Source organism: Oreochromis aureus, linkage group 6, assembly GCF_013358895.1.
Source record: "Oreochromis aureus strain Israel breed Guangdong linkage group 6, ZZ_aureus, whole genome shotgun sequence".
NCBI lineage: Eukaryota > Metazoa > Chordata > Actinopteri > Cichliformes > Cichlidae > Oreochromis > Oreochromis aureus.
Window position 1 is genome coordinate 34394663 of NC_052947.1, and position 256687 is coordinate 34651349.

The following is a 256687-nucleotide window of genomic DNA, read 5'->3' on the forward strand; positions in this document are numbered from 1 at the left end:
AAAATTAAAACCAGAGGAAAGTGATTTCTCTTCTATTATTGAATTGTTTACACTTGAAAAACTATCTTGTGCACCATGCAGACCTAAATCACACTCTAAACCGCCTGTTTTCATGGACACTAGAGAGTGTATTTAGCGTCGTCTGGTACAAGTTAAATGGCCCTTGTCTGTCTGGCAGTATTCCTTCTGTGATTTTTTTTTATACACTGAAGGGATAAGAGAAAATATTTAAATGTGTTTTTCACCGTTGGAAAATCGAAAATATATGCATGTTCAGGCAGTCCTCATCAAACCAGGGATTTCTGAATGAATCAGTCACATAATAACCACTGTTTATGATAAGAAGCCAATGGAGACACATTCATTTGCTACCCGACACAAGACTATTTCAAGAAGGCACATAAACAAACCCAGGAGTCAAAAGTACACCCTTTAACAAATTAGATTTTAGATTTACCTCAAGGGCAAGCTCAGACACAGAGGCTAGTTTGTATAAAAGAGGTGTGTTCACTTTGAGAATTACCCAGGAAAGGTGATGCATTTGAGAAAGAAGATCCACCAGAGACTTCAGATAGAGCCATAACAGTTTTCCAGTTTTCACACACTGTGGACGATAGGCTAAAGAATTCAGGGAAACAATCCAGTTAATAAAGGGTGTGGTGAGAAGCCTGCGTTTATGAAACCTGTCATTTTACTAGAATTTCCAGTTAGCCACAGGATGTGGCTCACATTGCTTTGCCATCCCAAGAGTTGCTGTCCTATATGGCTTTCCGGAAGACTGTTATGTTTGTACTTACTGATTTACAGAGTGCAAACTGCAGGTTACCAGTGCATGAGTTCATAATAGAACAAATAGTACTGCAACAGGAAGCTGTATAATGAGCACCGCTGTTGAGATTTGGATATATCATGTGGGGAGATATATGATTGACTGCTCTTTTTCCCATGACTGAAGACAAACGTGAGAAAGTGCTAATGGAAAGTATTAATACGTGGAAATAATACTATTGCTCATAAATACTTTGGCATGTTTTGATGTGGCTTGTTGTTACAGCAGAAAAACATAAAGATAAACTTTCAGTGTTTTGGGGTAATTTTTACCACTTATGTGCTCACGCTGGGATGATGAGCAGCAAGCACATGTTAACAATCTTTTTTTACTGTTATTATGAAGCACCTATGACTCAAACGAGTGTTAAACAGTTAGCAGGAATCCAAAAGACATAAAGGTAGAAGTAAATCAGATCAGAGAAGTGGCTGCGGCTGACCTCTGTGGTATTTTCTGTGTTCTGTTAACAGATATGACATTGCAGTATTACAATAAGTGGTAAAAAAAATTCTGCCGGTCATCACTTCATCATTTCACCACATTGCATTCATCCCATTTGTTTTCCACCCTGAAAAAGAAGTGTGTTTTTACAGCCCGCAGGGAGTGTATGGTTCCCTAATAAATGTCACAACCGCGATCCAGGCCACCCCCTCACTTTTTCTTGGTGATATTTTTAGACAGGCTCTGTCCACAATCCTGAAGTGAAAAGCGGGGGAATTGTTTTTGTTGATGCTCGTCTTACCACTTCAGTGTGATGACTCGTGATGAGCTGGTGCCTCCATACGTCACAAGAGGCCAGAGTGAGTGGGAGTCGGGCTTTGGGTTCCATTAAGTGGGGAGCCAGTCACTCAGATAATTAAAGAACTAGTGACGCGGGACTGTCCGTGGATCTCCACTCGCTACTATTTTTGGATAGCTGCAGGTCTGTTTTGAGTTTAGAGAGAAGCCACAATATCCTATTAAGCATTGTTAAAGCAATGTTTACTCAGTGGCTCTGCTCAGTTAAACTGCGGCCTCTTTGTCTCTACAGATGCTGAATGAAACACACAAATGGATAGATGGTGGATGGATGGACGAGTAGTGTGAGGTCAAAAAGTCACCAGATTTGACGCTGTATCAAAGTTAACCTCTTATTCTTTGCCTGTGGCTGCAGGAATTCAACCATGTTGTGACCTCTTAGCTCACAGCCAGGGTCTCCGGTTTGTTTAGACTATCTAAACCATACTGGACTGTGGTCCAAACTGTGAGGCAGAGTCAGCTCGCATAGCTGGGTAGCTGACGCATAAAGCGCAGCTACCCAACAACATGTGTGTGGCTTATATTTAGTAGTAAAAAAAATAGGCTTTGCAAATTACCCTAAAGAAGTGTGCGCAGTTGGTGCGTCATCAAATTTAATTTCAAATAAATGTTGATGACTGAGATTACAAAACAATGCATATGAATTGTTGCTATTTTAGATCCTCTCGGAACAAAACAGGAACATCAAGATTACATTCCCACAGAAAGGAACATGTTGATTCCGTGAGAGATGTGTCTGACGTTTTAATAAACTGCAATTTGGTTCTCCGCTGGAAACTATGTAAGCACAAACTAACACACATATTCAAAGACTGACTTTTTGGTATAAGAGAGGAAATAAAATACACCTTTAGAAAAGCAACTACCAAATAACTACTCTTCCAAATTCAAATTCAGAGAAAATCTTCATCATTGTATTCTAAGTGGCTCATGCACTGCCAAACACCATTGCCAATTTAAAAATCAAGTCATGAACAAATGAAAAAAACACACTTTTATTTTTGAATAAACATTAATAATTTGAGTGCTGACTACTTTGTCACATTTCTTCTTTCCAGATTTCTTTATAATGAAGCCAAATTTATATATATATACGTGCGTGTGTGTGTGTGTGTCAAGTTAAGTCAAGCTAAGTCAATGCAAAAACTAAAAAAATAAACAATACGCGTCCAAACCATCTCTGCCATTACTCTGGTTGGCCGTCATCCAGCGAGGTTTTCCTCTGAAGAGTAATCACAGCACAGTCTCATTCAGACACCTTTAGGTTCCAGGGCAGTTGAGAAAATGATGGCAAGCCATCTGTTGTCTGAGCAGGAAAAGAGCATCTTTACTGTGTCTGAGGTTTGGAGATGTCAGGTTGTGATTGGAGTCACTAAAAGAAAAAAAATGCAGCCCAGCAATTACCTTGCTAATTGTAGATTGGTTATGCAATCACAGTGTCTCCTAATGTTGTGCAGCACAACTAAAATGCAGAGTAAATAACATCTGGCCATGAGCAGGAAAGTTTGGGATCTTTTCTTGTAAGTTTGAGTGTATAGTAAACAAGAGATGTTGTACAGTTACATTAGAGGACTGCTGTCAAATTTCCAATCCTACAGTCGCACAGCTTCGGTCTCTATATTTTAGCCTAAGACATAAGAATCCAGACATATTTCACCTTCAAACAAAATATGGACCACGTTCTTTTTAAATTACCTCACTATAGTGTCAAAGATCTGAAATATTACATGTATTTTACATTTGGCATTTATTGATAATGACTTCATGAAATACCATGAAATGAAATACCAGTTTTACTTTGCTGGTTATTAAGAACAAAAATCACATAAAATCTCACACAAAATATGAATAACTGGGATTGGGGACTAAAAACCTCAATTTAAAAAAAAAAAAAAATGAATAAAATGTAGAATTGCAAACATGATCTGAAATTGGTTACACGGTGTGCTGTCGGCCACCTTCAGAGACCTTATTGCATTATTAACCATTTCAAAAGCTCATTTCAATTGATCAAGTTAACATTGGTGCATTTCAATTAACAGCTAATACAATTCATGTGTAAAAAATTTGTTTGGAACTTCATGAAATACCATGAAATTATTTTACTAATGAATTAAAAAAATAAAGTCACTGAAATAATTTTAACAGGGGACAGAACTTTATTGTTTTTGTTTGTGGTCAACAACTGTTTTGTCCATCACTGTAGGTGTAATATAATTAAAGTCATAATGCATTACAACTGTGAAACCAGAAAACAAACATACAAAAATAGCTAAAGCTGACTGACTGGCTCCATTTTGGAAATGATGTTCTGTCACAAATTTGCAGTGTCACATGGCTGTTGTTCCCGACATGTCAACGAGTAACTTTAAAAGTGAAATATAAAACTGTATAAGAAACTTTCCTGATCATTTCAGTATTTTGGAAACGTGTGTCTAACCTGTGATTTCCTACCATGAGAGCTTAGGAACTGAAAAGCAAACTGAAAGAGCTAGCCAGCTTTGGTGCAGTTAAAATTAACTTGATGACTGATGTTTTTATGAGGAAGTCAATGAGAAGACTTTACCAAAAACATGACAATTCTTCCCTCGTAACATTCTGTACATGTGTTGGGACGTGTGAAATATATGTAATTAAACTTGGAGTTTGACTACATGTTAGCATGCAAGTGGTTCACCAACATTCAGACATGTAGTTCTTCTGCCAATACTGTATATGTTTGGGTTTGGTTTGGTTTTTTCATTTTTGGGGTAGTTAACTGTTACAGCAACAAATTTAGGCCATAAAGAGCTGTTTTATTTTTATTTTGCTATCGTGTCTGTACTATAAGTGTCCTTTGAAAAGTCCTGTCTCCTTTTCTTCCATGATCCCGACCACTGTGAAGCAAAAGTGTTCACGAGGCGGCAACCACCACTGTATAAGCATGTGCAACAGGACCTGAGTGTTCACACAGACATCACATGTTCACACAACCTCATCATGGAAAAACTGTATTTTCTGGCAATTGCTATTTATTAACAAATGTTCTGCTGCCGCGCACCCTTAAGTTAACTGGTTTACTTAATAATCCTGCCTGCTGCAGTACTTCCACCTGGGCTCCAACTGGCATTCCTTCTGATTTCACTCTAATAAAATAATTGATCATTTTGTATCAACTGTTTTTTCAAAGTAGCTTCTTTCAATGTGAAATCCTTTGTAGTTTTTCTGATCAACACTTTCTGTGCTATTGAGCAGATCTGTTACCTCCACCAATATGAGATGTCAGTCTGATACTGCTGGACCAACTTCTATGGCATCATTTCTCTATGTTACCATACTTGTTGAACTGCTTATTTCGCAGTGTGTGAATAATCAGTCCTTTTTGTGAATGAGCAACTCTTCGGCAGGTGCCCGCGCAGCAGGGTGATAAATACTTGTCGGCTTGTATCACTCGCAGGGTCATGTGAGAAAGGTCTAGACTCTGCAGACTGAGAAAATGGATCTGACACACTAAGATCATATATGCAGTGTCTTCTTCATCCCGCCAGTTTAAACAATACAGACTGACAGACAGGAAGCAGAAGTCGAAGCTCAAGCAAAGAGCAAAGCTTTAAGATTAAGATGGCACTGTCGGTTAAAGCGGGAGGGAGAAAAGCGGAAGGCAGAGCCCAGTTCTAATTGCTTGCGTAGGCTGACACATCTGAATTTACAGGCTGCAGTGGAGCAGTGCCACTCATTTAAGACTCTTTATTTAAGAGCTGAGAAAAAAACACACACACAACAGATATTTTGTTCACTTGTTTCCTAATCTGTGTAAGTCTCCTCTTTTCACTTTGCTGTTGCTAAATTTGTCTTGCCTTGCTCAAACGTAAAAAGCCAAAATGACACCATTATTTTGACTAGACTGTTTTCCTCCCAGGGAGAGAGGCCAGAGGAAGTGTAGGTGACCTAGACTGGTTAACCACCGCACAACCACGGGTTGGCTGGGGTACTGCCACCCCCGCAGCCACCCTCTGCATCCAGCGCCTGCCAGGTCCACATTACTACTACTACATGCCATGACCACAAGTGGCCCCGCTCCAGTTCTAGCGTCCCATTGGGTCCACGCTGGGTGCTTTCTCTCTCCTCATCGGTATAAACAGTCTGCAGTCTGGCCATCAATTGGCACGAAGCTCATTTGGGTCGCATTTACAGGCCAGACGTGCATATGTTTGCATTTGGGTCTGCAACAACAGTTTGCACAGCGCTTGCTCTTCACTGCATGTGCACAGTTCTGCATGTGCGTGTTGTTTTTGTGCTCCTTTTTCTCCACGAATTGCAAAACCCAACCTCAAGCTCCTGTCTGGGAATGATCAGCTGAGAACTCGGTTGAGAGGCTGCAGTGAAGGTTATTCTTGACCCAAGACGGGATATTAAAGTTATCTCTGGCCAATCTGCAAACCCATAGAATGTATAAGCACGTTTACTAACAAGCTTTTTTTAGGACCCATTTAGAGGAGCATAACACAGAAACTTCAGGCTAGATCAAGTAAACATAAACAGCACAATGCAGAGCCACCTTTTGGGAAGATTTCTCACACGCTTCTGAAGCCATTTACTCGATGTTGTCATCTTTCTACTGCTGATTAGAAAACACAAACACACTCGGCCACAGAGAATCAAGCCTCAGTTATGTGAGCTAAAACAAAAAGGGAGCACATGCCAAATCTCTTTTTCTCTCAATGTTTGGACCTGAGGTATTATTTGGGACAAAAGGTGCACTTTCAGCAGCTATAGTCACATACACACACCACCCACTTCATTGGCTGTGATACACTGCCTGAGGTGTTTCGGACCATTTCTTGGTAGCAGCAACTCTCCACTCATGCTTTAGGACTGAGACATAACACAACAGTTGGTTAGACCATGAAAGTTTAGATCTGACAGTCAGCTACATTAAGTATTGTTACACTAATTCATTTTCTCTTAATGCTTATTGGTTACTGTTGAAGTCAGCAGAGTAAGCTTTAGGGAAAGTCTGAACTTTCTAACCCTCTGACCACACCTGAAAAAATACCTAACACAAAATATTTATTGCTAACCAGTATTTTTAACCACAATTACAGTTCCAGATTCCCTCTTAGTGTCTTCTCTATTTGCACCATGAATTTGCGTGTCATGTTGCATAACATTTTGCAGAAGAAGCTAACAAAAGTGCTGAATAAAAAGCTCTTGATTGCATGGAGGAGAAGCATAAAGTGATGAGTCACTTTTAAAAGAATAATAATCTCATGTTTGCACATGGCGAGACACAGGGCCTGGTGGTGGTCTGCCTCTCTGCCGAACTTTCCATGTTTCTTCTTTGTGGTGATGATGCCGGTGGTGTTAGTCCCAGTCAAGACAGTGTCATACTTTCCTGCGCAGCTGCTGTGCTGAAGTTTTCCCTTGTGTATTAACCGGACTTACCAGCATCACGCCATTTCGTGATGCTTTTCAGCAGACTACAAAAAGCTTTGAGACCACTCACTCTTGTTTTTGCACTTTTCAATTATATAAAAGCTTTTTTAAAGTCAGATTTTGCCCCAGTTTCACATTACAGATATGCTGCATTTAAGTATTTGCACATATTCCTTAACAAACTAGTGACAGTAACACAAGCAGCCAAGTCCCCCTCTCGTCTTTCAGTTTTTTAACAGACGAAAAGGACACAGATTTACTAAAATGTAACCCCCATCTTATTCAGCGTGATGATGTCACATTTTCCACTTACAGCGCATGTTTTAGCTCAGGAAGATGACTAATTAACCAAATATATTATATTCTTACCATATCAGCAATTTGTGCAATACTTGGAAATGCATGTGATGCTTTGTGCTACCAAGAAAGTCCCACAAAAAAAAGTGTTTAGACTAAAAATAGAAAATTTAAAATAGACAGCAGCTCAAATATTATTACATATGCTATAAGTTAGTGCTACCTAGGCTTGGTGAACTGATGTAAGAAAACCTTCACTGCTAATATCTTGGATTTGTGCTAAGTGGAGATCTTATAAGCATGGTATTTATCTGAGTGTGGCTAGTCTCAGTTTACAAGGTATGTCTATGCACAAACAGACACTTTGTGGTCAGACAACTGGCTGTTTGGGATGTGGGGAAAGAGGGGGAAAGAGGGGAAAAGAGGGAGCAAGGCAGGAGGTGAGGGGCACTGAGTGAAGATGGGAGGAGTGTGTCTGGGTGTGGAGCTGTCATCCCACTGAGGGGAGTAGCTGTGGTGTTTTGATCAAAATCCAGCAGATGTGGGAGAGAAAAGAGGGGTGTGAGTAAATGAGAGAGAGAAAGAGGGAGAGAGAGAGAGAGAGAGAGAGAGAGAGAGAGAGAGAGAGAGAGAGAGAAATATTTCCACCCACCCAAAAGGAGACACACTCATAAACAGCAGGCAGACTGAGTGAGACTCAGAAAGACACAGAATCTCAAGGTAGCACCAGTTCAAACAGCGAGGCAGCCAGAAACAGGGTTTCATTGAGAGAAGCTGTTTTATTAAAGGGCAGGAAAAGTCACACACTCAAACAGACACACACACTAACAAACACAGCACACCACACAGACAGACAAGCGAGGACCGGCTAAACCCAAGAAACACAACCATTAGTCTTTTAGGACACAGTGTCTCTCCCCCCGTCACACATACATACACCCACCGGTGCTGTTGCAGAGAGTCTGTGCTACCCATTGTGAGGAGCAGTGCTGATCGAGCCCAACAAGTGGAGCAACAGGGAGGAAGGAGCCAACGAGTGGATGGATGCCTTTTGCAGACTCAGTGGCCTGGACCCTCTGTGGGTGAGTTTATGATGTGTTCACTGACCCTGGAATCACATTGCATTACTGAGTGTGTGGCTTTTTCTGCCACAGTCACTTTTAAACAATATGCATTTCAAAAATGAGGTATGTCTTTTTAATTCCTGCTTATTCCTGCAAAGATCTCTGTTAATTTCAGCTTGTAGTTGTCTATGAATTGCGTAATATGAAATCAAAGATATTTTTGTTATTTTGGCAGATTATATTATTAGCATTTGTTTACAGAAGTGCTGGTGTATAAACACACTGGTATAATTCTTGGTGACTGTCCTAAACTTGTTTTAATCTAATTATTTAAATGATCAGTGCCATTAGTATTAGCCAGATTAGCATTTTGTCCTTGGATACCTGCTGTTCATTGGGATTAGAAGGATTACTGGCACTAATAAATAAATCAAATGAGTAATACTAACCTTGTGTGTTTAGGGAGAAAACCCCCGTACACTGACCTTCTCAGTATTTGCAGCCAGTATTACTAAATCTAATCTAAAGCATCTCTGAATGCCAGCCTTTACCTTTGATGAATACCACAGTTGTGTGTTTATTGTCATCCTGCGGCATAACTCATAACAACGAGATGCTGATTGGGTGAAATGCATCACAGTGAGTGTGCTGCTCTAATTGGAAAAGGTTTTTAGTCTTGCATGTTTGCAAGACTCAACACTCTAAATCCCGGCTCTAAAATAAAAGGAACGGCTGTGATCCAACTGGAATGCCAGAATTATTAAATGCACTCATTCCCAACTTGACTTTTTCAACCCTCGTCCTTCCTCTTTCACTCAGTTTCTGGTTCTCGTTACTTCTTGTTCTCTGTTTCTGCTCCTGCAAAACCTCAAAACAACTGCCATCAAACACTGTTGGGAAAGTGGAAGTGTGTTACTGTATTTTGTGCAGCACTCGCTGCCATGAAACTTCAAAACACAGATGTGCTGTTCTTACGGGATGTTTTAACAGATGTTTCTGTCTTCTGCTGGCCACAAATATCTATTGCTATTAACTACACTGACCTTTTACATGTTTTGGAAATGACATCATTGCTGACTCACTGGTCACAGCCTTGGGGCAGCAATGCGGATTTATATGGATCTAAAACTGAAATTGCACAGTCCAGCTCAGCAATCTGTTCCAGAAACACCTGACCTGAAAGGTTTTAGGGCAGACAAATTTGAAAGGGGCCAATTTAGGAGCTAGGATTGTGTTTAGCGTCTTTCTTTTTAGATCAACCTAATCTATAATTTGAACAACAGGCCAAAGTGAGACAGACAGGGGAGTGATCAACGCTCCCTTAAATTACAGTCTCCATAGTTTATACACGTCACATGCTCACATTAGGTAATCTTCTAACAGTTCCTCAAAACTCAAGGGGATTGCAACACGCTGAATTGGTTTCTGAAATAAAGGGGATGTAAAAAGCAACAACAATTCAGAGGACAGTAAGTGTCTCAGTTCTCCGCTCTCACATCACTTTGTCAGGTAAAAATAGACACTATTGGCAACTACTAGAGCACTGACACCATTTCAGCCAAGGGTCAGAAACAAGCAAAAAGCACAAGAAAGAGCTCAGAGAGGCTTTGACGGGTTGGATGTCATCATAAAAGTGCGCTGCTCATCTGCCTGCCACTGACCACAGAACTCAGACAGGTCTGTGAAAGTAGCCACCCACTCGCTCCTTCTCAAGCAGTTTTTCACTTAAATGGATTTTGATATGCCAAACCTCACAGAAGCCACTGTTATACAGTAGGTGCAAAATGATGCACTCGTTGCATAACCTTAACCAGATATGTAGTGAAGCTGTATGTGAGAATCTGACTTTTAAGGCGAGGCAGCCAAAGAAGTGTATCATTATTATTGCTAGCAACTGAAACAAGAGCCTGCCAGTCAGATCATGATTCAGACCCATGTGGCAGTAAACAGTACTGACTGATGGTAAACTTGAATTAATCACAGTTGCTCAGACATGTTACCAGAAACGACAGCATCAGTGTGTCCAACGTCTCACCTGCCGGGCTTCACTCAAAAGCCTGTGTGTGGACAGACGGTTGTTACATAATAATCTCGCAGCTGCCACCAATTTTGGCCACTTTACCTTATCCCAGTTGGAAGTCTACCAGCCGAGCCAGACGCATGTGCCATGCTAGAAGCTTTAAAACCACTTCCTGTGGTGACTCCCCGGGGCAGCGTTGTCAGCACAGCCAGACACCCTGCCCCTCATTAGGGCAGCGAGGTGATAAACAAGGGAAGCTTGACAACAACAAGCCATTTAGCCCCAAGTATCTTTTTTTAACGATAGACAGACTATCTTGGTTGTGCTACTGTTACGTAATCTCAACATTTTGGCAGCATTTGCTCAACACACCTCGTCTGCACAAACTTTTATAGTTTATGGGCTTAATTATTACTGTAGTTCTTGACCTCATCGTTTAATTTGTTGACAGTTACATTGTCCTACTCAAATTGGGAAACAAGCCAGAGACGTGGTGAGGAAAAAAAATAAAAAATTCAAATACTGACTCAGCTTTTTAGCAAAGGAGGCCTTTTCCAGCTCTCACTCTCTCGGGACTGGGCACAGATACGTTTTCTGTTGACCTGCTGTGGTTTCGCTCTCCACTGGATTGATGGATGAAACGTAGGACCTGCACCAAGTCGGGATTCTCGCCACTTGGTCCCCGCCTACTTAGTCTGTCAGATGATGAATATAATCTCACAGTTTGACCTCGGTTTCTGGCTTTTAAGTATATTCTTTCGATCTGAACTTTTGAACTTCTTATTTTCTCTCTGCTGCAGGACTGGAACCGTACATGGTACACAGCCAACCCAGACCTAACCCAGTGTTTCCAGAACACAGTGCTGGTGTGGGTCCCCTGTATCTATCTGTGGTTGCTGGCCCCTTTCTACTGTCTTCATCTCTACTGCCATGACCGCGGACACATTCAAATGTCCTGCCTCTGCTCTGCCAAGATGGTGAGACATCATTTTAAATGCTGGCCAGCCTTCAGTTTATTGTTTAAGTTTTTCCCATGACAGAAAAAGGAAAAAAAAGTCAAAACATTTGCTAGGTTTGTGTTGGCGTTGTTTTTGTTTTGTTTTGTTTATTTTTGTTTTTAGCTTCTCGACTGATTCTCCTCTTACTCTCTGCTCTGTTCAGGTGTTGGGTTTCCTGCTGGCTTCATTTGGCTTTGTGGAGTTCTTCTACATCCTGTTGGAGAGGAGCCAGGATATCCAACACCACATGGTCTTTCTGCTCAGCCCTATTATACGCAGCCTGACTGTGGTAAATACTCTGGCTCTTTTTCTTACACATGTATACATCTATCCAAATCAAACTCCAGTCGTTTTCTTTTAATGTTTTATTGACCTGGAAAAGGTTACGTACACTTTAGAACTTGCATGACATTTGGAACATCAAGGATAGGAGAAAGGTGCGTTTATCAATTCCTTATTTAGCCAAAGCACTGCACTGTGTTCTTAGTGTTTGTACTAAGGGGGGAAACTACATGTCGTCAGAATGGGAGCGATAACATTGAGGCACAGTGTTGAAAACAAATACTTCAAGAATAAGAAAGCAAGAACTACAATGCAAGTTTTTGAAGGGTTATTAAAAACAGACAACAACTGTAATATTACTGGAAAGCAATCGTCTAATTGTGCATTAACTGTCCATAATTTCTATATATAGATGCACCATTGATTTGTAGATCTGACATTTGATCTTCATTCAGAGTAGCTTTTGCTAAGAGAGCTGTTTGGGAAATATTTCAGCTTGTGTCCTGTTGGCTCACATGTCACTGTGCAAATATACAGTATGCTAGTCAAACACTGAGGTGCAAAGATGCAGAACTATAGCTAGATTTATGGTGTAGCAGGCAATGCAAATATCACAGTAACCTGCTTGTATTTGACAATCACTCACCGGAGTGCAAAGCACTTATATAATGACATCACTTACTGTTTCATGTGGAGTCAATCTAAGTGCATATGTATGTGCAAAGTTCCAATGCAATGAAAGTGTGACTGTTGCAATGAAAGTCATAAAAAAGTATAATGTATCGGATATTTTATCCTGCAAAATGCAGCATAGATCCCTCTTTTACAAAATATATACAACTGTGATCCACTGTGGATATAAAATTTGCAAGAATATGACTGAATATAATGTGGCAGAGTATATACCTTGGAAACGGTATACACTACATAATGAAAAAACACTGCATAAACCATAATATTTCTTATAGGTGATGATCTAGTGTATACTGTTTCCAAGGTATGTACTGTTTGTATCTGACACATCATCATGCATCATGATGATTGGTCAATTATGTATTCGAATTCAAATGAGCTGCTTAGTGGCGAAGAACATTTACAATGGTATGGCTTCAATCCCAATTAAGTCCATATGACTGTCTTCCAACTTGTGGTCTGTCTTTAAAACAAAAACACAAATCCAGCAAATACAAAGGTGATGACACAGAATTGTAGTCTGTCTTAACCCTAATTACACAGGAAGATTCGGTCTTTATATAGCCTACAGGTGTACTGTTGGATTGGAAGTTTTGATGCCAGATGCTTCTCTGAGCACAATTCTTCTGACCACAACTGTATTTAAGTTCAGTGGGTTCAACAGCAACGCCTTAGCAAAGAAGAAGAAAAGATAAAAGACAAAACAGCCCTCCGGATACCCTAGCAACAAGAATCCTCGGTTGGGTATAAACCAAACCCCAAATTCAAAAAACCCAAAACAAAAAGCTCAGACTCAAATGTTTAGATCTGAATCAGTGCAAGACATATGCAGATTTACGCAGTCTGGAAGAGATCTTTAATCTTTACAAATGTTGTTTGTGTCTTCCCTCGAAACTTCTCGAAGCAAGCCATACTGGCCTCTAAGACCCAGATCACGGTGGTGTCTAGGGTGAGCGCTAGAACGTTATTTATAGAAAATAAGGCCCAGCGTGCAATCAGAGAAATGTTTTAGCCTTTGTTGATAGAAAAGTCCCTGAATGTTTCTGAGAACATCGATCCCACTCATTTTCAGTACATCTTAAATGACACTTAACTTGGATGAGAAGGCAAAGGAGAAGAGGAGTACAGCTCAACATGGGTGGCATGGCAAGTTTAAAATGCTGTTTATCCTGAGCAAGAGTGATAGAAAGTACAATGCTATGCAAGGGTGCAGAGCCCAGATGGGAAGGGTCCTGTGAGCTTATAAAGTTGTCGTATACGACCCACACAGTCGTATAAGTTTACGTACTGCACAAAGCTCTCTCTCTCTGTAGCCTCATACAGGTTCTGCTCAGTCTCACTCTCCAAGTCAGACAGCTTTACCCACCTGTGGTCTTTTCAGACTCTTGAGTAAATACCAGCACGTGTTTGTGTTAAAAATACACTGAGACGTGTCTTGTATCAAAAGGATACATCTCAAAAAAGGTCCCTTATTTGGAATATCTAATTTCTCACACCGGGGAGGGGGGTGGGGGGGGAGACAACAAACTCTTAAATCACATTAAGAACATGTCTCCAATCTTTTAATCTACGTGCCAGACTTATCTTTATTAAAGGATATAATTTTCTAGATGTTGATTCTAGCCACATACCACCAACCAGTCCCTGGGTGCGGGAAGGGAACACTGTGCTCTTGTTGCTCTGACCAGTTTGTTTTGTTGCCCTTCAACTCAAGTTAGTGTATGGGAACGCTTTCGCCCAAGTCAGTCAGCCCACGAATGAATCGTGGTCAGTACGGATGTAAAGTACACACATGACACCGGCTATAATCAGTAATGCCATGACGTAAAGCTCCTATTCCATCCTCAGCACTGCACACTTCCCATGTAATTATAAGGTCGGGGTTTGATTCAGGCCTAGTGATGAAGTTAGTTCCACCCACTGACTCCTACAAACAGATGGGCTTATGGTTTGCAGCAATATGGTGGCAAGACACAGCGGAAAGCTAGGAATAAGAGCGACCTTCCTCTCGTACACTGACCTAAGGCCAGTTTGATGTTAAGGTTTGGACTGGGGTTGATGTGATCATATGTGTTTAGGAGCAAAACAACCAAAAATAACCCCCAAAAAAGAAGGTTTTTCCCATGGGCTTGGTACAGCACACTAACATAGAGTGTGCCTAATAGATATGATGTAAAGTAGTCCCATAGTCTTACTTAACTCCTGCAACAGTCAATAAGTTGAACTGAGTAAAGGGTCAAATTAACCTATGAAACAAATTCATTTATACTGTATCATCCCCAGTGTTAATCAACTAATTCTCCCTAAACAGTAGCATTTTAGCATCTTTTAGCTAACTATTTTATCTTTATGATCACTAGCAATATCTAGTTTAACATAGTTAAGAATATTGTTCCCATATGCAGCAGAGGAAAACACTTCTAAAAGTGTATTAAATAAAAGTTGAAGTTATTGACTTTTGCATTTGTTCAATATTTATATCATGCTGGGCTGTCCCACAAATCCATTTTTACCATTCACTGGCCCTTTAATCTACTGTTATGTAACTGGAAGATTAACCGTGGCATAAAAATGTCCTCTTTTTCTCAAATTTCACTTAACGACAATCTTAAATCTCCAGTAGTTGCTACACAGGGAGTATTAAAGCATTTCGTGTTTAGTTGGCTAAGACCACAAAATTGAGTTAAGAGAGAGCTGGACTGGCATTGCTCAGGCGCGTGCAACCACAAGCATTAAGAGGCTCAAAATCTTTTGCTAACAGCACTGCTATGCTATGTATATAAAGCAGTGAATGAATAAATCAGGCCAGTGTTGCTGATTTTATGTAAAAAAAAAAAAACAAATATGCATTGAACGCAGAATAAAATTGCATTGAAAACTATTAAAGAAGCTACTCAGTTAACTAAAGTATTGTTAATCAGAATAGCTTGGGTCCTAAAGCACACAAGATTCTTTGACATTTGTGTGTTTTGAGTTGGCATGTTGTTCACATCCCCTCTTTACTGTATCTATGGCTTTCCCTCCAACTTCCCAAACACATTCAAGTCAGGTAGACCAGAGACTCTAAATTCCCCATATGTGTGACTGTAAGTGCGTGTCTATTTATATTCTCTCTCACTGATGGGCTGGTGAGCATCAAATGTGTTGGGGAAAATGAATGAACAAATGAAAAAATGTTTCATCATCACTGCAACAAGAATGTTGTTTATATTAGCATAAAGACATTCACTCGATTTACACAAAATGCTTCAGGTTGTTGATGCAAAAAAACGTTATATAACTGACGGACTAGCAGTTTATAAGAGGACAGCACTGCGGCTCGTCCCGGGGTAACCAATGTGGGTGCTCATTATGAAACCTAAATCCGCTTTCTCCCCACTTGGTGATGAGCTGGCACGGTGAAGTGACGTCTCACTTGGCCAACCACTCGGTGAGGGACCAATTACAGAGGTTCACAAGCAGATGCGTGCCTCCTCTGAGCACAGACAGATAGCCAGCATGTCTAAACCAAATTAGTCTCTCTTTTTTTTTGCTTGTTTGTTTGTTTTTTGGAGAAAACAGGAAAGTATATAGGACAGTGTGGCATGCGGCGTACATGTGTCATTTTTATAAAGAGAAAAGAGCCAAGTCATATTCGTGTCTGCAGCCAGGGAATTCCCAGAATCATAGCTGGTTTTTTGGAGGTTTTTATAAAACCAGTGACCGCATTACATTAGATCACATGAAATCTGTGCTCTGTGGAAAACACTCGCACTGACAGTTGCAGCTAATAGAAGAGAATGAGGTTCTGTGGTTCCACGAGTGGCATCCGGTGACACACGCAGCCATTAAAAGATCATCAGTCAGCATCCTCGGGTCATACATTTGTTTTAGTAAGCAAGACAGCATTTGTTAATATTAACCAGAAAAAACAGCTTGGTGGCAGTTTTATTCCCCTGCATCAAGTGAAGGTTTTTCCATGAATTAAATGTCGTGTAAAATGTTAACCGTAGTTTACTCCAACGTTTGTTAGCGTTTTTTGCAATTTACTTTGTTGCTATATGAAGTTTGCACTGCATTTACTAGTGGATTGTGAAATTATTGTACTGATTTCTAAGCTGTTAGCTGTTAGCTAGTTTGGCTCATTGTTGGTTCGGTGAGAAACGATGAGCATAAATATCACTTTCTTTGGATTTTTGCAGAATATCAGAATATCCAAATAACCTGAAGTCTTCATATAGACATAAATCCAGGGGCATTTAGAGTCAAAAGAAAGCCTTTTGAGAGATCTCTGTTTTTAAATTTATAATGCAATCTATAGACACAATGGCAGTTAGAAAGCAGCTGACATGACTGTACACAGACTATGAAAGTACTAAATCTGAGTTTCCCAGAAACTGGAAAACATTGTTGTGCTCTACAAAAGTTGATTCCTCCTGGTCCTTTTGTCCGTGAAGTCACTTCAGGCAGTATCAACGTGGCATCACAGATTGGAGTTTGGCTCTCTTCTCTCTGGTGCTCTCTGGGATAGAGTTGTTTCCTGTCCTGTGTTGCAAGAACCACACATGTTAACTGTTAAATTAAAGTCTTTCTGTCTCTCTTTCTAGATCCTGGCCATGTGCATCATCCAGTTGGAAAGAATAAGAGGCTGTCGTTCCTCTATATTCCTCTTCCTGTTCTGGGTCTTGGCTGTTGTTTGTGCTCTGGTGCCTCTAAGAGCAAAGATCCAGCTAGCCATGGATGAGGTATGTTGTTAGCCTATTAATTAATATAAAAATAAATTTACCCTTTAATATAAACGATATCATCTTGCATCCAAAAAGACTGAAATCAAAAATAGGCTCATGCCAAAGTGAATTTGTAAGCGTGCCCAGTTTGAACTTTGTGAACCTGCCATGTCTAAACACCGTGAAGAGGTATCTAATCAGCTGTGCTCCGACCCATAGTCTAGACACGAGACTCCAGCAGCACAGCTTGAGCTGTACCCTGTGTCAGAAAAGAATTTCTATTTTATCCCCCAATTTTAACCAAGGTAGCCCAAAGTTAACACAATGTGTTGGAGGATGACACTGCCAATTCTGGTCAAGCCTGTGTGTGTTTAGGGTTTCCTTTTCTTCCTGTGTCTCCTGTCAAACACAGCAATCATTGTTGTATGGGGTAGGTTTGTATTTTTATTCACGCAGCCGTGGGGCAGTCGCATTTGCATTTCCATAAAAACACACACACATCCATATTTCTGTTTTATCGTTTCTCAGTGTGACATTCCCATACTGCTTGGGGGAGAGTAATGATGGGCCTGGGATAAATGCTGGTGAGACATGGCAGCCCAGGGTCAGACCAGAGGAACGTCAGCGCTGTGTTTATGGGCCTACACTGCTGTAAACACAGCCAGATGGAAATCTATGCATTCACACATAATGTAAAGCCATATGATTTACACGCAGATGTTTTCATTTTACACATGCGGACACATGAACGGTGCACACATGTAACCGCTCATAAAGTCATACTATATCCTCCATACCATATTTCTAGTTTATGATGAACCGTATCTACGTATTAAATTTTAGGCTTTTTACCACATCCTCTCCTCCAAAAACTGTTGATGCTGCCAGCTAGAAGGTATTATACGTCAAGACTGGCATTTAAAGTTTCAGATTTGCAGGCAACTCCCCTAAAACTCATAAAACAAAGGAAGTTATAATTCCTGGTAGACTAATTGGCTTAGTCTACCACAAAGACAGTAAACTGATTACAAAAATTAAATGTAATGTGTCAGCTACTGAGAAAATGATTTTATTTTTATGCTAAATAGTGGGGCTAGGTATCAAGCATACAGCCACAAGAGATATCACTTCTCTCAACTAACTTGGGAAGGAAACTGAATGTGCTTTTTCCCAGAATGTACAAATATGAATTTAATACTCATACAGTTGCAACAGAAGTTGTGAGGAATTTCCAGGATCCCATCGGTAAATAAAAATCGTATTGGATCTCAGAAGTAAAACCAAAGAAAGGAAAGATTTAGGCAATGAATAGTGACATTATTGATCTGTTTCAAAATTGCAAACAAAATTTCTTTAGTGTATTTTTGACTGGTATATTTCAATGTCTGTAATTTTAAGTCGGTTCATTAATTAAAAATGCCATTTTGTTCCCAGTTATCCTGGCCAGTATTTGTTTTCTGAGGGTTTTATTATAGCGGTCATCACTAACATCAGTACTTTTGCATGACAAAATCCAAACAGTACAGTGCTGTGATGAGCTATAAAAGAAGCGGAGGCTGCACAGCTCAGCACTTTTATTCAGTGTGGACTGTATATAGCGCCGAGATGTATTCTAAATGTTTACAAAGAATGTGTCCATTTGAAATTGCAGCGGTGACAGCTCAAGTTGACGGAGTTCATGTTTGCGGACCCTTGGTCATTCTTAGCTGCTTGACCTACATTTTTCCCACCCACTCTCCGACCATCCTGACCCTGTTTTTCACAGTGTGGCCGGATCCGTTTGGCTTCTTCGTATCGCCTTTCTGGGCACGGCACCACACTTTTCAGAGAAAATCATGTTACTGTTTACCATGGCTCCAACTCTTATGCATAGCCATACTGCTGCACATACATAGCACACAGCCTGTGGCAGTGGCTCTGACCCAGTAGTAAACAAAGCCTGCGCCAGAGCCCTGTATGTCTGTATGTCAAGAATAACATGCGAGTCCTACAATTCACAGAAGTCTCTGAGTGGTTAATATTGCAGCTGCACCCTTGATTGAAAGTAAGGGTGCTGGTTTGTGAAACCACAATTTCCCTGTTTACAGATACGGGCTCTTAGCGTGACTGCGAGACAAATTTAACTGTTGTTTCATTTATAAAAAGCACACCATTAAAGACTCTGGGTTTTCACCCTGATTTGGCTTAAAGGTCCAAAATACTCTTTATTGTGTCTGTGATCCCGGTGCAGAAACCATCCTCCGCTATACGCCGTGCGCTAAAAGGAAAAGCTATATAATGAATTTTGTGCTGTTGTGAAACTGCACACAAAGCCACAGTGGTGACAAATGATCCATTGTACCACAGTCAGGATGTTGTGTGATTTGTTAAGTAATGTTGAAAGAGATGAAACAACCAAAATACATTTTGATCCAAATGAAAACCCTCGTCATGTCAGAGCAGTGTTATTTTTCTGTGGCACGAGCTCGGCCGCAAAGCCAATTAATTGTGTCTCTAGTTTAAAATAAATGTCTAAATTGCAAAACTTGCTTGAAACCAATAAACTCAAAGAACTTTAACTGCAACATTCTGACATTATCAGCTGCCTTTTCATTGCTTTTCCTGTTTATTTATTCCACAGGGCATCGCCTCTGATATTGTACGATACCTCGCCTTCTTCTCCTACTTCACAATCCAGTTGGCCCAGCTATTCCTGTGCTGTTTTGCTGACCAGCCTCCAGAGGGAAAAATCATCTCAGAAAAGGTAGGCAGAGGAGAATGTGAGCCGCTTCCGTCAAGAGCACCCTCTCTGATTCAATACCCAGGAACGAAAAATGCCAGAGTGGCTGTCCTGTGGTTTTCCGCTTTTGTTGTGAAGACACTTTTCACTTTTGGAGGAAATGATGTGATTCACATCCTCCCTCCTTTCACTCTCACATGTCCACTTTGGCTTCCTGTGAGAGGAGTGTGAATGACTGTGTGTGTGTGCGTGTGTGTGTGCGTGTGTGTGTGTGTCTGCATACCTTCAGTACTACTCACTCACTTTGTGAGATAACATCGAGACCACTGCTAAGAGTCTGTGACCACACAGCAGAAAAGCAATTACTTAATACAGATCTCACTGCCCCATCAAACATGAGCTTGGTAAAACATTGTTGAGCTCAGAATAATGCACTTAATGGGGGCAACTCACAGGTGAATGAAAATGAGCTTCTAATTAATCAAACAGACATATGATGTAATATTTCCCCAGTGGTAAACAATTGAAATAGCTGGAAAAGTCCCCTAAGAAATTGCTGGCAAGTAGCAAGGAGGTTGAGGGTGTAGAAGCCACAGTCTGGCGTGGTGGACACACCCATTTTCCTCCACCTCCTCCGCTGCTCTGCCCCACGCTCTGGTTAGAGTTACTCACAGGAAGAGAGGAAGAGGGGAGACAGAGAGTAAGAGCACTGCTAATGATGAGAGCAAACACCCCAGTGAGGGGGTGGCAGGGTGGAGGAGATGCCATAAAGTTTGCGTGACGGGACAAACTCTCTGTTTTTCTGCGTGTGTATCCACTTGTTATAGTTTGTGATGACACATTTCCACTCTGTCTGCAGCAGACCTCAAAACGTCATATTCACCCTGCGCTAACACTGAGCACTATTTGTTCTGTTCTGTGGGAGTTCATGGCCTTTGCTCCCCAGACTGGACCACCTGAGTGTGCAGTGTTGTTTGCGCACATTAGCATTCTTAAACACAGCCCGCACAAGTGCACCATTCAACCATCAACCGACGGACTCTGCTAGGATGTGTATTTCTCAAAAACCCTCAAGTGGTGAGAGATTTACTGCGAAAACAACAGTGAGTCTGGTCTTTAATCTGTTGCAGAATCCCTGTCCTGTGAAAGATGCCTCTTTCCTGTCAAAGATCCTCTTCTGGTGGTTCACTGGGTAAGATGGTTCTTTAAAACCCTTTCATTTTTAGGCATCGGCTGACTCACTGCAGCAACAGTTTGTGCTTGTTTACAATAATATGTTTGTTCTGTTTGAATCATTTCCCGTGTTTCCTCCTCAGACTTGTCGTAAAAGGATATCGCACCCCACTGGAAGCAGGGGATCTGTGGACCCTAAGGGAGGAAGACACATCACAAAAGATCATCTCAGATCTGGAACAGGACTGGACAGCTGAATGTGCTAAACTTCAAAAGTGAGAATTATTTAAATTTGATCAATTTAATTTGGTACTTTGGGTATTTACAGTAGTACTGCAATGCACTTTGCATATGCATCTGTATACCTCTCTAGTATGGCTGGGATTACGCTCCTTTAAGACACGTACACAAACATCTGCAGACACCACAAACACATAATTGTTCTCATTATACTACTTTCTAGTCCACTCAGAGTCTGCTCGGGGGAAGCATGTGCAGTTGGTGGACAAGTCTGTGGGGTCACCGCAAATTGGAGGGTACAATAACAGCCGTGCTGAGCCTCACATGCAGCTGCTGCTGATGAAATTGACATCATTCATACCCTAGTGGACTCTCGTGTACTAGTGAATGCAGAATCTATAATAAAATCTGTTACAATAATGGAACCAATAGCATAATTTTTGTGTCAACCTGATAAACAGTCATCTTTCAAGTCCTCAAACTGCAATGCAGACTTTCTGTTGAAAATTCTTATTTAAATCCGAACCTTAGGTAACCACGTCTTTATTGGGATCATCAGCTTTATTTGTTAGATTTTAGAAAGCATCTGCTTTAACACAGTTCTCCACATCAGAAGAGAAGCATGTAAAATGTCGCCATACTCCTTTAAAGAACCACATCTTCAGCTGTTTAATGTTTGATATGTATCAGGCAGCAGTTGGTGCATGAATCTGCAGCACAAAAGACAAGGACACGACATGTGCAGGACATGCACGTGTTGTCTTGCATGTTTCTTCTGTCTTGCTATTTTGACATAGCCCTGTGATCCCCTGTACTCCTCTCCTTATTGTCATAGCCAAAAATCAGTTCCATTTTATTGCAATGTGGTCAAACATCAACACGGGGCTGGTCGAATTAATGACCCGAGCAGAGCAGAGCTGTAACTGTGGTAAATTAAAATTTGGGATGTCTCATCACCACAGGCATTTAGGGCTAAAAATAGGCTCAAAGAGAGTCACTTGAGGACATACAATACCATAATGTCAAGACTAGAGAGTCTGTGCCATTTTCAAGGCTTGTTAACACAATCCAGGGCTTTGAAAGCAGTTGTTAAGTCTAATAATTATTTCAGCAAATAATGCTTTTCTAAGCTGCAAACAAATTCAGTGATGGCACGAAAAACAAGTGTTTTTGACATTGGAGACTTGAAAGACAGCAGCATGTTGGTGCATCTCTAACATAGGTGGGGGTAACTGTGACCATGTCTTCGCTCTTTTAGGCAGGAGAAAGCCTTGGCATCAGGTGTGGCGCTGGGAAGCCGACTGCCAGAGCAGGCTCAGCTCCTCAGGAAGTTGCAAAAGGAGCAAAGCTCTGGCTTCTTCCTCCTCAGAACACTGGCACGCAAATTCGGCCCGTACTTCCTGACTGGCACTCTGTGTATCATATTCCACGATGCCTTCATGTTCGCCATCCCTCAGGTGCTAAGGTAAGAGTGCACCACAACCTCAAATTCTGCTTTTATGAAAGACATGTGGCTTTAAGTAGATGCAGTGTGAGTTGCCAATATTTGCAAATATTAAGTGTATCTCGGTCAGTACCATGAGGCCCATGAGTATTTTTTTCCATTGCTGAAAATCCCTTAGATAGCAGTTCTCTTATGAATATAATCCACAAATGTTGTTGTGACGATTTAGCATAAAGATAGAAATGAAGTAGTCTAATCTGATAGAAAGAGGTTTACTCAGTGCAAGAAACTGTGCCATTATATTTGGAAGGGGATACTGTTGTTGAGTTCTCAAATATAGCTTTTTCACTGCTCAGTGTCCCACAAACCAAATGGCATTGAGTGTACTGTATTAAGGAAAGCTCCAGCCAGACCTTTCCAAACCTCAGCTCTGACTGAAATTACCTGGATGCACTGCAGACCAGGCTAGAGTAAAATAAAGTTTTATTGTTTTACTGCTGGGAAAATTCAAGAAACAGCAGACAAAAATACGACCGTCTAAAATATCTCTTTAAATATAGAGATAGACAGATAAATAGCGTTAAGGGATTTGGTGATTTACGACAACTGCCAAACAACAACAGAAGCTGGCAGCAGTGAAAACAGGTCATGGCCGACCCGCCACCCGCCTCACCATCCCACCAGTCAGACTGGAATGTTGTTGTTGATGCAAAGCACAGAATCAGTGGAAGTGTTAATTACGGTCATAGAGCTGTGAGCAAGAAAAGTAGACGAGACCACAGCCCTCTTTGCTCCAGTAAGGAGGACATGAAGAGAGAGAGGAGGCTCTAAATGGCAGAAATGCAGTTGGACCACAATAAGGGAGCCGCTGGCCAAGTGTGAGGGCAGCCTGGCCACAAGCTGAGCTCTGTTGTGCAACCCAGGCTACTTTGTGATGGCCAGTCAGCCAGCAGCCACAGCAGCGCTCAAGGACATTGGCAAAAGCACACAAAAAGAGTCAGATAATACCAGATTGAATCTGTAAAAAGAGTAAAAACCTGTCTGTGTCTGTTTTGCTTTGCATCATTCGCAACTTTCCAGGAAAGATATAGAAACAGAGCCTCAATACAGAGGTTGAAGACAAAATTGAACATGTGCAAACATCTGAAACATTGTGATTACGTATCTGTTTGTCCTCCTCCATAGTCTTCTGCTGGATTTCATGAGAGATGAAGATGCACCACTGTGGAAGGGCTATTTCTACGCCACGCTAATGTTCCTCCTCTCTTGCCTTCAGTCCCTCTTCAACCATCAGTACATGTATACTTGCTTCACAGTGGGAATGAGGGTGAAGACAGCTGTCATGGGCTTGGTTTACAGGAAGGTGAGTCACTCTATATCTACGGACATGAAGCCACTAACCGACACAGACACACAACATAAATTATGTCTCAAGTGGCACAAACAAAAACCTTATCTTCTTCCAGATTGGAATCTGTGATTAGCAGTTTTACCTAAGATGAATGATTGTGTGAAATCTTTACGAGGATATTAAATTACACTGTAAACAATGCTAAAATTTCTCTGTCTCTTTTGTTGTCAATCCAGTCTTTGGTGATAAACAGCTCTGCCAGAAGGACTTGCACTGTGGGCGAGATTGTGAATCTGGTTTCAGCAGACACTCAGAAGCTCATGGACTTTGTGGTGTACTTTAATGCTGTCTGGCTGGCTCCAATTGAGATTGCGCTTTGTCTCTTCTTCCTCTGGCAGGTATGTCGAAATGCAGTGTTTTTACAAAGCATCCAATTCATGCACAAATGAGGCCTAACAGAGAAAGAGAAAAAACAAACCTTGAAACAATCATATCCTTTCTTTTTTTTCAGCATCTTGGCCCATCAGCTCTGGCAGGAATTGCCACTGTCATTCTCATTTTTCCACTCAACGGATTCATTGCAAAGAAAAGAAGCAAGCTGCAGGTAAAAGCTGTTACAGGAATCCTTCACACTTTCGTTCCAGTAGCCCAGACATCTGGCACGTCAGGTCAGGGATGCCACAGCTGGTTTAGATAGTGACTGAAGAGCTGTGTGGGTGTTTGGCCTGGATGGTACATTCTCCCTTGTCCTTTTGATGTCTGGTCCATATAACATGCTTGAAAAACAATGACAGGAAAGGGTGGGCAGTAGAAAGGCATAATTTTTCATTTCTTTGGAAAAACAACAGAGGCTTCTGTAAATTTGGATGCCAGTTTAATCGAACTTAGTCTTGAATGCAGTGACCGCATTCCTGGCTCTTTGTTGTTTCCTTGTTATAAAATTCACTAAAATGTAACAAGCAATAAATTCTTACTGAATTAAACAAGTTCTGTGATGTTCAAGAAAACTACTACAGCTGTAATAAGGGGAGTCAAACCCATGTTCACAAATGCATGAATCCTGTGGTCTGCTAATTGTCTATCCACTGTGCCTCAGTTCCAGCTTTGCATGCGGTCTTTTTCAAACAACAGTGAGTAAAAACCCCTCTGTCTGGTCAACAGGAGATTCAAATGAAGTTCATGGATGGCCGTATCAGACTGATGAATGAGATCTTGAATGGGATAAAAATCTTGAAGTTTTATGCCTGGGAGAAGGCCTTCCTGGAGCAGGTTTTGGGCTACAGAGAAAAGGAGCTCAAGGCTCTGAAGAAGTCTCAAATTCTCTACTCCATCTCCATCGCATCTTTTAACTCCTCTTCTTTCTTGGTGAGAACAATCATTTGATAGACATTCCAATACAGAGGCTAACTCCCCGATACTAACGAGTAGTCCTGTATGTCTAAAGTCTGAATAAGCCCACTGTGCTGGAGACCTATATAGTCTGCAGTCTTGATAGTGAGGCGGTTTTGAATAAATAGGCATGTAGACAAAAAAAATATTGTAGTTTCTCAAGTACAGTAGCAATATATTAGATTTGATTGATTTGTTAGGAATTCACTTCATAACCGTCCCTTGATAGCACCAAATGCTAACTGTAGGCTAGGAGTCTAGCTTAAACAGTTGAGAAATGTATACGCGTGTACCAGAAGCAGTCAGCTGTGACTGAAAGTGATTGCTCTCAGGGGGCTAATGCTACAATGTCTCTGCTGCAGCTCATTTAATGCTTAAAATCTAAATAACAGATGCCGTGAAGAACTTAGTGGTGCTGTGACATTTCTAATCTTTACAGAAAGATATCTATTGTCTCAGCCTCTTCTATTGAAAAAATACAAGAAGAATAAAGTTTCCCTAATGAAATTACATTTAGGCCACAGCTCCACAGGTCCCCATTCATTCAGGACTCTTGCAGGCACCATACCTTAAAATAGTAGCATTCTACTAGTAACTAGTATTTTCTCAGTCATGCTAACGTGTTGGCAACCACCAGGTATAACCATTATACCATCTTACCATGCCAGAAACACAAAGTAAAGCTGACACAATACAATAATTACAAGTGTTAAGTATCACATCTCAATAAGGTTGTGTTAGATCATCAAATCATTAAGATTTATCCTCTGGAGATGTCTGAAGAGAATTTCATCTTATTCTATCAAACAACCTTGCTGGAGACGCAAAAATAAAATTATACATAAGTGGCCTTATTTTAAAGATTCAAGTCTACAAAACAATAAGACTTGGCTAGACTTAGGGTTAAGTGCCACAGACAGGGCGGGGAAGTCAGAAAGTAGTATCAGACATTTAAAGCATTGCTGCTGGTTTTCGTCTCGACGTGGGTTAAAGTATATTGACAATTTAGACCAGTGCAATCCTTGCTCTTAAAACTGTCTGTGCCTAAAGAGCATGCAGGGTTCTGCCCATAAAAGTAACATTTAGTGACTTTTTTTCGCCCCAAGATTGCTTTCGCCATGTTTGGAGTCTATGTGATGCTTGATGACAAGAACGTCCTGGATGCACAGAAGGTCTTTGTCTCCATGGCGCTAATCAATATCCTGAAGACTCCACTCAGTCAGCTTCCATTTGCAATAAGCACAACCCTGCAGGTAGGTTGCATTTCTTCCCCATCTCCGATTGAGGAGATTATTTTCACAGTCCACAGTTTAACAGCACATATCGACCATTTCATTTCTGACTGTTTCAGGCTGTAGTCTCACTGAAACGTCTGGGGAAGTACCTGTGCTCAGAAGAACTGAAAATGGAGAATGTCTCAAAGGCACCACTGAGCTCTGGTAAGAACCCCACCCATATATAAACTATTACACTGAATGAATACACTTCTATACTTTTCAGTTTCACAAATATCCACAATTCGGTTCCCCATACTGCCTGAAATCACAGGCTGTCATAATCAATATAAGCATCCCACAAGATGTAGTTGTTTATAACTGTGGACTACCACAACCTTGTATGGATCATGTGCACTGTCACTTCCTGGGTCCCCAGGCTGACTGGTAGACAGGGTAATTATAGGATGTTCCCTTCAGCGGTTGAACGTAAATCACAGCATGAATTCAGACATATGATTCAGAAAGAAATAAAAAAATATACTGCACTCTTCTGTCTGTAATCTGTCAACACTTCCTAAGACAGCTTGTGAAAAAGCAGCGGCTCTGTAATTTGTATGATTAAGCAAATTCACTTGTAATTATGCCCCGGCTGCACCCTGCTGAGTAACTTCAAGGAGAAGCTTTGTTTTGAAAGTTTGTTTATCACTAAGGATGAAAGAATACATCTGTTTTCCAGTGCTCGCTGCAGGTTTTGTTCATTTAAGTCAATCTTTTCTTTATTGTTTAGACAGAGAAGATGTGGTCATAGAAAATGGCACTTTCAGTTGGTCTGCAGAGGGTCCTCCATGTCTTAAACGGTATGTCTTAAGTATGTGTGTATATGTTTAGGAAAAAGAAATCAACAACAGAATAAAAGATTTGAGGCTTACAGGAAAATTCACTTCTTTGTTGACAGGATCAGTGTCAGTGTACCTCGAGGCTCCCTTGTTGCTGTGGTAGGACATGTAGGCAGTGGAAAGTCCTCGTTGTTGTCCGCTATGCTTGGGGAAACGGAGAAAAGAAGTGGCCAAGTCACTGTCAAGGTACTAAGCTTGTGTTCCATAACAAGGTCTATTCATAGTTTGTGGGCAACTTGTAATAAATATTGATATTCTCGCTTTTGACTGTCTCTTCACAGGGTTCTGTGGCGTATGTTCCCCAGCAAGCCTGGATTCAGAATGCCACAGTTCAAGACAACATCATATTTGGCCGGGAAAAGCTGAAAACATGGTACCACCGTGTGCTCGAGGCCTGTGCCCTGCTCCCTGACCTGGACATCCTACCTGCTGGAGATGCTACAGAGATTGGAGAGAAGGTATTGAATACTTTGTAAAAAAAAATGCTGCTTCATGCATATGTTGAGTCTCAGATGTTTTAAACGTTTTTTCTCCATGCAGGGACTTAACCTCTCAGGCGGGCAGAAGCAGAGGGTCAGTTTGGCCAGAGCTGTCTACAGAAAGGCTGATGTATACTTGCTGGATGATCCGCTGTCTGCCGTTGATGCACATGTGGGTCAACACATCTTTGACAAAGTCATTGGACCAAAAGGAGTCCTTAGAGACAAGGTAATGCCATATAATGTCTGCAAAGTGCAGTTCATCCAGTTCAACGCAACCACAAAGACAATTGCGCCAGTTACAAGTTCTGTGCTATTGTTATCATAATATGGAAACAACCACTTTGCTGACACCTTTGTTTTCAAGAAAGCCTCAATTTAGCGTTGGATTGTGCTTACATGTCATTTTTCTGACTTGTGTGGCTTGCTATACAGACCCGCATCCTGGTGACCCATGGGATGAGCTTCCTGCCACAGGCCGACCTCATCCTCGTCCTGGTGGATGGAGAAATCACAGAGAGTGGCTCTTACCAGGAGCTCCTCAGCCGCCATGGTGCATTTGCAGACTTCATCCACACCTTTGCAAGCACAGAGAGAAAAGAGAGTGCCATACAGCGAGGTAAAGAGACATTTCAGACATTAGTTTTGCTGTTTTACATTAAGACAATCTCTTAAATTCCCAGTAATAACTCAACACTATGCACCCTTTTCATGTAGCCGGTTCCAGGAGGTCTAATGCTCGCCTCAGCATGGTCGACTTCATGCCATTCTCCAGAGATCTCTCACAGGAGCAGCTCATTGGGTACATTGATAAATGCATCACTGCTCATTCTCATATTTGAAATATCAACCATACTTTTTTATGAAACTGACCTCTGACCTCTCCTTAGGGGTGACACCACTAATACTAACCTGCAGAATATGGAGCCTGTGTCTGAAACAGACCAGGAACAAGTACCAGAGGACTTGGGAAAGCTCACTGAAGCTGACAAGGCACGCACTGGAAGAGTAAGTCTGAAAAAGGCCTAAAATTAGGTGTCAGTGCCACTCCCTACCATGCTCTGCAGTTTCCCTCAACTCTGCTTAGCTTGCCAGTATCTTTCAAATCATTGTTGTTAATTTAGATTGTGCAAGTCTAATGTTTTGGTAGACAGTCACTCCCCTTATGTTATTTTTGGCTAAAACAAGAAGCCATCTTCAATGAAAAGCAATTTTACATGACCTGCCCAGCACCAAACGGCAAACAGATACACAGCAGTAAAGTTAAACACATGGTCGTGTCAGACACATTGTTCTGGTTGTGTGGGCAAAAATAGTTAGTGCTGGTTTAATAATTATAAATAAAATTGTTATTGTCTGTGATGTGGACTTGGATTAATGGCAGGAAATGGATATGAAGATAGTTCTCTTATTCCTGCTGCTTTTTATCTGTTTGTAACAGGTGAGATTGGATATGTACAAGAAGTACTTCAAGACAATCGGTTTGGCCATCATCATTCCCATCGTCTTCCTGTACGCCTTCCAGCAGGGCGCTTCACTGGCTTACAACTACTGGCTCAGCAAGTGGGCTGATGATCCTGTTGTTAACGGCACCCAAACTGATACAGACCTGAAACTGACTGTCTTTGGGGCCCTTGGGTTTGTGCAGGGTGAGTTAGTGGGTTTAATTCAAATGATGCTTCAAATGATTCAAACAATTTAACTTAGTTTGGTCATAACAAACACTCATTCTCCCTTCCCTTCAGGTGTTGCTATCTTTGGTACGACTGTTGCCATCTCTATCTGCGGGATCATCGCCTCTCGCCACTTGCACATGGACCTCCTGAACAACGTGCTGCACTCTCCAATGTCTTTTTTTGAGTCCACGCCAAGTGGCAACCTCCTGAACCGCTTTGCTAAGGAGATTGACGCTATTGACTGTATGGTCCCTGAAGGCTTGAAGATGATGCTAAGCTACGTCTTTAAGCTCATGGAGGTCTGCATCATCGTGTTGATGGCGACACCCTTTGCAGCCGTGATCATCCTGCCTCTGTCTTTCCTCTATGCCTTTGTCCAGGTATATTTTCTCCCCAAAATATAAACTCTCCACTCTGATCTTTAGTTTCTTATTTGAGATGATTCTGTTGAATGTTGCTTAGCAAGAGCTGGGTTCCATTACTGTATGTTATTGGAAAGTTCTCTGCTCCAAAACCAAACCTGCTGATTTTGCCATCCACTTGAATTTTGTTCCCCACCTGCTGACATGGATTTTGAATGCATTCACTCTGAGTTATGGGAAAGCCCTGAGCGTTCCCACTTGTTTCATTCATTAAAGATGGTGTTTTACTTTTCCATTGTGGCCAACAGAGCTTCTACGTTGCCACATCCTGTCAGCTGCGCAGGCTGGAAGCTGTGAGCCGCTCGCCCATCTATACCCATTTCAATGAGACTGTGCAAGGCGCCAGCGTCATCCGAGCCTTCGGAGAGCAGTCCAGGTTCATTCTGCAGGCTAATGACAGGGTTGACTTCAATCAGACCTCCTACTTCCCTCGATTTGTGGCCACCCGGTGAGAGGATATGCCATGATTATAAAGTGCTTTAGCTTTATTCATATTCCATTTGCTCACTTAGCAGTTTATAAGGGTTGGATAAGGTTTATAACATTAAGAAGTGTGGTTGATTTATGAGATAACAATGTTATTAATGATATTAATGATAACACTGATATCCACAGGTGGCTGGCAGTCAATCTGGAGTTTGTTGGTAATGGTGTGGTCTTAGCTGCTGCCATTCTCTCTGTGATGGGGAAAAGCACCTTGAGCCCAGGCATTGTTGGTCTGGCTGTGTCACATTCCCTCCAGGTAATACAGTCTACCCACAGTCAGGCTGTTATACTGTTATCCAAGTAGCTACCTTATTACCACCAGAAACACAGTCATATTCTTTGATTACACAGCTACAGAATGAGGCAGTTAGGAGTTAAACTAGAAAAAGTGAAGATTGCATTGTTTTTATCATTATTATTATTCAGGAAATGCCTCAAATTTCAGGATAAGTAAAAGTCTTTTCACTAAATATTGCAGGTGACTGGAATCCTGAGCTGGATTGTGCGATCTTGGACTGATGTCGAAAACAACATTGTTTCCGTTGAGAGGGTGAACGAGTACGCTGACACTCCTAAAGAGGTCATTATTCCCACCGCACACACACCTACACCAATCACTGCTTAGGACAATAAACTGTACTAGAGGAGGGCTTTTGTTTCTCTACTTATCCTTCCTTATTGGCTCATACAGGCCAGTTGGAGTATAGAGAGCAGCTCACTACCCCAGGCCTGGCCCCAGAACGGTACTATAGAGTTCCAGGACTACGGACTGCAGTACCGTAAAGGCCTTGAGTTGGCTCTGAAAGGAATTACTTTGCATATTCATGAGCGAGAGAAGGTAATACATTTTGTGTGATATTAAAATTGTTCATCGCCTTGATTTAAACTGCATAATTATCTAAAACATAATTTCTAAAACCGAATTTTTTTTTTCAGGTTGGAATTGTGGGTAGAACTGGAGCAGGAAAATCCTCACTTGCCCTGGGAATCTTTAGGATCTTAGAGGCAGCAAAGGGAAAGATCTTTATCGATGGAGTCGACATTGCTGACATTGGACTCCATGACCTCAGATCGCGCATTACTATCATTCCTCAGGTACAATAACTCATATTGAGATCTGGCTTTCATCACATTAACTGCTTGCAATAGTAATGATCTAGATCCAGTGTAAACTCAGCCATTTAAAAAATGATTAGTGATTATATTACTAATTTAGACATTTTGGAGATAAATTAAATCTTTGTCCTCTCTCGCAGGATCCTGTGCTGTTCTCAGGTTCCCTCCGGATGAACCTTGACCCTTTTGATATCTACACAGACGAGGAGGTGTGGAGTTCACTGGAACTTGCTCACCTCAAAAACTTTGTATCTAATCTGCCTGACAAACTTAACCATGAATGCACAGAGGGAGGAGAAAACCTCAGGTACACACAAGCTCACCAATATGACACGCTACAGTTCAGTAGCGTCTACTCCAGCACCACGTTTAGTATGATATTCTAATCTTCCCTTCTCTTCCTTTGTATACGTAGTCTGGGTCAGCGTCAGCTCGTATGCTTAGCCAGAGCCTTGTTGCGGAAAACCAAGATCCTGGTTTTGGATGAGGCAACAGCTGCTGTGGATCTGGAGACCGACACACTCATCCAGTCAACAATCCGCACACAGTTTGAGGACTGCACTGTGCTGACCATTGCTCACCGCCTTAACACAATCATGGACTACACCAGGTATATTAATGTTCATTGTCTATTTAGTGAATCGACAAAAAAGTAATGGTGACAATTTTGAGAATTCATTAAGTGACTTAGGCTAGGTAAAGATCCCACATTAGATGATCCCAGCTTCTGGAATTGTGCTGCTTTTATCTATTTCTTGTCACAGTCCAAAAGTCTGTGAAAAGAGGGGACTTGCTTTGGACTCTGGACACTAACCTGTAAAGGGCATTTGTCATTAGAAGAAAAAAAACTGTTTTTATGTACCATTACAAAGACAGTAAATTGTGAGAATGGTTCTAAAGAAATGTATTTTTTCATGTAGCCCTACAAACAAACTTGTTAATATTAACTTTTGCCTAAACCAGTAGTATCTAAGCAGTTTGTAGAGTCAAAGAGTCAAATCCAGGTGTAGCATGGTCACTAGTGACGTGCATTGTTTTTGCATTATTTAACTGCACTAACTTAATCAATGTATTGTTAACTTATATTCTGTAATTTGTAGATACTAATTACCATACAGAGGAAAAATATGCATGTAAAAGCTGCTTTAAAAATGGATCTGACTCTTGCTGCCTATGGATCTGAATGAGAAACAGCTAGATTATTTGTTGGACTATGCAAAAGTGTTTGAGGTCAGAGTCTCTATGTGATGCAGGCAACTTATATGCTAGTAGAGTGTTATGCTATATCCAGATACAGCAAAGGAAATGATGACATGTGAGATGACATGGAGACTGTTTTGTACCAATACGAATACAGATGTGCTTTGTAATATTTGCTTGTACTGCACAGCTTTATTACACACCTATATGTTGCATATAAACAATATACTGTCTTTCTTGCTGCTTCGCAGAGTTATCGTCATGGACAGAGGCCACGTTTCTGAGATGGACTCTCCAGCCAACCTCATCTCACAGAGGGGGCAGTTCTATCGAATGTGTCGGGAAGCTGGACTGGTCTAGGTCTCCGTTGGGCTTTGGCCATAGAACTGATGACCTGGTGTACAGATGTGGCACCTTATGCTTATGGCTCTCCAACACACATTAATCTGGGCCATTCCAAGCTTTGTGGCAGCTCCAAACACCTCTCTGTGAGGGCATTGTCGATGAATCTCAAAAGCATTTGTTGGTTTTTAACAGACAGACACACTGTCCCAAGTCAGGAAAAGACATTGTTAACCTCAGAGGATGAAAATTAAACAGGAATCCTATACTGGATATTTGAGTCTCCAAGCTACAAATGTTGTATATCGATTATTGGAGTCAGTTTATTCCATAAAAAGGATTAAGCCAAAGGCTGGAATGAAAGGGTACCACAAATCTTAAGGATTTTCATTCTCTTTAAGAATGGAAGCTATATTATTTTTGTAGTTTTTTAAGTGTGTATTTTTTTATGTTTTCTCAGGCTTAAATATGGATGTTTACTCACTCTTTTTTTAGCCTTGTATACCAAAGAAGAGGCAATTTTATAATTTTAAAATGATAGAAGTCTTATTTTGTCTTCTTGTCTCAGAAACTGGGTCAGGAAATTCTCTGACACACTAACCTTCAAAAGGTTCACTTTGGCAAAGGATGGGGAAATGAGGTTTGTACTGCATTCAAAATCTGAGCTTGGGGCAGCCAATTTAGAGTTTTTATATGTCAGGGAAAATGAGGAAAACATTGAAGTGAGCCAACACATTAGCAATCGTCCAACTATGTTGTGGCCATTGTTTATTTCTGTCAAAGTAAACACATAAAAAAGTCAATAGAGTCCTTTCTGGTCAGATTTAACCTGACACCGGTAGTGAAAACCACCATGAATGAAGAGAATGCCTCATGAAAACAATGGTGATAAATCTCTGTGTGATTGTCTCTCAGAGTCTACCACACAGACCCAGGCCATACACACACAGAGAAGATAAAAATCAGTGTTTGTTTGTTTTATTTTTTATGGTGCTGACATGTTGATTTTACTCTCTATTCAAAGAATGAACCCTATGAACTTTTCAAGGAGAAGAAGCATTTACTGTTTTGTCTTACTGGTTTAGACAATATATTGTAAGAGAAACCCAAGTGTTTATTTATACCATTTGACAAAATGTATTAAGTGTCCTTAAAATTATGAGGATTATATTATATTTATACTTTTTATAACAAGCTTGATCATTTTCACTGACCTTTTACTGTTAATGGCTTTTGTTCCATACATCATGCTGGAAAATAAAATTTATTTGACTCAATGGTTATGTCTGGCTTTGCATTTGTAAGTATATAATCGTAGGTGCTTTCACAACCAAGTGAACACGGATTGAAGAAGTGCTACAGAGCAATTAAGGCAACTTAAAATAATCACAGGATGGTGTCGAACGAGATTATATGTATATAATATATAATATATATGTATTTATCATAGTTATCAAAGAATATTAAGCCCAACTGACTTCATAATTTAAAAAAAAAGACACATTTCAAGTAAAAACCAAGTATTTCCTGATAATTAAATTTTGAAAGAGTGAGGCAAAAATGCCTGACTCTATCTCGTTTAGGATTGTTTCTTTAAACGAGACAAAACCTTTGCCTCCTCATGTGTCAAGTTATGTATGTATCCATCCATCTTCATCCGCTTTATCCGGGGCCGGGTCACGGGGGCAGCAGCCTAAGCAGAGAAGCCCAGACCTCCCTCTCCCCAGCCACCTCCTGCAGCTTATCCGGGGGAACACCAAGGCGTTCCCAGGCCAGTCGAGAGATATAATCTCTCCAGCGTGTCCTGGGTCTGCCCCGGGGCCTCCTCCTGGTGGGACATGCTCGGAACACCTCACCCAGGAGGCGCCCAGGAGGCATCCTTGTCAGATGCACGAACCACCTCAGCTGGCTCCTTTCGATGTGGAGGAGCAGCGGCTCTACTCTGAGCCCCTCCCGGAGGGCCGAAGTTCTCACCCTATCTCTAAGGGAGAGGCCAGCCACCCTTCGGAGGAAGCTCATTTCTGCCGCTTGTATCCGCGATCTCGTTCTTTCACTCACTACTCACAGCTCGTGGCCATAGGTGAGGGTAGGGACGTAGATCGACCGGTAAATTGAGAGCTTCGCTTTTACACTCAGCTCCCTCTTCACCACGACGGACCGGTGCAGCGTCCGCATCACTGCAGCACCAATCCGTCTGTTGATCTCCGGCTCCCTTCTCCCATCACTCGCGAACAAGACCCCGAGATACTTGAACTCCTCCACTTGGGGCTGGAACTCATCCCCGACCCGGAGTGGGCACTCCACCCTTTTCTGGCTGAGAACCATGGCCTCAGATTTGGAGGTGCTGATCCTCATTCCCGCTGCTTCACACTTGGCTGTGAACCGTTCCAGTGCGAGCTGGAGGCCTTCACCTGATGAAGCCAACAGAACCACATCATCCGCGAAAAGCAGAGATGAGATTCTGAGGCCACCGAAGTGAAGGCCCTCCGCCACTTGGCTGCGCCTAGAAATCCTGTCCATAAAAATTATGAACAGAACTGGTGACAAAGGGCAGCCCTGGCGGAGCCCATCACCCACCGGGAACGAGTGCGACTTATTGCCGGCAATGCGAACCAAGCTCTTGCAACGGTTGTATAGGGATCGAATGGCCCGTAGCAATGGGCCAGACACCCCATACTCCCGCAGCACCTCCCACAGGACACCGCGAGGGACATGGTCGAATGCCTTCTCCAAGTCCACAAAACACATGTAGACTGGTTGGGCAAACTCCCATGCACCCTCAAGTATTCTTGAGAGGATAAAGAGCTGGTCCAGTGTTCCGCGACCAGGACGAAAACCGCATTGTTCCTCCTGTATCCGAGGTTCGACTAGCGGATGAACTCTCCTTTCCAGCACCCTGGCATAGACTTTCCCAGGGAGGCTGAGGAGTGTGATCCCCCTGTAGTTGGAACACACCCTCTGGTCCCCCTTCTTAAAGATGGGGACCACCACCCCAGTCTGCCAGTCCAGGGGTACTGCCCCTGATCTCCACGCAACATTGTAGAGGCGTGTCAACCAGGACAGCCCTACAACGTCCAGAGCCTTCAGGAACTCGGGGCGGACCTCATCAATACCAGGGGCTCTGCCACCAAGGAGTTGTTTAACTGCCTCAGTGACCTCGCTCCCGGAAATTGGCGGGTCTTTCCCCTCATCCCCAGACTCTGCTTCCTCCTCGGAAGATGTGTCAGTGGGATTAAGGAGGTCCTCAAAGTATTCCTTCCACTGCCTGACAATTTTCTCAGTCGAAGTCAGCAGCGCTCCGCCAGCACTATACACAATGCAGGTAGAGCACCGCTTTCCCCTCCTGAGACGCCTGACGGTTTGCCAGAATCTCTTCGAAGCAGTCCGAAAGTCTTTTTCCATGGCCTCTCCGAACTCCTCCCACACCCGAGTTTTTGCTTCAGCCACTGCCCGAGCCGCTTGGCCTGTGGATACCTGTCGGCTGCCTCCGGAGTCCCACAGGCTAACCAAGCCTGATAGGACGCCTTCTTCAGCCTGGTGGCTCCCTTCACCTCTGGTGTCCACCATTTGGTTCGGGGATTACCACCACGGCAGGCACCAACCACCTTGTGGCCGCAGCTCAATGCAGCGGCTTCGGCAATGGAGATGCTGAACATGGTCCATTCGGACTCAATGTCCCCAGTCTCCCTCGGAATGCTGTTGAAGCTCTGCCGGAGGTGTGCATTGAAGATCTTGCGGACTGGGGCCTCTGCTAGATGTTCCAAGCACACCCTCACTATGCGTTTAGGTGCACCAGGTCTGTCCAGCGTCCTCCCCCGCCACCTGATCTAACTCACCACCAGGTGGTGATCAGTTGACAGCTCAGCCCCTCTCTTTACCCAAGTGTCCAGAACATATGGTCGCAGGTCTGGTGATACGATTACAAAATCGATCATTGACCTGCGGCCTAGAGCGTCCTGGTGCCACGTGCACTTATGGACACTCTTATGTTCGAACAAGGTGTTTGTTATGGCCAAACTGTGATTTGCACAGAAGTCCAATAACAAAACACCGCTTGGGTTCAGATCAGGGAGGCCGTTCCTCCCAGTCACGCCCCTCCAGGTCTCGCTGTCGTTACCCACGTGAGCATTGAAGTCTCCCAGCAGGACAACAGAGTCTCCAGGTGGAGCACCTTCCAGCACCCCCCCCCCACCCCCAGGGACTCTAAGAAGGCTGGGTACTCTGAACTGCCACTCGGCGCATAAGCGCAGATGACAGTCAGGACCCGTTCCCCGACCCTAAGGTGCAGGGAACAAACCCTCTCATCCACCGGGAAAAACCCCAACGTACCGGCAGCAAGCCGAGGGGATATTAGAATACCCCCCCCAGCCCGCCGCCTCTCACCAGGGACAACTCCAGACTGAGACAGAGTCCAGCCCCTCTCCAGGAGACTGGTTCCAGAGCCCAAGCCATGCGTAGAGGTGAGCCCGACTATATCTAGCCGGCACCTCTCAACCTCACGCAGTAACTCAGGCTCCTTCCCCACCAGAGAGGTGACTTTCCATGTCCCTATTGCCAGTCTTGGCAGCCGGGGATCAGTCCGCCAGGGCCTCTGCTCCTGGCCGCCGCCCAGCACACAATGCACCCGACCCCTATGGCGCCTCCTGCGGGTGGTGGGCCTGCGGGAGGATGGGCCCATGTCTCCTCTTCGGGCTGTGCCCGGCCGGGCCCCATGGACTAAAGCCCGGCCACCAGAAGCTCGCCCTCGGGCACCCTCCCTGGGCCTGGCTCCAGGGCGGGGCCCCGGTAACCCTATCCCGGGCAGGGTAAACTGTTCCCTCAATGTTTTCTTCATAAGGGTCTTCTGAATCGCTCTTTGTCTGGTCCCTCACCCCGGACCAATTTGCCATGGGAGACCCTACCAGGGGGCAAAAGCCCCCAGACAACATAGCCCCCTGGGATCCCTGGGACACACAAACCCCTCCACCACGATAAGGTAGCGATTCACGGAATGTTATATATTTAAAAATATATTATCCTCTCTGGTTACTCTGGTATGAATAACTCTGAATTACTTTATGGTAAATGACACACTACCTGCAACAAACTGTTAAAGAATTCCAGATCACTAGTTTGTAGTTCAACATACAAGTGACGACCTTTGACCTTCATCAGGTTTTATTTAATTGTGTTAGAGAAAATCAAATGTGCTCTTCATGCAGCTGAGTACTTCAAGTGTTTAAAACAGAAGCTGTGCAGGTCTGAGATCAGCAGCTCTCTGAAACATCAAACTGAGGTTCTGTTAATGCTGATATATAGTGACAGAGTTACATGGGTGATTAATCCTTTTGACTTTTTGTCTTTAACTTTATCAATAAAACAGCTACAGCTTTACACTGACAGCACATGTGGTACTTTAACCTTTGTACTGTTTTCATCAGTTAATTCTGCAGTTAACATGTGAACATGTTGGATGATCTGTCTGCTGTCACTGGATGGTGCTGTGGTCTGAATCTGAGGGCAGCTCCTATAATCACAAAGATCATCACAAACTCAAATATAAAGTTTATCTCTCAAATCTGAAATAAAGCTGATCCTTCTGTCCTCACACACCCAGGATTTGAAGCTCTTCTCTTTCATTTTTTAAGTTCTACAGTTTAATCCATAATTACTGATTAATCAGGAGTTACTTAAGGACAAGCTTCTTTTTCAAAAAAAAAAATGTTACTGTCTTTATGTCTGTGAAGGTTCTCAGTCATCCAGGTCATCGTAGTCAAAGGAGTTTGCAAAGAAAAGCGTCTGGACTTCTTTAAGTTGCTTGAAGACGTTTCACCTCTCATCCGAGAAGCTTCTTCAGTTCTAAGGTCAAATGGCCGAGAGTCCCAGATTTAAACCCAGTGGGAGTATCCCCCCAAGGAGGGACAAAGGACCCCCTGGTGATCACATGCGCCCAGGTGTGAAAGCGGGTGTGGGACCTAATCAGCCAGGGTTTCGGGTGAGCCCATTGTGAAACCTGGCCCCCCCATTGTCATGTGAATTCCTGAGGTCAGATGGCCCAGGATGTGAGTGGGCGTTAAGGCGTCTGGGGAGGGAACTCAAAACTGGATTATAGATGGCAGACAGATGGTGTCGTAAACCACCGCCTCTGTTCAAAGATGGTCGCTCACAGTGGACATAGATGGCCTCTTTCACTCCTCTTTCAAACCATCTGTCCTCTCTGTCCAAAATGTGAACATTGGCATCCTCGAAAGAGTGTCCTTTATCCTTAAGATGCAGATGGACTGCTGAGTCTTGTCCTGTGGAGGTGGCTCTTCTATGTTGTGCCATGCGCTTGTGAAGTGGCTGTTTGGTCTCTCCAATGTAGAGGTCTGGGCATTACTGTCTTTACAGATGTGGCAAGAGACTGAAAACATGCTGTTGTTTGCAGATATTTTATAATCAGCTCTGCACAGGAGCTGAAGCAGAGTCCAGCCTGTTGCTTTTACAGTATAATACTTGTAATAAAAGTACAGTAACGGTAATTAGTGACTGAGCAGCCCGGGGCGTTTCTCTTGATTTCATCAGTCGGTAAATTCATTCACCTGCACGGATTAGCTAAACGAACTTTACAAAACAAGTTTCCCCGACAGCCGAGTGCTCATCTTAGCTAGCTAGGTCTCAGGACCTAGCTAAGGACAGTAGTTACAGATTAGTTTACAAACACGTTTAACTTACCAAAAAAGTAAAACAAAAAAAAACTTGCCGAAAAAGTGCAGCGGGGCCTCGGGTCCTTCTGTCGGGTAGTCCACTTTACTGAAGAACACCTCAGGCTGTCAGGTTAAAACAGTCAGTTGTGTTTTCGTTACTTAAACGCTGGCCCTCCTCTCAGAGCCTACGCTCTATCTGCTATTCCCAAACAGAGATACGCAAGTTTCTCCGTGGCTGCAGCTGCCAGTCAAAGCTGTTATGATGACGTTACACCCCAATTTAACATCACCGCGGTAGGAATTAGAGTCAAAGTTATGGGAGAGGAGACCCCTTGGACATAAATCAGCGTGATGAGAACTATTAATAACAAAAGAAAGAATCTTTGGAAAATTTACCTGAGGAGAATTAATTTATTTTAGCCTGACCCCAGTCCCACCGCCAACATGGAGGAGGCGGGGTTTATGACCTATACTGCAGCCGGACACCAGGGGGCGATAGAAACGTTTTGGCTTCATTTCTGGGCAGCTGTCGTGTCGTCCATGTTTTCTACAGTCATTGCCTGAGACCTTTTTTTTTTTCCCAATGAACTTTGTCATTGTTATTGGTCTAAATAATCTCAAACAGACAAGCGACATATTGAATCACTCAGAACAGCATCACACCTCCTTTTTCTCTTCTCCCAATCAGAGGAATACACATCATTACAACAGTGCAGTTGGTACACCACAATGAAATCGACAATAACTGAAACTAAACATACGTGTGTGTGTGCGTGTGTGTATATACACACATACATACACATACATACATACACACACACACACACACACATAAATAATAATAATAATAATAATAATAATATAAAAAGATGAATAACCAATACAAAAATTAAAAAAATAAATAAATAAAATAAAAATAAAAATAAAAATGAATGAAAAGCAAGGGACAGAAATAAAGGAGACAAGGGGGATCATAAAATCTCCAAAAGTGAGGTTCCATAAACAAGACACACAACTCAAATAAGAAAAATCAAACTCTTCCAAAAATCCATGCAATTCGATTGCTTGGGGCTTATTCATTAGCCTCAGAGATTCACGGAACAGGGAGAGCTCGTCCCTAAGCGCAGGCCAAGAAGGGGGGGATTCAGCATATCGGCATCTATGAATGCAATATTTTGTTATAATAATGAGATTGTTAACTAAAAACTCACTATTTTTGTCCTTAAGGATTACTCCAATTTGTCATTGCCTGAGACCTAATGATCATGTGGCATGCCCACGTGACTTTCCGTTTCCGTGACTTTAATAATGAATGTTTCCTACCTGGAACTTATCTTGAACTTATTTTGAATATCATGTTTTTCCTCTTTTTATTAACATTGTGCTTTTTTTCATTATCTCATTTCAGATCAGTAAAGTACAATCCATCCATAAACAAGTAAGATACCCATGTCTTCAAATTATTGTTAGTTTTTAACCATTTTTGTGTGATGTTGTAAATGTTACTGTAACTTAAGGGAAAATAAGCAAAAAAAACAATGCAGTTCAATACTAATGTTTTGTTTGTTTTTTTTCTTTTAGACCAAATCCTTTATACAGTTACAGACTCTGATGATGAGCAACCTCCAAAAAAAAAGGTTTCCTCAGGCCCCATGTGTGAAAGGACCAGGTAATAATGTAATATTTAGTGTGTGTGTGTGTGTGTGTGTGTGTGTGTGTGTGTGTGTGTGTGTGTGTGTGTGTGTATATGTGTGTAAGACAAGGAACCTTTGTAGAAAAGTTGTATGTAATCTTCAATTTTGTAAACATTTTTCTAAACAGCCTCCACCACTCTGCAGTCTGCCCCCAACGGACTACTAGCAACCATCATGATGCACCAGCCAGCTACCGGCTCCTTTCGCCAACCTACACAGCTATGCAACCTACCCAGCAAATAGTCTGTGTTCAGTGCCTTCTCTAAAGACGGTATGCTTTGAAACAATGAACTGCATCACAATTTCATTGTAATCTTAACTTCAAAACACTAATTTATACTGTTGACTATCATCTTATTTTGCTTTTTTAGATTCCAGAGAGTCTGAGGCAAGTTCTAAAATGTTGTACTTTGACATTTTACATAGGATTTCATTTATATGTAAAAGGGCTAAACTTGTAAACAGTTTTAACAGATTGAACTACTTGAACCTGAACGCAAAATGTGAAGCCATCACTTATGGATATCGTTGTTTTTCACATCACAATGCTTATCCAGTTTATCACAAGCCAGTATGCTTTGTGTTATTGTTCTTTTTAACAGATGCAGCCTTCCAAAAACTTATAACCATGGTGACAGAGCTGATCAGAGAAGTCGGGGACCTCCGTGAGAAGTTCAGAGCCTTCCATTAATTCTGCAGCACTGAACCTGTTGATGCTGGGGTATTGCCTCTGGATTAGCCCTTGCACAACATAGATGAGATGAACAATGCAGAGGCAACTCTGCAATGACCGGAGGCAAATGAAGCAATGGTAAGTTCTTAAAGGTTATCTGACTTTTGTAACCCAGAACATTAAAAATTGTCAAATTCGGTTAAACTGCTTAAAAATGACCTTCTGCTGAATGTTCTGCTTGAATATACAACAGCAGGCTAAGATCCAACAAATAGGAATAGAAATAAATTTTCATTGCAAATAGTTTGGTTCATTTATTTTATTTCTAGAAAATTAGGCTTTGAGCTTTTCAGCTAATGGCTCTTTGAGAATCAAAGTGAGGCAGCAGTTTGCTGATTTCTGCCTTGTGACTTTCATATTAATCAGCCTGGTAGTTTAGATGCTTTCTCCCTGCTGAAGACAATTGACAAAAGGTTATTCATATTTAAGCTTTAAAATACTACTAAAAACTTAACAATTATATTGTTTTGTTTTATTTTAAGAGGAACATACTTTCTATTGTCAGGAGATTCATTATAGGGAACAGATATTTTGGACCTCAGCACTAGTTTTGAGTTGGATGGTGTTTCTGATGTGGTTAAACATTTTGGAAAATGGTTAGGAAAAAAAAAAAATCACTAACCACAGAAAATCTGTACCCAGCACTTCATGAACAGTTTGATAGCGACCTTTGCTTTCTGTAATGTTACAAGTCCTCACATCATTCTCATATATATAGTCCTGTAGAAAGATATATATTTCAAATATATATATTATGCTCTCAGGTTACTCTGGTATGAATGACTCTGAATTACCTGGTATGCTAAATAACGCACTATGAGCAAAACACTGTGTAAAACAAGTTTTAGTTCAACATACACCTTTTTTTAATCACATTTTATGTTAATACAGGTTTTATTTAACACTGGATGTGAAGTTTTTTTCAGTTCTGTTGACATCTGATGTGTGAACTGTTTGTTGCAAAGGACAAAACTCTATATACATACAGATTATCCTGTATAATATTTATCAACAGTGTGTGATGCTGTCATGTGAACAGCAAAAGGTGGGGCCAATCCAGTACCTAATAAAGTGGTCAGTGAGTGTAAATTGTAAAATCTCACAGTACAAGCTCTTACAGATTACCAGTGCCATACATAAAATGAGCTAGAGCCCACATCGCCTTGGATCTACTGATTTTGTTCCACACAGCTGTGCGATGTTATATTTAAAGATATATTTCCATCCCATAGATTTAAATCCAGGATGTATGAGGTGGCAGCTCTAACTGTTTGTTATTTTTGTCCAGCAGAGGCCGCCTTTGTTAAGGAATTAAAACCTTCATCCTCGTTGGCTCAGTTTCTGCAGCCTAATTAGTTAAATAAATAAAGGTCCAAATGCACAGTGATTTGTTATATATTGTCAGTAATTGTACAGACAGCTCTGTACATCATATATTCAAATTCAGTGAGGCAGCAACACATCAGCAGAACTTCATGATAAATGTCTAGTATTCATACCAAACTGTAAGAAAGTTAATTTGTATTGTATTGCCTAAATTTATTGTCAACGTCTTCTGCTGGTGATGTGATACCTTAGCTCACACACATGAACAAGATCTAATCTCATGTGGAGTAAATATGTGTAAAAGAAAAAAGTGACTTCATCTTCATCATTTCAGGTAAACAGATAAATAGACATGAATTTGAAGGAGGCGGTGCATCCCCCCTTTAATGAGCATACTAACAGTGAACACTGAATGCAAATAACCCAAATGCTGATTAAAGAAGCAAGTTGGCTCATAAAGTGCTCTGTAGTTATCTAATGAAACTGCCATTTGTTTCAGGACATAACGACAATCTGTAATCAACACAGGATTTATTGAACTGTCAGGTCTGCAGACAACATGGCACACTTATGGGAACACTTATAGTTGATGTCTTAATTATGGAAATAGCTACTATGTAACTGATGCTTCCTATTCTGCCAGATTAGGTGCACCCTTTGCAGAAGTGGGTTCCACTGGACCTGTATCTGTGAACGATCCATTGAGGGGGATGTTTTTGGCGTTGCCTGTGTGTGTCTCACTGCTTTACACTCGCTGTCCTGGAGAAGCTCCCAGGAATCTTAAATACTTTCAGTTAGGAGAGTAGTGTAATAGGTGATCCTAGCACCAATGATACTGTTCGTCAGCAGTCCAATTTTATCAAACCCAATTCCAATACTGGGTCGCATTGTGAGACGTTTTAGTAGGATTTGTAATCTTAGTTTCATTCACATCTTTGACCCACTCTGGGAGTGCTTTTCTCTATTTAGAAGATACACTATTTTCCTAAATGTGTCAGGTATAGCAGTACATTTGCTGCACATGTACACTCACTGGAGTTTTGTGGAAATACAAAATGCCCTCATTCCAAACGTGTTCCTGTCAAACAAAAGCTTTATTCTAAATGACTTAATCTCAACAAGTAAGATAAACTTTGTCTTCTCAACATAGACATTGGTCAGAAATGGTCATTTGAGTGTTTTTCCGAGGAACGTCCCTTCGACTATACATTTGTTTAAGCTCTTAGGAGAGCTAAAAAGGCTCTCCTAGTGGTAGGGCGGTGGACCACTCAAGCTTGATGTTTGCCGTTTTGCATTGCTCTCCTAAACCCAAAATAGTTTTCTGTTCCACTTTTGTGATTTTATTTCTTCTATTCTTCTTATAACTATTTTAAGGCTGATTTTAATATTTATATTGACCAGGCTGAACATCTGAATTTTGACCTGTATGAGAATCCCTTAACCTAACCATGTCTCAGCACCTTTACATGAGTGTGGTCAGAATCATTCTCTTTGACAGACTATTTATGATTATTGCATTTAGGTTAATGTATAGGTTATTGCATTTGATGTAAACTGTGCCTTGCCTACTCCTAGTTTTAAGTAAACTCTGTCCATGCGAATGCTTTTGAATGCTCTGCTCACTTCAATAATATTTATGATATGGTCAATCATTTCATTACCATGTGTTTGAGAACTCTGAACCAAATGCACCTCTAAAGCTCAGCCATATTGTCCTTCCCCCCCCCAAAAAAAAAATCACAGTAAAAATACACTCGTACATAATGTGGTCCTCCATAAAAATAATGATTTTTTATGTCTATTGATATTATCTTCCTGAGTTGTCTCTCGCCACCTGTTGGGGCGCTATTTTTGGAAACGCTCATGTGGGTTATAGGAACACTCGTTGCGATGGCGACCATCACTGAACTGAAGTGCGGTAAGAGCTCACTGCCATTAGCATAATTCATTATTTTGTTTCCTAACTAGTATCCTAATACAAACTCAGATCAACCCACATAATTTTAGATGTTATTTTATAAGCTAGCGAAAAGCTGCGAACACTGGCAAACTATAAAACACAGAAACATCATTACCAGCCTCCATTCAAAAGTTTAATAAATCAGCTACCTAAATGACAGTGGTTTTAGGGATATTTTAAGCATAAATCAACCCATTGCCGCCTTTATTGTTAACACCTATAATTCGATTCGGCATAGCTAAACACGTAATATACTTTATTCGATCTAGATTTTTTCATGAAATTTTCGCTGCTCGCTAACGCTAACAGCTGCTAGCCAGCTAGTTCAGGGTTAGGCTAGTTAGCATAGGGGGAGGACATGTAATAAACATTTTCATAAAAACAGGAACAGATTAATGGTTGAGAATTACTACGATTTAAAGAGTGTGTGGTGAAGATATTGACATGAATATGAGTTGTTATCGAAGTGGTCTATAGCTTTAAAAATACCAACAATATGTTAAGTTGGTAATTTTTTGTACGGTGTACGTCGTACAAAAACATCCCCCTTTCATTCGTTAGCTAAATTTACTGACCAAACAGATTCGTTTTACCCCCAGGGGTTGTTTAGTTTTCCAATGTATTATCCTTTATTTTATTTTTTTATTTTTTTTTTGCTGTGTTAAAAATGTGAATATTTAGCTTTGAGGGAAACGCTGGAGTCCCGCGGTGTGCTGGGCCAGCTGAAGGCTCGCATCCGGGCGGAGGTGTTCAGCGCCCTGGATGACCAGCGTGAACCGCGACCTCCCCTGTCCCATGAAAACCTGATCATCAACGAGCTCATCAGGGAGTACCTGGAGTTCAACAAGTACAGGTACACAGCGTCTGTGCTGACTGCAGGTGGGTGAGGTCAAAAAAAAGTGCAAGCGCAACATATTTTTTTTTTTACAAACTTTAACAACTGTAACTACTATTATTATGATTATGATTTATTAGGTACAACCATTCAACTGCTTGTCAACACAAATGTATAATCAGCCAATCACATGGCAGCAATTCACTGGACTCAACTATGTAGACTTGGTCAAGACCTACAAATTGTTTAGGTTCATACTGAGCATCAGAAGAAATGTGATTTAAGTGATTTTGAATGTGGCATAGTTGTTTATGCCAGACAGGCTTGTCTAAGTATTTCAAAAACTGCTGATCTACTAGGATTTTCCCACAAAAACATCTGTAGGGTTTACAGACAAGGAAAAAAGAAGAAAAGGGTCCAGAAGTCCAAAAAGAGAAAATATTCAGTGAGTGGCAGTTTTCTAAGTGAAAATGTCTTGTTGATGCCAGAGGTCAGAGAAGAAAGGCCAGACTGCTTTGAGCTGCGTAGAACAGTAACTCAAATGACTATATGTTACATCCAAGCAGCTGTGTGATGCTGTCATCTAAAAATGGACCAAAATCTCTGAGGACTATTTCTAGCACCTTCTTAAATCTGTGTTACTAAAGCAAGTCTGAAGGCAAAAGACATCCAAACCAGGACCCAATAAAGTTTTTAATGAGGGTTCTATTACATGGTATTGTACACTGATGAGCTTGTGGTGAATGGGTGAAATCAGCATACATTTTAATGTAAAAGTAGAGGTACTACACTTGACTCTGGATGCGTATTTGTATTTTGAGATACCAGTGGCTCTCATTATAACCAGCAACTATTGTTGAGAAAAGTGAATATTTCTCAGCACTGTTTGTTTTCTCAGAGTCGGGCCAACCCGAAGTTCCTTTGGACAGACAGTTCCTGGCGAATGAGCTGAAAGTCACTGAGGATCCAAGCTCCAAGTCAGTGTAAGTGTAGAAAGCAGGATTTAAGAAATACCAGTACAGTCTGCTCCTGAACATAATGTTCAAAAATTAGCTGAACTCTTTGGGGAATGTTCAGAGTGGGCGTAACAATTTGACAGTGTTCCCATGAATCCTCATCATAGTTTTATCTCGAAATACCTGGAAGTGGTTGTCTCAGTTCACAGTTTTAAGGAAACGTCATTATTTGTATTGTAAAAGTCAGATTGTCCCTGAGGAATCACATGACTCAGCATGTGCAATAAACGATTGTGCACTGGCTTGATGACTTGGGAATTTATTCTAATTTTTTTTTTAAAATTAGCACTTATCTCCATGTACCGCCAGGAAAAACTGAAAGGCATAGAATTTAAAATAATTACTATCAGTCACCCATTTTCCTTCTCTAATGAAAACTTAATTACAATTCTTTTGGTTTTTTATTTTGCAGACCTCTTCTATATGGCTTAGTGTCCCACTGTGTGAACAGCAGTGATAAGGGAGGAAAGGTGTTTCTGCGAGGCGTTGCTGCCATTAACACTCCTGGAACTGATGCCTAAAGTTTAATGATCCAGCAGTGACTTACTATGCTGTACCTCACCTCTGTCCTTGCAGTTATTCAGCCTTTACAGCGTGAAGTCTGTAAGGTGTTGTTAGCTCAGTAATCTTTGTGTCATTATTATAAATTGCCAAATGTTCTTTGTGGCCTTTTTTACATTTTGAATTTATTATCAGACTTCAACACTTTATTTATATTAGTCACAGTGTAATCCTAATAATTAATAATCCTAATTGTTTTTGTCATAGTTGAGTTAAAGGATTGAGATTACGTTTGTGATGTATTTGGTGTTTAATTTTGTAAATATGTTATATTTTTTGACTGATTTTTAACAGTGTAAAAATTAAAAAAATCTTTATTTTTATTCACCAACTTCAATTGCTGATCTCATTCTCCACCATGTGGTGGCAGTGTCACCACAGACAAAACTGAAGTCTGCTGTTTTCATAGGATTAAACATCTTTCCTATTTTTTCAGTCTTATGCAGCCAATCATTTCTAACATGCATCCCAACAGTACTGGGTTTGAGTCTTGTTGGTTGGTCTGGTTCGCTGGGGCCTCCCTGTGCTTGCATGTGTCCTGCCCAGCATACACACCACATCTCACACTCTGATAGCTACGATAGGATCCGGCCTCACTGCAACCCCGAATTAGATAAACAGCTAAGGAGATGAATGGATGGACATGTTACACTGTAACATGTCCTAAAAGACCTTATAACATTGAAGATATTGAGAGCATAAAAGTTGCAAATATAGCAGAGACCACAGCAAGTGCACTTTAATTAAGCTGCATGCATTAAAACTGGCCTCTGCGGCGATCATACAGCTTGTACATTGATATGAAATGTTGCAGGCTTTTCCATATTTACAAGACTTATTCATTGTGAATGCAAGCACTTTCTCTTTTACAGTTTTCATCACAGGGTGATTAAAGTAGCTGCTCCTCAACGTTGACCAAAATAACACTTTCCTGTGATTGTATCAGCGTTTTAGCGGTCATTGTATTGCTGTCTGAAACTAAACCCACCCATTATCCAAAGTCGTGCCCTTTAGTTGGTCTAACTGTATTTACTATTGCGAATTGGTCCACATGTGCTTATATAAATGAACCTAAACTAAGATATAATGCATCTTCCAGACTTTACTCTGTAGCTTCTCTCTTTCTTGTTTACTTCTTTTTCTCATTTTCTCTCTGCAGCTTAAGAGAAAAGGCAACGAGGTCCTTCTTACCTTGATAATTTTACTTTATCTGACCCCAAAGACAACAAAACAACAACAGTAAATCAACAAAATGTTATTATAAATATGTGTATACTGTGTGTAGCCCAGATCCCACGCTAATTATGCACTGCATCAAGCCCATACTTTTTGAATTCACATCATTTCTCACCGTTTTAAGGAACTTGACATTTTTATCTCATACTTAAACTTAAAGCCCTAAGTTTCTGGAAGTGATTATCTACTGAGGCAGCCTTTTATTTTTTATCCTGATTACTGATGTTGGGCACTTAGTTGCACTGTTTAAACCATTTGTAACCTGCTCTACGTCTAAATTATTTTTAGGTTATACGCATTTGTTTCTGCTGATCATAGGTCTCAGATTCATCCACTGAAACAGTGAAGTGATAATACTGAGGAGATGGTGCATTATCTTGAATACACCATCTCCTCAGTACCTTTAGTGCAGCTTGTTGAAGGGCTTAATCTTCTATGGTGTCCTAATTTATTGTTTCCCAGTATCAAATGAAAATAGCGGTATGTCTTTATTCATCTGAAAATGTCTGAATTTACATGGTTTTACAAAAGCAAACCTGATTTGTCCTTAAAGCTGAGGTTCACTGACATCTGATATATCCATTCTCTTTAAAATGGCTTTATAAGCTCCTGAAGTTGAACAATGACATGATTGTTCAATTGGCAGTTTGCCCCATAATTGGTAGCATTTCTCCTCCACTGTATAAATCAGTTGTATGCAAAACAGGCAGCTGTATAAATAGTGTTAAATGCAGTGATCCTTTGACTGCTGCAGACTGAACTGATGTTTGCCTCTGTGCTTAAATTAGAATGCAATTGCATTCCTTGGGGGTCAAACATATCTATAAACATGTTTTCTCTCCAATAGATGACCATCTATGGACATGAGGGTGAAGAAAAAAAACACGAAACATGCTGTATGTACGAGATCGTATTATGACAGCTCGTTTTGTTTTTATTGCTTCGAGGGAATCCTCCACATGTACATGCTCATTTGCTTTAGCCATTCTGTCTGGTTTACTATAAACAGTGAACTGTTTGAATTCACTTGCTGCATGTAATTCGTTTGCTTTCTGTAAATAAAATACAGATGATTAACATTTGATTTCTAAGTGAAAGCTTAGGTTGAATTCATTTGGAGTGGCATTTTTCCGTCATTCACTCAGAGGTTCTAATCCATGTTCACTCCCACTGTCTCCTCCTTAAAGGTGTGTCAGGACAAAGTTTAGAACAGATGAACTTTCAATACAAATAAAAAAAACCTTTTTAATTTCTCCTTCTCTTTCCTTCTACCTTCATCCATTATTATGGCTCTTATTCTGGAAAATGATCCTGTTATACACTGTTTAGTTCAGAGGGAATCCCAAGTCTCCGTGTACTTATTTCAAAGGCATTAGCCTTGTGTGCATATTTTATCTCACTGAAAATAACAAGAAGTGCATCGTGCTAAGTCTTTCTCTTATGTGCACTAAACAGAAACTATAAACCAGTTGTCTGTCACAGCTAACCGCAGGTAAATAGAGTTAGAGTTTGAAGCCATAGGAGTAACTTTGTTTGAACAACCCTGTTGCCATTGGACCATATTTAGTCACTGGGGCTTGGGGTGGTTGCCTGTGCTAGACTTTGAAAGTAACACAGAAAGCTGCAGAGATTCCATACAGACGCCATTCTCCTTATATGGCACACACTGCAACCTCTCTGTTCAGTGTATCTGTTCCTCTTTCCCTCCTCTTCACTCTTCATCCCTCCCACTGCCTGTCTGTGCTGAGTTTTTCAACCCGTGGTCCTTCTCCACGAATGCCACCCCATCTCCTTGATGTTGGCCAGAGGGAACCTGAAGGCCCTTAATGTTGGTCTTAGGTCTGTCATCAGTTTTACACAAACAGACACACACGAACACAGTGCTATGTCTCTGGCGCGGTTATCAACCAGCAGCTTGATTTACCGGGACAAACAGAAAAGTGTCCTTATAAAGAAAGTTCCATTGGAAAGAAGCTGCACACAGGAGGGATGCAGCAGTTTGCTGTGTGTGTAGCAACAGAAAGATGGGATGTGCGCACACACACAAAGAAGCTCACATTCATTATGCGAATTATGAGTTATGTACTGGAGGGAAACTCTCCAGGGAGGTTACAGTAAAAGGGGATTCCTATGCAGGGGACAGCTGGTTGTCCTTATGAGGAGTGGGAACGCATTGCGTAATCTTTAAACCCTACAACGTGTAGGACTGAAGCACACAGTTTTATAATCATGATTCCTGTTCATTTTTCCCCACTGTTTAGCATTATTAGATTCAACTCAGAGGTGTGTGGAAATAAATAATACAAAATAAGGGGGGAAAAGCCCAGATTGCAATTTGAAATAATATTTTATTAGACTGCAGTTACATTGTCAAGACTTTCTTGATTGCATTTGAATGCATTCTTTGAAATGTAAATTATGTTAGAAAGGTTTTTGTACATGCATAAAGAATGAACACATAAATTCAAGTTGAGCCATGCTGTTTACCTACAAACACACATCTGGCTTGTCCATTTGCAAGAATATAGAGTAATTGAACTAATTCTTTGGACAGGAGGGAGAGGAGAGGATGTTTCCTTTGGTAAGGTAATACTATAACACATTTTCTTTTATATTTTTTTAATATAAACTGCAGTTACATTTAAAAAAAATGAAGGTTTAGTTATCTAATTTTATACAAATGATCTCATTTTAATTAATAAAAAACAAGTTATTATTTAATTTAACACAGTGTCACGTCTATTAATCTGAATAATGTGCTTATGGTAGACTCATAACCAAGACGTAGAATGAACCTTGCTGTGTTACATAGGCTTGATTATTTTTAGGGGTATTTTAATGTAGTGTGGCTCATGATGTAGCTCATTTTAACGAGAAGTTTTATATCAATTTGGATAATTTTATTTATAAAAATATGTAACATGTATAAACTTGTTGCACTTTTTTTTTTTTTTAAAGTTTTGTAACATAAATGCTATGGATTTAGATGTACTGGATTTGTTAGCTGCAGTAAAGTTCAATATATTAAAAAACTGATGAAAGCATTTCAAAACTGTATTACACGCCACTTTATTATACAACCATAACCTGACCTCACAGCTCGTGTGTGCGCTAGTCTTACACACAAACATGATGTCTTTGTGCTGGAACAGTAAGCACGGAGATTAGGGAGTTATGGTGTTTTCCATTTTACTGTTGACTGTTATATATGACCTTTTAATCCTCTGCTTCTCTGTCAGCAGCACCCTCCACTCCATTCAGCGCCTCTTCATTCATCTTACACATCCCACATCCCTGTGACTCCTCGAACCTGCTGGTGTCCGCAGTGCGCATGTCCGCTGCCTCCGCAGCCCCGCTGACAGATGCAGCCTGCAACTGGGCGATGCTGCAGCTGGAGGAGGAGGGGGAGGAGGGTCCCCTCGTACAGCTCCACCCTCGCGCAACAGTCCGCAGTTTAAATGGTAAGGCTTTGAAATTGACGAGGGTCATTTGGACTGTTCGCTTTTGGAGTACCTCGTCAACGCCGGCTTCTCCAAACTCCAACTTTCCAAAGCCAAAGCCCCCCCGAAACACCCGTTTCTTCACATTATGTAAGTATATCCTTTAGTGAAAGCGTGCAGCGGCGGTCATGAAGTGCACCTGTCAAACGGCATCCCCTCATAACTTTAACTGCGTTTAAGGAAGAGTGAGTCTGCGTGTTTTCCTGTAGATAATGGCGGTTGCAGAGCTTTAATGTGAACTTTGTAGCTACTATGAAACATTATTTTAAAAATATGCTTTAAATAATGTTTTATGGTAGCCTAGCATATGAGTTTTATTCATAACTTCTTCTGACAATTAAAAGCAATGACATAGTTTACATATCTGGGCGTCAGATCATTATGTAATTATACATCTCCTGTATGCAAACACTTATTTGCGCATTAGATAAAGTGCAACAGACGACGTAGCATTATTGTTAACTTAATAAACTACAGTTAAAACTAAAAAAAAAATACATATATTTTTAAAAAACTGTAAAAAAGTATTCGCAATAATAAGGAAGAAGGGAAAGGTCTCTCTATCTAAGAACCACATCCCACTGACCACTGAGTTTCCTGTTTTCCAAATATGGTTGTATTAGGCTGCATGTATATCCAGTATGTTTTCCCTGAAGATGCAGATACAGACTCGTGACAATTTTCACATACAGCTAACTAAGCTTGTCATGATGGTTTTGGAGGAGTGATGGACTGATTTTTTATATAACACTCTTCTCTCCTGAGGCACTCAAAGCGCTTTATACATGCCTCATTCACCCATTCATACAAGCCTTTTTCTATGCTTAAGTGCTTTCTGTCTAACATTAACACACATTCATAGCAACTTGGGGTTAGTATCCTGCCCAAGGATATTTGGCATGTAGACGTAGTCTCCCTTCTGTTTTATTTCAAGGGCTTTCGCTGTCATAACCCCACAAGTTAATGGACAGTCTAATAACTGATTATTTAAACTCAATTATATATATGTAAAACTTGGATGCAACTTTAAACGGAGTAATTTTGCCACAGCATCACAGGTTTCTGCATGAACAGTTAAATGAACAGTTTTGCAAGCACTGGGATATTCCTGGTCAAAAAATAAGAGGAAACACTTCCTGGAACAAGTTAAGTGTATATTTTAATAAATGCATCTTAATTATTTTCAAATTTTAATAGCAAACTATGAGCAAAGGCCCGGAAAACCTGATGCATCTGCGTTTATTGATAAAAGGATAACAGGAAGAAGAGAGAAAAGTTGTAAAATGGTCAGCCACAAATAGAAAGGTCACTTAGTCTCCTGAGTGATATTTCCACTTGTTTATTATTTTTGATAGAAACTCTGGAATAATTATCCAGTTTATTGGTCTCATCGTAAGTTTTACTTTTAGCCTTGGTGTGATACTTTTGACAAACTAGAACCGAGACAATACTGATTTGGTTTGATGATTACACAGGAGAGAGTTTCTCTTCAGCTTTGAATTAATATTATATTTAGTGGTTAAAGTTATGACAGATCAATAATACTGGATTATGTGTAGTTTAGTTTATGACGAATAAAGATGCCAGCGATGACAAACCATCGTCATGACTGTGAGACATTTTCCCTCTGAACCCTATTTTACCTTCAAGATACACTTACTGAGCACCAAACTGTATCAACATCACAGAAAGTGAGAGTGGACTCCACAAGTATAAAGTATTAAACAAGTTGGTGAGTAAGGTTAAAGAGAGTGAGGAGGAGCGACTTGATTGGCTGCACATACTTAAGCATATGGGGAGTGTCAGGAAAAGTGTGTTTACATTTATCTGCAGAAAATCACCAGATCATCAGAGGGTTCCTTCCTTGTTTGCTCAGACGTGTGCTTGACTTACTGCTTTCATCCCCTGACATATAGACAGTGTTTGCTTCTGCTTCGAGCTAATACTTTTGCAGTATATTTTATAGTTTGTTTGTGACTTGGTTTGTCTAAGACCAGGATTTCATTTATAAGCTATCTCAGGTTAGAAAGTGAAAATTGTTCCCACTCAAAAATGTGCAAACTTATTTAATTTTATCCATCAAATTATGGTTTTATAGTTATGTAACAGTCCCTAAATTAGACCTTATGGGTTCAGTTTTTTTAATAACACTTGAAAAGAATTAAGTGCATGTACATTTACATATTTCTGTTAGCATTTCACATAAGCTCAGGAATGCTCCTTTTCAGACATGACTGAGTCCCAGGCACTTGTTCATGATTTAACCAGTGCATTTAAAAATGAATGCTACTAGGGCCCCGTGTGAAGCACAATTGTTAAAGCTCCGGGCCCCCCTCAGGCTCTCTGCCTTACTGTTATCATTTTGGAGTAAACGACGAGGCCGGCAAGAGACATACTATTCCCTATATGGGCTTTGTTTGGGAGTTCACTTGCCTTGCTGTTTAGGTCCGCAGAAAAGAGCCCTGCTCCAGAGAAGGGGTCCATATATGGTCATCACAGCACGAGACTGAAGCCTCATAGCAGGAGACAGAGAGAGAGTAAGAGAGAGCAAGCGAGAGAGAGAGATGCAGAGTGAAAGACCGGAAAAAATGGATGTTGACAATTAAGCACTGACTTGAATGAGTATAAGTAAATGCCAGCAAGTATTAATGGTTTGGGGTTATTTGAGATAGAGCTGTTGACAAAACGTAGCGGTCTTTGTTGCTGAGTTAATTAAAATCAATTTCCCAGCCTCAGTCATTGGATCTACAGTAGGGAGGGGAATTGTTTGTGCTCTTCCCTTGTGGTGTGTGTGAGAGACAGGGAGAGAGTGCAGGGGCGAGAGGGGGTGGAGGTCTGTGAGAATGGCTGCACTCTGGAACTCCCCGACAGATGAAGCATATTAACTCTTTGGGTTATGACCACAAGCAAGGAGGCAAATTTATAGCATGTCTCCCACTATGACTTACTCATTACTTGACACAGGGTTTTGCTATCTATGGGCACAATCTGTGGATTTTTTTCCCCCGTCACTAAGAAAACATACCTCCAGCACCTGCAAGTGATTCTTGTCTCTTACTGACTGCTGCTACTGACTTGCCGTTGCCTCTTTTCTCCCTTACTTGCATTCTTCCTGTCATCCATCTTTTTTTTATTTACTGCTCACTCTTTCCTAACATTCAGTTCATTTTTTGTCATCGACAGCTGGCCCTTCACCTTAAGCCAAGATGTCCGCGAACGCCCCTACCGAGGACGAGAAGTTCCTCTTTGTTGACAAGGACTTCCTCAACAGCCCGATGGCTCAGGCTGACTGGTCTGCCAAGAAGTTGGTATGGGTTCCATCAGAAAAGCATGGCTTTGAGGCAGCTAGTATCAAGGAGGAGCATGGCGACGAGGTGCTGGTGGAGCTGGCTGATAATGCCAAGAAGATAACAGTCAATAAAGATGACATCCAGAAGATGAACCCTCCCAAGTTCAGCAAGGTGGAGGACATGGCCGAGCTCACCTGTCTAAATGAGGCCTCTGTGTTGCACAATCTTCGCGAGAGGTACTTCTCTGGGCTCATTTATGTAAGTATTTACCAAAAACAAGCGCATGCTCACAAAATAGTTTATGCCTTATTCTTATGGACTTTGTTATCCCTTTGTTATTTGGATTGGGAGGTACAAACTCTGACCCTAAATAAAGTACTAGAAAAATGATGACAAACTATGATTTTCCTCAGATTATTGTACTTTTTACTACTACTACTACTTCTGTGTCGTTCTCTGGCAGAAACAAGCATGCAAACTGTGCAAGCTGTCCTTGTCTCACTTTTCCTGCATTCTCTGCTCTCAGACATACTCTGGCCTGTTCTGCGTGGTGGTGAATCCTTACAAAATGCTGCCCATCTACTCAGAGAAGATCATCGAAATGTACAAAGGAAAGAAACGACATGAACTACCCCCTCATATCTATTCCATCACTGACAATGCCTATAGAAACATGATGCAAGGTAAGATGCTTACTACAAAACTCCACTTGTGATGTAGATACTTTCATACTACAAAGACATGTTCCTACCCATGTTAGCTCTGTAATGGGGCTTTTTTATGTTATCTGTCCAAAGTATACACTAGAAAAAAGTCTTAGGCAGCCCTTTCTTTGTATTTTCCTTCCAAGGAGCCAGACTCTAGTATTCTTTAAAGTGGTTCTCCAGGTTTTCGAAAGATCTTTCATAGTTTTTCTCTGGACATTGGCTACTTTTTCACTCATTTTCAGTCTAGTCCTTGTACCTGACCAGGTACAGGTACATTCAGAGGAATTTTTCATTGCTGTTGTTTTGGTTATTAAGCCTAGTATTGGTTCCCTGGCATCCAGCGTAAAAGCATACCTGAATAGAAAGCCACACAATTGAATGCTCTCAGTCACTGACTGGCCTCCCCAGGGCCCAAACTTCAACATTTTAAAGCAGTGTGGGATAATCTTGGCAGACAACAGAACAAAAGTCAGGCAACAACCAAAGAAGAGCTTTGAATGTCCTTCAAGAAACCTGGAGAACTATTCTTGAAGCCTGCTTAAAGACATTACAAGAAAGCTTGACCGTGATAGCTCAGGGTGTGTTGAATTTATGAAGGAGGTCATACCAAATAGATGCAAACTCTGTTTTTGCCTTATATACTGAATAAAAATAAATAAATCAAAAAATGTTTCAATAAATTGCTGTAGCTATTTTCCAGTATACTAGCAACATATAAACAAATGAGGTGTGGCTCAAGACTTTTGCACAGCACATGCTGAGATGGGCTACAACATTTATAAACTAAAATGATCAGATCAAAATGATAAATAATAACAAACTGAGACAAGAAAGCAACAAACGTAAGTAAATCTTCAGCAGGCCTCACACATAACTGAATAAAATCTGCAGGCGTTAGCTGCTGAAGCTCTTAAGTAAGCTGTGTCAAATTGAGCTGTTTGTTGGCAGCTTTAAGAGCTTGTTGTGGGCGAGTTGTGGTATCAGCTGTCAAAAGCATCACTTTTCTCTTGGTGACGACTGCTGACAGGCTTATCACACTGTCATGTTGACAAAGTGGTTGACAAACTGCAAACTAATCCATGAAACTGATGGCTTAAAATGCAGAGCCATGTTTATAATGTAGTGAGAACAAAAAAAAATACACTCATTATAATGTAAAACGGTACTGAAAAACAACACCAAAATAGTATTTTGGTCTCATAGAGGTGATGGTAGCAGTCTTGGTCATGCTTACAGTAAATGTCCCTGCAGTGATTCAGAGTGGCTGATTTCCCATAGAATCCGTGTCTGTGTTTCCAGGGGGTCTTGCCCACTGGATTTTATGTTGATGTGACGATGTGTTCTCTCAGAGGACTTGACATCTGGATTGTGAGATGGTTGAGAGATGGGTGGAGGGCAGTAAAACATTTCCTGTTTCAGAAAACCCTCTTTCTTATTCAAAAAAAATTTTCTTAGGTCAGTGTAAATGCCAAAGATTTAACAAGTTTATTGGTCCTATTAAATGAGCCTGAGACTTTTGTCCTTTGGTTTGAGGAGTTTCCTTCTTAAACAGGATGTTTGGACAGGAGTTACTGTAATTTATTGTTTGGAAAGCATCAAAGAAAGTTGTGTTATAATTGTACTACTGTACAGGCCTCACACATACATGCACAGCTGTCAATTCTTATAGGGTCATTATTACAGTATTGAAGTACACAGCTGAATGAACCATGAATTTCAATGCTAAAAAGCTTGAAGAGATTCAAACAAGTAATCAGGTACTCTAAAGCTCTGTATTTTGTTGTCATTATAATTCCTTTAGAGAGTATGTGATTCACACTGTGATATACAAAGCAAAATAATTGTTCTAGGATGTAAGTCAACAACTTGAAACTATATTTCTTTACCCGGGGTACTTTTGTTTGAGAAAATGTCAGTAGCATCGAGACCACCAACCTCTGACACCCTCTCAGACTGTTCCCGGCAGCTTTAGGTTTTCCCACATTCATCACTTAATCTATTTGTGTTGACAATGCTGCATGAAATGATGAAATGTATGGACAGCCCATGCATTCATTTCCTTGATAAATACGGAGCCCCACAAGGGACATTGGAGAAAAAAAATATTAAGATGAGCTTTTGCATGATCTTGCAACAGTTTTGCGAGATCTCATAAAATAGGCCGCATCCTTCAGAGGCCACCAGCTCGAAGCTGACGAGGAGGTCAAGGCACGATGTGCCTTGAGTGCGGTGTTCCCCCTGGCTCTAGTGGGCCTCGACCTCCCGGCCAGCTTCGAGCTGGTGGGTAACAGACGTCTCCAAAAACGTCAGAGCACTTTTGCAAATATGTGATGTCTTCATAAACCGAGCAGATATTTGAAGTTTGCACACCTACATTCACGCCTGAAAATATCTTAAAAGTTTATATTGTGACCCATAAAGACTAATATTAAAACTAAGTAGCTGCCTCCATTGTTGGATACTGGAATTTGCTGGGCCGCGCTATGAATTCTGGGATAGGTTGGGCCACGAAGGATACACCGACTCGGCCTTCAAATGCGACCTGCGAAGGATTTGCGGAGGAGGACTTTTTAAATATCTCCCCAGTTATATCGAGACTGATGCAAACATATCGAGATAAGTTTGCATCACTGGGGTCAAAGCTGAGTGTATCCAGGAGCTGTCTGTACTTGTGTCTGTGTGATGCACTCATGTAGTTTATGGATGAACCTTGTGCATCCAGTTTGCTGGCCCTACCTGATATAGTCACATCAGGCTTTAAAAAAAACTAACAGACAGCTATAAACCATAGTGGAAGTTCAAAATGCAAGTCCACAAACCAATAGGTGGCATCAGGCCAACAATGGATATCTTTAATACATAGTGTAAGATTTTGATACAACGTAAATATCGCATTACGCATTACGTAAATAAAGAAGCCTAACAAATGTGACTGCACCGATATGCAGAACAAATTTGGAAATACTGAACATCAGTTTGTCTTCAGTTTGCTGAATTTGTTTGGCAATGACAATATAAATAACTTAATTGGTCTTTGATAAAGCAACTTAGTGCTTTCTAATGCTTTTCTGTTACTAATAAGGTGTATGCACTAAATGATTTAAAGTTACAACAAACCAGGATACAGGAAATTACCTCATAAGCTATAGTTTGTAAACACAGCATCAAGAGTAAACAAGAAGAAGGGAGGATTGGTGTTGATGTGGCGTTTGGATTATATATCTTCTGTTCATCTCTGTGAACGAACGCTGGAACATAGCAGATGCTGTTCAGTCTGTGCGTCTGTATGTGCAGAAGAAAAAAATGTGTTTTGATTTGCTGCATTTATTTCAGACTAAACATTTTTTTTTCGGACTTATCATATATATGACAGTAGATATTTAAGCTTGGACCACCCATTTAGCTGTCACGTTTTAACAACCGGGATTCAAAGTGCTTGAGTAAAGAAATCAAGATAAGTCAGCGGCAAAAAATAATAACAAAAAAACACAAGGAGAAATATAAAGAAAAGACAAGAAACACTTAATCAGAAATATATTCATTCTTTAAAAATAAAGTGTCTCAAGTATTGTGCAAAAGTGAAAGAGACTGTCTCATATGGGTTTAAGTGAACTCATGTTTTCCTCATCCTTATTTTCTATCACTTTTACTGTTACAATGGTGATGATCATGTTAAATTAACTTTCAAGTAATCCATGTGAGCCCACAGTTCAGGCTTCGAACTATTCTCTACACTGTTTCAGGCAGTTTGTCCTGCTCTTAGACCTGCATGATGTCAGCGAGACTGGATATCTTTAATATGATGATCTAAGACACACAGCGCTGGCTGTTACCACATAAAGTCCCACCTACCTGATGTTTAAAATTTCTGTTTATAAGGCAGGGGCAGTCAGAGGACAGTTGGCTTAAATGGAAGGGATGGCAGCTAAGCAGCTTGATTTGAGACAACAAGATCCAGTATTATTTTGAAATGTTAATCATGTGGTTCAGGAATAAGAATAGCTCATGGAGTGTGAAATCAGTATGATAGGTCCTGTTTAATTTTTAAAGCTGGAAAAAAAATAGTCAGTTTGCGAGGGGCAGCAAGTCAGAAGAAGGCTGTCTTAAAGGCAACTTTAATGAGGGTCATGGTTTAGATAAGTAAGCGTGATTTTGAGCTGTAATGTAAAGCTACTGTAGTGGACTTTAAGAATAAAAAAAGGAACTGGAAATGAGCATAACTGGACCACATTAAAGTTTTATATCTCCTTTTGATTCACAGGGTCTGATTGCTTGAAGCGTATTCTTTTTCATTATTTAAACCTTTACAATATCAGTGTCTCAATGGGTCTCTATACACCAAAATAATATAAGAAAAACTATGGCTGCCAGGGAGTTGTTATTGTTGATACTTTGGTGGGATTTCCCATGAAGTTGTGACTAATGAAGCAGGATATTCTACACTGAGTGCTGTAGTATGAACAATTCACATGTAAACTGGAAGTGGTGCATAACTGAAGCAAATCCAGATAAGTCTCCTAAGCTCTGAAACATTCCTTCTTCAGTCTTGGCCAAGATCCCTTTCCTCCAAAATTGTACTTTGGTCTTTGATGTCCGGGAGATAAAAATGTAAGATTCCCGTGGGGAGTTTTCTGTCCCCAGCAGCAGATGATTGACATGCTGTCCTTCTGTGCTCACAGTATATTTACTGGTGCAGAGACTCATATAATGAGATTTAATTCTCATGACTTAATTAGGTTCACAGATTCTTTAAGTCTCATTCACTAATGTGAGTGCATGTTGTTTTTGGATTTGTTACAAGAATTCACAAATCTGGCCACCTTACTCTCTCTCTCTCTCTCTCTGTGTGTTGCTGTCTTGCACTCTGCCTTAATTAGGAAGTGCAGAGAGGGAACAGGGTACATTTCGTCTGTATGTAAGGAATGAATCCAGTGGAACAGCAGCCAAACTGGAGTCCACATGGAGAAAAGGCATCCATCCCAGTTTACAGTTCAATGGAGGCTGGACACTGTAACTGTGTGTGCAGAATAGAATAGCCCTAATTTGTCATTGTACATGTACAACGAAATTATGAGTGCTCCACCCTAATTGTGCAGGAGTGTGCTGCTGGTTTATCGTGCGTGTGTGTGTGTGTGTGTGTGTGTGTGTGTGTGTGTGTGTGTGTGTGCGCTGTGTGTTAACTTGTATGTGTGTGTCTTGGGGACCACTTTAAATTTTCCACCTCTAAAGAGAGGACAATTTGACAAAGTGAAAACTATATTTATGAAACACCTTCAAAGAGTTTTGTTGGGACTAAGGTTGATGTAGTGATGCAACAGGGTTAGAGAGGAGCGGTTAGACTAATTTCTGTTGAACGAGACCACATTAAGCCCAGTTTAATCTCAAGTGCCAGACAAGTTAAGTTGTTGTAGTAACATACAAAGATACCACCAACATTTTTCCTTTCTTTAGTAGAAAGAAGTTCATTAAACATTAGACAATTAAATATAGAGTATCTGTTAAAACCAATAGACAGTAAACATCATCATATCGTGTGAGTCAGCTTTTCCACCTTCAGTCAGCCTACTGTCACTAAAAAGAAATGTTTCGGATACGTCTCCATGGCGTAACTATCTTACTTCAGGCTACAGGCAATGTGGGCTATAAAATTGAAAACAATTAGTGCTTTGGTTTGTGACGTTATCCATTCTGTCAATGCAATGTTTTCTGGTGCAATAAATGAAATAAATGATGCCCTCCTCTCTTGCAATTTTAATTTTCTATGCAGTGGGTCAGATTGGACCATACACTGGATATAAAAGAGAGGAAGCGCCTTAAACATTTCTTTCTAAAAGGCAGCAAGGTAGTGTCTCTTCTAGTTGAAAAAAGATGATGTCCAGTTGTCTATAAGAAGACTACTTACACTCTGACCTCAGTAAAGACTGTACTGATGAGTGCATGAACTCAGTTCAAGTCTTATGGAATACAGCAGTATCAGGAAGAACATTAAAGCAGGGTATGTTTAGGGGGGACCTACACTGGCTGACAAGGTGCTACCATATAAGTGCGTACAGGCCCTCATGTCTGGTTTAAAAGAAACTGGAAATTGTGTGGCTCAAGGTTTCAGAGAAGAAATTTCACAAATCAGTGGGTGACATCCTGGTCGCTATGTCCATGTTTTATATGGTCTATGGAACCGACTCTTTGGGAGACGTTTGACACCACAGAGATGGAGTGAAGTGTCAGTAAATAACCTCACAAAGTTAGACATATAATCAGATTTGTGTCCTGGACACGTGGATGATAATCAAAATGAAAATTACACTCTTCAGTGTCAGACTGAGGAATTGTCTCACGTCCTTCACCCTACCCTGGGTCATTTTTGTTGCACAGTTGCACAGAGGTTTATGAGGCTGCCTAGCATGCCATTTGTTCTGTTCTGATCACAAATGCCCAGAAAAGTTATCTCTCTTTCAGCAGTGTGCACCATACTCCCCCAGGGGTGGTTTGTGCTGAAGTATACAGTTACAGTTTAGCCTTACATGGTCTTCGTGTAATCTCCCTGGAGTATTTTTGGAGACAGTCTAATGACTCATTGTTTTGCGCATTCAGAGTTCATTTTCATGTGTAAAAATCAAAGTATTTTTTAAGAGTTACATGTTTTCTTTGGCACAAGGGAGTAAATCACAAAGCCTAGCTGGTGTTTTAAGTTTGACAGTAGATTGATCTTTATTGCTGGAGAATTACATGTGGTTTCACAGTAGTGCATTTGACTACTTTGCATGGTGAACATAAGTGGTAGAAAGAAAAGAAAGAAATTAAAAGTCCCTCATGTCTGTCATACACAATAAAAATTACAAATTTATTCTGCAATTACTTCAAGTATCTTTGGTTGTATCATGAATTTTATGTCTAAAAGTATCCAACATAAGTTGTAATAAAAATTATCTAACACTGACTCTCTCTTGATTCTACAGATCGTGAAGACCAGTCCATTCTCTGCACGTAAGTGAAAATCTCTCTCCTCCATGCTCACCTGTTCCATCTTTGCATGGTGTTTTTACATCTTAAACATCACATAAAAGCAGGAGTGAATGCTACATTTGTATGTGTGCAAGAACAGTTACATAATGCTTGTGTAAACATAGATCTAAACAGACGAAATACCTTTTTGGTCTCTCAGCACCCCGTTTCAACCATTAGTGCCAAAAAGAAATGATTGTGTTTGTCGGATTGTGTTACCGTGGAGTTGTCTTGCATTCAAAGACAGCCAAACTGGATGTGCTTTAATGCTTTTACGGTGCTCCCAGAGGCCTGTGGCCTCTCTCTCCTCTCAGACCCTTACTCAGGAAGTATGCCCTGGACCCTGATGGGAGAACCAGATTAGCTCTCCAAATGTTTTGGCTCTATTTTGTTTGTTTATTTGTTCTAAACTAATTATTGAGAACTTTGACTGGGCAATTGGACATCCAGGGACAAACGGCCTCATTTTGTCTCTTAATGATAGCTTGATCTTTGGACTGGCCTGAACTGTACTTTTAATTTATAGAAACAAAGTGAGTTAATTAGTTTTTCTTTGTGTGCTGGAGTGACTTCATATTTTGTCATGTACAATTTTAAATTAGTTGCACAACATAAATTGCTTCTTTGCTTATACATGTATATCCCAGTCATAAATGTAATTTTAACACAATCAGAAGAATAACCTTCTACACAAGAAGGTTAATTTACATGAGGCCATATTTAAAACTGTTTAAAGTTTTATACCCAGAGCCGAAACACCATCAGCTTGGAACATCAAGTCCTTGCACTTTTTAAGATTTCTGAGCCCCATCAGGCCTTTGGAGCCATAAAAGGCAAAAATGTTTCAGCAATGATACATGGAATTTCATTTATGACATTCTCCCTTGTGGGTAGATGCACTTGTGTTTAATTGCTTTATATGCTTTGTGGTATTGTTTTTACAACAATCTACTATGGGCCGCTTGCATCTTAATGATTTTTAGTGAAAGCACTTTTTAATGTTGTGACTGGAGACTTGTGTGTGTGATTTTAAGCTGTTAATTATAGTTGGGAAATTACACAGAATGACATTTCTGTCACAAATTTCATATACTTCCTCAGTGGATGCACATGTACCATTTTACCATGTCTGAAATCTGGTGAAGGCAAAAGAGGATTCAAAAGCATGACTTTTGAAAGTGAAGGTTAGAGTAATCAAACAAAAATAGACTAAGGGTAGACTAAATAAGTGGATCCGGATGACCAAATAAAGGGAACTAAACTTGAGGAATAGGCTTGAACATTAGAGAAACGTAGGATGGCAGACAAGAAGATCCAAACTAAATAATCCAAAGAGGAATAGGTGAAGCAAATCAAGATACAAACCATAATTACAGTGTTATTAATACAATACCAAAACAGTTTCAAACCTATTATAACAAAATTAAAACGGCTCCAGTCTGGGTTTGATTATATCTTAAAAAGATTCCTACTATATTTTCTGGTGGATGAGCCTGCAGAATGTATTATTTATTGTATTTCCCTGATATAATAGTAAAAATGTGCCATGGGAAATAGTTGGGATGCTAAGAAATTTTTGGCAGTTTTCCTTTGTCTGCTGTTCAGTATATTTTCATAAAAAACAGACTGATGGGACAATAATATTCACTATACTTCTGACTAGCTTAGGGCTCAAAGTCATTACTTTTTTAATGACGAATGCCAAATATTTAGCCTTCCTGTCTGTTCTTGTAATTTTGATTTGTAAACCTATTAAAAAAGGGTGTGCAATTCATTTTCTCAAGGGGCCTTAAGTTCTCAAGAAACTGGAACTGCTGTGGAAGATCACATTAATAAGCTGAACTCTGCTCAGTATTAATTTTATCACTTTTGTCCACAGTCCCAGTTTCTCATGGGGCCCCCTGGGAAAAATGATTGCCCACCTCTTCTTTAAAAGACGATGCTACTTCCCTGATATTCAGTGACAAGTGCACACTTGTTAAATGTAGAAAAAAAACCATTTTCATTTGACTTCATGTTTTTATGAAATAAAATTCCCAAAAATCAGCAATGGATCTAACCATTCTGTAATCGTTCATACCCTTTCAAATAATCTTATAACCACAAGTGAAACCTGTGCTGCTTACTGTGGATAAGCCGGATGAGACAGCTTGATAAACTATCTGGAAAAAAATCCCAACAGAATTTGCTCTGCACTAACAGCTGCCTGCAATAGGAGCCTGGATGTCATATATCCTTAGCAGACCTGAGCAGGACTGAGTAACTACGCTCCCCTTTATGCTGCCAGGCCCTAACACAGAGAGCATCCGATGCCTTTTATGGGCCCATGACCGAGCATCTCTGTGTGTTCTGGCTAGTGGCTGATGGCTCTGGGATCATTCAACTTTGTTTGAAGTAGCCAAGTTCATTTTGTGGGAATAAATTGCATTGTCTTGCTTATGTTTAAGTAATTAGATGCCTTTCAAGCATACAGTAGCACATGTTTTAGATTTTTGTCTAGTCTGAGAGTCGCTGTCATATAACTTTCATCAAGTTATCAGGTATATAAACTAATATAAGAAGTATATTAATATGAAGTATCGGGTCACATTCTAAGAGCTAGCTCAGCTCTAGTGGAATGGTTGCATGAAATACTCCCTCCTGTCTCTTCGGGTGCATCTTAAAACCGATTCTTATATAGTGCCTTTCTAGTCTCCCAGAGTGCTCAAAGCGCTTTGTACAACATGCCGCATTCACCCATTCACACAAGCACTGTCTTCTATGTTTTTAAGTGCTTTCTAACTAACATTCACACACATTCATACTCCAATGGATTCATCGGAGAGCAACTTAGGGCTAATATCTTGCCCAAGGATATTTGACATGCAGACTAGGGGGAGCCAGAGAGAGAACCCCCAACCTTTCGATCAGTAGATGACCTTGTTAGACTTCACTAGAGTAACTTTGAATGAGTTACATTTGGAAATCTTATAATCGGTCTCAGACAACTTTCTTCCCTTATGAACAACAGGTGAGTAGCATCAGTATGCACAAATAAGAAAAAGGACAATAAATCCCTTTTAAAATAACTTTTGCCCTGAAACTGTGTAGATTATCACAGGACCAGTGTGTAGTATACAGTCTGAACAATAACATTATGCTTTGTGTCAGGCACAGTTATCTCTGCAGCACATGATTTCCATTCAATTAAAGTGGGTTACTGAAGTGTGAACAGAAACCTGTCAGTACTGCTTATCTTCATTGTCCTCTCTCCTTCTCTCTTTCTATATTTCTTTTTCAATCCCACTGTAACTTTGTGCTCCCTAGTGGAGAGTCTGGTGCTGGGAAGACAGAAAACACCAAGAAAGTCATCCAGTATTTGGCTGTTGTGGCCTCCTCGCACAAAGGCAAGAAAGACAGCAGTGCTGTAAGTATCTGTGTAAAGAAACCATGATAGTTAGGATCTGTCAGCCAGTTCCCTCACTCTTAATAACATAGGAAACTACCCAGTTTAATCCTGTATATTACCATTTCCTCCAAATAGCAACATGCAGGATCACAGTTGGCTTACGTGAGTAAAGGGGAATGCCCGGAGTGTGTTTTTCTGTGTGGTTTTCATGTGTGTGTTCCATCCTTAGGTTAGAAAAGTGCATGAAGATAGATAGTGTCACTGAGTTGCCCCCGAAATACCTGTTTTTCTACTGGTTTTTCTTACACCAAAAGTACAGATGCCAAATGTTACTTTCCTTCTGTTAGATGGTGTTTACCCTAATATTCATCATCAAACAAAACTTATTAAGGCTGCATGATCATCTGATTACTGAATCCCAGTCACATTTCAAACCTTGTGTTATTCAGTGGCAGATATCCAGTTTTGCCTTCTCCTGAAGCGGTTCATTACGTTCAGTTTTTTGACCTCCATCTTCTTTGGACACCCTTTCACTGCCAGTGGAGATTATATGCAAGCCTCCCCGACAGTGAAAGGGTCTCTCACAGATCACAGTGTGAGCATGCCCTGTTTTTACCTATCAAACACCAGCCGCCCCCTTCCTCCCCTCCTTCCCTCCCTTCCTTCCTCATCCGACTGCCAGTGGGCCTGACATGGGCCGTGAGGCTGTCCTGTATTTTTTACTTTGTGGAGTTTTTAAAACTCAGTTTGGGAAACGCTGTTGAAAAAAAATAAATAAATAATTTTAATGGTACTTCAGCTCAAACCTCACAAGTTGATGTTGCTGTTCTGGTGCTGGGGTAATAATTGGAAAAAGTCAGTCAAAGCAACGCTTCCCTCTGCCTCTGACCCTGCTCACTCAGAAGGTCTTTGCTCCCAGAGGAATAATTGTCTCTGTACACTGTCCTCTATAGGACCTTGAGGCTCCCATGGACTGCCTGTACAGAAATAGCATTGGATTAAACTCTTTTTTTTTCTGCTTTCTCTTACTTCCTCTCACTCTCAAGCTCTTTTTTAGCTGTTTCTCCTTATCTGTACTTGTAGATATTTGTATTTAAACAATGTCTCAAGGATCAGTCTTTCCCACCAGCTGTAAGTTTCTCTTTCATGCTGTCTTGCTTTGCGCCTTTTTTCCTTTTCTATTTTCTCATTTTTCCTTCAGAGACTTAAATAAACAGGACCTTCTTCTCTGCTTTGCCACCTCTGAACTGCATCTCATCAGCGGGTCTGTATCCTCCTGTTTTTTCTTACATATAAAATAAATACTTGGCTTTTAATTAAGGACACAACTTTTCCCAAATTAAAGCATTTTTCTAAGAGGCAAATTCCAAAATTATTTTAGTTCTATTTTTTTAATTTTCCCATGTTCCTTTGAAATGTCTATATGTCTGTTTGGTTAGCTAAAGCAAGCTTAAAATATCTGTCAAAATATCACTAGTTTTGCCACATTTCACACAAAAATACAGTATAAAATGAAATAATGTGAAAATCGGGAATATTACTTTAATTCACATTCAGTGGAGTCAGTATTGTAAATGGTAAATGGCCTGTATTTGTATAGCGCTTTTCTAGTCCCTAAGGACCCCAAAGCGCTTTACACGTTCAGTCATCCACCCATTCACACACACATTCACACACTATTGGCTACATCTTTTACTTATTATCATTATTTCTATTTTTAATTACGGCTGTGTTTGACCTCCATATTTGTCAGTGAGTTCCAAAAACACTCCTCTAATATATGGAACAAATATAAATCAGCATTAGTAAGAACATCTGTAAACCACATATTTTGAAACTGAGCTTAACGAATTTACACAAGTTGGCAAACAGCTTCACATGGCTATCGTTTGTCTTCATTACCGTTTTTATCTTTGCGTTACAAGTCGTGCTCCTTTCTCTTCTTCCTAGCTTTAGCTCACTTACAGTGTTGCTAAAGGAGGTGTTTTTAAGCAAGAGAGGTTAGGTAGAGGTCTACAGCGCCTGACCTGGATACAGACTGGGACAGACCACTTTGATCAGGTGGATTAACTCAATGCAGAGTGACGGGGTGTCTGCCTCATTTACTGACTATCACCCAGCTCCACCCGCATCTACAGTCTCTGCAGTCACGCTGGAAGCAAATCGCATCTCCAGTAGGATGTTTGTGAATCAGAATCATTTTTATTTGCCAACACACTGAATAAAAAGACTTTGTTGGAATATTTCACAGCTTTCCAGCTGGTATTTGGAAGCCTGTGACCCAACATAACCCACCTCATCCATCTCAGCCTCTCTTCTTCGTCATCCACAACAGCTTCTCTGAATTTTAACAGTTTCTCAGAACTGATGGATGTTTTGGTCATGTGTCTGTGTTATGTAATCCATCCAGTATTAATCAGAAAATCAAAGAGGACTACAGTTAAATTATTATATTAACCTGTTGTAACTTGATATAAATGTACTTGTCCAAATATTCATTGTTTAGTGAGGACCCATTCCCTTCGTCTTGTTTTCTGCCTTTTTTCCCTTGTCACTGATGATATTCTGGTAAACCTACGCTACCCTACCAATACTGACCCTATACCACTTCATCCCCACCAAGCATCACAAGCAGCGAATCAGTCCTTCTTAGTCACATTTTTCTGTGTCGCTGTCGTCACTAGGGGGAGCTGGAGAAGCAACTCCTGCAGGCCAATCCTATCCTGGAGGCCTTTGGAAATGCTAAGACCATCAAAAATGACAACTCCTCAAGATTTGTGAGTTTTGTGAAGTTATAGAACGTATTGTTTAGTTGTTTTCTAAGTTATATTTTTTTGCATGTATCGTGATCTCACTGCTCGTTTATCGCTCTCACAGGGAAAATTCATCCGCATCAACTTTGACGTGACCGGCTACATTGTTGGAGCCAACATTGAGACTTGTATCCTTTTTACTTTTTAATCTTAGACATATTATTTTTACAGTAGGAAGACTTATTGTGTTGCCTTTCATCTGCACCAAATGTTAAATGCTGTGTGCTGCTTTTTGATGCAAATAAGTTTTTGCAAAGTTTATCTGCTAACAGCTTTTGAATAACTGTTTATTTCGGGCCATTATAAATCAAACAGAGGTTTGTAAACTAAATTTCCCCTACCCGCAAATGAGATTTTTATTCTTTAACAGCTGCTCTCAGATCTGCTGGAGAAGTCTCGCTGTATCAGACAGGCAAAGACAGAAAGAGCTTTTCACATCTTCTACTACATGATTGCTGGTGCCAAGGACAAACTGCGTGGTAAGATGATTATAAACCCAAAATATGTGTGTGATTTCTTTGATGCTGCTGCTCAGCAGTTAGCAGGGCTTCTTTGACAGGGTGTTGTACATATCACCGTCATGTGGAAGTCTCATCTGGAACTGGAGGAAGGGAAAAAGGAAGTCACTTCTGGTCTTCATTTGACTGTCATGCATGTCACAATTTATCCAGCTGGATTATGAAAATGTTTTTTTAAGGTCATGGAGGAAAAGAATTTTCTCAAACTCTCAAAGAAGATTTTAATCTTCCAACTGATGTTTAACCACAACAATCAAAATAAAGCTGAGTAAAGCGTTTCTGTATATTATTTATGACCACTCGTGTTATTTTCTCACGAGAGCAAATTCTTCATAAAAAGTTAAGCCTCACTGATTCACAGATTACTGAGCAGAACGATGATGATGATGATAAGTCGCTGTTTTTATTTAATTTTCAGAGGAGCTACTTCTGGAGCCCTTCAGCAATTACCGCTTCCTCAGCGCAGGCCACGTTCAGATCGCTGGCCAGCAAGATGATGAGATGTATGAGGAAACCATGGAGGCCATGAATATCATGGGCATCACAGAAGAGGAAAGAATTGGTATCAGTGTAGTAATAAGCATAGCATTAGCATTGCTCTAATACTGTTGGGTCTTTACCTTCTGAATCTGGACTGTTGTTGTGAATTTGCATTGAAGAGGCAACATTCATTTACATTTAAATCAGAAAACAAACTGATTTTTGGGAAATGTTCCAGCAAACAAGAAGAACATTATTATTAGTGTTTCCCTGTGAAGTCAGCCACTTGATTTCCTTGTTCCAGATATCATGAAGGTGTGCTCCACAGTGATGCAGCTGGGAAACATTGAATTCAAGAAAGAGAGGAACCAGGAGCAGGCAACCATGCCAGACAACACTGGTTAGACACAACTTCTTCCTGCCATTAGAAATCCCAGTTGGGGTTACTGAATTTTACAAAGCCAGCTGTAACTTTAAGAATGTATTATCTATAGCATCAAGAACACCTGGGTGAAATAATATTGTGTTCAGTATAACAAAATTTTTCTTTTTGTAGCTGCGCAGAAGGTGTGTCACCTGCAGGGCATCAATGTGACAGACTTTACACGAGCCATCCTCACCCCTCGCATCAAAGTGGGCAGGGAGGTGGTGCAGAAGGCACAGACCAAAGAGCAGGTACTGCAAGGAGGAAACTGTTTAAAAACATAGGAATAACTGTGTGTTAATCACACCTCCAACTCAGTTTAAGTCTGGTCTGTGTTGTTCTGTGTATGTGTGTCTGTTAGGCTGACTTTGCTACAGAAGCGTTGGCCAAAGCTATCTTTGAGCGACTGTTCCGCTGGATCCTGGGCCGGGTTAACAAAGCCCTGGATAAGACTAAACGCCAAGGAGCCTCCTTCCTGGGAATCCTTGACATTGCCGGCTTTGAGATCTTTGAGGTATAGATCATCACAGAGGACTTGGAAAGATAGTGGATGTGATATGCATGTCTTCAGCTCTGTGTTCTGGCTATTACAGGATAACTCCTTTGAGCAGCTGTGCATCAACTACACCAATGAGAAGCTACAGCAGCTTTTCAACCACACCATGTTCATCCTGGAGCAGGAGGAGTACCAGAGAGAAGGCATCGAGTGGAACTTCATTGACTTCGGCCTTGACCTCCAGCCCTGCATCGAGCTCATTGAGAGGCCAGTAAGTATTAATGATAAATAACAACATCAGTTAAATCCTGCGCAGCCTCTTAATCACATAAATATTCTCTGCAGAACAACCCTCCAGGCATCCTGGCCCTTTTGGATGAAGAGTGCTGGTTCCCCAAAGCCACAGATATCTCCTTTGTGGAGAAACTTTTTAACACACAGGGCAACCACATGAAATTTGCCAAACCTAAACAGCTTAAAGACAAAACAGAATTCTCCATTCTTCATTATGCTGGGAAGGTGAGTATGATGGCAGTTGGGAGAAGAGAGAAAAATGTTCTCTTTTCTTACTGTTTATCTTCATTTGAAGACATTAATCATCTTGCATTGTCATGAAAGCTCACATAACTTTGTTGTCTTGCTGTTTTAGGTAGATTATAATGCCACAGCCTGGCTGACAAAGAACATGGACCCTCTAAATGACAACATTACAGCACTGCTCTCCAATTCTTCTAGCCAGTTTGTCCAAGACCTCTGGAAAGATGGTGAGATGCATATAATTTTAGCATTACATGTCTCAAGTTTATTGTAAGCCACTCTGAGACAAGGACCAAACCCTCCTCAGTGATAAGGCAAAGATCAGCTGGGGAACGCATCATAAAAGCAGCACAAGCTTCTGCTGCCACAACGAAACCAGATATTGTTCTTTACTGAAAACCTCGAAATTTTTTTCCGCACATTTTACCTGTCTTTGAAGAAACTTTTAGGTTAGGGCTTCCTATCTTGGCCTGAGAGACACTCACAAAAGAGACTGTTTGTTTTAGAAGTTCACTTCCTGGTTAAATAAAGGTGAAAAAAAGAAACCTTTGTAATTGTTGAGCTATTTTGGAGCCACAGCTAAAGATATCACTGTGATTGTTTCGTGTTGATCATTTTTTAGATGGGACACCTTTTTATTTTATGCCCACCTTTACCTGAAAAACATTAAAGCAGCAGCGGTCACCCTCCTGCAAATCTGACGTGTACACAATGAAACAAATTAACTGAAAGCAACACACACATTTTACCTGCTTTCATCCATATGTTTGTCCCACAAAAGATATGCAATTAGATTCTTAAAACTGAAATAGGCATTAAGGCAAAGACAAGCTGATTTTACACACTGTTTTGTGTTTTTCAGCGGACAGAGTCGTTGGCCTTGACACATTAGCGAAGATGTCGGACACCTCCAGCCCGAGCGCCTCAAAGACCAAGAAGGGAATGTTCCGCACAGTGGGGCAGCTCTACAAGGAGTCTTTGGCAAAACTCATGACCACGCTGCACAACACCCAGCCAAACTTCGTCAGATGTATCATCCCGAACCACGAGAAGAGGGTAAAGACGATTAGCAGCAAAACTACTAGACTAGCAAAATTATAGACATGGTTGCTTGCTAATGATCAATTAATCGTGTGTGTAATTATCAGTACTTGGCTGTTATCTACCCTCTTAATTTCCTATACCATAAAAGTGTACTTAGTATTTCACAGGATGGCGTAAAAACCTATAAAAACTTTTTTTTTCACATGACTAGAGATGTGTATTGAGAGGAAAGCTTTTTTGTCATCATATAAATTAGCAATTGATGTAGCTCCATATGTAGCTGTATTTCTAAAGTCATGAAAAAAATAACACACATAACATAGACAAAATGAATTTACCACTAACCGGTCAGCATAAGCGAGTTATACTGTATGTATGGAAACTTTATGTCATAAAACTGCAATCCTGCTCTACTCAGGCAGGGAAGCTGGATGCTCACCTGGTCCTGGAGCAGCTCAGGTGTAACGGTGTGCTGGAAGGAATCAGGATCTGTCGACAAGGCTTCCCCAACCGAATCGTTTTCCAGGAGTTCCGCCAACGGTCAGTCTAGCTACTGCTATATGCATCCTCTTTCAGTCAAAATTTATAATATGGTTGTCATCATTTCTCACCATATTAAGTGTAACATCTCTCTGGCTTCTTCCAGTTATGAGATCTTGGCTGCTAACGCTATTCCCAAAGGTTTCATGGACGGAAAACAAGCCTGCTGCCTCATGGTTAGTTCACAAGTTCAAAATTGTCATCCATGTTCATTAACATTGACACTCACCAAGGTAGAATTATCCTGTGTGACCACTTAATATGATGTCCTGTCTATGTAGATCAAGCATCTGGACTTGGACCCCAACCTGTACAGAATCGGACAGAGTAAAATCTTCTTCCGCACAGGAGTGCTTGCTCAACTAGAGGAGGAGAGAGATTTGAAGATCACTGTGATCATCATCGCTTTCCAGGCCCAAGCTAGAGGCTTCCTGGCCAGAAAGTATGAAAATTGAAGCCCCCCTTTAAAGCAGTTTATTTGTTGCTGTTACCACCGTAAATAAAACTTTGCATGTTGCACTATATATCTTTTCTGAAGGGCATTCGCCAAGAGACAGCAGCAGCTGACAGCTATGAAAGTGATCCAGAGGAACTGTGCTGCCTACCTCAAACTAAGGAACTGGCAGTGGTGGAGACTGTTTACAAAGGTCAGCTAGAAGCATATAAATGCAACAATACCATAGTACATCTGTGTGTTTTTTGAGAAAGAAACTTTCCAGATACTACAAAAGTATTTTGAAATGACAAATTTTGCCTTTTCCGCGTGCTTAAAATCCTTCTGAACAACAGGTTAAGCCTCTGTTGCAAGTGACCCGACAGGAAGAGGAGATGACTCTCAAGGAAGAAGAGCTACAGAAAGCCAAAGAAGTTGCCACAAAGTTTGAGTCAGAGCTAAAAGAAATCACCTTGAAACATACACAGGTAAGGGATTAAATACGCATCAATGACACAAACCTTGTTTTGCTTTCTTTTAATGAATCCATTCAGCGTTGATTTGATAAAGTTTCCAGTTTTGGAGAGTCTGCTGATTCTGCCTGTTTTTCAGATTGTGGAGGAGAGAAACGCACTGCAGGAGCAGCTTCAGGCAGAGACAGAGTTGTATGCTGAGGCTGAGGAGATGAGGGTCCGTCTGGCGACGAAGAAGCAGGAGTTGGAGGAAATCCTCCATGAGATGGAGGCGAGGCTCGATGAAGAGGAGGAGCGTTCTCAGGGACTGTTAGTGGAAAAGAAGAAGATGCAGCAGCAGATGCAGGTCAACATGTCTTTTTCACACTGTTGTTCAGTTGGAGTTGTTATTGCTCAGGTAGCTGTGCTTTCACAGTGTGATAAAGCTGCTGGAGAAACTGAGGGTTCAGTCTTTTCATGCAGGAATTGGAGGAACATTTGGAAGAGGAGGAAGACGCTCGTCAAAAACTGCAGCTCGAGAAGGTTACCTGCGAGGGAAAGATCAAAAAGCTGGAGGATGATATTCTCGTAATGGAGGACCAGAACAACAAGCTGCTGAAGGTAAGTACTGGAAATCAGCATTTTTCGAAGACATTTTAATATAAGTAAGTCACTTGGGAAACTAAATACATCTCCGGCTTTGTGATGTTTTGTAGGAGCGAAAGTTGCTAGAGGAGAGAGTTGCAGACTTCAGTGCTAACCTGGCAGAGGAAGAAGAAAAATCTAAGAATCTCACTAAGCTCAAAAATAAACACGAATCTATGATCTCTGAATTAGAAGGTAATCATCTTGTATGCATTTTGAACTGTACTCATAGCACATTTCTCAGATACATCATTGAGTGGTATCTCTCTCGCACTAGTCCGCTTGAAGAAAGAGGAGAAGACCCGTCAGGAGCTGGATAAAGCTAAGCGCAAACTGGAGGCGGAGTCAAATGACCTACAGGAACAGATCGCTGACCTGCAGGCCCAGATCGCTGACCTCAAAGCTCAGCTTGCAAGGAAGGAGGAGGAGTTACAGAACGCCTTGGCCAGGTAGTGTCAGACTGGTAATTTTTCACATATTCAGATTCATAAGAGTAACTGTGTACAGTGTGTATTTATTTCTGCAAAATAACACTAAGTTCTATCAGTTTTAATAGTTTAATGTACTCTTGATTCTCACAGGTTGGAAGATGAGACTGCCCAGAAAAACAACGCTCTGAAGAAGATCAGAGAGCTGGAAGGACACATCTCCGACCTGCAGGAGGACCTTGACTCTGAGCGGGCTGCCAGGAACAAGGCAGAGAAGATCAAACGGGACCTTGGGGAGGAGCTGGAGGCCCTCAAGTCTGAGCTAGAGGACACTCTGGACACCACTGCCACACAGCAGGAACTAAGGTTAGTCATGCAAATACAAAAATATGTATTCAGAGGAATTTATAAAGTGTATATACTAGTGACTAACAAAACATAACCAAAATACACAATGCATACTTAAAAAAATACCTACATTATCCATGTATCGGTCTACAGAGCCAAACGTGAGCAGGAAGTGACCCAGCTGAAGAGAGCCATTGAGGAGGAGAACCGGACCCACGAGGCTCAAATACATGAGATGAGACAGAAACACACACAGGCTGTTGAGGAGCTCAGTGAGCAGCTGGAGCAGGCAAAACGAGTAAGGCCACTATTTTATGAATCATTCTTAATACCCAGCTGTCCTTTAGCTTTTTATTTCTTTAACTGCATATTGAGGATTCTCTTTATTTTCCTCTGCTCAGGTAAAGTCAAACCTGGAGAAAGCAAAACAAGCTCTGGAGAAGGAAACGTCAGAGCTAACTATGGAGGTGCGCTCACTGACCCAGGCCAAGCAAGATGGGGAGCACAAGAGGAAGAAGCTAGAAGGTCAGGTGACGGATCTTCAGTCCCGCTTCAACGACAGCGAGAAGCAGAAGGCTGAGATGACCGAGCGCTGCTCCAAGATCACTGTAAATCACTAATTATTTCACTACTCCACATGGAAAAAAATGTGAATTGTTAAAAAAGAATGCCAAAAAATTACGCTTGAAAAAAGTAACAAACACATCATTTTTATTCCTGTACAGATTGAACTGGAGAGTGTGACAAACCTACTGAATGAAGCAGAGGGAAAGAACATCAAACTGAGCAAAGACGTGTCCAGCCTTACCTCCCAACTCCAAGACTCTCAGGTAACCGGACTTTTACTCTAAACATGTTGTTAATAACAGCACACAAACATTTAGCCTTTGCTGTGACGATGAAATATATTAAACTTTAGAACAAAAGCACTGACTACTGAACTCTTGTGTCTAACAGGAGCTGCTGGCTGAGGAGACACGCCAGAAACTGCAGTTCTCCACAAAGCTGCGACAGGCGGAAGACGACAAGAACAGCCTACAGGAGCAGCTTGAAGAGGAGGTGGAGGCAAAGAGGAACGTGGAGAGACACGTGTCCACTCTCAACATCCAGGTCAGAGGCCGAACTCTGTTGATTAAGACTTTAAGAGAAGTTGGCGGGAGCAAAATAAAGATAATATGATGGGAAAAAACTGGAGCGATGTTGGAGTGAAGGTTTACTGTAAGCAGGAACCTAACTGAAGCTCAAAACAAGCACACTCTTGTACCATGTAGAAGATTCCTCTCTGTTACATAACAGTTTTGCTTTGTGTACAGCTATCAGATGCAAAGAAGAAGATGGATGAAATGTCAGGCAACATTGAGCTGCTGGAGGAAGGAAAGAAGCGTCTGCAGAGAGATTTGGAGGCAGCGAACACTCAGTATGAGGAGAAGGCCTCAGCATACGACAAGCTGGAGAAGACCAAAAATCGTCTGCAGCAGGAGCTGGAGGACACGCTGATGGATCTGGACAACCAGAGGCAGAACGTTTCAAACCTGGAGAAGAAACAGAAGAAGTTTGACCAGGTCTGCTAAACCAGAAAACAAGCTTTTAAATATCATTCATGGGATTGAGCCTGTTTTTAGAATTTCACAGTTAATTGAAGTCAAGATTGTGACTTTATTATATAAGATTATATGCACAGTAAAACAGATTTGTTAAATTCATAGTTATTTGTTTCTTTGATCTCCAGATGCTGGCCGAAGAGAAGAGTGTCTCCAGTAAATATGCAGATGAGCGAGACCGTGCTGAAGCTGAGGCCAGAGAGAAGGAGACGAAAGCTCTGTCCCTGGCAAGGGCTCTAGAAGAGGCTCAGGATGCCAGAGAGGAGCTGGAGAGAGCCAACAAGGCCCTAAAAGCAGAGATGGAGGACCTGATCAGCTCCAAGGATGATGTGGGAAAAAATGTAAGTGTTGGAACATCTTTCACTGGTCAATAGATCTTTAGGATGAAAATCTGTAGTTACAGGTATATGTTTACAGTGTCAAGAGCTTTCCAGTTAATTTCAAATGTATTGATGCAAGGTCCACGAGCTGGAGAAGTCCAAACGAGGCCTGGAAGCCCAGGTGGAGGAGATGAAGACGCAGCTGGAGGAGCTAGAGGACGAACTGCAGGCGGCTGAGGATGCCAAGTTGCGTCTGGAGGTCAACATGCAGGCTCTGAAGGCCCAGTTTGAGAGAGACCTCCAGGGAAGAGATGAGATGGGAGAGGAGAAGAAGAGGCAGCTGGTCAAGCAGGTAAATAAAAGCCTTCATTCTTATACCAGAAGAATGTGAATGATTTATTATCAAAGAATGCCATTTCAGCATCAGTAATCATTGCAATGATGCACACTGGCTGCAGGTCCGTGAGTTGGAGACGGAGTTGGAGGATGAACGTAAGCAGAGGGCCACAGCAGCAGCAGCCAAGAAGAAGCTGGAGATAGACATGAAAGATCTGGAGGGACAGATCGAGACAGCCAATAAGGGACGTGATGAGGCTATCAAGCAGCTCCGCAAGCTCCAGGTGAGTGCAAAGGACATTGAGAAAATTCAGCACAGAAGAATTTATATAAATACTGTATAGGTCTTTTAGTTGTCACTGTAATTTGTTTAGATGCATATGTACATTAAAGCATATGTTGTAGTGGAGGTTTATATTTTAAAGGGAAAATGTTAAGTTTTTGGATTTTTTTTTAACTTGGAAGCAAACACAAATGTAAAACTTAACTTGCTGTTTGCTTGAAATAAACTTGTAGATATGTAGATATACATCTTCTTAAGGGAAAATTCCCCAGTTTTGGCTAGTGACTGTGACTTTAAAGGGAAAATGTCAAAACACTAAAAATAAGATATGATCACTAAGAGAAGCACTTGAAAACAGGACTTGGTATCATCAAACACAGATCATCTGCCTCAAGTATTGTAAGTATACTTGAAACATTATCTGATGTCTTTTCTCTGTCTCTGTTTCTCTTCATCCCTCCAGGCCCAGATGAAGGACTACCAGAGGGAGCTGGAAGATGCTCGTGCTGCTCGAGAAGAGGTGCTGACCACCGCAAAGGAGAGCGAGAAGAAGGCCAAGAGTCTGGAGGCTGAGCTCATGCAGCTACAGGAGGTAAGGCTGTCGATTCCTAACAAGGCAAGAACCTCTCTGGGAGCCGAGGCTCAAAATAATGAATGTATGTGTGTTTGCAGGAACTGGCTGCAGCTGAGAGAGGACGGAAGCAAGCAGAGGCTGAAAGAGACGAACTGTCCGATGAGCTGGCAAGCAACACCTCTGGAAAGTAGGTGGAGGGTTCACTCTGTTGCTTTATCTGTGTAGTGAACCATGAAAAACAAAGATGGTGACATTTCTTACCATGCTCTCTGTGCTCAGGTCAGCCTTGTCAGATGAGAAGCGTCGCCTGGAAGCTAAGATCGCTCAGCTAGAAGAGGAGCTGGAGGAGGAGCAAAGCAACATGGAGATCCTCAATGACAGGCTGAGGAAGAGCACACAACAGGTGATAAGACTGTAGCAGACATGATTCATGAAGTGTTAAAGCACTGTGCAGAGTTCTCACCCCTCTCTTTGCGCGTACTCCACCCACAGGTGGATCAGCTGAACAATGAGCTGCAGACGGAGCGCACCACCTCCCAGAAGAACGAGAGCGCTCGGCAGCAGTTGGAGCGCCAGAACAAGGAGCTGAAGGCCAAGCTCCAGGAGATGGAGAACCAGGTCAAGTCCAAGTTCAAGTCCTCCATCTCTGCCTTGGAGGCTAAAGTGGCACAGCTGGAGGAGCAGCTGGAGCAGGAGAACAGGTCAGGGACACATAAACACAGAGCATACCGTATGTTTGATGAATAAAAAAGAATATACTTTTTTTGGTGGTTTTACCTTCTTTAAATTGTATCAGCTATACTCATATTAATTTCCTCTTAACTTGTCCATCTTGTCTCAGGGATAAGCAGACAACTGCCAAGAATATGCGCCAGAAAGACAAGAAGCTCAAGGACTTGATGTTGCAGGTGGAAGACGAAAGAAAACAGGCAGAGCAGTACAAAGACCAGGTACAGTCACGGAAACGTTTTTGTGCACGAACAAGAAAATAAACGCAGCTTTGATTGTGTTCGTCAGTACTGAGTTAGCGTATTTGCTTTGTTCATTCACCAGGCGGAAAAGTCAAACACTCGCATGAAGCAGCTGAAGCGGCAGCTAGAGGAATCGGAGGAGGAGTCTCAGCGCGCCACAGCAGCCCGCAGGAAGCTGCAGCGGGAGCTGGACGAAGCCACTGAGGCCAACGACGCCATGACTCGCGAGATCGGCTCTCTCAAGAACAAACTCAGGTAGGGTAAAACACCAAAGGGTCGTTCTGTTGATGGAGGTGATGTTCACCTGCTGTTTCCATGATGCCACAACAGGACACAGACATTGCAGTAAGAGGTTGGGATGCTGTGTAAAATGTAAATAACTGAATGTAATGGTTTGCAGATCAGTTTAACCTGAAATACTACAAAGACAACAGGCTAGGTCTCCATGGTAACTTAGGCTTTAACATGACATAACCTGGTCGGGAGCAGGTTATGTTCAGAGTTTTGGCTTAAAATCAGCTGGAGGAACCACATTTTCATTATTACTTGTTTTAAACCATGCTTTGCATACAATATAGACTCTGTGGTGAAGCACTATGTTTTTATATACATACCTTACTAAAACCACTGAATGAAGCTCAACTGTATACAATACTATGCTCATCTTATTTGCAGCCCGAGTGTTAGTGAGGTCTTTAACAGCAGCTCCTTTGATTGGTGGTACTCAATGTATCTAATTTTATGCAGAGGAAGTAAAGGAGCTAAATGGCACCAGCCCCCTCCCTTTATATGTGAGCAGACTCAGAGCCTGAAGCAGAAACTCTCTCGCTTGAAAGTTGACTGTTAAATAATTTTCATGGTACCAGTTACCTCTGAATGAAGTTTTAGGTTTTGTCAAGCCAGCTAACACAAAGAAACTCTGGCTTCGCTGAACTTCCTTCATAGTAAAACCCTCGAGTCTCAAACTGTGCTGTTGGAAGAAGAAACTAAACCTGTTAAACATATTTTTGACATGTTTCTCGCATCAAAATTTAAATAACTGTATATTTGAAAAGCAAAATTATCAAAATGTCTCGGTTTCAAAAATCTAAATGTCGTCTCTTCTGCTGCTTTCAATCAAACAGGCTTCAAATTATTTGCAAATCTCAGCATTCTGCTCTAACATTTTATAAAGCATCCAAACTTTTTTGTAGCCACAATTGTACATGAACAACACTTTTACAGATTTACCAAACTGTAGACAGGTTAAAGCACATTTATTAGTTTTAACTGCTCTCAGTTAATCTACATTTCAGTGCTACAGAGCATAATTAATGTCATTCAAAGGGATGTAAATGAAGACTTTAAGCATTCACGTTCTTTCTAAACTTGATGAGCGGAAACAAAACAATCATGTCCATCTCTATTCCAGAGGCAACCCTGAACCCAAGGAGTAACACAGCAGGTATCTCTGCACCTAAAAGTTACCCCATCACTATTTCTCATTAACATACCGTAACTTTTCATTCCCCGTGCACACCCTTAATGCTCTCATTTCTTTCACTGAGCCTAACTGAGGGAAATGTGGCTATCAGAGATGTAACTGAAAAATTCTGAGTCCCAAGTCATATTACACCATTTGGTTTCCATTGTACCCATTTCCTGGGGTCATATTTTTCCTCAGTGCTTGGTTTAACTGCCGTAAACCAAACTCATTTTCCTGACCAAGGAGTTAAAATGAGTTACAAAGATAACCAGCGTGCTTTACCCGTAACCAAAGCACAACCTGTACATTCTGTACTTCATCAACGCTCCTTTTGCAGTGTGCAAACACCCAACTGGTTTTCGAATGAACTTAACCAGCACAGAGCCTATTGCATCCTCTCACTGTGACAATGTTTCTTTGTGTTTGTGTCTTGTGTACTTCTTTGTCCTATTTTAGGCGTGGAAATGAGCCCTCCTTTAGCAGCGCACCTCGGCGCATAGGCGGAGGCCGAAGGGTGGTCGAGGATGCCTCAGAGGAGGACGCCGACTCCCAAAGCGACTTCAATGGGACAAAGTCCGCTGACTAAGGGACTTTAAAAAAAAAAAAAATCATATATGAGAAATACTGTTCAGGGCAAAGCCTGCCACTTAAAACAAAGAATTACTTCAAAAGCCTTTTATGCTATCTAGCTCTTCCATATCACTTCAAAATATATTTTCCTCCCATTTCCAGAAGTGTACTGAGCTGTCCTCTTGTTTCAGAGCACCTTTTCCTGACACAAAAAAAAAAAAAATCAGGACATGATTTCAACTTAGTGGGGTCGTCTAATGGTTATGCTTTTGTGTGATTTGCTGTTTTTTTTTTCCTTTTCTATTTTCACTGTTTTTTTACTGCACTGACACAAACATAGGAGCCTCTAATTAACACCCACTTAGTACTTAAATCAGTGACAAAGTGTAAATCTACAGATGTAGAACTATTATCAGTTACTGTCGTCCTGTTGCCTGTGACTGCTGTTATTGTTCCAGAGCACCACTCTAGGGTTTCAGATTGGATGCATAGACAGATATTTCAATCCCCAGTCTGCTTCTAGTCAGCGGTGTTGTTTATTACCCCCACCAAGGAAAAACATTTTTAGCTTCCGTCATATTATTTGTGCCTCTCATGTGTCCAAATCTGTTTAGATACCCTGTTTTTGAAATGTTTGAGGTCAGACAAGGTTTTGGGTTACTGTTAACCAGAAAATTGAGAGTCACATATCAACATTGAGCACTAAGCAATGCTCAGATCTTCTTTCAGTAGCTTTCCTTTCTCCAGATTTACTGTACTTACAAAAAAAGTCCCTGATCACCCTAAACTAAGTCAATCTCATTTTATAATTTTCTTTGTATTCAACAAATGTTTACATGGCACTTTTTGTATCCATTACTTGTTGAACCACCTGCACAAGAAATAAAGAGCTTTAAAAAAAAAAATAGTTTGACTTTCTCCTTTTAATGTTTCTGTTTTGGTCAGTAACTCACATTATTCACATCTGCTCAGTTTAGTAGAAAAAGAAAAGACAACTGCAAACCAGCAGGACAGAAGTTGGGTATAGTACCTCAGGCACAAACAGTTTAAAGTCAGCATACAGAAGCAGCTGCAGGCATCCTAAACACAAACAGCCAGTACACAGTGGTTACAAGGATTACAACTGGAAGTAGCTCAAGGAAGATTAAAGAGGACCAGTTATGCTTCTCTTTACTTTCTGTCACACTCATAGACGAAACAAGGCCAAAGTTTCAAATCATGAGGTCAACTTACGTGTTAGGATTCCCTGTGAGTCAATATTTCTAGTTCAAGACTGCTCTAAAGACTATTTTCTGTCTACTCTGTATGTCGTTAAAGAGGATATCCTTACGGTGTTCATTTCAGGGAGGTTCAAAACTTCCGTTTAGGAGGGAGCAGCCATAAGAAAAAAGCTGAGAAGACCTACAATAACTTGTTTCAGGCAGTGGATAAACTCGGACTGCAAAAAGGTCCTGAATGAGACAAATGATGATTATTTTTAACTGTGTGTCCTTCATAGCGCCTCGGTTACACTCAAGAACATTAATATGACTGTAGAAACGAGCATGACAGGCCCCCTTTAAACTGTCCTGCAAACAGGAGGACCTCCAGATTTCAGATGTTACAAGTTAATTCCTACACAAAGGCTACAGTGCAGTATACAGTGATAGCTACTGTATAAAGGTCATATTTAGATATGCAACTTTAATATTTGCTTAATGAGCTGCTGGATGGCAGTAGTGACAAGATCTGTTTAAACAGAAACATTTCAGGGAAAAACATAGCTGTCACATCAGAATCGCTCCATTTCCTAATTTCAGAGAGTCTTCTTTATACCTACACAAATATATGAACAGTCCTAATTTGACCATTTCAAAATCTATTATTGCTTGTGATGTTTACCATATGTCCACCATATAAGTCTAAATGACAGAAAGAGATACTATACATTCAAGTGCACATGTGCCTGTCTAAAATATACTGTCAGCTACCATCAGTAAAAAGGTTTATGGTAACATTAGATCATAAATCTGCAGCATGATAAATTTTATCTCTGAGGCAGAAAATTTATAAGCCCAGTAAAGCAGAAAATAATTGGTCTGTGAAATGGTTGGAGGGAGGTAATGGGAAGGACCCGAATGATAATGAAATGGGGTCGGGGGGTATACTAAATGCTATTACTTTAACCACTATGAAGTGGCACCCCTCTCGATGAAATTCTGACCGAGATGATGATCTGTTTCAGTATTTTAACAACTGGGTCAGCCGTGGCACTGCAGCAAAGCAAGGGCCCACAAACTGAAGAAGTAACAGCAGTGATGAAGGCAGCGATGGCTGAAATACTAACACCAATTCATGGCAGGAAGTAATTCATTGTCAGCTCATTCATTCACCCAGGCTGAAATATTTTTAAACCAAAAAGATCAGTCTGTGTTCTTCAATACTTGATGGGAAATGATAAACACAGAAAAGGCCAATGACAAAGCGCTCAACCATGTTTTTCATATATATCTCAAAGTAAACAAACCTATTGCTTTTGTTATTTTTCAGTTTTTCCCCATTTATCACAGCTTTGGTTTTGACTTGGTCACAAACACAATATTTGCTCAACTTTTCCATAAATAATACTCCAGATTCTTGGTCCCTATACCAGGGTCACTTTCCAGTGCCTTTAATTATTAAAACTGTTCCTTACATGGATAATGATTAATAGGCTAGTGCATTACATTAGTAATGTAGGAGCAGAAATGTTTAAAAAGCCCTGCTGTGCTTGATCCAACCACAGAAAACACAGAAGGTCCATCATGAGGTTTTTTTTTTTTTTTAAGAAGTTACCCAACACAGCATTAGAGATATAGTGGAAGATATGCTGCGAATGGTAGGGTCCACAGGATGTAGTGCTGCCTCCTGTGATATGGTGTGGTACAAGCCTGAGAGAGCAGAAGTCCGTGCGTTAATGGGTGGAGCCTCTCTCTTTGCTCTGTGAGGGCACGGTGCAAGGACAATCAGCAGGACGTACGGCAACAAGGAAGACAGCTCAGCTCAAAGTCCAGGGGCGTCGTAGGAGGAAGGTCAGGAGGGAGAGAGAAAGGGAGGGTTTTTTTTCCTCCCCTCTCATAGCAGTATCTTGACCCCTCCCTGTGGAGACTGGGCACCATGGGAGATCCCTCTCGGAGGAGCTGGTCCAAACTCTAACCGTTTCACCAAACTGAAAAACAAAGTTCAACTCATGAGCTAAAGCTGTATATTCAGATTCACAATCTTTTTTCAAATGTAGTTACAGTCAAAAGCCTCAAGGCTTTGCATTTGGACTGTTGCCATCTTGTTTTTTGTTTGTTGTGTTTAACAAGCACAGGGTGGTTCTGACTGAGAAACCTATAACAATGCTTGTGAGTTAGCGACTTATTAAACAAAGTTAGGCAGCTAGACCCTAAAGCATATCCTGCTTTATCATTCATTTCATCTTCAATGGAGCCAGAATGTACAAAATGAACATCACGTTTATTCAGTAAGACTTCAAATTAACGAATGACTTTATAAAGTCATCAAGAACTTTTTGACTCATGTCATAAAAGTAAAGAGGGGAGCATCATTCTCCCATTGATCTTTTACAGAGTTCATTTTGCAACTACCGGAGATGCCCCCTGCTGGCCATTACATCATGACATTACACGATGTCACTGCTTGGGTTTAGGCCAACTTCATCTGGCTTTTCAGGCCCAGAGGCCACATCCATTTTTAACTCTGTTCCCCATAAAGATGACATTTGACAGCATCCCTGTGCTGATGTTTTGACACCTCAGTATGTATTGATAGACGTGGAAAAACGACAGTTAGAATAGTTACCAAGTTTTTCGATGCGTAGCTGGACAAGCAGAGCTCACCCACCCCAACTTCTGATGCAAACCCGGCCATTTTGTTCTATATGTAGGCCTGAAATCTGACAGTAACTGCTCAGATCATAGCAGAGCTTGAATAATATACCATAGGCTATACAAGTTATAATTGGTGTAGAGACCTATATATCCCAACATGCAATTACTCATTACTTCATGTATTGAATTGTTTAGCGACTAGCACTATTATCACCAGTTATTATTACCAGTTGGCAAAGTGGTGAAGATAAAAGTTATCAAATTTAAGGAAGTCAAAGTAAAGTATTGTGTAGATTCTGAAATATTCAAATAGCCATTAAGTTTTATTAAATTCTGTTAGCATGCAATAAGCTACTAAACTGCTTTCCAGGGGCAATCAACAAAAATAGAACAATAAAACTCCAAAATGCCAAACAGCAACTTTAAGAGCTGGAAATTAGGCAAACAGAAGTAACAAGGTGCAATCTGGATCCTTAAGAAGGCCAATCATAAAGTATGCAGATAGCTGCAAGTCAAAATTCATTGTGATGTAATTTTCCTTTAATTGCTGCAACTTTTGGAAGACGCTCAGACATAGCATAGTTCTAGGGTTTAAAAGCATCAGACATCACACAAGGAAACACAAACCTGAACTGTTTGTTAAGTAAAAAAAACAAGTAAATAAGTGTACTACTCAAAACAGATCATCTACTGTAAACTCATGATGACACATTCCCTCACCTGTCATACTGAGGAGGAGGGCTCAGGCCCACCGCCTGGAGCTCAGGACCTGCATCTAAACCCGAAGGACTGCCAGGACCAACTGTAAGTGCCGGTCTGTTGACGGATGTGTCGTACACAAAGTCTCGACAAGATGCCAACTTGGACTCCAAATTCTGGCAGGATTAAAATAAATAAATACATAAATCAATAATAAAGACATACAAACCAACATAGCACTTTCAGTCTAAGTATTAACTTTCTTACTCCAACTTTTCTGAGTAGTTCCCCAACGATGTTGAGTGCAGATATTCTAGCCGATGTAGTAAGCGGGGTCCCTGTTAGATTATCACCTAAAACAACAACCAGACATAAGCTGATAAACACATGGTATTTTAGCATAGAGGTACTTAATAACATAGTCAGAGTTTTATATTACCTCTCCGGATGTTGGAAGCTGGGGTTGTGACATATGAACTAATATGTTTGGAGGGTGTGACGGGGATGGAAGGATTTCCAGCTGAGGGTAACATCATATCAGGACGATCTGTGTCTTTGCCCAGGCTGCTGGATGGCCGTCTCTCCTTCTGACGTACAGCCAGCTCCTGGCGAAGGTCTGCCGCAAACAGAAGTAACAGAATTGAAACCATCTTCTAACCAACCACTTATTATAGTTTTTCAGAAGTAATTTATATTTGTGGAAAAAGCTGGCATATGGGGCAGGCAAATATGTACCACAAATATTAGCTGATTAGCAGTGACCAAATTTTTAAAATAAGATGGAGGTCTCCAAGATTCTCCACTAATAAAACCATTATTTCATTTGCTCTGCTGGATGAAAAAATGCTAAAAAGACTGAAAATATGTGCAGAAAACAGGGTGCAGTGTGTATATTGTCTGTGGTATTTAGAGACATTCCAATGTTCTCTAGTTAGAATTTAACAAGAGAAGTGTCAGGTTAAAGTAACTAACATCAGACATGTACCTTCCAGATTTCAAATCTAATAAACATCACAACAATGCAGTGTGTCTGGAATTGCTTCCAATAAAAACTTGCCACTTGCAATTTAAGATTTACATTCATTTTACATGATCAAATACAAAAGTAAAGGTGGTGCTGGTTGCCCAATGAAACCTGACGACCAACTGCTGGTTCAGTTTCTCACAGCACATTAAAAGCACATACAATATATTAACTGTGATAGTGTTCCACACTTTAGAAAGATTCACCAAGTGAATTTCCACAACATATAACACTAAAATATATGCCTATAGCTGTCGGTGAAGACCGGTTAAGCATAGACTCATAAACACTTGTAAAACCCATTAAATAATTTTAACTAGGTTACTAGTTAAAACATATCCTATAAAATTATTATATCTTAACAGTCAGATGTACAATAAACGGGAAGAACAGGACATAAATATAAATAGGAACTGCTGAATTAATCAAACTATCAAAATTCACTGAGTCAGCCATAAGAGAAATCAGCAGTTCTTGTGAACCTGAGAAGCTGCTTTGAGTGGATGATTGTGTGTATACCTCTAGCTTCGTCCTTGAGCCTCTGAACAGACTCAAGCAGGTTCTCCTTCTCATCCAGCTCACTTTCAAGAAAGGCGTTTCTCTCAATGACCTGGTTCATCCGCTGCTCAAAGTCCTCCAGAGACATGATGGTAGCCCTGAGACAAGCAGAGAGGACATATTGTGCAATATTGTGTATATACTGGCAAGTCTCACAGGCACTGCATGCCTGTGTGAACATGTACCAACTTTACTTGCCATTAAGCACTGACCTTTTGGTTCTCTCCAGGTCATCATTGGATTGCTCTAACTCTCTGATATACTTCTGCAGATGATCTCTAACTGCTCTGGTCTCTCCCAGCTCTTCCTCAAGTGTTGATATGTGCCTCAAAGCATCAGAATGCTGGACATCAAATTTCTCCTACAAAAAGCACAAGAACAAATGAACTGAAACTGACAGTGCCAGCTTGGCAAGGTCATGGCAAATTAATCAACACAGCTGCCGTTCTAATTTTAATAAGAAAAGATGACTATTTTATTAGACTTTGAGACAACAAACCCTTAAAAAAGTTCCCTCTCCCCATATTTGAGCATTTTTTAAAACACAAACCTGCATTTACTTTCTCCATTATGCTCCTATCCCCATGGACCACTGACTAAAATAGCAGTCAGCTGCTTTATACCCAGGCAGCAATTTTCCTAGTGGCAGTAGCAATAACAAGCTGAATGTGGGTAGGCTAAAAGCTGCTTGTGTGTGGGGTGTGTCTGTTCCAAATCCTCAATGTCACTAAGTGGAGCATCAGTGCTTCTGTCCCTCTGTTAAGGGCCACAGCCTACTTAAAATCAAGGTTGTCTACCTTTATGTTTTCCAGTTCTACGCGAAGCCGGTGATTATCCTGCAGCAGCTCTTTGTTTCGACCCTCACATTGCTTCAGCTCTGTCTCAAGCTCTGCCTCATAGTCCCGACTCATCTGCTGGAATTCCTGCAGCTCCTCTTGAGCCTCCTCAGCCCTGGTGACAGAGCAAATGTACAACACCTCCAAAATATCAGCTCAGCACATATTAAGGATTATATAACAATAACTACAGAAAGCAATTTACTAAAGGTAAATCCTCCGATTGTGTGCCTTTTTTTAGTACCTCTGCTCGTATCTCTCTGCTTGCTCCTTCCAGAAGCCCAGCTCCTCTTCTAGGGATGCAAACTTGTGTGTTGTCGGTTCTACCATGTCTGCTGCTCCGAGTAAGGATGGAGGGAGGGTTCAATCAAATTATAGCTTTCTCCTTTTTTTAAAATTACGTGCTTGTCTCACTTAGGGAAACATCATTACAAAACCGTTAGCGAGTGCTAACTTTAGTAGCTAACACAAATTACCTCCGCCGAACAGTTTTCGTCACATACTGATGCCAAAGAAGGGATAACCAAATAAATTGTTTTAAAGTTTATTTGTAGAAATGTAAAAAGGGAAACGGCTACTTTTTAATCTAAATGCAATGCCAGAGAATGCATATGCCCCGGCTAAGTTTTTAGCTAACTTAAGCTAATACAGGCAGCTAACCGATCTAGTTTGATACGTGACCCCAAAACTGTTCTAAACAGAACTAAACACACTCACCTGCATATGGTGGAATGATTAAAGCATGCTACAGCTAAGGGAATGTATTTCGATGTGAGGATATTTTTTCCGGATTTATTGAGAATTGCACAAACTAATCCTTCGTTACGTTACCACGTCGATCGTCTCGCCAACCAAATAAATACGAACCTTGAGTTCTTGAAGCTCATTGGGCAACACAGATGACGTTTTTAAAGATTAACCAATCATATAATTGAGAAGACCTGTAGGCCGGGAAGGCGGAGCCTCAAGCACAGTCCGTTGTTTCTGCTTTGTAAGGCGGTTATGATCTTTCATACACTGCATTTATAATAAAAGAAATTATTGTATAGCCCTCACATTTAGATTTAGATTTTCTTTTTTTTTTGTTTCAGTAATACTACACCGACTGTCTGACAGGGAAAGTGAAATGGAACTGAAGCACTTTTTTCTTAATACATGATAAAGCATCAAATGTTCTTGAGCTTTCATTCAGTCATCATTTATGTATGGAAAACATACAATGCTAGTGGCTCCACTGATGCTTTATGTTAAAAAAAAAACTGTATTTCAGAAATGGCTGATCTACTGTGATTTCCCCAAACAACTATCTCTAGGGTTTGCAGATGCAATGGTTTTTGGGGTTTTTTTAAAGAGAGAATAGGCCCAGTGAGCCACACCTGGTGAAAGAAGAGTGCCTATACTACTTTAAACTAATAGGAAGTAACTCAAATTACCACTTGTTCCAACCAAGGTATGCAGAAGAGCATCTCTGAATGTACAGCATGTCCGACCTTGAAGCAGACAGGCTACAACAGTATAAGTCACAGTGAGTGCGTCACTTGTCAGCTTACAACAGGAAACTGAGGCTACTACTCAAACAGGCTGATCATAACTGGATATCAGTTTGGAAAAAAGTTCTGATGAGTTTCATTTTCTGCATTTAGACATTCAGATGGTAGGGTCAGAATTTGTCATGAACAGCATGAAAGCATGGCTCCATCCTGCATTGTATCAATGGTTCACACTGCTGGTGGTGTAATGATGTGGAAGATATTTTGCTGCCACATTTTGGTCCCCTTAGTACCAGTTTGACATTGTTAAAACACCACAGCCTACCTTCAATATCGCTGATTTATGCTATGATTTCGATATGGATCAAAATTTCTACACCCTGTTGAATCTATGTCATTATAAATTAAGGCAGTTCTGAATGCAAAAGGTGTCCAACGTGCTACTAATAAGTTGTACCTATTAAAGTGGCCATGAGTGTGTATTGATTAAGTTAGAAATAAAAGAAAAATAATCCAAAATGGTTGTTCTGGCAGTGATACCATTAGTATTACAGTACTTGGAAAAATATAAATGTACCTTTCATGTAAAATGGAAGCTTTAGTGCAATAATTTGGACAGTTTAGGTCATATTTTAATTTTAGTGAGTGCAAACCAAAGTACATCATATACAGTATGCCAGTGCTGATAACTACACATTTGAAGACAAAAATGTTTTACAACACAAACAAAAGTTCCAGTTTTTATAATACCAAGAGGTCTTAATTTATTGTGACTTATTTTCAATAATTACACATGTAAACGAATAAAAACAAAGTGGTAAGAAGCTTCCCTCATTCTATAATAAAATGTAGGAAGCAGCTGTCCAAAGAACATGGCTCACTTTGATTTAAAGGCAATTTGGATCCTGAGCAAAGATATGTGTATAAAAACAAAAAGAAAAACTAGGAAATCCTATGTAGAAAAAATTGCGATACCTGCTCCACTTATCTCTGGAGTATTTCCATGCATTAAAGTAAGAAGGTAAGGTAAACTGTGAATTGGTCAAACTACAGGTTTGTAGGTTAACACGCTACAACAACTCCAATAAAAACAAGTGCAAAGGAGATCATCTCAGTGCATCTCTTCCATCAGATCAGGGTTTATCCTCATCAGGTCATCTCATCAGAAGTAACAAGGCACTGGAGGAAGACAAAATAAGTATGATGTTAAATACAACACATTTATTTTGGCTCCCATTAGAACACTCAAGAGTTTATCCTTACATGAGAGTAACTATTCTTCAGCCTTATCTGTTTCTTTGTTGTCCTTGTGAGAGCATGTCTTCTTACTGTCTAAAACATCAGTCTTCACCTGCCCCAGAGATCGCAGTAGACACATGGTGTCAAACCCCTCATCATCAGCCTCTTGCAACAACTCAAGCACCTGTGGAAGAGACATTTTTCAAATTTTCCAAAGAAGAAAGGAACAACACAAACAAGTGCCCATGCTTCACCCACAGTTTTAGTGTTGAGACGCACCTGCAGACACTTAAAGGACTTAAGGGCACTCAGGTTCTCATGCAGAAACAGCAGATAGATACTGAGGTCATTGTAGACGGGGGTGACCAGACCCAGAGCACCAAATCCTGGCAGCATCTCATAAGGCCGAAGGAAGCTGGAGCTTTGACGTGCTGGCCCAAGAGCAGCATACACCACTAATGGAGCAAGAATCACATACACTCCCAGGTTGATATAGCTGAGAAGCCTGAAGACACCCACTGCAACAAGCTTACACTGAACAGGAGACGGCACCATGCTGTCGTTCTTCAGCACTCCTGTCCGCAGGTCACACGGAAACTCATCCGTGAGAGAAGCTAGCAGGATGTAATAGCCAAGGTAGATACATGCAAGCAGGAGGATCAGCAGAGTCAGTCCCCGACATGCCAGGTACTTGACCACAAGTCTGTGAGAGAAGCGCTTGGTCTTTAAATACTGCTCCACTAAAGGGTATTTAAAGCAGCCTTCAGTCAGGTCCAAAGCACTGCAGCAGGAAAAAGGTAAATGAACATTTAGCATAATATAAAATGAGTTCAGTTTCATAGCACTTTGTGGAAAATAGTTTTCAAACTACATTTTGGGTTTTTTAATGATTACTAATATTCAAAAAATGCCCCACTTTTTATGTCAGGAGTGAAGGACAAGCATTTCTCCCTGCCAGCTTTGCTTCTTTAGCACTACCACAAGATGGCACCAAAGATGCAAAAAGTTAATTTGCACTCTTCAGCAGATACAAAACGAAAAGAATTCAGATGTCCTGTGTGCTGCTGACTACCTTTCACCAAATAGCAGGAAGACCCAGTTAGCAACAATACAATAAATGAAGCATTTAGCAGCTTAAAAAATGTCAGTGTAGGATGACTAAATGTTCTCTACATGAATACAAATATAGTACATTTCTCTTATATTTTGACGTGTACATATCAGAGATTCTTTTCATACCTTTAGATTTAGATTTTATTTATTTTTTATACTCTACAGCCCGATGACGAGTAAATGCGCCGAAATTTCGTTCTGGTGTGCACTAACAGTTATATGTTCTGAATAACAATAAAGTGACTATTCTATTCTTTTCTATTCTAAATGACGTCTCTATAAACTGGCTGCATGTATAAATTAGTAGTAGTTTGTGGTCAAAGTTCAAGGTAGCTCATACTATAATAAAAAAGTGGTAGACCCACTTTTTAAACAAAATACTTTCAGAAGACTTTGAAAAAAGAAGTCTCCCAGTCTAATCACCTGCCAAAAACTACAAGAGTAAAGCAGTAAGTACATTGACTATAGGTGATAACAAGGTGTTTACCTCTGTGTGCCTTCGGGTGCATCCTTGCTATCTAAAGAGTATAAATTCTTGGCTAGTCTGATGGCACGATTATAAAAGCGGTCTAGCTCATCCATGATGAAGCTGAGGTCAGAGGAGAGGTGCGGAGCTGCTGTGAAGCGCCAGAACAAGGCGGGGATGTACATGAGGATGGCCAGTAAGAGCAGGATGTATGGGAAGAACTGTGGAAGTCACAGAAAGGAAGAAAAATGTATTAGTAGCTTTATTTTGGCTAATATTCATTTATAATGTTTATTTTTTTAATATTATAAAGTAAATAATGTCTTTGCTGGTCTTTGGTGTCCTCGCAGATGTTTTAGGAAGCACTCGTTTGGCAAAACTTCTCAAGACTCACCAGATCTTGGTTATTATGATCATTAACAGGTTATGATGTGGGTATATACAAGGTTGTAGTTCGTTTCAGTGTCTACTAAGTAGCTGTTTAAATAAATTTGTAATGTGGCTAGCATCTGTTGAGAATATGAGACGTATTTAATTATGGTTAATGTAATATCTCATTTAAAAAAGCTATTCGAAGACCTACAAAATGAAAACTATTTGACTGTTTTACAAATGAAGAGGTAATTAATTAACAGAAGTATTAATCTGCCAATAAATTGTAAAAAAATAAATAAAAAATTAACAATTGATAATAAAAAAAACAAGTGATAAAAAATAGCATTTCATTAAATAGAAACTGACATATAACCAGCAATGGACTAGTTATAAATTAGATTTCTAGTATAATTAGATTTCAGCACCGTATTATGTTTATTGTGCAGGTATAAATGAACATACTATATGTGTAAAAGATTTATTGCACTGGTGTGTGTTACAATACAAATTCCTGCACTTTAACATAACAATGCACCTTTTTTATAAACATGTCCAGTGCATTTACTGTCTGTGTTTGGTTGAACTGTGTGTACCTTGTGTAGCCACAGTGGTGAGCTGTCTGCTTGCTGCTGCACTGCTGCCCAACAAAAAGAGTCCACGTATCCAGCCTGTCTCCAGGAAAAGTTAGTGGGAGGAAAGCAGCTGATCTGGGTGCCTGAGGACCCAGAGGAAAACAAAGAATCGGTGCTAATGGGCAACTTGTTTTTTCAGAAAAATAAATGCAGCCTTCTTTTTTCTGCACTCATGGTCCAGTTGCTTTGAATTGCTTTCAGCAGACTTTGAGCCAATAATTATGCCATCCCCTGTTGTGGCAGGGATTCAAATTATGCACAATTCAAAAAATGTCCCTCATACTCAAGGGACAGGAACATCTTCCATGTGTTTTCTGTTCATTAGTTACAACCAAACAAACCATCAGTTATTTTAGCTACAGCATCAGAGCAATGACCTTTTAATGTTTAGCGAAAGTGCCAATTTTGAAATTTTTTAAATAAAACAAAATAAAATGCTGTCCTGACTTCTTTTTTATACAGTCTGTGATCCTGTTGCGATGCGTTAACTAATGTTGTTACCTCTCCCATCTTTTCAGACACTTGTTTTGGTATTTTATTATTTAAGTAACTAACCTTTGGAACTAAGAAACTGGAACAAAGAAGTAAATTCACTACTTTTCTGCAATTTTCATACTTGGCCAAGCCACCCAAATTCCCAAACGGGACCCTGTGGCGTGCTGATGTTTGACACCCATCCTATGGCATCCCATTTCTGCTTAAAAATAAGCCAATTCGCAACTCAGTGTTTCTATAGCTCAGAAGACTTTCCCTCCTGCAGCTATTTTTTTCTGACTGCCACACTGTTTTTAATTGGGAACATTAATAATAGATTTTTAACCACTTTGCATTTCAACCTCAGAAGCACAACAGTAGTTCCCACAAGGCTTGCAGAGTAATGATCCATCTGGTCTGATTATCTTAGCTTTCTTGCAGGACTGGACAGACTAACTATACAAAGAGACTATGAGCATTGTGACCTAAGGGGATTATGTAGATTTGTGAAACTGCTGATGGAGCTAGATATCTGTTTACACTCCAGTGGGAGGTATGCAGATCAAACTTGTGCCATATGTGTTTGTCTTTTCTCGCACTCTTTGCATTCAAAAACAAGCTCATCAATGAAAAGAACACGTGTGTCAGCATGCCACTGTTTTCACCATCATCATCATCAGCACCAGCAGCTGCAGAGGCAGCAGGATGCTTGCCTCACCGTCTGGCAGTGAAAGGAGCGGAAGGGTGGAGACTCAAACCACACCTTCTTCTGTATTCACACCTCTGTCTTTCTGCATAGTAAAACACTCATCTTCACCCTACACTCTATGTCAGTTTGATTTTATTTGAGGAACAATAGGTTTCCCTGCCGGGATTGCATTTTTCCACATCATGAAACTGTCTCCTCGCACATTTAACTCACCCACTGAGACCTCCTGAGCAAAGGCGAGCGAGATGAGGAACAAAGGCAGTCCCACCGCCAGAAACGTGACTATTTTGTCCACAGCCAACTCGAGACGGATGCCTTTGTACTTGGTCTCTGTCGGGTCCTTTAACAAAAAGTCGGAAAAGACATACTCGGTGGCTACGTGTGCGATCGCCATGTCAGACGGGAACAAAAAGCCGGTGCCGTCTAATTGATGGGAGAGTCCGTTCCTTTTCAATTAAGCAAACAGCTTCTGGCGTTTCAACGATGTTGAGTCGCTCTCACGGTGGATAATGTATGTATAAAAGGACAGAAATAATGGACCCACGTCCGTTCACAACGGGGCTGACGGTTGAACCTGTTTCCCTGCCTACCCCCGACATCAACGGGGTGGGGGTGGGGTCTACCAGCCACTAGGGAGGGCTATTGTTCCGTTATGCTCACCTGCTCAAAGCTTCTTTTAAAAACAAACAAACAAAACAAGCCAACAACAAAACAAACTTGGGGGGGGGGGGCAAAGGTGGGGTTTTTATAGGGACATTCACTCCACATCACACCTATGCCAACTAAGAATAATTAATTAAAATAACACCCACATCACCGTACTCTGGAAGAAAGCTGGAAAGAATTCTGGCAGGAACAGAGAGAACATTCAAACTCCACAGAAAGGCCCAAGATAGTCAGGCTGAGGGTTTCCATGAGAAGATAAGTAATAAAACTATCAATAACAATATTATTAAGATACTTCCTACCAAATGAAAACAACCATTCATTCAACAGAGCTTCCTTTCAGAATGTAATACCACCATTAGAACACTGCATTGTTATGTTTTCATAAAGGTATAAGCAATGTTCTTTGTTGGCGGAGCATTAATATTTTGCATGTTTAATCTATAAAAACAATAATAAATAATAAGCAATAATAACATAAAAAGCATACTGATGGTATATGGTCTGAGTATGTATCCTTGGATGTTGTGACTATATGTCGTTTTTTTGTTTGTTTTGTCTCTGTGTGTAGAACACAAAATATTACCATAGTTTTAGTAGGCATGTGCTGGAATAAGTCCATGTGAAACTTATGACACACTGTGTTGTGACGTGTTGTAGAACAGTAAGTAGAAAAGTAAGCACTTATAGAAGTAACATTTAATAATTACTTGTCTAGCTCAATAACAGTCAGTGTGTTAGAGTCTATGACCAATGGTTGGTCCAGGGTGACTGCATCTTTTAAGCTCAATTATATTGTTGCACAGTGCTATATTTTGAAGTAAAGGCATGCCATGGAAGTAAAAGTTATTTCCAGCATTAATTTTGATATACGTTGACCAAACAAAATCACAAAGCTGCACATGCTTACATAATACATAAACATATGTAGGATGTAAACAATAAGACTGAAAAAAGGTATATTGCAAGGTAGGACTGAGTCAATATATTTGTTTGAGCAATGTAACATGTATATATATAAGGGCTGTAAACATGTGGAATGGAACAATAGAATTATGTACTTTGGATTATTATGGGGTTTTTTTTGACAGATTATGAAATTTACATAAGTAAATGATTAACAATAAATTCCCGAAAGCATGAGAATATCGCACATCGGATTTTGAATGTGAGGAAAAGGGTTTTAAATTAAATTCTAGATTTAAAAGGGAGTCAATGAAGAAGAGTTAGAAGAGTTCATCTGCAGGTAATAGCCTACATAACTATGAGAAACATTCCCTTATCCATTTTTAAATTTACACTTCCAATTTTAGCCTAAAAATCCTGTAAAATTAATATAATATCCTGTAGCAGTAAGAGCCTACTTCCAAAACTTTTCTACAATACACTTTGTGCAGTAAAGAATAAAACCCAAATATGTGACGCTAAGTATGAGATATTAGCCTTAAAGATATAAATCCCCAAAAAACACCAAAGGATAAAAACAAAAAACAAAAAAAAATGGAGGTAAGAATCATATCTTTAAAATATTCACTTACGACAAAATTGATTATAACAATAAGATATAAACTGGTAAATGTTTAATATTTTCCAATAGCTTAACTTCTTTATGTCAGCATCTTTTTTTTACTATGAAACAATGCAGAGGAGCTTCATTGTATGTACAGTAAGGTAAAGACCAGTTACTGCCCATCTCTGTTCATCGCACTGCTGTGGTATCCGAGGTGGCCCCAATCTTTGCATTCTTGGATGCCGAGTTGGTAGAATCTGAAGAAATAAGTCAACTTTGAATGACTTCCCAAGGAAGAGATGGTCTTTAACCTGTTCATGTCAAACCTCAACTTGTGTTACATTCAGTGATCTGTGTCCCCTGCCAAAACGTCAGAGGACTGTCAGGAGGAGGGCTAAGCCTCCATCATTGGTCCTTACAAGTCATGAACATGTAGATTACATTTCCGCCAAGGCAGTGCAATCTAAAAAGAAAGAAAAGACCAGAAGAAGCAAAGGTGCAAAGAAGTGCCCTGCAAAGCATGTAAAGCAGTCTATGGAGACAAAAGTGTCCAAAGGCCACTGAGGAGTGGATCAGCTGTGAACTGCAGCACCTGCTTCCATGAGACTTGTGGAGAAGAAAATGGCATCTGTGCTGATGATGGATTCTTCTGTAAAGACTGTCTCCAAGAATCTGTCTTTTTGAAAATAGAACATACAGTTTTTATGAAAATGCTCCAATAATTCATTAATTCTAGTTGTTTTTTTTAATGCCAGTGTTGTTATTCATGAATCATTAAATCAACACTTGAATGTGTTATGTTTGTGAAAATGAGCTCAAATTAAAGCTGATTGATTTGTTGTTGAATTGTTTTATCAGAAATGACTGGTGTCCCTTACAATTTAAATGGCTCATTTTAGCTGATGAGTGGCTCATCAGGCCCACTTTACCTGAACACTGCTCATCTCAAAAATGTGCAACAGCTCCAGCTGTTTCAAAAGCTATAGGGCCTGAATAATTGTAATTTATTAAGTTAAGTCAAAATTTACATATTGAAAACAATCCATATTAACAACAAAAACACAAATCACTCACTCAGTGCTTTTTGCAGGTTACCAAACGATTTGCCAAAAAGTGTCCCAGTTTAACTGATTTCATCCTAAGTCACTTAGATCATTTCTAAATCTTAATGTTTGGTTTATTTCTGTGCTTTATTTGTTCCTGAGCAAATTGATTTGGCTGAAAGTAAAGTAGGCTTCATAACTGGACGTTTTATTTATTTTTTTTAGTCTTACTTGAAGAGCTTACAGTATATTTTGAACTAAATATTTAAACTGTCATATCCCCTGATGGAAAATGTGCCATTCTTACTTTGCAGACTCTGAATTAAACATTAAAAATATTTTTAAGTGAGGAGGAAACATTTTCACTGGGAGTGGAAACAGCATATTAATATGTGATGATCCTGAAGCCTGCTCCAGAGATGATCAAATTATGTTTTAAATATTTGTTCAATTGTCTTCCAAACCCCAGCAGCCTATTCTAAGTTTCGTGTGTCTACTAAAATAAAAATAAAAGCATTCTAACATGAGACCTGTTTGTTACCATCGTAGCTGTACACTGTTTTTATTTAGAGAGATCAGGCTTGTGTTTCTGTCGTGTAGTGGTTGTGAAGCTTAACTGTATGAAGCTTATTAGACATTATGAAACAGATCATATGTAAAAGCGCTTACTTTTTAAAAAAAATTATCTTTCTACAATTATCTGAAATCTACTACATCATGTTTACTTTTTTATACCATGTCTTATTTCCATTGCAAATGTTAATAGCAGTTAAATTCAGAGGGGATGGTAGTTAAAACGAGCTGAGATCATCAAGGACGTTCTCTGAAAGTCCGGACTCCCGCGTGAACTTACGAAGTACGGACTAGCAAGAACGCGAGCACGGACTTGCGTACTTGAGAAACGGCCAGATTCAGACAATAGGAACGAGTTTTACGACAGCAGTAATTGCTTTCCGGCAGAAGTAGGTTACAAAAAGGTGCGCGTTTCTAGGGAGACAGATAGGGAATGGTCTTTTGAGGAAGATGTAGAAGACGTGAGCTTCTCAGGTAAATAATGAGCTTGTTTGGTATTCCATCGCTGTCACCGAACAGTATCAATTCTCTCGTAAGGATCTCGAAGGATAGCTTGTGGGAGCAACTATGTGCAGGTGCGCTCAAACAAGCTAAACATTAATACCCAGTTGTTAGCTTAAATAGCTAAAGACAAGCCATTAAGTTTCTCTTTTAATGGCTAGATTTAGGTATTTAGACTAGTTGGCTTAGCAGGCCAGTTCCGACGTAGCCAACGAGTAAATTAAATGAAAGTAACGTTAGCTAGCTTGAGCTAAGTTATCATCTTATCGATTAGTTTACATACTGCTTCGCTTCTGACATTAGCCTAAGAGGAACTGTTGAAATCGTCGAATTTGTAAAGGTTTGGCGTTGGAGATTACCCTTTATTTATGTGTAATGTTTTGAAGCTGTGCTGTCAGGCCCACGGTTAGTCACCTACGATCTGTGTCATCATAAATGAGTTGGTACGAACTTTAACCACGGTGTCAACGTCGCGTATGGGAATTATTCAGCATGACTGTAGTAAACTTTTTTAACTTTCGTTTCTTTGGGAAAGTATGAGAGAGAAGAGAGATGCAAGTATGGTGAAAGACTCCTGTGGTTCGTATGATGGAAGGACTGGGAAAGGAGAGATCAACATGTGGCGCTAGATCCTTCCCATGGCTCGGTCACACCGAAACAGAGGCTTCAACCCTGCTATGGAAGCTCAAGGACTGCTTCTCCACAGATGAGACAAGCTCCCCTCATCAGACAGACAAAGTATGTATTTATCAGTACAGACATATGGAGCACAATGGAGAAACTGAACTGTTTTCTAAACGAGAGATTAAAATGAAAATATTTCAGGTATGCTATCAAACCATTAATGTAAACTTTTTTTTTTTTTTTTTTTTTTTTTGCTGCACAGTACTATTTACCCCCTTACTGAGTTTAAAAAAAAATATTTGTCATACTTAAATGTTTCAGATCTAACAAATTGTAATATTGGATAAAGATAACAGTAAATACAAAATGCAATGTTTAAAATGAGGAGTTAATTTATTAAGTGAGGAAAAGGGTAGCTAACCTACCAGGCCCTATGTGCCACCCTTGCCAGCAAGAGCAGCAAGTGTTTGTGGATAACACTTTACTGGGAATGAGATGCAACTCACTCCACTGTGGAGAAATTTTGTCCCACTCTTCTGTAGCAGAATTGTTTTAATTCAACCATTAGTGGCTGTTTAAGTTCATGCCAAATATTCTAAATTTAATTTAAATATAGGCTTTGTATAGCCTACTCCAAAGACTTTGAGCCATTTAGAGGTGGACTTACTACTGTGTTGTGGATCGTTGTCCTGTTGCATAAAACAAGTAAAGTTGAACTTCAGAGCACAAACTGATTGGGGGACATTCTCCTTCAGGACTTTCTGTCAATTACATCTAGTCATCCATTCCTGAAGCAGCAAAGAAGCCCCAGACCATCACACCTTTGATATGATCTTTTTTATAAAATGCTGATAGTTTTGTCTGCTGTAACTTTAACTGATGCAAGTGAGGCCTGCAGTTTTGTTTTGTTTTTTTTAATAAATGCTGGGTCAAGGGATAATTTTGGGAGGCTTGCCACTCCTGGGAAGTTTCACCACTGTTCCAGGTTTTCTCAATTTGCACTTAATGGTTTTTGTCATGGTTTACTGGAGTTCCAAACCCTTAGAAATGGCTTTGTAATCCTTTACAGACTGATCGATGTCAGTGACTTTTTCTCATCTGTTCTTGAGTATTTTTAGAATGTGGCATAATATGTTGCTTTTTGAGATCTAGTTTCTTACTTCGCTTTGTCGGACATTCTCTATTTAAGGAATTTGGCAATTCATCTGAGAATTGATCTGAGAATAATCAGGCCTGACTCTGGCTAGTGAAACTGAATTCAGCTTTCCAAAACATGTGGTTATCAGTTAATTCATAATTTAAGAAGGGGGACAGTTGCCTTTTCACATAGGGCCTGGTAGTGTTAGATAACTTTTTTTCTCTGAATAATAAATAATAAATAATCTTGTATTTACTCAGCTTGTCTTTATCCAATAATAACATTTGCTTGTTGATCTCTTTTTAGATTATTTTTTTTAAATGTCGTAATCTTTTATTTATATTTTTATTCATATAGATTTGCCTTTGTTATGGCTTTGTGAAGTCACAAGAAATTCACAGAACTAATGTGAAGCAATTTTTTTTTTTTCTTCTTATTCAGAGCAATCACATGGACAACAGAAAGGCTGTACTGGATTTGAAAGATGTCCCTCCTCCACCACTGCACCATACTTCCTCTTCCCAGTTATCCCAGCCCTTCTCTCTGTCCTCTCTCCCGTTGCCTCCTCCCTGCTTGCCGCCGCCTCAGCTTGCACAAGACTCCTTCCAACAACAGCCGCCACCACCTCATCAGCAACAAGAGGGGGCTAGCCCCAAAGTAAGCATTTGCGAGCACTGTGACTACAACAACACAGATGGCTTTGGGTTGTTGGGTGGCAGAAGTGTTGTTGGTAGCGGCAGCAATGCTGCAGGAGTTGTTTCGCTTTATATGGCCCCAGGGTCTCTGGGAGCACCGATCAGTACTAGTAGGTCCGGGCCTTGTTCTGTAACCTCATCTGTTCATCAGTATAAACATAAATTTAGCTGTGGCACTGGAGGTGAAGCTTTTGATCCTTTATTCAGTCTTGGTTGCAAACCTCAGCTGTCCTCTTCTGTTGCTACCTCTCAACCTATTTCATCACATCCCTACCTCCCCTGCTGCTCAGGGCTTCTCCACACCTACCCAGCTGTACCTCTTCCTTTCAGTCAAGCCAGCCTCTTTCCGTCTTCAGCACCGATGGCATCTTCTCTCCCCTCCGTTTCCTCTCTACCTGCTAGCTTGCATGGCTCTTGCCTGACCTCTTCTGGCTTTTACACCTGCGGTGTGGACTGCAGCGCATCAGCCAGAAAATCCCAAGGAAGTATACTTGGTGGTCACCCAAGCACCAGCACCATCACTACTACAGCCACTTCAGCACACTTCTTCTCTAATCCTATGCACCTAAATGTTGAACGCACTGTTTGTGTGAAGGGGGCGCACTACTGTCAGGAGTGCTTATTGAAGGTTGGTTGATCTCTCTTCATTCAATTTGTGTGGCCTAAAGATGCATGTATTTTTTACACAATGTTGAGCTGAATCATGTGTATTTAAGCTTTTATCGCTTTGCCTATTTCTTGCTATTGCTTTTTTTTGTGTTTGAACATCTTGAATTTGTACCCTTTTGCAGCCTATGAATGGTCTGATGGCAGATTCAGACAAGGTGCACCCAAGTGTTCCTATTCCTCAGACTGCTCCTATTCCTATTCCTATTTGTAATGGCTGTGGCACCTTCTCCGATGGCAAAATGCTCATGCCATCAACCAGTCTTGGCAAGACTGGACAGAAATATGGTTAGTGGAGTCAGTAATGCAGCAGTACAAATCAGCAACAAAACTGAACTTATTTTATTAATTATAAACTTCCAAGAAACCTGAGTGTGCTTTAAAATGATCGTTTTGCTAGGATCACCAGAGGGTACTGGTCCTGACAACATCCCTCCGGTCGGGGTCTTTTGGGACATTGAGAACTGCAGCGTCCCCAGTGGACGCTCTGCTGGGGCCGTGGTCCAACGAATTCGCAACCGCTTCTTCCAGGGTCATCGTGAGGCGGAATTCATTTGCGTTTGTGATATTAGCAAGGAGAGTAAAGCTGTCATCCAAGAGCTCAACAACTGCCAGGTATCAGTAATATTCAAGCATTAAAAGCAGTTTGAAATTACCGTAATTATGACAATACAAATACGGAGTCCTCTTCATGCTGGTAATTGGTTATATAACATTAAGTATAGCTTGTCCTGGAGAGGTTAAAATAAGTAGTGCGTTCATTATTTTTAGCTTGACTTATCAGCTTGTGATTTCTGTGTTAACACATCACGCACTTTTAAAATATCCATACAGGTTGTTGAGTGTGTATTCAGTCACTGCCTAAAAGGAGGAATAATTCAGACGTTTAATAATTGTACTTTTACAGGTTACTGTTGCACATATTAATGCCACAGCCAAGAATGCTGCAGATGACAAACTTCGTCAGAGCCTACGGCGCTTTGCTGAGACGCACACTGCACCTGCAACTGTTGTACTGGTATCCTGTAAGTTCACCTCCGATTACCTGTAATGAACTACACCCATGTTAACTCACATACATTTGTGATAACACAGGTCACCTTTTTATTAACAGCTGATGTGAATTTTGCAAGCGAGTTGAGTGACCTGCGTCATCGCCATGGTTTCCATGTAATCCTGGTTCATGGCAGCCACACATCTTCAGCTCTACTGCAGCATGCCAACAGCCACGTGCCCTTTCAGGAGATAACAGCAGATCTGCCACCACGCATGCTTATCAAAGCGCAGGTAGGCCTCATAAATGTTTCATTAAGGTTTTAAGAGTACTTTTTAAACTGTCCTTTTATTAAGGTAAGTATACACTAACAAAATTAACAAAGGACAATCTCATTTTAATGTAAACTTGCCAAATGTGAAGAGTGATGCAGCTGGAATGTGAATTTCACATACGATTGACAGTTACTCATCTAATAGTGGGAATTGGAAATCATTAATTGTTACTAATCTTTAATATTGTCGGCCATTCCCACTTGTTTTTCCCAAGTAAAAAATAAATAAATGTTTTATTTTCTGAGTGTAAATAATACAAACCAGACAGCCGCGGTGTCTTTTCCTCCCCTCCTTCAGCCCAGTTTCAACCTCCTCTATGTGCACAACCTCCCTCTCAACTGTGACAAGAACATGCGGAACGCTGTGAAGCTCAGGCTCCGCCGCCTGTCAGACAATTGTGGCGGCAGAGTACTTGGTGTGTCCCAGGGCACAGCAGTCCTCCGCTTTGGCAGCCCTGAGGCAGCTACACGTGCCCGCAAGCGAATGGAAAATGAGGATGTGTTTGGCCACAGAATCAGCCTCTCCTTCTCCCCGCGGCCCAGAGACGATGCAAGTCCTGAGTCTGAGCTTCGTTCTCAGCCCCATCACTTGCCTCAGACTCTGGCCCGGAGCTCTCAAACCCAGGATTCAATGTTCGGCCCTCCCCCATCTATAGCCTCCTTCTCTTTTCTGCCCCTGGAGACACCCAGGTCACCCAGAAGGCCACGGCGAGCAACCCGCCCCTGCCACACCCCTGGTCCGGTGGCTGAAAGGCCCTATAGCCCCAGGAGGGGTTGCAGTGGGCCTCCCGGTGGTGCTCCAGCCAAGCCCCATCAGGTCAGCAGACTCATCTGTGCCTGCTTCCCCTCAGCCTCCATTGCCATCTCTCTTTGTCTGGGCTGCTTTGTAAATCACTGTAGCTTCTCCTCCCCCCAGTGACCTTCTAATTGCTGCTTTGACTAACAGCTTGTAACTGTTATCTCCTGCCATTTGCCTGCGATAGCTTGTAGCATGTCATATGTGTTGCTTGTCCTTCATTAATCCGCTACTCTCCTGCTCGTCAGTCATCATGTTAATGCATGAATGCCATATAGCTTTGTCTGTGGTTTTGCTCAGTATATCAGTGCTGATGTACTTTGTGAGCTGCCATTTTGTGTGTTTTGTCCAGGTTCTGCTTTGTGCTGCTATAAGCTTTTTTTCTCTTTTCTTTTCTTTTTTTTAAATTAATGAATTTATTTTGGAGAAATTTGGACAGTGCTGATTTCTGCTATGATTAAAAATGACCTCTAGTGGCTGATTTGGTTTGTCTTTTTCTGGTTTGTTTGTAACCAGTGTGACAAACGGGGGAAAAAAGCTGACCCATAAATTAACTAGGGATGGACATTTAAAAGTCTCTTTGTAGTTAAACAGTAAGGAGAAATTCTAATTTTAAATTTCTCTTTAAGCACCAAAATTGAATGAAAACATTAAAGCCTAGTTTGTTTGGTTTTTTTGGTTTTTTTGTTAGTTTTTGGGTTTTTTTATATAAAGCCTTAGAGGTTTTTATATTTGAGGCTCACAATAAAACAAAGAAACGCTATGGGACTACCACAGTATTTTCATCATAGCGTTCTTTTATCGTGGTCATTAAACATTTATAAATATAGTGTGCTGCTCTCATTGCTGCGAGGGCAAGTAGCAGAAAAGTTTGAAAAACTGTCTCAGTATTCCTTTTATATCGGAGCAATTTACAGTGTTATACCCTTTAATGCAGTCAAGTTAATTAAAAAATAAGAGTTTTCCTTGGCTCAGTATGGGCCCTTGGTGAGTTTAGAACATAAGCAAGCACAGTTACGTAGTTACGTTACTTAACTGACGTCTATGAAATTTGTTTGATAAGCAAAAATATATTGTAACCTGGAGAAAAATAAAAAATGTCTAAAATATTTGATCATAGTCAGGGGTGCACATAAGTGGTCCGCAGGTGCGCATTCGCTGTCAAAATAAAAGACGCGCACCAGATAAGAAGTTGCAACGCGCGTTTGCGTACATATAAAAGGCACTGTTTTTGTCTGCTAGAGTGGGATTTTCACAGCATATTCTGCACCACATCTCTGTGCGTTCATCATTTGTTTGAAGCCAGCTCACCTCCTGCAACCACTTTTCCGAGAATACGTGCTTTTTTGTGGTTCGGACTCCTTCTGACATTTCTTTGGAGGTGGAGGAACACCAAAGTAATTGCTTAAAGGAGCTTGCTTCTTCAACATCTTTAAGAGTTCTAAACAAATGTCTGTCTTCCTCCAGAAAATCTTATGTACACAAACGCGCGTTGCAACTTCTTATCTGGTGAGCGTCTTTTATTTTGACAGTGAATGCGCACCTGCGGACCACTTATGTGCACCCCTGATCATAGTCCTGGAGATTTTCTTTGGTGCTAATCTAAAACCAGTAGCAGTAGTAGTAGTAGTAGTTATTATTATGCAGGAAATTCCCTGAAAATGAGCTCTAAGCAGTTCTTTCTTCCTTTGGCATTTTGAATGTTCATCCCTAGTTAAACAGCAGTCCATGGTCTTTTCTGAGTTTCTCTGTTCTGCTTGTATTCATATTTCATAACAACTTGAACTAATCGCTTGACCATCCTGTTCCACATATGGACAGGATGGATACGACCATTATCTAGCAGGTCAATATCTACAACTTAACTTCTGCCTTCCCTGCTTGATCCAGGAGCTGGGCAGTTTGGAGGGGAAGGCCAGAATGAGCTTTCAGCACTTGGAAAAGGGATGTGCTGCCTCCTCTTCGACCCAGAATAATGGTGAGGCTGGAGCACTGGAGCAGCTAACTAAGCCTGGGCTCACTGTAGAATCCATCTACAGGCAGAGGTACACACAGAGATGGCGGGAATAAATTTTCAACTGAAAATAAAATGTTTGTCATGTTTGCATCATGTTGTTTATCTGCATGTCCCTGTTGTTCATCTTTCTGTATAGCAGAGAGGACTCCAGCCCTCAGAGTGCAACTGAATCCCCTGTTGACCAAGTGGACAGGAACTCGGGGGAGTTCCAGATTAGCACACCCTCCGCCTTCAGCAAGTTGAACCTACACAGAAGCTTCAGCCCCCTCATCTTATCTCAGGGCTCCTGGTCTTCTAGGTTACCTACTGCTGCATGCAAATTATAAACCATAGATAATGATAAATGTCATTTTAATTATGTTTTTATTGCATCTCTCCATTCTCTAACATAAGGAGTGCATCCCCTTGCCTATCCAGCCGTTCCTCACCTCTGATTGCTGCCCCTCGTAGCCCTTGTCCTGAAGCTTCTGAGCCTTTCTCAGAGGGAGCAGAGATCCAGGTTGCCAACCTGGACTACAGAATGTCTCGCAAGGATCTGCAGCAAACTTTAAATGACACATTCTCCCGATACGGAAGGGTAAAGCGCAGTCAAATTATACCAATATTTCATGCAATACATATGTTGGTGTTCTGCTCACATCACAAGTAGTTTGTGTGTGTTTTACTTGCCCTTTCCTCCCAGAATAACTTTGTGGTATAACTTGTTTTGTTTAGGTAAAAAGTGTGGAGCTTAGCCCCCACACTGACTACCAGCTGAAGGCCACAATTCAGATGATGTCACTGCAGCAGGCCATTAGTGCAGTCAGCGGCCTACACCGTTACAAGATCGGAGGCAAACGCATTCAGGTGTCTCTGATCACCGGTGGCAGCAACAAATCTCTTGCCATGCTCAGGTACAGTTTATTATATAGTTTAGTTTGGAGCTCTAATATGTTGGTTACATTGTGAAATTTTAAAATTTAAATAATTGTTTGGTCTATCGTGGTGACATTTGTGGTTGTTATTTTATAGCCCAGAGATAATCTCCATTCTTCAAGATGCTCCTGCCAGTTGCCTTCCTCTTTTCAAGTTCACTGAGATTTATGAGAAAAAGTCAGTATCTTTCTAAACCCGTTATTGTCAAATTTTTAATTTTTGCATACACATTTGGTGTTTGAGTATAGCATTCAAAAAATGAGATGGCAAAAACTGTAGTAAAAGTATATACTCCAACTCTGCCCTGCTCTCTCTAGATATTCCCGTAAGCTCGTGGTTGGCGATCTGTATCGGCTCCCAGAGCTGGTTGCAGTGCGGGAGCAGGGAGGCTCAAGGTTTGTGTGCCTTCTGTCCAACAGCCAAATACGTCAGAGTCCACTGGGATCTTCCCAATCCCAGGAGGGCTCCTCCTCAGCAAGTGGGAGTCCTGTTGTGTTTGAGGAGTTGGAGTACCATGAGCCTGTCTGCAGACAGCACTATTCACTGCAGGACTTCAGGTATACAACAGTTCGAAACCTTTATTGCAGAGTAAGTTGACCCTTTTCCATCATTGACTGTTGTTCTTTTTTTGCAGTGAGGCAGACTTTGACCCTGATTCCTATAAAATCCCATTTGTTGTGACGTCTCTGAGCACACTAGCCTCAGAGGTCCACAGTCTGTTGCAGTCACATCAGGGGACACTTCCACTCCTCAGGTAAGAACTGGTTTATTACCTGTTACGTGTACACATTTTTAATGTTACAGTGTATTTTCTGTCATTAGTTGTTTAAAAAGTTTAATTTCCATTTAGTTTTCCAGACTGTTATGCAGCAAAATTCAGACCACTTCAGCTTGGCAATGAGTCACTGGAAGGTGGTGTTCCTCTGGAGCACCTCGTCACCTGTGTTCCCAGTATCACAGTAGTCACAGCTCAAAATGGTTTCAAAGTCATCAAGTGGATCAACAATAAACCACCGGCGCCAAACTGTGGTAGGTACATGTACAAATCTGTTTTTTATTGGGAGTTTTAATTTTCAGACCTCTCATCTTGGGTGTGGGTGTGTTTTTGTTGTTGTTTTTTTGTTTGTTTGTTTGTTTTTAAACTCTTTAGCCATCTGATATGAGTTCTTGTAAAATTGTCAGACAGTTTGCGTTTAGCTCAGGCAGACCATTTCACCTTAACAGTTTTTTGTTTTTGTTTTTTTAAATTGTCACACAGAGCCATGGATTCAACGCTGCAAGAGTCCAGTCGGCAATCCACAGCTCATCCAGTTTAGCCGAGAGATTATTGACCTCTTAAAAAGTCAGCCGTCATGCATCATGCCAATCAGCAAATTCATTCCCTCATATCATCATCACTTTGCCAAGCAGTGCCGCGTCTCCGACTATGGCTTCTCTAAGCTGCTGGAGCTCCTCGAGGCCGTGCCACATGTTCTGCAGGTACTTTTAATGAGGTCCACCCAGTGATGATCTTCTGATTGAACGAATGTATTTGTTCATGTTGTCTTTGTTTATTTTATTGGTTTTTAATTTTCCTAACCAACAGATCTTGGGTATGGGTACAAAGCGTTTACTGACTCTAACTCACCGAGCTCAAGTTAAACGCTTCACCCAAGACCTGCTTAAACTGCTTAAGTTTCAAGCCAGCAAACAAGTGGCAATCAAGGACTTCATGCAGGCATACCATTGGTAATTAAACATAAATAGGACGTGTGTTAGTTTCATAGGAGCGGAAAAACTGTTTGAATTATTAGTGTTGTGGGTGCTGTAATGCATTCTTTTGTGAATCAGGTGCTTCTCCAGAGACTGGAGAGTAACTGACTATGGGATATGTGACTTGATGGATCTGCTGACGGAGATCCCTGACACCACCATCACTATCACACAACAGCCCACTGACACAGTCATCTCAGTTCCTAAGAGGGGTGAGCGGATAACTGTATTTGGATGTAGAATTTAAAAGCACATTAGACTGGAGTTTAAAAAGGATCTCCTTACCTGCAGAAACTGTTAACCTGAGAAACCTAATTTTATTTTAATGTAATGATGCGTTTCATTTTGGTTGCCTATCACTAAAGTCGTTTTCTTTTTTTCTTTACCAGAGCGTACTATGGAAGAACTGGAGCGTACCAAGCAGTTTGGGAAGGAGGTGGTGGACCTGCTTCGCCACCAGCCTCACTGTCGAATGCCCTTCAGCAAGTTCATACCAACTTACCACCACCACTTTGGTCGCCAGTGTAAGCTCAGCCACTATGGATTCACCAAGCTCATTGAGCTCTTTGAGGCAATCCCTGATGTCCTGATGGTGAGTGTGGCGTGCAGTAGGTTTTTGCTTTTGTGCACTCGTCAGTGCTCAGCTACAAGGGAGTTTAAACAAACTTTTACTGGCAGCTTCGAGGCGATGCACGAAGATCGAATCACTTCCAGTATATACACAGCGTAAGAAATTTACCAAGCATCAGTCACAGTGAACTGATGCTGCTTTGGTGATGAGACTTCTGGGAATGAATGGCATGGGGTTATTTTTCACTTAAGAGGATTTGCCATGCCTTTTGATTTCATTCAGTGGATCAGGCCAGGTTCCTTTTTCCTGCATCTCCCTTGAGTGCTTGAATAGAACTGTCTTTGTAAATATAATTACGATATCTGGGACTCTTGGTCTTCATGAAAAGCAATCTTACCATTTAATACCCTCGTCCTTTATCAGGTGCTGGAGTGCGGTGAGGAGAAAGTGCTGTCTCTCACTGAGGTTGAGCGTATCAAAGCTCTGGCAGCTCAGCTGGTCAAGCTGCTGCGGACTCAGAAAAACTCCAGTCTGCCTGTAAGCCAGCTGCTCACAGAGTACAGCAAAACCTTTGGTTACGGGCTACGCCTGCAGGACTACGACGCAAGCTCCCTGCCTGCTCTGCTGACCAAACTCTGCCACGTTGTCAAGGTAAAGAAGAAAACATCCCCAGGGGAAGCTGTGTAAATTTATCTGCTGAGAAGCTCGCTGTTGCTTAGTTTAATAAAATAATAAAAATGGAGCTTCACTTGACAGTCAGATGTTTCTTGTAAAGGCAGAAGCATGTGGTCATGTCTGTTAAAAATAAAATTGATAGATGTTGTCTCAAGGGTTTTGTCTTCATTATAAATTAGCCAGTTTATTAGACGCACAAAATGAAGTCTCGCACAAAAGTCCTGTCAGTCATCCTGGAGGTTAGAAAGTTTTTAAAATCACAGTAAACAGTAAAAAGTCTCATTTCATATAACTTAAGGCACAATTTCAGCTATTCTTAACTACCCACTTTGTGCATTTTAAAAGGTGGTGGATGGCGCGGATGGTCGGGAAGTGCAGCTGATCAACAGGAAGTCTCTGCGCTCTCTGACCTCACAGCTAGTGGCACTGCTCATGTCCCAAGAAGATGAGAAAGTCGCCAAGGGTCTGAAGGTGGAGGAGCTGAGCCAGTATTACCTAAGCGTTCACGGAGTTGCGCTAAACCCATGTGAATATGGGTTCCTTTCTCTCAGCGAGTTACTTAAGAGCCTTCCATACCTGGTCGAGGTGAGTATGAGAGTTTTCTTTGATTATTTTTTTTTTCAATACTTTTACTGTGCTTGATCCATAATCATCATCTTTTCACAGCTGTACCACGAGGAAACTGATGATACCACTCAAGCTGCCAGCAGTCATGGGGAAGAATTTGTGAGGCTAACCAGGCTTTACCAGTTTGCTCGTAATGTACGCGCGCTGCTCCACACCTATCATTACAACCAGATCTTCCTGACGGAGTTCCAGGGAGCGTACAACAAATTCACAGGCTGCAGCCTTGATCCACGTGTCTGTGGGTACACCAGCATTGATGAGCTGCTCAGTGCGATTCCGCAGGTATAGTTACTGCAGTAGAGACTGGAGCTCCTCTATAAGGAATCCTTCTAAAACATGAACAGTCTTTCATTTAGATTTGCACTTTTTTGTGACATGGACTTATGTGTGCATATGAGTGTGGGCTCCCAAACAGCTTTTATTTAAAAATTTCACTTCTTCAAAAACTCATCTCCCTCTCAAGAATCTCATCCTGTGGATGAATTCAGCTTCACCTACTGATGATAGTAGTCCGAGTTCTGAAATCAGCTTAGTGAGTTCAGAATATACATGAAGTAGTTCTCCACCTGCTGCAGGTAAGATTGGCTCTCCAGTTTGCAGGAGACAGACTAATGTCACCAGCACCGCCTAAGATGGTGGAGTTTAAGTCAAAAATCCATTTGAGGGAAGGTTATAAATATTAAATATCACAGTATGGCAACCTGACAAGAATGCTAGATAGTGGGGGGAAAAAATGCAAAACTGGAAGGGCAGAGCTGGTTCTTTCACAGTAAGTGTGAGAGGATTGTTCACTAGTAAAGGGATGGCACATGGTTGTGTTTATAGTTGAAAATGTTTTTAAATGACACACCATATATACTTTGGTGGCTGATAATAGACATGGGCAACCAGCCCAAGTAGTCTTTGTGTGGGCAACACTGATCTAAATAAACCCTTAAACCTTTTCTCTATTTATCGTTTTTGTTAATGTCCTGAACTTTTGTGTTCATTTCTATCATTTCTCACCATTCAGTTTCTGATTTGTTCTCATCAGGTGATCTGGATCAAAGGGCACGGTCACAAGAGGATTATCGTTTTGAAGAACGATATGAAAGGTAAAGGTGTTGGGAATCTTTCTCATTGAAAGTTCAGATTGAACTTTAGGGTTACTGACATGCTCCATTGCGCTGACTGAAGTGATCAAACTAGAAGGTGATTTTTGGGGTTGTGATTTCATGAGATGGCGGCTGTGTATTGTAAGAAAATTCTAATTAAAGTGCTTTGTCTGTGTGTTGTAGCAAAACCAACCTGTTCAGTTCCCAACAGCCCCCAGCCGGAGAACACCGAGAGCCCGAGAGACAGCCCGATTAGCAGTGCAACATCTGGAACTCAAAGTCCAGGTAATGGAAGTCATACATGACTGCTCAAGAGTTAGTTTTTTGGTTGTTTTTTTTGTTTTTTTTTTTGTAGTCTTTAAAGATATACTGAAGAAAATCAGGAGTTCTGAAATAAGCTTTTATAGCCTGACAAAAAAAATATGGCTCAATGGCTATTTCTCAGTTTTTAGTGTTTACGTCTTGCATCATCCTCTCCTCCTCTTCCTTGGCTGTTGTCGAGACCTCCAGCAGAAAAGTGTTGGCCATCCTTTTTAATTGATTTTATTTTGTTTTACCTTCCCGGTGCTGATGCAGCTGCAGAGTCGGAGCTGCTGTGTCTGTCGTCTCCAGTGGACCTGCTGTGTGGCCCTGTTCCATCCTGCCTACCGTCGCCTCAGCTTCACCCCGACCCCGTTATTGTCCAGCAGGCGGATCTGATTCACTTTGAGGAGAGAACTCCTCCACTACCAACAGGTGGTCCATTTGATTTATACTGTTTTTGTGGTATAAAAATAAAAGGCTCAGTCTTATTTGCACCTTTTCCATCTGTAGTTAAGTGTAAGCTTATTTGTTTGTATTCATTTCAGAGAGTGATGAACATGTGGTGGCACCGGCAGACGTCACAGCTGATCTACCTGCGAAGCGTGATGGCAGCACAGATGACTCTGCAGACCCCAGAGCACCACCACCCCCTGACACAAAGACCCTCCTGTCCATGGACAGTCCCAGCAGAAGAGCTTCACGTAGTAGAATCAAATTAGCAGCCAACTTCTCATTCACGGCAGGCCTCTGATCCTCTCATATATACACATACAGTCTCACATACAGCAATACAAGTTTACACACAGTGTAACTCTAAATGAAAGAGTTGAACGGCTACACTAAGCACATAACACAGAAGAGCATTGGTCTTGTCCCTCTATGTCCAAACGGGCTGTTGCATTCTGCATTCTTCGTCATCACATTTGTGCCATTTTAGTTTGTTTTTGATTTGTTTTTTCAGTTCAGTCTTCTAAGTTCACCAAACTGATTTGCTTCTTGCAGACTTTCTGCAATTCTCTAATTTGCCAAATGTCATCTGCTCTAACGTGTGTTGAGTTTCCTCCCAAGGGCAATTAATATCCATGAATGTGCATTTTCAGTTTAGAGCCATATTGTGTCGAACACTTTCAGTGAATGAGCTGAGTTTGTTATCACTGTGAACAAAGTGGTGGAAAACAATGGGAGAAATGCTAGGGATGAGTAACTAGGTTTTCTGTATTACATCAAAGTAGTGTAGGTATTCACTGTTTACAAAAATACACGACAGAAGGTTTTTAAAGAGATTTTTGTTAATGAACCACATTAAGAAACCTTCAGAAATACTTCCTTGCTTTATCTCCAAGATATAAAATTTCATTTCGAACTTTCTTTGTAGCTAACCCCTGATATGTCGACCCAAACTAGCAGCTGAAGCATCCACCTGTTTGTTTCTTTCAGATTTCTAAAGAAAATGCTTTTTAATCAGGTATTCTTCTGTATTTTGTCTGTGTAAGGAAGTAGCCTCAGCATAGTGTTCTCAGTTCCTTTTTGTACTGTGTAGAGTATTTGGTCACCGGTAGAAGAGTTTGGCTTAAATGTGTAGCGGATTCAGTGGCAATTAAATGCTGGGACTGAAGAGAAACCAGGTCGTAACTGTTCAGACTGTGTTGATGGAAGCTGTCGGTCTTTGAACAGTTTTGGTATTGCAACAATCGCTGCTCTCTGGAACTTTTATTGTTGTATGTTCACTTAATTTATAGCAAAGATTTTGGCTTGTGTCTTCAGGGCCTCTAACGAAGGCCTCAAAAGTTTAAAAAAAAAAAAAAAAAAAAAAAAAAGGCACTTCAGTATTTCAGCCATGGGCGTGCTTAGGCAGCAGAAACTGACTTAAGCTTTGTCTTTAGTCAGCAGCCGGTGTGTTTGTTTGTTTTAGTATTTTGTCTGTGTGTGGTTTACACTGGAGTAGGTGGTGTGAAATGTGCGTGTTGTGCATAACTGAGTTTATGCATGGTGTAATTCCAGGAGGAGCAGACGTAAACAGAAGATGGTAAAGACGTTCTTTAAGACCAGTCTTTATTTCCACCGTGATGTTTAGATCCCAGAGTTGGCATCACCCCATGCAGCTGCTGTATACTGTAAGTGCTCAAGGTTTGTTGCTTTAACCTTGGAGCTGGTCGCCGCTGTATCACTGGTGATTCACTTGGTCTGAGATCTTGAGGGGAGCGGTGAGCACTCCTGAGCTTATGATTTTTAATGAGACTGAATAGTTGAGTTTTTAGGGAAAGAAGGTGATGGGTGATGGGTTTGAGGAACAGCATGGGGGGCTCTGGGAAGCCTCCTGAACAGATTGATGTGCACACAGAGGCCCCTCTGAGGCTCTCTGGAATCTGCCGGGCTTTTACAATGGTTTGTATCTGCCCCGGTGCTGAAAGGACTCACCATCTTTACCTCCCCACCCACTTTAATAGCAGTTTTAACTTACTGTTGTGGGTTATATTTCTCAAATTTCGTTTGTCTTGGGCATTTACCAGGCTGCTGGCTACTGAATTGCCACCAAACAATGTTGACTGCCTGTGACGTTGAGCACGACCAGGGTGCCACTGAAGTCAGAGGGTTGAAGCTGTTTTTGTTCAGAGAAAAGTTTAGAGAATGGGCAGCACCCCATTTAATCAGTTTGTTTGCGTTCTCTGCCTGTTCAGTCAGTGTTAGAAGCATAACATGAGTCTTTCTGTCAGACATGAATTGAAAGATTTCCCCTAACAACTCACCAAAATGTCTGACATACAAATCAAAATGATTTTAATTATGGCTGTTATTGTTTATCTCTCCTGCAGGGTTTTGCTGACTATCTGGAAGCCACTTTGATTAAAGACTCATTGGTTCAAAATCATTATTTAGAAGTGGTAATGATAGAAACGAGCTTAAAATGCTTACGAGGAAATGAAGACATTACTTTTTAGTGAATTTGAGCAAACCCTAGCAACTCCTCGGTGTACTGCAGTGACAACTAACTCTGATTTTATTTAGTTTTCACTTTGTTTCAGTTACATCAATGAAAGGCTCTTATACCAGTGAACATATGCACTTATGCATAGTTTTGGTTTAATGAATGTGAGGCTTTTGCATGGTGGTTTAAACAAGTTTCTTCTTTGCCTGTGTATCTCACCTTGTCTTACTTTGAACTTTAATGTTGCACATTTGTTCTTCTTCTCTAAGGAAGTTGATTTATTCAGCATTATCCTTTAACCTCTTTTTTTTCTTTTTAACTGCCCAACTAACTTCCCCCTCCCCTCCCCGTACTGCACTGTTTTACCACTGTGCTGCACCTAAAGTTGCTGTAACAGTCACATTGTTGAAGGGACCAAAAAAAGATTTGCGTTAATAAATTTCACAAGCATCATTTCTGCCTCTTCTCATTATTATAACACACACACAATGAGTTCCTGAAAGATGCTCTTTATTTAAACATATATGTACAGGTAGTTTCAGCTTATTTTCTGCATATTTGTTCAATACTTTGACATTAGGACCTTCATAAATCCACTACAACTACAGAATGCTAGGTTATCAGAACGAAGGTAAAGTGACAAAGAGCAACACTTTGCTTGACATGAGTCACACTAAAGTCCTAAATACACTCAAACACACACCATCTATTGGAGGCATTTACAGCAGAGTTGCATTCATTTCCTGGAGTTTATCATTTTAAAAATGCAAGACTTAAGTTCAAAGGATGCATGTGGTTTCTCTGCAATATCCAGAATGACGATGAATGATGTCACACTACCACAGTGAACACTTCCTGGTAGCTGATGATGCAGATCTTAATATGGCCACTGATGTGCTGATTTTGGGAGGAGGGTAAGTGTGATGATGGAAGATCAAGTGTTGGCATATACAGGCATTAAAGTCATCATGAAAGGGGTTCCTGAAAACTATAAAGGTGAGTCATTAGGCTGAATGCTAGTTGGCACTCTCTATAAATTGTGTTGGAAAAAGTTTAGATACATTTTTGTTCCAGTTTTATTCTACTACCATCTATAACATTTGATTTAGAGGACTCCCCAGAAGTCTATTATTATATCCTGTTTATATCCATCATATTTCCATTTGAATGTTGTTCTGATATACAAGAGTTTTTCTTTTGATGATTCTCAGTGATCTCACTCCAGATTGGATAGAGAAAACTGTCCTTGTGAAGACTTCTAGAAATATAATTGGACATCCCCTATAGGACTCACATTGCTAACTAGCACTGAGCCTAATATGAGCTCATTTTAAATCTGGTTTCCACTGATGCCGTGCTGCGTAGAGCCTTTGAGAACCAGCTGACATTTCCACAGGTTAGAAAATGAACCAGATGTTATGTAGCAAAGGTTGGAGTAATTTCAGTGGGGAGGGGGGGATACTGTAGACAGAATCTGCAGGTGAATCTCTATATTTCTTGTATCTCCACCTTGATGTTAGTGGTTTCAACTTCAGGCTTGGCAACAGTATTGTATCAGATTTTTGGCACTGACATCAGTCTCTTTCATACAGAATCAGTTCAACACGGGCACTGGCAGCACGTCAGTGGAAAAGAGGCAACTTAGTTTGTTCAGCATTGAGTCTTTGTTTAATTTGTAAATGCCTTAAGAATTAAACTGCTGTTTGAGAATATTGCTCAGCACTTGTAGAAAAATCATCCACTGGCTCCCTCTCCTCATTAGCATATATAAATCAGTTTGCATAAGTCCCTTAACAGGAAGCCATATTGTTTTTCAGAGCCACCTGTGTTTGTCCCACCTGGGGAAAATGATAAAATGTAGCAACTGACAGATTCACTGGTTGGATTTTAAGGACTAAATGAAGAATGAATACCCGTCGTCAGACATCAACTTTTCTCTTTTCCTGTCAGAGAACCCCAGCATTCAGTTCACTTTATGGACATTGTGCTTGTAGCTCTGCAGATGAGATCCATCCTCATTGAACCTGTCATGATGGAATTAACCAATCTGAAAACTGACTGAATAAATAAATCAACACTTTTAACATAGTTTTTATTTACAGTTCTCTTCACAGCTTCCTTTCCCTTTATTTCATGGTCTTGGTTAAAAGCTCCTTACTATAAAAGTTTCCCTTAAATACCGACCGGGGATCAGCTCCCAACCTCTTGCAAACTAAGCTACAAATCTGATACCTGAACAGTTTCGTGGTTGACTGTGACTCTCTGAGTAACAGGAAGTGATGTACGTCATGGCGTGTGATGTAAGTGTGGTGTCTGACACAGGGTTGGGGCCATAAGCAGGCTTGGGTCAGTTACATTACAGCACACTGGGTGGCTCCGCAGCAGTCCTTAATGATGGCCGCTCCTGACTTGGTGATGGATGGCTTGTTGGGAGGCGGCTCGGGGATTTGTCTCTTGGGCTTTGGAGGAACTTGTTGTAAAGGGAAATGGGAAAAAAGACATCATCACATACAGTGCTCGTCTCTTTAAGATGGTGTGCATGAGTTATTTTTAACCTCTCACTCACTCTGTGTGACTTTGAGCTTCTGTTCCAGAGGCATCAGCTTCAGCCTGAGGAACTCCGCCATCTCTTTGTCCTCCTCTTTCTCCCTGAGGTACAAAACATCCACATCTTAGTCTGAATGAAATTCAGAAAATGTCTGCTTTTATCTGACTGAAGCAGCACTATTGGACTGACTGACTGGACGGCATGGCTGCGCCACAGGTTTTGGTATTTTCAAAACTATTCATTTTCATTTTCAAAGCTAAACATCTGGGGAGTTGTTTTAAGAGACTACCAACTTTAAAAATTCCTTCGTCTGTTCATTTCAAGCTCCATATTTTTCTTCTTAATCTCTATTAAAGTGAGCACACACGCTTTACAGTTCAAGATAATCCTCATCTTATAGTGGGCCTTGGTGAAGCCTACTGTCTGAAACAACCAGGGTTTTTTTTATTACTTTGAACAATTACAGACTTATCTTTCATAAAAAACAGGCTTTATCTCTGTTACCTTTCCCCTTCCTTTGTTCAGACTTTGATCTAACTGGCTGCCACGTGGAACTGTGTGTCTGAGATGATCATATCAGAGTTATCCACTCTCACTGCCTACATACACCAGTGGAACATATTTACTTGTTTTGAAGCTTTGGAGTCAGTTCAGCATACATCTGCTCCTTCCTGTCTTTATCCGCGTACGTATGAACACTTTCTGTCTCTTTCTTTTCTATTTGTCCCGTCTGCCTCTTTTTCCTACTCTGTCAAAATCGCTTCTTTCACTCTTTTGACGTCACTGTACTTGTCATGTTATCTTTCTGCTCACACTCTTCAGGTCAATCACTCTCTGCTCCTTCTGTCAATCTTCCTTTTCAGCCCTAACAATGTTTAACCCTTCACCTCTCAATCATCACCTCATCCTCCTAGATGCCAAGAAAATTTCAGCCAAAGTTTCCATGACTTTCCTACATCAACTCCACCAGTATCTGGACTCGCACTAGTCCAAAAGAAACGTAAAGTCAGTCATGCATCATTCCTAAAATATTTAAATATTTATTTACAGTTCAGACCCGATCAGCTGACAGCTAAGCTAAGAATATTTCGAGCGCCTCTTCCAGAACAGAGCTATGCTGCCAAACATGAATTACTGCTCAGTGAAATAATAATCCTTGGACTACACTGGTCCTGAATTAACTATAATTAGTTTAGTAATAAAATGTAAGCTTTACTGAGCACATTTTATATATCCAATAATTCTGTTTTCAAAGCAGTCATGAGCTCTTGTAACCTGCGAACTGCAATAAAATATGAAGATGAAGAAGGCAACAAATAATCCATTTTTTCTGTTAATTTCACTTTGAGGCAGAGGTCAGCTTTAAATATATTTAAAGACAAAAAGAGGCGAAAAAGAAAACAGATTCTTGGCTGGAATACAGAAGCCAGAGAGGCATAATAAAAATGTTTTTCTGTCCTCTGGTCTACATTCAGAGACGTTTTGGTCATCAGGATCTATAAATATGCTTTCATCCTTATTGAAGTACAAATTAAGATTATTATTAGGTTCTGTATCTGCTCTGTCTTTCAGACTCTTAATCATGTAGCTCACTAAATTATATTAGGGAGGAGCTTGTTGGCTACCATTTAGCTTTGTGCTGGACTTCAAACACTCAACAAAATGACAACTGCTGAACTAAATGAGAATTTTTGTTTCAATATGCTTCCTCTGAACAAATTTATCAAAAATATAGAATCATACACTCGCCAGCCACTTTATTATTGACACCTTACTAGTACCATGATGGAACCTCTTTTGCCTTAACAACTGTTTTAAATTCTTGTGGCACAACAAACAGCTTGTCAACAAGGTGCTCAGAGACTTTGGTCCATATTGACATGATGGCATCATACATTTATGATGCTATCACATCCCAGGGGTGTTTTTTTGGACTGAGATCGGGTGACTGCAGAGACAATTTGAGTAAAGTTCAGGAACTCACGGTCAGCAACAATACTCGGGTGGCCTGGCATTTTAAACCATGCTTGATTAGTACTAATGGCCCCAAAGTATCATAAAAATATCCCTCACATCATTACATAACCAGCAGCAGCCCCTCAGATTCCTGCTCTTAGGTGACAGTAGTGGCACCTGGTGTGGTCTTCTGCTGCTGCAGCTCACCTGCTCCAAGGTTCAATATGTTGTATGTTCAGACATGTTCTTCTGCATAGTGTTGTAACAAGTTATTATTTGAATTACTTTCGCCTTCCTATGAGTCTAAAGCAGTCTGGCTATTGACCTCGGGCTTCAGCAAAGCATTTTGGATATCTTCTCAATAAACTCTAGAGATGCCTGAGGGGGGAAAACTCCCAGTAGACCAGCAGTTTCTGTAAAATTAAAGATTTATCTTTGCAGCTCAGTTACCTGAAATTAAAGAGAACACGCGATTGGACGTAATCTAGTGCTACATGTGGCATTGATTTTGACAGAAGATAATCACTTTTAAGACTCTTTGGTTGTGACTCAGTACTGTCACAAAAATGATTATAATGACACCAAAATAACCCAGAACAATCTGAAGGCACAGTTTCAAAATTAATCTTTTGAGTCCCACAGACATTTGTTCACGCTGTGATTTAAACCCATTATCTTGCCTATCTGAAAGTTATCTCTGTGTCACACTCTGTGGGTTATCTGGGGGAGCAGACAATGCAGAGCCACAGTCATCAGTCAGCCTCCCTCCCACACACACAGCTATTACTGCTGTGATGATGAAGTGACCCCCGTTCGCCGTCTTCAGTCAAGTTCACATTCGCGCTGCACATTTACTCTAATGAGTCTCCTTCCTGCTGTTTCTCAACTCTTCTGTGAGGATCAAATGAATAAATAAACAGCCAGCGGTATCTGAGTAAACAGACAGTCAGCTCACAGAGACGTCATCCCAGATATGAGCTGTGCTCAGTGCTTAGGAGGACTGTACCTTAATCTCTCCACCTCGGCATCGTCGACCAGAAAATCCCTCTTCTGCACCAGTTTATGGATCTTCAGGATCAGTTCCTCTTCTCGCTGCCTGTGCTTCTTGGTTTTTTCTTTCTCTGGGGGGAAAACAAGGATGAAAATAAGACAGGCAGCAGCAACTCATCTGGTCTACAGAGCGACCCTACAGGAATGTCAGCTTCTCTTTAACACTGAGTCACGTCACAAAACAGATCCTTAATTCTGACTCATGCATAATTTATAACAAATAAGGGAGGGACTCACTCAATTATGCAAATACTCGTGAGCCTTCTTTTTGGTTTTGCTGGCTGAAGGATTAAGCATCTGCAAGCATCGGTATTGTCCTGCCTCAAAGAGCTAACCTTCACACTCCAAAGCACAGAATATACACTAACAGACCAAATTAGATGTATGTAAAAACAGAAAAGGACACATTGACACATGGCTGCAGAGGTAGGCTGTCTGGCAATGCTGATATCTAGGCTATTTGAGAAAAAACAGATGAAAAATGACTGTTAAAACCAGCTTTTTCTAACATGGAGCAGTGCAGCTACAGAGCGAAGCTCCCAGGGGGCAGGAGAGCCTAAAGGATGCACGGGTTAGACACATAATCCAAAGTCAGAGGAGCAGGCGCAGGAGAGGTAGCTGGGTCTGTCACATGACTCCTTTTGTCCTGGAGTGGAGTAATGGGATACCAGAACCCCCTTAACAGCACAAGGGAATGTCAGTGAGATTTTGCAGGACAGTGCAGACTGGGTGGCAAGTGGACAAAATAAAAGGAACACTATGTTATAATGCGACCCTATTAATAATTTATGTGATAAAAAAGTAACATATATTCTCTAATATGAATTAAAGCTAGAAAAAAATAAAACATACCTCAACTCAAGACACTTCCGTTTTTCTCGCGCAGCCTTTTATGTTGATTAATGTTGGCAAAACTTAGTTATATACTACTCTTTATCTGATTTACATTTGTGCTGTACTTGCAGTACTTCAATTACTTCTTCCAAAGGGGGCTATTTGACTGATTTGTCTTGTTTCTTAGCTGCATTTCCAAAGAAGTAATTCTGTCAGAGGTGAGTCCGAGCCCATATTAAAAGGGATTATTTTTTGAAGTTTATTTGGATCTCAAAATTGAAGATTCCTCATAAATTTTCCACAAATACACAAGGAATTTAAATGAGAAAATTCTTTAAAAAAAACTCATCAAAATAGTGGAGACCCAGATTCCCTTCAGGGATTTAGTTCATTCAAGCTGTGGGGAAAATTTAGCCTTCACACAGGTTAAATTAGAACTACTCATGCTGGACTGTGTTATTGTGTTGTCAGGGTGTTTCTATTATTTCGTAAATGCTGCTGGGTTGTCAAAGTGGTAAAATAAAATCCAGGCAGCGTTTGACTGGTCAGTGCTGTGTCCTGATCCTCATGTGTACATCCTTGAACACGACACCAGCCCCTCCTGCACACACACACTGACACACACTGACACATGATGTACATGCGCTCGGAGGAGGCGTGTTTTCCTGCTGTTGCCAGGTTCTCTCTATGCATAGCCTCATGTACGCATTTGTGTTGCTATGTGCGATGCAGCTGACGTCAGTCAGCCACTTCAGCACATTCTCGCTGCATTTCTGATACAGGCAACGCTGGAAGTGACTGTAGGCTAACATTTGATTCCATTTTTGCACAATGAAAACATGCAGGCAGTAAATGAGTGTTTACTGAAATTCATTCTAGACTCTTTGCCTGGAAAAACTCCCTCAGCTTGTGTTTCCTTCACAGTGATGATGGATGGATATTTGTGTGTTTGTGAGTGTGTGTATGCTTATCTCTCCCTCATAACTTCACTGTGTCCCTGGGACTTACAATCAATCCTGCGTCGTTTATTGTAACGACACGTCCTATAAATCAGTATGATGCTCGCAGAGGCGATAGGCCTCCTGTGAGTTGCAAACAGAAGCCCTTTCTATCAAAAGATCTATTTTTGGTCAAGTCTAAACAGGGAGTGTGGACAGTTCTGCATGCAGAGGAACAACTGTGAGTTCTTTATCGCCTGATTTTGATGCAGAATTTCCATGATTGACTGTTAATTGTACCTGGTACTGCGACAATCTGCCTTAGCTCCTGCTTTAAACTCATGATGTCTTTGCAGAGCTGAATGTCATCCATCCTGAAACGATAAAAGGGAGAAATAAAAGTAAAGCGCTGGCTTCCATCAGATTACAGACAAACTGATATTATTAGCTGCTTCCACTTCCATTTTGGACATATTTATCTGATTGACATGACGTCAGGCAGACCTATTCTGTATAACGAGGAATCCTGAAAAAAAAAAATCTGATGTAGAGGAGCTGGATAATTAGTTTGAAGGATTTTCTAATCTAACAAGCGGGGCTTTTTTATATTAAGTCTTTATGAGGTGAAGAATTTAGCTTTCTGCAACTAATTTTCTGACTTTATCTCTAAGGCTGCCAATTTCCGAACCTGCCATTTTATCAGTTCTGCTACACAAAAACGATTGCCACAATTTCCTCGAGTACAACACAGTATATTCACATCACTTCTCCTGATATAAAAAGCCATTCAAAACACATTCAGTTAACAAACATTTTAAAAAGCGAGACCACCAAAGCACTCTGAATGGTTTTTATTATTCAGAATAAATTACCCTTCCACATTCAATTCATTTCTGTCACTGAACTTATTAATTCATTAGCAAACAGTTTCAGTGTTAATCTCTAAATAATCACTATTAGCTGGATGTTGTTGAATAAACTCCGCTCTTGTTCTTGTCATTAAGATTTCATAGCCTCAAGCTCACACATCAGGAGTGAGTGTGTTAAGTGTGTCGAGACGGAAAACACACAACAACAAAAAAAATCAATCCTGCATCCTCTCTGTGCTTCCTGCAGCCCTCATGCCTCACCCTTGGGGCCTCGGCATTTTCCCTTTTTATTCCCTAAATCCCTGTCTACGTGTGAGTGTGTGTGTGTGTGTGTGTGTGGAGCAGTGACAGCTACCACAGATTTAATTCTCCTTGTGATAGATCAGGACGATGACTCATCCACAGCCTCCTGCCTCCTTCCTCCTCCTCCCTGCATGTATCCCAGTTGCTGTGTTTTACACCTCCCTCCTTCTCCTTTCTCCCCTCCTAGATCCCTCGCTCTGTATATCTCCCTCCTCTGCCTTGTGTTTTACTCTCTCATCGGTATTTGTAGATTCCAGCAACCTTTGACACGCCATCTGCTACTTGGTGTGTCTGTGCCTGCACGTGAGGACGGACAGCAGAGAGTTAGCAACAAGCAGCATGGTGGCCTAATTAAGCCCTGCAAGTGAGCTTTTTATTACAGTGCAACAGTGTGGGATTTTTTTAAATCTTTATCAGCTTCATCTGATACTTCGACCATCAATGGGCAGATACTAAACATGCAATTACCCCCCAAAATACACAGTTCATTGGTGAGAAATTTGGATATAGTTTTGCACAAAAATAAACAAAGCCTTGTATTTCCATTTTTAGTTTTAAAAAGATACACTGAGCGGTTATATAATGCTGTTAAAACTTCTTTTTCAGCATTGATCTATAATCCTTTAAGCTAAGAGGCCAGTGAGTCCATCAGTGATGACTCATTCAGCTGCTACATGCATGTCCAGCCCTCTGAATAATCAATGGACAAATCGACAGCTTCCCTTAATATTGAGCAGCCAGCTTAATGTATGTGTGAAGGAAGTAACACGAATGCCTTTGTGTTGTATTAAGTGTATCAACTGTATCTCGGTTTAAAAAAAAGTTACCTCAAAAAAAAGTGAACCTCTGGTCTCAGAAAAAACACAGACACTCACATGAAGCGCAGCTCTGACTCTCTGCGCACCAGGACTTCCCGCAGGCGTTGGATACGAGCCATCTCCACCTCGATCTCCTCTGGAGACATCGTGCTCTCTGCCATCGACACATCTGAGTGACCTGAGAGGAAGAGGGAGAGAAGATAAAAAGAGGAAAAACAATGCAATAAATGAAGACAGACCTACAAGACATTCTTGAACCATATTTTTATTCACTCTGGACACTCCTTCACAGTTCAACCATGCCTGCTTGGTTTAAATTACAGAGAACACATACTACACACGGCCTGCTTCCAGTGGCTGCATCTAATTAAAGCTCTAAAATGTAAATTCCTCTCTCTTTTGATTTGATGTCACATGTGCATTGGAAAGTTCACTTCTTTCGTTTCATCCTTGAAAACTTTCTCACACCGTCAGCTTCTTGGCATACTCACTTCTCACCTCATCTCGGTGTGACATGTCATATCACTGCACCCAAGAGCATGATATTTGGAGAGAAAGAGGTGTGGGTAATTGAGTTAGGTGATCTGAAGTTTAAAATCAAAGCAGTGCTTCAGCCATAAATTACAGATTTTCTTTCCGAAAGCTCCCAATCGCCGACAAGAAAGGAATTAACCAGGAATATATTACAAGTATTTTCCAAAGAGACAGAAAAAGTACTTTCAGCACGGACCGATGACCAGCTGTGGCTTCTCGTTGATTTCTTCCCAAGCTGGAACTGACCTCACACTCCATCTCTGCCAGTAACATGCAGAAACATTGCAGCTACTATACAGACAAACCACTTATTGCACTCGTCAATGCACCGACCACAAAAATGCCGCAACACCTGATGAAGCGGCTCAGCATACGAACAACAGCATAAATCCAGCCAATATGGAAAAAGCTATCTATGTTCCGTGTGTGTGAAAGTGTTTAGCACAGTGTTGTGCTGCTTTCCACCTCAGAAGAGAAAGCCTGGGTCACCAAGGCTTTGACAAAGGGACCAATGAAGAACTTTACAAAGTTGCATTATGGGAAGTGTTGTACCTGGCTGAAGGGGAGCTCAGTGTAAAGTAAATAAAGATTTATTTTTTTTTATTGATAATTATGCAAAGCTACTCTAGTAGAATGGATGAATAAACATATTAAGCTGGAAATTACATAAAGTATTGTTATGATAAAAATACTATTGCGTAAAAGTGTCTCAAAAGACCCAGTTATATAGTGTACTTTACTCGATCTTCTCATATAAATACTCACTTCTCCATATGGAAATTACAAGTATTCTAAGTGTCTGTCATTCCTTCTTCCCACTCAGGCTGTGAAGTGATGCCAGGACAACAGGACATAAAGTCCAGTCTACAGATGCCACGTCATAATACACCTGATTAAACAGTTATTTGCATCTATAACACATTCTGACGCATGATTTATTCAAAGTATGTACCGTAATATTAGAGGGTCGGGATCAGCCCTCCGTCCTCCTGCAGCAACACAAACTGCAGTCTGCGTTTGTGATACTTTTCATGGATGCTTGCTGAGGATGGAGCTGACTCACCACAGCAGACAGAAGTCTGCACAGGAGGGCGCACTTTGTTTGTGCCTTGCTGATGTTGAATCACCATCTGACACGTCTGCTGACAAAAGACGCAGTTGCGAAAGTTTGTATCAGTGAGATAAGAACTAAAGTTTTACACGCGTTTCCTCCGTCTCCTCTTTTTTTTTACTGTTTCTTGCTTTTTCCTCGCACGTTCCTCTGTCTCGCTTACAGCCACGTGTTCATCATCAATAACACCAAGCTGCATTAGGTCCTGACCAGACCATTAAAAGTGGCAAAGTGCCAGCTCAATAATGTCTTAACAGCTCTCTCTGAACCCAACAAGCCGCTAACACCTACTGAGCGCTAAAAACACTATAAGTAATTAAATGCTAATATAATTAAAAGTGGTGCTTTCCTCAGAGACAGGTAAGGTTAACAACAAAATCACAGGGCAGTTTTGCTCCTCACATTGCCAGCCAATGTAAACCACACCTGAACTACCCCAGTTTCATTAAAACAAACTGGCTCATTGGTGTACTTCAGGATTACGACTTAATGAGGCCAAAACAACCCTGAGAGTCAGGATCGTGCGTACCGCAGCAGCCATATGGGGTTTAACAGGGAAATGTCAGTGCCTGTATGACATCCAATGCAGACACCCCCTGACACATGCTGCAGTCACACTGTACACACTGCTGCTGGACCACACCCCCCTCCAGTGGGAAAAAAAAAAAAAAAAAAAAAACAGATGGTGGGCACAAAATAGAAAGTGCAAGGCAAACACGTGTACTATTTGCCTACTAGATGGACACAAACCTGCAGGGAGCTGCCTTTGTTGTACCTCTGTGTTGTTTTCTGCCTGTATGTTTGTCTTTGTAGCAGAAAGAGAACGAGAGAGCGAGAGAGCGAGAGAGCAATGGCTGGATCTGTTTCTAAAAATATCCTCTGCATTTTCTTCTCAGACTTAATCTGGAAGTTTCTTCACACACTACTCCCCTGTGATGATGATGACTGGAATCAGGAGGGACACTTCTGAAGTCTCTTATATTTCTCAGCTACGTCACTAAAACACTTTTTATCACACGAGAATGGGACAAAATAACAGAAACATCTAAGACGTAAACAAACTCTGTTTTTGCTGCTTTATGCCCATCCCGAAGCTTTGCGTTTGAATGATTTCATTTGATCATGACTGTGCATTAATATTGCCACAGGCACAAATCCAAATCAGCATTAAAACTAAACAACCATTTAATTTATCATCTAACATGCGTGGTATTGACTAAAGATGAAATCCATTAGGCATGTGACACAAAAATAGATTAATCAATCATCTAACAACCATGAATGCCAAGCAAATATTTTATTGATTCTGGCTTTCCATGGGGAGGATTTTCCTCTTTTTTTCATATCACTTTCATTTGAATAGATTTTCATCAGTTGGTGAAGAAAAAAAGCTATCTGAAGAGGAGACAGAGCTCTGAGCTACTTCAGACACTACTTAATAAATGAGAGAGTGTGCATTTTATATGCAGCCTTGAATAGAACAAATAAGATTTAATGTCTTGTTTGGTGTTTTTTGCAGCTTATGCTTATCACACGTGAAGCTTTAATTTGTTGTTGTTATATTTTATTATTGGTACTTGTGAGTCTCACCAACACAGCTACGCAAAATGAATCCCATAAATAATCACTGAAAGTGGGGAATAGACTTAATAACAATTTTTTAAAAAGCTGCCTCTTGAGCCCTTTCCCGTAGATATACGTACACTGATTAGAGCAGAGGAGCAGGGTGATCACTCAGAGCTCGTGCTCCTGCTGCATGCTTATCAGCTCACAATCAAATAACCACAAGTTTGCAAATGCGCTGCGTCCGAGACCTTTAGTGGTTGAAATTCATTAACAAAGGGCGAAATATGCTACCCACGGTTTGCACATAAGGGAAGTAATACGCTTTTTAGTACCAAGGCAGCGCTATTGATCCCATCCCAAACCTTTTGTGAGTCACGCTTTAACCATTTAAACTCTAAGTGCTGACTGGGCATCCTGACAGCGAAACACACACTGAAGAAAAGCCGAGACCACAGCTGCCCGTTCCCCGCCACACACCTCCCCTTTGTGTCTTTATTCTCTTTTATTTTATTGTTTTTCGTTGACGACGCTCACCTTTGTCCGTTGTCCACGCCGTTTCCGACACAGCTCCGTAGCTCCTGAGCGCGCGCTCGGTGTCCGATATAGATTTCTTCAGTTCCATGTCGGTGGAGTGCACGCGCGCCGAAACCGAGAAACGATGTCGTCCTTCTGCGTCTGGTCTCTGAGTGTGTGCGACCCTTCAGATAAGTAAAATTTCACCCGGTGACAAGGTTCCAGCGACCCGAGACGTTGAGCATCTTTATTCGAGGTTTCAAGTCCTTCGACGTGTGGATGGAGAGGATGTAGAGAGCATGCGCAGTGCGGCCAGGAATGTAAAGGCTGGGAGACACCCACTAGCACCGAGAACGCATTGAGAGAAGAGGGAAAAATAAATGAAAAAATAAAACACACAACCTAATCTAAATATTTACCTATGTTTTATTTATTGATTGAAATTTATATATATATATATATATATGTATATATATACATACACACAATTAAATATACATATGTATTTATATTTCTTCTTCCACTTAACCGTCTTTCGCAAATGCAGGCTTTCCACTGAATAGAAGGGCGCGCGCATACACACTAATAATATATATATATATATATATATATATATATATATATATATATATATATATATATATATATATATATATATATATATATATATATATATATATATATATATATATATATATATATTATAAAAATATTTCAATAAAATGACAGCGTTGTTCATATGCAACGCTGTCATTTTATTGAAATATTTTTTATTACTCTACTTTTTCAGCTATTTTGTTACTCGTTAAGATGAATTTATGGATTAACTGTTGCAATAAATCCGTTTTCCAAATTCAGGGATAAGTAAAGGATACGTTATCTGAAAACAATAGGCCCACTAATTTTCATACTTTTTAGTAAACATTAATGTTTTTGATGATTGTATTGCAAGTTAATAATTTAATATTATACTGTCTCTGGTGAGAGCACTTCAACAATTTGTCTCCTTAGGCTTTTCTTTGACTCACATGCAGATAAAACTGACTAAGGTTAAGAAGCAGGTGTTTTCACACAGTTGGTCAGGTTGCTTTACGGAAAATCAGACAAACATCTATTTGAACAATCTGTTACAAATTTAGAAACCACTTTAATGGAAAAAAAAGGAAGCTTCATTTTTTTAAGTTGACTAACTTGCAACTTGCGTACAAAGGCTACAGAGTTCAACTATGAGTGGGAAGTGCTTTATATACAAGCTGTGATTGACATATTCTCAAAGTACCTGTAGTCCATCTAAATGGCAAGTAATCCATAGGAGGGATTATCCTCTTGAACTCAAGCCAAAACAAACAAAAGGCACCTTTTGTGAAGAAAACTGTGAGGCTATTGACCATTGTTCTGTTGTAGGTACAAGAACAAGCTCATTAATGTCCATTTCATTTGTGTAGCTACAATAGTGTTCTCACTGTGCTCAGTAAAAAGAAAAAAAATCCAACAATAAATTAATGACATTTTTTCAATTTATTCAAGAATAAATATTATTAATATATATTCAGCGGTTAGTGCATGTAACGCAGATGTAATTAGATGAGTTTTCACAGTCAACTGCAGCCATTTGTTCTTTGTGACAACAAAACCAGTAAAAACAGAAGATTTTGACTGTGGAAAAATAGCATACAGATAGAAAAAAAAGGAATATTCATTTCTTGGACATTTCAGCTCCAGGGTATCAGCACACATATAGTCAGGAAATAGGACGTTATTATTAAGAAACATACACTCTTTACTGCTTAAATAAGGATGCAATTTAAAGAATCTCTGATAAAAGATAAAGTAGTGATTAAACGTTTTTCTTTAGATCCAGCAATGCTTTATATATTAATATGTTATTAACAGCACTAATTTAGTCTTGTGAGACTGAAGCAATATTATAGCCACACACCCTGCACACAGTCAGATTGAATACGTAATCACAAACTATATTTTAGGCTCAAACGTACCAAAAAAGCTCTACTGAATTCCAGTAGTACAAAAAGTTAATTATCTGTGTGAAACAGAAAAGAGAAGTATGCCCTTAAAGCCTATATATAACACAACAAACTGCTGTACTCTAGCTGCACTCTATTTAGAAAAGCCAGAGGCGTCTGATTTAACATTTTTTATGCAGGCAAGTTCTACAAAGTATCTATGAAGAAATATTTATAGAGATGGTTAAGCCCATGCGATGGTATAATATTAACAAAGGTTACAAAAACAGGCAGGCAACATTTCTTCCTTTCAAGTAAATGGATGTTTGAGACAAGCTTTCCCAGTTATTATTAGACCAACACAGCATAACCTTTAACTTTCTCATGTGTTACTTCCTAACTTCACAGGCAATAGTGAAGTGAAAATGGCTGAAAATGTGCAAATCAAAACTGTTTTTTCAGATCTGTTTTAGTGTTGATTACATTTTTCTTGTGCTTGAATGGATTCATATTGTGCTTGAATATGGATTCATATTGTGCACTCAGTTCATTAAAAATGACCTACCTATAAATTGATAATACAAACATATAAAACAATATCACATATTGTTGGTAGTAGAGGTGTCATGACAGATGTTATTAATAATAACAGTGATATTTAAAACTGAAATTATGATAATTTTGTAGTTGTTATTACTTTCATGTTTGTAAATCTATTCTTACAGACTTTCTTGTTGCTTTAGTTTGATTTCTGTTGATGTTTTTTATGGATTTTGTAATAATATCAGTGAATTATTTTGACCATGAATATAATGCGAGGTAAAAATCGTACATTGTGACAATCCTAACTGGTACCTGGGTATGTCTGTATTCGGTACATCATGGACTAAAATGGAAACTGGAAACACTTGGGATATTTCTTAGCGATCAGGCACTCTTTCAGCCAAAGATGAAAGGTTAAGCTGAGATTTAAACGTTTAAAATGCGACTTAAATCATCATTAATTAAAATTCTAAGCTAATAAATTAGCTGCCAGTGTCCACATGGTGGAAATCGTTTGTACACTATTCAGTTTTTCACTTTGATGCAAATCAAGCAAATCAAGTTAAAATTTTTTAAAAAAAAGGACCTCACTTGTGGAACAAACACAAGTTGGCATTAATAAAAACGACCAAAAGAGCCGATGGTCATAGTCACTGTGGTATGGAAGGATAGATCCGAATGTTTTCCCACAGAGCTGCTATACTGCATAAATAATAAAAATATTCTGCATATACATTCAAGATGCTGGAGTTTTTTCAGCACTTTCACTCTTATCTCACCGAGTCTTCGACCTGTGACCTTGGCAGTGTTAGTGTAACATCAGCTGAGTTAGACCGCAGGCCACTAGTCCAGCTGACGTTTTGTCGCCTTAAATAAAAGCGACTGATTCTGCTACTGTGTGGGTTTACATGGTCTTGTTCCTTTGCTGGGGGAAGCCACCTTGTCCTCTGAGTCTACTTTCTCTTTAGTGTATTCGGCATCATCGTCTTTATGAGGGAACATCCACGCCAGCGCAGCACCAGCTGTGCCGTCACCGGTCTGACGTGAGAAGCACAAGAAAGTGGCCCAGATGAAGGCACAGCAGCCAGTGAAGGTGGTCCGCACATACAGAGGCACCAAGGCAAAGTTCAGAAACTGAGAAAAATTGAGATAACAGCATATCGTCATCACTATTATGTCATAAATGTCTACTGATTGCTATTTAACACAGTGGTATGGATAGCAACTGGAGGGTAAAAGGTGTGGACAATGACCCAATACAGTAAGTGAGAAACACAGAAAAACACTTCCCCAGATGCGTATTTAGCCTTTATTTTTATTTTTTAGCCTTTATTGGATTGAGACAGTGTAGATAGACAGTAAAGCAGGGAGAGAGAGAGGGGACATGCAGCTAAGGGCTAAGGGTTGGATTCAAACCCGGTCCTACTGCTCTCTGGTCATACGGCATATCGTCTCTTGCTCACCCACTGAGCCCACCGCATTTTGATTTTTTATTCTAAAGGTGAGATTGATTTTTGTGACACTACAGGATCTTTTATTTCTGTTTTTACTTCATAGTTTCATAGTAATAAGCTATCATTTTACAATCCTGTGTTCTGATTCATGTTTCTGCTGCTAATGCAGTACAATGAACTGTAACTTTATTGTGGTATTTGACTTAGGTTTCTTCTCTGGTTTTCATTGAGTTTTTTGGATGCCCATTTAGCTGGGTTTCTGTTTAAGTTTCAGTTTCTAATTTGAGTTTATTACTTGTGCTGTGTCTTCAGTGATTCCTCTCTCAGTTCTCTCCCCTGCCTCATCCTTTAATGCTAATGCATTTGTCCTCCAAGTTCCCTCGTCTCTGTCTTCGTGTTTAGTGTGAGCCTTCATTTCTCCACATTTACCATTTTGTCTTTTGGTTATTTCTTAAGCTTGGTTTTTCTTCATGTGTTACTTCCTACCTTGGCATTGTCCTTATTTTTTGTTATGTCTAAGCCTGAACCTTCATGTGGCCCTTGCTCTGCTGATCTCACTGTATGGACTTTGATTTCTGATGGTATCTGTTTTGGTCTTTGCTTGATGAAAATAGTTCAAATGTAGCAAAGCAGATCATTGAATCAGAGTCAGAATACTGTTTCCCGGAGAAAAATATGTGTCACAGTTGCTCCAAAACAGTAACAACAGTTACTAACTAAATTAACATAAATAATGCAATACGTTACAAAGTTACAAAATACAACAAAAATAGCTGTAATACATACAAATAGCTCTAATTATAAATAACTAGTACATTACACAAAATTAAATGCATTTGGTTGACATTGAGCAGTCCCTCTTATTATACTGTACTTACTCAGAATATGTAACATCTTAAATAAATGACGCTCATGTCACTTTGTTTAGCCACTAAAAAATTAGTTGTTTTTATATATACCCTTCATCCCTGAACTTTATTGCACAATTACTCTACATAGCTTCACCCAATTATATTAATGGACATAAGGTGATGATGATGATGGTGATATTTACCTGCATGAATGGCCAGAACATTAGCCCTGTCTGAGAAGAGAGATACAAACAAAGCACAAAATAAGAACTAGAAAACTTAGCACGTAATAAACTGTTTGCACCAATAAAACTGTGGATGTTTGGGAATTGAGCACACAACACACTGGACTCTTCTATTTTGGCACAGGTGCTGTTAACGGTCACGACTTTAGAAAATAACAGCCTGTGTCTGTGACTCACCTTATAAGTATTCAGGAATTTTTCTCTCCAGTCTTCCAAGATGTCCTCTTTGCCCTCCAAGAAACTGACACCTGGAGGCATATGAATTTTGACTGATTTATAGGCAGTGCAGGAAGACATACGCAGTTTGTACTGTATAAACAAATTTAATAATCATGTCATGTTTTTGATAAACATATAGCCACATTTGAAACAATAATTAGTACAATAACCCAGTGTACACTGTTTTCCACAATCATTATGGAGTTTATGAAGCTTATGTGTAAGTTCAATGAGGATCTGTAATCACTTATCTGCCTGCCTCCCTGTTTTCTACACGACTACCGCTCCCTGTACCGTCAATCTCAATACTGACGTCATTACTCTAGTCCAATCATTTTCTCACCCGCCTTCTTTGTGCCAATCAGCCTCTGCTTTGCATGTTTTAAATCTCTGTTCTCACAGAACCCACCTCTTCCCCATCTCGTTTAAACCCCTCAGCCAGAACTCTATTAAAGCCTCTGTATTCATTTTCACCACCAGCAGCGTTTAGACTCCAGGGCGTCCTGTCCTAAATCATATCACCGCTAAGATTTCATTCTGGCATGATGGGTCATCTGAGTCTAATCACCAAATACATTCATTTCTGTATCTCAATTTTTAAGGATTCAACTGTTTCCACATTTGAAGTGAGTCAGATAGGTCCATGTTAGGTCGTTTAAGTGTTTCATTTATGGGTTATTATTCCCTCCCAAAAAAGGGAAAATATTCATTTTACCACACTATCTTTTTTTTTTTTTTTTTTTTTTTTTTTTTACCACACTATCTTGATTCTAGTTAGTTTTTAATTTAACTTTCAGTAGTTTATGTCCAAAACCAATTATTCTACTTTCAAAATTTAAGTTTATAGTTTTTCTATAAAATCTGTAGTAGTTTTGAGCAATAGAAGCAATATTTGAGAAGAAGTTACTAAAGAAAGGTTTTGTGACAGTCTGCAATAACAAGTTCTGATAAATTTATACCAGCAATATTGCTGTATATTGTTATGATTGTATCTGAATGGATTGGAGCCTGACTGACACTTCTGGACCTCATGAAAGCACAAGCTAACTTAATGTGAAAATACCGCCTGAGTCCACAACAACTTTTGCTCAGCAGTAATGAATACTGTAAAACAACTGAGCTGCTCTGCTCTGCTGAATAAAACCATTTCTATGGAACCCCCCCAAAAATCTTTTTTCCCCTGCATTATGTCTCGACATCAGCACATACTGGGGAACATAAACACTCAAATCAGGGTTCTTCTGGCTTGTAATGAGCCATTCTTGGGGAGTGACTACATACAAGGACTCAAATGATCTGCATGTAGTTAAAGAAACAAGCCTAATCAGTATCACGCTATTTTTAGTCATTTGTTGAACAAAAATGTATTGTTGCAAAGAAAATTACAAACCGCTTAAAATCTTTTTTATATATATTCTGGAGGATTTCTTTCTAGCTCTGGATGAAGACAACAAATCTAATTAAATCTAGCAAAAAGTATGCCATTCTGATTTCATTTTTCATATTTGTATTATTTTCAGTATTTGTTTTCCGTTTAATCTGACTTGGCTCTCCTTTTCTGCTTGCTTTCTAAGTCTTTGTTCATCCGATTATTTGAATTAAATGCTATTTAAGTCTTTGACTCGACTCTCAAAGCTGTAATCATAAGCTTTGACAGCAGATATGTCAAATGTTTAGATAAGCATGTGTTCTTTGATTTTTCCTCTGTGGATTTATTATTAAAAACTTGCTAGGATTCAGATCCCTTTGTAATCCGTGTTCCGATAGGGAGGAATTTTATCACTTCTCATCTAAAGTAAACCACTGTAATGAAGCGATATCTGCTTGCAATATCAGTCGTAGTCTGTCCAGTTAGTGGTAATAATCCACTCCTTCATGTCTTTCACTTGACCTCTGCTCGTCTGTGTCACAAGACAAGGAACAAGCGGTGATATTACGCCACATGAAAGGAGCACAGAGAGGACTTGGGTCTGGTTACAAATAGACAGAGAGGCGATCAGCTGTGAGATTAACCATTAACCGCCGTCAGAAAGCCTCCAGCCAGTGCCTCCCACAGCCCACCGACCTGTGTAGAAGACGCTGGTGGCCAGGGGCGCCGCCGTCGTCTGGTCCAGGAACAGCTTCCTCATCACCATCCCGATGGAGTTCCCGGGAAATCTCCTCTCCAGGAAACGCATCCAGAAGAAATTGAAGTTGCCATGGAAACTAAACGCGACCACGGCGACGTTCCGTGTTTGTCTCCACTCGATGGTCTCTCTCCCGGTGAACCACTGGTGGACGAAGTCCCCCCCGGCGAACAGGCAGCCGTACAGTGTCACGTTGGTAACCCACGGAAAGCGACGGGCATGTCTTAAAAACAGCTTTAGCATAATTTTAGCTGCCGTTACCCCGTGAAGTGAAAATAAAAACCTATTTCAAGTCCTTTTAACCACAAAGCTAGCTAAACGCGTATACTCTCAACAGTCACACACGCGTCTTCACTCTCTCCACATCACAGTATTCACCTACCACAGAGACTTTACGTTTCTCGTGTAATTTACGCTATAAAATCACAAAATCGTAGCTAGGACACTTGCTTGGCAAACACCATCCAGCTGTAACACCGGCACTGGACTGACAGCCGGCGCCAGGGTCGCTTCCTTCTGCGTAAATTTACTACGCCCCCTTTTTTACGTGAAAAATAAAAGCAGCGTTGAAGGGGCGGGGCTGGAACTTCCAGAGGAATTTGTCCGCTTCACCGCGAGGATCTTACCTCAAGTGACGCTTTTATGAACAACCAGACGGTGGAGTGTGAAAGCTTGTTTGTCAAATAATGTCTTCTTTACATCACGGCAAGTCTAATAGATCCAGCCTCTCAAGGGCAACAGATCAAAGACTCGACTTCAAACCTAAATCTTCTCTGTAGAAAATCACTGTCAGTACTGACAGGGTCCGTTCAGGGGACAATTTACAGGGGATAATAACACAGGCTATAATAACACGGGCTACCAAGGACGATTCTTCAGATGTAGTCACAGTGGCGAAATAAGAATATTTGATTAGAAAAAACAAAACAAAAAACAGTGTAGAAAGTTAGCGTACAAGAGCGTGCAGCATCATGCCCAAAATACGTTGCATTGCATGAAAAGTTTCACCACTACACAACAGTTTCAACATGTTTTGTGGTTTTAATGAATAACAGGTTTACAAAGTGGTGAAAGTCATAAACCTGCTTATGTTGTAGTAGAAAGGTTTAAACATAAAGATATATTTAAAAATACCCCCAAGAGGTAGTTATTATACAGAATCATAATACTGGATCATGATTATCATCCATGAATGTGTATAACTTAACCTTTATATTCATTTTAATCTATGAAGATCTAACATGAATAGGTAACAAAAGAATAAGTAACTAAAGCCTTCAAATAAATCGTTTGGAGCACAGAGTACAAGATTTACATCCACAATAAAGTAGAGTAGAGGTATAAAAGTAGCACAATGCAAAAGTAAAGTAAAAGGTAAGTCAGTAAAATAATTGACTAATTATACTAAATTCCATTGTGTTTAATCCATAATAGGGTTGATATGACAGAAGAGAATGCTATAGGGATAAGGTGGGGCAGATGGTCCTGTGTGGTGACCCCTAAGGAGAACAGCTAAAGAAGAAGAAGAGTTGAATCAAACCAATCCTACAAGAAGTTGTATATTTTTTAGATCTAAAAGTGACACAAACAACTGCTGAATTTACAGGAATGAGGACTTTTATTTACTGCCTGCGCCTCCACAATACATGTGTAATGCAGTCCAGCAGACACAGATTCTTTAAGAAATGTGACCAAGCCATTCTGGAAGTGAAGTTATGTTTTTTGCAATGCCCCGTTATTTAATGAACATGTTTCAGTGCCAATATATTTGTCATCAACTAATCATCTGATGTATGTCAGACCCCAGTTCATCAGTTCTTGTGACAGTAACAGGTTAGTCTGTATAGCACTTTTGAAGTCACTAATAAGGAGCTTTCCATTTAGGATTAAAAAAATGCAAAAACCTAAGCACTGCACATAACCCAGCACACAGTACACACCCAGGCATAAAGTACACACAAACACACATTCAAGCATAAGTACATGCACTCACACACGCATACTTACAAAGAACCTACTGTGTAACCCAAAGGGTAAATGTTGCAGGAAAAGCTCATTTAAAATGAGAATGAAGCATTGATTTAAGTAACCTGACAGAAGGAAGAATGCTTTTCCAAAGTTTAGGTGCCACAAACTCCAAAACGTGTTCTCCTCTGGATTCAAAATAAGACCATGGAAAAAGGCCCTGATCCGACAAATAGAGGTGCCAACTGCTGGAATTTATGTCTCAGAAGATCTGCAGGACCAGGAAGCAGGAGCCTGGTCATGTTGGGATTTCTAGGTTTTAAAATGATAATGGAATGTACTGTAATGATTCGCATCGAGAGCACAGACACACACACTTCATCTAATAAAACACATTGGCACTTTTTTCAGATCGCATTTGACCAAACTGTTGCAAATTATCAACCAAAAATGTATTTTTTCGATCTGAACATGAACAATGCGAGCATTCAAAACAGATCTCCTCATTCACATTTATTTATCAACAAATACAGTATGTTCACAAGTTCCAACAATTTACACTGAATTCATCAAGCACCTTAAAACACAACTGATGAAAAGGCCATGAATTTAATTTTTATCAGGCAAAACTAGTAAAACCGCATTTTGTTTAATTCAAAAACAATCCATAACATCCACAATGCAGATTACCATACACATGTACACATGCAGTTTGTAAAACAAACATATTCTTAGCCAGGTCTGCAAATAATATAGTTTATGATAAAATATCTTTTACATGGTAGATGTGTTTTTAGTCAAAAAATAAACTTTAACTATTACACAATGAAGAATTTAATTATTCATCAAAATAAATGATAGAAATTGTTGCTGCATATTGATTTCTTAACTTTTATATCTCTACTGTCTTCTGGCTTTGGGAGAAGAGGTAATCAATCAGAGCTGTGTCACATCTGAAACTGATTCTAATACTTGACTAATACTGAACCCATGATGTGGAAAAAGGTCAGCACTTGGACACCTGGTGAGACAAACTGTAAATGATTTCCTTTAAAAGGGAAAACAGAGAAGCAGTAGGACTTTATCCTGAACTTGCTGCAGTACAGCACTCTTCATATGAAGTCCTGGAAGTGGGAAAAACTATTAGAGGCACGAACAAAGACACTGCCTCTACTCATTCCACTGGACCAGCCAGATGAGTCAGGAAAGCAATTCAACAGATGCATGTTCAAGTAAAGTAAACTCCATTTTAAGACACAATAAACACAGAACAGAAATTAAGTGAGAGGGTCACAGTGGATCCCACTGAGCTGAGAGACAAAAAAAGTCAGCTACTGGGTTAAGGTTCAGCAAGAAAAGAGTTGGACTCTATGACTGGACAACCCTCTCCCAGTCCCCCGTCTCCGTCCTGTGGTAGAGCTGTGGTTGACCCCCTGGGAACAGGCTGTCAGAGTTGGGGTGGTCTAAAAGGAATTGAATAGTGGACTTCATATGCTGGACAAAGTGCGGTGGCTCAGCCCTCGGAGAGGTGGACAGGTACTAGATAAGAGGACGAAATACCAAAGTCTGTTTTATATACTCACAAAAAAAGCTTCTTCTCATTGGTTAACTACCTCTTAAAAGACACTTACTTCCAGATAACGTTACCTTTAAAATTGTGTCGTCATTCTGTGACAACCAGAAGGCCATATCCTGATTCTGAGACCATGTGCACGGGCCAATTTTAACAAGTCCCCGACTCGAGTCATATATGTTAACCATCTGCAAGGGACGATTATTTTAATCAGTATGTTTTAGTTTTGTTTCTGCAAAAACAAAAACTAAACACAGACTGGGGAAAACATTTTTAAGTCTCTTCAGTAAGTACTGGAAGTCAGAAAAAAAATCAGTGATGATGTAATCTGAGGATCTCTTTCAAAATAAACAGACTGATTAAATATGAGGTAGACAACCAAAAATTGTGTATAGCCAAACATGCATTTTACTCTCAAAAAATCCCAACATGTCATGTTTGCAGAGCACCTCTCCTCCAGTGAAGGTCCGTGCTGATCGCAGCTCCTCCGCAGGCCCTTTATGAGGGAACGAGGCGGGGTAAACGTCCCCTGTTTTAACATCTACACCTGTTCAGAAACAAAACCACAACATATTAAAGGCCAAATACCACGAATGCACTGGATCCTGTTCTGTAACAGTATCACTTACCAATTCCATATACTACAGGTCTGTGAGTTCCATTAACAACCACGTCGTTCATTTCTACAACAGCGAATCGAAGGCACGATTAGAGCAAAGGTTTTGTTTTGACAGGTATATCGAAACAATGTTCAACAGTTTAATAAACAAACATCAAAGTTACCTGTGATGCAGCATGTTTCCAGATGAATATCCTCCTTCTGTACCTGGAACGCTGCTGTGAAGTGATAAAGAGCCATTTAAGTTATGCAAGGTCAGCTGCTGCTGCGTTACACTGCAGTGCAACATGAAGTAAGTTTGTAAGATTATACCCAGTATATCAAGGCTGAGGTCATGGGATGTTTTTGAGTCGTCATTGAATCCCCCAACAAGATGGAGCTCAAGTCTGCATATTGGAAAGGAGAGGAGAAATGTAAATTAATTAATTAATTAGTTGAATAATCTGGAATTTTACTGCTTTTTTTGTGTGTGTTTCATACCTGCCCTCCTTACAAGCATCACTCAGTGATGTCACCGCTTTCACGAGGAGTGGTACTTCAGACCAAGTGCTGGAACCGTCACAATGAGCTAGGCAAACTGCTCCACTTCCTAAGGAATAATGAAATGTAATTATTAACCACAAATTCAAAATACAGTTTCCTTTTATAATGCCTTAGCACAAATGTGGTAAAGGATTTCTCACCAGTGTGCCGCAGCACAACCAAATGGCAGGTTGTGGCATCATCAGATCCAATGACTGAAATCCATTCTGTTAAAAATAAGACAACAGAGCATGTTACTGTTATAGTGCAGTACATGATCTGGAAGACCAAGTAAACATGCTGAAGTGCTGAATTTTATACCAAATAGTCCATAAATAAATAAATAAAAGCAGAGTGATGCTTAGAATAATTCTTGATCCAAAAGCTATTCAGTGGTCAGACTTCATCACACACTACTAAGGTTTCTGTTGTTGGCTGAATGCCTTGTAGTACAACAAGTTTTACTTGTTGTTCAGCAACAAAACATGCAGACTTAAAGCTGTGACGTGACACCAGCCTGCACCAGATGCATTTATTCAGTTTTTCATGGGAAAATATTTTTTTCTTTTAAAGCAACCAATCAACATGATGGAGCCAAGAATTTTCACACTTGAGGTTGAGCAGCAATGCCAAAAAGTAACACCAAAGAGTTCTTTACCTAGCTTGATGATGAGGTGGAACTGCCACTGAAAGTAATACATGAATATAAGGCAGAAAACATAGACTGGGATATATTCCACATACTGTTACATATTAGAGTGGGTAAGTAAAGTGCAGACACAAGCGGAGTAAAATTACAAAATGTGTGAGAGCTTAGCTGCAAGGCTTCGGCTTCATTTTTGTAACTGATATGACAAAACTGGGAAGTGAAAATGTCTACGTCTTCTTTTTCAGTAGCCTCTGTTTCTGCCTGTCCGGCTCAAAACACAACCCTCGAGTTTTCAAGCTAAAACTGGTTCAACAGCATCTCCACCCATCTCTGTTATGTGGGCCCTAAAAGATCAAAGCTGTGTGAAGGTAAGGTGTAGACATAATAAAAGTCTTACATTTTAAAATGAAATGTATCAGTGTGTATACAGCCTTGTGATGAGGTCATCTGTTTCCAGTATGTTGTTTTACTCACTGTCTGCTGGTGTTGTTGCAGCAAACTCCCTCTGATGGATGTACAGGAGGCACTTCGGATCAACATCAACAAGCGGCTTAGACCGAAATGCTTTTGCAGTTTCCTGTGACATGAAAGCAAAACAATTAAATGGTTCAAAGTGATAAAACAAAGAAAACAACACAAACTGATTTAGTATTTGACTCGGATATTGGTCTGATCCTGACTCGTAAAGCTGGATCAATTATTGGGGACGATGGGATGCGGGACAGCAGGTTTACAGGGGGTTACTAGTAATTATGTTCGGTGAAACTTTAGTTGGGTAGTTTTATTGCACTTCCTGCAACAATTTGCAATTTTCAACAGCTTAATATTATTTCACTTTTCCTCTCACTGTCTGCTCCACTCTCACAGTATGACTGAGAGACACTATAGTGTGACCATAAACAAAAGCAAGGTGCAGTGAAGACTCTCACACTGAGCTGAAATGAGACCAGTGCAATAAACGAAGTGAATAATTTTTTAATGATTATTTTTTCATTTATCTTGTTCTTTTATTTGTCTTTCAACTTCCCCTTACCAAAAAACAAAAACAAAAAAACTACTAACTAATGACATACAGTTAAAGAAGATTTGAACACTAGATTACCAAAATCAAGGAACAAAGCAAGAAGGCTAGAATGAATCTTATTCTGAGCTAAGCACAGGTATCCTACTCATCTCGAGGATTTGGGATGGGATTGGGATTTGGCAAAGCGACATTTATGTGTAAAGTATTTGTTTATGTGGATGTTATTGTTATTCAGGGTTTGAATCTTTTTGATGTTCGTTATTAGTCCACACTGGATATCTATATTATCTATATCTATAGACGAAATGCATATTTAAGGTACCTAAAACGTAGTCGTAGTGCAGTTCTATAAATCATTCCTGTGTACCTTATTAGGTTTGGTTTTTTGCTTCATGCACAGATTTACAACCACTGACACTTACTTAGTTACTTTAGAGATAGTTAAATCTGCTATGTTAATAAATTATCAACTGCGATTTTGTTAGCATAACGATATACAGACAATTCCTATTAAATGAAAAGGATAAACTAACTATAGCAGCCACGCTTTTGCAAAAACAAACCTGTAAATGTGGATTTTTGTCGAACAGGTCCGCTGTCGATCTTATGCGGTCAAGCGGTTTATTTTGAATGAACAAAGGCATTTCTTCAGGCTATGTGAACTTTTCAGTGGTTGTCACGAAGAGCAAAAACTTCATATTACTATCTTTTAATATCACATACTGAATTCATTACTCAATACAGCCATTGGTTCTACGCATCTGCTTGAACTTCCTGGAAGACTTTTCTTCGTCGCTTCACCGTCGGATGCACCAGGTGAAGCATTAGCGCCCCCTACTGCTGAGTTAGAGATTCATTATGTTCTTTGTTAAAAGTGTGAGATTTGTGTCAAAACAGAGATTTTTAACTTCTTTGTGGCGATCATTTTAAGGTCCCTCCATCTCACTTTGCCTTTTCACCGTGAAATAGGGCCCAAGGTTTTGACGCCACACAGCGATAAAAAGCGCCATTGTTTACACCAATCATATTCACCATTGCGGCTAGTGAATATGCGTACGTAGTAAAGGTTCGTTGTAGACGAGGCTACGTAAACTTACTAGCTGAACTCACGTCGGGAAAGAGGGCAGGGAGGAAAGGAGCGAGCTAGCCGTTTAGCTACGTGACGTACACAATAATTGTGTAATAATCCCGATATTTACGCGTAATTATCGTCTAATAGAAAAATAACGGAAGGTTGCGACGTTCTTTGTCGTTGTTCACGTAAATTGCGCTTATTTTGCCGTCAATCGCCGAGCGAAACGAAAACAAACCGCTGTCCGACGTCAAAGCTAGCATAACAAACACAACAGAACGGGAAAAAATGAGAGGGGGTTCATCTTATGGAGACAGAGACAGGGACCGTGGACGAGACAGGTGAGTTTTTAATTTATATGTGAACATATTTTACACACAATTAGCTTTACAGACCTGGACTTAGGAGGAAGTTCGACCCGAGGCCCTGTTTTTTTTTTTTTTTTAAACCCACCACCGATAAAGGCAACACAAAAGACTTATTCAATATTTTGTTAATTTTATTGTTACTTCATTATTAATGATTGCACAGAGTCGAGCGTTATAGTACATTTATTTAAATGCAGCAGTTGCTTAAAAATGTTGTTGAATTGATGCCAGGATCAGAATCAGAATACTTTATTAATCCCTAGGGAAATTATGATAATTTCATGATAAATTATGATAAAGTTCAGGTCGCCAGTATACGCTGTTTAAATATCAGTAGGAACTACAACTTAAGGCTTACCTGTTATTTTTAACATTTAATTTTATTACTTAGGAAATTGTAAAGGTAAAGTGTTGGGGTTTGTTACTTGTGCTGGTGTACATTACACTTACTAGCACACCTTCGGTGGTGTTTGCACATCTGAACTTAACTGAACATTATAACACTAGGTTTATATCTGCTGCAGTCATTACATAATTTCTCTAAAGGATTAAAAGTATTATAACTATCTTAAAATAACCCTAAAGCTTTAGGCTATGTAAACAAAGCACAACAGAGCATTTATTGACTGGTGTAGAGGAGTTAAAGTCCTACAGTTTTTGTGGACTAATATAGGATTGGCACTGTAGACTTGATGATTATAATAAAATTACAGTGTTGTTACATGCACTTTCAGTAAGCCATAAATATTTTGGTCAGGATCATAATTGCAGTATTAGCTCAACAGTCAATCATTTGCTGCAGGTTGCTGTTCTGAGTCTTCAGTGCTCTTTATCTCTTTGCTCTTATCTCTCAGGCCACGGTTTGGGGCCATGAGCGGTCGCGGTGGACCTCCACCAATGAAGTTTGGGAATCCAGGGGAGCGTCTTCGAAAGAAGAGGTGGAATCTGGATGAGCTGCCAAAATTTGAGAAGAACTTCTACACTGAACATCTTGAGGTGCAACGTGTGAATCAGGTACATGTTTACTGTTTTTCTTCTACATCAGTAATATGAAAATGTGATTGACCTATTTTTTGGAGGGTATTTTTGGTAATAAGTTCTGTTTGAAATAGTGCTTTTGCTTGTGTGAGAAAAAGTGGAAACATACAATAAAAGCAGCAAAAATTGTAATTCTTTGGTAAAACTTTAGAACATACTCTGAAAAATGCGACCAATTTACACACCATCCCCTCATGTATGTTTTTTCCCTTCTTTCCTTGTTATGTACAGTATGAAGTGGAAGACTTCCGCAAAAGGAAGGAGATCACAATCAGAGGGTCCGGCTGTCCAAAGCCTGTCACCGCCTTTCACCACGCGCAGTTTCCTCGTCAGTAAAAAATACATTGCATAAACTATGATGCTGGCACAGATCATTTCTATAAAACATTAGCAATGCATTAGAATTAGTATTTTTTTTGTTTCACAAACTCAAACATCCAGTGACTATAAAGTCTCATAATTTTGTTTTAAAGCCATTATCAAAATGTTTCTTACACATACTGCAGGTATATTTAAACAAACAATTCTTCTGATGAAAGGAAAGAAAGAAGATCAAAACATCTGCACAGCTTTTTGTTGATTGTCTCCCTCATTTTCCTGACAGAGTACGTGATGGATGTGCTGATGCAGCAGAACTTCAAGGAGCCCACAGCAATCCAGTCCCAGGGTTTTCCAGCGGCCCTGAGTGGCAGGGACATGGTGGGGATTGCACAGACTGGATCGGGAAAGACACTGGCTGTGAGAATCCTTCATCATCTGGGATCATGACAGAATTTTTAATGCTTTATTTAAGTCAATAATAATTTCTGTATGTAGCACATGTTGCTAGGTTAACTGCAGAAGTAGGAAGAAAATCATTTTTATGCTTATTTCAAAAGACTTTCAAATGGGCATTAGTTGGTTTTACTAAGTTTTTTGCATTTTTTCCTGCAGTACCTTCTTCCAGCTATTGTACACATCAACCACCAACCGTATCTGGAGAGGGGAGATGGTCCAATTGTAAGTTTAAACATAATGTGTAATATAATACCATAATATAATACAGATTTTATTTGAATCATGATCTTAGTGCAGGTCTTCTGTCATTCTGTAACCTTCCTTATTTATTATCCTCCTCTCTTCGTAGTGTTTGGTACTTGCCCCAACCAGAGAGTTGGCTCAGCAGGTACAACAGGTCGCGTATGACTATGGGAAGTCTTCCCGTATCAAAAGCACCTGTGTCTACGGTGGAGCTCCAAAAGGGCCACAGATTCGAGACCTTGAACGAGGTATGTATGATTGTAGATAAGGATATGCAGTGGATTATTGAAAACTGTTATAAAAATCCAGGAAATCTATGAAATGTTCTGTTCACTATATCCCACAAGCACGATTGTCACTTTGCCTGAGCACCTTTCAAGATGTGTATTGCTTTTTCTGGTCTTCTTGACTCTAGGGGTTGAGATTTGCATTGCCACACCTGGTCGCCTCATTGATTTCTTGGAGGCAGGGAAGACCAACCTGCGCCGCTGCACCTACTTAGTGCTGGATGAGGCTGACCGCATGTTGGACATGGGCTTTGAACCGCAGATTCGCAAGATAGTAGAACAAATTCGGGTAAGGCTGAGGGCTGGTTTACTATTAAGATTGTCGATAAAACCCTATTGTAGAAGTGTTTTTCAGTTAAAGTCTATTTCCTTTCTCTGTCTCTTAGCCTGACAGACAGACTCTGATGTGGAGTGCAACGTGGCCAAAAGAGGTTCGGCAGCTGGCTGAGGACTTCCTGAGGGACTACATCCAGATTAATATCGGTGCTCTGGAGCTCAGCGCCAACCACAACATCCTGCAAATAGTCGATGTCTGCATGGAGACTGAAAAGGACAACAAGTAAGAAAAGCCAACAAAAATATGACTACAGTAAAATAGCATGTTGTAATCTTTCATTATAGGTCTAATTTGAGCTCTTTCTTTGTTGGCAGACTCATTCAGCTGATGGAGGAGATAATGGCTGAAAAAGAGAACAAAACCATCATCTTTGTGGAGACTAAGAAACGCTGTGATGATCTTACACGGAGGATGAGGCGTGATGGGTGAGGAGTTACTCTCTCTTGTGATAATTACAAAGTATTTCTAGGAGAAATATTGAACGTTCAAATACTGAAGGTGGAGTAATCTTGCTACTTTAATGTGGTTTCATTTTCTAGGTGGCCGGCCATGTGCATTCACGGAGACAAGAGCCAGCCTGAAAGAGACTGGGTACTTACAGGTGAGGATAAAGTGGTGCCACCTTCTGTCTTGTCTTTGTTGTGGGTTATTTCCCTCCCATTCATCTGTCACCAGTATTTTACATGATGATAATAATTTCCATCCTCTTCTTCAGTTTCATTTTGTTCTTCTGTAGTAAAGTGTTTGATTTTGTTCCACAGAATTTCGGAGTGGCAAAGCCCCCATTCTGATTGCCACTGATGTTGCCTCTCGTGGTCTGGGTATGTCTCACCACACAATAGTTCATAATATCTCACTATGTTAACAGTTCATATCTCATGTAATTCTGTATTCACTGTGTCATTGTGATTTGTTTTTTTAATTTTTTTTTTTTTCAGAAATAACTTTTTAATAATATATACATAAAAGAATAACACAGTTATAGTTGGTGGGTTCCTATTAAAGTGGACCTCTGTTCTGCTAAATATCTTTACAAGTAGGCCAGTAGATTGTCTGTAAGTGGACAGCTGGAGAACAACCTTTCTTGCAATTGGCAGATATAAATCAAAACACAAAATATACATTTTCTTGCAGAATTGTCCTCCAACAGTTACGGTCAGGTGGTTTTATGTCAGTTTTTTGTTATTAGGAATGTATTAATTTGGGTCAACAATAATTAAAAAATAACACTTACATACACTAAGTACACATCTGCTATAAAAAAAAAGAAAAAAAAAGGCTCCAATATTTTGCAAAAACTCATTGTTTGCCTTTCAGTACATGTACTTAATTCTAGCGGAAGGTCACATATATGTCATTTGATCTGTTAGCATTTTTGCATTTAAAAAATTAAGTTTAATAGATTTTTAAAAATTCATTTTAATTATGTTTCTATTATGAGTCAGTGTCATTATAGTTAATGAATAAAATAAAAGCTAAAAGTGTAGTTAACTGAAATAAAACTCTTGAAAAAGGTTAACTGAAACTATATTTTGCACATACCAAGCTAAAGAAAACAAAATAAAAATATCCAAGAAATGTCCTTAGTTTCAGTATTTCTCAGGTTGGCCGAAATTTACCAATACAGCCAGTATGAGGGAAATTTGGTACAGATTTTTATTGAGGTATGGGGTATTTACGTCATACTTACGTCACTGTGTACCAGTGTCTGTATTGTGAAATATATTCTAAGCTTCTTCTTCTTCCTGAAAATTACACTCCATACTTAAAAAAAACTTGTAAAACTAAACTAAAAAAAACTATTATTAAAATAATAAAAAATTAACTAAAACTAAAGGTTATCAAAAAAAAAAACTGCAATGAGTAAGTCCATACTAAAATCTAAAAAAAAAGTTAAATATAAAACTATAATAACACTTCTGGTTCTGGTTTTAACCTATTAATGTCGTCTCGGTTAAACAGGACGTTAGCACATTAGTTACGGGAGCTTTTACATAGATTAATACACCAGTAATTTCATATTATACAGTGTGTACATGTAGTATTGCAATTAACCACAAGTGTGAAAATAAACTAAAAGGAATAACAGGAATGAATTTAGTGATAAACAATGAAACTAATCAGCACTTTATATTAAGCGCCCGCCCTTACTGTAATAATGTGACAGTCTAACGGACCATTTTGTCCAGTATGGAGGCTGCAGGCCGTCTGGTCCACTGGGTTTATAGTCTGTTTCTTGTTACTGCAGTTTAAAGGCTTCCTTCAAACGGGGCTCTTTGGCACGCTGCCTGAAAGGAGGGGTGTGTGGGACAGATGCTCCTGTGCACCTTTTCTTATGTCTCCTTTGTGGTGTCAGTACAAATTTACTAAGGATGTCGCACATATTGCACTTTTTTTTTAATCTAAGCGTTAAACGATAAATTGTGTAGTTGTCCCTTTATTCTGCAAAAATGTTAAAGTTTGCTATGTTTTGCAGATGCATATGTGTAGAATAAAGACAGATGAATTTTGTCAGATCCAATGGTTGACAGGATAATCTTGAGAAGGGGGGATAAGTGAAAGTGTCTTAATTTTTCCAAAATCCCCATGACCGAATCCTTGTTCTCTTTTCCCCTCTTCTCCTCTCAGGGTTTGGCAGCACATGGCAGCTGTAACAATCTGCGCTGCTGTCACTGCCCCCTCATTCACGTTAAAATAGAAGCTTCGCTAGTTTTAGAGGGATTACAGCCCCTCTTATTCGACTAAAAAAGATCCCCCCTGCCCAGTATTGTCAGAGTTTGTAAATCCAACGAGCCTTCCTTGGGAGCAGCCTGAGGTTCCTGTATGTCTGCCCATCGGTCCGTCCCAAAAAGCAGACAGACAGGAGAGAGAGAGTTAGACGGGCTCGTCTGGATCCAGTCCTGGCCAGGGTCTGAGGAGGGCCCTGCAATGCGGCGAGAGAGCAACAGAACCACCCGTTGTGTGTGTGTTTGTGTATATGTGTGTGTGTTTGCGTGGGTGGGTGTGTCTCTGGAGATTTAACGGTTCTGCTCCCGTCTGACGTTGCTGGTGTGAGCAGAAGGTGAGGGAGGAATCCTGTCTCCCTCTCCCTCAGCCCCTCCTTGTGAACCAGGACTGATCAGGGGGGACTGACTACCTTTGTAAACACAACATGAAGGGGGTAAGTACCTCACCACCCCTTTGTCCTAACTCCTCCACGAGCTCACCATACATTCAGGTACTGCCTTAGAGTTCATTAAAATCAGTAGCATTCAATCACGGTACATTGTTATTCCTATGTAGTAGGTAATGGTTGATTAAGTGGCTTCCCTCTGTCACAATGGAGGGGAGAAGGGAGACTTATTGATCAGCAGTGCTGTCAGAGCCCCACATCTTCTGTAATGAGAAACAGACTCGTTGTCCTCGCACATTCTGAGCAGCAGTCACATTAATGTCAAGATTACAAATCCAAATCATGATTTCAGCTGAATGCCATGCTCACTTTATATCTGCTGAGCACAAAAAGCTACTTTTCAGTTATTTTTGAATGTCGTTTGGATTTTTGCACGATGTCTAAATAAGCAGGTAAGTTATTCGTTTAGAAATTCTCCTAATAATGCATTTGGAAAAGATTTAATTGTAATCATATATTTGGGCTAAAATTAAATCACTTTTTTTATCCAGAAGTCCTGATCTTGAGATTCTCATGTATTTACTTTCTCCCTTCCTCTAATATTGGTTTTAATCCAAAAGATGTGGAGGATGTCAAGTTCGTCATCAACTATGACTATCCAAGCTCCTCTGAGGATTATGTCCATCGTATTGGACGTACAGCTCGCAGTACCAACAAGGGCACTGCCTACACCTTCTTCACCCCAGGAAACCTGCGACAGGCACGAGACCTTGTCCGGGTGCTGGAGGAGGCACGCCAAGCCATCAATCCTAAATTACTTCAGCTTGTGGACTCGGGCCGTGGAGGAGGAGGTGGTAAGAAGGACTCTGTCACGCTCTTAAACCTCAGTCAAATCACACAAATCCCAAGATAGCCTTTACCCTACTAATATAAAAATTGATCCTGTTACTCTGTTTTAGACTCTTAGTACTGAAATCAGTCTTAAAACATATTTCTTACCTGTGAATCTATGTCATGAATGTGCTATACATATTTTTTACACCTTTGGTTCTAGGCTCCTATTTAAGTTTTAATATGTAAGGCAATAGAGCAACACAGGTACCTGTTTAGTGTGGTCAGTGACAGTTGACTAGCCTGATTGTAGTGTAGGAAACACTATTGAAAAGGTTTATACACAGCTTGGTCAAGGATAGTCACTGCCTAGATTTAAATAAGCAAACAGTTAAGAATGTTTTATTGTATAACTACTGCAGTGATTAATATGTTTCAAATGGGATCAGGTTATTGAATTATGACTGACTTATTTTTTAAACAACCATGTTGGAAGATATATCCTGTGGTTTTTGAAAGGATTCTCCTGTGTTTTAGAAGGATTAAATTGGGTTAAAACTGCCCAATGGATTAATAAAACCTAGAAGCATAGTGGTGACAGCCTTTGAAAAAGAAATACGGTTGGAAAACAATCTTGAATGATGACTGTCAGTGATAACTTAAACATTTGGTGAAATCAGATTGTTAAATATTATCAGTAGAACTCGCAGTAAACTCATAAGATTGGGGTGAAACAGCTGTGTAGCCTTAAGAAATCCACTCGTCAGTGACGCTAACTGGAAAAAAGGCATCCATCATGAAACGATGCGTCCATCATGCTTAGTGTCTTCATATAAGCTTGTAGGGTTAGTGTTTCGATCTGGGGTTCCTGTGGTGGTCAAATTTAGGTTCAGCCGTATTATGTTCCTAAAAATGAGGTCAGTTGACTACCTAAATATATCAGATTACCTGTTTTTCCTAACAATGGATATTTTCCTACTTGTGTACTCTTAACATGATAATGCCTGGATTTATCAGGCTGAAAGTGTGCTTCAGGGATCATGCGACATCATTCTCACACATGGATTGGCCACCACAGGTTGGCCTTCTATTCCTTCGCTTAATTAAATTTACAAAGTTATTACTCTGTATTTATTTTAATTTATCATATTCTATTTTATTGAGTTACTTTACTTTATTTCAGCTTTTGGGGGGTTTTGGTGGATAAAAAAGAATAATTTTCCAGTATATTGTGTGTGTTGCTTGACCATGAATGATGGTTAATGTATCTAAGTATGTTCTTACCTGAAAAGATATGATGAATAATTGTTGAATTGCTGTTTTTCAGGTGGAAGAATGCGTTACCGTGGCAGCAACTCCAACAACCCGAACCTGATGTACCAGGAAGAGTGTGATCGGCGTATGCGCTCCAGCGGTGGGGGCGGGGGCAAAGACAACCGCAGCGGCTTCAACCGTGACAACCGCAACAACCGCGACGGAGACCGCTCCTCTTCTTCCTCCTACAGGGACCGGAGCCGGGATCACCGAAACAACTACAACTCAGGCTCGGATCAGTACCAGAGCTACAACAGTGGGGGCGGTGGCGGCGGAAGTGGCGGCAGCTATAACTCTCGCAGTGGAGGCCAGGCCGGGAGTGTTGGAGGTCAGGATCAGACGAGCCAACCACAGGGTCAGTTTGGCCAGGCTCCTCCTCCACCATCAGGAGGCCTGCAGCCCCTAATGGCTCAGCAGTTTGCTCCACCACAGCCCCCACTTATGGGCTTCATGGGGCAACCGCCGTACCCGTTTCCTTCGCCTCCCCCTCCTCCCCCAGGCCCGCCACCTCCCAGGAAGTAAACTGAACAAGCACCGAGTTCATTTGTGCTACTTGTATTTCCACAGGTTACCTTTGTGGGCTTTTTAAAAACTCTTGTAATCATGAAGAGGCAGGGGTTTAAAAGGCATATATCTAAGGAGGTAAGGGCTTATATTTTCTATTTGTTTTGTACTTTTTAATACACCCAAAATGTGGAATTGAATTTGTCTGATAGAAAAGGAAATCTTCCAAATTTACCAAGGGTTTTCTAAAGTAGACTGCCACTGTACCTGCACCATGACCCATAAGGGGAACAAGTATTGTGTTTTTATTCCAAACACATGCCTCAGAGGATGTGATCTACTTTAAGGATTTGGTTAAAATGAAAGCGACTTTTGGCTGAGGCCTCAGTATTATGTTGATCAGAGGGCTGGTCTACTATATATTAATTTTTAATAGTCACATTCCAGGCTCATATCATTCTTGAGCGCTATATTAGTCTACACTTGTTCAGTTTGAGAGGTTTTGGCTAGCATTGCATTTTATTTATTCTTTACATTATAGCTTTATTGACTGAAGCAACATTCAAGTTTGTGTCTCTTCTCTCCAATAGTTGTCATACCAGTCAATCATTGAGTTTGTAGTGTGATCGTTGTACTAGACTCAGATTTTGTCACGCATGCGTTTCCTTTCTGCTGTCCTGTAGCATTAATAAGCACATGGTTGACTAAACTGCAGATTGTTGCTCGTTTCCTTTTTCCCCCTCAACTTGTTCTTTTTATTGTGTTTTCCTAAATAAATCAAACCAATAAAGTGTTTCCTACTTTTCAAATGATTAATCAAGCGTGTACACCTGGTTACTTCCTGTTAAGATGACCTTCACTACATTATTGTAGTACATTCTCAGGATTATGCACGTTTTCTTTTTTTTTTGATAAATGCATATTGGTGGGGATGGAAGTTGACTTCTGTTTACAGTTGGTGCACAAAATTATGACTAACATGGACATGGGTTACAAGGAATGTGCTACATGCAGTTTTTTGTAGAAAATGGTTTCTATAAACTTCAGCCTAGTATTTATATCTGAAACAGGTTTGGTAAAGGGGGAAATCCACTCAGATCTACTTATAACCTTGCCACAAATTGCTCTCTCCGTTTTTGCATTTACTTATTCCTTTTTGTGGAAAAAGTGCAATTAGCTGTGGCAAGAATAACAAATCTTAGCTGGCCTATTAATACCTAAACCCAGCAGTTCTCAAAAGTCGGACAAAGCCACAGCATGTGGAGCATGGATGAGCCTAATGAGACTTACGGTTGTGAACTCTAGTTTTTACAGAGTGTGCCACAAAAACTATGAAATCCACTTAATTTATTAAATATGTTTCGAGTGGAAAGCTGGAGCCTCCTCTACACCTACATGTCAGTAGTAGTAGCAGAAGGGTACCAGTTTGGCTCAGTGGGTCAGCAGCCAGCCATATGCTGTATAACCAGAGTGCAGTGGCCTGTGTTCAAGTCTTCTTCTCTCTGGCCCCACTTTCCTATCTGCCTTCACTGGTAAAGACAAAAAATAATCTAAAAGTAGATGTTTGATACCATTAAGGGAGTCCTGCTTGTCCTTTGTATTTTTATAATGCAAATCTGAATGGAATCAAATCCGTTTCAGCCTTCAAATGCATTTTTCACACCAACTACCCATGATTGACGAAATCTATCGTATTGACAAACTGCTAGAGCATCAAAACCTGGAGTGGAGTTTACCTTTATTATTGCTTTCTTCCTGTTAATCCCAGACGTTAGCAGTAAAACTGCCTGTAGATAAATTAAAACATCAGATTTATAACATTATAGAACCATCTTAAAAAGGGAAAATTGCACAGTTTAACATGGGTCAATTTATCAAATTAAATTTAATACACGTACAGCTGAATCAATATTACACAGTGAGTGATTTCCTAAATTGCCTCTTAGACACTCCGAAGTGATAACAGACTGTGCTCCAATCAGCTCAACAGCCATGGTTATTAGAATAATCCCGTGAATTCATTTTTGTGTGTCATTTGTTTCACAAAGTCTTTCCCGGTAAGTATAGGAACAAATGAAAACAAAGATCAGATCAGCCATTTGTATACATATATGTACAAAAGAAAAGAAAAAAAAAAAGGTTTCATCTCAGGCACATGGCAGAATCAAACCAGATGCCAGTGACGTCACCTCAACACTGGGTCAATCTTTGGGTCAATCAACCATATAAAGGCATAAAAACGAAAAGATCATGTAGTGTACACGGGAATGATTTCATTTGCCAAATTTAGACACAATAAGTGCATGTAAGGTTAAATCAAAATCCTGAGTGTAACATAGGGTGATAAAGTGTCCCAATCTTTTAATAACACAAAAGTGCAGATATTTTTAGAGGCAGCGATTTCATTTGTGGGCCTTTTGACGCAACAGGAGAAAAAGCACCGCTGTAAATAATCTTAAAAAACAAAAAAGTAAATAATAGCTGGTTCAGTTTCAGGGTCCTGGTATTCTCCATGCTGGCTTACAAATCCAAACTTATTGGTCCAGCTGAACAAAGCTTTCCTTCGAGTTTTCAGTCAAAACTGTGCTTTTCCTGCCATGACCTGCTAACACGGCTGCTGTGAAAACAGGCGCATTCTCACAGCTTTGACACCCACACCAACCATATGTAATACCTCCAAATACATTAAAACTCAGACTATTCTTTAAAAGGAGAAAAAAAAAATAAAATCACATTCCAATTCGTCATTGAATTGGTTACTGCATCATTACAGATCATTATCTTCATACGCTAAACAGCTCTACCCCTTGACTCAAATGGAAAACTTCTTCGGTGGTGTCATAAGTGGGAGATGACTGTTTGTCTTATTTTCCTCTTCAAGTTTTCATTTAAACTGGAGGTGGTTTGCTAACGCATTGCACCAAAGTTGTGCTAAATTCCATCATTTGATAAGAAATGAATAAGATAATAATAAAGAATATTCTAAATCACAAAATGTTTTCTGGCTTTTGGTAAGATTGTTTAAAAACATCACTTGAAACATTCAGCTGACCTAAGTGAGTATGGAGTGACAGATCTGCCATGAATGCTCAAACATCTGCTGAAATGCAGTCCCCGATCGAGCATCTCCTTTAACATGAATGTCAGATATGAGCTGTTATTACATGTTAACACTTTGCAGTATGTATACTGGACAAATGCACACATTCAATTTTTAAAACATGTTTTATCAAAAGCCGCTGCACTGAATCATTTGGGGAAGTCGGCCTTATGTCGCTGCGCTGGACTGATTGCTGGACAGGAAAAGAAAAGCGATCAGCAACAACACTCGGGAACATGGATATGATCAAATAAGGACAAAAAGGCTGTGAACAAAGGCACATGGTGGAAGCTGGTTCCCGCAACTGCTTCCAGAGTTTGAAACCACTGAAGCGTAAAGGTCTCCGGGCCTCAGTCAGCATTGAGGGAAAGCTTCAACCTAAATGTAAAGGAAGCAGCAGATCACATGACAGGATACTGGTCCTTCACACTAAAGGTTTCCCCAAGTGTTTGGAGGTGGGAACTGGTCGACGTCACCAGATTCATCGTGAGATTTGTCCCCCAGGTTGAAAGTTAGTTTGTACCGCAAACGGACTTTCTCCTGTGACGACACAAAAGCAAACAGGTTAACTCATCAGTGATATACAGTTTCACTCCTATCACTGTTCTTTGCTGCATTTACATTTTTAGAATACAATCATCAACATTTCTCCTTAAAAGGCACAATTTATTTTGATCAGCGATACAGAAGGTGAGCAATCTACTGCTGCAAGGAAGGTAAGAAGCAATATATACATTTTAGCCACCTAAACACAATGTCAATTAAAGTGTTCCAGTTTTATTTGCAGTATTTTCACAGCTTCAGACAAACACCAATTAAACACAGGGAAGTTCTCTTTAAAGCCACCAGCCTCCTTTAATAACAGTAATTTTACCTGAGAGAACGTGGCAATTGCTGCATTCATCGGTTTGTTTGTGACTTGTGTTTTAAAACATTAAACAGTAACTCCTGTGCTCTGAGATAAATGTACATTTTTTGCCAAAAAGAGTCTGCCTTTAGAGCAAATAACCGCTTTAGTTTCTTGTTGTAAATGAAAGCTATCAAATTAAATGAAATTATAGCAAATTAAAGCAGTGAAAAATATTCTCAGTACACTTAAAGAGATGCAACACAAGCTTTGCTTCTGTGACAGTAGTCCTGCCTGCTACCTCGAACTGCAGAGGGGCATGCTGACTGATCTACTGTAGATAAAACACTGACGAGTAACTGGTGAATGTATAAAATGAATAAAATGGATATTCTGACCTGAGGTGATCTCAAGCAAAGTGCAGTGTATAAACAATGCGGCTGAAGACGTAGATTACCTTGTGAGGGTTTGCCAGCAGTAAAATCTGTGTGATGGCAGCTGGAGGCAAGATGGGATTGAAGGCAGGCAGCTCAGTACTGGAGGGAGGCTGTAGCTTGACTTTCATCACCTAGATAATGTACACCCATTGACACATTAAAACCTACATGTTTTCCAGCTGGCTAAAAGAACAAAAGCTCTCACATTAATACCAGAGATTGACTTAATCTCAACAAAGACGAATTTGTGGATCAAATGCATGGGACATGGCCATTGCTACCATCAGTATGAATATCAGGAAACATGCACCTACTCTGGGCACAGCTGCCTGGAAGCGGATGTTGGTAACAGGAATAGGGGCTGAAGACAGCATGGAGATTATCACCACCAGCACGTCAGGTCGTGATGGAGGGCAGTCGCGGGCAAAGGTGAACAAAACCCGGAGACTGTGCTTGTCAAATACAGTGACTGGTAACAAGGTGCCTGAAATAGATGACCAAAAAAATGTGATTGAAGGAAACAAAAAGAAAGAGGATTTCAATTTATGTTACTTCAATATTAGCTCACAAAAACTTTAAAAACTGAGGCTAACTTTTTGTTCCAGTGCTTACTAGGTTTGATGGTTTCCAGAGGCACAGTAACATCAGCTAGAGAGATGCTGTCGTAAGTGTCAGCAGTAGGTAATGAGGCTTTGTCAGTAACTGTGAGTGTAAGATTGGAGAGCAGCACGGCATCAGACTGCTCTGAATGGATGACCGAACTGGCCCCAGGAGCAGTAGCAGAACTAGAGGTGGAGGTGGAAGCCGCAGCAGGTGTGGGCTTTGAGCTGGATTTAGCCGGGAGATCTCGTAAAGGGACTCTAGATTGAGGCTGCAGCTTATCCCTACATGAAAAAGAACAAGGACACATGTTATATGGCAGCTCTGTGCATGTCAAATTCCAACAATAGCACGTTACACTACAAAGGTGATGACAAAAATCACTAACCATTTGACCTGCTGGCTCTCTGGAGGCAGAGACTGCTGCAGCAGTGCCTTTCCCAACAGGTCCAGCTCTTCCATGGCTTTAGGAGGAGCAGTAGCCCCTCCTACTGGTGGAGCCTGTGGTTTCTGAATCACAGCTGGTAGCAACACTGAAGCTGGTGCAGATTGAGTAGATACCTCTGTTATATCTGATGTCTGAGAGAAAAAAAACTGAGTTATTTTAGTGTAAAAAGAGATGAAGATGGAGTAAAACAGAAAATTAAGCCAGTGGCAGGAATCCGCTGTGTGTGAGGTATTTACATGCTATGATTTATTTAGAACAGCTGGGTAACAGTAAAGTAAGTTTAAGATTTTAAACATGTCACACAATAATTTTACTGTGAGCATATTAAGTATTATCTTACTTCGCACCTGAAAAGTGTTCTGAGAGTCACCGTTTTCGGTTACATTCAGTCCTGAGAGAACAGAGACAACAAAAGTTAGATTATATCCAATTTGAGGTCATTTTTTGGAACCACTGAAGCCTTTTTAAAGAAAAACAAAGAGCACAGACTGTATACAGACATAGTTACTGCAACTGAAGACACTGCACGCACACAAGGTATGCCCACACCAATGCAAACCCGGCTTTATCATCCATTTTGTGTTACATGTACCATAATATACTAAGTAAGAGACTTAGAGCACGTTCTATACAATCTGACTTCTTTCTGCACCAAGTAGAGTCGCCCCCTGTTTGAAATTAATCAATTTTATGAATCTAAAACGGTGAGATCAATCTTTTACATACACTACAGTCTTATACTGTAGTAAGGGAAAGAGACTAGACTTGTGATCTGGCCAGCAACACACATTTCTTTTCCGCTAGTTATTAGATCACCTTAAAGTGTATAATTTTGGTTAAAGTGATTGCTTATATCCCTTATTCCCTCCCCCACACTATTAATTAACTACAGAATATTGCATTTTATCACAGGTGACTTTTCTCATTCGTTTTTGCAATCTTAAATGAAACTGTAGGATTGTCCCCCTTATAGAGGAGGACAATAAAGGAGAAAGGAGCAGAAATGCATGATTCTTATTTATAAAGGTCTACTTGAAAACAGCCCAATTACCTCTGCTCTGCAGCACTTGGCATGTCAAGTGACGTGACTTTCTAACATTAGCTGCAGCCATTATTCATGTTAAACGCAGAAAAACTGGACTCAAATAATGAAAATAAGTACAAAATGAGCTGCCTAAAAGCTGAATGAGTGCTAACAAAAATTAAAAACTTTATTTATCACTTTTTCATATTTTCCTTAATTATGTCTGTACACAGGTGTCTCTGGAAAATGAGATCAGGATCACAGAGGAGGTCCCTCTCTGCAGGATGCTGTGCTTGAATCAGTGGAAAATAAGGCAGAATTGTGCTGAGCAGACTGGGATGTGCTTCCTGGCTTTCTAACTTTTTGTTCACAAACCACATGATTTTTCCTGCTTACCAAGTGACATGAGCTCATCATCCAAGAGGCTCAAGCCCATATTCTGAGTCAGAGTTTGCAGGCTGGAGGAGTCTGTGTTAGACGGTGCAGTGTTGGCTGATATGCTAAGGCCTGTCAGATCCACAAGCGCTGAGCTACTGTTGCCTGATTTGGAGAGAAAATACTCATTTGTGACTCAGAAATTGAGGGAGAATTAGGGTAAACTCTAATGGATGGTAAATAAGACTTTATTGCAATCTTCAGCTGTGACTTCGAAGGCACCCACCTGGTTGTAAAGACGAATTTATGCCATCTTTAGTCACATCCTCTCCCTTTACGAGCTGTCGGTACTGATTAATGACCTGCGTCAAGCTGTCATTGGCCTGCAAGATATCCGCTGTAAGCAGAAAACTAATCAGTAACACAAAAATTTTAGAGGCCTAATTTTTATCTGTAAAGGTTTGTATAGGTAACAATCTTACCTAAAGCTTCATCACTATCCTCCGTGTCACTCGCTAATCGGAATAGGGTAGGCCTCATCTTCTCACAGCGATTGTAGAGATCCTGCAATAAAAAATACATCTTGAAACCCTAAAATCACACACCTGCTGAGCAGGACCTGTGGGAGCACGAGACCTGCAGCAGCTCTTTTTAATGTGCTGCGTCCTACAAACCTTAATGAGCTCCTGGTTGCTCTGGGAACAGCTCTCCTTATTGTAGCCCTCCAGCAGCTGGCTCAGCAGGCTGACGCTCTCCTTCACCTCCTGGATGGCGTTCACTCGCTTCGACACTTTCTCCACTCGTTTTTGGTCCTAACGAAAGGTTCGGTGAGATCACAAAAGAAACTTTTGCAGACCTTAATTTTTTCACTCAATCAGGCCATGAAGGACAGATGTAATGATAATAAATAACATATTATAGCTTACGACTAATATTTAATGCCACAAAATATGATAGTAAAGCAATTCTACATTTTAAAACCTATAATTAAGTCATTTAATAATGAATTTAAGTTTTATTTCACCAAAATTCATGCGTGTCATCTGATCGACTATCATTAATCTTTATCAATGGGAAGTATTAGTTTTTTATTGCTCTGCACTTACACAGTCATTCTCAATAATTTATTAAAAACATTTAAGCCTTGGTGTTTGATCATTTCACTAAAGCCATAAATATTAAATGAATACACCATCTCCATAAAAGCTGAAGAAGACCGAGTCAAACAAAGGGACATGTATGTGAGAGCACATGTTGTAAACCTCACGCAGCAAACAAAGCCGATGACTCACCTCTTGGACCATTTCCTTAATGAGCTTGTTTGCTGCTCTTAAATCTTCAGGGTGAGTGCTATTCAACAAGCGGGACAGCGTCTATAAAAACAGGATGAGACAGAAGCAGGACAGGAAAGGAAAGAGGAAGAGAATTTTTTAAACTGCTGCTCCCTCAGTTTTTCCCAGGAGTTTAACGTTACATCATTTGATGGGAAACATAAACCTGTGATGATTGTGGAGGAACAAAGCCCATCCTAGGACAGAAAATTAATGACGGCTTTGTTTCTAGAACCTGAAATGTCAACTCGTTGGTGCACGAATACACATCCATGATTTCACAAGTCTATCTAATGTGATTGGTGCTTCCTGATTACTTGTGTAATATATACACCTTGGATTTCTCCTCATCTTCAAAGATGGCACTTTTGGCTCTGGGTGGAGGGGGTGGGAGGGGCTTGTCAACGGGAAGCACAGGATCCTGCTTGACAATGCCTGGAAAAAACAAGAACACTTATTAACTCTTGAAAAATACAACATCTATTGAGAGGGCCACCTGTGTTTTAAATATCGGTTCTATTTATAAATCATAGATAAAGAATCCAGGTCACCTTGACCTCTGCTCCAAACATGATGCCTGTGATACTACTGCTTTAATACTCTACTCTACACCCATTAAATAATTTTAAATTAGAATGCCATTTGTAGTCTTCAAATATACCCCAAAAAAAAAAAAACAAGTGTGATGCTAATATAATCCAGGAACTTATGACCTCCTATCTTCCCCTCCTATTGGAGGGGAAAGTCCGTTTCTGCAATCAGACTGGGTTCAGATGACCATGACTAAGGACATCAGTCTCATGCTTGTGCTAGAAAGGAGAACTGACACCTTCCCCCTACTAATCAAAAAGAATGGGGAACCAAAAAACACACTAACACACACACAAAAAGGGGGGAGGGGGACTAACAACATCCATAAAACTTGTACGATGAACTAATGTGCAACCATGGAGAACAATAGAAAGTTAAAGCGGGCCTATTATTTTTCATTCTTTGAAACGGGTGGAGTAGCTTTGCATGATTAACAGTTCAAAGTAATGACGGTTTATTTTCTGCTTGACCTCAATACAGCCCCATGTCCTCTACCTTTAGGCCCACCTTCCCTTCAAACCTTTTCTGGTTTTCCACATGTCAGAAACCAAAAGAATCCAACGACCCACAAGCCACATTTTTTTAAATAATTAAAACTAGAATTAAAGTCAATAAAAGTCAGAATCATAAGAAAACACTTATTTGTTCTCAACAAAAGGCTCTTTTATTCAGCCTAATTTCACACCATATTTTACTCTTTGCAATCTGCCTGAAGTGGCTCTGTGCCCTGCAGTTTGAGAAACACTGCACCTTTTTCCTGACTGGCTGCCTCTCACAAACAAAAGGCCTGAACAGCAGACAGGAAGGGCTGCTGTGACAACCATTATTAAAGACATCTGTGTCACCAACATCATACAGCATCAAGACAAGAAAAAATACAGCTAAATCTGAGTTTTCACATAAGTTCATTATTTTAAACTTTGTAGAAGTCATTTGTTTTGATGGTTTCACATAAAACTCTAAAACATCAGGAGAGCTCACCCTGTTTTTTCAGCATCTGATATGCTTCCAATATCTTGGTCTCATCTGGGAGTCTCACCGTCCAGCTGTAAATCATCTCTAAGACCTTCTTCTTCACTGCCTCTGGAGCTCGGGCTCCTAAATACTACAGAGAGAGGGGGAATGGGTATTAGCTACTGCTAAAGAAAAACAGATTTATTCTTTCACAAATGAAAATGAAATTGGGTCAGAAGAAAGTAATTATTTGGTACAAGATTTAACATTAATACCTTATTCAGGCAGTGTTTTCAAACAAACTGTAAACTAAATACAGCTCCATTGTTTGTGAGATTCATCAAATAGCTGTCATTTCCAGTAGTTATACTAAACTATAAAAACCTTCTCATGGATCTTTGGTTACAGCCAAACTGGTGAGGCAAAATATAGAACAACAGTCGTTACCTTTGGTGAAACCACTTTGATTAGCTCATTGAGAAAGCGAAACTTCCCCACTTCACTATGAAATCGCTTTCCACAGTTCTTCATGCATGTCTCAAGAACCTGTGAATTGTTCAAAGGTTGTTGGTTTTACATTTGCACAGACATGCAGAGTTTAACATGACATCCTGCAGACCTTTGCACTTGATGCTGTGTGCAGGACGATCTTACCGTTAGCGCTTGCATCGCCTCCCACTCCTGAGGAGACTGAATTTTATGTGCCAGAAGTCTGGTTGCAAGCTGAGGCCTGAGAAAACAAAGAAAAAGGTTTCACTACAGTGACAGACTTAGGAGGTTGTACAACACCTTAATTTAAATTTTTAGTGATATACCAATTGTAAAATTCTGGTTTTAAACACTACCAATTTTTTGAACCAACATTTGCCACTGCCATCAGCAAATTTACAGTACTGTGGAAATCTCTTGAGCCACCTCATGTCTTTACATTTTGCTTCCAAGGAGTAAAGTTTCCGTGTAATTTGTTTTTACGTTATCTTGAGCAGTTCTTCTTCAGGCTTTCTAAAGGTCTTTCTTTGGACATCTGGCTGCTTTTTCCATTCATTTTCAGTTCAGTCCTCATACTTGAACATTTTCAGGGATGCTTTTTGGTCACTTAATACTAACTTATGAATTCAAGCATTAAAAGGGCATCTGACTCAGGGAATAAGAAATTCTTAAGGAAAGGAAACAAGTAGAAAAGGCTGAGGTATGCCAAATCACACAAGAACTTGACTGAAAAGCCCGTGACAACAGCTCTGATAGAGCAATGAATCCAAATTTAAAAGTTTTGGTTCAAATCAATACATAGAAGGTCAGGACAGTGGTATAACAGTGAGTGTTTACAGGCATCTATAATACGTAGTGGAGCCTTTGTCATGGTTTGAGGCTGCATTTATGGAGCTTGGAAATATGAACACAGAAAACTATTGTCAGATTTTTATCCAACACACAATACAATCTGGAAAGCATCTGATTGACAGTATGCCAATAATCCCAACACACTGCTAATGCAGTAAAAGCCTTCCTGGATAAAAAGAGAGAAAAAACAAAAACCACACACATTATGGAAAACTATCATGGAATAGTCTGCCCAGATGCCAGACCTCAACATTATTGATGCAATGTGGGATTATCTTTACAGAGAACATCCAAAGAAGAGCACTGAATGTTCTTCAAAAAGCATGGAGAGCTGTTCCTGATAACTAAAGAAGAGCAACAGTATCTCTCTTCTTTAGTCATTAAGCCTGTATAGAAGAATAAAGGTGGTCACTCTCAACCACGTTAGAATTCTACAAACTTTGTTTTTTTTCTCTTGTATATTGCATTTCCATTTATTTTTGCATATTTTAGTAACTCCCTACACCCGCTTCTCATTTTCCTGACAAAATTAGGGGTGGCTCAAGACTTCCAAAGTGCTGCAAGTCAAATTATTTAAAGCCAATATAGACATTTCACCATTAAATCACTGCATCCCTAAAATTAATTAAAAATGTCACATACAAGCAAACTGTTAAAAAATGCATTTCAAAAATCCTTTAAATCAACACTACTCTAAAAAACTGGACGGCAAAGGGACACAAGTTGTCAGGATAATAATGGCAACAGCTGGTACACCACTTTCGTCTCCATTTCAGTGTGAAATTGTGCAACACATGAATCATCATCTCACCCTTCCGGTTCATTTTCGAGCTGATCACAGAATCCCTTTATTGAGTCCCAGTCAGTTTCCTTATTCAGAGGATTGGTGGCCTTATCTGTGTAAAATGGAAAACAAACAAACAAACATACATATCCTCAACTTGCTTTAAATGCTTGGCATGTTTGTGAACTTCAGACCTGAAAACTGGGACAGAACCACTTTAAATCGGGTTGTTATTTGTAGATCTGTGAAGCCAGTCAAACCTGTCGCTTTACACCTGACACTGTGCAGCAGCTGTGGCCTGTGAGCGTGTGCAATATGCAAATGAGCTCTCTGGCTTGGAGCAGATGAAGAGGGTGGCTCGCTCTTGGAGACGTGTGTCAGATTATAGCCCAGGTGTGACAGGTTTCCTGCTAAACTTGGTCCTCAAGGAAACAACCAGAAGCTAACTAGCTGCCTGATTTTTAGCCTTCAGCTGAGTGTTACTGACACCTTTAAATTTAAATGTCACCTTTCTGTAGTATCTCTGAGCTAAAGCGGACAACAGTAAACTATGTTTAAACTCATAATGAAGCAACTATGAAACCGTATATAACTGTTGGAGTTTGTTCCTTATAGTCAGCTGCACTTTTTCATTTAATGGCTTTCGCTGACTCCTCTCTGCTCCCGGGGGAGGAAGCTATCAGCGTCAGCAAAAAATTCACAATGACTAAATATGTCGATGTACCTCAGGGGCATTTCGGTTATCTATCCACGTTCAAAACCTAATCGAGTATTGTAATAAATGGTAACTTACTGATGCGAGACTGCAGGCTGGCCTCATCCGGAGGCGCCGCCACCGCCATCTTTCGGGAATTCTAAACAAGAAGCAAGCTATCGCGAGACTTTTGTAACATATCGCGCGAATAGCGAAAAATTTGAGAAGATCTCATCAAACAGCGGTGGGAACGATACTAATGCTCAGTTGAACTCAGATCATTAACAACTCATTTTATTATTGGCGATTAATAAAGGATTCTGGTGGTGAAAAAACATGTGCCAAACACAAATCCATCTATCCATCTATCTAACTGACTGTGATAACAATTTCATATTTTCATATTCTTTTCCCTAGACAGGTTCTCTTAGGTATATTAATGGTAGCATTATAAAGTGTTGATAAGAATGTTATCTTTTCTTTTTACTCTAAAACTGACAGAGACCATAAAGGAAGTGTAAATGTAAGCATGCCATTTGTCTGATAGGTGCTTGAGTAGCCATACTCAAATGTATGAAAATAATAATTCTAATAAAGTAAAGAACATTGTTATTGAACATTGTGAAAATAATTCAAACAGTTTTGCATAAAATACTGACAGGATCTGAATACTTTCTTAACTTCTGATGAAATTCTACCAAAGTCTGAGTTAATGACAGGGCTGGGGGGATTAGTCCTGTACAAAGAGGTCAACGTTGCCCCACAAATGAATTGTATACTAATAAGCTTTGACAATTATAAGTAAAATTAAGTCAAAATCAGTGAAATATTAATGAAATATTTAAAAAATGCTACATTCGTACCCACATTTCAGTAACAATAATGCTAAATTTAGTGCATCGGCAGAGACAGATGTAACTAGACTGACTGAGTACATCGGGGCTCAATGGCTGATGGAGATTGACACATATCCCAGTGATTCTGGAGAAGATCCATCTATGCAAGTCAGTGTCTGATATTGACTTGGGATCACTACTTGGTCACTGGGTCTCCAGCTGGCCGTGTCTGCAACCAAATATAATCCAGGCTTTAGCTTTAGAGTCTTGGTTTAACCTTAAAAGCTTTGAATGGGAAAACAAGCTTGTATATGGGAAATGGAATATCAACAAAACAAACAAACCACTCATTACAAAAAAGTTATAAATGTATTTGCATGTCATTGAGTGAAATAAGTATTTGATCAAAAGATAATTTTATATTTGGTGGAGAAACCCTTGTTGGGGTGCACAGCAGTAAGACGTTTCTTAAAGTTGATAACCAGGTTTGCACACATCTCAGGAGTGATTTTGGCACACTCCTCTTTACAGATTGTCTTGAAATCCTTTATGTTTATTGGCTTTCAATTGGCAACTTGAAGCTTCGGAAAATTATGTGGAAAATTTGTGGAAAGGGTTAGGGTGGAAAATTTTCTATAACACTGTAGTCTGCAGACTAGCAAGGGCCCCTCCATCACCTCAGTATGCTTTTTCTTTAACCATCCTTTTGTTGCCTTGGTGCTTTGTTTTGACGCACGTGGACAGGCATGCTTTACACATATAAAGAGTTCATATCAGGATTATCCAATTGACTGATTGACTGACTGACTGATTCATTAATTGTAATCTGGACACAGCTGATTTGTTTGAGCCAGAATTCTGGCTGGGCTGTAGAGTTTCAAATCCTTAACTCACTCAATTCATTACTTTGATTAAATGTGTTTTCTGGATTTTTGGTTGATGTTCTGTAATTTTCCATTCAAATTAAACTACAATAGAAAATAGACACTGTTCATTTCTTTGTAAATAAGCAAGCTTACAACAAATTTAGGGGATCAAATAACTATTTCCCCCACTGTAGGAGGGAGCATTTTTTTCTAGTTATACAGTAAAGTCAAATGGCCGTGCGCCAACCCTGTATTATACAAGTTACCTGAGGAGGGCAGCAATGCAGGGCTGATGCATGTCTCCGTCAATTCCAATACAAGAAGAAGACAGCAGCCCGTGAATGGGTGTAGCTCCCCCTGTTGGGCGATGAGAGCAGCGAGAGAAACGGGATATTGTAGGTTGGCAGCTTGGCCAGGCTGTCAGTGTTTTAATCAGCGCTGTTCGGCTGGAGTTGCACTTCCTGTGCGGGATTTTTATTTTTTCATTGGTTACTTTTAATTGTATTGGTACATAAATGATGGCGTCGCGGGCAACGGACTAAAGAGACTTTTTTTTTAAACCAGTCTTTTAGCCGTTGTAGTCACTGCACTTGCAAACAAAAGCCTAGTGCGGGTCTTGCGGTCCACTTCACAGAGGAAATTCTGCACCTGCTTCGACTGAAACTGCATCACTGCGTGAAACAACACTTTACACATATACAGCAAACCTGCAAAGTGGGGTCAAACAGCAAGCCACTGCAGCCAGTTAGCTAACTCGGCTACGTCAAGAACTTTTGAGGGCGAGCTCCCGTTATCAGCTCGGGAAATCAGCCGTGTTTTTCACTCATTCCACAGTCACCACAGTCTGAATAACCGCACACGGGAGGTGAACTTCACACGGTGCTTGCTGCAGTTGGTAAAGTTGGGCATCGTCCAGCTAGCTCGTAAGACATGCTCGTTTTTTTCCAATGTGACTCAGTGGCTGCTCATGAAGGTAACGTATCGGCAGCTCGGGTGTTGCCTGGCCGTCGTCGCTGTCTCTGTCCCGTCAACAAATAAAGGTCGATTAATCCAAGTTCACCACCTTCCCCATCGGATTTGTCTGTAGTATGATGGGATCTCTGAAGGCTCTCCAGGAGTGGTGTCGGATACAGTGTGAGAACTACAACGATGTGCAAATTAAGGACATGTCTACGTCCTTTCGAGACGGGCTGGCGTTTTGTGCCATTATTCATCGCTTCAGACCAGATCTGATGTAAGTAACCTCAAGTGTAACATAAACGGTACTGTAAAAGGAAGTTAGAAGCAGGTTAAGTTAACGGTAAGGTTAATCTGTGGTACACTGTTTCTTTTTTTGTGTAGGAGCTGCCTCCATTGAAAGGTATACTGGTTTTTGAGGCGTGACAGGCTGCTAACTGTTTTCTTTTGTGACTGAATTGAGGTTCAGGATTACTAAGGGTAACTCATCCATTCAAAACACCAATGCAGAACAAGACCTGTCAGGACAAGAGCCATCTGAACTCATCTGTGCTGTAAAGAAGAGCTGTCAGACTCCTTAAACTTAAAGGCCACATACACGTATAGCCCAGTTTGACCTCAAGTAACCATTGCATAATAACATATAACTTAAGTTTTACAATTTTAATAATTTAACAATTTTAATACACTGGACCATAGTCAAGACTATTAAAAATGGAGACGAAACCACGAACCCAAGTGGGAAAAACAATCCTTACCCCACTCCTTTTAAAGTAAGCCAACCAACCAATTTTTTCTGTCATGTAATTAGTGATCTGCGATTGCTTAAGGAACATTTGTAATCTCACAGTATCATTATAAGCTACGTGAAGTCTGTGTAACTTTTTTTGTTACAGAGACGGGTACAGTATGAGACATCTTCACTCTATCCATACTTGCACAAGAGAGTGTGTGCTTGTGCATACACCATACATCATTTTCTATAATTATCTCCATCATCTGTCATTTCATCTGTAATAGAACGCCCAGGATATTTTTACTTTAATGGAATCCGTAGGATTGTCACTGTTTGAAATCAGGAAATCTTAGATGTTTGTCTTCTTTGCTTCTGTAAATCATGACAGCATTCTTACAGACACTTTGTTTGGTATCCTGTTTTGTACCATAAACAGGACATGTGGTAAAGTGCCCCTGTAGACCAGAACTGCTAGAACTAAATAGCACAAGATCATATGCATACATAATGTGGTTCACTAGGGTATGGTCATGCATCCCACTTCTCCAACAGAAAATGTTCCAGTGCAACTCACAGCAGAAAGTCATATACAAAACCACATGTCAAGGTTTTGTGACTAAACTATAATAATATTTTATGCCTTTATGATTCAAACAACTTGTACTTTTTAACTTTCCATACATTTTCACATTTACTGCTCCCATGTAGTAATGATGGCATTGCTACAGTAGGAGTAGTGTTGTAGGTTAAAGACAAAAATCCAGTTATTAATGATTTAACTGCAGTTAAATTAGATGTTTTCACTGTATTTAAGTAAAAATCTCAAAGCACCTTACTAACATACCTAAGTATGGCAGTGTTATCTTGGAGGACACGGTTCATTTTTCAACTCTCTATGTTTGAATTATATTTTGTCACAGACACTTAAAGAAAAAAGCCTCCTGTAATGTTGTGAGCTCTGCTATGTGAGCGAGTGGCCAATGTGGCATGTCAAAGTCATCCTGACAAGCGACGCTCTGCCTGTAATAACACTTCCCCTTCTATCTGTGTTTCACACCTACACACTGAGTACAGAGGTTACCATAAAACACTACAGCGTGTATATGTTATTAACAAGGGTTGGGTATAGGGAGGAGGACATGATGACTCGCCGTCTTTTTAGTAGAGATTCAAAACAGTAATTTTCTTTTTCACTTGAGTGACAGTGAGCCACCTTTAGCCACCTGTACAAGTGACAAACAGGCTGAAATTTTACAGTGCACCCAAGCTATCCTGTGTTTGTTTTGCATATGCTGCTGTACACTAAATGTGAATGTGTTTATTTTATTTTTTCTCTTCAATCAGAATTCACAAAATACAGTGGTGTGCCTTGAGAAAAGCCCAGATTTGTTGGAGATTTTGTGGCAACTATAAGTTATGAAAAACAAAACCCAGGAAAACTTGCTAGACATGTGATGCGAGTATGACTGTATTAAACCACAGAAGCACTCTGTCTTCAATTAAATTTTATTGAGTTTATTCTTTGGGAAAATTGGCTTAAAAAATAAGAAAAGTCTTTACTGGTGTCTGACAAACACAAAATCAGTCAGGATGGTAACCTACCAACACTGGTGGCATGCTGTATAACCACTGAAGGTGCCACAAAAAAAAGCAGAAGCCCCACAGATGAGCGATTAGCAAGCGTTTACAAAAGAAACAAATCATAGAGATGATAAACACTTTGCCCAGTTTGACATTTCTGACCATAAAGCCTGTCTTTCAAGGGCAACTGCCAGTCCCCGGCGGTCATTGCTGCCCTACCCGCAGACAGGGGTGAAAAAAGGGGCTTTCATGCTTCAAGAGACCTGCGAGCATCAGAAAGCTGAGAGCCAACTGTCACAGGTTACTGGAACTGGTCATAAGCCATAAGAGTTCCTGAGTGATCCAGAGACAAAGGCAGGTTCTTCCACAGATTCACCTATGAAAGCCTTGAATTTGAATTCCTGAGGGAGGGGCAAAGGCACACCAATGTACAGGAAAGGAGTGAACTTGATTTATAACATCTGGGGCAAAAAAAATGAACTATGGATGCTTCGTTGTTCTGAACAGATTGTTATGAAGGGCTAGAATTTTCCCACAGACTGCAGTAAAATGTACCATTAACCACGTGTCATCCCAGTGTCGTTTGAAGAAAAGAGGCAAAATGTGGCCTGATAAATGATTTTGGACAGTAAGCATGTGGCTCGTGCTGTTCATCTCTCAGGTGAGCAAACTGGACTGAATGGAAGCAGAGCAAACTTTCACTTAAACAGTGAAGTGGACTTTATCTGCATAAACAGCACAGCAGTAATGCTGAAAGTACAGGAATTAGACAAATCCTAAACTCTGCAAACTGGGAGCTTTCAAGCTTTGCCTCTTTAATTTGTGTCCCAGCATGCCTCGCTGTTCAGCTTTCTTTCTAGCTGCAGCGGCCCTGCCGAACTCCCTCTGATCCAGACAGACAGCCCGTCAGACTAATCTGCGGCTGAGACCTCCGCCTGTCGAACTGGATTTAGCTCTAATGCAAGTGCAGGTCGTTTGTAGTAGAAGTGCTGCCCTTTACTCTGCAGCCACTGAAGCTTCATTGAAAAATGGCACACTGATGCAGATGAGACTTGGATGGCCTTATCGTCCTTTAGATGAGGACACGTGTCAGTCAGCCCAGTGGAGATGGAGTAGATGTGGAGCCCAGAAGTCATTCATGGCAAAGTTAATGGAAGTGCACATAAAGTGTCTTTTTAAAACTTGTATTTAAATAAAATTGTATTAATTTATTGCTGCTTTGTTTTATATTTTTAAAATCTCTGTAACCCACTTGCTGTCTCACCTACTCCTTGATTAGTGCTTAATTATTCACTGTCATAACATCAGCCGATCTTATTCTGTCAAGCTTTTCCAACTGACTAAACCAGATTTAGCGGATGTACTGGTTCAAGCCAGGTTTTGATCATGTGGATTGTCACTACCGCCTAACACACACACACACAGGCAGGCATGCACGCACACACACACTTTTTCTCTCTCTCGCTCTCTCACCTAAAATAAACCTTGGAGTGAGACTGAGTCACTGTGGATTAGATGTGCATGCTGATCACACACAGCATTTCAACATCCCAGTCAGATTTTTTTTCTTTTTTTTCTGTGAGGCATGAAAATCTAAAATCTTTGTTATTTTTTGAGTTGCTGCACTTTTTATTTTGGCGATGTCTGTTATGCTGACACGGTGGACTCAGGCTGACCCAGTCTTGATATTAGAGTTGCTGCTCAGTGCGTTTGTGGCCACGGGAATTAGATTAGAGAGAACAGAGGTCACTTTGTGTGGCTCCAACACGGAGCTCATTCACAGGATTTTGCCTTCTTGAAAGTTCCACATGGTTTCCACAAGCACTCATTAGGTTCATGGTGGGTTTTTCTTTTTTTTCCCCCCTGCCATACTGTTGTCCAAGACCACTGCACACATTTACTTATGCACATTCATCCCACAGCTCCTCAGACATTTTTTCCAGTTTTACTGCAGGATGTTTACTGGTGAGAAACTGGCTTTAGAGCCCTGCTCTGGGCATTTTAGAGCAGAGCCTTGTAATTATCGGCCCATCGCTCCTGCTGCTTCTTTCTTTTTGCTCTGGCATCAGGCATCATTTAAGGGCGGTTTTTGAGATTGTCAGCAGTGGTAGGTGGGAGCAGTAACCGCTCACCATTGCAGTTTGTTATGCTGTCAGGCAAATAATAGCTTATAATCTATTTATATTATAGCTTATAGTCTATAATATGTGTGCAAATAGTTGAGCAAGTTGTATGTAGGAATGTTCAGTAACACCATGGGTTGAGAAGTTGTATTATCAGAGGCATCTGTAAGATTTGTGATCGAAAAACAGGGCTGTTGCCAGCATAGAACTATGCTGGCTGCCTTATCTTCAGCCTTATCCTAAATGTTGTTTTAACCTTTTTCTGTCATTGCAGAGATTTTGGCTCACTGTCTAAGGAGAATGTCTACGAGAATAACCGCCTGGTGAGTCACGTTTACTACTATATGTTTTGTCCTGAATGATGTCATTTTAGAAACCTGAGTCATTTGGAAACTCATTTTTTAAAAATCCCTAGCTTATGTGTAGCCAGAAACGTATTATGTATTTGTGGGTGTAAGTGGAGTGTGTGCGTGATGTGAAGAGAGACTCTTACTTAATTCTGCTGAAGGGCAGAGAGTCAGAGGGAGGAAGCCAGAGCACTCGGTGTCAGAAAAAACAAAATTCTTGACATAAGCCTGTGGAGAAACCATGAAGTGAGGATTTTCAGTGCAAAAGTGCAGAGTTTGCAGCTTTGTAAAGCAGTACATCAAAAACAGCCTAAAACTTAAAAATCTTATTTCCTTGGCTGTTTTTTTCCACATGGTTTTGAAGCCAGGAGAACATTGAGGGTTGGAATGGAAGTCTCCTTTCAGTCTGAGCTCAGCTTTGGCAGTTCTTTGTTGTTTTAATTTTTGTTTTTCAATTCCCGCAGCTTTAGGAGAAGTGAAAAGCTTATAAAGAATTCTTATAAAGGAAGAAAGTAATTGTCACGTCTAAACTGGAGTGAATATTATGTGGAAAGCATGCTGTTTGATTGACCATGTAAGATCCATTTGTAAGTTTCATAAGTGTATTTGGGGTTGATTGTCTCCTGGAATGACTTTTGAGTCTCCTTTCATGTAGGAGGTGCTGATAGACTCACTAAATGCCGAATCGCTGTTTATATGTTACTGCTGTCACATGGAGACTCAAGCCAGGAGCTCCTACTGTGCAGGTTTCAAGTTATTGTTAACCTTTAGAATCGCTGTGGATTACATTACATTGGTAGCAAATGTTATTGCTGCAAACATTTTCTTTTTTTCAGATCAAATCAAAATGTATTTATATAGCACATTTAAAAACAACAATCTCGAACAAAGTGCTTCACAAATTAGGAGCGAGTAAAATAATTTACCAACAGCAACACAAGACGAACACAGAAGCCTGCCAAATGATAATCAACTAACTTAAGTCAAAGCCAAAGTAAAAAGATGAAGCTTTAAGCGAGATTTAAAAGACTGAATAGTATCAGAAGTACGAATGGCAATAGGGAGATTATTCCATAGTCTAGATGCTGCGATAGCAAAGGCACGATCGCCTCTGGTTTTCAGCCTAGACCTAGGTTGCATTAAGAGCATCTGGTTAGAGGATCTTAGTGCTTTTCTGGGGGGTTATACAAATGGAGAAGTTCTGTTAAATAGCTAGGCGCCATATTATTTAAAATTTCTATAAGTGAGTAGCAGAATTTTAAAATCAATACGAAATTTCACAGGAAGCCAGTGGAGGTTAGCTAAAACCGGAGTAATATGATCTTTTTTTTATTGTGTTACACAATCTTTTCAGGTTTTTGATGATGCCTGGTTGGTGTTGATGCATCACTTGGGCACTTTGGGTCACAGAGTGGTCTGTTTAGGAAAGTCATAGGTGACCAAGTGAGGGGAATTCGAGCCAGAAAGAAGCTGCAGACTTTTTGTGTCATCTCATTTCTGTCATTCATCCAGTACACCCAGTTTTTGTCTGTGTTTTTAGATTCAAATCCAAAAATAAAATGTTAGAAGTATTTGTCATCGTGAGCCACAGATTTTTCAGCACGAGGTGGAAACTACTTTAGCTTCCCTCAAGTAGCTGTTTTGGTTGTTGGGTTGCCACTACAGAAATAACTACATCGGTTTCACTTCACTCACTCACCGTGCTCAAATAAAAAAACAAAAAACAAATCCTAGGCCTAACAAAGTGTAAAATACAAGAGAAAAGTCTTCCTGACCCGATTTGGGCTGAAAAGTGTTAAAAGATCCATCACTTAGATAGTATCTGCCTCAAGGCCTCTGCAGCATTAAATCTCACTACTCTGAGTCTGTTAGCTGTGGATCACTGCAAAGAATCATGTACTCATATGAAGTGGATAATTGCAATAAAATCAATACCTATAATGCCACAATGATGATAATAATAAATAAATAATAAATATTAAATGTTATTGAGCAGCACACAGTATTAATGATACATGATGTGTTTGGAGGCAGCTGCCGACCAAGATGGTGTGCATTTATGAGTACCTGTGTGTGAGTGTGTGTGTTCATAAGGTTTCTCAGTTTTAACTATCTAATAGTAGGTGTGGGGAGGTTAAGACTGATTTTAGAAACCACATGTTTGGGGATTTTTAGCGTTAGTTTCACTTTAATTGTGATGTGAAGCATTTCTAGGCCTCATTGTTTCAGAACCGTGCTGGTACGTTGTTATGTAATGCTGTTTGCAGTATCATTTCTTTACTGGAATTTTTTTTTTTTCTCACTGCTGGTTTTTCTCAAAGGAATAAATGTAAACATCATCTGCAAATGGCGGATGTTTTTTGTTTTTTTTTCACTGTGATCTGCATTTGCCTAACTTATCTCTCCGTCTAAACAAAGTCTAGAAACACCCAAATGATAAAGAGAGGCATACTTTCTGACCCACATCCAGTCAAGCCTTTCCACTTGTTTTGGTTTTATTTATTTCATCTTGAGATAAGATTTCTCCTGCAGGCTCAGTGCAGTGAGGGGATTTTTCTTTTCTTTTTTTGTAGGTGCTTAAAGCATTGAAAGGTTAACCAGCAATCATTGTCATTCTCCTGAATAATACAGAGACCACACTCCCACAAGTTTCCACTGCAACTGCTAATAATAAAGAAATGAAATACTGATAGAAGTCATACCAAGATACCACATTAGGTTTCAACAACAGGACAAACTGAGTTGCTACCAAATTTGTGCTTATCAAGGTTTTTATCTTTAATAAAAAAAGAGGTCAGTTTACCCCGCTGTTACTCAAGTTTTGTCTTGCATCTAAGCTCACTGGTTCCTGTCTCATCACCAACATCTCCTTTTGTTTCCTGCTTGTTCTACTTCCTTTCCCCTTATCCTCTTTTCCTCATTCTTTCTCATTGAAAGGCGTTTGAAGTGGCCGAGACTGAACTGGGGATTCCAGCCCTGTTGGACCCAGAAGACATGGTGTCTATGAAAGTGCCTGACCGGCTTAGCATCATCACATACGTGTCCCAGTATTACAACTTCTTCAACAACAAGTCTCAGGGTGCGTGCAACTGTGTGAACTCTGTCACATACACATATATAACCTTTCACTTGTTATTGTAGATGCTATTACAGACTCGGTAAGCTCTTTCTTCAGTGATATATTTTAGTGTTTCCTGCAGATATTTTTTGCATTTGTGGCAAACTGCGGTAAATGTGATTATATAAAAGCTGTCTCTCCAGTATCTTCCTCATCCCTGGATTGACTCCTTTTCCACCATCTTGAACTGCAGTTTGTCAGAGTAGTCCTTGTTCTCCTTTGCGGCCTCGGTGAGCTCAGTGTAGTGACACATGCACCAGTTCTTTATCTGCAGCAGGTTTTGGTTAGAGTTGCCCTCCGGCATGAAACAGCTTGTCAGAGCACATCAAAGATTACTATCCGCAGCTGCAGTCAAAGATGCTGGATTATGACTGACGGATTTTAAAAACAAAAGACAATAAAGGAAAAACAAACTAGAATGTATGTTGGGATGGTTTGAAAAAAAGAAATGCCAGTGTTTTGTTTTTATGCACTACTGTAGCAATCGTCAATCAAAGGAAAAAGTCAATCTTTTTTATTAGATGTCAGTTTAGTCTCTCTTTTGTCCTCACCTTCAACTCTAAGTGCTGTGATTGGGTCATATCATCATCATCATCATCCTCCACTTTCTTTGCTGCCTATGCCAGTGAACAAAGACACACACATTCAGTGTTTGATAACTTGCATAAATGAAAAATAAAGAGGGGGACACCACAGATGCAACCTGGTCAACTTTACCAATAGGGAGACATGAACCTAGAGCAGGGGTGGGCAATTCCAGGCCCCGAGGGCCGGTGTCCCTGCAGGTTTTAGATCTCACCTTGGGTCAACACACCTGAATCACATGATTAGTTCGTTACCAGGCCTCTGGAGAACATCAGGATGTGTTGAGGAGCTAATTTAGCCATTTAAATCAGCTGTGTTGGTTCAAGGACACATGTAAAACCTGCAGGGACACCGGCCCTCGGTGCCCACCCCTGACCTAGAGGGTTGGAGCTAGTACCTGGGTATATTTGTCACTTTAATTTAAAAGTGGTGCCATTTATGAAAAGTCTCACTTCATTTCTCATTTCATCATAACTCACAAGAAACTGGACTGCACAACAGCTTAAATTTTGGGTGTGATAATAACTTGTACAAGAAATTTGCCATTAACTGGCTTCCCCTTGTTTCTCTAACACAGCAAACCCTCCTTGTATGAAGAGGCTCAGTACTGCTGGTCTCAATGAGCCAGCCCAGAAAAGGCCTCCAACTCCTCTGGAAGATAAGACTGAGGTAAGTATATGAGACTTGGCACCAGGAGAAGCATTTTATTCTTTTATCTGTTTGAGCCTATTAGGCCTAATTAATGTCTAGGAGCTTGGCATGGTGTCTACTAGAGTTTGCATGGTAGCAAGCTGTAGATCACTCAAAATACTTTAATTATGATGGCCTGTTATGGAGTGAATAATCCCACTGAAATGGCATTTGAAGCCTTGAAAGATTTAACAATCTTGTTGCATGTATTATGTGGAGTTATTACACCGTGTAAATCTGCTATTTTTACTACAAAAGTGTAGAATATCCAAATATGGATTTTTATGTCAACTTCCTATGTGAGCTCTGTGTAGCACAGCAGGGGAAACAGCCCAACAAAGGTGGTAGAATAAGTCTATAAAGATAGCCTCTGTATCCTGTCTCTCTTTTCTTTCGCATGCCCTTCAACACCTTTCCTCCATCCCGTACTCCCATGTACTGCTTTTCTCCTCATCACTCCCCCACTCACCCTTCCTCCCTTCTTCAGATGGAAATTCATTCCACTCCCTCCTCTACCTGTTCTCCGTCCTCACATCTCACCCCCCCTCCGCTCTCTGGTCCTGAGCCTAGGCAGTAGGGTGGGGGTGGGAGGGTGGGCTTGGAGGTGAAAGCAGAACTGTTAGGTCAGTCTTTCTTAACAGTCTCCTATGGATAAAAGACTAACAGTTGTAGTTTCTTAACACTGTGTGCCAAGTTTTGGAATATGCTGCTTCTAACCCCTATATTTACTTAACACCTAGAAAAAAAACAAAAAAAGCTATATCTCAGTCCTGAAGAGCAACCATATCCCAAATGTGGGACTCCCAGAGCCACTAACCAAAGCTGTTTGGATTGTTTGTTTTTTTAAAATTGTTTTTTTACTAATAAACATCTTTTTATCATTTCATTCTTTTGATTTTTTTTTTTACGTACTTTGAATTAATCAAATGATGTTTTCACTTGAACACCAAAAATAAGATAACCAAGTAGATGTAGCTAGCTTAACAGAATGAACAATCCACATCCTCAAATCCTGACTCCGTATATGATCTCCCCCCTCCCCCATTACTCTCCATCTTCCCCCTTCCCCTGATGTCTCCTCCCTGTCCCCCTTCCTGCGAACAACGTCCCCGGTCGCATGTACTTGCCGATCCAGTCCGTGCAGACAGGCATCGAAGCGGTTGGAGCAGTCAAGCGGAGCACTCTCAGCAGCACCTGCGCCGCCTGCCAGAAACACGTCCACCTGGTGCAAAGGTTTTTGGTGGACGGCAAGCTCTACCATCGCAACTGTTTCAAGTGAGCGCTCCCTTTCTACTCATTTGTCATGTTGTCCTCACCTCCTCTCCTCAAGGCTTACTCCCTCCCTCTGGGTATGGCCGCCAAACAATTTAAAAACTTGATAAAACAAGACCCGAATTATCGAGTCAACCTGTGACAGAGGATATTGTGCACTATCAGGTGTTGGATTCAGATTTGTGTGTGAGTAAGACGCTTAGCTCTATTTGAACTGGATCCTTTTTATCTTTTTGTTTTTAAAAAAAAAATGTTAATTAGAAAACATTTATTACAACTTATTACATATATATAACATATTATAACAGAGTTATTACTGTTTGTATTTGCCATTGCATTATTTTTTATTTCTTTTAATATCAGTAAATTCCCCTTAGCTATTTGTTTATAAATGTTTTTGTTTTGATTACTTTCAGTGTTAGTTACTATGATATGGGTGCTATTTTTCTGATTGAAGATGTAAGAAGTTCAGCTTTTCAAAGAGCTGGTCACATATTTTGGGTGGACACAACAGTTAATTTTTCACTCTGAGTTGTAGCAGCTGCACATAGGCTTCACACTACAGCTAAAATTAGCTGTCTTGTCAGAACAGGTGTGTCCGGTTTCCTGTGACATCGTCACAAAGAAATGTTTATGTTTCACCTGTTGAATATTTTCAATTCATATATCTACTGTAGGTGCTGTTTGGTATACATTAATAATGCATGAATCCTTTTTGCAAACAGGTCACTAAAAACAATTGTTTATTTTTTGTCACACTTCCTGTTTTTGTTTCTTTGTTTTCTCAGGTGCACTGAGTGTCACAGCACACTGCTTCCTGGATCTTACAAATTAGGAAGCGACTCTGGGGCACTTGTCTGTGCACATCACCTTAATCGAAATGCTTTATCCAACCAGAATGGTGAGCCCGATCTTAGTAAGAGACCAGCGTCGGGACAGTCTGCCAGGACCGGTCGCAGCACAGTTCCTCACACGGCGCCCTCTGATGGCAGCCAGGCAAAGACTCCAGTACAGGAAACGAACGATACTGACGTTCCGGCCGATGACTCTGTCACGGTCGCTCCCGTTACAACAAGCAAAGACGGTTTAGAAAAAACAAATGAAGACGGTACCATCGAAGCAGAGGACAAACAACGCTCTGCCACACCTCCCAACCCTTTCGATGAGAGTGACGATGAAGAGGAGGACGGGGAGAAAGAAGAAGAAGAAACTCAAACATCAGCCAAACACACAGCAAATGGAGACCTCCCTTCTACACCTCATGTTGAAGTTACCGGTCGGCCAGTGCCTGCGCCCCGCCGGGTTTCTGATCCCGCCCCTCCACCTCGCCCTGCGCCACGGGCTCGACTCTCCCGCACAGCAGACAGTCCTGCAGTCGGTAAGTAGTTTTTGCACAGTAAGTTTCTAAAAATAGCAGGATCATTTGTTTATAGTCATGCTCAACGCTTTTCTTAATATCCCAGGTGAAACTCAGAAGCTTCCACTTCCTCCCAAACCCCGAGGAAGGTCACAGTCTCCTGCAAGGTAGCTGAATTGATCTTAAATGCCATTTCACGTGCGTTAATCACACCTCCATAGTGTTTGTCATGTTGTTGCAGTGTGTGCTCTAATTGTTTAACCCTCCATGCTTCCATGTGGATGTACTTTGTTGTCTTCCTCTGTGTGACCCTCCCTTCCATCACTATCTGTGTCTCACTGTTCAGTGGCACCCATAAACCCAAAGACCCACCTTGGCTCGCGCTGGTTCAGTCAGAACCCAAGAAGAAGAAAGCACCAGCCCCTCCCCCTCCCCCTGCTGGACTGGCAACACCTCCAAACACAGGCTCTTTGTCCTCTCTCAAAGGGGAGGGCTCCAGACCCAGCACGCCCCCTCAGCCCTCCAACCCGTTCGAGGATGAAGACGACGACGAAAATAACGAGGGAAATGGGGAAGAAGGGAGTGAGGGAGGAGCACCTCCACCTACGGTGGTGTCTAGTCACCCATGGTACAGCATCACTCAGGCAGCAGACGCAGTGGGTGCAGACACTCCCACTAATAAACGAAGCTCATCCCGCTCTGTCAGTCCTGCAAGCACCAAGAGCAAGAAACGGCCTGCACCTCGTGCTCCTCGGCCACCCACCAGTAACCAAGGTCGGTTTTATCAGAACCACAAACACCAAGAGCATCACCTTTGTGCTTTACAAATATCAAACAGTAACTTAACTATTTGATGTTTTATCAAATGTTTGTAAAGAAATTACAGAAAGAAACATTATAGGTCATTTTCTTTAGTGCCACCTGATTCAGTGGGTTTGTAAACTCAGTGTAAACAGTTAAGAAATTTGAAGTTTATAGATGAAAACACCAATATGACTGCAGTTAAACTGTATGAAAGCAAAGTCCCTTATGAAACATGGCTGTGCCCAAAATTATGCACTAGGATTGACTTTTTCAGGGGGCATACTCTTACGTTTACATCACTTATCCATATTTTTGTAATTTATCAGTACTTGACTCATTGTGAATGAGGTCATTTTACCATGGAAATGTGCTTCTAACTTGTAACACAGCTCTCAGGAAGTGATTGATGATGAGCTAACTAGTGTTTCTGGAAAAGATAGATTCGTCTAAATATGCTGAACAATAGTAAAGACATTGAACACACAGTGCATAGAACGGGATTTTCATAGTAACATAAGGGTCACCATTCGGGAGCCATCCTGGTAATGTATTCGGGCAGATATTTGCAACTACTGACAAAGTGTTTGTTGTTGATTGGCTCTGCAAGGGGTGCAAGCACTATTGTGCAACAGAATTTCCTCTCAGTTTATTTGTTCACTCTCTATTTATGTCTCTAGTTAAACTGCCAGGTATACTGAGTTACGTGTAACAGGACAAAATTAAATTCATATTTGATTTTCAGTTGCAAACCCTGATTGTGATTGATCAAGACTGAAGTTTACAAGTTTACAACCCAGTGATTTATAATATTGTGTTTTACTTTCCATTTTATCCATTTAATAGATAAAAGGCACATTTGTCCAACTTTGAGCATCCAATTTTCAAAATGTGTGCAGTATAGTAGTGTGAAGTTTATGTGTTGTTGTTAGTCACTTTAATCCTAGATTAGTTTGTCTGATGTGAAATTAAACAACCTCTAATTTAACAGACAAGTTGGCACTTCAAAAGAGGTGAGCGGAAACGATGTGCACAGCTGATAAAAATAGTAATAATAAAAAAATTATTCTAAATAGTCACAGACTAAAAATAGGTGAAAAGAGATGTGTTGCTAATAGATGCTAAAAATAATAATGTTGTATTTTCTTTCCCCTTATCCTCTCTTTATTCCAATGTTTCAATCTGTCCCAACTACTTTTTATTCCTCTTTAATTTCTTCTGTCCCTGCTGTTTTTTAAATTATTTCAAAACCTTTTTTCTTCTTCAGTTCTCTCTCATTCTCAGTCCTCCTCTTGCTCCCCCTCTCCAGCTCTCAGTACAGAGAGTTTGTCTTCAGGCTCAGACTACAGCTCCTCTCAGCTCCCTTTGGCTGGCAGTAGCAGCAGCGACCAGGAACACAACTTCACCAAAAGTGTCTCCGAGCCTTCCATCTGCTCACCGAACGACTCCAAGCCTTCCCCTTCTTCTTCCTCAACTGAGCATCTCCGTCAGCCTTCTCCAAGCCCCGCCCCTTCTCCAGTCCCAGCAAATGCCAGCTCAGCTCCAGCCACTCCACAGACCAGTCGCAACCCAGGGACCAAGGCTCCTCGACCTCCACCACCACGACCCAGCAACCTCAGCCCACTGGCCTCAGAGGCCACCCAGTCACAAAACAAGGTAATGGCACCACCTTTAAACAGAAGACAATTTATATATCAATACTCTTTGCACATACTAAAAATCCAGCTGCATCTTTTCTGTTTTTAGCGGATATGTAAAGAGAACCCCTTCAATCGAAAAGCTTCGCCCTCTCCTGCTAATTCTAAAACCAGACCGCCAAAAGGCCCCCGTCCTGCTAGACCCCCGGCTCCCGGTCATGGCTTCCCACTTATTAAACGAAAGGTAAATAACCCCCCCCCAAAAAAACCCCCAGACTCATTAAAACAGAAATAAAACCGACAGAAATGACATCACCACTTAAGAGTAAAACTCAGATGAAATAGTAGTCATGTGGTCCAAACATCCTTCCAGGTGCAGTCAGATCAATACATCCCAGTTGAAGACATCCATGGGGAGATGAGTCAGCTGGAAAAGCAGCTGGATGAGCTGGAGCAGAGGGGAGTGGAGCTGGAGAAGAAGCTCAGAGACAACCCAAACGGTATCACATTACAGCGCTTTTTAAAAGTCCAGTGAAGACCAGTTTTCTGTTCTTTTTGTTTTTTTAAATAGTCATTTCTAACTAATAAAAGCAAATCTGCTTCTCATAAAGAAATGGAGGACTAATATTTGTTATTCATCCTTTCTTCATTTAGATGAAGATGAGGAGCACTTGTTGGTTGACTGGTTCACCCTGATTCATGATAAACACCTTCTTGTTCGACGGGAAGCTGAGCTGGTCTACACGTAAGATATACATTTTATAGTTTTGGAACGTCATGGCTGGTTTTATTTTTACATATAAACCCTGTAGGCAGATGCTCAGAATAGTAAGCATGAGGTTATATTTTCGAACTTACTGTTGCTTAATGTGTTGCTCACTGCAGGGCGAAGCAGCAGAACCTGGAGGAGAGGCAGGCTGATGTGGAGTACGAGTTGAGGTGTCTTCTCAACAAACCAGGTATTTGAGACACTTCCATCTGTCCTCAGTCATATTCTTATCTGCATAATAACTGGGTTGGAACGTTATCCAGACTGGCCTTTCTCACATGGGGTACAGGAAGGTTAAAAACCATTAAATGCCCAATCCAGTTTAATTTCAGCTTCTCCCAGTAACTATATTCTGTAAAATTATTGTTTACATTATTTAAGTACTCAATGCACATAAAAAAAAAAAATCAATCTTCAGTTTGAATTATTAAGAATCTCTTGGTTAGTTTGTGCAATGAATGAAATGTCAGTATCTCCAGCACTCCAAGACTCCCTGCTGACCTGACAGGATGGTGGATGTGCATTTAGTTTATAGTTAATGATGCTCTGCTATTGCATCAATAATTTATAAACCTTGTGAACACCTACAAAGTGTACATAATTGAAATAAAACAACAGATTAAATTATTAATCATGCTCTGCTTCTTCCCTTTCTTCTTTCCTTACATCAGAGAAAGACTGGACCGAGGATGACAAGAGTCGGGAACAGGAGCTGATGGCTGAGCTGGTTACCATCATTGAACAGCGCAACCAAATCGTCAACAGCATGGACCAGGACAGGCAGAGGTAATAGAGTACAGACAGTTCATGTGCATCTGTGTTGTGTAGAGACTGGCAGCAGTCTAACTGTGGTTCTGTCACAGGGAGGAAGAGGAGGACAAACTTATGGAAGAGATGCTGAAGAAAAAAGGTGCGATGATGTTTCATTAGATTCATGAAGGCACTCTTTTCCTTCCTTTAAATTTTTAATGCAGTTTTATTTCCTATTTTACTCCTCATCAGACTTTCAGAAGGATCCAGACAGCGATCATCAGAAGAAAAAAGGGGCAAAGTTTAAACCCATCAAGGTGCTCAAGCGTCTGAGCCATAAAGGAGAACCGGGAAAGAGTCCCAGCCCGCGTAAGGAGAAGAGCTGAACAGCAGAGGACACGTCTAGTTCAAGAGGATATTTAAAGGACTCCTATTTTAAGAAGACTAAAGAATTTTGAATGAAGATTATGACATCTCCTCAAACAGTTTTTAAGCACTTCACAAGTCACCCAGACTCATTCAGTGACTATTTTCAGTTGCCTTTTAGTGTCTGACAGCAAGTGCTTTAAAAAGTTTAAGCTCTGAATATTCAAACTAGTGACATGTTGGGCAGATTTCTGTATTACTGCACTGATTACTTTTTGCTTTAACATCCCTGCATTGCACAGTGACTCTGCCCTGTAGGCCTTCAGCAAAGATGTGATTTGTCAGCTTACGTTGATCCCTGATATCCTTGAGTTTTTAATGTTTTTAGTTTTACTTACACCCTCTTGAGTAGTGGTCTCCTTTGCTCCTTCAAAGGTGCACGTATGGATATTTAAAGTTTTATGTCATGTTTGGGTTGAGCCCGTGGTACTAGTAGCAATAAGTTTGTCTTTTTTGTTGTTGTTTTTTCCAGATGAAACTTGCTTGAAACTGCAGCATCTACTCTTGAAAAGCTCAATCAAAGACTTCTAGCTGCTATATATACATATATATTTTATTTGTGTATGTGTGTGTGTGTATTTCAGTTTCTTCAGTAGTAGTTTTACAATTGTGTTGGTGCTTGTCATCAAAGCATTACACGAACATGGATAGAGTATTTATAAGTGGGTTAGACTGGAGGAGAAAATTAGAGGAGTAGCGAACTGCAGAAAAAAACCAAACTGTCGGTTAGTTTTAAACGGGACTTATTCATTTCCAGCTCCAAGGAAAAGCAGGATAGGTGTCCTTTTATTATGGAAGGTAACAGATGCAATAATGAAGTTCAGAAAAAGAAAATGTACAGTATTTTATCAACTGTAGCAAAAGCCCAGTTTATAATGGTTTTAACTATGGAAGGATGGACCTGAGGTATGCAATCATTAATTTATATTTTACTATGCCTTTTTGCGTGTGTTTTGCCTTAAAGTAGTTTATATCGAGTGCCATTTATTTTATTGCATACATCGTTAGTTTCGAGCTAATGTAAACGTGTTTACTCATTCTGTTCGTGTTTTCGTCTCTTAGATGATGTATTTGTCTTGTGTGGCTGCGTCTGTTGTCTGTTTCTGCTCTGTGCCTAACTTCCTGTCCAGCTGAAACAAAGGGCTTCTGTGCCACCACATTTTTTTCATCTTGTACATTGTCCTAAAACAGCAGCAGGATTGTGTGAAATACTGACACTGGGAGGCAGAGGAATAAAAGAAATTCACACAGTTGGGTGGATGTGTGTTGTATTCACTGGCGTGCGCGTGTGTCTCTGCTCTGACTGAAGGTATGTCTCTTGCTTGAAGAGAAGCAGACCGCCCGGTCAAAGACAACAGTCAGTCTTCTTTGTTGGCTGCATTTTCTGTCCTCTCCGTCTTTGTGTCAGATGTGGGAACGTGGGATTTTTCCATTATCTCCAGTTCTCGTAATTTCTGTTATTAGAGCCAGGATATATTTAAGTGAATCTGATCTCATCTTAGTTCAGTTTAAACTGCTACTGATCTGTCTTGTCACTGAAATATATATATTAAAATACAATACTAAATGAACTTAATAGTGGCTCAAAGCAGACCATTTACCTGAGATATCTCAGTGTTGATGATGTCAATATAATCTTTCTCCTGACCCAGGGAGGCCATGTCTTCAAGAAACTGTCGTCTTTCCTGTATTTCATTTAGAACTGCAGGAAAAACAGAATATGGTCTTACCCAGAGGGTCAGTGAGCACATTTATCTTGTCATGAGGCTCAGAAAATATTCCGAACAAAAACAAATTTCAGTTTTCAAATGTATCTTTTGTTGCACTAAAAACACCCCAAGGTTCCATGCACTATTACAATGTAGAAGGCAGACATTTCTGGTGCCGAAATCTTCAAAACGACTCCCAATAAAAGAATTTAGATTGATAAACAGCACTACAGGCAAGAGGAAAATTGGGGGTTAAACTGTCCCTTTAAGATTCAAATATGATGCTGGTGTAACCGTTCCACCTCATTGTTTTGTTCTGCAGTCAGCCTCACCTTCCTGATAGCGATCCATCTTCTTTGGTACTTCTGAGCTCTGATGTTGAGGAGGTTTCTGAGAAGATCCCGCTCCGGGCTGCTCGGTCCCGTGTGCAAAGATGTTCTGAAGCTTCCTCTTCTCTTTCTCTAGGTCTCCTTGGGTGACATGAAGAAAACGTTCAGCAAAACAGAGCCTGAATTTTTCTCAAGAGTGCAGAAAATGGAATAAATGAAGAAAAAAAGTAAAGAAATGGGAAAAATTGAAGGGATTAATGACGTGTAATATACACAAACTGAAATTTATGTCAGTTTCAAGAACGTACGTGTTGGACCAGGACGAAACTTTTCTCTCTCGTAGCTGTTCCCAGACCGACATGCCTCGGCGGTGCGTTTCTGAGTGTGGACTGGCCAGTGTTTCTGGACAGATTTACCAGGAGGAGAAGACTGTGCCGGATCAGAGGTGAAAGGCAAAGCTGTTTCATCTGAAGGAGAAAATTTTACAACAGCAAAAGTTTTTTGTTTTCAAAAAATGAAGCGTTGCTAATTGTCTATGCTTTTTGTCAAACCCCATATTTGAAGTGTGGGACTCTTCCAGACAAACTCTGCATGATTCACAGTTTAAAGAAACTTTGTGAACGGTGCCTGGGCTAGGCCGAGGTTCTCGATCATTTGACAGGGGTACAGAGTATAGACATAGCTTCTCCACACTAGAAGGAGTCAGCTGAGGGAGGTTGGGGATCTAAATAGGACAGTGAGGTGTTTTGGTAGTGTCTGGGAAGAGACCCGGAACAGACAAGCTATAGACATTGTGTCACTTGGCTTGCCAGGGAATGCCTTGGAACAAGAGGTGGTGGCTGGGAGGAGGGAGATCTGGGCATTTCTGCCTAGATCACTGTCCCTCCAATCCAGACCCTTGGTGTCTGCTCTTTACAAACAGATTTGAACAGCAGGTGGGAGTTACAACGTGAACCACATAATTTAGGCAACCATATCAGGTACACCTGCTCTCAGGACATCATGCCCGAGTGTTAAATCAGTCTGAAGTCCAATAGTAACAGTATATGGCACCATAAGGGCCAAAATCATGACGGTATTTAGCAATACGTCACATGTACAGAGTGGAATATTGTTATTAACTTCTAAAATTTTGACTTCTGGTACAACTATATTTTAAGTATAAATATAAGAATATACAAGACAGTTACTAAATCAAACCTTTGACAAACTTACTCTTTGGCTGTTTGTTGATCTGTTTTCTCTTGAGGCTGGTGACCCTTGATTCCTGCTTCAACACTGAGCACAGAAACAGAACAATACGAGTACACAGCACAGGCCTCAGCAACGGTAAATGGAAACACAACTCTATAGAGGCATAAATCCTGAGACCATGCTGAAAATCTCTCATATCTTCATAAAATTTGAGGACATGCAAGATGAAGAACAAATGTTCTGACCACTAAAAGCTCACATGGTGTGTTTACAGGACTGACAATGACACCGAAGTGCCTCACACTCAGAGTGAAAGGCGCTGGTGGGTATATTCAAATCTGGAAACCCCAACTTCCCTCTGACCCAGGAGAATCTATCTGAGGTTTGAACTCCAACATGCCTAAAACCTTTGGAAGAACTGCTTGAAGACGTAGTAAGTAATCCAAAACTATCAACACATCTAGGTTGAACAAAGCTGGGCAGTCTGTGGCAGTCTGATTGCAGCCTGTCAACACTGTATTTTTAATTCAAACTGCTGCACTGATATCATCATGTATGTATGCTAGAGGAAAATTTAAGGTTTTTATTAATGTTTCTTTAGTGATCTCAGATTTTTTTGGAGCACAGCTTACATCTCAGCATGTCCTGGGTCTCCTTGCTGAACTGTGTGGCTCTGGGGCTGTTCCACAGTCCCCTGCTAGCTGTAGCCTGTGAGGAAGTTTCCATCTGCAAACTAAAACACACACAGGGGACATTACAACCCAGAATACCATTGTTTTAGTTCAATTTATGATGCGTTTATTCCTGAATTTAACATGAACTTCATCGCTGTGGTCTATGAATGACTTCAACACGACCTAAAGTTTCGGAAAAAAAGTTTATCTACGAGACAAATATCGTAAACTAAAGATTATATTAATAATCTAATATTAAACACTAATAACATTAATAAAGCTTACCTCGTTGTTTTATAAGGAAAGGCCAGTATTTAAAAAAAGAGACCAACTTCAAACTCAGGAAGACGGCAGTAACACTTTGTTGCTATAGCAACTAAATAACAAAAGCCCTGTTTTAACTCACAGAAATATGTTTAAAAAAGAGAGAGAAAGACAGAAAGTAATTACTATAAAGCTGCACGTTTAAAAAAATTTTTTTTTGCCAGTATTTAAGATATTTTACGTTTACCAATTGTTTGAAGACAGTGGTGCAGTGTCAACTATGGCCACTAGAGGGAGACAGATTATTATTTTTATTACCGTTTTAATGGCTTCCATCAGTTATTGATTTTATTTTAATTTATTTTATTTTTGTTACCAAGAGTCTATTAAACATTTTTTTATTCTGTTAATACATATACAGGTAGGAAGTCAGGAATTACTAGAAGTGCCAGCTAGAAATTAAAATAGATAAATACCATTTTCATAGAACAAAAAACTCATATGGATCACTAAGATATTGACATTATATCATTAAAACTACAAGGGATTTTAAAAAAATAATTAAGAGTAACGCAAACTAATTACTAATCATGAGACTCGGGATGAACAAATGCATTTTCAGTCAGTGCCTTTGGAAGTGACAAATAAACAGACTAAATTGAACTTGTTTAATAGAATAGAACAGAATGGCCCTTTATTGTCATTGTACATATACGATTCAATGTGTCTATAAAGCAGTTGATCATTGCAGCTTTCAACCTGCATAGTGAACGTCTTATGTGTAGTCGTCACTCGAAAGACTCTCAAGAGAGAGTCTTTATCAGTGGCGGGCAAGTCATCGGGGGTCAGCAGCAGTCAGGGCATCATTATCTGTTGAACTACAGCAGCCTGCATTTGCTGAATGTCTGCAGATAAACAGCAGCCAGAATATAATCACCTTTCACACACAGGTCTTCTCAGAAGTCGCACGTCCTCACTGGGAATACAGACACAACCTGTGTGCGCAAGTGTGTTAAACTGTAAGCAGCAAAAACAGAAGAGGCTCACTTTCTGCTGTAGAGTCAAACAATTAAAATGATTACATATCCATTATTTGTTTGAGTATATGTTTATATGCCAGTCACCTGTTTTAGGTATTTACACAATCATATTAAAAGTATGCAAGTTGCTTTTTCAAATCATGTATGTTTTCTTTTTTCAATTAACATGTCTATCAACATTAAACGTGCATAAAACGTCTCTATACGTGTGCCCACACAGTTTGGACTTTGTGCCAAAGCGTGCTTAAATAGATAGCGGCCTTTCATCTGATAACAGCCAATGATCTGTTTACTTGTGAATGAAAAATAACTGAGTGTGCGCTATTTGTCTACAGGCTTAATTTTATTGCACTTTAAAGCAATTTGTGTACACGTGCAAAGGATGGATGGTAGTTCAGTAAACTTAGATGATGTTTTCAGCATTATTTATCTCCTTTTTATTTATTTGCAACTATTTGCAGTGACTGTTACTGTGTAATTATCATGATTTTATTTTATTTTTTGTATCATTTTAAAACTACTCGTTCAGTTTTGATGTAGCATCTGTTTAATCCTGTTATGGCTAGTGTATCATATTTGATACATTTAACTCTGCATCATTAGCATGATTTTATTTCTCTGAAATACCTGATGTATACTGTCAGACACATGAAGTGCTACAAAAATCCCAAATGATACAAATTAAAACTCACATATGCAAATTTATATTAATTAATTTATGCATTGTTTAATTTTGTAAAACGGTTCAATAAACCCTCAAGCTTGAATAACAATTACATTTCCTGGCAATTATTCCATGATTCGGGGTGTACAGGGTGTAGTTTGCACCTTTTGGAATTGTTTTTTTCCCTTTCTTTTTTGACATATTCTACTTCCAAAATAAAAGTTTCCAGTGACAAACCAAGAATGTTTCTTTTGTGTTTCAGGCATAAACAGTTAACAACTATTGCTTTAATCCTCATCCTCATTTGACTCCCTGTGAAGCCTTAAAAAATGTGTGTGTTGCCATTTGATTCCAACTTTCTCCTCTGTGAAATAAACATCTGTAAAAACATACTTTAAGAATTTTAAAAACATGAATGTAAAATGATTGTTGAGCATATTTACGTCAGTGACCATGTCAGTGATAATTTTAGCTTTTAATCCCAGCATGAGCGAAGGTTGTTTGGTCTTTCCTCATATATAAAAGGTGAGAGGACAGCCTGATGCTCAATGTTTTTTCATGTTTTATTGCTCTGAATCCCACACAACAGGAAGATAGTGTGCTGAGGTCAGATAGCAGAGTTTCTTAGGGTTTATAAATGACCGGTCTTAAAGGAACCAGTGAAGTAATTTACACGTACGCTCCACCTCCTAACGGTCGAAACCTACATGAAAACGAGAGATTTGAAGTTAGACTTGCAGCTGACAGAGATAGACAAGAGAGAGGAGGGAGAGATAGCAGGCAAGCAATGACGAAAACGAGGCAGCTCTCTGTGGCCCGTTTGCACTGAGTGGACTGTAACTGGGATGAGAGGCCTGATGAGCTGCAGTCTGACTTCCTGTTAGCTGAGGGTGAGGTGGGCATGTAAAAAAAAATACAGAAGTATCCAAAAGAAAAGAGAAACTTTCCTGTTGTTGTTACACCTGCTGCCATATCAGAGTGCTTGATGGCTGTTACCCAGGCTGTGCTCCCTTCCTTCAGCTCCTTCTCCAACCTCTCTCACTCCAGTGACAATATGAAAGTAAGTAGCATGTTCAATTCAAATATTTGATTCTTTTAGCGAAATATAGTGACTCACCTTTCATGTAGTGTGACCATTTAATATTTATGTGTCTGCTTTTACTACGAAAGTGATCAAATAATGCTCAAAATTAAACTGCTACAAAAATGACTTGTAAGTTTTTATTTGTTCTAAGGGGCTCTAAAAATATACTGCATACAGTTTCAAGATGAACTTAAATGAAATTTTATTTACACTTGGTAGCTTTTTGTAAAATCTTGCTCTTCTTCCAACTGAGTTCATTTATTGTATTGTGCATTGTGCTGCTTTATATGAAAAAGCAATGAAATCACAATGTAAAGAAAGTCTGCAGGGAGCAAAACTGTTGGCTTAATAAATAATTTATTGAATATCTTTAACGATAGCTTTGGATTTGTATTAGAATAATACACGTGTGTGAGAGCCATCAGCATTTATCACCACATTGGGCGGAAATCCATGCATTTTTTTGTTGTTTCTGGCAACCTGAAAAACAAAATTTACTATTACGTGAAAGAAACTAAACTAAACTAAATCACTAATAAAGAAAAATTACCCAGCTTGTGATTTTCCTTAACTGCTCAGTGGCTTTGCAAAGTCTGAAAGTTTTACAATTGAATAACAGTCATTAATAATTCAAATTTGTAACAAAACCCAGGAGTGGAAATGTCCATAAAGACAGAAGTATGTTGAGACGGAAGCTGTTCTTTGTATACAGAATTTAAAATAATATTGTTGTAGTTCAAAAATACTCTACACTTGAGGATTTGTGGCTTTGCAGATCCACTGTGATCGATAAATTGTAATGTACATGTGATAACAAAAGTCTGTCTGTACATAGAAAAACTGAGACATATTATTGAAATTACACATAGTTTTCTCAAACCACCTCACGGTGGTTATTACGCAACAGTTTTACTGGTCTGGTCCGTTTTAAATCAGATTAGCCGCTTTGTGGCCCTAAGCAAGAAGCTTGACTCACTGGTGCAAATGCTAGGAAAATCTACTCATTCTATGAAATTCATCTGAATTTATTATGGGCTTATATTATTATTTGGTTATTCTGAGGTAGACAAAATAAGTAATCTAGTTTGTTTGTATATTTGGAAAATACCCTCTGTGAACATTTAAGGATGTTCTTGGTTTTCATAATCTCTCCAACAGGTGTGTAAGTCAGATGGGTCTCTCCCTTTAGACTCTCCAAGCACTAAACTTTCACCAAAGACCTCTGAGCAACTGCAGGTCTCTCAACAAATGGCAGAGGAGCTCCTGGATGATGACAGCCAAGCATCTTGGGACATTGAGTTCCTGCTGTCAGAGTGGAGCAGCCCTTCCCCCGACCCCAGCCCCTCTCTCAACAACAGCAACCAACTGCTTCCGCAGTTTGATCCAAACACTGCATACCAAGAGACGAGCGTGCTTAAGGACCCATCAGGACAGGAGAGTCTGCAGATGACCAGCGGCAGCCTCATGGCTGAGCTCATGTCCCCTGCTGAAACCACCACAGTCCAGCCAGAGCTGTACCAGCGTGGTTTTAATGACGATCAAACAGGTCGAACTTTATTTTCTAATGTGCATAACGTAAATCAGTTTGACTTCTCCCAAGGAGGAAGTGTTGAAAGACACAGCAGAGGAAGCCTCAGTAAGGTCGCATCATGGGACTTCAACCCCTACTATCACCACCACCAACAGCAGCAGCAGCAGCAGCAGCCTCCCATGGTAGCCATCCCTGAAAACAGGTTCATCCGACCTCAGCCTGTGACCCCTGACCCTCGACACTACAGCTACTTGCCCCACTTTAACCACACTGCCAGCCTTTACTGTGACTACAACCACAGCCAGGGGCATTTGCCCCTGCACCAGCAGCCTCTGCTGGTTGGACAACAGCTGCCCCCTAGTGGGTTGGAAGGGAAGCGTGGCAGAAGAGCTACGGGGAAAAAGAGACCAGCCATCCACAGCTGTGAATACCCCGGCTGCAGCAAGACCTACACCAAGAGCTCGCACCTCAAGGCTCACCTTCGCACCCACACAGGTAACCAAAGAAACAACTGTGATCTTTAGTTCATGGTTTAAGTGATGCATTTTTAAAAACTACTATCTGCTTTATTATCTTTTATCAGGTGAAAAGCCTTACCACTGTTCATGGGAGGGCTGCAGCTGGAAATTTGCCCGCTCGGATGAGCTGACACGTCACTACCGCAAGCACACGGGTCAGAAACCGTACCAGTGTATGCTCTGCCAGAGAGCCTTCTCTCGCTCAGACCACCTGGCTCTGCACATGAAGAGACACAACTGAAGCTCTCACATATACACAAATCGACACCTCTGCCATTATAAGACATTTTAATTAAAAAAGTAGACAAATTTTGTCTGATTTTAGGACCTCAAAAGTCATCTGGTGTAGATGTTTTTGGTATACTTACAAAACAAATGAGATAGGTCTAACTCAAAATCTAATTGAAAACCCTTCAGCATAAGAAATGATTGATATCCGTCACTTAAAGAGTGACCATTAGTGATTGCTGAACCACCGGTAATTAGAGGAGTACTCCACAGAAAAAAGATGGAGCAGGGGACTTGCAGCAGGCACTGTAGCAAGTTTATCTCCTTTGACTCTCTCCATTACACATATTTTAATTTTGAGAACCTTCAGTGGTGTTTCCCTGTTCTTGAAGGGCACCACTTCTATGTTTTTATTATAAAACTCTGCTGTAGTAGCATTGCATGAGTCACAGTTCAAAACAAAACTTCATCTTATACTAAATCTTGGTGCAGCGCCTCAGGTTATCCCTGGTCTCAAAGAAGCCAGCTTTACCGTGACTGGCTGCTCGTCATAACCAGAACATCTGAACAGCACATGTGTGGGGCTTTTGTGCTAAGATGACAATTTTAGAGATATCTACCACTGTGACATCATACAAAAGAACCTGTAGAAACTGAGAGTCTGACGCCTGAACATTTAGCTGATAGGATTACTCACATATACACTGACCTCAATATGTGAAACTTTAGCCTTATTTAACATGAGCATCCACCATTGTTGACATAAAATATTAGATAGACAGATAATATTGGGTACCCTTTAACCATCACATCTACATATCTGAGCACAACAGTTACCTTAAACCTTAAATCAAAGACTTAGTCCTAACTTAACCAGGCAGCATGTCAACCAGAAGAAGATAACCTTTGTAAAATAAGCATGTCTAAAGCTATAAGAGCCGCTTTTACAAACACTGTACACACTGTGGGTTTACAGACAGTGGACTTAAACACTAACAAAAGACCTAAAAGTGTTTGTAACATTGGTTACAAGATGATACACAATAGTGTATCCAGAACTCACAGCTTACTGAACAAAGCCACGAGTGCTTATTAGCCATGCTAAATTATGTCAGCACTGAGATGATATAGTCATCTCAAATTCTGTTTCCCTTACAGGCAAAGTAAGATGAAGTACTGATATTTGGCAGATTTTGGCCAAGTGCAAATATCAATGTCCCCCCTTTTTTTTTTTAAATCCCCCTTTTGTGCAAAGGAAAGAAAGAATACTGCACTGCAGTATGATTTTATATCCTTACAAAGTATCTTATAACTAAAAATCTATTACACTGGGTTCACAGTTTAAAAGGACCACAAAACTGTTGTGGCACAACAGTTAAACATCATGCAGTCAGAAAGAGAAATACTGACCCATACCCATGAGCTGGTGTGTCCAAAATGGTAATAGAATTATGCCTTAAATTATATGTAAAGCAAACTAATATGTTTTTTTTTTTATTTTTATTTTTTTTACATATTTTTATTTAAGTATAAGCATTTGCTAAAGCTGTAAATAATCAGCATTTTTCTGAGCTCTCTATTGTCATTAAAAATAACATATTTATTGTCACGATCTTTTACATCAGCAGAAGATACTATATTATTTGTAAAATATTTTCATTTCAAAAGCGCGTTGTTAGCATTGTTATGTTAGGAATTGTTAATATTGTCTTAATTTCAACAATAAAGACTTTTAATTCTGTAAAACTGTTTGCCAGTCGAGCCTGATTCAAAAAATAAATAAATCACAAAACCATAAAACTGGGACTTCAAAATTATTAAGAAATACTATGATATTTGTCAGCAATGGATTTTTTTTTTTCAATTAATGGTTTATTAGTTACTTTACTACTCTTTTTGCACAACAGGCCACAAACGATGTCCGTGTCAGTACTGCAAAACTGCATTTTTCAGTCATTCAGTATGTCAAACTGGACCCTCCAGTGGGCCGGTTCTCGTCCGTGGGCTGAATGTTTTACACCCTGCCCTTAAATATTGTTTTCCTTACAGCAAGATTAGGAAGAATTGTCCGTTACAAGTCATTTGGGGTTATCAAAGAGAGTAAAAACACGTTTTCCATTTTCCAAGAGTGAGAAAGCACTAAGGTTAATATCAGCATTTGACCTCTAGATGTCAGTGTTCTGTTATCACATCGCTCCTCCAGGCTGCAGGCAGGTATCAGCAGGCTGTAGGCGGCTGTGTCTGCTGTGTTTCTAATCTGGGTAAGGGTGAGGTAAGGATGGGGATCGGCTTATGTAACACGGTGCACTGATTCATCCTGATTATGTCAGATGATGGAGTTCATCATCACATTAAGACGCTTCCTCTCCCTCCATCTAACAAATACATACAATGTTGTGTACCGCAGGGAAGACAAGCAGACTCACAACCTCACACACTTACCAGCATCTACAACACATGCTTAAGCATACACATTCAGCAATGAAAAGCAGTGCAGTTTTAAGAAAAAACACTGCTGACCTAATGTGATCCACAACAAAGCATTAATACTGACAGTATTTTTAGTTGCATAAAAGATCAGAGAGATTCCGAGGCTTTGGTAAAACCTCGAAAAACAAAAACAAACCAAAAAACAGGGAAAAGCACTAAAGCGGATTTGGTGCATGAACATATTTTAAAATGAGAGATATTCATTTTAAAATCAATTATTGTAATTGCAAGTTTCCACTTTGTAAATGGGTTTAACTTCCAGAGCATGATACTGAAGTGATGTAATTTTGTACAAAAGCCTGTTTGTAACTTTTTATAAATTTACCTGGAAATACTGAGTCCTTCGACAGACTCAATAAAATCCACGAAATTCCTCTTTAATAATATGGAAGTCTGACGTACAGTTAATTTAACCCTCATGTTCTGGATTTTCTGGTATGTGAATAGGAACAGTTATATCTTTACCTCTCATGAGACCAGTTATGCAATCATACAAATGTTCTGCAGGACTACAAGGAGCCCAACCAAGGCAACAGTTAGTTTTAGAGTTTGATCTGTACTAGAGATTAAGACTGAGCTGCTGCAGCTAGCTCCACTTTGATGTGCTATCATGGCTAAGACTGGGTTCTTAATCCTGCTAATCGGGGACAACATAATGAATGTTGAGCAGAGACGTTAACTAGCTAGTACATGCATCAACACATAAATGCCTTAATCAGAGCCTGAAATAGCTACATGAAGTTAATAGTAAACGATGCCATCTAAGAGCTAGAAAGTCCTTAAAAGGGACCTAATATGCTCATTTCCAGCTCCATAACTATATTCTTGGTGGCTTTGTATGACCAAAAGTTCAAAATAAACCTTATTTACCTTATGCTTGGTCTTGGTGCAGTCCTCCCAGTCTACTATAACCTGTTTTGCTCTTGTTTTTTCTGATTGGGTGCCTTCCAAAAAACAGAAGGTTTGAACAGCACGTTGGCGGGGCTTCTGTGCACAGAGCCAGAGCTTGAGATGAGCATTTTGGAGACTACTTGCAGATACACTCAATGCATTATTTTAAATTTTGGTCAGAATGAGGTCAGAAATGAAATGAGCAGAGCCAATGAGAAGTGATAAGAATTTAGTGATTTCGATTCTTTTATCAATTCCAGTATCGATTCCTTATCGATTCTCTTATTGATTCTCATTGGCTCCACTTTGACGATGGCCACCATTGCTAAGCAGCATGTCAAAGACATTACATTCATGCAAATTAATGGCATGTTGTGGGTCAAATGTTTGTTCATGTTGGAGGTATTTCCCCTCTTTATTGTGATCACCATTGGGGTGATCACAACAGGTCCACCATTACTCAAAAAAGGTAATATATTGTACAGAACATTTTTCTTAAATGTTTGTTTTCTTAAAGTTATGTTACATAATTACTCCAAGCAGTAAGTTATGCTACTTGTTTCATTACTTTCATGTTACTCTGTAAAATAGCTGAAATTCAGTGTCTCATAATTACCATTTAACACTACAGTCCCTCACAGCAACACAAATCCCTATCCTGATGAGGACACACACATCATCTTTCTCTTAGTATTTAGGTTGGAACACAAAGCCAACAGCACAAAGCGAAAATGAAAACCTGCCAAAGTGATTCTACTTTAGAAACATGACCAGGTAGAAATAGAGGCTGCAGCCTGACTGCTCATCTGTTTGTTACCTGTTGAAGTTCAGGGTCTGGCTGCTGTGCCGGGGCTGTGCTGGGTTCTTGGCTAGCTTTGTGTTAGCATGCTGTCTGTGTAGATCAGGCTTGGCCAACTCCAGGCCTCGAGGGCCAGTGTCCTGCACGTTTTAGATCTCACCCTGGGTCTACACACTTAAATCAAATGATTAGTTCATTACCAGGACTCTGGAGAACTTCAAGACATGTTGAGGAGGTAATTTAGCCATTTAAATCAGCTGTGATGGATCAAGGACACATCTAAAACCTGCAGGACACCGGGCCTCGAGACCTGGGTTTGGACACCGGGCCTCGAGACCTGGGTTTGGACACCACTGGTGTAGATGCTTGGAACGGGCTGAAGTTGTTTTAGCAGCATAATGCAACTGTTGTGCTTGATGTACTGGATGCAGTTTGCACTTTACTCATCCTTTTGTGCATCAAAAATAAAAGTAATGTCCATAACCACTATTTAATCTCCTCAGACACACAAACTGAAATCAGCTCAAAGAACCACAAGTGCAACTGGAACTGGAAAGCAGGATCATAGACAAGCAGACTAACAGTTCCAAGGAACTGGACTACTGGAAACCGATTCTAGATTCCTATCCCTGAAGAAATCCAATGAGGTACATACACTTAAATATTTTAATAAGTAATGCTGAAAGTTCTACAATGTGTTTTAACTTGCTTACTGGCAGGGTGATGACTGGACTCCATCAGCCTTTTATGAGTGAGGGTTAAAAAGGATTTGTAGGACAGCACTCACTGGACTGAGACTGAAAAGGTCTCAACCAAGTAGGAGCCCCTGTTAAAAATAAACACCTTCGAGCTCAACTGAAATTTGCAGCTGCCCACATGGAGAACAAATAAGACAAAGGTTGAACCATTTGTCCACAAAGACATTAGGTATGTTTCAGAAAAGTAAAGGTCAAGCTTTCAAACCTAAAAATGCTGCACCAGCTAACAAGCTTGGTGGTGGCATCATCATGTTCTGGAGCTATTTTACTGTCAGTTGTGCTGGTTCATTGCACAAAGTGGATGAAATAATAATGAGGAGATCTACCTCCAAATTCTTCAACTTTACCTCAAATCAACAGCTAAAAAGTTAAACTTGGATACAGTTGGATTTTCTAGCAGGACAATAATCCCAAACACCCATCAAAACTGTCATAACCAATGAGGCAGGCTGGACTGAAAACGCAAGCTAACATGAAGCTGTGGAATGGCCTTGCCTTCATCCAGATCTGCACCAAGAAACAAACCAGTTTAAGTTAACTCTAGAAATTCTGACATAAGACAGGTCAAATACCCAACCAGAATTATGCCACAAGCTTGCTGACAGCAACCAAAAAGAGTCTGGTCATGGTGCAGCTTGCTAAGGGACACTAAACCAAGTATTCGTAGGAATGTATATGCATAAATTCAAACTTGTGCAACCTTTTTTAAGTTGTGAAAGAACAATTCAAAGAAATAATTCAAAGCTCCAAATTACCATCTTATTCATGCCCATGATGAGTGCATCTAAACTAGTGACCACAGCTGTATTAACATATAAAATATGACCAATATTAAATAGGCCTCTTTTGGCCTTGACCGTATGTCATTACATAATCAAGGACTCATACACAGCCATGCAAATTGCAAGGTGCAACGTAAGGTGTTCTGCCACTGGGATCAAACCACCAACCCTGTCATAAGATGGAAAACCTGCTTTATTACCCGAGCCACACCACCCTCAAGCAATCCTGATAATTTTAGAGCTGATAATAATCTGTTCTTCACTCATACAAAAGATGTTCCACATCATCAGATAAATCACGTCACAAATATGTTAGTGATGGTCATGAGGCTCCATCTGCAGTCTATTTTAGTGCAGTGTTCAAGGGTAAGTGATTTGGGATTTAGAGGTGACATGAGGATAGAGGCTCTGGCCTGTAGTGCCCTGAAAGAACAAACAAACTCTGAAACAAATCTGCTTTCTACTTCCATGTTCTACTTCCTCCTTTCATGGTTACATAATGTTATAGCTTTAGAGAGGGTACGTTAACCCATTGATTGGAGTGATCCTATCTCTGAGCATGACAAGAGTGTACTAAACAAAGACATTATTATAATGCATGTGACCAGGCCAAGGCTTAAACACCATGTGGCACAAACAATGACAGTAATGTAATGTTTTTCAGTGCATTTGATTTCTTTTAGCTTATTCCACCACATTTTTTTCTAAATCCCCAATGCAAGGTCATTAATGGAAAAGACTCATTAAATAATTTGATTTGATTGTTTTATATAAAGACGGATATTTTCTTCCTCCCCACCACCCACATGAACCACAGAAAACAATTTGAATGCTGCAGTGGAAGAAAGGTTTACTGAGGACAGAAGCATAATTAAATCCTCCTCTTTCTTGTTGTTTTTCCCCCCCTAACAAGATACGTCATTTCAGTCACTTATTTAATCAAATTAAGGAGAGGGAGAAGGAAGCGAGGAATCTTTCCAGATAAGCAAGCTCACATCTGGAAGTACCGACAGTTATATTTTAATAAACATCAAAATGTAACTTTAGAACTCAAAACAAAAAACAAATACTTTCGCTATACCTGTTTTACTTGATTTCCCTCCCATATCTATATATTGTATACTTCATTAATTCCATTTAATATATTTACTTTTTTCATAGTTTACATCCTTTTATATCCCTTTAAATGTTGGGCAGCTTTTAAGGATTTTGAGTCTTAATGTATTAAGACTCAAAACCCCTTAGACAGCTACTCTAGACTCTACAGATTCTCAGATTAAGCTTCCTTGAAAATGTGCAGTCAGAAGTCAAGAAAAATTGGGACATTTTCAGATACCTAAACACTAAATTGCAACTGAATTGCAGTGCTGGAAAGGTAAAACACGTCATCTGAATAGTAACGCTGTGTGAACTCTGCAGATCAACCGTATTGCTACTATTTTGTATTTATTTATTTAAACAGTGGAGCCATTCATATCACTAAAATACACATGTGGAAACACACTCACATGCAATATACACACAGTATATTATAGGATTAATATTTTAGGATATCTGCTTCTCCAATGAGCATTGTATAAATGGATTTTCTCTGCATTATTAAATCCCGCTATTTCAGGCCTCTACAACATCTGTATTTTTTACGAAACAAAGGTAGCATAATTTTGGACTGGTAACTGTCCGTATGGTATACAATATAAGGATTTCTAAATGATGATAGAGTAGTCCCACTCAGTGTGTTTGTTCTCTCTCTCATCGAATTCAGTTTGATTATTTTAAGCCAGTATGAATGTGTGGAATTATTTACTCTTTGTCTGCAGTTACACAACCTCACATAATGAGAATCTTGGCCTGCTGTCCGAGAGCAGGATGAGGATTAGAGCGCTGAAAGCCGCTGCAGCACTGAGACTGTTGAGAGGGACTGCGAGTCCAAATGAATCAAAGGAAAAGCTGGGAGAGGGAAGAGGGAGAAAGACGGAGCGGGAGGAGGGGGGGGTTATCCGCCTGATTTGAACTTGAGCATACACACACAGAGTCAAACAAGGCCACAGAACACTCTGTGCACCGGCAGTCAATTACTTTGTACCTTTGTTTTTCAAAGAGCTAATGAGGCTTTGCGTACACATGAATGCATATGCAACAGGGAGGCTTCGCTGACATAATGAACCGCCTGTTTTTACATTTTAATCCATGCATTTAGTATGGCAACTTGATAAAACTAGGAGACTCACAACTGCAATAAAAATGGCCGCAGCAGAGGCAAAATGATCCTCTTTTAGTCTTTAGACTGTTACTGTTAGGTCTCTGACACAGCGTTTTCAGTTTACGTTTTGAGTTCTTAAGTTATCCCTTTAAATTTTCAGTAATAGGATTATAATTGGTTGCCTTTAGTTTAGTTATTTTTCACTTAGGTCTTCTGTGTTAGTCTGTCATGTTTGTCTTGTTGTTCATGTTGTTAAGCTTGTGTTGTCATGTCTGCATTCCACTCTGTTTCCTGTTTTACTGTGAAAGTCCCTGTCCTATGTGCAGTGTGTCTAGTTTTGCTTCCCCTTGTCTGTTAGGTCTGATTTGTCCCAGCTGTGTTCCCACCTGTTCCCCATCCCCTCATTATCTCTCTGTGTACTTAAGTCCTCTGTCCTCCTTTGTTTGGTGTCAGGTTGTCTGTTGTCCTTTGTGTCATGGTTCCAGCTTCCAGCTTCCAGGTTCCATGTGTCCATGTCAAGCTTCATGTTTTGGTTTTTTAATGTTTATCTTTAGTTTCCCTTGTTTAGGTTATTGTTTAGCTTCACCTCTGCCTTTTGTTTTGTAATGTTTCATCAGCCACGTTAAAAGGCTCGCTTTTTGTTCCCATTAAGTTTGTTTCCACGCTTTGGTTTGTCTGCACTTGGGTCCACTATTTGCACTCCACACAGTTTGCCTCTGCACACTGTGACAGTTATAGTTATTTCTGACTCCAGAGTAGCTTTGCATGATTCACAGTTTATAATAATCCTTTTCTTCCATTGTGCCTCCATGCAGGTCCGTGGTTTCTTGTCAAACAACAAGTTTTGAAACTTAAACCCTACAGTAAAACATTATATGTAACAAAAAAAAAAAAAAAAAAAGTCACCGTGTTTAGTTTGTTAAATACAGCAGATTAAAAGTGTTCTTTTGGAGAAATCGGTAACTAAAAGCATCCCAGATTATTTATACTGCACTTAATGATTGATAATGCAAAACTCCAGTTTTCTCAGAAAGCTTCATATGCCCCTAATTTATTTTTTAAAATACTTTTTGAAGAGGAAATAAATGTAATTTTCATTTGCTTTTTTTAAAACTGTTTTTACATGCTGCTGGTTACTCACAGTATACACAATAGCGTAAATGTGCTAACCAGCTATGTGATTTCAGTTCACTTCAGTTTATTTTTATACCCCAATGTCACATGTGGGGGTTAAAAGGGCATCACAGGCATAAAAACATATGAAGCCAAAAATGGCTGATAGGTTGTCTACACATCAGAACAGATCTTTAAACAAAACTATTCTCTGCATCTGGCATGTTCCTGAATGGGGATGACCCTTATCAGTATAGTAGTATTATTAAGTTAAACTGGTATTTAAACATCAGAATTAAAAAAGGGTATCTGGAAATTACTGTCAGAGTTTGCTTCCTTAAGATTTTGAGGTAGGCTGTTCCAGAGTTTGAGAGCATGAACTGCAAAAGCTACAGTATTTAGTAGCTAATGATATGGCAGGGGTCTATCAAATATAAGATGACCAGAGACTATAAGATTTTGTTTCGAAGTAAAAGTATTTTAGAATCACTTCTGTAGGATTCTGGAAGCCTACACTCTTTGCTAAGAGCGGACATGTGTTACTGGTTTCTAACGCTGACATTTTTATGAGTAAATTTATACTCCATGTAACTAGTGAACTCTGTGATACTAGATCAGGTGGTTTACAAGGTTCATATGAGGACTCAAAATGTTATTACGCGCGTTGATATTTTGCACAATATTTCAGTTACATAATCCCCGGTGCAGAGTGGACACGTCGCCAACGAAGCATGTCCACTGATGCTAGTTGATGTTATGACTTTAATCTTTAGTTCAATACACAGGGACACGATAAAAGTCATGGTGGATCAGAGCAGGTGTTCAGAGGTCAGTGTGTTTGCACACCTACACAGTCTGTGATTATAAACTAACTATTGTAAATTACTTTGTTTTGGCAGACATGAGCGAGTTAAAGCAAATCCATTTGGTACTGAAGAATAGTTATATCCAACTGTTTTGAAAATACAGAACACAAAGTGCTGAATTAATTATAAAGGACACTTAACTTTAGACATTTCTCCAAAAAACTCAATTTAAATTGGAAACAGTTTACATTAAAGGTTCTATAATCCATCATGACTCTTGTGATGGCAGAGCTGTACCTCAGGCCTACATGGCAATGTACCAATACCTGCTGGGAAGATTACCATGGACTTTGACACTCATGTTCAGCTCCCCTTCTGTGTGAATTTAACCTTATTTACAGTTTGCTGCTCATTCAGCTCAATGTTTTGCTCCAGCCTCCAAAACCTCCACGGTACGTTGCAGCAATGCAACCCTGGATCGTATCTGCTCTGTAAAGTTCGTAGTGTGGCGGACCACCAGATGGCTCCACTCACACCCAAGTTGAAGGGAAGAGCTGGGTGGAGATTTTGGCGCTTACTGTATCTTAAGTTCTGAGAGACAGTGTGTGAATAAAACAGTTGGAGTGAGACACACGGACCTCTCGTGTCGTTATTTCTTACCTCCACAGTAGAAACATTTCCACATTCACACTGTAGTCACCAAATTTTTGGTGAAAAAAAAAAAACATATAGTGAATTTTAGTTCATGGGTCCACATTTCTCTCAAGCGGGTGGGAACAGCAAACCTGTTACATAATAGGGTGACCAGACCTTGCAAATGGAGTATGGGGCAAAAAGTATGTTTGTTTTTGACAATGCTGGACACATTAGAAATGCTGAGAGGCATTTGGCGTGTAAAGGTCATGTTTTATTTGAATGGAACTTTACCAAGTGTTATTAGAAAGCTCGAAGGTAAGATAAAGTTGTTGTCACCATGGCGATCCAGTCAGAATGCAAAGAAAACAGCCATCAATGATTGTGCAGTGGGACTGGCTTTATTTCACTTTACATCAAAGGTAACTTAATTTAAAGACACACATGGGCTGCTAAACTCTGAAGACAAAAATATGAACACTATTAAAGGAAAGTAAATTATAGTCGTGTGCAATAGTCTTCATACTTCTAATACTTTTGAAGGTATTTCCACAAAATAAAAATGCCTGAGTTCAATTCCACCATCAGGCCGGGGTCTTGCTGTGTGGACTTTGCATGTTCTCCATGTGTTTGAGTGGGCTCTCCCCGGGTCCTCCAGCTTCCTCCCACAGTCCAAAGACATGCACTTAGTGGGGATAGGTTAATTGGAAACTCTAAATTGCCCATAGGTGTGAATGTGGGAGGGAATGTCAGTGTGAATGGTTGCCTGTGTATATGTGTTTGCCCTGCGACAGACTGGCGACCTGTCCAGGGTGTACCCTGCCTCTCGCCCTAAGACAGCTGGGTTAGGCTTCGGCACCCCCTGCGTCCCTGAAATAGCTCAAGCAGAAGCGGATGGATGGATGGATTAAAATGCTGTGAACTCTTTAAGTTGCTATTTTGTTTAGTAAGGTCACTGAAGCAATGCATCTATAAACTGGTGGATCTCAGGCATATCCAGATTTTTCATAAGACTCGCAGATTTAGTGACAAAAACACGAAAACCATTCTCTGGATTTGCATGGCTGGTGACTTTGTGGTGACCTGCATTTTTCCATGTTGGGCATTTTGCAGATAGTATACAATGATGGTCCGTCAACCTGCCTGAGAACCATAATAGCATCCTCTCATTAAAGCCATTCAGTGTCTGTCTTCATGCTAAACAGAATGTGGAACATTGTCTTAATATTTGGGACAGTGGGACAAGGGATAAAAAGTGCTGTACAGTCCTACATAAAGTGGGACATCCAGTTGCTGTGTTGCATAATACCCTATGAGAAATAAACACCACTCAGTTTTTCATTCATTTTATTGTAAAGAAATACAAGTACTGCTTTTTCATTTACAAAACAGATCAGCAGCATGAGAAATCTTAAGAAAAATAAATGCATTGCCAGCAGTATTTCTCAGTCCTTCCATATTCAGTCAGTGTATATTACAAAGAAACACAAACACTGACACAACTCCTTGGCCTGACTACCTTGCTTTGATGTGGTATAACAGGACATAGGTCATATTTTTGTCTGTGAGAAAACTTCAAAACTAACAATAATTCAGGCCTCTGGCTTGGATGAAATGATGAAATTTGGACAACAGTTCCCATGACTTGATGTGATTTTGTAACATAATGCTTCTTTGTGCCAAATTCAGTGAAAAATGATGCCCTCATGCACTGCTCTTTTCCCATTATACATATCCTACTTTTGGGCTTGATTGGACCCTTTGACCAGTCGTTTCTGACTCTGGGCCGAGTCTTTGACACCCAGCGTAGATCTGCATAAATTAAATGAAAAGTGTTGCCTTGTTTAATGGAAACTAAAGAGGCCGACACAGAAAAAGGAGAGGTTCAGTGTGAAGAACTCCCATGTGCAAGGAGGAAGTATCACTGTGCGGCACAACGCTTATGGAACAGTGTTCCTTTTTTCTGCAAAAACTCACCCCAACTGAACTTTCAGCATGGCACAGTCCTCACATGCACTTTCTCTGAGTATTATGCAACAGCTTGCTACCCCATTTACACTAGCTTTCAGGACAAAGTCTCCATACAGATGTCTTTACATTTTTCATTTACAGGACTAAATAATTTACAGATTAGCTCATAGGTGTAGTAACTCTGTGATTAGCTTCTCTTGTTCTTAACACAGCAAGGCTATAGTCCTGAAAGAGAGAAAACATACATGGTGAGCTACATTACACAACTATGCTGCCTAATAACCTAATGTTGTAATGGAAAGAAAAACAGAATCATATTGTCTATGTGCTAATTTGAATTTAAGAGACACAAAAAAGCATGCGCACAGTATTTTTTTCCCATGTTTCTGTGTACCTTGAACTGCCCGTTAGCGGTGCTTACTTGGAAAGAGCAAATGAGGACAACTTAAGCAACCACGAGCACTGCCCACACAGGCTTTGGCAAACCTTATGACCTCATGTAAAAACATAATTAGACGAAACAAAGCAGTTAATGAAAATCTGCTTTTCTCCCCAAGCTTCCATAACAAATATTTATACTTAGTTATATCTTCTAGGTTAGACGGCCATTCCAATTCTTATTTTTGAGAGGCCTTTATGGAAACCCAAGTTAAATTAAATATTTTGTTTACTTAAGTGGTAATAAAGATAAATGGCATGCAGTTTCTGGGATTTCTAAAGCAGCACTTCCAGGTACAGCTATGAGGGTAAAATTGATGTTGTTGTAGAACATACAATATTCAGCACTTAAAGCCCCCGAAAGGTAGAGTGAATAACATCATTATCTCAATATAATAGGACTTTGATACATCAGAGCAACTCTGACGAGGACCAGACTGCGATAACTAGAGAAATGGTTTCCAAAGTGGGGTCTGGGGACTCCTAGGAGTCCATGATTCATAGCCCGGGGATCCAGAGAATAAGAAGTAGTAAACTGTAAATGTTTTTTGCCACATTAAAGAGTGTTTATCTACAGATGGGTACTAAAGTTTTAGGACATTTTCTAGTGTTATTGACCACCCAAAGTGCATAAACCAATCACACACATTCACACGGTGCTATTTTATATGCACTTTAAGCATTGCACACACCCACACACACCGATGGGAATCAGGGGTAAACTGGGGTTCAATATCTCACACACTTTCAGACTTTCTCACTGACTTTTTCCACAGCAGCACTTGGTTCTAACATCTGTCTATTTAGAGCAAGCGTTGCTCTTGAAACTTGAAGAAAGCCTCCAAGTGGCTTTGGAACAAGAGAGCAGAACTGTGCTGTAGCACGGGGCTTGGATGTGAGCCGAGGCTTGATCACCCCCGGCTGGGTCACCCAGGTGAGGGTGTTTGAAGACAAAAGAACTCTAACAACTCTCTGTACAAATAGTGTTTCTTTAAACCTGTCTGATTAGTGATTATTGATTGATTAGCAGACAATCCACTCTACCCCCTGAGGCACAGCTGAGCCCGTTAATAGAAATGGTTGCAGCTATTCTGTTAGAAACATTTTAATTCAGTCTCTTTGTCAGAGACTCTCAGGTCTTGTGAGGTGTTTCCTGGCATGATGTTGGACCAGGGTACCATGAACAAGGCGGCCTAATCTGAGAGGCTATTACGTGTTGTGGGTCACTGGGAACATAATTTACTTGGTGAAGTAGTAGAAACAGGAAGTGTTATGTGACGAAAACAAGCTTATGGAGGTAATATGATGACAAGGTCACTGGCCTCAGGTTTTTGCTGTTTCATTTTTTTTAATTCTTGGTTAATATGTTTGAGTTGGGCTTCTGTGGTGTTTTGTCACTTCAAGTGTTTGAAATTTTCATTTTTTGTGGTTGCTGGATTTCTGGGTTTCTATTTTGATTTCTTTACTCTGGTAAAATGCAAGTTTTCTTTCTAGTGACATCTTTGAGTCTTTAATTCCTGTTTTACTGTGTGGTTGTTCCAGTAATGAGTTTCTGTTTTGTATGTATGTATGTTTTGGTTCATGTTTTGGTTTCTGTTGGTAGTAGTTAAAGTTCCCTCAGTGTTTCCCTATCTGCTCTTTTCTCTGTGTCTGCTCTGTATCATCCAGTGTTCCTTAGTCTTTGTCTTAATGTTTACTGTTAGTTTTTTTCTCTACATGTTCAGTGTGTTTCCTTATCTTGTACTTGCTCAGTCTCCTTTGGTTTGGTTTGTCCTTCTTTTTGTCCTGCGTTTGTTATGCTTCCTATTTGTCTACTAATTGTTCTGACTGTCCTCACCTGTATGTGATCCCCCCCCCCCCCCCCAGCCCCCCCATGTTTTTGTGGATTGCTGTTTATTTATTTCATTGACTATGTTATTTTTCAACTTACTGTTACATCCTATTAGTAAAAACACCTTTAAAATCTGTCTCCTGCTTTTTGGTGCTCTCTCTAATTGGTGAAATTTCTTTAACATGGTTTTGTAAGACCTTACAGTCCTTCATAGTGACATTATTCCCAGTGGTCTCTTTCAGCAGGACAATGTGACATTGCAAATTTGAAAAAGCATTGTCTAAACATGCCAAAGAGAAACCACAGACCTTCATTCAATCAGATCAAACCTCTATGTATAGTATGTCACCCACTGGTTACAGGACTTAAAGGATCTGCTGCTAACCCCTCGAACAGGACACTTTCAGATGTTGTGTGCCTCCAAAGGTCAAAGCTGTTGGAGTGTATCATTTTAATCTCTTAGAGGAATCCTAATGACTGTGATTGATTCATAAATTTCTATAGTGCCAGTTCTTAACAACAGTTATTTAAATATTGCTTTGGTAGGTTAAAGACACTTTTAGAAAGAAAACACCAAAATTCAGTCAGTCCCCTATGACAAAGCACCTGGCAAGAGTGGGAAAGGAGAACGCCATTTAAACAGGAAGGGATCTTCAGCAAAGCCAGGGTCCAGTAGGGGAAGCCATTTACCTTGTTTGGTTGGGGTTTGAGGGGACAAAAAATATGAGGAAAATGGATGGGGTGGGATTTACTGCTGTATCTGCTGAGGTTTAATCAAAAAAAATATCTCTGATAAATTCTGGTAAACTTCTGAACAACTGGACCCTCCTGGGAGGAGAAAAAAAATGCAAGTTTAAGGTATATACCTTAAACTGCTACTTTTCAGGCCAGGAAGCTACATTGATATTTTATATACAGTCTGCGAGTTTTAAAAAAATGAAGGAAGTCATCATTCCACATTATTAATCCAAGTGCATGTTTCATGCCTAAAATCAAAATGGTAGACGATGTCAAGTGACCCATGGTGATCAACTTGATGCTTATAGAAAGATACTTTACAATAATCAAGCCCATAAAAAGAAACTCCAAACTGTCTCAAACCCTTCTATCAATAATCATGATGAAACTTATCAGTACCAAACGTATTTTAATTTAATATGAGAAGTTTTACTTATACTTTAAAACCTTTCGACATTTTAATCTTATTTCTATTGCAAACATGGAGCCAAAAATCATATTCGCCCCCTGGTGGCTAGTTGCAGTACAAGCCATTAACCACGCCCCCTCAGTGTTACTCGGTGAGATAAATTAAACTATAATTTAAGTACTTAAAGCCTAAACGTAGAGCTTCTGTCTTGTTTAGCTCATGCATCATCGTAAATGTGTTTCTGATAATTTGTCCTCCTTTTTTGTCCTCTAGTAACCTCAGATGTGTCAGTTATGATCGGAGTCCCATCTCTGCGTGTCAGTCAGACACGTCACACGAGAGTTACAAGCGCCGGAGGTCACAGCTGCCGTGGAAGTATAAATTTAACAAGCCCATCAGACTTATTTTCTCCCTGCCTGACTGTTTTGACTCGGCTGGCTTCCCGTTAGGAGGAGGAGGAGGGTGAAGAGAACGAGGAGGGGGAGGAGGAGGAGTGTGTTACCCGGGGTGAGGTTCCGACCCTGGCTGAACCAGTGAGCGGGGAAGGAACTGCAGGGAGATGCGGTGTGTTGAGGAGCGGAAACATCTGAATGACCGGCAGAGATTTGCAGTCTCCTCTCCGAGCCAGAAGGTTTTTATCAGTTTGCAGCTGCTTGATTTGTAAGTAATATACATTTACGGCTTTTAAAGTAACCTTTACAGTCGTTATTTTACCCTGTTAAGATACGTGTGCTATATTTTATTATTCTGTGTGGGGTAAACATGAAGAACTAAATGACCCATTACACAGTTATGGCCATTTGATGGCAGTAAATCAAACTTTTCATGTATAATTTCGGACAGAATCAAATAAGACATCTGGGATTTCTAAGTTTAAGTGAAGGAAGATTCATCCAGCTGTTACGTTTGTAATTATTCATTTTGAAAGCTTTTCCCTTTAAATCTTTTATTTAAAAATATTTTCCTGCTAACATTAATTTGACAATCGGTTTAAATTTTACAACATTACAAATTTTCATCTCACCACGTGGATTCTTATTTTTTTTTCTCCCCTAGGTGGAGCCATTACAGCATATTTCACCGGGAGCTGCCAGCCCTACAGCTCCTTGCAGTCAGGAGTGTGTGAACATGACGGGTCAGACTGTGGGAGGCGTCATCCAGGATCTGTCGGTGCCCTCTCTGCTGGGTGTGGGGTCCAGGCCTCAGGGGGAGACCGGCTCCTTCACTGAGGAGGCTGTTTCCATCCTGACCTCCACAAGCCAGCTGGCCCGAAGCCTCCTTGGTCACACGTTTGCCTTCAAACGCAAAGACAGCTTTAACAACGCTGAAGCCATGGCTGGCAATAGTTGTGACGAAGACAGCGGTAATAATGCACGTCGCAAACGGGAGTTCATCCCCAATGAGAAAAAAGATGATGGCTACTGGGACAAGAGGAAAAAAAACAACGAGGCAGCCAGACGCTCCAGAGAAAAGCGCAGAGTGAATGACATGGTGCTGGAGAGGCGGGTGATGGGTCTGCTGGAGGAGAACGCCCGCCTCAGGGCCGAGCTGTTGGCCCTCAAGTTTCGCTTTGGGCTTGTTAAGGACCCTTCTAATGTGTCCATCCTACCATTGACTGCACCCTTCTGTCCTCATCCCACCCCCAGATCAACAAATCACTACCAGGCTCACAGTGATGGCTCCCCATATGTCGGCGCACAGGCCAGTGCCAACACTCACCAGATCCTCTCTCAGCCTCCGCAGCAGGGCACCATCTATGGTGCGAAAACAGCTGAGTTGAGTCATAGTGGATCGCAGGAGACTGGGGTTGTGACCTCATGTGGCTCAAACGTGGGTAGCCCTGTGTTTTTTGATGACACACTGGGTGAGTGTGGCAGGCCTTCTCCGAGGGATGTGACGGAGGAGCAGCAGTGCTGTGAGAGTCAGTATTTAAGCAGGCAAGACTCATCGGAGGGTTTGAGGAGTCTTCCACACAAGCTTCGTTTCAAAGGCCCTGGGGGAGGCAGCAACGGAGGGGAAATGTCTGCATCACCTGACAGCAGGAATAGCGGCCTGCCTATAGCCATGGTGGGACCAAACATCCAAATGAGAAACCACCAGCAAGTGGGATGGGACAGCCAGGTGGAGAGCCAGGCTTCTTGGTCTAGAGAGGATGCCTGGGGTGTGCAGTATCAGGGTTCAGCTTCGGGATATAATAACTCATCTTTTCAGCAGAATTCAAGTGACCACAGATATCCAGCAGAGGACAACAGCCTCAGGTCGCAGATCAGCAGTTTGTCCCAGGAAGTGGCTCAGCTCAAGAAGCTCCTGTCTCAACAGCTGCTTCCTAAGATGGCCTAAAACTAGATGAGGGGACAGTCAGATCCACACCATATTTCTCCAAATAATCAAACTCATTTCCCCAGAGTGGGATGGGTATAAGCAGCTACCTCTGAAATGGCATGACATTTTTTAGTGGCCTGTTTGCTCCAGTGATGAACAATACAGCAGGAGCAGAATTTAAGAAAGTCATTACGTATACACAACACTGTATATATTGGACTGAAACACAAGAATGAAGTGTCCATCATCTGCAAAAACCTCTATCTCATCAGATTCAACCTCACCTTTAGTCTCTTCATATTTCGAGATACCTGGCACTTATTTTGTGTGTAAAATTAAGTTGTTATTCACATGACGTTTTGGAGTGTACTGTGGTTTTTGTGCCATTCACTATCGTAACATCGATGTTACTTTTCAAAACTGTGAGTGCACTCAACTGTGTGGAAATAAAATCTTGCTTTATGTTAACAACTTTGAGCATTTTTCCAAACAAGAAATTGCAATTTTTTTTACTACAATTTAAAATCACAAACAATCTGCATTTAGTTTTGCACTCACACACATCCGCATCTGTTTATTAATCATCACAAATAAGTGTCAAATTATTACATTAATCCTAACCTAAAAGTTTATATCTGGCTTTTAATACTAAAACCAAGGCTTAACCCTCAAACACACCTTAAAGGGGTTTTTAAGGGTGCGTTTGAGGGTATTTAATAGTTTAATTGTCTTTAATTGATATTTAATTGTCTTTATCTTTGGCTTCCTTTGACAGTCAACTTAAATGTTGTTTGGACAAGTATTCGACCTGCATATGCACAACCACAAACACTGAAAACTCCAAATAAAATTAGACTGATTGTAGTTTAACAGTGAATGACTGTGTTGCATTTTTCTGAATGACAGATATTTTTAAGAAAAGGGTTTTTAAGCCACATTTGGCACTAATGCTGCGCACAACAGGAGCTATGGTGGGTGTGGCACTGGTCCTGTGTAGGGTGCACTGCGCCGGACTATGAATGCTATGACCCGGCTCAAAAGCCGCAACATAAATATGGAGACTAATACCAGAATTTTACAGAGACGAGGTTTTATTTTAAATAACATAACAAGTTAGCTAAAAAGCTGGTACCACTAAAACAAAGACTAGTGAGCCTCCATGAAAGCCTGCCTCAGGTATGCCTTCATCCACACCTGACTAGGTGTAGTCAATTAGCTGCAGCTGAACACTCATGCACTGCCAATGCAAAGAGATTAGGGGCTGCAGAGGGGCGTAACAACCAATGTGTCACAAGTTTTCTTCTTTCCATAAACTAATATCATTTCAGTTTCATTTATGGCCTTTCCTCCTTTAACAAAGACTTTAAAACTGTAAACACCACCTCACTGTTGATCCATTTGCACTGAGCTAAGGATACTGATATAATAAATGGGACAGTGGAGTGTGGGACAGTGCTGGGGAGAAAGGGGTGAATGCAGGGAGAGCAGTGTGACACTGCATGAGTCATCTATCACGTCAGCAGCAGAAAAGCTATTTTTAGCCTTGAAGCAGCTGCGGTGGAGACTGAACGACCCACATGGAAGTGAAGGATATAGGTTCAGAATACATTAGTAACACCAGAAAACAATAGAAATGAGCTCGCAGACGTATGAAATGTAGTGGTGAAACACACTCTGAGAACAGCACAGAGCCAGAAAGCAGTTGTAGATAAAATGAATGATTACATTTTGTCTCAGAAGATGACTGAATGGCATAATTCTGTATTCTTGGAAAAATCCATTTTCACTTTTAGTTTATGTTTTTTACCAGCACCAGGTGGCGCCAAGTGTCTTTAGCAGCATGCTGTATGACTTTCATTCAGTCATTCCATTCATTCACAGCATGTGTTACTCCTTTGTGCTTACTACAGTAACACATGCTGCACACGCGCAACAACAAGATTTGCAAAGCATTATTTATTGGCTTCTTTCACCCCACAAAGCACAGTCCGAGTGTGAGGCAAGAAAACAAAATGAAAGCAAACTGAGCAAGCAAGACAATTTTGCTCGCTCATTTTTTAATAGCACATTTCATTTCAGGTGGAAGCACAATGAGCTGCACAAAGCATGAGCTATAATGGAGTTTACAGTCACAAAACCATTTAGCAAACAGACATGAGTAAATACATTATTATTATTAAGGTGAGGGAAGGGAGGTGTGGCATACGACTTGTAATAATTAGAAAGTCCAAAAAACCAACCAAAAAACAAAAATTGTAAATTGGATTCAAGAGTTAAATCAATATAAAAAATAGGAATTTAAAGAGATCATAATTAAGACAACAATAGACCAGCAATAAATGGTACGATAAAAAAAAAGCTGTGGTGATTTAGTAAAAAACAAACAGTAACAGTACTAATAATAGTCATATTGACCTCAAAAACTGTGGCTTAAAGCTGAAATATGAGGTTATCTCTCTGCAGACCTGTGCAGCTACAGAGACCCATCCTTTAGGTCCCGCTTCTCTCGCTTTCTCTCCAACAAAACCACAACATACTCATGAGATCTTTTGTCTGTGATTAGACTGCTACCCCCCCACCCCACCCCACCACCACCACCACCCCACCCATACCATAAGCCATATAAGATGGAGTAGAAGGGTTGCTAGGCAGACACCACCACACCACAGTTGCCAGGGGAATGCCTGCATGCAGAGGCAGCTAGAGAAATGGAGGAGTGTGTTGGGGGTTGGTGGTTCTAAATGAGGACTGGTGGTGGGAGGAGGAGGAGCCAGACAAGTTCAAGGCCGCTGTTTCCCCTGCATGGTAATGGTGGTGGTGGTGGTGGTGGTGGTGGTGGTGGTGTGTGTGTGTGTGTGTGTGTGTGTAACTGGTGTGCATGTGTGGATTCAGATAAAGCAGGGGGAAGGGACACGAGTGTGAAAGTGGCTTGGAAGGGGATGTGTGTCTGATACAAAGCAGGGCTGACGTAACGGTAGATGAAATATGGTGAGGATGAGAACAACAGGCTTTGTGGGATAATAGAAAAAGCTTCTATGCAGATTCCACTTCTTGTATAGAGAAATAAAAATGCAGACAAAAGAAATTTATGATCATTTTTAGTCTGTGAGAATTAAATTCTGCCTTACTGCCATGAGTTTTAAATTAAATTATTTAAAGTGAGATTATTTCACTTTAGGGTTTTGCAATAACAGAAATTATTCAAAAAATCTTAGTGCAATGATCAAATATAATGTAATGAAAAGCTTAATGAATATAGAGTTTATGTAAAGCTTTAAAAAAAATAAAGAATAGTAAAAATCAATTACTACTACATCCAGAAGAAACAGAAATTAATGCTAAAGTCAGTGTTTGCAGTTAGAAACAAAACAGATTCTACATTAAACTCGTGTCTTTTCAGGACAAACTGATGTTAAATTTTTCCAAATTTTCCATTTTCATGTTTGTCATGTCTATTTGTGCAGCATAAGCCATCCAGTTATATTGTATTCATAAAAATCCTTACATCAATGAAAAAGCAACATGAATAACAGTGCTGCAGGGGGTTGAATGGTCCCTTTAAAATAAGAGTAATTCAAAAATTGCCACAGCTTTCAACACAATAAAACTGATACTTTAATGTGTAAAACAGTATGACAGCTGGTTCGATAGAAGGGTTAAGATTAGGGTTAACAAACTGCCTCTCCGTGCATTCCCCAACATGCCTTTGCAGATACAAATGGCCCCTAAGATCTAACACATACACACAGACTCATTCACCGTGGTATTGTAGCAGTTATCCAAGCATTGAATTTTTATATTAATAGCCTTTATGCAAAAATCTGTTGCATATATGCTTAAAAACGGAACATGCATTTATGTGGGTATAAATTATAGGGAGAACGTGCAGGTAGAAGAGGTAAATAATTACAGGCCTGGATTTAAACTCACTGGCCTGTGGTTCCAAAGAGAAGGAAGGAAGGAAGGAAGGAAGGAAGGAAGGAAGGAAGGAAGGAAGGAAGGAAGGAAGGAAGGAAGGAAGGAAGGACGGAAGGACAGAAGGAATTAGAATAAGAATCAGAGTCCTATTTATCATTGTAGAGGTGCAGTTCTCTCAGTGAAAAAGAAAACACAGTCACTCAGTAAAATTAAAATTAAATTAGAAAATGTATAAAAATATAGGAAGACAGATAAAGAAAGATGAATAAAACAGAAAGACAGAAAAAGATAAATAAAAAAGAATATAGTAAAGCTGTTACTTTCACTCATATTTCTTACGCCACAAAAAATGTTAGAACATAGCTAAATATAATAGTGCATTGTAGTAACAGTAATAGTACAACTTGTTGGAACTGAGTTCAAACTCCCAAATTTGCAGGCAATCAGTGACAAAATCCATAAAGTCTTCATCTGTAAATAATTGAAAAAACACCAAGAAAAAAACTAGTGTATAGCATTTCCTTTGGCATACAATGAAGTCCAGGTTAGCCCTAAAATGACATCTTGTATCACAAGAAAAACACCTGAAAACTGCTTTTTGCTTCTTTAAGTGAACATACCTAGTTACTAAAGCACCCAATGTGCTCCTATTTTGGCAGAAATTGTTTTGGATCAAATTAATAATAATAAACAAATAAATAATACAGAGAGTTCCTCTGTTGTGCAATATATGGCTTATGGACCTTCTTTATATGGATCATTGGGACTTCAATTGGCAGCAGATCACACAAATGTACTTTTTGTGCAGTTTCAACAACAACAGACATAAAAAGTCATTTAGATTATGAAGGTTTCCAAAGTGGGTCCAAGAAAAGGCAACAACAGACAGACAGAGAATTAATTCTATCGTTGCTGCTTTATTAACTACTTAGTAGTTACTATGTATTTATTCAGTATGAAAAAATGCTGTAGGTGGTAAACAAACATCAGTCATTATTATGATTTTCATGAAACTTTTGTTTCTAAATCTGAAGCCCAGTATGTGTAACACGCTTCATCGTTTTCAGTTAACAATGAGTGTGTTTTCCTCCCTCTTCTTTCGTTTCCTTGGTGTCATTCGTTTATTTATACGGGTGTTTTTGATGATTAACAGGTCGTGCTGTTGTTGGGCCATGGCGTCTGTTTAAAGGCATTCGTGGCCTCGTTAGAAAATTAACCAATCCTGTAAATGAGATGACATTACAACGTGGAGTAAGGATGAACCCGGAGATTAAGGGGCGGGCAGGAGAACAAAAAGAGAGGGGCTAATAACACACACAGAGAGGGGGGGTGAGAGAGAGAGTCTCGCGCGGAGAGACAGGGGACAGAAACGTGACTAGGCAGCCTAAGAGCTGTTATGCAACTGCTGACCTACTAACACATATTTCTGGAAAGGGAACCGGAGAAACTGGAGCAAAGTGTCCTGCAGCGCACAACACACGGGCAGTCCGAGCCAAAAGACAGAAAGGACATCCAGCCGACCCACTGACTCAACGACAGCTGACCCGAGCAGCGACAGGAAAAGGAGAAGAAAGTTTTTTTTTTTCCTCTGTCGGGAGGTTTCTTCTAAAGGGACACGGGAAGGAGGAAACGGGAGCGAGACAGCTTTTGTGTCGGGGAAGCCTGAATGTTTTCCTCCCTCTCCTGCGTGGAAAGGTAGGTTATAACTGAGCGGTTGGCTGCCGTGTGCTGTTTCTACCTGCTTATTTGCATGTTTTTTATCATTCTGTGCGGGTAGATACGTCTCTGGGTGTGTGTGAGTGTGTTTTGAGGCGAGGACGTGATGCTCATGGCCGGTTATTGTTCACATGGCGACTCTCGGCTGCGCCGGCAGATCCCGCGTCCCTCCGTGACTTTCAGCCGTATGCGGCTCTTTTTGTGTCACGTAAAACACGCAGCTCGCCGGGCAAGTGCGATACTTTAGTTGGCGTTTTGTTGCCCTTTTTGATTCTTTGATGCTTTTACGAAACACCGAGTCCGCTTGGTAAAAACGTGGTTGGCCGTATCGCCGCACACTATGAGGTCAATGTCAAGGCGATGTAATTTCCTCTCATGGTGGTGTTTTCCAGGGAGCAGGGGACTGCTGCTGCTCGGCTCGGACTGCGCTGTGTGGTCAATACACCGTATTAGCTCCTGCACGTGGCGTATTGGCATGATGTTTTTATGTAGGTCATTGGATCAGTTCAGTTACCCAGATATTGGCAGCCCAGCTAATGCAAAGGCAAAGGCTGGGATTAACGCATGGCTGTATTTAGGTTATGAATTAATTTGAAGGTCTATCGCAGATATCTGTGGAAATCTCATGTCAGAATAAATGATAAAAGAAAAAAAACATATTTTTTAAACGAGTGTTGGACAAAAGATTTGCAGATAGGGTGTGTGTAAACATATGTTAGGGCTTTTTCTCTGAGAAAGATTACTTGGTTGGGGTTTGGGGATTTATTAAATAAATGCTCACATGCAAAGGGGGGAAATGTCTGATTTCTATTCAAAGTGGGCCACTGGGTGATTCTTTTTTACTCATAAGGTGTGTTAAGTAAAGCACAGAGCTTTGCTTTGAGGGAGTTGGAGGCTATGACATAACCAGCACACAGCAGGGAAAAGCAATAAATAGCAGCTCCCTCCTGGGACAGAGACGCTTTGTAATTGATTCTCGTTCCCACCCTGCACTTTTTCCCTGTCATTTATATCTACATTAACAACAAAATTCTTGCATCTAAAAAAGGCATTTAGCCAGAAAAGCTGCTATCAGTGATGTAACCCAGCTACTCAGTGTCTGCGAGCTATTTTTAACTTGCTTAGTCTTTTTTTTCTCCACCACAAAGGAAGCACGGAGCAGAAAAAGCAGAAGGCTGAACCAGATATAACACTGTTTTCTTTTATTTTTGTGTCTCAAACAAGATTCCAGTGAGGGCTTAGGGAGACCGTTTGTAAAGTTAGAATAACAAGTGAGCATTCAGGATGTGATGCAATGTGTGGAAACCCCTGTCTGGCAAAAGCAGGCACAGTTTTGGTTAGTCCACCTACTGCCAGCTGGTCTGGTTTCAGAGCCACTGCTCTGTCCTGACCAGCTCTCTGAATATAGGTCAGACTTGTATCTGGGTGAGGAGACGTGAGGTTTAACAGGGCAAGCGGTGGACTACTTTGGCTGCTCTGTCTGTTGCTCTGAGGAATACAGGAAACACAGATGGCAGAAGACTTAACTAAGTTCAGCTTTTCCATGGTTTTGGCAACTTTTATTTTTTTACTTTGCAAATCTGCACTTATCTGGTGAATGTAAGTAACAAAAACTTTTGACACATACTTTAATGCAAATCATATTTGACTAAAAAGAAAAAAGGCTCTTGAAAGGCTATTAAAATGCATATTAATAAAGAATTTTCACAGATAACTGAATCGAGAATAATTTGTTGTCTTTAGCCCACAGTTGAAAGTGTCATTTAGTCACATGTTACTTTGGGTACTTTCTAAATGGCACGTAGTCGTATATGTCCCCGTAGCTGACCTGGAATGTCTGGATTCCCGTCTCTTAGTTTTGTTTAACACAAAGCCGCAGGGCAAAATGGTTCCTAGCTGGGGCCCCTCCACGTGTGTGGTGTTGGATCATTTAAAAGATGGGGGAGAGGAAGAGGACGGCATGTGTTTTACTCACGCTTGCCTCAGAGGGGGTCAGAGGTGAAGCATTCCTCCCGGAGCGGCAAGTGTCTGGGAACTACTTCAAAGTTGTGTCTCAGTGAAAAACACAGAAACAATCCGTACAGTAGCTGGGGTGAATAATTCTTCTTAATGGGAAATTAGCTTCTGCAGAAAAAGCCAATTAGATTATACCATGCTGAGTATCCCTTTATTTTCTAGCATTAGTCTCGGGTAAGGGAGATTGGAGGACATTCAGAGACTTTAACCTGTAGCTCCTGCTTCTGTGTATTATGCATGTATTACACAAGCTTTTCTCTGTAGCAAGAGAAATTCAGAGCACGTACACTACGAGCAACAACAGCGGCCCCTCCCCTTGCAGTCCTAAGAGAGAACCTGTTATATGTGAATTTGGCTGCAGAGATGGGTGTGTGCTCTGACGTCAATGCTGTATCGCTCACTATCAATTTTCATCTGCTGCCGATTCTTATTGTTATGTGCAGCAAAAGGTGTTGCAACGTTTCTGGAGCGGACAGGAATTAATGTTGCGTGAAAATCACCGAGGCTTTCGTAATATGATTTTTAGGCACATGACGTATTCAAGTGGGTCTCTTTTATTGCTCCCGCTGCAGATTCTGTAAAATTCCTCTCATGCCCCCCCCCCCAAAGAAAAAATCTCTCTGCTTCTGCGTCTCTCTCCCTCACCTTTCTGTTGCTCTATTTTTAGAGTGCACTCTAATACTCTCTTTCCCTCTCCTGCCCTCCCTTCGTTGCAGTCCCACTGACCTATTTTATGGCGCACCGTCAAAGACAGGAGGAGTGTTTACCGCTTAGCGTCGTTTCTAGGTCACTGGGACAGCATAGACGTATGTGAGCTTCCTTCCCACCCTCCTTTGTCTCGCACCCCCCTCCCACCACCACCTCACAGACACACACACTCTTCCTCCATGTCTTTACAAAAATTATTCAGGATTGGAAAGGGGTGGGTGGGGAGGGGTCATCCTACGTGTTTCCACATCTGTTGCCATTTGTATTCAAAGCGCTTATGGTCCAGTGGGGCTTTACATAAGTTTTTTGAGAAGAAGAAGAAGCCAACAAGACAGAGTTGGGGGGGGGGGGGGAAAGCCAACTCAATTATAAGAACAGCCTGCAGCATATCTACAATAGACCTTGCCCCTGAGTTACAACATAACACATGATTAAATAAATGGTTAGCTATTCAGGGCAGCTTTCAAGCTGTTCCAAGGTCACACTGTGGTTTTTTTTTTTTAAAGCGAGATTATGTAACAGGGTGACTGACTCACAGTGAAGAAGAAGAAATGCAGTCACCGGTCGGGAGAAGAGATCACTAGATTAGATAGTTATGCACCACTGTCTTGTCGGTACAAAATGAGTGGTTTGTTATAGGAAAACAAAAAAACACAATAGCAGAGGTAGATATGAACTTGTCTTGTTCGTGAGAGCTCTTGTTCTCCTCTCGTTGACTTCGGTCCATCGTTTACATAACAGGAACAGTCTGTTTCGTTTGGCTTTTGTCTCATTTAAGGCTTCACTGCACTGAAAGAACACAAGGCAAATATCGAAGCAAAACCGGATCTGCTTTCTGTTTTGGTTTTTAAATTCTTTGCAACGTCTTATTTTTACTAACAGTAGGACTCAAATAGGACGGGCTGCGATAATAAATCTGTAAATCTACATAATAAAAACATAATCAGTAGAATTGCATTCATCGAGTGAAAAAGCAGCAGAGAATATTCAGCGGGGATTCCTGTGTTCCTAATGATAGAAGAAGGTCATGTTTGTGCGCTGTTTAATTCCGTTATTGCAAATGAAAAGCGACACCAGAGCCATTGTTGCCCACAGGCAGAGTGACCTAGATTATTGCATTTGCTCAGTGTGTGTGCGTGTGTGTCGTAAAAAGGATGTTTTTATGTTTGTAAAGGACTTCAGGGCCCTGTGTAATGATGTGTTCTTAATTAATGCATATCATCTGTGTAATCCAATGGAGTGAGTGAGGCAAAGAAAAATAAGGGCAGATCTAGTTATTACATAACACACCACTACTGTCAACATCCGCCTGCGCTGCGTTTGCCATTGTTTTTAACTTTGCAAGACAGGTCGGGTGGGCAAGGCTTCCTGTTGATAAGATGTTGACACCGCACAAGGAAGTTCAGCGGCTTGTGGTGTTGAGTAAATTCAGTCAGCGAGATGAACTACCAGAGAAGCTGTGGCAAAAGACAAACCCCTTTTTGCCCTCTTCCCCATATTTTAGAAAATGAAATCTATAAGTAGAAACTATAAATGCACAGTTTGTGTTGTCATTTTACAACTACAGTAAAGCAGAATCAGCGTGCAGATCACATTTGTATCCTTCCTCCTCTAGCTCTTTATCTGTCAGTCTCTGCAGAGCTGGCAGCAGGTCAGCCTGCCTCAGCTCTAGTTATGTGACGGAGCTCCGTCTTACACAAGAGCTCTGCAGCAGGAGCACATACACATGTTTATTCCCAGACTCAGCCCTGAGTGTGTGTGTGTGTGTGTGTGTGTGTGTGTGTGTGTGTGTGTGTGTGTGTGTGTGTGTGTGTGTGTGTGTGTGTGTGTGTGTGTGTGTGTGTGTGTGTGTGTGTGTATGCAGCTACCCAGACTCTGCATCCAGCTTCATTTTCTGTCTGAAGTCAGTCAAACACAGACAAGAAAGAAAAACACTGTCTAAACCCTCGGGGGTTATGTCATAGTTTTTTCTGTGCTGGCTGAATTGAACTGAATAGACAGTGTATTGATCTCAACCCTTAGCCTGAAAGGACCCAGAGTAAAGCTTTGTACTACAGTTAATAAATATAACCTGAACTGACTTAGATGTAAATACATGTCACAATGAAGTGGAGTGATTTTACAGCTAATCTAACTCCCTCTCTGCTTCTGTTCCCCTCCCTTCCTCTGTCACTGTTTCAGTAACCCATTTAGTGGTCGACTAACGGCGGCGTTGAAGCTGGATCCTTAAGGAACCCAAAAGTAGACAGACTGACCTACATCCCATGTAAGACACTGAAAGAAGCAGGTCAGCTGCCTGACAGAGATTACAGCTCTGCTGAAGATCGAGGAAGACACTGATAAACTCAAAGTCACCCCAAACAAACCTCCAGAGACTACTTTGAACTACTTGCCGAGACAACTGGAAAACCGTTTGCACAAAATACAGTTTCTTGTTTTAGATTCCTTGCTCAGAACACTACTTCAATGTCTGAGGTTTTCGTGGAGTTCCACCTCTTTTTAATCTTCCTGGCTAATTTGGACACTTGAACATTTCGATATTATAATTTAAGTAACAGAAATCAATGAGGCTATCGTTTCGAGGAGCACAAATACCTCATCCAGAAGTTTTTGCTGAACCTGCGACATAGGTCAGACGTTTTAGCAACAAAGCAGAAGGCTCATATAGTTTTACATTTTTCCCTACCCCCCTTTGCCCTTTGCTAGAGTGATACTCTAGCACCCTGCGGGGAAGAAAAAATGGAAAGTCTCAGTATACACCTCCCATCCACCAGCAATAACAATGCCGAAGATGGCGACAGTTTTTCCCCTTACAATGGGAGCCTCCCATCCCCTACTTCTGAAGGAGCGGTACGGATTAGCCGCCAGGCTAAAGGTAGCAAGCCTACCGTGACCTCCCGTCGCAAGAGAGAGTTCATTTCTGATGAGAAGAAAGATGCTTCCTATTGGGAAAAACGGAGAAAGAACAACGAAGCAGCCAAGCGCTCAAGAGAAAAGCGTCGTCTCAATGACATGGTGTTGGAAAACCGGGTGATGGCACTGAATGAGGAGAACGTTCGTCTCAAGACAGAGCTCCTTCAGCTCAAGTTGCGCTTTGGCCTCATCAGCACAGCCTCCTACATGGAGAAAAGTCAGCAAATCTCCAACAGCGCCGCTGATGGAAACAGTGGCGGCAATGGGAGCAGCGCCAACGGCACCCCGAATGGTAACGCCTACCTCTCAAGCAGCGGCTACTCCAGCGCGTCCCAGGTGATGCTGAATTCAGACTCATCAGAAGCTGAACAGTCGAGTCTCGGCGAGCGCCACTCCACGCTCCCCAAATATTCCCCCCGTGGCTCCGTGTCTGACATGTCTGACAGCTCTTCCAGCCCTGAACCCATGGGCTACAACATAAAGAAGGAGCCCACAAGCATGGAGATGGCTGGTCTGGAAAACAACATGATTCCCAGTGGGATCCCTAATGGGATCCCCAATGGAATGCAGAATGGGGCTTACCACGGCAGCCACAGTGCTCTGGTTTCTCCTCACCAGCAAAGCCCCCCATTAGCTGAAAATGTCATGGACTTCCAGCAGCAGCATCATCAACAGCAACAGCAGCAGTGCCACATGGAGATCTCCAACCCTGCTCCTCAGGCCACCTCAGCTCAAAGGAGCGTCATTTTGTATCGTTCCAGCAGTGGCTGTTATCCCATGGAGAGCCAGAGGTCGGAGGAGCAGCAGTCCCAGCAGAGCAGAGCTACTCAACATTGTCAGGACACACTGACTTCCAAGTTCTCCGACTGCTCAGTGACCATCACAGAGGTTGCTGAGAAGCTGGAGAGAACAAAGACCTTGGACTCTCCACAGTATGAATACACCAACGGTCACTCTGAGTCAGCAGAGGAACTGCAGCAAAGGTATAATCAGCAGCAGCACGACAACCACAGTCTTCAGCACACTGAAAACCACCAGAACCCCTTCGCCCCTGATCTGATCCACAACAACGAGGAGGGGAGGTCCTCCTTCATACAGCACAATGGCTACCTCAACACACTGGATGAAGAGCCCCCGGTGCTCACCTATGAGGGAGGTCCCCAAGCTGATGGTTTCTATCAGGAGAACTCCTCTGCTAAAGACACTTGTTCAAGTGATGGAGACCCTCGTAGCTCTGATAAGGAGGGCTCCACAGATGATGAATCCCCCTCCTCATCCTCCTCAGATATCAGCAGCTACCACCAGAAGATTGAGGGAACTGGTGGTTTGCACGGTGAGTGCCAAGCCGAGGTCAAAGCCACCGCCCTTCCCCACAAGCTCCGCCTCAAGTACAGAGCTCTGTCCAATGGGGCATCCGGAGCGCAGGTGGAGGGACTGGTCAGCACCTCGATGTCCCCTTCTCCCACTTTGCCTCAGCATCCTTACCTAGCTCTGTCCAGCAACCCTCACAGTGGCAACGCCAACGGGGAGAGCAAGGATGCTGAGAATGAGCCCGAGTATGCGGAAGAAGTCAAGTGTCAGGTGAATGAGAGGCCAGAGTTTAAAAAGGAGGGAGGTAAAAAGGGATCCAGCGGTGGGAGGGGTGGGCGCAATAAGAGGCGAGATTAAGGACAAATAGGAGCAGCTGTCGTCTGCGGTGGACAGACAAAAAAGAACTGTGACTCACATTGGCACCTTGCGAGGTATAAAAGAAGCCAGTGATCAGTGTGAGATGTAGTTAGGATGTGATTTCACCATCAAGTTTCACTGTGTCACCTGTACCCCTTCCTGTACTCTCTCCTACCTCCCGCTTATCCCTCCAGGTAGATTAACGAGGGATGTGACAGAATGAAACTCTTCAGAGCTGGAGTTTGGGATATTTCCCTTGTGGAAAATTCAAACATTATTCAATTATTCATTATTGTAAACTGCCTTAGTGGCTGGCCAGTGTTTATTGTGGCATTATGGGAACATTCCTTTAACCAAAGACACACATCCTTCCTTTAACATCTCCCCTTTTGGCAAAGAGTTACATTCTTCCTCCCTCTCGTCCCTCTTCTTCCTCTCCATTCTCTGAACCATCTGCACACAAGTCCTCTTCACTATTGAAGCACTTAGATTGTATATTACTGTGACATATAAATTTGCATATATGGAATATATATTTTAAGAAGAAAACTGTGGCAAAAACAATAAAAATTAAAGCATTGGGATGTGGAAGTCGTAGACTTTAAAGCGATCAGCTTGTTTGTTGTTTCGAGACACCTTGTACAGTCCTTTGTTTAAAAAACGCCTCAAAGTTTCTCTTTTACTAAAAGTATGAGCCACAACTTGTAAAAAAAAATTCAAATAAGTGAGGTACCCTTCTTTTTTAAAAGTTTGAGTTCAGATCGGGGTCCTTATTTAGACGATCTGACCTCTTTGACGCTCAAAGTTGTCAAAACAAGCGAAGGCCAGTTACTCGCATATCAGTCCAGGCTATGCAGACACACTTTCCTGTTGGCAAGCACAAGGTGAGCCTTGTTTGCCGGCCATCCAACAGAAATCAATACGTCTTCATTTCAAGACAAAAATCGTCTGTCCAGTAAATGAAATGGCTCTCCAGTCACAACCAGCAAAGCTGCTCTCTCTCTTCATAAGGTGCCTCTTTATTGTGTTGTTCCTTGTCCCCACGTTGGCAGCGTCTTAACGATCCCGCTCACCTCCGCACTGAGTTTTAGCAACTGTAGCTGCAGTAGATCATAAAGTATGTACAAGTTTAACTGTTTCACTTCCTGGTGCCTGCCTCTGGCCACTATGTATAAATGTAAAGTTGTCTATCTCTTGTATACTGCTGTCATTATTTTATTATTGTTTTATTAATATTATTTTCTGTTGTATTCGGTTATTCTTTTCGCTGTTATGTGTATTTTTCTGTCATTCACTTGTGTCATTTTTGCTCTAAACTCTTTCTGGTTGTGCTGTGTATTTATTCATGCTACCCTTTGCCCCAGTTACCGTTTGTACTCTGTGTTATTGTAAAACCTTTGCTGAAAAGCTTTTTCAGAAGAGAAAAAAAAATTGAATAAAGCTTGGCCAGAAGTGATTATGTAATGCTATACTTCACGTGGATATGCAAATGGTTAGAAAAAAACACTCATTTTCGATTGTGAAAGATTCAAAATGGGGGAAAAAAAATAAAATGTTGTTGAATTTATACACGTCTCTTTTGGATTTTTTGGGGAGTTCTTATGAAATTTGACAGGAAATTATCCAGACAACCAGAAATCCAACTAGCTGATTCACAGCACTCAGATGGTCACTTCCCAGTCTGCCAGCACAGCTCGCTGTGAGCCGACAAAGCCAAAAAGAAAAAGAAAAGCGGAACTGCTTCAACACGTCATCACTTCATACTGTCGACTGGCAAACATTTACTGACTGTGGCACATCAGTACAGCGGGGCATCTGTTGGCTAACCCAGATCTCTGTCTGAATATTCATGTGATATATTTATACTGACAGGTACACACTAAACATGACTGCGATGGAAACCAAAAATGTCACCTTTCAAAGTCACGCCTGCTCCCAGAGAGTATTTTATTCAGCAGATCAAATATAACAATATAAAATCAGACCTATTGCTTTAATTAATTTCATTTAAAGACCAGCTAGGAAATAAAGCTGACAAGGAATACAGTGTCAGTGCAATTACAGTTTGTATGCAACAACTAATAGCAGGTAGCATTTAACCAAAACTAGGCAATAGTCTTGAAGTGATTTAGTGAAGCTACACCTACAAATATTTTATATTCTGCAACCTCAGTTCATTTTAAGCTTTTTAGCTCAGTGGTTTTAGTTTTAGGGACCAGATTGTTGAGGTTTTTGCCCATTTATTGGTCCCATTTACATGGAGGTTGCTGTTTTTACACTGTGTGCCACAGGAAAGCACAGACGAAACTTGCAAGTAGCTTTTGAGCACTATGGAGCATTTAGCAGCTCTTGTGCCATAAATTTACCACAAAAACAATCCTAAAAAGAGAGAGTCGCAGGTAATATTGCAAAGAACACAAGTCAAAATTAATGATGCAGCTATTGTATATGTAAATAGGAAATGGTTAGCAAGTATGTGTCACCAGTACAGCCTTGCCTCACTTAAAAGTCAGACTAACACTTCTTACAGATACTCAGCTGAAATTAATTTTCATACTGCACATTAAGCTGTGCAGTATGAAACCTCAAAGTTGAGGTTGTGATAAATTCTGTTTCTGGTGTTGTCCAGAATTGCTCAATGTAATGAACCAATTCTTGTTTTAGTTGCAGAAATAAAGGGAGAAAAAAAGTGTTTTAATGTGCAACAAGCCAAAACAAGTTACACAAGTCTCTTGGGAGAAAACTGCATCAGACTAAATGGTGACATCTCTGAGCCATCCTGCCGCTAATGAAACACAAGCTAATGGGAACAGCAGGCTGGCATGCTGAGTGCATGCCACTGACATGGGTTACATAAGAGCCATAACAAGAAGGAGAACCTTTCAGATAGAGAGGTGTTGCAATGTGAAGGGAACACCCAAGTTGCTAGAGAATCTCAAGAGAGAGCAACTCTGGTCTGAAAAGGTCAACAAAGATGGGAGGAACCCCAGCAAATATCTCATGAACATGTTTTCAGCCTCTAAGTGGTTCACATTGTGCAATTTTATGACGCAGATTCGCTGCATCCACAGCACATAATGCTTGCATGTGAGTTTCACAAAAATGGAAGAAGGATGTAAGCAGCTGACCACAGAGTGACCTGCTGTTTTCAGCAATTTGACACTCTGATTTGTTTTTACTTCAGCTATCCAAACCAACCACCAACCGACTCTAACAAGGTGACATTCCCGAGAAAACCGCAGTGTCTTGTAGTTCGCGCTCCAGCCACCCCCAATTTCCTTCCTCTCCTCCCTCATCCCTGTCATCAATATCGCTTGCTCTTTTTCTCTTATCCCCTCCTTTTTTTCCCCCAGCACATCTTTGAGCTGTAAAAGCTGCTTTGTATTGTGCAGAGGCTTGTGAAAACAAGCCAGGAGAGTAAAAGTAGGTCAGCGAGGAGGGATAGAAGAGGATGAAGAGAAGAGGGTGAGGAGTGAGAGAGAGGGAGAGAGGGAAAGAGTGGGGTTATTCAGAGTGGAGGGAGACAAAGAGAAAGGGGGAAGGAATAGAATAGAGTTACATCACATTCCTCTACAGCATAGACTTGAGCAAACTACTCAGAAAAAGCACTCTTGCTGCTGCCTGAGGCAGCAGGTCAGTAGCACACAAGTACACAAACGCAGAAATGCACAGTTACACACTGGAGTCAAGTTTGTGTTTGCATCCAGCTGACATTTATAGATATACATGTATAAAATGCACACACACTGGAAAGCTCTGAGAGATTTATTATATTACAGTTAATTCGTTCTTTAAAGTAATTGATGCATATATATTTTACTTCATTACATAACTATAGTTTGAGCAGGTGGATATTTTTGTCTGCGAGATTCAATCTCCTGCAGGAATTTGTAAATATCCACCTTGATAAATGTCACTGCAACATTCCCACCGAGTCAGAACATCTGATAGTGACTCATGAGCTAGATACTCAGCTCTGATGTGAGTTGACCTCATTTCAAATTCTAGTTTATTTTTACCTGACACAAACTCCACAGACTCACCTACCTGCCCCCCATGTGTGCACAGCAGCAGTGGCTACATGACCCACGACAACAACTTTGCTAAAATAAAATATGAAAGAAGTTAAAAGTTGTAGTGAGAGGTATATGTGCGTGTTTATGAAAGAGAGTGAGCAAGGGGGTGTTGGCCCTGCTCTGCCTGCAGTGATCAACAGCCCCGGCTGGTTATGTAACTCGGATGCTGCAGTATGTAGGTCAGCAGCGCAGGGAGAGGCAGCGATCGGGTAAGGAAGATGAAGCTCAAGTGTGTGTATTTCAGCTTCCCTGTTGGTATGTGTGGATTTGAATCCCTTTTCCACATAAAGAGAATGCGCACATTTTTAAATGATGCCAAGCTGCTATCCAATACAATCAGAATCAGAAAAATCTTCTTAAAGAGCTGAAATTCACAAGCCAAGAGGAGGAAAGAAGCTTGCTGCTGCGTTGCAGTGAAGACAAATGTACCTACCTTCAAGTCCTCATAAACTTTGAATAGCAAAAGTTTGAATGTTCTAATGCCTATAAAAAAGATTTGAGCATGTCAAATTAAAAAACAGAAAAATACCACCATCATGAGCTAAAAGCCCCTCAAAAAGTCTTGATTTGATTGCAATCGGTTAGAATTTGTTTTTATATAAAAACAATCAGATATTAGCTCGGTTCACAGAAGGGAGTTTGTTGAAGAAACTCTGGAATTCAGCTAATCAATTATTAAACTCTTTGAAGCATGACTAGACATGGTGGCTAGGAGAGTCTCAAGTTCCCTCTCTGAGCATTGTTAGAGCTATTAACATCCTGTGCCTTTTCCTGTTATGATTATTCTAATGATCTGAATTCAGATTTGGGGTCATGATTAGCTGCTGAGAGGCTGTCTGTGAATGAATTTGCAACTTGGAAGTTATACCTTCAAAGTCTTAAATTAAATCAACATAAAAGTGTGATATCAACAAAAAATAGCATATTTCATTTGCAACACAACAAACGGAGCTTAGAGTTGGTACATGCCTGCAGGAAGCCGGAGAGAGAAAAAGGGAGAAAAATGACTCCTCTGTTGAACATGCTTGGTTGGCTGCCGTTCAGGACAGAGTTATGTTGCTTGCCATGACCCATTCAGTCTCTGCTGCCTCTGTCCGCCAGAGCACTGTAAAATAGGTCACTCAATGTATGTGTGTCTAATTCTACAGATGTGTGTAGAACAATGATTTGAGGACTGCCAACTTCAGTGACACACTTTAGCACACACATAGACACACATCTATATGCACAGCATTTACATCATAGCCTTAAAATAGGACACAAGAAAGTTGTGCACTTCTGAAATGAAAGTAGGCCACAGGGAAGAACTGTGTGCGTGTTGGTATGCGCATGTGTGAGAGATGAATCAGCTCCATGTTATGCAATGCTAAACCACCTATTACCATATCTTTTGCCCTTGTGCTACAGGAAGAAGGCTGTAGGCGTGTTTGTCCAAACGGAGGGTACAGAGAGTCGTACCCTTTCACTCTGACTTCAGCGATACATCATCTGCCCGTTGAATTTAATGGGCTGTAATTTTGTTTTCCAAAAGCTTAATTCAGTTTTGCTCTTCGATGTTGAATCATGGTCATGATCCGTGGTGGAGCCAAGGTGAAGCCAGGGGTGGCCATGGCTACGACTGACTAACAGCCACGCCAAACAATCAACAGTGAAACCCATTACACTGCCAGCTCACTGAGATTTCAGGAGCACTGTGTTGTCTTTAAAAAGAAACTTGGCGAGGGCATTAAATTTCAAGTATGTAGAGCAGAGGTTCACGTCTTTTTTTCGTATTTGTTTCCATGCTACCCCCTGTTTACGCAGATCACAAGATCTGGAAGATATAACTAACGCCACAACTCAACTAGTTACCTCCATCTTTTCCATTTGTCTTTCTTTTTCCATGAGTGCCAGGTGGCACCCTGATCAGTGCATTATTTAATGCTACAATCATATAAACTGTGTAACACTGTGAAATTTGTCCCCATCCTACAGCCAGCTTTGAACTTCCTTCACTGTCCGATGTAGTACGGTAGTTTCATTTCTTTCCCTACACAGATATCCATCCATTCATTCTTTAAACTGCTTATGCATTTCAGCGGGGGGCTGCAGGCTATCCAGCTGTCACACACTGAAAGACAGGGTTACATCCTGGACAGCCCAGCAGTCTGTTGTAGAGTAAATTGTGAGACGTACAAACATTTGTGCTCATGTTCAAACCACGGCCAATTTCAAATCACCAAACATTCAACAATTCCACATTTTGTTAATCAGTTCAGCTTTTCACAAAAAGATTGTCGTGGCAATGGTTTACTCCAACAGGGCACTCATGCCCGATAACAGGAAGTGACCAGAAAAGCATGACAAATCATTTGGCCACCAATGATTTGTCATGCAGAAAGACTGTAATGAATCATCTGTTTATGTTTAACCTCAGCGTAAGTAATGATCTCATCCTGGTCACCCCTATAAAACTGGCTTGGTTCTGCCACTTGTCACAATCCAATTGCAGGAAGGTTTTCCAGAGTAATGAGCATGGGAAATATCCCCAACACTGTTTCTAAGCTCTTAGCTTTTATTTGATCAAAATCTCAGAAATACACTCTTCATGCTATTTAACCTTTCGTTATTCAGCAGATCTGCACAGTAAAAAATTCACGTTACCTAAGAGAGAAACAGCTCCTGATTCAGTCCAGACATGTTGGCTTCCCACCTAGCTGTTGGAGAGCTCTGACTCAGCCATTATGCATGTCTCTTCCCTGTTTCCACATTAAAAAAAGGTTCATATTTGTAAGATGTGTGTAGACAATTCAAATATTTTACTGACATCAAAGGAACTCTAATGGTCCTCAAACACGCTGCTCGAGTCCATAGCTTTAAATCAGAGCTGTTACAGTGCTCCATAAATATTTTAACTGGAACAGCTCTGATCAATAAAGTTAATTAAACACAGAAGAGGAGGCTACCTGCATTTTCAAAGTTTTCTAGTAACAATTTGCGGGACGGCAATAAGGGCTTATGTATTGATTGTAATTAAAACTGGCTCAATACTGATGGGACGTTTAACAGTTTAATATCCCGCAGCACACCAAGGTGTGTATCTTTTTATCTTTTTTTAATGACCAGTGAAAAACCAAACTTTTCCACTCTTTATCAGTGTGATTTTCTACTTAAACCTTAAACTTTCATTTTGAAACAAGCCCACATGTTTCCTGCTGGTCAGATAGCTGGCGTGTGGATGCATCCAACTACATGTTAACCAGGTTTGCACACCATGATTAAGACACTCTGGAATGTGATGTTCATCTCTGACGTTCTGGTTTACTGATTCTTGTGTAATTTTTACTGAAGCACATCACATAATAAATAGTTTAGCCATGACTGTGAGCATACAGTATAGATGGGGGAAGTAAAACTCACAGTTCCACGTACAGTGACAAATGGTTCTTGGTACACATCCCTTCTAAATCAATATAAATAGGATCTAAGGAGGACAAAGGTACAGCTTAAATTCAAGTTATGCTCACGAGAGCAGGCTTATTTAATAAAGGGAGTATTTTCCACTGATCTGCGTGGCAAAGAAGCTATATAGCAAAACAGAAAAAGTGATTTTTTTCAGATTATTTGGAAGATATCCAGTTGATTTGCTTCAAAGTGCCAATTTTCAGATTTATTTGAGAGTACCTTTCCACTCAAAATGACATGACTAGGTCGTATCTCCCATTGCTTTAGAGATTTAATCAAGGTTAGGACAGAGAGGAAAAATAATAACAGACATTCATAGAGGCATGAAAGTATTCAAAATCATGCAGCTGCAAGACTGAAAGAGATTGTAAGCCCTTTGGCAAAGCATTTTATATTTCTGCATAAATTCATATCAATTTTTAAGCTGATAAAGGGAGCAGAAGTTAAATGAAAACTCCATTATTTGGCATTTCTGTATTGAGGAAATATTAAAAAGCATGTAGACCTCTATGATTAAAAGTTAATTTGATGATAAATTGGAGTCAGGGGGTTTCCTGTTATTGAATGACTCAGGTTTAAGTCTTTTTATTTAAGGAATGGGGAACTATCAAAGCATGATCTTTACAAAGCAAATAAAAGGAATCACTTGAAGTTTTAAAAAGAGACTCTGCGTGCTAATGGATGATGCCACCGTGGGTGAGCGTTTTCCTTATCGCTATCTCAGCTTTTTGAAACCAGATGTCAAAAGAATGGATCTGGCTGTGAAACCGAGGAAGACTACAGGCTAACAGCAGTAGCAGGTTGTCAGTCACAAAGCAGGCTTTCTGGACACTAATAAACTGCAAAATGTTCATGTTGTCTTCAGTATGGCTTCAATGAAGTGAGAACCTAATCTTCAGGAAAGTGTTTTAGTGAGAGCGAGTGAAAGGAGCCAAGGGCTGTTGTACAACTGGACTTATTTTTTGCAGCCTGGGGAATCAGCTTCTTCAGGCCATTAGAAATAATTCAATCAATAATTTAATACATCGATAATTCAATATACAATCAGACAAAGTGGCTATAAATGAAAGAGATTAAAGAGTGTTGTTATCCTCACACAAAGGCAAGGTGTGCAACAGCTTCAGAGGTCATGAAGGAGCCCAGGGCAACTTTGAAGAAGCTAAAGGCCACTTTTATACAGGCTATCATTATATCCACTCTGTGGTGCTGGCGTGAAATTCTAGGCCCAGTTTAGAAAGCTTGTCAACATTTATGAAACAATGAATTCCGAATAATACCAACAATTCCTAAAAGAAAATGTCACAGCGTCCCGGGTCGTTCACCAAGACAGAAACACTTAGCACACACACACACACACACACACACACACACACACACACACACACACACACACACACACACACACACACACCAAGAATACACAGAGAGTTTTGAAACTGTCAAGTAGAAGTCTTGATTTCACTCCACTAAATGTTTTTGAAGGACTTGAGGTGAACAGTTCATTGCAGTAAACCATCAAAGATCACAGAAACTGTCAGTCAGGGTAAATGCCTCCAAGACAACAAAACAGAGGCAGCAAAGGAACCAGAGACACAAAATTGAGTTATTACCAAAAATAATAAAATCTATTGTCCCTGTGTAAAAACAAAGGGAGACATAGACAATTAAAAAAAAAAATCGATAAAAGAAAAAGCTGAACAAAAGAAACTCAAATACAATCATGACAGAAACATTGGTGCACTGGGGGACACATCAGACACCAAAAGAAAAGGTTCACATATGTTTGACCCTCATGTAAATGTAATATTGCATCTTTTCTTCTATAAAAGAATCACTGAAAATATTATTTTTGCTTTTTTGTTCAAACGGGTTCTCTTAATGTACTTTTTGCACTTCTGATGATGTTTTAGGTCATGTCCATACATTGTTTTTGTTTTCTTTTGTTGTTGTGAGCTCTTCTAAATTTCTACAGTGTTTGCAAAAAACCTCACAATACAGTGTAGAAAGCTGGCGATGTGATATTTAACCACATAAATGCTCAGTCAGCATTCTACTCACACTCAAACTTTAATGGCGCCCCAGCAGCCCAACAGACTACAAACAACATGTTGGAGCTGGAATCAGTGAGGTAACCTGCAGTCATTTGTAGTTGGTTATTAAGGGATTAACCCCTTTAGATTAGTCTCAGCTATTTTTCCCATCTGTCCACCGTTACAGCACAGACCTGCTGATGCACGAGCTCTGCAGGACGCACGCTTAGACACTAGCAAAGCACACACACACACAGGAGAACAAAACAAAAGACGTATTAGAAATATGTCTCCATGAGCATGTGAGCAAATCTTTTCCAACTGACCTACTGTACTGTAAATCTACAATATGTGTGATCATACATGCACGCGCATGCACACACACTGAACACATTTGCTCACGTCACATGCATGCATTCTGCAGACACGCTTATGAAAAATACATGCACACACTAATCTGTGATTAGTTCTTGGTTGTTATTCTCAGCTGAGTGAACAGGAGACATGCAGCTCATGTACACGAGAAGGTGGAATCAGTGACGTGTGGCTTTGAACACAGCTGTCTCTGTTTAGATTAAATGTATGAGTATGTTACTGTGCTTGTGAGAAACTGTGCATAACTTTTCTTCTTAATGGGATTGTTGTTTAATTTAATTTAAGTTATTTAGCTGATGAAAATATACAAGATGAATATGAAGACCTGGGATTTATTACAGAAAACAGTGCGGTTATACATGTAGATATTTTCTGTGGCTTAGTTCGAAAAAGCCATTAAAGAAAACACTTTACGTTATAGTGGATTTAAATGAATGACAGCTTTTCAGTTATGTGAGACCCCAACCTGAACAATCCCCTTACATTCTGCATGTCTCCATCACACTTTGGCTTAAGTTAATGAACTGGGTAATTTATTAAGTTAGGTAATAACTACAATACACAAAGGCTCATTAAACCAGATTAGTTTTGGTAGAGTCAGCACCATCGTATGGGCACAACTTTTTAAACATATAATGCAGAAAAAATGGTTTGTGCCATTTTAATAGAAAAGTTTATTCATATTTTCATAACGTTTTAAAATATGTAACCACCAATAAATGCCTTTAAAAAACCAACAAACAAAGCTGATAATTAATCATCAATTTCATTCATTTTCTTTTTGTAGATGACAACTTGCAACATGTATTCTGCTAGATATACACCAAAAAACGTCCAGATAAAACAGTTCGTTGTTAAAATAACAAATTTACAGCATTAGGCACAATTTAGAGTTCTCGCCTGAATGTTTTTCATTCAAGCAACCATATTTGTCCTGTATTGTGACCCAGCAGGACTAATCTGAACTGATATGAAATAATCTCCACTCACATGAAGTCACTTTACTATTAGTCACCCTGTCAGCTGATTCCACAATATCTGCAGAGTAAGTTCAAATGAGGAAAATGGCCTGAAGTGACCTGCAGAAAATGGACGTCATAAACAATCAATCAGTCTGAGGCGTCAGGGGAAGCGGAGGACAACAAGAAACCAAAAACCACAAGTAAAAAGAAGAAAACGGCTCTGCCCTCAAGAGCCATGTCACTGATTATTTCAGTTCATCTTATTATTCTGCTGCTGCATGTATAAAAGAAAAGGCAGTCTTTGAACATGTTGATACAATTTATACTGTTTTTTCATAGATAAAAGAAAGAGTGTAAGGGAGGAAAAATTTAATCTAAAGTATTGTTAAGCTTGATAAGCAGAGGAGGGAAATATTTTTGATTCACAAACACCTCAGTAGCTCTGAGCTTGATTCTACTGACAGTTCAAAATATGGAAATCAGAGCTGTGGCCACAGGCAGCAGAACTGGCCAGACAGGTCGCAACCTCCCACACATCTGTCAGTGTGAACTCTGACCTCCCACACTGCCTAATCAGAGTAAAGGGTGCAGAAGCAGAAGAATGGCCTGCTTGACTAGACTTTCCTCATGTGTTCCTGCTGCTCTTTGGTTGCGGTATTTGGATTTTTTTAAATTTTATTTTTATTTTTATTCCCATTTCAACTCAGTTTCCCATAAAACACTTTAAACAAACTCGTTTTATATCGCATCAAATGCAGGTCATGGCCAAGAAGTGTTTAACTAAAGGGTAAACCAGTTGTTTGCTTTTAAAAGGCGCCAAGCAACGCCTCAAAAGCAGTCTTTGTGACTATCGCCACCTAGTGGCCGCCTACGACACTTAATTTATCCAGCTGGGTTCCACAGTAACAAAAAGCCTGTCTTCTAGAGAGCTAACCGTCTTCCTTTGTCTTAAAAACAGTAACTTTCCCCCAGTTTAAACACATTTTAAGGTAGTTACATTTTTAACAGCCTATCTCGTTAAAGAAACCATGAGGGGACATGCATTTAAAGGGCCACTCTAATGTTTTCCTTCTTCTAGCATATATACACTTCACAGCCATTTTATTAGGTACACCTGCTCAAACGCTTGTTAACGCAAATATGTAACTAATCAATCCCATGGCAGTATCTCAATGCCTTTAGGAATGTAGACAAGGTCAACATGACGTGCTGAAGTTCAATCTGAGCATCAGAATGGGGAAAAAGTTGATTTAAGCAACTTTGAATGTGGCATGGTTGTTGGTGTCAGATGGGGTGTTCTGTGCATTTCAGAAACTGACAGTCTAGTAGGATTTTACCACACAGCCACAGAGAATGGTCAAAAGAAGAAGAAGAAGAAGAAGAATATCCAGGGAATGGTAGTTCTCTGGGAGAAAATGCCTTGTTGATGCCAGAAATGATGGCCATACTCCTTTGGGTTACAGGGAAGCAACAGTAATTCAAGTAATCGGTCTTTACAACCAGTGTATGCAGAAAAGAACCTCTAAATGAACAAACTGTTGGAGCTCGAAGCTGATGGGTTGTAGCAGCGGAAGACCACACACCACAGCTAAGAACTGAGGCTACAATTCACATGGACACACCAAAACTTGTGGTCTGGTCTGATGAGTCTTGATTTGTGCAGGTCAGAAATTTGTCCAAACAACATGAAAACATGGATCTGTCCTACCTTTAATCATTGGTTCAAGAGAATGGTTCAAACCAGGATTAATGGTTTGGAGAATATTTTCTTGGTACACTTCTTGCCCCTTTGTTCAGTTGCACATTGTTTAAATGTCACAGCATAGTTGAGTATTATTACTGACCATATCTATCTCCTTTTGATCACAGTGTGCCCATCCACTCGTGGCTCCTGTGAGCTGGACAATGTGAAGATGAAGATGACAATTAGTTCATGGCCTCCACAGTCATTAAATCTCAATTCAATATAACACCTGTGAGAAGCGGTGAAACAGGAAATCTACAGTAACTGCGTGATGTCGTCATTTCAATATGGACCAAATTCTCTCTGCCGTGAATAAAGTCAGACACGAGTGTATAATTTCTTTTGTGCTCAAGGAAGTCACACCATTAAAAATGGAATAAATAAAACACCTGATTACAGTGGCACTATGACAAAAATCATTTTATTAGTGAACATTTAACATCAGTTATTATGAGCAAATGCTTAGATGAAACTTTAAAAAATAAAGAATCTGTTGAAATAAAGTGTTTAAAAAATGTTCATACAGAACTTCTGATGTGCAAAAAAAACAAACAAAGATGAAAACCTGCTAATTCATTTCCTTCATTTAATGCAGCTGCCACTCCTTTTGTTACCAACTTTTCACTTGATTTTTTTTTTTTACAGAAGTTTTAAAGTGAATTGGTGATGCAAAATCCTGCAAAAAACAACCCACCAGTGTGCAAAAGCTAAAAAACAAAACAAAAAATATTTTATGTCGTTCAGTGACTGAAAATTGTGGAACTTGACTTCAATTTTCATCTTAGTCGCATAAAAAAATCTGGCTGGTAGTTTTCATGAGGATTAGCCTCACAGAGTAGCTGTTACCTGCTAATTTAATTCACATGCTAGTTCATCCTTCATTTTCACATACGAGAACCATTTTTCAGATTAATTTCATGCACAGCGATGCATGCAAACTGACTTATTATAGTATGCCTGGTGGTCTATAATTGCCCTGGATTACAGACATTAGTGACCATAAGCAGCACCTGAATAACAGTTTGGGTAGGGGTAAATGATCTGTGTGATGTCCCATGTAAGCGTTAAAACTTGAAACAAATGCCACAATCCAGGCAAGGCCACAGACTATAAACATACATAATGTGAATATTATCTTACTTAAAAAGAGTCCTTCATTTCACCGTAGCAATGAAACATAGAAAAAGAAAAGAGAAATAGCTTTCTTCGATCAAACAGATACAAAATTGAGTTGAGCTTATGAGAACTAAACGTTAACATGATTTCTACAGCACTTCATCAAAGACTAGAAAACATAAAAAAAAATACAGACAGGTTTTCACTACATCACCGTAGCTCTAAAAGCTGAATACTGAAACGCTATAAATAATTTTAGATGACAAAATTTCATTAAGTTACGTTAAAATATTTAAATCTTTTACTACAAAACAAATGAATACTTGTTGCAGACACGTCTACATCAGGGTCAGTAGGTGTTGGTCTAAACAGAGCAACACTCCATCCAGTGCACTCAGCATGAGTAAAATTCGACCCCGATCTGTTTGGGAATCTGTGCTCCTCATCTGAGAGCGAACATCTCATATTTAATCATCCTGACTCACTGTTCTTCACTTTGTTCTGCCGGGATTGTGAAAGACAGCAGCCCCTGTTGCTCACGCAGCCGAACAGGCTGAGAGAAAAGTGTCATGTGTGCTAAAGTGGTCACAGACAGAAGCCACACAGCAAGTTAATTTTGGGTCATGACACAGGACTGCTTTGTAAGACCAGCTGATCCTGATATGTGTTATCTCCTGCGGTGAAAGCTGAAGAGTTCTTCGTGGCACCAATCCTTGGTGAGATTGCACTTGTTTGTTTGTTACTCAGGTTATTCTTTGCATTCAGTCTTATGTGTATCTGAACACTTCCTTCAAACTTTTTCAAGGAGCACGGAATCGCTCTTGTTCCAGTGCTGCTCCTGATGAATATTAAGCTTCGATGAGAACTTCTCCGGGTTATGTTTCAGTCGAAGTCTGGGAATCTCTGCTCTCGTCTGCTGCTGCATAGTAAGAATCTCATCTTGATGCAAACAGCCACAGATGTGTCTTGGAGTGGTTGGTGCAGATGAACAGGTCCACTCTCTCTCTAAAAAAAAGTGTCCTTCGATCCTTTCATTCAGACCAAATACTTTTCACCTTCCACGGCGGCACCTGGGCAGAGCTCCAGGGCTGGTTGAAGAGCCAAAATTTCTCCCGTGGCTCCTCCAGCGCTGGCGCAGGACAAAGTCATAGTTGGCAGTGGGGCACATGGCATAAAACACATTGGCTTTGTCAGGTATCTGGAGCTCTGTGGCAAGAAGAGGAGTAAAGTGCCATTTAGTTTTCCGCATTTGCAAGATTAATGCAGACACTAATTTCCAATAATGTCTACCCTTCAAGTCTATTTAAGAAGTTAAAAGCTATTAAAATATTACAAGAGCAGGAGTTACAATATATATATGTCATCTTGTGCTGAGGCTGATTTGCCTTTTAATTTATGGAAAGCTGCAGACTGATGATGGAACATATTATTGCACAAGTCGAAATTTTTCCTGCTTCAGATTAAATATTGGCATGTCGTCTATCTAGTTAATGCAGTGCACAGTTTAAGGTCACATTTCATGATTTATTTACTACTTTCTAGAGGATGCTGTTGTGTTGCAAACAGCTACAAGCAGAGGAGACACAGCATGTACAAACTTTGGGAGTCCTCATTGATATGGGTTCATTCTGTTCTGCGCAGGTTACACCAGCACTCATTTGAATTTAAGTGTGAAACAAAGATATTCACCTTTTTCATTTTTGAGCACCTGGTAGAGGCCGAAGTCACTGCAACTGAAGTCCTCCATGTTGTGCTTTTCAAGAGCTCTCTGAATCACCTGAGGTGTGTGCTCCTGACTGGTCAGCTGGAGAGGAAATAACAGAGTCAACACTTCACATCCGTATTGATGCATTTGAAATGTGAATGTTGCATTGAACTGTCACCTTAAAAGGAAGCTAAAAACACACCTAACTTTTTCCTTCAACACAAAGGGGGACATGAAAGTTCATCATGTATCCTGACACTACTCTTCTAGTTTCCTAATTTAGAACAAAGTTTGCCAAAAACATTCTAGCTGACCTTTAAAGAGCAGATATACCAGATCACCAGACATACCAGTATGCTCTTATAGATGTTTCCATTGCTGACACACTCCACACTGACCCTGATGATACACGAGTCAGCAACCTGTTTGTTGTAAACAGGCAGCGCAGCCCGAGGAGAGCAGCTGGATGATGATGAGGACGATGGGTCTGGGTTCAGCACCAGAGAGGGGGATGTGAGGTCTGGATGCGAGGAGCTGCAGGAGGATCTAGACAGGGATGGGGAGGAGGACCTGGAGGAGGAGCCTTCTGTGACGTTGTGAAGGGAGCCTGAGAATGACTGAGGGGAGAGAGACGAGGAAAGAATATGAATACGACATTTGTCCCCGGTCACCGTTATACTGTCTGTCTATATCCAGGAGTGTGGAGGTTTCATACCTTTAGTTTGAGTCTGAGGGGGGAGAGCTGAGGCACAGACAGGTCCTCCATGTCTGAACCGCTCGAGCCAGAAGAGGACACACTGATCTGGTCAGCGTGGGTCTTCCTGACGGGAGTGTCGACAGATGTTCTCAACCTGCAAATGCAATTTGAGTTGAGCACTTCTGAGCACTTTAACACTTACAGCTTTCATTCAACCTACTCAAAAAGCTATAAGGAGAATTTAAAGAGTGGCTATTATGATTTTCCTAATTTTGTGTCATATGTATAGTGTAGCAAAAGTGGATACTCATGTTAAACATGACCAACACTTCAAATCACGAGGCCAAAGTATATACAAGTGATCTCTGTGAGCCAAAATCTCAGACTGCAGACTGATCTACATGCTCTATATCAGATCTCTTGTTCTGCTCTTGGCTCCCATGAAGCCTCCTCCACCTGCTTTTTTAAAACCTATTTAACAGGAACAGCCAATCAGAAGAAAGCTGTCTTACAGAGAGAGGCATTAAAACGACTGACTGGTCGTGTGTAAGATAAATAAGGATGACATTCTAAAGTTATGGAGCCAGAAATGAATACACACTTTAACTAAATAATGTCCCCCTAATTAATGTTCAATTAACTAAAACTGTAACCTCTAAAACACCTAAAAATAAACTGACTTTAAACTTACGCAGCGAGCTTCCTTGTGAGCAGATAACTGCTCCATGTGTTGGGAGAGCTGGGGCAGAGGTCAGCTGGAGGCTCCAGTCCACGAGACAGTTCATAGCTACAACAGACAAAAACAAATAAAATAAGGCATGATGGACTTCACCAAAACCTACTTCATAATGTATATGAAGGGGTTTAGTGTGAGTCTCACCTCTCCTGGTCTGTGAGCAGCGTGTGCGTCTGCAGCCAGGCGGCGATACGAGGGTTGACTGGAAAACTGTAGTGGGAACAAGAAGCTTGAAGCTGCCGGATCTGAGAGAGAATCTCAAATTCCTATAAAGGAAACAAAAAAATACAGCAGAGGTTAAAATATAGAACAGAAAGACCAAGGCGGCATAAAGAAATCTGTCAGTAATTTATGCATGACACCACTAGGAGGCGACACCTACCCGTCTGCGTTTCTCAAAGTTTATGAGGCCACCCTGTGAACAAAAGAGGGAAAAATAAACAACCTGAGTTATTTTGGATCATAGATCCACTGAAGTGCCATAAAGGCAAACAAATAAAGAACTCACGTCCACTGTGTCGTTCAACGCTGTGTCCAGCATGGTGAGGACTGTTAGGTAGGTGCCCAGGTATGGTATCACACCACTGCCGTAGTTCTAAGCACAAAAAAGCCAAATCCATTATTTAAGACTAAGAACATCCCCGCAAAATGAGCAGAAAAACAACATGTGAGATTTTAAAACGTTGATGAGCAGAGCAGAAGGAAACCAGGGGAAATGATATTTAATACATAAGCAGGCACAGAAGCAGAGCAGCAGAGAGAAGAGCATCTCAGTATATAGACATCATGATTATGGGAGTATAAAACATTTTACACATAGCCACACCCAGACTGAGTAAACAAATGGACGTGGGAAATGCTACACGCACATCTTGGGTGTATGCATCTCTCCATACATGCAAACATTTGTGTGAGCTGTCAGTGTATTTAAAATTTCCATTAAATATATTTCTATTAAACAAGAAGTGGAACTTAGCAACCTATCTAGAAACTGAGCAGGGAACTAAAATTGAGAACAAGTGATATTTAAGGAAGCTAAATTGATGATGGGGGGAAAAAACAGACCTCTTTCTTTTAGTTTTACCAGCCTGCTTAGTTGACAGATTCACTTTATTTTTTTAGGTGAAATCTGAAATTGAGGAACCAGAAATGATGATGAGTATCCTCTTACCATCTGCCTGGACTCCGAGCAGAGTCGGGGTGATTTATCAGCCGGCATGCCACTGCTGTGTGGGTGAGTCCCATCCTGCAGGAAAATGGAAATTCAGGTTTGCAATGTGAGATGAAAACAAAGTAGGCATGTTATATAATTCTTCCTGTCAGGGTTGAGGGCCTCCTAACAGGGTGCTGTGGGTGTCGGAGGGTACTTCTGAAGAACAAATGTGTTTAAAACTTGCAAACGAGTGTGTGCACTCAATATATTAATAACCACCGAGTAGGACAAATGCCCAGGGAGTAACTTTTATTTGCAGTTTTATTAGTGTCAGCTAAGAACAATGGGCTTCTCTTTGTCACTGATAAAAGCAGTATCACTGAATACACTCTCGTATCAGTTTCTTTCCACAGGGAAAGGCTCTCAGAACAAAAAGCAAAGTGGTAAGTGAACTGGACACACCTTTAGACTTCTGAATTAAATTCAGAAGAATATATGACTCAACCATCGAAAAGGACAAAGTAATTAATGAACAATAACAGGCCACTTGACAGGACTTCTCTATGAAGCTTCTCTATGAAATGATTAAGGACCTCCTTTGAAACATTTTAGTTTGAAAATGTGATCACGGAGCTGCGTGAGAATTCATGTGACTGTACTGGTATTCATGGCTGGAATCTTAAGTAGCAGTACACTCTCTAGGCAAGTTTTAAAAGGTGTTTCTCTGTCAATGTTTGTTTGTCAGGTTTTAATTTACCATGGTTTACATTTATCATCATCTAGCTGTAATTACAGACCCGAAAGGCACATATACAAGTAAAGCAGGTTTTATGAGAACTCAAACAAGGCTCTTGTTGTACATTCCAGGAAGAATCCTGGTAATGTCTTCCTGCAGTGCATTCATTATTGTATTCCTTGATTCTCTGAGGACTGAGCTCAAGATACAGATATCCCGAAGGCAGTACAGTTCTGACTATTTCAAGAACTGGTACACTTGGTACTAATAACAGCTTTCTTCCCTCATCTTCAGTCCACGTTCTCCCACATGTGTATGTGTAGAAAATACATGTAGTTACCTCCACCAGGATCTCCCTGTTGGTCAGCACACAGTTCTCATCAGGAAAAGTCTCACAAAGGTGGTCAAAGGTGGCCATGCTTTCCCTGAAAACCAAAAATATTTATTACATAAAGATAGTTTCTTTTTCCTGCAGTAGTATATTCTTCGTTTGCGTGAAACAACCCTGTAATATAAATGAAATATCTGCTGACCTGCTGACAGCAGCCCATGTCTTTTTGAGGCGATACACAGCGTTGGATTGCAGGGCTGAAAGGATGGCCCTTAAAGAAGAGAAGTTCTTCAGCTCTCTGCACTCCTGCACAGATACAATAAGATTGTTAGACCTGTTCGTGTCTTTCTTGTGTCCTCATTTTGTTTGTCGATGGAAACTTTTAGTTAATCTCAAAATATTTTATGATACAAACCTGTGCAACAGCGATCCACCTCTCGATGACGCGTGCTCTGTGACATGGGCTGGTGCGCAAGATGCAAGGTGAGCTCGGAGCAGAGGAGGGGTACAGGAAGTTAGAGGACAAAGAAGGTGACAAGCCAGGAGAGGAAGTGGAAGGGAGGTGCGGGGATGTGCAGAGCAGTGAGGTGATGACACGGTTGGTGACAGCGTTAAACTGGGAGATGGTGGCGCGGACCGTTGGTGCAAGGTTTCGGTTTTCTTTTTTGTCACGTTGGGACCAGACACAGCCCAGGCAGTGGAAAGGCTCCACTTTGACAAACAGGTCCTGGGGGAAATAAATGTCGCAAGACAGGAAAAAATTAATGAGAAAAAAAAACCCCTCCCACAATCAATCGAGAAACGCAGAATTTCAATTTTTTATAAAATGAAACCTACAGCGTCCAGTCTGGTCAGCTGCTCGGCCACTTCCCTCACGGGGAAGTCCATAAAGTTGTATTTGTCTTCATTCTTAGTGGACATCTCGGCTTCATCTACCTGCTGCTGTGATTCACTGCTGTGCTCTGACGCAGGCTGGCCGCAATCTGTCAAATACGCCAAATCATAAATGACATTAAAACGTGCAGCTCAATGCACACGTGAAGGAAAACACTCATGAACCTGCGGCGGTATTTGTAAATAAGGAGAGCTGTTTCAGATGCTGTAAAAATGACATTGTAAAAATCAACAGACCAGTGAGGTCATTGAAATAAGAATCTTACAAGTAGCTTCCTTCTTTTAGATGAATAGCCAAGATTAGATTATTAGAAGTAAATAGGCTTAATCTGGACCTGTAAATTAAATGATTTATTGTTGATATAAGGTCTTGAATATCAGGTTATACTAAATTCTTCTGATGAAAACTGATTCACACGTGTTAAATCTATCCTGCCCTGACATTATGTATCTGTTTTTTGTCTTTTTACCTTGTTCCTGGAGCCTCTTGAGCAGGCCCTCTGCGTGATGAACCAAACGTCTGAAGCAGAGGCGATGCTGCATGTGGACACACAACGTCCGGAGAGCCTGGTACTGAGGGGGCTCATTGAAGTCTTCGCTGTATTCCTCTAGCCAAAGCCGGATCACTGGGACCAAGGTACTACAGGAGATTCATGGGAGATGATGATTACTGTTAATTTTACTCCACAAGGTTAGTTTACATGAGACTTGATGATATCTGAGGAACATGTGCATAATTTACAACAGATAAACTAAAAAAAAAAACAACTGTAATTGTTTTTTGTACTCACCTGTTCGCGTTCACCGAGTTATCCAGGTTTGTGACCGAGTCATTTCTGTGATCGGAAAGGGAAACACGATTATGTATTTTCACCACAGAAAAGGACAACATGGTGAGCGAATGATGACAGAATAAATCCTGTAAACAAGGAAAGTCCCAGGGTTGCACCTTAACAACTGTTCATCCTGTGGAAATGTCCTGCAACACTCTGAATCCCTGTAGACACACCGTGTCCTTGTTACAGAGTGTAAACAGATAAATGCTCCCCATGGTGTTTAATAATGATATGCGTGCAGTAAAACTGGAGAATGGTGCCATGTTGTCGCATGTGCAGGAAGTTTTATAACAGGATCCTGTCCCTTTATTGCATGAAAGCAGGGCACAAAACAGAACTTTAAGAACCTTAGTGGTCACGCCACAGGAGCAAGTCAAAGACTGTGTAAGTTAGATAAATTAATTCAACCCAACTTGTGCAGTTATAATATAGTTCTTTAAGAAGTTTTACAACAGCAGCAAAAGGCCACATCCTGTACAAAATCCTGTAAGGCAAAAAGAGGGAAAACACAATTCAGAGTTTGTTCTGATGGTGATCGCTTCTAAGAAATTTCCCAGGAAACCTTTTGCCACCAGCACTGCAGTCATGAGGGCGACTGTTTGACAAATAATATATGAACTCCACACTAGTGGCCACAGATCCATACATGATGTAATTGGCAAAGTTGAGTTAGAAAGAAAAGACAGAAATCAAAGTTTTTTTGAGCTGTGTTTGTTTTATAACTTTAGAACATCCTATTCTCCTCCTAATAGAAATTAGGAGGAGAATAGAATAATTTCTATTATCATCGTAACACATTGGTGTATACGCAACCTCGAAATATGTACTTTGCAAAAGATTCCTGAAGGTATTTCCCGAGTCAAAATCAATAAGGTAACTGTAAATAGTTGCTGGGTGTGGAGGGTGTAGCCATGATCGTTTCACAATGGAACAAAGCTCGAGACTGCTTTGTTTAGTTCATGACGATAATACCTGTCATAGAAACCTGCCTCACGTCAACACAGGTTTGCTCTGCGAGTAGCTGAGGCGATGTAAACAGGCTGTCAAACTGCTGTGTCCTTTGGAAATTGATTTGTGCACTGGGCATGCTGTAAAACCTGGTTATTACGCATGCGCTCCACTTTCATTTGTAGGCAGTGATGACCTTTTTAAAAGCAGCACACAGTGGAGTGGAATAATAAATAAATGTCAATAAGTTAGAAGGCAATTATTAAAGCCTTCTTATCTGTGTGGCTTCTGATAAGGAGCGATGATTAGGGCTTAGCTGATTTCGTCTTTCAAATGGTCCATTTCACAAAAAGTTAAGGCCTTCATCAGACTCCAGCTGTGTACATTTATACATGTTAAATCAAGCAGCAAAATGAGCTCATATACGGGCTTACACACCAGCTGACTGCACCCTCATGCTTTCTGTTAACACAAGTCTACAAAATCTCACCTCTGAAACAGCAGCTCGATGAGGGTGCTGGTGGAGGTGAAGGCCCTGTAGGTGGAGAGGAACACTTGGATGAAGTCGGACTCCCTTTTCTCAGGGTCCAACAGGTGGGTGACCAGACGCTCCAGGGTAGCCGCCTTCAGCCTGCGCACCTTCACCGTGTGGTACTGGACGAAGCTCATTGGAAGCTCTCCCGTGGTCGAGGTCGGCACAGGCTCCCTGCGTAGCGTGATCCCAAACACTGCCCCGTCCTCCTCCTCCTCGCCCCACTCCTGAACTGGGTCCTGCAGGAGAAAATTCAGGTCATGATCGGGCAAATCTGGACCTAGCACATGAAATTGATTCTCTCCTGTGTTCTGCTCTGGTCTTTGCGGTACTGCAGAGCCCCCAGAATTCATTCAATGTATAAGAGAGAATAAGAAAATGTGATCTAAATTTATGTAAAGCCTTGCAATACGCAGATGATTGTTTCCAAATGAACTTAACAAATTACATAATTTTATTTAAAAAGACTGAACTCTGCTTCGATTAAACTCACTGTTGACATATACACATACACACACACCTAGTGACCGATGACAGAATTTTTTTTTTTTACTGACGTATTTGTTTATGCCAACAAACATGGGGATGATTCATTGCACCTGACATGGTTAACTACAATTTGATGAGGAATTTGAAAGTCTATTTTATTCTGAGTTAGGTACACCCTCATATTTCCTCCTCCAAAACTTTAGAGAAATAGTCAGACGTAATAGGAAAAAAAAGGGCCATTGGTTTATTTTTATGCGTGGCACAAAATTATGAAATTGTGTAATGGAAAGATTAACTTAAAGCTTATTTTAACATCAGATCTGAGAAAACTTCAGATGCCTCTAGATTAATGACAAACAACAACATTATAACACCTTTGACAGTCAAACAACGATGATTTTCTAAGAGCATGAAAACTTACCACTTTTACTCAAAAAGAAATCTAAACAGACCCCTGATCAGCTGAATTATTAATTATCTAAACTATCAAATACATGTGAGATCAGGCAGCGAAACTGCAGAGCAACTCTCACAAATAATTATAAATGAAGAAAAGACAACAATACTTATTTGATCTAGCTTAAACTGATCCAGCAGCCCTTCAAACTAACAACTACAACCCCAAATAGATGGTGTTATACAAAGCCACAGACATTAGACAGCAACTGGGCTCCAAACCTCACAGGCAATGTTTAAAACAGAACAAAAAGGCGGCGCACAAATCTCTTTACAGAAAGCATAAAGAGTGACTAGTTTAAGCAAAAGATACATGGAGGTTTAAAACAATCTCAAACTTGCCATTAGAGCTGGGTGTCACCTCATCTACTAATACTCACAGACCTGAAATGAGGCTCGCTGACCCCGCTGGTAAACAAGTGTTATTTTGCGCATGCATGACAATAGGAGCAGAGCACTCTTTCAAATACCTGACACCACATGACAGAAACCAGTGTGCAAAACACATTGTGACACCAGCGCATACTCAACAGTGAATGAAACTTTTATATTTTCCCTGCACACTAGAGAATCACGATTAAGTTCACATGAAGCTGACAACAAATGAAAACAACCAAGAATGAAAACATTGCAGTCAGATTCATGCGTTAACTTATAACTAATGCATGCCAGAAAGCAGATTTGGAATTAGCGATAGCTCATTTGACCTACCATGGATAAGTGCCATTTTCCCATCTTTATCCTGCTCTTGGGGTAAATAAGTCCTGTGTGTAAACTCTCGTGGCAGTGGATATTTAAAGATTCAATCACGTCCTTCGACACTTGGCTTGAGTCTGAAGTAAACCTGACACTTTCATCCTTCATAAATAATATAGCCAAAATTTCTCTTTAAAAAATAATAAATAAATACAAAGATATGCGAGCACAACTTCCCAAACCGTGGCTTAACTAGAATGATGTCTGGACGCCTAAAAGGAATAGGAGTTATTTCGGTGGGCGGAGCTAATGAACAGGTGTGGGCCGGCTCAACACAAACAACCAATAAGATTAGGCGAATAAATAGCATCAGATGCTATCGTGCATATTTTAAGCCTGAGGTTGTGACTGGAAATTTGTTACTGATACTCGCAATACTGTAAAGGTTTCCAGTGCTGTTATCACAGCAGCATCAGCAGAGTAATATGATGCTGTTTACGTGTGACATCAGGAAGTAAGGACCCCATCTTTCCGTCTGTCTGGCTACTTGTTAAACCCTGGAACCTCAAACTGAAAGCCACTCAAGTAAAACAATAAAAGAGTCACAAAGACATAATTACCCGAATGGTATTAAATTGTTCTATATTTATAGAGTTTACTGTCTGAGTTTCCAGATCTCCAAAGTACATCTGTCGGATAAAAATATAAAACTACATCTTCTCATGAGAAATAAAGTGGAGTAACAATAGTCTTTAAAAAAAAAACAACTGCTAGAATTTACAGCGAGAGTTGCTGTGAATTGTCGTGGCATAAATAATTATCTATGAGAACTTGTTTTTGCATGAAACTTCTGTAACGATTTCATATTCTATCACCGATGTGAGTTTGACTCTTTCAAAGAGTTTAGACGAACCCAGCACATCCATTACAGGTAAAGTCTGTGACTTCTCGTGTCAGAGATATCACATTTTGTCATGGGTTTGGCATGTTTGCTGGTCATAAATTTAGCCTCACCTCCCTCACGTCCTATGGTCCTGCACCCTTCCTAGAACGGGAAGCTTGACTGTCTACAGTGCCATTTGAGTGTTAGTACCAGACACATAATGCAATGTGACGGCTTACAAAATGTGTGGTAATGGTATGTCTATATGTTTTAAAATAACTAATAAGTATAAGTAAGTATTTGGAAATGTTCATATTTCAATGACATAAAACTCTATGGAGACAATCATAATCGGACACTACTGTGACATCTGCTGGCCATGTTATACATAGTAAACAATGGACTTGATGAAACCTTAATTTCCTTAACTATCATCTTTTTCAATATTTCTTGTCATATATTGGATTCTGATGCACGGTTACAAGAAATATTTTGAGATGGATGCAGATGATCTGTTGCGACAGCCCCTGAAGGGAGCAGTATATTTGTGTTTATGCCTGGCCAAAACCTCACACTCTAAAATTTAATTGGGCAGCTTTTTGATTTCAGTGTTTCGAACAGCATTACAAAATGCCACATTATTTATTATTTTCTAGACGTGCATTAAGTGTTTTGCCAAGATCTTGTACTGATGATATAGGAGTCAGACCACTGTCTAAAGTCTTCTCCAGCATGTCCCAAAGACACTCATTTAGGTTAAGGTGCAGAGCCTGTGCCACCGGGGAATTAAAAAAAAAAAAAAATCCATCTATTCATCCATCCATCTTCATCCGCTTTATCCGAGGCCGGGTCGCGGGGGCAGCAGCCTAAGCAGAGAAGCCCAGACCTCCCTCTCCCCAGCCACCTCCTCCAGCTTATCCGGGAGAACACCAAGGCGTTCACAGGCCAGCCGAGAGATATAATCTGTCCAGCGTGTCCTGGGTCTGCCCCGGGGCCTCCTCCCGGTGGGACATGCCCGGAACACCTCACCCAGGAGGCATCCTTGTCAGATGCCCGAACCACCTCAGCTGGCTCAAAAAAAAATCCACTGATAGAAAAACTTTGGTATATTCAGGCAGGGCTGATTTAATATTAAAGACCCGACTAACTGAAGCAAACACATCATAATACTGCCCCCACAGGCTTGTACAGCAGATGCTATTCATAAGGGGGAAAACCTCATTCAGCTCAGTTCTTATCCTGATGGGCCAGTCACACTGGAGCAGGATAAATGTGGAGTCATCTGACCATTTGACCTTTCTGTTGCTCCAGAGTCCAATCCCTAGCAAAGTGAAAATCTTTCCCGCCAAACAGCCTCTCTGATAAGTGGTTTTCTTAAAGCTAAACAGCTGTTTACCCCCAGTCCGTTTAGTTTGCTGTGAGCTCTACAGTTTATTTTATGGTCTGATTGGTTTTCTGACTGATGCCGGCTTAAAATCTGACACTTCTGAAACAGACGATCATCTCTTCCACAACAACAGGAGGCAGCTTCTGAAATTGTGGTTTAAAAATATTTTTTAAAAATGTTTAAAAAGTTAGTCACTGCATCAGTCAGGGTTAACTAACCAGTTCCCACCTGAAGAATGTTAATCACTGCAGTAATTATTTAATGGAAGCCTCCCACCAATTTAAAAACAAATGATGACTTCTTGTTGGCCACCTACGTATGTGTAGGTGTGTATGGATCTGCATTCATATATAAGAATGTACATATATTTTTATTTTCCTTTTCTTATTCTTACTTGTTTTTTGTTTTCTTGACAATAAAGGCATCCAATTCGAGATAAACAGGGATTGTTTTGAACTGTGAATCATATAGACTCCAGTAGATATAGAGCTGTAAATAGACATAAGCGCTCCTTTTAAACAGGCCCAGGTGCTTTCCACTTGCTTCATCTTCTTTGAGGAAATATTATTTTTTTGATTTTGGAAAATGTTAAGGGAAGATTGATCTTGCAAATGCAAACCTAATTCTAGGCCAGTGTGAGCAAACTAGAAACAATGCAGTCACACCATAAAAGAATCTGGTCAGGACAGTTTTTTCCCAAGAGCTTAATGTAGTGTTAAAGGCGTGACATACCACAAAGACAGGTCGTAGTTCTAAAAATATGTGTGCGACTTAAAAAAGGTACAAAACAGCGATAGGCATCAACATATTAAAACCAAAGAAATTCTTTCATATACATTTGGAGACAAACTGACAAATAAGCAAAACACAAGCTTAGCAGATGGAGCATCTTCAGTCAGGCTTCAGTCACTGATCATTAAGCCCAAAAGGAAGAATGAGCTTTTTGTTTGCCTAATGAGTTTCATTCTCATTCACTCTCCATGTTTCACAAAGCCATCCTCTATTTCGAAAGAGGCTACACAAAAGTGTGGAGAAACAGAGGAAAGGGAGACCTCAATTACTTCTAATTAGACACATGAAATGGTGATGTGATGGCAGGCAGGCAACAAGTAAAACCCAGCCTACAAGAAAAAGCCAGAACATCTCAGTTAACGATGACTGCTGTGAAAAACACACATGATCAAAAGGCTTTTTATTTGGTCTGAAATGTGATATACTTTCTGGAGAGTCTAATGCACTGTAGTTCTTCCTTAGTTTTACTAAAAGGCTATTGTTACTGATGGCGTCATGACTGTAAAAACAACGGAACAATAGCTGAACTCACCCCACCCACCCACAAACACACACACACGAACACACACACACGAACACGCACACACACAGGACACAGGATTTTTATCCTGAATTAAGAATCATTTTTTAAGTAATCAGTTTAAAAATATTATATTTGACTTCTTTTTTAGATATCAGTAAGTTCTTGCTTTCCAGCTTTTCCCAGGATCCATGATAGTCAGAAAGAATATTAGGTTTGGTTGTTGGCAACATTAACCTGAGCTATAGGAGCCTGTAACAGGCACCTTCTATTAATGTTTCACAATGATTCAAAGAAAAATGAACCTTTAATGAAAAATAATTAATTCCAGTTTTAACTGATGGATCAAACTTTGCATAAATAACTTCCTTTCTTCTCTAGAAATTGAATATATTTTGCTGGTTACACAAAACAAAGAATATGAAGAAACTAAAGTCTCCTGAGAGTGAACGGTGCTTTTCTAAAACATATTTTGCTAAATGGCGTGAACTATCTCAACAGTTAATCATTAATGAAAAGTCTTTCAGACCATTGTTTTTATCAGCTGTTGAGTTATTACATAAACTGGCAGGGCTGGCAGGGCCTTGCCACTACACCGCACACTTTAGCAATAATGGACTGTAAGGGCTTTTACAGCTCAGTGCAACTTTGTGATTGCAGAATCTAACAAATGTTATATGTAATTCATTTATTTATGTTGTGTACTGATTTCATTTACTATTGCTTACAATCCAAATCTCAGTCAAATAAAAGTTGAATAAAGGCATATAAATCTCAAATTCGTTATAGATTATAGCTAATGTAATATTCTAGTCAGTCATATTATATAGAAATCACACCTTGTATTTTCTATTTAAAATAAACTGCATTTTTGAACTGGGATTACTGATGTTTTGGCTTAGCTGCACCATTACCTTTCAGGAGGTTCACCTGAACTATTTAGATGAAAATGTAAAACACAGTTGTTGACAGTGCACCAAGAATAGCACCCCAGTGTTGCATAAAGCTGAGCGTGACACACCAGCCTTTTCTCAACATTGCTACAAAAACTCCAAACTCACCTCACACTGTCCATCAGTGTCCAGAAACTGGAAACTCCTCAGCCACACTCCGGGCTCCGTGTTCATGTGAACGCCCATGCACTGACTCTGCCTGAGCCAAAGCAGCCTCTTCATCCTGCCAACCCTGCTGCGGAGGCTGCGGGGTTCCCCGGCATCACTGCCTCCACACACAGGCAGGATGGTCCTCATCTTTTCGCTCTGTGCTGGTCACGCTACAAGCCCACGCACACCTCGTCAGACCTCTCCCACACCTGATGCCTCATCTGTGTCAGGGAGGAGAGCGTGAAAACAACCACCCCACATTTACAGTCATTTAAAGTTTATTCCAGAGCGGCTAACACTGTAATACTGCTTAATACCTCTGATATCCAGTTATATGAAAATCTATTAAACAGACCAGTGCTAAAAACTGGAATAACTGTAGCTGAATAAAATCATATTCAGCAGAACTCAGCACTGCACTATGACATAAAACATTTTAATTTGATTAATTCACTTCTTAATGAAATACATCTATCTGTTCTTCTTTCTATAGCATAAAAAACAGAAAGAGCTATAAAAAAGCATTAAGATATGGGGGATTTATCTTGAATTAATTTAAGTTTAATAAAATGAAACTGACCCAATACTGCCAGTGTTTGCTTTGTTAAAATGACACTGCTTACATTTTTGGAGTCATACTGAGTTTTTAAAAACTGTCTATCTTCTATTAAAAAGGCTTTTAATGGGCACATAAACCAATAAACAAAAACATGAACACTGAGTGACCTATTACTTTAAATTTGACCATTCAATATTTCTCTAACAAGGTACAAAATTCACATATTGAAACACCTGCAAGATGCAGAAAATGCATCGGCCACAGCATCTCCAAGAAAAATCTTCATCAGTCTGATATTAAATACGATCACATCTACACAAAGCAAAGAAAACAACAGTCACTTACTGCTTCTCGGTAATCCTTGTTCAGAGCTGCTTGTCCAACCAGAATACTCATTTAGAGCAGTGTGAAACTTGGAAGGAAGAGACTCTGGTATTTATCACCGAGGGCTGATTGTTCTTTGTGTTTGTGGGTGGATGATGCCCTGCGCATGTACGTACGTGTGTGTATGTGTGAGTATGTGTGAGTATGTGTGTGTGCTGGAATGGCCTCCTCCTTGTTTGGCTGTACTCTCTGTGATATGTAATTATGTCCCATTTTAATCGTTTCTCACAACAAGTCACAAATTCACTGCCTTCTTTTCCCCTCAGCCATGGATAGAAATATTAGAGATATAAGCACCTCTGCTGCAGATATTTAAATATAAGCATGTCCTTTTTTGTTAAACAGTGCAAATTGTCATGAATTCATTTTGACTGATGAGAGTTAGGTGGTAAAATGCCAAGCCCTTAAATAATTCTTCATACCTAAGAATGTATTATTTTGCATTTGAAAGGCAAGGCAAGCATGCAGTCACACCTAAAGCCTCCACTAACAGCTGAGGCATGTTCAAGAGAAAGCATTTTTGGCAGAAGATGCTGAAGAAATGAGCCTACACTTGTGGCAGTGATTCAAATTCTGCAGCAGAAGGAGCATGTCTGCCTCCTCTCACGTACTGGTTGGTAAAGGCAAAAAGGCAACGATAAAATAGACATACATGTGTAGATTTCAGGAAGCTGAGGAGACAAGCCCCCGTCAGAAATTTAGAGACAAACACATGCATTTGTCCGTTCTTAATAAAATGAAGGAAGCAGAGGAATTATTGAGAAGGAATGGGCATCTCTTTTACTAGAAAATATGAATTCTGTGTTTATAATACAGCGCCTTTTGGTAATAAAGATCCTTAAACACACGCAATGTTGTGATATCAGTCAGCAGCTGTATAGCCTTTCCGCTGCAACCATGCACAGACAGCCAGAGCTGATAGCCATGAAAGAGCCAGAAAGAAAAACAAGGAAGTCTAATACTAGGACATCTTTTCCCTAGAAAGACTAAAAAACAAGTAAGCCACTGTTTGTCAAAGTACTGATGCTACTTCCCTGGCTAAACCTTAAAAACAACAAAGCAGAGATATGCATGATTCCTAATAAATAAATACATAAAGTGCAGTTAACATTGACATGAATAGATGCCACCTTTAAGAGGTTACCTTCTCAAATTTTCTAAAAGTAGCCTGATCTGGTGCAGTACTGTCTCCTTATGCTCTGACTCTCTCAAATGGAACCAAGCAAACATAAATGAGGACTGAAGAGCAAATTGTGCATCTGCCTTGATGTATCAAAGCCAATATACAGAAAGAAACCTGGAGCAAAATTAAGCAAAATCAATCCAGAACTGCAGTCTATGTTGAACTGTTACCTGGTGCCTGATTATATGGGTTTTCATTGGCATTAATAAGAACATTCCCACCACATATTGATGCATAAAATATATAAATTTGTGCAGATTCACTTGAATGTGGGAAAGGAAGTGTCTGATGCTTAAAATATCACTTTAGGAGAAAGATTTTGTGTCATATTTTTTGATGGTGGAAGAAAGCACAGTTCCTAAAGAAACAACATGTGTCTGACTAAACAAATAGAACTGTGATCACTGGCCTGACTGGCCAATAGAATAGCAGAATTGACAGGTTCAGACCTGAGTTCCTGTGTTTTTCACAGAGACCAGGGTCACCAAGAGCACATGTAGTAGATGTGAAAGGGTCTGGAGAAGCTGTGGAGAACGTTATGCTGCCTGAACCACCGTTCAGCGCGACCACTTTGGTGGTGCGTCAGTGATGGTTTGGGGAGGCATAACCATAGAGGGACACAGAGACCTCGACAGGCAACAGGTTGAACTTCAGACTATCCAGAAACTCAGTGATGCCTTGGAGGAGAGGTCCAAAAAACCATCCATTACCTCATTAGGAGCATGCCCTGACATTGTCACAAAGGCTTACAGGCACATAAGAACCATTCTGAGTTGTTGCAATGAAATTTTGGGAAAAAGGACTAGCCTGCTGCATCATGTTTTCTCTTAGAATTTCAGTGTCTCTATTTTGTCTTTTTCTCCCTCTCTTTCTTTCTCCCTGTCCTCTCCCCCAGTCATGTCTGTCCCATCTGTAACAACTGAAAATAAAATAAAATAAATACATAATTATAATAAAGGTCAATCAAATGGACCAATATGGCAAGGCCATGATGATCCACTTGGCAAAGTAAATCCGCTAGGCATCTTTTCTTCTTCAGACAACAATTCTGATGGCTAAAGATCCAAATGGGACAGGCTAAAAAAATAAATTAAAAAAAAGCCATCTGTAAGTTGCTATTTTTAATTTCCACCAAATGACGTGGCATCATTTCATTTGAACATTTCCCAGTCCATA

The 256687-nt window shown here is 40.4% G+C and overlaps 17 protein-coding genes across 27 annotated transcripts; 9 read left to right on the forward strand and 8 right to left on the reverse strand.

The window, feature by feature from the left end:
* Positions 1 to 8059: 8059 nt before the first annotated feature.
* Positions 8060 to 34519, forward strand: abcc6a (ATP-binding cassette, sub-family C (CFTR/MRP), member 6a). The gene is made up of 31 exons (XM_031753890.2): positions 8060 to 8421; positions 11224 to 11400; positions 11585 to 11710; positions 16983 to 17120; positions 19723 to 19845; positions 20952 to 21013; positions 21138 to 21269; positions 22493 to 22699; positions 23864 to 24041; positions 24266 to 24427; positions 24541 to 24633; positions 25191 to 25394; positions 26525 to 26671; positions 26770 to 26857; positions 27423 to 27492; positions 27591 to 27717; positions 27813 to 27989; positions 28072 to 28239; positions 28446 to 28629; positions 28728 to 28812; positions 28901 to 29018; positions 29452 to 29659; positions 29756 to 30066; positions 30357 to 30556; positions 30724 to 30850; positions 31073 to 31174; positions 31286 to 31432; positions 31531 to 31689; positions 31851 to 32017; positions 32126 to 32320; positions 33162 to 34519. Exons 1-31 carry the CDS (start codon positions 8380 to 8382, stop codon positions 33268 to 33270), a joined length of 4533 nt encoding a protein of 1510 aa, XP_031609750.1. The 5' UTR covers positions 8060 to 8379; the 3' UTR covers positions 33271 to 34519.
* Positions 34520 to 45487: 10968 nt separating this feature from the next.
* cep20 (centrosomal protein 20) lies at positions 45488 to 48477 on the forward strand. Its single transcript, XM_031753901.2, has 4 exons — positions 45488 to 45588; positions 46312 to 46509; positions 47364 to 47448; positions 47894 to 48477. The coding sequence occupies exons 1-4, from the start codon at positions 45534 to 45536 to the stop codon at positions 48000 to 48002; spliced, it is 447 nt and encodes a 148-aa protein (XP_031609761.1). The 5' UTR covers positions 45488 to 45533; the 3' UTR covers positions 48003 to 48477.
* Positions 48478 to 52722: 4245 nt separating this feature from the next.
* On the forward strand, positions 52723 to 83350 carry myh11a (myosin, heavy chain 11a, smooth muscle). 3 transcript variants are annotated; one of them, XM_031753937.2, is made up of 43 exons: positions 52723 to 52868; positions 55962 to 56326; positions 56595 to 56751; positions 63732 to 63759; positions 67084 to 67183; positions 67301 to 67327; positions 69850 to 69942; positions 70043 to 70106; positions 70359 to 70457; positions 70915 to 71058; positions 71281 to 71376; positions 71533 to 71651; positions 71762 to 71914; positions 71994 to 72167; positions 72242 to 72415; positions 72546 to 72660; positions 73296 to 73489; positions 73896 to 74017; positions 74124 to 74193; positions 74299 to 74459; positions 74556 to 74664; positions 74807 to 74938; positions 75063 to 75269; positions 75386 to 75523; positions 75619 to 75742; positions 75825 to 75996; positions 76129 to 76341; positions 76477 to 76621; positions 76725 to 76931; positions 77049 to 77153; positions 77281 to 77433; positions 77637 to 77885; positions 78053 to 78265; positions 78384 to 78596; positions 78703 to 78864; positions 79327 to 79455; positions 79536 to 79624; positions 79717 to 79840; positions 79930 to 80138; positions 80279 to 80387; positions 80491 to 80663; positions 81820 to 81852; positions 82330 to 82465. In XM_031753937.2, exons 2-42 carry the CDS (start codon positions 55985 to 55987, stop codon positions 81842 to 81844), a joined length of 5832 nt encoding a protein of 1943 aa, XP_031609797.1. In that variant the 5' UTR covers positions 52723 to 52868; positions 55962 to 55984; the 3' UTR covers positions 81845 to 81852; positions 82330 to 82465. The 3 variants fall into 3 exon arrangements, with proteins under 3 accessions (XP_031609797.1, XP_031609771.1, XP_031609789.1); XM_031753911.2 differs by lacking the exon at positions 81820 to 81852 and having other exon boundaries at positions 82330 to 83350; XM_031753929.2 differs by lacking the exons at positions 67301 to 67327; positions 81820 to 81852.
* On the reverse strand, positions 83349 to 90287 carry LOC116331308 (nuclear distribution protein nudE homolog 1). The gene is made up of 9 exons (XM_031753947.2): positions 90132 to 90287; positions 89659 to 89749; positions 89376 to 89529; positions 88791 to 88939; positions 88540 to 88676; positions 87436 to 87612; positions 87264 to 87349; positions 87018 to 87172; positions 83349 to 85630 (listed from the first exon to the last, which is right to left on the reverse strand). Exons 2-9 carry the CDS (start codon positions 89742 to 89744, stop codon positions 85537 to 85539), a joined length of 1038 nt encoding a protein of 345 aa, XP_031609807.1. The 5' UTR covers positions 89745 to 89749; positions 90132 to 90287; the 3' UTR covers positions 83349 to 85536.
* A 1227-nt stretch (positions 90288 to 91514) lies between these two features.
* LOC116330485 (pannexin-1) lies at positions 91515 to 96562 on the reverse strand. Its single transcript, XM_031752835.2, has 6 exons — positions 96126 to 96562; positions 94691 to 94812; positions 93744 to 93943; positions 92423 to 92924; positions 92168 to 92327; positions 91515 to 92083 (listed from the first exon to the last, which is right to left on the reverse strand). The coding sequence occupies exons 1-5, from the start codon at positions 96304 to 96306 to the stop codon at positions 92178 to 92180; spliced, it is 1155 nt and encodes a 384-aa protein (XP_031608695.1). The 5' UTR covers positions 96307 to 96562; the 3' UTR covers positions 91515 to 92083; positions 92168 to 92177.
* A 3490-nt stretch (positions 96563 to 100052) lies between these two features.
* LOC116331318 (meiosis regulator and mRNA stability factor 1) lies at positions 100053 to 116785 on the forward strand. Of its 6 annotated transcripts, none has more exons than XM_031753958.2 (27): positions 100053 to 100178; positions 100741 to 100943; positions 102409 to 103290; positions 103454 to 103616; positions 103729 to 103943; positions 104236 to 104353; positions 104443 to 104615; positions 104955 to 105473; positions 107343 to 107497; positions 107606 to 107767; positions 107863 to 108046; positions 108184 to 108362; positions 108481 to 108561; positions 108702 to 108941; positions 109019 to 109138; positions 109235 to 109413; positions 109643 to 109863; positions 109970 to 110112; positions 110215 to 110348; positions 110526 to 110728; positions 111131 to 111358; positions 111728 to 111967; positions 112049 to 112291; positions 113043 to 113103; positions 113287 to 113388; positions 113680 to 113838; positions 113952 to 116785. In XM_031753958.2, exons 2-27 carry the CDS (start codon positions 100791 to 100793, stop codon positions 114155 to 114157), a joined length of 5463 nt encoding a protein of 1820 aa, XP_031609818.1. In that variant the 5' UTR covers positions 100053 to 100178; positions 100741 to 100790; the 3' UTR covers positions 114158 to 116785. The 6 variants fall into 6 exon arrangements, with proteins under 6 accessions (XP_031609818.1, XP_031609837.1, XP_031609845.1 ...); XM_031753977.2 differs by having other exon boundaries at positions 107609 to 107767; XM_031753985.2 differs by having other exon boundaries at positions 105339 to 105473.
* Positions 116786 to 116836: 51 nt separating this feature from the next.
* Positions 116837 to 129640, reverse strand: bmerb1 (bMERB domain containing 1). Its single transcript, XM_031752846.2, has 6 exons — positions 129394 to 129640; positions 125706 to 125826; positions 123959 to 124032; positions 121843 to 121957; positions 118899 to 118981; positions 116837 to 118802 (listed from the first exon to the last, which is right to left on the reverse strand). Exons 1-6 carry the CDS (start codon positions 129479 to 129481, stop codon positions 118684 to 118686), a joined length of 600 nt encoding a protein of 199 aa, XP_031608706.1. The 5' UTR covers positions 129482 to 129640; the 3' UTR covers positions 116837 to 118683.
* Positions 129641 to 130865: 1225 nt separating this feature from the next.
* LOC116331351 (mpv17-like protein) lies at positions 130866 to 137265 on the reverse strand. 2 transcript variants are annotated; one of them, XM_039613010.1, is made up of 4 exons: positions 136714 to 137265; positions 134607 to 134677; positions 134388 to 134417; positions 130866 to 132917 (listed from the first exon to the last, which is right to left on the reverse strand). In XM_039613010.1, the coding sequence occupies exons 1-4, from the start codon at positions 137015 to 137017 to the stop codon at positions 132771 to 132773; spliced, it is 552 nt and encodes a 183-aa protein (XP_039468944.1). In that variant the 5' UTR covers positions 137018 to 137265; the 3' UTR covers positions 130866 to 132770. The 2 variants fall into 2 exon arrangements, with proteins under 2 accessions (XP_039468944.1, XP_031609873.1); XM_031754013.2 differs by having other exon boundaries at positions 130866 to 133013; positions 136714 to 137061.
* A 1972-nt stretch (positions 137266 to 139237) lies between these two features.
* Positions 139238 to 143928, reverse strand: ntan1 (N-terminal asparagine amidase). Of its 2 annotated transcripts, none has more exons than XM_031754025.2 (10): positions 143690 to 143922; positions 142577 to 142679; positions 141615 to 141680; positions 141412 to 141520; positions 141244 to 141317; positions 141096 to 141149; positions 140942 to 140995; positions 140762 to 140859; positions 140387 to 140500; positions 139238 to 140278 (listed from the first exon to the last, which is right to left on the reverse strand). In XM_031754025.2, the coding sequence occupies exons 1-10, from the start codon at positions 143768 to 143770 to the stop codon at positions 140108 to 140110; spliced, it is 924 nt and encodes a 307-aa protein (XP_031609885.1). In that variant the 5' UTR covers positions 143771 to 143922; the 3' UTR covers positions 139238 to 140107. The 2 variants fall into 2 exon arrangements, with proteins under 2 accessions (XP_031609885.1, XP_039469073.1); XM_039613139.1 differs by having other exon boundaries at positions 140113 to 140278; positions 140371 to 140500; positions 143690 to 143928.
* Positions 143929 to 144215: 287 nt separating this feature from the next.
* LOC116331370 (probable ATP-dependent RNA helicase DDX17) lies at positions 144216 to 153825 on the forward strand. Its single transcript, XM_031754037.2, has 13 exons — positions 144216 to 144539; positions 145421 to 145580; positions 145836 to 145932; positions 146209 to 146342; positions 146538 to 146603; positions 146731 to 146872; positions 147040 to 147200; positions 147298 to 147470; positions 147563 to 147673; positions 147788 to 147849; positions 148010 to 148069; positions 150981 to 151214; positions 152519 to 153825. Exons 1-13 carry the CDS (start codon positions 144487 to 144489, stop codon positions 153025 to 153027), a joined length of 1962 nt encoding a protein of 653 aa, XP_031609897.1. The 5' UTR covers positions 144216 to 144486; the 3' UTR covers positions 153028 to 153825.
* A 905-nt stretch (positions 153826 to 154730) lies between these two features.
* Positions 154731 to 165691, reverse strand: LOC116331378 (ADP-ribosylation factor-binding protein GGA1-like). The gene is made up of 17 exons (XM_031754059.2): positions 165635 to 165691; positions 164869 to 164953; positions 163371 to 163446; positions 163164 to 163262; positions 162744 to 162867; positions 161506 to 161606; positions 161133 to 161213; positions 160515 to 160652; positions 160323 to 160404; positions 160127 to 160237; positions 159862 to 160005; positions 158789 to 158832; positions 158382 to 158572; positions 158006 to 158277; positions 157708 to 157877; positions 157414 to 157524; positions 154731 to 156649 (listed from the first exon to the last, which is right to left on the reverse strand). Exons 1-17 carry the CDS (start codon positions 165681 to 165683, stop codon positions 156539 to 156541), a joined length of 1989 nt encoding a protein of 662 aa, XP_031609919.2. The 5' UTR covers positions 165684 to 165691; the 3' UTR covers positions 154731 to 156538.
* A 1899-nt stretch (positions 165692 to 167590) lies between these two features.
* On the forward strand, positions 167591 to 185637 carry micall1a (MICAL-like 1a). Its single transcript, XM_039613444.1, has 17 exons — positions 167591 to 168210; positions 168325 to 168471; positions 172909 to 172957; positions 175919 to 176060; positions 177262 to 177353; positions 178510 to 178649; positions 179435 to 180024; positions 180110 to 180170; positions 180350 to 180777; positions 182072 to 182460; positions 182551 to 182685; positions 182815 to 182941; positions 183096 to 183186; positions 183327 to 183400; positions 183882 to 183996; positions 184074 to 184120; positions 184213 to 185637. The coding sequence occupies exons 2-17, from the start codon at positions 168326 to 168328 to the stop codon at positions 184344 to 184346; spliced, it is 2760 nt and encodes a 919-aa protein (XP_039469378.1). The 5' UTR covers positions 167591 to 168210; position 168325; the 3' UTR covers positions 184347 to 185637.
* On the reverse strand, positions 184368 to 188709 carry c6h22orf23 (chromosome 6 C22orf23 homolog). The gene is made up of 7 exons (XM_031754094.2): positions 188578 to 188709; positions 188251 to 188351; positions 187640 to 187702; positions 186733 to 186891; positions 186428 to 186565; positions 185988 to 186088; positions 184368 to 185840 (listed from the first exon to the last, which is right to left on the reverse strand). The coding sequence occupies exons 2-7, from the start codon at positions 188342 to 188344 to the stop codon at positions 185745 to 185747; spliced, it is 651 nt and encodes a 216-aa protein (XP_031609954.1). The 5' UTR covers positions 188345 to 188351; positions 188578 to 188709; the 3' UTR covers positions 184368 to 185744.
* A 2233-nt stretch (positions 188710 to 190942) lies between these two features.
* On the forward strand, positions 190943 to 194858 carry klf1 (Kruppel-like factor 1 (erythroid)). Its single transcript, XM_031754105.2, has 3 exons — positions 190943 to 191320; positions 192503 to 193370; positions 193459 to 194858. The coding sequence occupies exons 1-3, from the start codon at positions 191246 to 191248 to the stop codon at positions 193632 to 193634; spliced, it is 1119 nt and encodes a 372-aa protein (XP_031609965.1). The 5' UTR covers positions 190943 to 191245; the 3' UTR covers positions 193635 to 194858.
* A 3321-nt stretch (positions 194859 to 198179) lies between these two features.
* On the forward strand, positions 198180 to 212370 carry LOC116331440 (nuclear factor interleukin-3-regulated protein-like). The gene is made up of 3 exons (XM_031754126.2): positions 198180 to 198448; positions 209757 to 210143; positions 210540 to 212370. Exon 3 carries the CDS (start codon positions 210612 to 210614, stop codon positions 211821 to 211823), a length of 1212 nt encoding a protein of 403 aa, XP_031609986.1. The 5' UTR covers positions 198180 to 198448; positions 209757 to 210143; positions 210540 to 210611; the 3' UTR covers positions 211824 to 212370.
* Positions 212371 to 216896: 4526 nt separating this feature from the next.
* nfil3-5 (nuclear factor, interleukin 3 regulated, member 5) lies at positions 216897 to 226311 on the forward strand. The gene is made up of 2 exons (XM_031754137.2): positions 216897 to 217418; positions 222345 to 226311. Exon 2 carries the CDS (start codon positions 222903 to 222905, stop codon positions 224742 to 224744), a length of 1842 nt encoding a protein of 613 aa, XP_031609997.1. The 5' UTR covers positions 216897 to 217418; positions 222345 to 222902; the 3' UTR covers positions 224745 to 226311.
* An 11466-nt stretch (positions 226312 to 237777) lies between these two features.
* Positions 237778 to 254338, reverse strand: LOC116331464 (ral guanine nucleotide dissociation stimulator-like 1). Of its 2 annotated transcripts, XM_039612953.1 has the most exons (18): positions 254290 to 254338; positions 253344 to 253606; positions 247018 to 247298; positions 245535 to 245579; positions 245214 to 245383; positions 244687 to 244832; positions 244265 to 244576; positions 244052 to 244155; positions 243859 to 243943; positions 242801 to 242875; positions 242138 to 242224; positions 242012 to 242044; positions 241774 to 241895; positions 241585 to 241680; positions 240912 to 241047; positions 240547 to 240813; positions 240181 to 240295; positions 237778 to 239697 (listed from the first exon to the last, which is right to left on the reverse strand). In XM_039612953.1, exons 2-18 carry the CDS (start codon positions 253530 to 253532, stop codon positions 239543 to 239545), a joined length of 2418 nt encoding a protein of 805 aa, XP_039468887.1. In that variant the 5' UTR covers positions 253533 to 253606; positions 254290 to 254338; the 3' UTR covers positions 237778 to 239542. The 2 variants fall into 2 exon arrangements, with proteins under 2 accessions (XP_039468887.1, XP_031610016.2); XM_031754156.2 differs by lacking the exons at positions 253344 to 253606; positions 254290 to 254338 and adding an exon at positions 248716 to 248932.
* Between the last annotated feature and the right edge of the window lie 2349 nt (positions 254339 to 256687).

What these genes read in the sequence shown, in the direction of transcription:
- LOC116331318 (XM_031753958.2), top strand. Translation starts at nt 100,791, where the DNA reads ATGATGGAAGGACTGGGAAAGGAGAGATCAACATGTGGCGCTAGATCC. An exon ending in CATTCTCCCGATACGGAAGG is followed by an intron (nt 108,047 to 108,183) that starts GTAAAGCGCAGT and finishes TGTTTTGTTTAG; the next exon opens with GTAAAAAGTGTGGAGCTTAG. An exon ending in TTTGAAGAACGATATGAAAG is followed by an intron (nt 113,104 to 113,286) that starts GTAAAGGTGTTG and finishes TGTGTGTTGTAG; the next exon opens with CAAAACCAACCTGTTCAGTT.
- LOC116331351 (XM_031754013.2), bottom strand. Translation starts at nt 137,017, where the DNA reads ATGCTAAAGCTGTTTTTAAGACATGCCCGTCGCTTTCCGTGGGTTACC. An exon ending in CACCAGCGTCTTCTACACAG is followed by an intron (nt 134,678 to 136,713) that starts GTCGGTGGGCTG and finishes ATATGCCTCCAG; the next exon opens with GTGTCAGTTTCTTGGAGGGC. An exon ending in AATTCCTGAATACTTATAAG is followed by an intron (nt 134,418 to 134,606) that starts GTGAGTCACAGA and finishes CTCTCTTCTCAG; the next exon opens with ACAGGGCTAATGTTCTGGCC.
- klf1 (XM_031754105.2), top strand. Translation starts at nt 191,246, where the DNA reads ATGGCTGTTACCCAGGCTGTGCTCCCTTCCTTCAGCTCCTTCTCCAAC. An exon ending in ACTCCAGTGACAATATGAAA is followed by an intron (nt 191,321 to 192,502) that starts GTAAGTAGCATG and finishes TCTCTCCAACAG; the next exon opens with GTGTGTAAGTCAGATGGGTC. An exon ending in TCACCTTCGCACCCACACAG is followed by an intron (nt 193,371 to 193,458) that starts GTAACCAAAGAA and finishes ATCTTTTATCAG; the next exon opens with GTGAAAAGCCTTACCACTGT.
- micall1a (XM_039613444.1), top strand. Translation starts at nt 168,326, where the DNA reads ATGATGGGATCTCTGAAGGCTCTCCAGGAGTGGTGTCGGATACAGTGT. An exon ending in CGCTTCAGACCAGATCTGAT is followed by an intron (nt 168,472 to 172,908) that starts GTAAGTAACCTC and finishes CTGTCATTGCAG; the next exon opens with AGATTTTGGCTCACTGTCTA. An exon ending in AGAGATGCTGAAGAAAAAAG is followed by an intron (nt 184,121 to 184,212) that starts GTGCGATGATGT and finishes ACTCCTCATCAG; the next exon opens with ACTTTCAGAAGGATCCAGAC.
- LOC116331378 (XM_031754059.2), bottom strand. Translation starts at nt 165,683, where the DNA reads ATGGCGGTGGCGGCGCCTCCGGATGAGGCCAGCCTGCAGTCTCGCATC. An exon ending in TGATGAGCTCATGTCACTTG is followed by an intron (nt 158,833 to 159,861) that starts GTAAGCAGGAAA and finishes CTGTTCTCTCAG; the next exon opens with GACTGAATGTAACCGAAAAC. An exon ending in TCTGGAAACCATCAAACCTA is followed by an intron (nt 157,878 to 158,005) that starts GTAAGCACTGGA and finishes CATCTATTTCAG; the next exon opens with GCACCTTGTTACCAGTCACT.
- ntan1 (XM_031754025.2), bottom strand. Translation starts at nt 143,770, where the DNA reads ATGCCTTTGTTCATTCAAAATAAACCGCTTGACCGCATAAGATCGACA. An exon ending in GGTTGTGCTGCGGCACACTG is followed by an intron (nt 141,521 to 141,614) that starts GTGAGAAATCCT and finishes ATTATTCCTTAG; the next exon opens with GAAGTGGAGCAGTTTGCCTA. An exon ending in GGAAACATGCTGCATCACAG is followed by an intron (nt 140,996 to 141,095) that starts GTAACTTTGATG and finishes TCGCTGTTGTAG; the next exon opens with AAATGAACGACGTGGTTGTT.
- cep20 (XM_031753901.2), top strand. Translation starts at nt 45,534, where the DNA reads ATGTGGGTTATAGGAACACTCGTTGCGATGGCGACCATCACTGAACTG. An exon ending in AGCGTCTGTGCTGACTGCAG is followed by an intron (nt 46,510 to 47,363) that starts GTGGGTGAGGTC and finishes TTGTTTTCTCAG; the next exon opens with AGTCGGGCCAACCCGAAGTT. An exon ending in GATCCAAGCTCCAAGTCAGT is followed by an intron (nt 47,449 to 47,893) that starts GTAAGTGTAGAA and finishes TTTATTTTGCAG; the next exon opens with ACCTCTTCTATATGGCTTAG.
- LOC116331464 (XM_039612953.1), bottom strand. Translation starts at nt 253,532, where the DNA reads ATGAGGACCATCCTGCCTGTGTGTGGAGGCAGTGATGCCGGGGAACCC. An exon ending in ATCGAGCTGCTGTTTCAGAG is followed by an intron (nt 245,580 to 247,017) that starts GTGAGATTTTGT and finishes TTCCGATCACAG; the next exon opens with AAATGACTCGGTCACAAACC. An exon ending in CAAGAGGCTCCAGGAACAAG is followed by an intron (nt 244,833 to 245,213) that starts GTAAAAAGACAA and finishes CGTATTTGACAG; the next exon opens with ATTGCGGCCAGCCTGCGTCA.
- myh11a (XM_031753911.2), top strand. Translation starts at nt 55,985, where the DNA reads ATGTCCGCGAACGCCCCTACCGAGGACGAGAAGTTCCTCTTTGTTGAC. An exon ending in TGAGGAAGAGCACACAACAG is followed by an intron (nt 79,841 to 79,929) that starts GTGATAAGACTG and finishes CTCCACCCACAG; the next exon opens with GTGGATCAGCTGAACAATGA. An exon ending in TCTCTCAAGAACAAACTCAG is followed by an intron (nt 80,664 to 82,329) that starts GTAGGGTAAAAC and finishes GTCCTATTTTAG; the next exon opens with GCGTGGAAATGAGCCCTCCT.
- abcc6a (XM_031753890.2), top strand. Translation starts at nt 8,380, where the DNA reads ATGGATGCCTTTTGCAGACTCAGTGGCCTGGACCCTCTGTGG. An exon ending in GCCTCTGCTCTGCCAAGATG is followed by an intron (nt 11,401 to 11,584) that starts GTGAGACATCAT and finishes TGCTCTGTTCAG; the next exon opens with GTGTTGGGTTTCCTGCTGGC. An exon ending in GGCCCTTGGGTTTGTGCAGG is followed by an intron (nt 29,660 to 29,755) that starts GTGAGTTAGTGG and finishes CCTTCCCTTCAG; the next exon opens with GTGTTGCTATCTTTGGTACG.
- bmerb1 (XM_031752846.2), bottom strand. Translation starts at nt 129,481, where the DNA reads ATGGAACTGAAGAAATCTATATCGGACACCGAGCGCGCGCTCAGGAGC. An exon ending in GCAGATTGTCGCAGTACCAG is followed by an intron (nt 121,958 to 123,958) that starts GTACAATTAACA and finishes TTTTCCCCCCAG; the next exon opens with AGAAAGAAAAAACCAAGAAG. An exon ending in GAAGCTCAAAGTCACACAGA is followed by an intron (nt 118,803 to 118,898) that starts GTGAGTGAGAGG and finishes CTTTACAACAAG; the next exon opens with TTCCTCCAAAGCCCAAGAGA.
- LOC116331308 (XM_031753947.2), bottom strand. Translation starts at nt 89,744, where the DNA reads ATGGTAGAACCGACAACACACAAGTTTGCATCCCTAGAAGAGGAGCTG. An exon ending in AACTACTCAGAAAAGTTGGA is followed by an intron (nt 87,173 to 87,263) that starts GTAAGAAAGTTA and finishes TAATCCTGCCAG; the next exon opens with AATTTGGAGTCCAAGTTGGC. An exon ending in CCTCCTCCTCAGTATGACAG is followed by an intron (nt 85,631 to 87,017) that starts GTGAGGGAATGT and finishes TTTGTTTTTCAG; the next exon opens with TTTGGTGAAACGGTTAGAGT.
- c6h22orf23 (XM_031754094.2), bottom strand. Translation starts at nt 188,344, where the DNA reads ATGGAAACTTCCTCACAGGCTACAGCTAGCAGGGGACTGTGGAACAGC. An exon ending in GATCAACAAACAGCCAAAGA is followed by an intron (nt 186,892 to 187,639) that starts GTAAGTTTGTCA and finishes TTTCTCCTTCAG; the next exon opens with ATGAAACAGCTTTGCCTTTC. An exon ending in GTTTCGTCCTGGTCCAACAC is followed by an intron (nt 186,566 to 186,732) that starts GTACGTTCTTGA and finishes ATGTCACCCAAG; the next exon opens with GAGACCTAGAGAAAGAGAAG.
- LOC116331370 (XM_031754037.2), top strand. Translation starts at nt 144,487, where the DNA reads ATGAGAGGGGGTTCATCTTATGGAGACAGAGACAGGGACCGTGGACGA. An exon ending in AGGGACCGTGGACGAGACAG is followed by an intron (nt 144,540 to 145,420) that starts GTGAGTTTTTAA and finishes CTTATCTCTCAG; the next exon opens with GCCACGGTTTGGGGCCATGA. An exon ending in GATCGGGAAAGACACTGGCT is followed by an intron (nt 146,343 to 146,537) that starts GTGAGAATCCTT and finishes TTTTTCCTGCAG; the next exon opens with TACCTTCTTCCAGCTATTGT.
- LOC116331440 (XM_031754126.2), top strand. Translation starts at nt 210,612, where the DNA reads ATGACGGGTCAGACTGTGGGAGGCGTCATCCAGGATCTGTCGGTGCCC.
- LOC116330485 (XM_031752835.2), bottom strand. Translation starts at nt 96,306, where the DNA reads ATGGCGATCGCACACGTAGCCACCGAGTATGTCTTTTCCGACTTTTTG. An exon ending in CACCACTGTGGCTACACAAG is followed by an intron (nt 93,944 to 94,690) that starts GTACACACAGTT and finishes TGACTTCCACAG; the next exon opens with TTCTTCCCATACATCCTGCT. An exon ending in AGTCCTTTAAGTGTCTGCAG is followed by an intron (nt 92,328 to 92,422) that starts GTGCGTCTCAAC and finishes TCTCTTCCACAG; the next exon opens with GTGCTTGAGTTGTTGCAAGA.
- nfil3-5 (XM_031754137.2), top strand. Translation starts at nt 222,903, where the DNA reads ATGGAAAGTCTCAGTATACACCTCCCATCCACCAGCAATAACAATGCC.